This window comes from Leptodactylus fuscus, chromosome 10 (genome assembly GCF_031893055.1).
Source record: "Leptodactylus fuscus isolate aLepFus1 chromosome 10, aLepFus1.hap2, whole genome shotgun sequence".
Lineage (NCBI taxonomy): Eukaryota > Metazoa > Chordata > Amphibia > Anura > Leptodactylidae > Leptodactylus > Leptodactylus fuscus.
In genome coordinates, this window is record NC_134274.1 from 49,582,396 (window position 1) to 49,870,753 (window position 288,358).

The following is a 288,358-nucleotide window of genomic DNA, read 5'->3' on the forward strand; positions in this document are numbered from 1 at the left end:
TAATCTACTCCCTTTAATACAGCTTCAATTCCCGTTATCACTATGTAGAGGTTGACAAAATTAATTATTGTCACATCGGGTACTTCATGATTTTTTTTTTACTTAAATCTGTACACTGTACAAAAAGGTTGCCTACTCCTGCCATACAGTATAACACCCTCTTGGTGCCCCCCACAAGTTATAGTGCTCTCTTAGTGACCTCCACATAGTAAGTCACATAGACGTTGTGACAGCCGTCTTTTTGGTCATTATTTTTAGTTGGATATGGCCTCAAAATCCTGACTAAAAAAACCCTGTGTGCACTTACCCTAATAGTGATCTTGTTTGTGCAACACACAATGATAATGCCTCCTTTGTTTCCACCACACAGAACGTCATCCTCAAAATCCTGACCAAAAAAAATACGTGTGAACGCAGCCTAAGGGTCGGTTCACACTAGCTTATGTGTTTCGTCCACAAGGAGTCCGCATGAGTACCCCTCCGGACGGAATTCAAGCACAACTGCAAGCGCTGTGCAGTTAAAGCGCACGGACCCCATAGACTGTAATGTGGTCTGTGTGCTTGCCGCCAGATCTCCACACAGAACATGCGGATAGGAAAGTAGTTCATAATCTACTTTCCCATCCGCATGATTCGTGCAGGCAGGGCACAGCAAGCACATGGACCCCATTATAGTCTATGGGGATCCATGTGCTTTCACTGCACAGCACTTGCAAATGCATTTGATGTTACGTTCGTGGGGTCCCCACGCGGACTCCCGAACAGAATACCAAACGCAGATGTGAACAAATGGTTAGACACAAGCCCCCTGATCCACCAACATGATAATACAGGAGTATTAAAAACACATTTGCACTTATTTACAGCCATCACATACAATGACTAATGTCTTTGACACATGACCATGCAGTTATCGTACTCAGCAGGTACGTCAGACATGTTATATCTATACAAGATTCTGAACTGTAATTGTGATCTTATTAATAATCCCTAAATATTTCCTATAAAATATCCTCCATGTGATATTGAGTCAGGTCTTATTGCAGTCAGGTGTATATTAAATGTCCTATAAATGTTCTGTGACCAGCCATGTGAGGAATGTATCCTCATTCCAGCTCCACTATATATACAGATCAGCCTCAAACCAAATATCATTGCAAAAACGATATCCTGCACTTCATTCTGTTTGGAGCTAGAGAACATCTATCCCATAATCCAACCATGTCTGGAACCAAAGGAGGACCATGCGGTCAAAAGATCCAGTGTAGAGATCCTTGCCAGAATCCATGCAAAGACCCCTGCCAAAAAGTACCTGTCTGTGTAAACCCATGCCAAGACCGTAAGTTATTACTCCACAAGCCTTAAAATAGATTTTATAATTTGATCAAAAAAAGATCAAAACAGAAAACCTCCTAATGTGAAAAGGTGCAAGCTGCTGTAGTCATAACATACAAAAACTACAGTAGCACTACATCATGTAAAATTGTGTAAAACTATAGATATAGACTTCTCTTTCTCTACATCTAAACTGAAGAGTTAGGCTCAGTAACAAAGTATTCCTTTACTTTCTAAGGGTGCATTCACACTGAGTAAACGCTAGCTTATTCTGAACGTAAAACACGTTCAGAATAAGCGGCGTCTAAAGCAGCTCCATTCATCTCTATGGGAGCCGGCATACGAGCGCTCCCCATAGAAATGAATGGGCTGCTTCTTTCACTGTGAGCAGTCCCATTGAAGTGAATGGGGAGTGCCGGCGTGTACGCTCCGGCATGAGCAGAGCTTGCCGTACACGCCGGCACTCCCCATTCACTTCAATGGGACTGCACGGAGTGAAAGAAGCAGCCCATTCATTTCTATGGGGAGCGCTCGTATGCCGGCTCCCATAGAGATGAATGGAGCTGCTATAGACGCCGCTTATTCTGAACGTGTTTTACATTCAGAATAAGCTAGCGTTTACTCAGTGTGAATGCACCCTAATGCTGTCAGTAATCCAATGTGTTTCAAAGACAAGAATCTATCACTCATTGTAATCTCCTCTTTTATTTTGTCAGCATGTAAAGCAGGAGGACTTCAGTCTTATGGCCAGCGAGGATATGGCAAACAAGGTAAATACACATTACAGCCCCCAAACCAATCTGTATAGATAATTTACTTCTGTCTTAATTCAACCATTGTAAAGATTTTGGAGATTTTGCATCTTTTTTTTTTTTTTTTGCGACAAAGCCAGAAGTGAATTCAGCATAAGGTAGAAGTCTAAGCACTTCCTAATTATTTCCCATTCCTACAGTGGCCAGTCTAGTCTTTGGCTCAAAAAAACAGCAAAATCTGCAACAAAAAAAGATGCTGTTCCACAACGTGGGGCATCCACCTAATATGGTTTCAGGGGTTTTCTTGTAAAAGCTTAATCTCTGTATTGATTAAAGGACTACAACTTTCTAATACTTTTTATTTTTCAATTGCTTTAACAGGTTTATGGTTTGTGTTTGTAGTCAGTGAATAAGAACACATTTTATATTAGACGGCAGCAGATCAATACGTACCGAAAATTGTCAATATGATTGTATCCAGTCTGTGCAATGCTCAATGAGCTAAGCAGCCTGAATTAGACTGATACCTTGTAGCAAACTAGCAGAAAGACTCGATCATTGATGTACCAAACACAAGACTGATGGAATAAAGCTCAGCAATGATGATAACTAATGCTTTGTAAAGGCCACAAGTAATCTGTATCTAATATGTGATCTCTTCCTGGCAGATCCCTGCAATCCCTGCTGCAATCCCTGCTGTCCTGATCCATGCCAAAACCAAGGAAGATACTGCTGTCCAAAATGAAGACGTCGATGCACACAATGCAATTTGAAATGTCTTGCTCCTCTTCTACAAGACCTTATCTTACTCGCTAGGTTTAACCTCCATAAATTCAGTCTCTTTTGCTGTCTGGAATACATTCTATTGCTAAATAAAATGTTACTTTGCATCTACATCATTTGTATTATTTCCATACTTCAGATCTTCAGTAAAAGAGAAATTCTAGGTTCTGGATTATAAGACACAGGTCAATACATGATTTATCTTGAAAAAACTATTCTCTATTAATGCAATGCAAAAACATTGCTTACACACATAACTGTATTCATGCAATGGTGGGGGATATACAGAATAATTTAAGTGCATACTAGGCTCCTATAGATTAATGATTCTTGTGCGGTACATGGAAATATTTAGTAGACACTAAAATCAAAGATTTTTTTCTGTTAAACATGTGTAATGTACACAAGCAATATCTTTACAGAGGGAAATATTGTATACAAGTAGCTCCTCATTTATTGTTACTTTCTGGCAGAGGAAGAACTTTCTGTATGGTATAAAAGATTTTAGCACAATAGGGTCTTTATAAAAATAAAACTTAACTTTTAACCCTTGAAAAACATGTTCAACAAAAAAGAAAAATAGCATGTAAGAAAATTTACATCTCCAGTTATGTGCATGCGTTTGTGTGAAGCACCAGGACAAAAAAAGTCTTCCGGTTTGGGCATCTGCCCCTTACTCATGGCGATGTTAGAATGCCCCACCATACTGGGATATATACAGTTCCATTTGTTAGTGAGTTAATTACACTATATGATACACATGATTAAAAACAAATGCCGGCGGTGTGGTCACACAAATGCACTTGTAACCCCCCTCACAGGAGTTACTAATGGTTATTTGGCCATAGAAGTGCCTTACATGTTATGATAGTTTGTATATGTTGCCATGTTTATTCTGTATTCATTTGTGTAATGTTGTTAAGCTGTTGTTCTCTGGTTTCATTTGTCCTAGTGAGCTGTGGTCTCCATAGCAACACACACTATAGTGAGTGGATCTGTAGCTGGAACAGGAAATAGTCATAGCAGGGAGAGGAAGTAGTATTCTGTAAGAGCCAGGGAAGGAGAAGCAAGGAGAAGTGTGGCAGTGGCCATCTTGTGTTTCAGACACTGTGCTGTGAGGATTGCCACAGCAGTAGCAGGACAGAGAAGCTGTGTGACAGCGCCCCCATCACTATCAGTAAGAGGACAGGATTACATCAGGCTGAGCAGAGCTATAACCCTGGCAGCCTGCACCTACCTCTACAAGGTAACTGAGCCCCTGCAGTAGACCAGAAGCTGGACCTGCAGACATCTTAGACTCTCTGCTAATACATGGGAAGGTGTCATCCAGCTACAAGCCACTGTGCCACAGCTCACTGCTACAGGACAAGTGAACCAGCAGATGCCTGTTACAATAAAGCAGTGAGCACTTCAACTGATCCTGGCCTGGACATTGCCTTCCTTGTAGCTAAGCCCTGGGCACAAGCTCTTTGTTGGAGTAGAGCACTGGCACCCACATCACCATCTCCAGCCCAGGGACCAGCGGGTGTCTCAATACTCCAACTGGCATCACAACTAACTGACTCTGACTATTTCCCTGTGCACATCTCCTGGGAGTTCTGGTGCCTATAAGGTCACCGTGACAGTCCAGCCTCCTGCACGGTTCTCCCGGGGTGGTCGCACACTCATCACAAAGTGCACAATATCCTTACTAATATTATAAATGTAACGGAGGGAGGAAGTGGGGACCGGGCTCACGAGGAGTTGGCGTGGAATGCTGGCCTCACAGTTGGGGGGGGGGGGGGGGAGAGCATGGGGTTGTGGAGTCCCATTTGGGAGAGAGGGAGGCTGGGCACCATTCAGGAGGTCAAGGCAAGTCGGAGTGGTGAGTGAGGTGTGCGAGGCCGCGGGGGAAGCGGGTTCCAGGTTGCCCGTGGGGCAAAATGGGAGAACTGGGTACGCAGCTGCCGCAGGGCAGGAGGAGGGGGGGGGGGGGCGCACTGCAGGTGTCTTGCTTGGGGGGGGGAAGGGGGCCGCGGACGAAGTCGCGGGTATTGCTAGTAAAAAATCATAGAATAATATGTAACACCAAAATACAATATTTCTCAAGAGAAAGTATGTTAGAAAATGCAATATACCTAAAACTATGGAGAAAAAAAAAACACAATGAAAAGACATGTTGTAAAGACAAACCTATGTGGAATGACATACAAAAAATGTAAAGCTGGTGTCCAATATGTACCAAAAATCAAGAAACCAAAAAACCAAATTGTACCGTCAAGGAAAGTCATGTGTGAACCAGACACAAACATCAGGTGTGGCTTACCAAATCACACAAAACCGTTCCAAGGCCACTATTTATCCTAATGTCAAAAAACCTGTGTTCCTAAATCATTATATAATAAATTAACGCAAAAGTGTATGACAACCAGAAATTCTCTAATATCCTTCTAATGATCCCAGCAAGGTGAATATGCAGCAAAAAATAAAAATTCACTAAGATCGCTTGATGAGAAAGCCACTTGATCATTAATCAAAAAACACAGTTCACAATGGAACAGAATAACAATTAAAGCAGCCTACACTGACAAAACAGGTGAGTAACTCACATATTGTTATTGCATATTGTAATAATGTCAATTTAAAAGAAAAAACAAACAAACACATGATGCCGCAAGAAAAAGGGCCAAAAAAACAGTATTATTATTATTTTATTATTATTACTACTATTATTATTATTATTATTATTATTAGAGACAAAACATGCCAAAATGAGCCAGGTAAGAAAAATTTGAGATCAATTCCCATAGTACCCCAGTATAGAATATAGGTACAAAAGATAGAAAAACTAATTCCCCACCTCCATGTATAAAATTAAAAATTAACCCCCCATAAAAACCAGAAAAAGACTGAAAAATGATATATGTGAAAAGACCAACCAACTTGTCATATACAAAAAGCTTATAAATAACATCCAAAACTCAGCTATTTTTGATTTAAGAACTATTCCGGATAGGTGAAGTGTACGCTATAGTAGGGGTAGTCTGTGTATTTGCCTAGATTATTGGAATTGTAGGTTGAAGAGTAAATAAACAGCAGGTAAGTCAGACTACAGGAATTCCTGAAGTCACGTGATAGAAAGTCACATGATCGCAGGTCAAACTAGTCCATTTCAAATGCAAACCAAGAAAGACTATCAAAACAGAAGAATGGCTCACATCAGTCCATCTCAGTGTGTAGAGTTTATAATAAATCTTCTTGTGGAAAAAGAAATGTTAATTAAAAAAAAAAAAAGATTAGAGATGAGCGAACAGTGTTCTATCGAACACATGTTCGATGGGATATCAGGCTTTTCGAGATGTTCGATTCCATACGGACACCACGTGGCAAACGCCAAAAAAATTCGATTCCCCTCCAACCCTCCCTGGCGCTTTTTTTGCACCAATAACAGCACAGGGGAGGTGGGACAGGAACTACGACAACGGGGGCATTGAAAAAAAATCGGAAAAAAGTCATTGGCTGCCGAAATCAGGTGACCCCCATTTTAGACGAATAGTGGATTTCAAATCCGGCTCATATGAGAATGTGAACTTTGTGACTATGAGACAGGGATAGCTGTACAGGCAGGGATAGCTAGGGATAACCTTTATTTATGTGGGAATGTTATTAAAAATAACTTTTTGGGGCTCTATCAGGTGTGTAATTGTGTTTTTTGTGAGATAAACTTTTTCCCATAGGAATGCATTGAGCAGCGTTGATTGGCCGAATGAGATACAGAAGACGTGCAGAGACTCAGCAGTGTTGAGCCAGTTCTGCTCAACTACACCGTGTGCCGGTCGGCTCTGCTGTGCGAGCTCGGCACACACTCAGCTCTGCTGATTCTGTATACTGGCCAATCAACGCTGGCCAATGTCAGCGGTGATGCAGAGCTGAGTGTGTGCCGAGCTCACACAGCAGTGCTGACTGGCACACGGTGTAGTTGAGCAGAACTGGCTCAACACTGCTGAGTCTCTGCACAGAAGTGGTGAGAGTGTGTGCACTCGCTCAGCTCGGCTGCATCACCGCATACCCATAGGAATGCATTGGCCAGTCTCCAGCCAATCAGTGCTGGCTCTGCCGGAGGAGGCGGAGTCTAAGGTCGGACCTTAATGGAGACTGGTGTGGAGCGATCTTAGACTCCGCCTCCTCTGGCAGAGCCAGCGCTGATTGGCCGAATTCTGAAGACTGGCCAATCAACGCTGGCCAATGCATTCCTATGGGGAAAAGTTAGCTTGCGAAAATCGGATTTCCATGTAATAAAGTGACTTATATGCCCCCAGACATGCTTCCCCTGCTGTCCCAGTGTCGTTCCAGGGTGTTGGTATCATTTCCCGGGGTGTCAGTGGACTTGGTGACCCTCCTGAGACGGATTTGGGTTTCCCCCTTAACGAGTATATGTTCCCCATAGACTATAATGGGGTTCGAAACCCGTTCGAACAGTCGAACAGTGAGCGGCTGTTCGAATCGGATTTCGAACTTCGAACATTTGGGTGTTCGCTCATCTCTAAATAAGATCTGTTTTGAAGTTTAAAGGGGTTGTCCCACGTCGCATACTCACCAGTCTTCGTTGCTATAAAATCTTCTGTCTTCCGGCTTTGTTGCGTCATTGGTAGGCGGGGTCACATATGCAAAGCCAAGCGGCGAGATGCCGCTGGCCTTGCGTGCGCGCTCATAGACCAGTCTAGCCTTCACAATGTGAATACAGACCCGACATCCGCCTCTCTATTACAGCGGATACCGGGTTTGTATTCGCATTGTGAAGGCTAGACTGGTCTATGAGCGCGCACGCAGGGCCAGCGGCATCTCGCCGCTTGGCTTTGCATATGTGAATACAAACCCGGCATCCGCTGTAATAGAGAGACGGATGCCAGGGAGTGTAGACGTCAGCACAGATGCACAGACGCTATGCTATTGCCCTGCATGAAGCCAGAGCGGCAGAAGCGATGCTGTTATTCTGCAGCATCGCTTCTGCCGCTTCTGGCTTCATGCAGGGCAGAAGCATAGCGATGTTGCTGGCATCTGTGCTGGCATCTAACCCTCCCCAGCATCTGCCTCTCTATTACAGTGGATGCCAGGTTTGTATTGGCGGCCCCTTCCCCCCAATAGGTAAACTACCCCCCCCCCCTCCAGGCTCACTCCCATACACATAGCCCCTCCTCCCTCAGAGCAGCAGATACAGTCCTATGAAAAAGTTTGGGCACCCCTATTAATCGTAATCATTTTTAGTTCTAAATATTTTGGTGTTTGCAGCAGCCATTTCAGTTTGATATATCTAATAACTGATGGACACAGTAATATTTCAGGATTGAAATGAGGTTTATTGTACTAACAGAAAATGTGCAATATGCATTAAACCAAAATTTGACCATCCTCAGGAATTCATGCAGAGGAACAATTACAATGTTCTGGAATGGCCATCCCAGTCCCCAGACCTGAATATCATTGAACATCTGTGGGATGATTTGAAGCGGGCTGTCCATGCTCGGCGACCATCTAACTTAACTGAACTTGAATTGTTTGTCCAAAATACCTTTATCCAGGATCCAGGAACTGATTAAAAGCTACAGGAAGCAACTAGAGGCTGTTATCTTTGCAAAAGGAGGATCTACTAAATATTAATGTCACTTTTCTGTTGAGGTGCCCATACTTTTGCACCGGTCAAATTTTGGTTTAATGCATATTGCACATTTTCTGTTAGTACAATAAACCTCATTTCAATCCTGAAATATTACTGTGTCCATCAGTTATTAGATATATCAAACTGAAATGGCTGTTGCAAACACCAAAATATTTAGAACAAAAAATGATTAAGATTAATAGGGGTGCGCAAACTTTTTCATAGGACTGTATATATCAAGGGATGCAGTTGTACTAGGTGAAGTGAGGGTCCCAACCCGTATCCAAGATCAAAGTAAGAGCTTCACACGAGATAATGTTGTATGAATCAACAGTGTTTTAATGGACCATTAAAACACTGGTGATTCATACAACATTATCTCGTGTGAAGCTCTTACTTTGATCATTAATATTTAGTAGATCCTCCTTTTGCAGAGATAACAGCCTCTAGTCGCTTCCTGTAGCTTTTAATCAGTTCCTGGATCCTGGATGAAGGTATTTTGGACCATTCCTCTTTACAAAACAATTCAAGTTCAGTTAAGTTTGATGGTCGCCGAGCATGGACAGCCCGCTTCCAATCATCCCACAGATGTGCAATGATATTCAGGTCTGGGGACTGGGATGGCCATTCCAGAGCATTGTAATTGTTCCTCTGCATGAATGCCTGAGTCAATTTGGAGCGGTGTTTTGGATCATTGTCTTGCTGAAATATCCATCCCCGGCGTAACTTCAACTTCGTCACTGATTCTTGAACATTATTCTCAAGAATCTGCTGATACTGAGTGGAATCCATGCGACCCTCAACTTTAACAAGATTCCCAGTGCCGGCATTGGCCACACAGCCCCAAAGCATGATGGAATCTCTACCAAATTTTACAGTGGGTAGCAAGTGTTTTTCTTGGAATGCTGCTTTTTTTGGACACCATACATAACACCTTTTTGTATGACCAAACAACTCAATCTTTGTTTGGACCTTCTTCCAAAATGAAGCTGGCTTGTCCAAATGTGCTTTTGCATACCTCAGGAGACTCTATTTGTGGCGTACGTGCAGAAACGGCTTCTTTCTCATCACTCTCCCATACAGCTTCTCCTTATGTGAAGTGCGCTGTATAGTTGACCGATGCACAGTGACACCATCTGCAGCAAGATGATGCTGCAGCTCTTTGGAGGTGGTCTGTGGATTGTCCTTGACTCTTCTCACCATTCTTCTTCTCTGCCTTTCTGATATTTTTCATGGTCTGCCACTTCTGGGCTTAACAAGAACTGTCCCTGTGGTCTTCCATTTCCTTACTATGTTCCTCACAGTGGAAACTGACAGGTTAAATCTCTGAGACAACTTTTTGTATCCTTCCCCTGAACAACTATGTTGAACAATCTTTGTTTTCAGATCATTTGAGAGCGGGTTGTCCATGCTCGGCGACCATCAAACTTAACTGAACTTGAATTGTTTTGTAAAGAGGAATGGTCCAAAATACTTTCATCCAGGGTCCAGGAGCTGATTAAAAGCTACAGGAAGCGACTAGAGCCTGTTATCTCTGCAAAAGGAGGATCTACTAAATATTAATGTCACTTTTCTGTTGAGGTGCCCATACTTTTGCACCGGTCAAATTTTGGTTTAATGCATATTGCACGTTTTCTGTTGGTACAATAAACCTCATTTCAATCCTGAACTATTACTGTGCCCATCCGTTATTAGATATATCAAACTGAAATGGCTGCTGCAAACACCAAAATATTTAGAACTAAAAATGATTAAGATTAATAGGGGTGCCCAAACTTTTTCATAGGACTGTACATCACTTGACTTATGACCAGATAAGTCAAGGGATGTGTCCCAAAAAAATTAATAAAGTAATATAGCGGCCAAACAAAGCAGTTTTGCTGAAGCAAAGTATTTAGGAAAAGTCTTAGATTCACATTATCAAGCAGTATAGATAGGATCCTTGTGATGGGATAACCCCTTTAACCCACCAGGGAACAGTGTGCCAAGTTGGAAAATCCAAAACGCCTCCTGTTTTAACACTTTCCTTCTCCAATTGCTGCCACGTAAAGGTTTGTCAAAACGTTCAATGGCACAAAAATTTTGCGATGAGACATCACCATTATGGCAAAGGATAAACTGTTTGGAAGCACCAGGCACATTGTTAGCAGATGTTTTACCGCAATCTGTTAAGTGTTCCAATATACAGATCCTCAAAAGGCGGATTGTAGAGCCCACAAAGTACAGGTTACATATGTCACACCACACTAAATATACTGCGTGACTAGTATTGCAGTTCAAACATTGTTTAATTTGATATCGCTTGTGTGTGAACATTTTCAAAAGACAAGGATTTTTTCCCAAATCGACACGCTCAACATCTTGGGGCTCCACATCTGTAGAAGCCCCGAATGTCAAGCCAAGTAGTACTTCTTAGTCTCCCAGGATTGGTGTATAAACTAGGAGACAGGATACTGCTCAAAGATTTCCCCTTACGGGAGATAAATCTACAGCCCTTATACAGGATTTCAGCGACTATGTCATCTTGTTCAAGTATGGGAAGATATTTCTGTATGATCCCAATGATTTTATTATAATCCCTGCTGTAACTCATGCAGAAGAAAACATTATCTGAATCACCTTCAGTGTTATTCCTTTGTCTATCCCAGGGGTAGGGAACCTTTGGCTCGCCAGCTGCTGTGAAACTACAACTCCCAGCATGCTCCATTCACTTCCATGGGAGTTCCCAGAACAGCAGAGCCAGTATGCATGCTGGGAGTTGTAGTTTTGCAACAGCTGGAGAGCCGTACGTTCCCTACCCCTGGTCTATCCGATAGAAGGGACAACCTAGACCTATTTCTGACAATGTTAGAGGCTCTCTTTAATTGCCAAGATGGATAGCCCCTATGTTTGAGACTTCTGTCATAAAATCAGTCAGTGGAACATGCTCGTTTAGCTCTAATAAGCTCACCAATGGGAATAGACCGAATTGTATGCTGAAGATGGCAACTTGTCGCATGTAAAATCGTGTTTCGTGACTATTCCTTGCGATAAAGCAAGGAAGAAACACTGCCATCTTCAGAATTACCCGTGAGTGAAATGTCCAGGAAATGGACCGTTATAGGTTCTGCTTTGTAAGTGAATTTCAAATTCAACTTCTTGTTGTTAAAATTTTCCATAAGTGCTGGCACGGCTGCTACACCCCCTGACCAAACCAAAAGCAGGTCATCAATATAGCGACCGTACAAGCACAGATGGTTCCTAAATGGATTGTTGTTGGTATAGACAAAATTCTCCTCCCACCACGCCATGTATATGTTGGCCAGGGTGGGGGAGAAACGGGACCCCATAGGGGCCCCGCATACCTGCAAATAATAAATGTTATCAAACAAAGTTATGCTTCAATAAATAATCCGTAATTGACATGACATTCACAAAGCTCCTCTGAAAAGGTAGAATGCTTATATAAATGATTAGATAAAGCTAGGTCATGTGAAATAGAAGAGTATAAACTGCTGACATCACAAGAAATCCAAAATAAACCAGAATGCCACTTGAATCCATCGAAAGTTTTCAAGACCTGTTTGGTATCACCTAAGAAACCGGGGATTTTGCTCACCAGGGGTGGCAACAATGTGTCCACCCACTCACTAACCCGCTCATCGAGGGAGTGAATACTAGCTATAATAGGGTGAAGTGGTGGAGGAATTATGTTCTTTTGCACCTTGGGGAGTCCATGGAAGATAGGGGTGACCGGGTGATCAATCATCAAATGCCCTACCTGACTCTCACAAATAATCCCCAAGTTGACACCTTCCATTAATAGCTCTTTCAATACAGTGGAAAAGGTAGAGGTTGGATCAGAGTTTACAACTCTATACGTTGTGGCATTCTGCAGGATGTTCATCACACTGTTGTAATAATCAATTTTATCAAGCACCACCACCAATCCTCCCTTATCAGCCATCTTTATGGCTAGGGAATCATTCTGGGATAGCTCTTTAAGAGCTGTCTTTACACCTATGGAAAGATTAAGTACGTGGTACTTTTTTATTTTAGGGGCGTATATCAAGCTTTATAATGGCACCAAAATAACAAATGGAAGCTGTTGGTAGATGTCCAAGAGTAATGCTCTAACAGCAGTCATGTTATGAGAAGAAGAGGAGCCAGTGCTACTGCATTAATGAAGCCAACAACACACTCATTATATGGCATCCCAGTGAGCTGCTGAGATACTGGAACGATCAGAGGCACAGTGCAAGGAACAAGTTTAGCGGCAGGCCAGCTTGACAGCTGCTGAAACGCTGGAGCAGACATCATCAACGCCAACAACATGCTCATTATATGGCATCCGAGCGAGCTGCTGAGATGCCAGAACAATCACAGGCACAGCGTGAGGAACAAGTTCAGCAGCAGAACAGCTTAAGAACTGCTGAAACGCTGGAGCAGACAAACCATCGACAGCAGCAATTTGCTGAATACAGGCAGATCACTGACGCCAACAACACGCAGACAAAGTCGCGGGCAGAGGCTAGTAAGAAATTAAATCAAACAACCCCACCAATACCAACACAATGTTGATGTGGTGTTCTGCTCCCATAAAGGGATAATTTTTGGTGGCTTTTTTATTTTGGTTGCAAATTGAGACAACACAGCTCCCTTATTCTATTCAGCTTCATTAAACAGTCAGGGGCTTTCTGCTATTGTTTCCAGCATTACTAGCCAAGAGAAAACCCAGGAAGCAAGCTACAAAATCTTAGTACCTGCTTACTATTCCCTCCATGGTCATCATGTTTTCATCTACCTGCCTAAATTTATTGCTTACCTCTTAGAGTCCTAAGCAGATTTCAAAAGATGGAGGGGCTGAAGATGACTCAAGGCCGTACTGTGTACAAGCACAAGAAACCTTATCAGATATCCGCCTTTCAGCCTGTGATCTCCTGTTAATCCATCATAGGCTGTTACACTTAAGGGCCTTTCCGGGTACATGGATGATCAGGATTTTTCGTATATTTGCCCCACTTTGAGCCAAGCAGTTTCTTTCTTGCTGGAGATCTACTCTGGTTCTCCTTCTTACTTAAGCTAGTCTACTGATTCCAGGATCATCAAATGATCCACACAAAACAATGTTTCGTAGTCTCATACCTCATCTGCCCATCCAGACATGGTAGATACACCTCCAACTTTCATTAAGTGACACCTAACACTCAATCCCAGCCAGAAATGCGCAGATGCAGATCTCTTGCTGGACAAGTCAATCTTAATACCCAGCAGGTAGCTGATAAACTACTACACTATCTGGCGCAGCAGCTTCTATGTTTTGTTCCAAATGATCACTCCGATCCCATTCTATCAGCCTCTGGCACCTGGATGCACCGATCTCATCCATCGCTTGACAGTAAGTGGAAGACGATGTGACTGTACTCATCAATAGGTCTCCTTCCGCGCTCCTGTATTAGCTTGTAGAGCACAAATTTGGCCGCTTTAACATGGCTGTAACACAGAGGTAATCTACTCCCTTTAATACAGCTGCAAGTCCCGTTATCACTTTTATGTAGAGGTTGACAATAGAGATGAGCGAACACTAAAATGTCCGGGGTTCGAAATCCGATTCGAACATCCGCACACTGTTCGACTGTTTGAATGGATTTCGAACCCCATTATAGTCTATGGGGAGAAATGCTCGTTTCAGGGGTACGCAAAATTCGATAAAATTATACTTACCAAGTCCACGAGTGACGGTCGGGCTAGATCAGGGGTAGGGAACGTACGGCTCTCCAGCTGCTGCAAAACTACATCTCCCAGCATGCATACTGGCTCTGCTGTTCTTGGAACTCCCATGGAAGTGAATGGAGCATGCTGGGAGTTGTAGTTTCACAGCAGCTGGAGATCCGAAGGTTCCCTACCCCTGGGCTAGATCCTCCGTGCAGTCTTCTCCCCCGCGGCGTCTTCCGGCTGGAATTCACTCTGCCTAGGCATCAGGGCCTAGGCAGAGCCGACTGCACATGCGCGGTCGGCTCTGCCCGGCCCGACGCCGGAGCAGAGCCGACTGCGCATGCGAGGGCATGCCCGTGCATGCGCAGTCGGCTCTGCCTAGGCTGGATGCCTAGGCAGAGTGATTTCCAGCCGGAAGATGCCGCGGGGACGCTGCACGGAGAAGACTTCTAAAGGTAAGAGAAGAACCAGCGTTGATTGGCAGAATGTATAGCATTCTGCCAATCAACACTGGTTCTGCATCAAACATTAAACTTGTAACAGCTAGTAGTGTTCGATCGAGTACGAGTATTTCGAATACCGTAGTATTCGATCGAACACCTACTCGATCTAACACTACTCGCTCATCTCTAGTTGACAACATTAATTATTGTCAAATCGGGTACTTCATCCTAGATTTTTTTTTACTTAAATCAGTACACTGTACAAAAAGGTTGCCTACTCCTGCCATACAGTATAACACCCTCTTGGTGCTCCCCACAAGTTATAGTGCTCGTTTAGTGACCTCCACATAGTAAGTCACACTGAAGTTGTACCAGAAGAAAACAAAAAAGATGCACACAGTGACAGCCGTCGTTTTGGTCAGAATTTTGAGGTGGATACGGCCTCAAAATCCTGACTAAAAAACCCTGTGTGAACTTAGCCTAATAGTGATCTTGTTTGTGCAACACACAATGATAATGCTTCCTTTGTTTCCACCACACAGAACGTCATCCTCAAAATTCTGACCAAAAAAAACTATGTGTGAACGCAGCCTAAGGGTCGGTTCACACTAGCTTATGTGTTTTGTCCACAAGGAGTCCGCATGAGGACCCCTCCGGATAGAATACAAGCACAATTGCAAGCGCTGTGCAGTTAAAGCGCACGGACCCCATAGACTGTAATGGGGTCCATGTACTTGCCGCCAGATCTCCACACAGAACATGCGGATAGGAAAGTAGTTCACAATCTACCTTCCCATCCGCATGATTCATGCGGGCAGCGCACAGCAAGCACACAGACCCCATTATAGTCTATGGGGATCCATGTGCTTTTACTGCACAGCACTTGCAAATGCGTTTGGTGTTCCGTTCGTGGGGTCCCCATGCAGACTCCCCGAACAGAATACCAAACGCAGATGTGAACGAGGGGTTAGACACAAGCCTCTGAAGGCCCATATAAAGCTCCTGATCCACCAACATGATAATACAGGAGTATTAAAAACACATTTGCACTTATTTACAACCATCACATACAATGACTAACGTCTTTGACACATGACCATGCAGTTATCGTACTCAGCAGGTACGTCAGACATGTTATATCTATACAAGATTCTGAACTGCAATTGTGATCTTATTAATAATCCCTAAATATTTCCTATAAAATATCCTCCATGTGATATTGAGTCAGGTCTTATTGCAGTCAGGTGTATATTAAATGTCCTATAAATGTTCTGTGACCAGCCATGTGGGGAATGTATCCTCATTCCAGCTCCACTATACAGATCAGCCTCAAACCAAATATCATTGGAAAAATAATATCCTGCACTTCATTCTGTTTGGAGCTAGAGACCATCTATCCCATAATCCAAACATGTCTGGAACCAAAGGAGGTCCATGCGGACAAAAGATCCAGTGTAGAGATCCTTGCCAGAATCCATGCAAAGACCCCTGCCAAAAAGTACCTGTCTGTGTAGACCCATGCCAAGACCGTAAGTTATTACTCCACAAGCTTTAAGATAGATTTTAGAATTTGATCATAGATGGATAAAAACAAAAAACCTCCTAATGTGAACAGGTGCAAGCTGCTGTAGTCATAACATAAAAAAACTACAGTAGCACTATGGCACTACATCATGTAAAATTGTGTAAAAATATAGATATAGACTTCTCTTTCTCTACATCTAAACTGAAGAGTTAGGCTCAGTAACAAAGTATTCCTTTACTTTCTAATGCTGCCACTAATCCAATGTGTTTCAAAGACAAGAATCTATCACTCATTGTAATCTCCTCTTATTTTGTCAGCATGTAAAGCAGGAGGACTTCAGTCTTATGGCCAGCGAGGATATGGCAAACAAGGTAAATACACATTACAGCCCCCAAACCAATCTGTATAGATAAATAATTTACTTCTGTCTTAATTCAACCATTGGAAAGATTTTGGAGATTTTGCATTTTTTTTGCGACAAAGCTAGAAGTGGATTCAGCATAAGGTAGAAGTCTAAGCACTTCCTAATTATTTCCCATTCCTACTGTGGCCAGTCTTGTCTTTGGCTCAAAAAAAACCACAGCAAAACGTGCAACAAAAAAAAGATGCTGTTCCACAATGTGGGGTCTCCACCTAATACGGTTTCTGGGGTTTTTGTAATAAGCTTAATCTCTGTATTGATTAAAGGACTACAACTTTCTAATACTTTTTATTTTTCAATTGCTTTAACAGATTTATGGTTTGTGTTTATTGTCAGTGAATAAGAACAGATTTTATATTAGACGGCAGCAGATCAATACGTACTGAAAATTGTCAATACAATTGTATCCAGTCTGTGCAATGCTCAATGAGCTAAGCAGCCTGATACCTTGTAGCAAACTAGCAGAAAGACTCGATCATTGATGTACCAAATACAACACTGATGGAATAAAGCTCAGCAATGATGAGAACAAATGCAAGTAATCTGTATCTAATATGTGATCTCTTCCTGGCAGATCCCTGCAATCCCTGCTGTCCTGATCCATGCCAAAACCAAGGAAGATACTGCTGTCCAAAATGAAGATGTCAATGCACACAATGAAATTTGAAATGTTTTGCTCCTTCTCTACAAGACCTTATCTTACTCGCTAGGTTTTACCCCATAAATTCAGTCTCTTTTGCTGCCTGGAATACATTCTGTTGCTAAATAAAATGTTACTTTGCATCTACATCATTTGTATTATTTCCATACTTCAGATCTTCGTAAAAGAGAAATTCTAGGTTCTGGATTATAAGACACAGGTAAACGCATGATTTATCTTGAAAAAACTATTCTCTATTAATGCAATGCAAAAACATTGCTTCCACACATAATATTCATGCAATAGTGGGGGACATACAGACTCCTATTGAGTTCAATGGGTTCCATTTAACGCATTGAAATCAATAGGAGGCTTTTTAACCCATTGATTTCAATGTGTTACACACATTAAATGGAACCCATTGAGTCTTTATCAGCACCGATTCTGTTGCAAGTTATGGTGGCAGAATCAGCATCGCGTGTGAATCCCCTCTAAAGCTATCAACCCCTTTGAGCTGACAAAGTGTCTGTCTAATATCTTTAATGGCAGATTGATATACTGTTACATCTAAGTAAACAGCTCCATTTTTTAAATCTGACATGTTACCCTATATTGTAATAAAATGGTTTAACCTACCCAAGTTATTACTTATAAAATAAAGTCATTTTTATAAAATTTTTAAAACATTAGTATTTTTTTTTTTAAAACTTAAATGCTCTGTTTTTAGACAGATAGTAATACCACCCATATCCTATTAATCCTATTAATATTATAAAGGTGAAAGTTTGGGTGTTTGCTCCTCAATCACGCAACACCCGCTCCACCGATTTGGCTGAAAGTTTCCACAAACATAGTTACTACACTGGATTGTGCAATAGGCTACTTTTCGTCACAATAGCGCACATACGTTTTTCCCAGGACCCCCACAAAAACCAAACTCACATCTCCATCTCAGTAATCTCACACACTTTCAACCATAGCAAACCACAAAACTTCTTATTGCCCTCTACAGCCTAGCCCCTAACCCCACACAATCACATTTACAAATACTTTACCACTTTGCCCATCACCTTAATGATACTTCAGGAGGCTACCTCTCCATGTTTGCCGACCCTCCACCCCTTTCACTATCCGCGACACCCTGTGGAATTCCTCAACTCTGTAGAATTACCCGGCGTCCCTTCACATAAACTAGAACTGAAGATTGGCGTCCCTGTCCTACTCATGCGTAATCTGGATGCACCCTGATTGTGTAATGGCACGAGGCTAGATGTCACACAACTAGGAACAAATATCATTGAAGCCACTATTCTTACAGGAGCAGCTAAAGGTGACAGTGTGTTAACCCCACACATTACAATTATACCAACTAATTTCCCATTTCAATCCAAACGACTACAATTTCCCCTTAAATTGGCTTTTACAATGACCATTAATAAATCCCAAGGACAAACGCTGAAAGTAGCAGGGATACATTTGGCCACACCAGGCTTCTCACAAGGACAACTTTATGTTGCTTGCTCGAGTATCCTGTGCCCAAAACTTACATGTACTGGCGGCAAATAACAAATCATACAATGTCGTATATCCAAGTATATTAACTTGAAATACCTCTGTCCCAAAGACACTATGTACAGTTTATAACAACACTGTATAGCAGCTGAAATACAAATTACATTCAACACAAAAGTCTCATGTGTTCTCAGAATTACAGCAACAACAAGATACAAAGTTACATTTCATATCCCATACCTTATACACAGTACGAAAACCTTACCCGCGCCTGTTTTCCCACTTCTACAATCACCGCAGACGAAGTTGCGGGTACCAGCTAGTTAGTTAATAAATGTTATTTACCATATTTATGATTTTAGATTGCCATCAAGTTTTAAACATCCTTTAGTTTTTCTTAGGATTATAGTGACAATGCTATTGTTGGTCTAGTAATCCTACTAATATTATAAATGTGAAAGCTTGTGTGTTTGGATGTTTGTGTATTTTTTCCTCAATCACGCAAAAATGGCTGAACAGATTTGAATGAAATTTGCCACATAGATAGTTTGTAACTAGAGATGAGCGAACACTGTTCGGATCAGCCGATCCGAACAACACGCACCCATAGAAATGAATGGAAGCACCTGTGACACTGATTTTGCCAGCGGCCGGCCGGCGTCACAGGTGCCTCCATTCATTTCTATGGGTGCGTGCTGTTCGGATCGACTGATCCGAACAGTGTTCGCTCATCTCTATTTGTAACTTTTTACCCTGGTAAATAACATGGTTTCATGACTTATCAATTTATGCTCACATACTATATTACACTGCTCTTGCACCAGCTTATCTCAGCTTCTGATATAGCCAGGTCTGTTATCTCTCTATGTAAACATTCAGCTAACCCTCAGTGGATTGTTTACATGCATTTGCATATTATCTGATCAGCTCCAGGAAACATGCTGACACACTGGATGGGAAAACACCTTTAATCCAAATTGGCAGTTTTCTACTTTTACACATGCCAGGGGAAAAAGAAAATCTAATTTGTTGCAAAATTCTAAAACAACAACAGATATGAAGGTAGCCAAAAGTCATAGAGTTCTCCTCAAGTGGAGCTGAGGGGGATCATTGACACTAACAACACGCTCATTATATGGCGTCCCCGTGAGTTGCTGAGATGCTGGAACAATGACAGCACAGCACGAGGAACAAGTTCAACAGCAGGCCAGCTTGACAGATGCCGAAACGCCAGAGCAGACGGATCATTGACCAACAGTATGCTCCTTATATGGCATCCCAGTGAGCTGCCAGAACAATCACGGGCACAGTGCAAGGAACAAGTTTAGCGGCAGGCCAGCTTGACAGCTGAACACCGAAGCAGGCAGATCGCCAACAACCCGCAGATGAAGTCGTGGGCAGAGGCTAGTAAGAAAATAAATCAAACAACCCCAACAATTCCAACGCAATGTTTATGTTGTGCTCCCATAAAGGGATAATTTTTGATGGCTTTTTTATTTTGGTGGAAAATTGAGACAACACAGTTCCCCTATTGTATTTAGCTTCATTAACTAGTCAGGGGCTTTCTGATATTGTTTCCAGCATTACTAGCCAAGAGAAAACCGAGGAAGCAAGATACAAAATCTTAGTACTTGCTTACTATTCCCTCCATGGTCATCATGTTTTCATCCATCTGCTTAAATTTATTGCTTACCTCTCAGAGTCCTAAGCCGATTTCAAAAGATGGAGGGCTGAAGATGACTCAAGGTCGTACTCTGTACAAGCACAAGAAACCTTATCAGATATACCTGCCTTTCAGCCTGTGATCTCCTGTCACTCCATCATAGGCTGTTAGACTCAAGGGCCTTTCCAAGTATATGGATGATCAAGATTTTTCTTATATTTGCTCCACCCTGAGCCAAGCAGTTTCTTTCTTGCTTTAGATCTACTCTGGTTCTCCTTCTTACTTACGCTACTCTACTGATTCCAGGAGCCTGGGTGATGCCAGAGGCTGAGTCCCTAGCAGGTGGAAAGATGCAATCTGCTAAAAATCCACCAGATGGCAATGGAGAGCCGCACTCCCCGGGTTGTCCACAAGGCGGCGCCACTTCCAGGCAACCCAGGGGGCCGAGCCTAAGGCGGGAGGCCGGTCTGGGGTTCCAGGAGAGACGGAGAGATTGTCCCAGGCGGCTGGGAAGCCAGGCCGACCCAGGGCTACCCGAGCCTGGGTGATGCCAGAGGCTGAGTCCCTAGCAGGTGGAAAGCTGCAATCTGCTAAAAATCCACCAGATGGCAATGGAGAGCCGCGCTCCCCGGCTTGTCCACAAGGCGGCGCCACTTCCAGGCAACCCAGGGGGCCGAGCCTGAGGCGGGAAGCCGGCCATGGGTTCCAGGAGAGACGAGGAGATTGTCCCTGAAGACTGAGAAGCCAGGCTGACCCAGGGATACCCAAGCCTGGGTGAAGCCAGAGGCTGAGTCCCTTGGCTGCAGGCTGCATTCTGCTAAGTGTCTACCACTTAGTGGCGGCGCCACTTCCAGGCAACCCAGGGGGCCGAGCCTGAGGCTGGCCCGGGGTTCCAGGAGAGACTGAGAGATTGTCCCAGGCGACTGGGAAGCCAGGCCGACCCAGGTCTCCATAAGCCAGGTAGAAGCTGAATATTAAGCCCCCAGTCTACCAGCTACCCAGCCTGAGGTACGTTAAGCCTCCCCGGAGCTCAGCTTGGGGACAAGTCACATTGGAGCGGACAAGTCACATTGGAGCAGACAAGTCACATTGGAGCGGACAAGTCACATTGGAGCGGACAAGTCACATTGGAGCGGACAAGTCACATTTGCCAGCATAAGTCACGGTTGGGCGGACAAGTCACATTTACCAGCATAAGTCACAGATCTCTTGCTGGACAGGTCAATCTTAATACCCAGCAGGTAGCTGATGTACTACTACACTATCTAAGTAGCCAGTGTCACCCTTCTAAAGGTTGACATTTTGAAATCTGACTGTTCTCATGGTTGGATGTCTCTAGTAAAATTGACAGTAGATATTTAATATGTATTGTCTTCTTATTCCTCACATCCACACGCTCACTACCTTCCACTATTCTCCAACCTTACACATTTCCTTATCCATCCAGTTCTCACAATGGAGATTATATATGCTCTACATAAATTAATAAATGCTAGACGACTAACACCCACCATTGGGATCCAACAACAAACAGACTTGGTCTCCAATCCACACAACCCTTGTGGTACCCAATCTGGTCTTGAAATAGTTATGGACTCCAATTTTTCATTATGCCAATTTAATGCATGATTAAGCTAGAAAGAGGTGGAAATTTACAAAATAAACAATGGGCAACCACACATGGAGACATATAGTATTATTACTGTATTAATATAATAATTAGCATTTCAGGATAATATTGTTTCTTGATTATCTTGTGGTGACGTGCACATATGGAGAACACATTTGTATGTCTGGCTCATAAGAAGATGGGTATGCTAGACGTATGCTCTGACCACACCTCACCCCCTTTTATTTGGCTACTATGATGTGACCTCGCTATTTGATATGGCCTATTATGTTGGAACATAATTCAGGTCACTCATATTAATAAACCAGAGTGGAAACCCATTAACTAAAGTCAGCTGTTCCTCTGGTAGTTGCAGTCCATCCATATCTCACCATTCATTTGATAAAATTGAAGAGAAAATGTTGTCCATAATCTTTAGGACAATGGTCGACAACCTTCAGCACTCCAGCTGCAGTACAACTACAACTCCCAGTATGCTCCATTCTTTTCTCTAGGGGAGTTCCAATAAAAGCAGAGCATCTATGAATGCTGGGAGTTGAAGTTTCACAATAGAGGGAGTCTGGCAGGTAGTGAATTCACCAGATTCACAGGACAAAAAAAGATTCCTGGTGGGCGCACAATCCCTTGTAAAATACAAAAATTTGAGCTGATTTTTTAATTAAAGCAAAAATGCATTGAAGAACAGATATCACGTTTTGGGGCCCACCCCTTCATCAGATCCAGTACAAAATTATTTAAAACAACAGTGTCTTTCAATTTCATATATAAACACATACACCAATTATGACAAGAACAATAAAATATGAACTGGATACAATGCTTACAGAAAAAAGTAAAAAATGAGTAACTAAACAGATAATGTCCATATTGGCATACCGCCATAGTGAGCATAATTTTTTTTCTCCTATTTTGTATAGTCACAAAAGAGATCAATCAAGAAATGATATGGTCTATAATTTATGTCCATACATCCATAATGGTGAATGCCAACAATTCATTTTATCATATCCACAGCCTGTGTTCTGAATAGGATGACATTACTCCGGGCCAAATGCCATAATAGTATGGAAAAAAGTAGTGTTAACACTTCCAAGGATGATACAGTGGATAACAGCTGAAAGTACTGAGTGGATAAATTACCGTATATACTCTAGTATAAGCCAAATTTTTAAGCACAGTTTTTGTGCTGAAAAAGCCCCCCTTGGCTTATACTCGAGTCAAGCAAGAAAATAAAATAAAATTTGGTCTATGACCAGCTGCAATAGTAATATATAGAATCTCCTATAAAATAGTGGAAAACAAAGAAGCTTTAAAAATATAATAAAAAAATAAAAGTTCTAAATCCCTCCTTTCCCTAGAATACATATAAAAGTAGAAAATTACTGTGAAACACATTATACACATTAGGTATCCTTGTGTCTGAAAGTGCCGGTCTACTGAATATAAGGTATCTGCAGTGCTCCTCTCCATTAGGAAGTGGTTAATAGGCGCCCTGCACATATCCTATATTCAGCCAGGCTGAATTCCACGTGGGGGGGGGGGGGGGGAAGAAAAAAAAAAAAAAAAAAGTCCTCAAGTTCGGGGAAGGGGCAGACAGACAACCAAAACACCCCCTTCCCTTTCCCAGCACCCAAAAACCATTAGAATTTTTGAAATTTTCCAGTAGCTCCTGCATTTCCCCCCTAGGCTTATACTTGAGTCAATAAGTTTTCCCAGTTTTTTTGTGGCAAAATTGGGGGGGGGGGGGATCGGCTTATACTCAAGTATATACGTTACTTTGTTCCAAGTAAAGCCCGGGTTTTGACCTTAAACCAAGTGTCTTCAATTGGGAGCTTTATATATCATGGAAAAGAGGTCGTACATGTGGAGCATCTCCCCTCATTCACTAAGTTGAGGTCTGGAACACTGTGCATGCACCACAGCAGTCGCATGCTTCTGACCATGACCATGCAGTTATCATACACAGCAGGTACGTCAGACATGTTATACCTACACAGGTTTCTATGCTAGAAATGTGATCTTCTTAATAATCCCTAAATATTTCCTATAAAATATCCTCCATGTGATATTGAGTCAGGTCTTATTGCAGTCAGGTGTATATTAAATGTCCTATAAATGTTCTGTGACCAGTCATGTGGGGAATGTATCCTCATTCCAGCTCCACTATATATACAGATCAGCCTCAAACCAAATATCATTGCAAAAACGATATCCTGCACTTCATTCTCTTTGGAGCTAGAGAACATCTATCCCATAATCCAACCATGTCTGGAACCAAAGGAGGACCATGCGGTCAAAAGATCCAGTGTAGAGATCCTTGCCAGAATCCATGCAAAGACCCCTGCCAAAAAGTACCTGTCTGTGTAAACCCATGCCAAGACCGTAAGTTATTACTCCACAAGCTTTAAGATAGATTTTACATCTGCCACAAGCAATGATCAATCATCATACATCCATGCTGTAAATCTCAATGTACAATTTTCCATATAAGGTTAACTTTTGCTACATCAGTACCAAGGTGTTAAGACCACCAGCAAGTATTCATCTGGTTTCTGATGCCGCCAGTAAATCAATGTGATTCCAGGAAGAAAATGTATCACAACTTATCTTGCCTTTTATTTTGTCAGCATGTAAAGCAGGACTTCAGTCTTATGGCTCTCACCATCATCATCACCATGGTCAGCGTGGTTATGGCAAACAAGGTAATAATACATCACAGCCCCCAACCCCAATATATATAGATAATTTATTGAAAGCCTGATGCTACCATATATACAGATGTCAATGACATATAATTGGGTCTGTCAGGAGCACTGTTTTCATGGTTTACTACACTTTTCTTGTGACCAAACACAACACTGATGGAATAAAGCTCAACAATGATAAGAATACACACTTAGTAAAGACCACAAGTAATCTGTATCTAATATGTGATCTCTTCCTATCAGATCCCTGCAATCCCTGCTGTCCTGATCCATGCCAAGACCAAGGAAGCTACTGCTGTCCAAAATGAAGACGTCAATGCAGTTTGAGATGTTTTGCTCCTTGTCTACAAGACCTTATCTTATTCGTTAGGTTTAACCTTAATACATTCTTTATTGCTGTTTGGAATACATTCTGCTGATAAATAAAAAGTTACTTTGCATCTACAAATCTGCATTTGTATTCTATCCATATATCAGATCTTTAGTGAAAGTGAAATTCTAGGTTCTGTATTATCAGACACAGGTCAATACATGATTTGTATAGAAGAAGCTATCCTCTAATAATGTAATGTATAAACATTGCTTACGCACATAACAGTATTCATGTAATACTTGTAGAGATACAGAATCATTTTATTTTCTAATTCACGTTTAATTTTTGAGACAATACAATACAGTAATACTAAAAGAACAAGCAATATATCCAAGAGAGGTTGTGTATCGAACCATTGACACAAAGTTCCACTTGATTATTATAGCAAATTTAGTCTTCTCAGATCAATGGCATGCACAGACACATTTTTGCCTGTAAAGGACCGGAATCTAAATTACAGCACTCATGTATAAAGTGGGTGGAGAAGAAAGGGAGGGGGTTGAAAGCAGAGGTGGTGGTAGAGTTAAGACTCTGTATGAAGGACAATCAACTAGTGATAAGGTCATAGTCGCGTTTATGACTAATTGACCAATAATCCCGGGTAACTGTCATTATCCTAATTAATAAGGCTGAGGGCCGGCTTTCAAAAAAATTACACCACTCTATGTGTTGGTATTCATTCTTCTCTCAACCAAAGTATGTATGCTGACGCACTATTTATTGAGAACACAGAGTTAAATAGTATCAGAGAAAGGAAGTGCTACAACAACAACGCAAGTTTTCATATTCATTCCTGATTGGTATGGTATGTCTCAATCAAACAAAGTTTATGCAGTGCCATATATAGCCAGCTACTCCCGGTCCTGTGTGGTGACCTTGGGGAGCTGTCTTGTGGCAGCAAGCCAAGCATTTGTTTTTCTTGCACCCATCTTGGATACAGGCGCCATCTTATTTAACATTATAGCAGTTTCAAGCATAGGCAACTATATCTAGCATTCAGCTTTAAAGGATAACAATGTTTTTTCATAGATTACATAATTATAACCTTCACACTAGTACAATACAGCTCATCATTTTAATGCGACAGCACAGTAACATATGCAAAAGATGTGAATGCTTGATCATAAGCATCATGCAGGGAAAACTACATGCTTAAAATAGTTTGTGTGGATATCAAAAACTGCATGCATTTAAAAAAAAAAAAAAATCTGAAAACATGGTAGCATGGTTCCAGATTGTATGGGTGTGCTTAAAGAGGACCTTTCACCATTTTTCACACAGGCAGTTGTATATACTGCCGGAAAGCCGACAGTGCGCTGAGTTCAGCACACTGTCGGCTTTCCAGATCTGTGCCTGGTGTGAAGAGCTTACGGCCCGGTACCGTAGCTCTTCTATGGTCAGAAGGGCATTTCTGACTGTTAGCCAGAGACGTCCTTCTGCCTCGCGGCGCCAATCGCGCTGTACTGTGAGAGCCGGGAGGAACGCCCCGCTCCACAGCACAGCGCGATTGGCGCCGCGAGGCAGAAGGACGTCTCTGGCTAACAGTCAGAAATGCCCAGCTGACCATAGAAGAGCTACGGTACCGGGCCGTAAGATCTTCACACCGGGCACAGATCTGGAAAGCCGACAGTGTGCTGAACTCAGCGCACTGTCAGCTTTCCGGCAGTATATACAACTGCCTGTGTGAAAAATGGTGAAAGGTCCTCTTTAAGGCTAAGGCACCACAGAGCAAACTGAAGGCAAAAAACTCTGAAAAAAATGCAATGGGTTTCAATCGTGGTCTTTTCTACAAGCAGCATTTTCACAGAAAGCTTGTACAGTTTTCCTCTGCAGACTTTCTGCCTCTATTATCCCTAATGTCAGCATTTACATAGGTATTATTGGTATGTGGCAATTTTCAAAAACACAAAAACTTTTCTGCTGGTATTTTTTTCTGCAATGTATGGATGGCTTAACCAGAATCCCAACCACTTTGCAGGTACTGTAAAACCCAGCTTTTTCGCAACGTGGGGCCCCAGATATGCATGCATATTCTAATATATATATATATATATATATATATATATATATATATATATATATACACACACACATACATATCACATACATTTGTTTAGGTAGTTATATATAGTAATTATGCATGTATATAGACACATACTTAAGTATACTGGCCATGAATGGAAAATCGTTAGAAAGTACTGGGGGCAGATGCTTGTTAGTGGCTGTCTGGAAAAGCACTGACACTCCTGCAACAAGGAAGTAGAAATCAGTAAGTATGAGATTAAAAATATGAGGAATGATAAAAATGATCAAAGCACAAATAACCATACTCAGTTATGTTCATTCATTAAAGGGATTCTATCATTAAAATTGTATTTTTTCTGCCTACCACATCGGAATAGCTATTCTTCTCCTACCTTTATAGGTCTTCTCCACGCCGCAGAATAATTGATAGTAAAGCAAATATAAATGCTTATAAAGTAATAGAACAGACTGCCCAGTAAGACCATGCACATATTAAAACGTTTCATGAAAACTTAGCCTTTAAACGCCAAGTCGTAACAAATATATTACAAACTAATCTTGGGACTGAACCACTCAAACCCAAAATGCTCACCCATCTCTAGTCCTGAGTGAAGTCCTGATAGATCATAGAATGGAGCCAACCTCTTTAGTAGGGCTTTTTACATAAGACTGGATTCGCCTCGTGAAACCACCTGAAGATACTCCTGACTAGGCCCATTTATTTGGGTCTAATCTGGATCGGAGTGCCACGACTGGATACCGATGCACTGCACCAGCATCCAGTTGCAGCTACCCGTATTTTGAACCGGAAACTGAGGTGTCCTCCACGTCAGATTCCGGTCCAAAATACCCCCATGTGAACCTGGCCTTACACAGCTCACCAATTCAGCTCTACTTTTGCTATGAGCTTCAATGAACTGTTGGGACCCTTCTACTATTGCCCCAAGTCTTACTAGTTAAGAAAGGGCCCAGGAGGGAAGATACTCTGTACCTGATACCTCGCTTCCATGTGGCCATCTTGTTTTCAGCCACTGGCTCCAGTTTACTGCTCATGCACTTTGGTTTTTTTGGATATTTTAAAGAATTAGAGCTGCAGAGGACTCAAGGCAGTACCCTGTGCCTCCACAACAAACCAAAGTTTTTTGCAGTGCCAACTTCCAGATTCTTAGTGCCAATGGTTCAATAACTGAAAGGACACAGATTAAGAACTACAAAAATCCATATTTCTAGGTAGCCACCTTAATCTTTAAGATGTGCAGCATATGTAACATTGTAACTTTATGATGTTAGTAAGGTTATACTAAATTTACTATTTTTTATATGCTTTAGTATTGTCCTTTTTTAAAACAAAAACAATGTAATGAAAATTTATTTTTGTATCACCACATTTCAATTTACAAAATTTTTACTACAGGACGGACTTGACTTTGTGATCCTTTAACTATAAATTGTGGTACAATGCTTAGATGGCAGGGACTGAGTTCTGATGGCACAGGCACAGCTCCTGAATCCCCAACATGATAATACAGTAGTGTTAAAAACAGACACATTTGCACATATTTACAGTTGTCCCATACAATGACTAACTCCTTTGACGTCTGACCATGACCATGCAGTTATCATACACAGCAGGTACGTCAGACATATTATACCTATACAGGTTTCTAACGCTGGAAACGTGATCTTATTGAAAATCCCCAAATATTTCCTATAAAATATCCTCCATGTGATATTGAGTCAGGTCTTATTGCAGTCAGGTGTATATTAAATGTCCTATAAATGTTCTGTGACCAGCCATGTGAGGAATGTATCCTCATTCCAGCTCCACTATATATATACAGATCAGCCTCAAACCAAATATCATTGGAAAAACTGGTCATTATTCTGTTTGGAGCTAGAGAACATCTATCCCATAATCCAATCATGTCTGGAATCAAAGGAGGACCATGCGGACAAAAGATCCAGTGTAGAGATCCTTGCCAGAATCCATGCAAAGACCCCTGCCAAAAAGTACCTGTCTGTGTAAACCCATGCCAAGACCGTAAGTTATTACTCCACAAGCTTTAAGATAGATTTTATAATTTGAACATAGATAGATAGATGGATGGATGGATGGATGGATGGATAGATATTCTGTTTAAACTAAAGGACTAAAGTATAAAATTATGGACATATCAAACATTGTGGCATAAAGCATATGGCTAAATGTGTACAACCTTTACAGATGTAGCATATGTTACAAAACCACGGAAATGAATGGACTGTACATGCATTAAATCTCCATTTGTAATTGACTTGTATATGGCTACATCAGTACTGAAGAGTTAGGATCTGTAACAAAGTACCGTATATACTCGAGTATAAGCCGACTTTTTCAGCACATTTTTCATGCTGAAAAAGCTCTCCTCGGCTTATAGATGAGTCAGGGTCCACGGAGTACAGAAAACGGGAAGGACCTGGAAGGGGGAGGTCCTTAATGCTACTGCTCTGTGATTGGCTTGTCATGAGGGCACATGACTGATGTCATCAAAGGTCCTGTAGCCACTGGTATGTAACATCTGCAGATAAGGTTGAGTCTAAATCCTAGTAGCTCCGCCCACACCAGAGTCCGATCACATGGTCATGATGTCATCAGAGGTCCTTTAGCACACTAGGATTTAGCATCTACCCTGCAGATGAGTGGCTAGGATTCATTGTGTCTTATGGAAGATGTCTGCTGTATGGAGGAGAGGAAGCTACAGTAAAGTGACACACACAGGGACCTTCCTTTAGTTACTCTGCCTATTAATGTCAGGCATTTGGGGTTATTAATTTAGTTTCAGTAACTCCATGTGCTTCTCATTAATAACAGTTAACCCCATCATGTCCCTGATATTAACCCCTGTGTGCCCCATATAAGGGTTACTAATATGTGAGACACATGAGGGTACTAATGAAGGAGCTTAATTATGAAGATACCTAATTATTACCTCCATATGTCCCACATATCAGTAACTCTTATGTGAGGCACACAGGCAGTTAATATGAGGGACATGATGGGGTTAACTGCTATTACTATGATCCCCGTGGAGTTACTAAGCTGCAATGCACATGAACAGACTTTTTATCTGCAATGGTGGATTCCCCCCCCCCCCCTCGGCTTATACTCGAGTCAATAAGTTTTCCCATTTTTTTGTAGTAAAATTAGGGGTCTTGGCTTATATTCGGGTCAGCTTATACTCGAGTATATACGGTATTCATCTAGATTGGACCAGTAGTCTTCTGATGCTACCAGTAAACCAATGTGATGCCAAGAAGATAATTTATCACTCAACATAATCTTGCCTTTTCTTTTGTCAGCATGTAAAGCAGGACTTCAGTCTTATGGCTCTCACCATCATCATCACCATGGTCAGCGAGGTTATGGCAAACAAGGTAATAATACATCACAGCCCCCAACCCAATCCAAATAGATACATTATTTACTCCTGTTTTAATTCAATCATTACAAAATATCTAAAATAGAAATAGAAAGTTCTGTTCTGTAGGTGTAGAAAGATTCTGTCTGCAGACTGCGCTATTCCTGCCATCAAAACAGAACACTAATGGAATCAAATACAACAATGATAAGAAAACACCACGAGTAATCTGTATCTAATATGTGATCTCTTCCTATCAGATCCCTGCAATCCCTGCTGTCCTGATCCATGCCAAGACCAAGGAAGCTACTGCTGTCCAAAATGAAGATCTGCATTCTCCAAGATTTCACTTCTATAAATTCAGTCTCTTTTTCTGCTTGGAATACATTCTGCTGCTAAATAAAATATTACTTTGCATCTCAATCATTTGTATTATTTCTTTCTAGATTCTCGATTATCTAGCACAGGTCTATACATCCTTTGTCTTGAAGAAACTGTTCTCTGAGCAATGTTTTTACATGACATTAAACACATTATAATAAATATAATATTATAATATACCACGTAATATTTGGGGATACAAATAATTTACGTGCATACTTAGCTGACCATTGTTCCCGTGCCTCAAAGACTGACCTTTGGGTGTTTATGGCAATATTTAGTAGTCACCAAAATCAAAACGCTTTTTTTTTTTTTTTTTTTTTATTATGTGCAATGTACACAATTACCATCATCACAGAGGGAAAAAAAAAAAAAAAAAAAAAAACAGCAAAAATATACATTTTATACCTGTAATTTCTTGTTACATTATAGTAGAGGAAGCCGTTTGAACTATTGTGCTCTTATTCATCATTTTATCTCTCCTTTTAAATCCATTGGGACCAAGAAATTTAAAGCCTATAAAATGTCAATGCCAAATTTTATATTTTTATAACAATATATTGGAAAAGATGAATATTTGGATGTCATGCCCTATATTCTTTTATTCTGGGGGCATAGCTTTATTATGAGCATCAAATCAGTAAGCGGAGCTGCTCTCCTGCCATAGCAACCGGGTCTCTGCTGTAGTCTATCAGTGATCTCTTATCGTGGGCATTGTAGGGCAGGATCACACCCTTCCAAGTCAAAAAATGGCCTCTGGGCCCTCATCAGCCCAGTGCCCTTGCTGATGTAAGCTGCTCCCACATGGTGAGATCACGAGAGCAGAGCTGTTGCTCTGACAGCCAGGGGCCTTATGAAGGTTCCCAAGCTTGACATAGCATTATAGCTATAGAGGCAAGTCTATGAGACTTACAATCCAATGATTGCAGGTTCAAGCCCCCTAGTGAGGCTAAAGAAAAAAAAAAAAGCAAAAACACAACAAAAAGTTCAAATGACCCTTTTTTCCCTTAGAATACATATAAAAGTAAAATATTACTGTGAAACCCAATCACATTAGGTATTCCTTTGTTAAAAAATGCCTGGTCTATAAACCTATAAAAATATTTATCTGTATGGTAAACGCCATTGCAGGAAAAATAAAAAGTGACCAAACCACCATTTTTAGCTGTTTCGCGTCTTATAAAAATTTGAATAAAAATAATCTAAGCAATAACAATTCCCCAAAATGGTACAACTAAGAAGTACTTCTGACCCTACAAAAGACACCCTATTCATCCCTGTAGTTGGAAATATATATAAAAAAAAAAAAAAAGTTAAGGCTATCAGAAAATGGAAACTTTTAGAAAAAAAAATATTTCTTGCAAAGTTTTAGATTTTTGTTAAGGAGTTAAAATGAAAATAAAACTATATACATTTGGTATCCCCAGTTTCTTATTGAAACATAGAATACAGGTGCCATGTCATTTTGGCTGCACAGTGAACACTGCAAATACTAACCCCTTAAGAAAGTTGCACAAATACACTTTCTTCAAATCTGCCCTATTCTTAATTTTTTTCCTACTTACTAGTACATTGTATAGCTCTGAGAATTATGGGGTTTGGAAGGTAGGGAGTCAAAAACGAAAATCAAAAAGTGAAAAAGGTCCCCGGGAAGGGGTTAATAAACATCATTGCTGTAATATCCAGGAAAAAAAGTCACTAGTTTTATTTTTGTACATCTCCCATCACTAGTTGCCATTTTCTCTATCGTTTTTCACCAAAGCTAGAAAAGTTACATAGCAAAGGTATGTCACTATAATGTGCTCTGTGATAAGGGGGTGGCAGGTGAATATGCTTGGGGGAGGAGGGTAGAGTCCCTTTAGGGACATAGACCAATTTTTTGGAAATCTGTGTCAATTTAGCTTATAATAAACTACCTTGCCCAAGTGCTTTAGGAAATAAAAGAATTTCTTTGAAAAATTGTAAAAGTTTTAAATGCTCTGCCTTTCAAAATGATAATCGTACAACCCAATTTAATTAAAATATATTATATTCCCTATCTATAGCTTTATATTGGCATCATTTTAGATTTTAATGCCATATAGAAGGCTTACAGTTCTAAAAGGTTTCCAAGGTTTCAAAAAAATGTTCAAAATCTGTTTTTAGAGACCAGTTCGGTACAGGCTGAAGAGGCTTTCGGGATATTGCTTTGGTCTCCTGATTCTACCCATTACAGAGGACCTTACACGTCCTCGGGCACATGTGATGTAATACACCACTAGAAAGCCAACAGTGCACTGAATTCAGCGCACTATCGACTTTCCCATTCTGTGCCCCTGATGAAGAGCTAGCGGTGCCTTTACTGTAGCTTTTCAGTGTCAATAAGAGTCTGTCAAACACCCCTCTTCACAGTAGCATCTATTGCGCTGTGATAGGAGGCGCTCCTTATCGGCCATCAACAATGCTGAGTGGTGAGGAATGCCCCCCCCCCAGTGCTGGTCTATGGACGAGCACTATTGGGGGGGAAGGAAGGCGTTCCTCACTGCTCTCACAGTACAGCGATATAGACGCTGCTGTGAGGAAGGGCATCCCTTACTGACTGCCAGAAACGCCCTTCTGACAGTGAAGAGCTGAAGTACCAGCACCAATAGCTCTTCAGTGGGGGCACAGAACATGAAAGCAGATAGTGTGCTGAATTCAGTGCACGGTCGGCTTTCTAGCAGTGTATTAAACCTCATGTGCCTCAGGAGGTGAAAGGTTCTCTTTAGTTGTAACAATATAAAAGTGACAGCAGTGGGGCCACACGGTGGCTCAGTGGTTAGCACTGCAGCCTTGCAGGGCTGGAGTCCTGGTGTTCAAATCCCGCCAAGGGCATAAAACCATCTGCAAGGAGTTTGTGTTTGCATGGATTTCCATCCCATATTCCAAAGACATGCTGATAGGGAAAAATGTAAATTGTGAGCTCTATGTGGGGCTCACAATCTACATTTAAAGAAAAAAAAAAAGTGACAGCAGTGGTAAATTTTGTTTGAGTAAGAAGTATGAAAGTAGTAAAACTTAGAATTTTCTAAATTTTAACTAATTTTGCTTATAATAAAAACTATCAATTAATCTCTAGCCAGAATGTCAATGAGGACACAGGTTTCACAGTTTCAGACATCTAACACAGCTCACCAATTCAGCTCTACTTTTGCAATGAGCTTCAATGAACTTTCTATGGGGACCCTTCTACTGTTGCCCCTAGCCTTACTAGTTAAGAAAGGGCCCAGGAGGGAAGATACTCTGCACCTGGTACCTCACTTCCCTGTGGCCATCTTGTTTTCAGCCACTGGCTCCAATTTACTGCTTATGCTGTTTGGGTTTCTTTGGACATTTTAAAGAATTAGAGCTGAAAAGTAGAGATGAGCGAACAGTAAAATGTTTGAGATTTGATATTCGTTTTGAACAGCTGCTCAATATTCAACTATTCGATCGACTATCAAACCCCCTTTATAGTCTATGGGAGAAAATGCTTCGCTACAGGGGATCCCACCACTCGACTCAGGAGAGTCACCAAGTCCACTAAGACACCCCAGGAAATGATGCCAACACCCTGGAAAGCAACTGGGACAGCAGGGGAAACATGTCTGGGGGCATCAAGTACCTTTATTATGTCGGGATCCCTGTCAGCTTGCAATATACCGGAGCTGACTTTTTTGTATGGGAATGCATTGACCAGCATTGATTGGCCAGTCTACGGGATTTGGCCAATCAACACTGGTTCTGCCTGAGGAGGTGGAGTCTAAAGGTGATCCACAGCAGTTTCCATTCTGGTCCGATTTTAGACTCCGCCTCCTCCGGCAGAACCAGCATTGATTGGCCGAATGCCGTAGACTGGCCAATCAACGCTGGTCAATGCATTTCTATAGTGAGATATAGCAGAGCCCGTGCGGTTAGCCCGGCTACTCCAGACACTGGAGATGAAAGAGCTCTGCACTACACCCAACCATCTCTCCAGCTACTCCTCCTGTACTAACACAACTAGCTCAGCTTGACTATTCCTTAGTACTACTACTAACACACTCAGCTCGGCTATTCCTTAGTGTACGCCGTTTGCTCATCTCTACTGAAGAGGACTCAAGCCAGTACCCTGTGCCCGCACAACAAACCAAAGTTTTTTGCAGTGTCAACTTCCAGATTCTTAGCACCAATGATTCAATATCAGAAACTACTCAGATTAAGAACTAAAAAAAAAAAAATAATCCATATTTCTAGGTAGCCACCTTAATATGTAACAGTATAACAATTATGATGTTAGTAACATTATACCAAATCTATTTTTTATATGCTTTAGTATTGTTCTTTTTTTAAAACAAAAAGAATGTAATGCAAATAATTTATTTTTGTATCACCACATTTCATTTTATGAAGACTTGATATTTGTGGGATAAGTTGCAGTTTCATAGGTTAAAAGAACTGTTACACGTTATATTTGGTGAGGGGTAAAAACAAGCAAGTGATTCTGCCATGTATTGCTTCTTTGTTTGTGTTCATTGTAAGTATTTCTAACACACAGGTCATTGGAACAGCAGAAAATACTGATGATACATTTTATTCCTTTTACTCTTTTCTAGGATAAAACATTTTTTAATTAAATTTTTGCTATAGGACTTGACTTTGTGATCCTTTAAATAATAAATTGTGGTACAATGCTTAGAGTTAGATTAGATGGCAGGGACTGAGTTCTGATGGCACAGGCACCGCTCGCGATTCCCCAACATAATACAGCAGTGTTAAAAACAGACACATTTGCACATATTTACAAATGTCCCATACAAGGACTAACGTCTTTGACATCTGACCATGACCATGCAGTTATCATACACAGCAGGTACGTCAGACATGTTATATGTATACAGGTTTCTACGCTGGAAACGTGATCTTACTAATAATCCCTAAATATTTCCTATAAAATATCCTCCATGTGATATTGAGTCAGGTCTTATTGCAGTCAGGTGTATATTAAATGTCCTATAAATGTTCTGTGACCAGCCATGTGAGGAATGTATCCTCATTACAGCTCCACTATATATATACAGATCAGCCTCAAACCAAATATCATTGGAAAAACTGGCCATTATTCTCTTTGGAGCTAGAGAACATCTATCCCATAATCCAATCATGTCTGGAATCAAAGGAGGACCATGCGGACAAAAGATCCAGTGTAGCGATCCTTGCCAGAATCCATGCAAAGACCCCTGCCAAAAAGTACCTGTCTGTGTAAACCCATGCCAAGACCGTAAGTTATTACTTCACAAGCTTTAAGATATATTTTATAATTTGAACATAGATGGATATATAGCTAGATGGATACATATATAGATAGATAGATAGATAGAAATTCTGTTTAGACTCAAGTGTAAAATTATGGAAAAATCTCAAACATTGTGGCATAAAGCATATGGCCAAATGTTTAAAACCTTTACAGATCTAGCATATGTAACAAAACCACGGAAATGAATGGACTGTACATGCGTTAAATCTCAATTTGTAATTGACTTGTATATGGCAACATCAGTACTGAAGAGTTAGGATCTGTAACAAAGTATTCATCTAGATTGGACCAGTCGTCTTCTGATGCCGCCAGTAAACCAATGTGATTCCAAGAAGAGAATTTATCACTCAACATAATCTTGCCTTTTCTTTTGTCAGCATGTAAAGCAGGACTTCAGTCTTATGGCTCTCACCATCATCATCATCATGGTCAGCGAGGTTATGGCAAACAAGGTAATAATACATCACAGCCCCCAACCCAATCCAAATAGATACATTATTTCCTCCTGTTTTAATTCAATCATTACAAAATATATAAAATAGAAATACTGTAGAAAGTTTTGTTCTGTAGGTGTAGAAAGATTCTGTCTGCCGACTGCGCTATTCCTGCCATCAAAACAGAACACTAATGGAATCAAATACAGCAATAATAAGAAAACACCACAAGTAATCTGTATCTAATATGTGATCTCTTCCTATCAGATCCCTGCAATCCCTGCTGTCCTGATCCATGCCAAGACCAAGGAAGCTACTGCTGTCCAAAATGAAGATCTGCATTCTCCAAGATTTCACTTCTATAAATTCAGTCTTTCTGCTTGGAATTCATTCTGCTGCTAAATAAAATATTACTTTGCATCTCAATCATTTGTATTATTTCTTTCTAGATTCTCGATTATCTAGCACAGGTCAATACATCCTTTGTCTTGAAGAAACTCTTCTCTAATAGTGTCATGTAAAAACATTGCTCAAACATCATTATATTCACGTAATATTTAAGGGATACAAATAATTTACGTGCATACTTAGTCTTTGAGGTACAGGAGCAATGGTCAGCTGACTTTTGGGGGTGTATGGCAATATTTAGTAGTCACTAGAGATGAGCGAACAGCGTTCAATCAAGTACATGTTCGATCAGATATCAGGCTGTTCGAGATGTTCGATTCGAGTCGAACAGCAGGTGGCAAACTCACTAAGAATTCGATTCCCCTCCTACCTTCCCTGGTGCTTTTTTTGCACCAATAACTGCGCAGGGGAGGTGGGACAGGAACTACGACAACGGAGGCATTGAAAAAAAAAAAAAAAAAATCAGAAAAAGTAATTGACTGGCTAATTCAGGTGACCTCCAATTTATACGAACAGTGGATTTAATATCCGGTTCATAAGAGACTGAACTATGTGATTGTGAGACAAACGTACAGGCAGGGTTAGCTAGGGATTACCTTTATTTAGGGGGAAATGTTACTCACACAGCTCTTTGGGGCTCTATCTGGAGGCGGAGTTTAAGATCGGACCAGAATGGAGACTGCTGTGGACCGATCTTAGACTCCGCCTCCTCCAGCAGAACCAGCATTGATTGGCCGAATGCTGTACTCTGTATGGCATTCGGTCAATCAACGCTGGTCAATGCATTCCTATGCAGAGATGTAGCAGTGCTGGCCGTGTGCTCAGCTCAACTATTCTGGAGATGCAGGGGCCACTATGGGGGATAATAGAACGCGCAGAAATGCGTAGGAGGGGGTCGAGGTCTTTGGCGTCGGTGTCGGTCGTGGGGGGGGGCGGGGCCCATGTCAAATGTTCGCCATTCCTAGTTACGCCACCTGGTGGTAGAGGAGGCGGAGGCCACCTCAGGTACTGGACCAAAATACGGTTAGCGCATATACTTCCCATGTTGCTTTGCACAGTGGAGCGCAAAATGGCTTAATAACACTCCACTCACCTAAATGGTGGTCTCTCCCTATGAAGTTACGATATCCCCTTATCCCTGTCTAGAAGCCCCTCACCTCTGCCAAGTCCGTCTTCTCTGCGCCGGGCTGAAGAGATCAGTCAGATTGAAAGCTGTGCTCGGCTGAGTGACTGTACTTGGTAAAGTCCCACATCATTGCATTGCAGCAAAGGCCTCTGGGAAGGTCAGGAATGATGTTAAAGGGAGCGCCCTGTATTGGGCTGCATGACTGAGGCACTGTCTTCCTAATTACATCATGGAAGACACTTCAATTAGAAATTTTCCAAGGTCTCAAGAAAATTTACAAAACCCATTCTTAAAGACTATTTCAGTACAGGCGGAATAGGCTTTCGGGATATTACTTTGGTCTCCTGATTCTGCCTATTAAGTCCTCTCTTGGATTTGACCCTGTTTCTACAACCTCTCATCTCCACACCACTGTGGAAATTTTAGTGGACTTAGTTTTGGTTTTAGTAGCAGTGCATTTATTATTTGTACATCTCTTTGCTGACAATTAAGAATCCCAGATTCAGCGCAAGTCCAACTCTTGTGCTAGTTTTAAATAACAGTGACCAGCCAATCGCCTGCTATTGCTTTTATTGTGGCCTTGTATCTACATTCATAGTAAATGGCTTGTCCACTGTAAAAGCATGTTGCCGCTAGCGGAAAAAAGAAGCAAGCTGCCCTTTCTTCAGGCGGATTCCGGCCAAAAATCCGCCCCACCGCTCCCCGTATGAACTTAGCCTAAGTCACCAAAATGAGCTAATTCTTGTAAAAAAAACCAAAAAATATTACTTTGTCTAATAGAACGATCATGTAGATATGGGAAATCAACAGGCTAATTTTTGGAGCATGTTTAATGATAAAACACATTAAAAAAAAAAAAAAAAAAAATAACAGCACAGTGTATGGTTCATTAATTTCTAGCCATTGAGTACCATCTGTTTTTCCATAGACATACAGGTTACTGTCACTTTGGCCTTACTTTGGCTGAGTTTGACTTAGAAATGAGGCCAGAAAGGGATAGAAGCAAAGAGCCCTAGGAGCCCTCCAATTTGTAACATTTATTTGACTGAAAACTAATTGTGGGAAAATCAGAGCTTCACCCATACCTAGTCTCTGTGAAGTCCCAGTAGAGCATATGGAATGGAATCAAGCCCATTAGTAGAGAATCTTACATATGGCAGTCTGTACGAAGAAGATTCTTGTCACCTGGTTACTATCTTTCCATTGTGGTTATCTTGTTTTTCTGATTAGCCTCAATTTACGGATCACTCTAATCTTAGTTTTCTGGAACAATTTTGAACAAAGGATAGCTTAAGAAGATTCAAGACAGCACCTTGAAAATTACACCAAACATCTTTAGAGATCCAAAGTTTCTTGGAGAGTCTACTTCTGTCTACTCAGCCCATTTGATCCACCAGCTAAAATTCCATAGATGAGAAGTAGGGCATAAGTGACACCAACAAGGCCTTGCTAACTATTAGAGAAAGGGGCTTTTTGCAGTAATTGACGTATCACCTTAAACAGAACTTGGACTATGCCAACCCCAGGTGGTGGAACATTGCCACTACCAACAATGACAACTGATAACTTAAAATTGTTTTGGGATGCACTCTCTCCATCATGCCTTGACACTGCAAATCCCTATTTCAGCTCACCACCTCCTCCTCTATGCATCTGCTTTCCAACAACAATGGTCAAAGAAAACCCCCAAAGCGGAAGCTTAAGCAATAAACAGAACCTCACTACTTCAGGAATAGATGCTCCAACTGCATCTCCCCAGCTCAAAATAACACAATCCAAGAGTGTCTCAGATGATTGTAGCAGATGATAGTGACCCTGATGATGTGCTCTTAAACAACAATCTACCAGGGTCATGGTGATTCATTAGCAAGGTCCTTATGAAAGCCCTGGACCTGGTAATTTACAAATTGCTGGATATAAAACAAGCTATGAAACACTTAGTTCCAGGATGGACATGCTTCAAGCTTGAAGCTATTCAGTCACAACTAGCCAACTAAACAGAAACCAACACTGATTCATTGAATGCTTGCCAATCATCACCATAACACTCAGAGGAATCTCGCCCTGTTATGAGTTAACCACACCCATCTCTGTAGACACTTGTGGCAGCAGTTTATTGCATCTGAGATTATGGTCCTGAATTATGATTTGGTTGGCTGGTTCCAGTGAACTTGTTTTGTTCAGAAGATTTTTAGTGTGTATGATCTGCGTAATCCTCACAACTAGGGCTGAGCCAATCTTGAGATTTCAGGATTGCTTTTAAAATCCAATTTTCGATCATTTTCCAGCCGATCCCAATCACGATCCGATCTTTCCCGATTGCTCAGTCAGTTTACTTTATGTTAGCTAGTTACTTTATGTTTATGGAGTAGGGTTGAGCCAATCTTGAGATTTCAGGATAGTTTTTAAAATCAGATTTTTCATCATTTTCCAGCCGATCCAGATTGTGAAATTTGCTCGATCGCCGATAGGATCCGATCTTTCCAGATCACTCAACCCTACTCTCAACCACACTCTCATTGCCTCTCACCATCTCCGACTCAAACGTATTGCTTATCTATACTATTTTCACAAAGGAGATCATTTAAATTCTGATACATATGTAAAAAATGCTAGACTACTATAGCACCCACCGTTTTGGTTCAACAACAAACATACTTGATCTCCTGTTCACATAACCCTTGCTATTTCCACACTTCTCTTGAATTTTTATGGACTCCAATTTCTCATTAAGTCAATTTAATAGATGATAAAATTATTAAAAGGCAGAAATTCACAAAATCATCAATGGGTAGCCACAAATAGACACATGCATGGTATTGTATTGCATTACAATACAATATCAAGCAACTATAGTGTCCTCTTCCATTCAAGAGAAAATATAAAGAACACATCTGTTTGCCTGGCTCATAAGCAGATGTGTATGCTAGAAATATAAGCCAGACAGGGGCGTAAATACTGGGGTAGCAGCTGCCACAGAGCCCAAGACATTAGGGGCCCAGCGACAGCCACTACCACTGTGTTTTTTTAAATCTTTTTAATAGGCCGTTACTGGCTGGAGGGGCCAGGATCGGTAAGTGACGCTGTGGTCCCGACAAGCACTATTACTATACTCAGAGGTCTTTTCAGACCCCTGAGTATAATGATTGGGGGCCCAGGAGAGGTAAGGAACATGAAAAACAGTGTTACTTACCTCTCGGGGCAAGCTTCTGGCCTGCTTCAGTGACATCACATGACCGGGGCCTGCAACCTTGTACGTCGCAATGCAGACCCCCAGGTCACATGACATTCCGGATGTCTGATATTGAAGGGTAGTAACTGCTAGAGCCTAGAGAAGGTCTATTTATTTGGCTATTATGATTTGACACGTCCATTGTGTAAGACCAAAGATGTTCCTTTTAACAAACCAGAGTAGAAAGCCATTAAATAGTAAGTTTGTGCTTTCATAGTTGTAGCCAACCTCTGTTTCATCATTCATTTGATACCGTTGTAGTAGAAAATTTGCCATTAAAGTGGTGGTCCAAGAATACAGATTTTATGGTCTATCCAAAGAACAGAACATGAATATCAAATCAGGGTCGGGACACCCCACAAAACCAATTGACTGTACGGGGGGTGCTTCTAGTCAAGGAACGTGAGTTGCAGCATTGATGCCCAACCAGTATACAAGGCATGGAGCCAAATGTTTCTGGTCTGGTGTGGTGTATAGCACAGACCCTAGAAGTGGCCTATACAGCTGATCGGTTTGGGAGCCACCCGACAAGCCCTTGTTGGAAGGGGTTAAAAAATATACATTTACATATATTTACAATTGTCACATGCAATGACTAACTCCTTTGACATAGGAATATGCAGTTATCATACTCAGAAGGTATGGCAGACATGTTATACCTATACAGGTTTCTACATTGCAAACACTATCTTAATAAAAATCTCTAAATATTTCCTATAAAATACTCCATGTAATGTTGAGTCAGGTTTTATTTCAGGTGTATATTAAATGTCTTGTAAATGTTCTGTGACCAGCCATGTGAGGAATGTATCCTGATTCCAGCTCCACTATATATACAGATCAGCCTCAAACCAAATATCATTGGAAAAACTGTACCTTATTCTGTTTGGAGCTAGAGAACATCTATCCCATAATCCAATCATGTCTGGAATCAAAGGAGGACCATGCGGACAAAAGATCCAGTGTAGAGATCCTTGCCAGAATCCATGCAAAGACCCCTGCCAAAAAGTTCCTGTCTGTGTAAACCCATGCCAAGACCGTAAGTTATTACTTCTCAAGCTTTAAGATAGATTTTGCCAGTAACCTTGTAGCTTGTTACTGCACTTTCCACAGATGTTTTTCGTAGTTTGCATTGCATTTTCATGAAAATTTGTGTTTATTTCTTCTGTAAATTAGCTGAAATGGGCTTTATGGGTATTTCTTCACCCTCTTCTAGCCGCCACCCAGTCCCTCCGCCATAGCTTGAGTGACATCTTCCACTTTGTCACACTGTATTTGCGGTCAGGGACATGTATCTGTAGCAGAGAGTAAAGCCCCGGCAGGACAAGAAACGCCGCTCAAGCCCTTTGCAGTTTATTTGTAGAAGAATAAAATACAGATTTTTAAGAAAATTAAACTGCAATGCAGAATAAGAAAGACATCTTTGGAAAATATAGAAGCAGCCCTACAAGGTACTGGTAATAGTTTAATAGTGATTTTTAGGCTCCTTTAAGAAAAATAGAATTAAGTATTTATCTTGTTTTGACTGCTGCAAGTAACGTGTTTCCGAGAAGAGAATTCATCAAAGTAATGTCACCTTTTATTTTGTCAGCATGTAAAGCAGGACTTCAATCTTATGGCTCTCACCATCATCATCACCATGGTCAACAAGGTTATGGCAAACAAGGTAACATCACAGCCCCCAACCCAATATAGATTAATTACTTATTCCTGTTTTAATTCAATCATTACCAACTATCGAACATATGAATAGTGATTTCTGCAGAAAGACTCCATGTTGCTAAAAAATCCGATTATTTTATTACATACTTCCAACTTCTCTGATGCTTTATGTTGGTTTTTGACTATGTAAAAATGCTTAAACTCAGTATAACTTTGTGAACTACAACGTTCTAATTTAGTTTTTATTCATCAATTGTTTTAACAATTTTAAGATACATGTTTGCTGTCAGTGATTGAGAAAACTTTTTACATTAAGTGGTATCAGATCAGTACATAGCTAAACCTGGGAATACAATGGTGTTTAGTCTATGCAATGTTCAGAGAGCTAAACAGCACATTCCATAGTGATAATCTGGTAGGAAGAGGAGCAGGAAGATTTGAGTAGTTGTGACTGATTAATATAGAGCATTGCTTAGGTTGAATAAATAATATACAGATTTTCAGGTTATTTATTTAAACAAGAATGTTTAAAGGGGTTGTCCCATCTCAAGGATCCTATCTATACTGCTAGCTTATGTGGATTTAAGACTTTTCCTAAATACATTGCTTCAGCAAAACGGCTTTGTTTGGCCGCTATCTGAGATTATTCACTTCATTGTTTACACTGTGTTTCCATAACAGACCTGGGGATGGTCTTCTATCTCCACTCAGGACAAGTGACATAGCTCCCTGTTCTCAGGAGGGGGAACTGAGTGCTCCATACTTTTATTTCTGAGCTCTTTATCTCTCCGCCCAGGGCAAGTGATGTAACTCACTGCTCTCAGGAGGGAGGGGGAGCTGAATGCTCAGAGTGAGCTTGTATTTCTGAGCCATTTATCTCCTGCTCTTCCAGTTATTAGTCTGCAAATTGATTTTTGCTGATAAGGGCTGAGACAGAGAATCTGTTACTGCTGTATGTAAACACAGATCCAAAACTGAGTTTATTGCAAGCTGACTCTTGGTCCTGTAGCATGTAAATTTGGCACTCATCACCTATCAAATCCAGCTCTGCTACATGAGCTTCATAATGTACATCTTCCAGTGATACTGTGCTAATTTACTTACAACCATCCCTCATTACTGACTGCAAACATGTACTGCTATAAAGAGTGCTAAGCAGAGCAAGTGCAACCCCACCCACCAACTTACTGAGAAAATAAGGAAGGGAACAGAGCACACAGCCTGCAAGTTGGTGAGCAGGCGAAGTGGGAAAACCCCTTTAAGTCACTGGCAGCAAGAGCTTGGAATCCTAGAAAAGTAGTTGGAAGAACTATACCAATTCATGACTGGGCATCTAAACAAAAATATTTATTAACATGATGAAAAACAGCTGTCATCATTTAATACTTAAGAGTAGAGATGAGTGAGTACTATTCGAAACTGCCATTTCAAATAGCATGCTCCCATACGAATGAATGGACACAGCCTGTGCTGGCGTCCGGCCACTTAACCCCCTGCACGCCAGCTGCGTCCATTTATTCCTAAGGGAGCATGCTATTCGAAACTGCAGTTTCGAACAGTACTCGCTCATCTCTACTTATGAGCAATTTATGAAGGAGTTAGGCTTTCTACATATAGGCAGTTTCGGGCTGTGAGACATTGACCAAAACCACAGCAAGGTCCCAGACTCACAGCATTATAGCCCACTATGGTACCAGTTCTACACGACAGTAGAGTTGAACAGGAGCAGGGAATCTTAACATCATAGAGGACTATGATACTGATAGTCTGGTTCAGAAAATACGGCCAACTTACAGTCCATATCATACCTTCCCAAGCAAAGCCATCTGTAGGATGTGGAAAAATGATGCCCTACTGACAGAAAAAACAAACGTCTAACAATTGTGAAGAATAGTAACTAAATATATTATAAAGTCATAGAACTTTTCATTGATACTGTATTAGGTACTTTTAAATTAAACTCAGTGATTCAGGGCAATACATTGATATAACAAACACAATAATTCTGAAATCAAGTTCTTTTCACACGACCATCATGGCTGCAGTTCTGAATAGAATTATTCAGTTATTTCAATGAATTCTGAAATATCTGAAAGAATTAGAATTGGGTCTGTCACGATTGGTATATTCACTATCTACAATAACAAAATAAAACAGAAAACTAATGGAATAAAACACCGCAATAATACAAATAATCTGTATTTAATATGTGATCTCTTTCTGGCAGATCCCTGCAATCCCTGCTGTCCTGATCCATGCCAAGACCAAGGAAGCTACTGCTGTCAAAAATGAAGACGTTGTTCCACACAATGCTACTTGTAATGTCTTCCTCCTTGTGCAAAATTTCTTATCCTATTCTCAATGATTTCACCTCCATAAATTCAGTATCTTTTGCGGTTTGGAATACGTTCTGCTGCTAAATAAAATGTTACTTTGCATCTCAAATCACTTCTGCTATTTTTACACATCACATCTTTAATCAAAGAAATTCTAGATTATCTTTCTAAAACAATACATTCTAAATCATGAACATTTCTATGTGCTACTTTATATTCTTTTATTTTTGGAACACTCTGTACCACTCTATCATGTACAGTGGCCAAAGGAAGCCAGTATAAAGTCAGATTATTAAGAGATCAAAAAGTGGAAACCTAAACATTTTTTTCTGTAATGGGCCTCAATACTTCAGTCCACACTCAGAGCATCTCCAGAGCTCAAAATGATCCAAGGGTAAGGGCTCATTCACAAAAGGAGGCGGATTTTGACACCGAATCCACCTCAGAATCCACCCCCTTACAATAGAAGTCTATGTAGACTGCTAGCTTCCTTTTTTCCCCATGAGCAGTATGTTTCCTAAAACTATTTGAGCAATTTCAAAAAAATAATTTTTACAAAGCATAGATTTTAAAAATCTCTGTCTCTGCTTCAGAGGTCGAACACTCTGTTAAATGGCCAGTATTGGGGATTAAACATTTGAGAATCCAATGGTCTGGGAACATAACATGGTAACATAGTAGCTAACATGGATAAAGACACAAGTTCATCAAATATGACCTATAAACCTAACAAATAAGTTTTTGCGCTAAACTGCCACCACTATTTCCTCATATTCATTCCCAGCTGCATAACCTCACTCTATCTAATGGATGGGAAGTAAGAATGTAGCGTTGAGCTTGAGATCTTCTTGAGATTTCAGGATCGATTTTAAAATCAGATTTCCGATCATTTTCCATCCGATTGCGATCATGAAATTTACTCGATCGCCGATCGGAATCTGATCTTTTCCAATCCCTGTACCCTAGAAGAATGTTATTAAAACATGTATCTAATCTAAAACACTACCTTATTTACAAAGTGCTGATCTTTACCCCTATTTTTTCCCCTAGTATTAAGACCATCTCCTCAAAATTTCTATGGGTACATGTCCACTCCAGACTCCCACACAGGCTGTTGATACAGTATGGCCAACCATCTGAGCAGATGGGTGCTTCTATCTAAGGAAAAAAGATCATCTTCTTCAACATGTGGAGATGCAGGACTGCTACTGGGTCAATGGCTTCATCCCCTGTTGTGGGGAAAGTTTACAGCACAATTCCCTCTATAAGAAGTGAATCCCATATTGAAAGGTACAATACTGGGTGTCTCTAAACTGCAAGGAAGTTCTCTCCCCTAACCCTTATAAATTAGCTTCCATCCTTTCAATACCAGCAGGGAATATTTGAATATCTTGCAAGCCAAGTATTCCATCACCTGTGCCTAATATTCGTTTCTTGATCCATAGTGTTTAGAGCCTACTTAAGAAATTAGAAAGCAAATTCCTATTGCTTCCATCACTCACCTGGTTCAAAACCCTTCCCCATCTTCCTAAAATTCTTGCTAAACTTCTTTCCAAGGTATTCACTGACCTGTTTAAGCAATCGGCATTGATCAAACCCACTTTAATTTTAGCAGAGAAGAAGGAGCTAGAGGCCATTTGGTCCAAAACTGTAATCTCCACAATTCTGTGTCAGGGTCCAGGCATGCTCTTATAAGCTCCTCATTAGGTGGTATGTACTCCGCACTTCCCTTGCTGGTGCTGCAATAACAAGAGGTGTATATTTGTTTATATCTTATGGGACTGACACCTTATTATAGGGGTTGGCCACTTTCAGACCAATATTGAGTGACAAATGTTATTGTAATTATAATAGTTGTACAATTTTTCAATATACTTTCTCAATCAATTACTCTGGTTTTCTAGATCTAGATCTGGCAGACAAGCCTGGGAGGATTCAATAAGTTCCCAACTGTCATGACAACGGGATCTCGCTCCTGGCGCCAGCAATGCCTAGCAAAATGGCACCTCGGTCACCTTTGATCAATGTTCCGGGGGCTTTAATGCCCTGGATATGTGCAGGCACTGATCGTGGACCCTTAGCACCAGGTCCTGCTCTATTAAGCATCCGCCTTATTTATATACCAGTTATCCTCTGTAGTATTATGGCGGATGTCAAAAATAGACTCACATCCGTACAGAACTACAAGTCAAAAGACAGACATCCAGACACCTTTACCAGTGCTAGCCACAAGGCCAGATGGACTTTGTAAAACCCAAGAATCTGAATGGTTGCCATACAGTAACTGTACCAGTAATAAATGCTCAAAAGCCCTTAGTTCTGTTTTACCATTGATCTCTGATCAGTCCGATGTTACACTACAGGCACATAACAAGATATGGGAAATATACTTAATTATGATGTGGTAAGAATAACAATTCATTAACAGATTTGTACAAATTTAGAATGTTTCTATGTAGTCATTCAGCAGAATAACAAACTCCTTTGATTTCTGAGCATGCAGTTAGCATACTCAGCAGGTATGTAAGACAAGTTATGCCTGTACAAGTTTTTACACTGCAATTATAATATTATAGTAATTCCTATAAAAAGTATATTACATGTGATACTGAATCAGATTTTATTGCAGTCAGGTTTATATAAAACACCATGTAAATATTCTTCACATGAGGAATGCAACATTATGCTACCTCTACTGTATAAACAGATAAGTCTCAAACCTAATATAATTTAAAGAGGTTGTCCCAAGTCAAGGATACTATCTATACTGGTAGCTTATATAAATTGAAGACTTTTCCTAAATATATTGTTTAAGAAACGCTGCTTTGTTTGCTATATTACCTTACTAGCTGGTACCCGCGACTTCGTCTGCGGTGATTGTAGAAGTGGGTAAATACAGGCGTGGGTAAGGTTTTAGTACTGTGTATAAGGTATGGGATATGAAATGTAACTTTGTATCTTGTTGTTCCTGTAATTCTGAGAATACGTGAGACTTTTGTGTTGAATGTAATTTGTAGTTCAGCTGCTAGACGGTGTTCTGCGAAACTGTACATAGTGTCTTTGGGACAGAGGTATTTCAGGTTAATATACTTCGATATACGACATTGTATGATTTGTTATTTTGCGCCAGTACATGTAAGTTTTGGGCACAGGATACTCTTGAGCAAGCAACATAAAGTCTGGCCCTGTGCATGATAGTTTAGTAACTCCATGTGCCTCTTAATAGCAATTAACCCCATAATATCCCTAACATTAACCTCTGTGTAAGAGTTACTGATAGAGATGAGCGAGTACTGTTCGGATCAGCCGATCCGAACAGCACGCTCGCATAGAAATGAATGAATGTAGCCGGCACGCGGGGGGTTAAGCGCGCCGGCTACGTCCAAGCGGAAGTACCAGGTGCATCCATTCATTTCTATGGAGCGTAGTGTTCGGATCGGCTGATCCGAGCAGTACTCGCTCATCTCTAGTTACTGATATGTGAGAGACTTGGAGGTAATAATTAAGTATCTTCATTATTGAGGTCTTTTATTAGTACCTCCATATGTCTGACATATTAGTAACCTTTATATGGGGCACACAGGGGTTAATATGAGGGACATGATGGGGTTTATTCCTATTAATGTGAGGCACATGACGTTACTAAGATTAAACTAATAACCCCAAATGCCTGACATTAATAAGAATAGGAACTAAAGGAAGGTAGCTGTGTGTTTCTTACTTTCAGTTTGCTAGCAGCTTCCTCTCCTCCTCGGGCAACGTTTGCAGGATGCAGATGGCAGGAGCTATCACTATAGCAGGCAGGCAGAGACTTGAGCGATTAAGCTCCACCCTCTGGGTTTCCTGCACCCCTCTCAAAGGGGAGTGTCCTTATGCCTCAGCTCTAGCAGAGCACTGAAGAGACTCGGACTTCATTTAACTCTTGCAGGTCCTGTGCTGCTGGCATGCCAGTGAAATATGGCAGGAGTGCCACTCTTGGCACGTGTGCCAGGGGTTGCAGACCTCTGCTGTAGAGGGTAATATGAATTTTGTGGCTTGCTATGGTCCAAAGTGTGTGAGATTGCAGAGATAGTGATGTGAGTTTGGGTTTTGTGGGGGTCCTGGGAAAAATGTATGTGCACTATTGTGACGAAAAGTAGCCTATTGCGCAATCAAGTGTAGTGACTATGAGGAAAATTTCAGCCAAATCGGTGGAGCGGTTTTTGCATGATTGACCGCCAAACATCCGAACATCCAAAGTTACAAACCCATAAACTCACAAACATTTCACATTTATAATATTAATAGGATTCCTCACATTGTACAGTGTTGCTATAATTACAGACCTGTGAGACAGGATGAGTGATGCCACTCACTCAGTGCTGCCAGGACAATCTGTTTAGATAATTGCAGTTTGCTGATAAAGCAGATTCTGTTATCTCTCTCTATGTAAACACACAGATAACACCGAGTCTGTTCTCTACAAGAATGTGCATATTATCTGATCTGCATAAGTATTTTGATACCTCAGTGTCTCATATAGCAAAAGGAGATGGGGGAGGGGGGGCGGAGGAGAAATACAGGAAGTGAGAAGAAGAGACAGCAGACAAAGCTGAAACAGTGAGATGGGAAAACCCCTTTAATAAAGCTATCTCCAGAACTGCAGAACATCTGTCCCAGAACCCAAACATGTCTGGAATCAAAAGGATAAAAGATAAAGTGTTAATATCATTGCAAGAATCCATACAAAGACCGCTGCCAAAAGTGCCCATCTGTTTAGATCCATGCCAAGACCATAACGTATCTTAGAAAACCTAATCTCCCAAAATTTAGTACATATACACAATGTACTGGTGAAGTATACAATTTTTAGCCAAAAAATTTTAGCCTGCAAATTTTTTGCAGGCTTCCCTACTATAGGTTCTATCTGTATTGATTAGTTATCTCAGAGCAGGTGGGAGAAAACTAGTTACTATGAGGTCTCCCATATTCTGCACACAAAGTAAAGAAGAATTTGCTCATCTAACGCTCCCCTTTTCTGCCTTGATAGTTTCACCTCCAGAGCACACAGACACAATGTGTGCTCTGAGGAACAAAGAAGCGGTCAATCCTGCTGAGGAGAGAATTTATCGAAGCTTTTAACTTATTTAAGAAGAACAGTACACTATACTATACATAAGCTCATTTGCAGGTCCTGGGAGATCTTACTCAAGCTTTGCTTAAAAGGATTCAATTTTTAAACTCACATTTTTTCTTGATCACACGTAGGAATAGCCTTAAGAAAGGGCATTCTTCTCCTACCTTTAGATGTCTTCTCCGCGCCGCAATTCGGTAGAAATCCCAGTTTTTGTCTGTACGCAAATGAGTTCTTTCACAGCATTGGGGGCTGCAAAAGAAATCTCCAGCGCCACCTCCATCTTCTTCAGGAATGGTCTCTATACAAGTCTTCTTCCGGAGCTGGATTCAAACTTCTACGCATGCGCAGTCAGCTCTGCCATCGGGCCTCGGGCAGAGTCGACTGCACATACACGTAGCCAGTTTTTTGTGGCCACTTACTGCAGCTTAGTGTGTAAGTGGCCACAAGAAAATGGCCGCTTACACCAGGCGGGCATGCACAGTCTGCTCTGCCCGAGGTCCGACGGCAGAGCTGACTGCCCATGCATAGAAGCTTGAACCCAGATCCGGAATAAGACTCGTATAGATGCCATTCCTGAAGAAGATGGAGGCGGTGCTGGAGATTGCTTTCGCAGCATTGGCTGAATGTAGTTGAGGCTGGGACCAGGTCGCAAACTGTGACGGCCTGCCTTGTCTCCCCGCCCAATATTCCTGGCAGGAGTGCTGAAACACCACCCTCCTCCTCCTCCGCCTTTGAATCGACCCCAACTACTGGCGTGGGGAGACGTCAGCAGGCCGTGCTGAAGCTCATCAGCTTGGGGGACAGACAGCACACTGCCTCCGAGGTGAGGGATGCAATCCTGGATGATATGGCAATGTGTTTTTTGCCGCTGCACCTGGGGTCAGGCATGTGTGTGATAATGATCGGAACCTGGTAGCAGCTCTGGAGCTTGCCAGCCTCCAACACGGTCCATGTTTTCAACTTATTGGTGCAACGGTCTTTAAAAACGTACCCCAATGCTCTCGAGCTACTGGTGAAAGTGCGGCGCTTGTGCACCCACTTTGGCAAGTCTACAGTAGCTGCGAGTTGTGCGAGGTCACCACACGCTGAAACCCTAGATACCATATGTTGAGCAGGGTGTGTGAGCAGCAGAGACCTTTGATGCAGTTCCATCTCCAAAACCCAAGGGTTAATCAAAATCAGCTCCCTCAGTTTCTGCACCATGAGTGCCCATGGGTGGCAGACTTATGCGAAATCCTATCCCATCCTTTCCACTGGACACTTTACAAACTCACTAGAATCTCTATGAAAGTGGATAAATAATTTGAAAACTTCTTTCCTCTACATTAATATGGACAGAAACATAACTTTAAACCGAAAGAAACATTAGCATGCACTCATCACAATTCCTATTATGACAGCTGCGTTAAGTAGAGTACAACGCAGACCAGGCCCAAGCACCAGGAACAGGTGTTACAATGGCTAGCGGATAATACTTCCAGCTGCTTTTCCACCAGTCAGTCAGCCACTACCTGCAGTCGTGCTCCTACCCAAGAGTCTGCCCTTCCTTCTTCCCAACATGCCCAATCTTCCCAATAGAGTCATCCCTCCCTCCCCCCCCCAGGGGTGAACCTACCCCTTTTGCCGCCCGAGGCGAACTACAGAAAGCCGCCCCCCCCCCCCCCCGGAGAAGGGGGCGGAGCGAAGGGGCATGGCCGAGCGAAGGGGGCGTGACAGAGCGAAGGGGGCGAGGCTTAGCGCCGTTCGCAGGCAGAGAGCAGGCACGGAGATGACCTGCTCTCTGCCTGAGCGTGAGGGGAGGCTGCTGGAGCAGCGCTGCCCCAGTGGCCTCCCCAAACCACCGCTCGGTGCTAAGCCAGTCCGGGACAGCTTGTCCTGGACTGGCTTAGGTAATCAAAAATGCCGCCCTCCCTGGGGTCCTGACATAGCACCGCCTGAAGCGCTCGCTTCAGGTCACCTCATGGGAGGTGCGGCGCTGCCCCCCCCAGGATCTCTTTTCGGGTCCTTTTACCGTCTCTCCCTCTGTTGAACCACTTTCCAAATCCCAGGAGCTACCAGACGACTTTGTGTCCTGATGCCCAAATACTGGAGCATCCGCCATTTCCTACCAATTTTGTGGTTATAGACCCGCAACCGGCAGTTTTTGGGCCTCAGTGATGATGACGAGACACAGTTGCCATCAGGACAAGCTGTGGTTATGTGCGGTTTGCAGTAAGAGGAAAGTGAGCAATTGGAAGAGGAGTTGGTGGACGACGAGGCTACCGACCCAACATGGACAGGGGTGATGTCTAGCGAGGAAAGCAGTTTAGATGTGGAGGCAAGCTAAGCGGGAAAAAAGGTGGCTAGAGGCAGAGGCATGGACAGGGGTGATGTCTAGGGGGGAAAGCAGTGTAGATGTGGAGACAAGCGCAGCATCAAAAAAAGTGGCTAGAGGCAGAGGCATGTCCAGAGGCAGCAAGGCCAAATATTTTCTGTGTACTGGCCACTCAAGCAAATTTACATGTTGGAAAAATTATTCCTCCAACAGGCTAACTGCCGCCATCTGATCCACACCCACCAGTGGTACACTCTCCAAGGTCTGGGACATGTTAATGGCACCCTCTGGTCCAACTACTGCCACTGAGGGGCCTAGTGTCACCAGGAGGGACAATTATAGGCGCATGTTGCGGGAGTACCTGGCTGACCACAGCCCTGTCCTCTCCAATCTCTCTGCGCCCTACACTTATTGGGTATCCAAGTTGGATTTGTGGCTAGAACTTGCGCTGTACACATTGGAGGTCCTTTCCTGCCCTGCCAGCAGCGTGCTATCGGAAAGGGTCTTCAGCGCAGCTGGTGGCATCATCACGGATAAGCGCAGCCAGCTGACGCTCATCAAAATGAACAGCCAATGTATAGAGCCATCATTTACATGTCAGGTACATGACAAATTTAGTGCGGTTTGCACACTTTGCAAGTCTAAACTGAGTAGGGGCTCTGAAAAGAGCAACCTTACCACCTCTGGCATCTGAAAGGCAAGCCCTGGGCTCAGTGGGAGAGAGCAAACTCAGGACAATCGACAGCCGGCATTGCCAACACTGACTCTTCCGCAGTTTCCAGTGCTGAAGATGCAGTCCAGACCACCAGCCTGGACACCTCAATATCTGCCTCTGACACCTTGTGGAGTTCACCCTCATCTGCCCGTGGAGACTCATGCCTTCCGTGACCTGATGGCAGCTGCGGCACCTCGCTATGATGCCCCTAGCCATCACTACCTCTGTTGGCGTGCCGTCCCTGCCTTGCGCCAGCACGTGTCCCTTAACATTAGTTGGGCCCCGAGTTCTGCACTTTACTGTAAGCTCCACTTGACCACTGACGCATGGACAAGCGCCTGCGGTCAGGGAAACAGCCTCTCTGTAATGACAGGCTGGGTGAATGTATTTGAAGAGGGACCCAGGGTGAAAACTGGGGTGGCCTATCTCCTCTCCCAGCCCAAAATTCCTGGCAGGGCCTCTCTGAAAGCCTACTCCTCGGCTGCAACCTCGATCACACCTGCGACCTGTAAGTGCTTCAGCACTGGGGTGTGGAGACGTCAGAAGTTCATGCTGAAGCTCATCAGCTTGGCCAACAGAAAAAAAAAAACCACTCCCCCCCCAGGGTTAGGGATGCCATCCTCGATGTGACGGCAATGTGGTTTTCCCCGCTGCACCTGGGCCCAGGCATGTTGGCATGTGTTATAATGGCCAGAACCTGGTAGCAGATCTGGTCCACACATGGCCCCATTTTCAACTTGTTGCTGCAAAGGTTCTTTGCAACCTACACCATTGTGCCTGATATACTGGTCAAAGTGCGGCCATTTTCGTAAGTGAAAAGTAGCCTCTGCTAGGCTGAAAAGATTCAGAGCACACTCCTGTCATCTTCGCACCGTTGACTGGCGGAGGAAGACGAGGGGGATGAAGTGGTATTTCACGTCACTGTCCCACACGAGGCTTGAGGGTGCACTTCAGTGCATCCCATTGCTTCAGCCCGGATGGTGTGAAGGGGAGTGGAAAATGGAGGAAATGGAGAGTGACCCTTACAGTTGGGGGCAGCGAAGTCATGCCAAGTAACACACTGGCACACATGGCTGACCCTTAAAAATTGGATTGATCTTATATAGCCTGTCTGAATGACTGTGTCTCCCGCTTAGCTTTGGGGAGGGGGGGGTACAGCATTAAAAACAGGTTTGACCACACATGTCCTGACTGAATGGCTGTGTTTCCCACTTAGCTTTGGGGGGGGGGGGGTAGACCCTTAAAAATTGGATTACGCTTATATAGCCTGATTGAATTGCTTGGTATCCCAGGTAGGTTTTGGGGTTACACACCGTTAAAAACTGGAATGAGTGTATATAGCCTGACTGAAATGCTGTGTATCCCATTTAGGTTTTGGGGGTACACACCGTGGATATCTGGATTGAGCGTACATAGCCGGACCTAATTGCTCTGTATGCCTGTTTTGGGGGGACACCGCCTGCAAAGCTGAGTTGAGCGTATATAGCCATACCTATTTGCTCTGTATCCCTGTTTTGGGAGTACACTGCCTGGAAAGTGGAGTTGAGCGTATATAGCCGGACTCAATGCTCTGTATCCCTGTTAGGTATATGGGGGGACAACGCCTGCAAAGCTGGGTTGAGAGTGTATAGCCGGACCCATTTGCTCTGTATCCCTGTTTTTGGGGGACACCCCTGTGGAAAGCTCGACTCCTCTCCCTTCAGTATAGCTCTGAAAAGAGCTGTTTTTCTTCAGTTTTTCCCTACCTAGCTGAAGCTAATCCCCATCTAGCCCTCAGCAGCACGTCTGTCCCTATGTCTCAAATCCGGAAAATGAAACGAAGATGGTGCTGACTATTCTTATAAATGGGAGGTGACATGTTTTTGGCAGCCAATGGGTTTTTTAAATTTTTTTCAATGCCTCCGTTGTCATAGTTCCACCTCCCACCTCCCCTGCAGTTATTGGTGCAAAAAAACGCGCCAGGGAAGGTGGGAGGGGGATACAAATTTTAACTGCATTTGCCACGTGGTATTCGATTGGAATCGAATACCTCGAACAGCCTGATATTCGATCAAATACCTATTCGATCAAACGGCGTTCGCTCATCTCTAATCATTACACAATTAAAGTATGAACGTGCATAATAATATTAAGGCTAAGCAATCAAACAGTAGTATAATACATAAGGCTCAACAGCATTTGCACTCCATTCAGGGTTTCTGCCCCAAAACAGCTTCAAAAATGTGGTGAGGAATGTCCTGCAAGCAAGACTTTTCTCTCCATGTTTTTCGTGTGTAAATCTAGCGGAACCCATTATAGTCTATGGGTAACCACTTTTTACGTGGATTAGGTTTCCATTTTTCGTGTCCCCAAGTGGACCTGAAGAACGGAAAACCAAAAGCTAGTGTAACCCTAGTTTAAAGTAGTACTAAATTATTGAAAAATTGATCACAGTAACAAACTAGTTAACATCTGAACACAGTCACAACGTGACAATGTTAACCATGATAGAGAACAACGAACGTTTGTAGAGATGAGCGAGTACTGTTCGGATCAGCCGATCCGAACAGCACGCTCGCATAGAAATGAATGGACGTAGTCGGCACGTGGGGGGGTTAAGCAGCCGGCCGCCGTCAAAGCGGAAGTACCAGGTGCATCTGTCAAATCTGAGATCATTAATCAATATTTTTATACTTTTATATTATACATGTTGTGTGTTACAAATACTAATTTTTCCTTGCTACTAAAGAAATCAGTTTTGGAACAAAGAGTGTATCTAAGATGGCGCCGACTCCCATGGTTTGCTGAATTCCTTAGATCGTAACCAAGACTACAACCTCTATGCGTCAAGATCAAGAGCCAATCAGAAGTGTGCAGTTCTGGGACGTCAGAAGAATTTCATGTTATGTTATGCATTAACCCTTTCTTTTCCTTTCCTGTATAACTATGTGTGACGTGAAATAAACTCAGTTCAGTGCTAGCCCAGAGGCGATATAGCATGAGCTAAAGTTCTGAAACAGATTGAGTCTGATTCATTTCTTAAAGCGACGGTGCACACATGCTAATACTGATTTGACCTGGCTGATTGACCCGTACTGTCGAATTCGACCCTGACACATCCATTCATTTCTATGGAGCGTGCTGTTCGGATCGGCTGATCTGAACAGTACTCGCTCATCTCTAAACGTTTGTGTTATCAATCCACCTCACTGGTATGGGTGTATAAAAAGGTGGAAAGCTTCTGCTACTTGGCAGATAATCTTAAGTATTTTTCTGGTTTTCTCTCTTTTATTTTAAGGCAGTTTGCAATTTGTTTCACTTGTTACCTTTTCTTGTGTATATAGCACTGAACCTTTTGGGTATTAAATAGAGATGAGCGAACACTAAAATGTTCGAGGTTCGAAATTCGATTCGAACAGCCGCTCAATGTTCGTGTGTTCGAACGGGTTTCGAACCCCATTATAGTCTATGGGGAACAGATACTCGTTAAGGGGGAAACCCAAATCCGTGTCTGGAGGGTCACCAAGTCCACTATGACACCCCAGGAAATGATGCCAACACCTCTGGAATGACACTGGGACAGCAGGGGAAGCATGTCTGGGGGCATCTAACACACCAAAGACCCTCTATTACCCCAACATCACAGCCTAACAACTACACACTTTACACACTCAATACCACCTCTCTGACAGTAGGAAAACACCTTGAAACATGTGTATTTGGCACTTGCAGTGAGGAGAGCTTGTCACCAGCAGTGAATTTGGCCCTTGTAGTAAGTTGAGGTTGGCACCAACATTTGTTTTGAAAATCAGGGTGGATTGAGCCTCTAACCAGCAGAGTTTGGGCAAATTCATGGTGGAGGGAGCCTCTAAAAACCCCAGTTTGGACCAATTCATGGTGGAGGGAGCCTCTAACCAGCCCAGTTTGGGCAAATTCATGGTGGAGGGAGCCTCTAAAAAACCCAGTTTGGACCAATTCATGGTGGAGGGAGCCTCTAACCAGCCCAGTTTGGGCAAATTCATGGTGGAGGGAGCCTCTAACCAGCCCAGTTTGGACCAATTAATGGTGGAGGGAGCCTCTAACCAGCCCAGTTTGGACCAATTAATGGTGGAGGGAGCCTCTAACCACCCCAGTTTGGACCAATTCATGGTGGAGGGAGCCTCTAACCAGCCCAGTTTGGGCAAATTCATGGTGGAGGGAGCCTCTAACCAGCCCAGTTTGGACCAATTAATGGTGGAGGGAGCCTCTAACCACCCCAGTTTGGACCAATTCATGGTGGAGGGAGCCTCTAAACAGCCAAGTTTGGACCAATTCATGGTGAAGGGAGCCTCTAAAAACCCGTTTGGACCAATTCATGGTGGAGGGAGCCTCTAACCAGCCCAGTTTGGGCAAATTCATGGTGGAGGGAGCCTCTAAACAGCCCAGTTTGGGCAAATTCATGGTGGAGGGAGCCTCTAACCAGCCCAGTTTGGACCAATTAATGGTGGAGGGAGCCTCTAACCACCCCAGTTTGGACCAATTCATGGTGGAGGGAGCCTCTAAACAGCCAAGTTTGGACCAATTCATGGTGAAGGGAGCCTCTAAAAACCCGTTTGGACCAATTCATGGTGGAGGGAGCCTCTAACCAGCCCAGTTTGGGCAAATTCATGGTGGAGGGAGCCTCTAAACAGCCCAGTTTGGGCAAATTCATGGTGGAGGGAGCCTCTAACCAGCCCAGTTTGGACCAATTAATGGTGGAGGGAGCCTCTAACCAGCCCAGTTTGGACCAATTCATGGTGGAGGGAGCCTCTAAACAGCCAAGTTTTGGGAAATTCATGGTGGAGGGAGCCTCTAACCAGCCCAGTTTGGACCAATTCATGGTGGAGGGAGCCTCTAAAAAACCCAGTTTGGACCAATTCATGGTGGAGGGAGCCTCTAAACAGCCCAGTTTGGGCAAATTCATGGTGGAGGGAGCCTCTAACCAGCCCAGTTTGGACCAATTAATGGTGGAGGGAGCCTCTAAACAGCCCAGTTTGGGCAAATTCATGGTGGAGGGAGCCTCTAAACAGCCCAGTTTGGGCAAATTCATGGTGGAGGGAGCCTCTAACCAGCCCAGTTTGGACCAATTAATGGTGGAGGGAGCCTCTAAACAGCCCAGTTTGGGCAAATTCATGGTGGAGGGAGCCTCTAACCAGCCCAGTTTGGGCAAATTCATGGTGGAGGGAGCCTCTAACCAGCCCAGTTTGGACCAATTAATGGTGGAGGGAGCCTCTAACCAGCCCAGTTTGGACCAATTCATGGTGGAGGGAGCCTCTAAACAGCCAAGTTTTGGGAAATTCATGGTGGAGGGAGCCTCTAACCAGCCCAGTTTGGACCAATTCATGGTGGAGGGAGCCTCTAAAAAACCCAGTTTGGACCAATTCATGGTGGAGGGAGCCTCTAAACAGCCCAGTTTGGGCAAATTCATGGTGGAGGGAGCCTCTAACCAGCCCAGTTTGGACCAATTAATGGTGGAGGGAGCCTCTAAACAGCCCAGTTTGGGCAAATTCATGGTGGAGGGAGCCTCTAACCAGCCCAGTTTGGACCAATTCATGGTGGAGGGAGCCTCTAACCAGCCCAGTTTGGGCAAACTCATGGTGGAGGGAGCCTCTAACCAGCCCAGTTTGGACCAATTCATGGTGGAGGGAGCCTCTAACCAGCCCAGTTTGGACCAATTCATGGTGGAGGGAGCCTCTAACCAGCCCAGTTTGGACCAATTAATGGTGGAGGGAGCCTCTAAACAGCCAAGTTTTGGGAAATTCATGGTGGAGGGAGCCTCTAACCAGCCCAGTTTGGACCAATTCATGGTGGAGGGAGCCTCTAAACAGCCCAGTTTGGGCAAATTCATGGTGGAGGGAGCCTCTAACCAGCCCAGTTTGGACCAATTAATGGTGGAGGGAGCCTCTAACCAGCCCAGTTTGGACCAATTCATGGTGGAGGGAGCCTCTAACCAGCCCAGTTTGGACCAATTAATGGTGGAGGGAGCCTCTAAACAGCCAAGTTTTGGGAAATTCATGGTGGAGGGAGCCTCTAACCAGCCCAGTTTGGACCAATTCATGGTGGAGGGAGCCTCTAAACAGCCCAGTTTGGGCAAATTCATGGTGGAGGGAGCCTCTAAAAAACCCAGTTTGGACCAATTCATGGTGGAGGGAGCCTCTAATTAGCCCAGTTTGGACCAATTAATTGTGGAGGGAGCCTCTAACCAGCCCAGTTTGGACCAATTAATGGTGGAGGGAGCCTCTAACCAGCCCAGTTTGGACCAATTCATGGTGGAGGGAGCCTCTAAAAAACCCAGTTTGGACCAATTCATGGTGGAGGGAGCCTCTAATTAGCCCAGTTTGGACCAATTAATTGTGGAGGGAGCCTCTAACCAGCCCAGTTTGGACCAATTAATGGTGGAGGGAGCCTCTAACCAGCCCAGTTTGGACCAATTCATGGTGGAGGGAGCCTCTAAACAGCCCAGTTTGGGCAAATTCATGGTGGAAGGAGCCTCTAACCAGCAGAGTTGTGGGAAAGCAGGGTGGAGGGAGCCTCTAACCAGCAGAGTTGGTGGAAATCAGGGTGGAGGGAGCCTCTAACCAGCAGAGTTGGGGGAAATCATGTTGGAGGGAGCCTAGTATTAGCAGAATTGTGCAACGCTTATGGTGGATGAGTATGAGGATGCGGAGGAATTGGAGAGGTTGAGTACAGACATGGAGTTTCATGTTGGGGTGCTTTACACAGGTGGGCACAAAAATGACGGCTCTACCCAGTGGTGGTTCATTTTTATCAAAGTGAGCCGGTCGGCACTCTCAGCTGACAGACGGGTGCGCTTGTCAGTGATGATGCCACCGGCTGCACTGAACACCCTCTCAGATAGGACGCTGGCGGCAGGACAGGACAGCACCTCCAAGGCATATAGGGCAAGTTCAAGCCACAGGTCCAACTTCGACACCCAATACGTGTAGGGCGCAGAGGGGTCGGAGAGGACAGGGCTGTGGTCGGAAAGGTATTCCCGCAACATGCGCCTATACTTCTCACGCCTGGTGACACTAGGACCCTCCGTGGCGGCACTTTGGCGAGGGGGTGCCATCAAGGTGTCCCAGACCTTAGACAGTGTGCCCCTCGTTTGTGTGGACCGGTGAGAACTTGGTTGCCTACTGGAGGAACTGCCCTCCCTGCCGCCACTGTCACATGCTGGAAACATCTCCATCATATTCTGCACCAATTGCCTGTGGCAAGCATTGATGCGATTGGCCCTCCCCTCTACCGGAATAAAAGACGAGATGTTGTTTTTATACCGGGGGTCAAGGATAGCAAAGATCCAGTACTGGTTGTCCTCCATGATTTTGACAATACGCTTGTCGGTTGTAAAGCACCCCAACATGAACTCAGCCATGTCTGCCACAGTGTTAGTTGGCATGACTCCTCTGGCCCCACCGGAAAGTTCAATCTCCATTTCCTCCTCATCCTCCATGTCTACCCATCCGCGCTGCAACAATGGGACGATTCGAAGTTGCCCGGAAGCCTCCTGTATCACCATCACATCATCGGACAACTCTTCTTCCTCCTCCTCCTCCTCCTCCTCCTCCTCCATTAAACGCAGTGAAGCGGACAGATGTGTGGACCTACTCTCCAGCTGTGACGGATCGGATGCTATCCCTAACTCCTCTGTGTGATCTGAGTTATCCCTGATGTCAATCAGGGATTCTCTCAGAACACACAAGAGCGGGATTGTAAGGCTCACCATCGCATCCTCAGAGCTCACCCTCCTTGTGGACTCCTCAAAGACCCGTAGGATGTCACAAAGGTCTCTCATCCATGGCCACTCATGGATGTGAAACTGAGGCAGCTGACTTTGTGGCACCCTAGGGTTTTGTAGCTGGTATTCCATCAAAGGTCTCTGCTGCTCAACCACTCTATTCAACATCTGAAACGTTGAGTTCCAGCGTGTGGGGACGTCGCACAAAAGCCGGTGTTGTGGCACATGCAGGCGTTGCTGGAGAGATTTTAAGCTAGCAGCGGCTACTGTCGACTTGCGAAAGTGGGCGCACATGCGCCGCACTTTCACCAGTAGCTCTGGAACATTGGGGTAGCTCTTTAGGAAACGTTGCACCACTAGGTTGAAGACGTGGGCCAGGCATGGAACATGTTGGAGTCCGGCAAGCTCCAGAGCTGCTACCAGGTTCCGGCCGTTATCACAAACAACCATGCCTGGGCCCAGGTGCAGCGGCTCAAACCATATTGCCGTCTCATCGAGGAGGGCATCCCTCACCTCGGAGGCAGTGTGCTGTCTGTCCCCCAAGCTGATCAGCTTCAGCACAGCCTGCTGACGTCTACCAACGCCAGTGCTGCAACGTTTCCAACTCGTAGCTGGGGTCAATCTAACAGCGGAGGAGGAGGCGGTGGCGGAGGAGGAGGCGGTAGAGGAGGAGGAGGAGGGGGGTGTTCTTCTCGTGTCCCTGCCAGGAATGTTAGGCGGGGAGACGAGGTACACCGGGCCAGTTTGGGAAGCAGTCCCAGCCTCAACTACATTCACCCAGTGTGCCGTCAGTGAAATGTAGCGTCCCTGTCCGCATGCACTTGTCCACGCGTCGGTGGTCAAGTGGACCTTTGTGCAAAGCGCGGAACTAAGGGCCCGCCTGATGTTGAGTGACACGTGCTGGTGCAAGGCGGGGACGGCACACCGGGAGAAGTAGTGACGGCTAGGGACGGCATAGCGAGGTGCCGCAGTTGCCATCAGGTCCAGGAAGGCGGGAGTTTCAACAAGCCGGAACGCCAACATCTCCTGGGCCAGCAGTTTAGCGATGTTGGCGTTCAAGGCTTGCGCGTGTGGGTGGTTAGCAGTGTATTTCTGCCGCCGCTCCAATGTCTGAGAGATGGTGGGTTGTTGTAAAGAAACGCCTGATGGTGCCTTTGATGGTGCAGGAGAAGGAGATAAGACAGGACCAGGGGAGGATGAGGTAGAAGTCAACAAAGTGGCGGAGGCAGATGAAGTAGTGTCCTGGCTCGTCCTCTGGAGTGCATCGCCAGCACAGTCAGCAGTGGCAGTGGCAGAGGCAGAGGCAGAGGCAGTGGCAGTGGCGTGAACGGCAGGCGGCCTTTGTCCTGCCGTTGCTGCCTGCCACTGATTCCAGTGCTTGGATTCCAAATGACGGCGCATTGAAGTGGTGGACAGGTTGCTCTTCTCAGAGCCCCTAATCAATTTCGAGAGGCAAATTGTGCAGACAACACTATATCTGTCCTCGGCGCATTCCTTGAAAAAACTCCACACCTTCGAGAAACGTGCCCTCGAGGTGGGAGTTTTTCGGGGCTGGGTACGAACTGGAACATCTTGGGAGATTCCGGGTGTGGCCTGGCTTCGCCTAAGCTGCTGACCTCTGCCTCTGCCTCTAGCTACCCTTTTTGGTGCTGCACCTGCCTCAACATCCACACTACTTTCCCCGCTTGACATCCCCCCTGTCCAGGTCGGGTCAGTGTCCTCATCATCCACCACTTCCTCTTCCAACTCCTGTCTCATCTCCTCCTCCCGCACAATGCGCCAGTCAACTGGATGCCCTGACGGCAACTGCGTCACATCATCGTCGATGAGGGTGGGTTGCTGGTCATCCACCACCAAATCGAACGGAGATGGAGGAGACTCTAGTGTTTGAGCATCTGGACACAGATGCTCCTCTGTTAGGTTCGTGGAATCGTGACGTGGAGAGGCAGGTTGAGGGACAATGAAAGGAGCGGAGAACAGCTCTGGGGAGCAGGGACAGTTTGGGTTATTGTTCTGTAAAGCTTCGGAATTTTGGGAGGAAGGAAGACAAGACTGTTGGGTAATAGGAGGAGAGGAGGCAGAGTCTGACTGGCTGCTGGACAATGTGCTGTAAGCGTTCTCTGACAGCCATTGCAAGACCTGTTCCTGGTTCTCGGGCCTACTAAGGTTTGTACCCTGCAGTTTAGTTAATGTGGCAAGCAACCCTGGCACTGTGGAGTGGCGCAATGCTTGCTGCCCCACAGGAGTAGGCACGGGACGCCCTGTGGCTTCACTGCTACCTTGCTCCCCAGAACCATTCCCCCGACCTCGCCCACGGCCTCGTCCACGTCCCTTTCCGGGAGCCTTGCGCATTTTGAATTCCTAGTTAGAAATTGGCACTGTATACCAGTAGTAAAAATTGTGGGTGCACGTAACCCCAATATATTCTTTGAATTCCCAGTCAGACACTGGCACTATATGGCAGTAGCAAGAAATGAGGGTATTTGTATTCCCAATATATTCTTTGAATTCCCAGTCAGACAATGGCACTGTATACCAGTAGTAAAAATTGTGGGTGCACGTAACCCCAATATATTCTTTGAATTCCCAGTCAGACACTGGCACTATATGGCAGTAGCAAGAAATGAGGGTATTTGTATTCCCAATATATTCTTTGAATTCCCAGTCAGACAATGGCACTGTATACCAGTAGTAAAAATTGTGGGTGCACGTAACCCCAATATATTCTTTGAATTCCCAGTCAGACACTGGCACTATATGGCAGTAGCAAGAAATGAGGGTATTTGTATTCCCAATATATTCTTTGAATTCCCAGTCAGACAATGGCACTGTATACCAGTAGTAAAAATTGTGGGTGCACGTAACCCCAATATATTCTTTGAATTCCCAGTCAGACACTGGCACTATATGGCAGTAGCAAGAAATGAGGGTATTTGTATTCCCAATATATTCTTTGAATTCCCAGTCAGACAATGGCACTGTATACCAGTAGTAAAAATTGTGGGTGCACGTAACCCCAATATATTCTTTGAATTACCAGTCAGAAACTGGCACTATATGGCAGTAGCAAGAAATGAGGGTATTTGTATTCCCAATATACTCTTTGAATTCCCAGTCAGACAATGGCACTGTATACCAGTAGTAAAAATTGTGGGTGCACGTAACCCCAATATATTCTTTGAATTACCAGTCAGAAACTGGCACTATATGGCAGTAGCAAGAAATGAGGGTATTTATAACCCCAATATATTCTTTGAATTCCCAGTCAGACAATGGCACTGTATACCAGTAGTAAAAATTGTGGGTGCACGTAACCCCAATATATTCTTTGAATTCCCAGTCAGACACTGGCACTATATGGCAGTAGCAAGAAATGAGGGTATTTGTATTCCCAATATATTCTTTGAATTCCCAGTCAGACAATGGCACTGTATACCAGTAGTAAAAATTGTGGGTGCACGTAACCCCAATATATTCTTTGAATTCCCAGTCAGACACTGGCACTATATGGCAGTAGCAAGAAATGAGGGTATTTGTATTCCCAATATATTCTTTGAATTCCCAGTCAGACAATGGCACTGTATACCAGTAGTAAAAATTGTGGGTGCACGTAACCCCAATATATTCTTTGAATTCCCAGTCAGACACTGGCACTATATGGCAGTAGCAAGAAATGAGGGTATTTGTATTCCCAATATATTCTTTGAATTCCCAGTCAGACAATGGCACTGTATACCAGTAGTAAAAATTGTGGGTGCACGTAACCCCAATATATTCTTTGAATTACCAGTCAGAAACTGGCACTATATGGCAGTAGCAAGAAATGAGGGTATTTGTATTCCCAATATACTCTTTGAATTCCCAGTCAGACAATGGCACTGTATACCAGTAGTAAAAATTGTGGGTGCACGTAACCCCAATATATTCTTTGAATTACCAGTCAGAAACTGGCACTATATGGCAGTAGCAAGAAATGAGGGTATTTATAACCCCAATATATTCTTTGAATTCCCAGTCAGACAATGGCACTGTATACCAGTAGTAAAAATTGTGGGTGCACGTAACCCCAATATATTCTTTGAATTCCCAGTCAGACACTGGCACTATATGGCAGTAGCAAGAAATGAGGGTATTTGTATTCCCAATATATTCTTTGAATTCCCAGTCAGACAATGGCACTGTATACCAGTAGTAAAAATTGTGGGTGCACGTAACCCCAATATATTCTTTGAATTCCCAGTCAGACACTGGCACTATATGGCAGTAGCAAGAAATGAGGGTATTTGTATTCCCAATATATTCTTTGAATTCCCAGTCAGACAATGGCACTGTATACCAGTAGTAAAAATTGTGGGTGCACGTAACCCCAATATATTCTTTGAATTCCCAGTCAGACACTGGCACTATATGGCAGTAGCAAGAAATGAGGGTATTTGTATTCCCAATATATTCTTTGAATTCCCAGTCAGACAATGGCACTGTATACCAGTAGTAAAAATTGTGGGTGCACGTAACCCCAATATATTCTTTGAATTACCAGTCAGAAACTGGCACTATATGGCAGTAGCAAGAAATGAGGGTATTTGTATTCCCAATATACTCTTTGAATTCCCAGTCAGACAATGGCACTGTATACCAGTAGTAAAAATTGTGGGTGCACGTAACCCCAATATATTCTTTGAATTACCAGTCAGAAACTGGCACTATATGGCAGTAGCAAGAAATGAGGGTATTTATAACCCCAATATATTCTTTGAATTCCCAGTCAGACAATGGCACTGTATACCAGTAGTAAAAATTGTGGGTGCACGTAACCCCAATATATTCTTTGAATTCCCAGTCAGACACTGGCACTATATGGCAGTAGCAAGAAATGAGGGTATTTGTATTCCCAATATATTCTTTGAATTCCCAGTCAGACAATGGCACTGTATACCAGTAGTAAAAATTGTGGGTGCACGTAACCCCAATATATTCTTTGAATTCCCAGTCAGACACTGGCACTATATGGCAGTAGCAAGAAATGAGGGTATTTGTATTCCCAATATATTCTTTGAATTCCCAGTCAGACAATGGCACTGTATACCAGTAGTAAAAATTGTGGGTGCACGTAACCCCAATATATTCTTTGAATTCCCAGTCAGACACTGGCACTATATGGCAGTAGCAAGAAATGAGGGTATTTGTATTCCCAATATATTCTTTGAATTCCCAGTCAGACAATGGCACTGTATACCAGTAGTAAAAATTGTGGGTGCACGTAACCCCAATATATTCTTTGAATTCCCAGTCAGACACTGGCACTATATGGCAGTAGCAAGAAATGAGGGTATTTGTATTCCCAATATATTCTTTGAATTCCCAGTCAGACAATGGCACTGTATACCAGTAGTAAAAATTGTGGGTGCACGTAACCCCAATATATTCTTTGAATTCCCAGTCAGACACTGGCACTATATGGCAGTAGCAAGAAATGAGGGTATTTGTATTCCCAATATATTCTTTGAATTCCCAGTCAGACAATGGCACTGTATACCAGTAGTAAAAATTGTGGGTGCACGTAACCCCAATATATTCTTTGAATTCCCAGTCAGACACTGGCACTATATGGCAGTAGCAAGAAATGAGGGTATTTGTATTCCCAATATATTCTTTGAATTCCCAGTCAGACAATGGCACTGTATACCAGTAGTAAAAATTGTGGGTGCACGTAACCCCAATATATTCTTTGAATTCCCAGTCAGACACTGGCACTATATGGCAGTAGCAAGAAATGAGGGTATTTGTATTCCCAATATATTCTTTGAATTCCCAGTCAGACAATGGCACTGTATACCAGTAGTAAAAATTGTGGGTGCACGTAACCCCAATATATTCTTTGAATTCCCAGTCAGACACTGGCACTATATGGCAGTAGCAAGAAATGAGGGTATTTGTATTCCCAATATATTCTTTGAATTCCCAGTCAGACAATGGCACTGTATACCAGTAGTAAAAATTGTGGGTGCACGTAACCCCAATATATTCTTTGAATTCCCAGTCAGACACTGGCACTATATGGCAGTAGCAAGAAATGAGGGTATTTGTATTCCCAATATATTCTTTGAATTCCCAGTCAGACAATGGCACTGTATACCAGTAGTAAAAATTGTGGGTGCACGTAACCCCAATATATTCTTTGAATTCCCAGTCAGACACTGGCACTATATGGCAGTAGCAAGAAATGAGGGTATTTGTATTCCCAATATATTCTTTGAATTCCCAGTCAGACAATGGCACTGTATACCAGTAGTAAAAATTGTGGGTGCACGTAACCCCAATATATTCTTTGAATTCCCAGTCAGACACTGGCACTATATGGCAGTAGCAAGAAATGAGGGTATTTGTATTCCCAATATATTCTTTGAATTCCCAGTCAGACAATGGCACTGTATACCAGTAGTAAAAATTGTGGGTGCACGTAACCCCAATATATTCTTTGAATTCCCAGTCAGACACTGGCACTATATGGCAGTAGCAAGAAATGAGGGTATTTGTATTCCCAATATATTCTTTGAATTCCCAGTCAGACAATGGCACTGTATACCAGTAGTAAAAATTGTGGGTGCACGTAACCCCAATATATTCTTTGAATTACCAGTCAGAAACTGGCACTATATGGCAGTAGCAAGAAATGAGGGTATTTGTATTCCCAATATACTCTTTGAATTCCCAGTCAGACAATGGCACTGTATACCAGTAGTAAAAATTGTGGGTGCACGTAACCCCAATATATTCTTTGAATTACCAGTCAGAAACTGGCACTATATGGCAGTAGCAAGAAATGAGGGTATTTGTATTCCCAATATATTCTTTGAATTCCCAGTCAGACAATGGCACTGTATACCAGTAGTAAAAATTGTGGGTGTATATAGCCCCAATTCTATTGCTAGGGGACTTGCAGGGTATTTCTGGGGTGAAGGTGGGGGGGCACACCGTTGGAACGGGTATCGGGGTATATATCGGGTATACGGGAATACACTGACAGTGTATTCCATTCAGGATCCTGGGAAAGCTGGGTTGCGGCGATTGAGCCCGTCAGTGCCACGTTACACTGACAAGCTTCTCCCTGGAATTTAGCTCTTACAAGAGCTGTTGGTTGTCTTCTCCTTCCTATCCTAGCCTGTCCCTGCCTACCCAGAATCTAAGCCCTAGCTAGCTGGACGGAAACCTCCGTCCTCGGTGAATTGCAAGCTCAGAATGACGCGAAGCTGGGCGTCGCTGTTCTTTTAAATTAGAGGTCACATGTTTTCGGCAGCCAATGGGTTTTGCCTACTTTTTTCAACGTCACCGGTGTCGTAGTTCCTGTCCCACCTACCCTGCGCTGTTATTGGAGCAAAAAAGGCGCCAGGGAAGGTGGGAGGGGAATCGAGTAATGGCGCACTTTACCACGCGGTGTTCGATTCGATTCGAACATGCCGAACAGCCTAATATCCGATCGAACATGAGTTCGATAGAACACTGTTCGCTCATCTCTAGTATTAAATTGTTAAAATTTAAAGGTTTGTTTGCGTTTGCTCCTTGAACCCATTACCCGTTTCAAGGTGTGTGTGTCTGAATGTTGGAGAGATGCCTATATATGTTAGTATGGTTTCCACTGATCCGGTAAATTGAGATGTGATTTATGCTCAATTTGCAGCCTAAATGTAGGGTGAGTGTAAGATTCAGTGGAGTGAGTTGACCACTGCCAGCCGTACCCACATCACATGTTAGAACGGCCCATATGTGACAATATGCTTTATGGATTCATTTTGAAATGGAACCCAAATAAGCAGGACAGATTTCATTGACTTAATTAGGTGCACAAAACTGACTTGGAAGTTCTTAAGGCTAAGGCCCCATGTTGCAGAAAAGCTTTTTTTGTTGCAGATTTTGTTGTGGTTTTTTTGAGCCAAACCTAGGAGTGGCTATAAAAGGAATGGGAAATATAAAAGGAAGCATTTATAGTCCTCCTTTCTGCTCAAACTACTCCTGGCCATGGCTAGAAAAATAAAACACAGCAAAATCTGCTACAAAAAAAAAAAAAAGCTGCATTTCTGCAACATGGGGCTGGAAATGCAATGATTTGCTTGTGGCGGAAATGCTGCGGGAAAAAGTATCGTATATACTAGAGTATAATCCGAGCTTTTCAGCACAGTTTTTGTGCTGAAAAAGCCCCCCCTCTTCTTATATTCAAGTCAAGCTCTAGAGCAACACAGCAACAGTCGGCAAGACACCTGTGGCGGCCGCTGCAGCAGCGCTGCTGCAGATAGGCTTACTATTCATTTCAAACTGCAAAAGTGTTCTTACGGTACTTCTGCCAGGAATGCAGACACAGATTGGGTGCGGGCCTGAGCTTACGTGGCCACGTCACCCGGCATGTGATGGAGCTGTGGGGGGCCAGAGTCTGCCCCAAGTGGGAGGTAAAAACCCCAGTCCTAAAGCTCAGGGAAGGTGCAGACAGACAAACAAAAAAAACCCTTTCCTTCCCCAGCACCTACTGCACCCAAAAACTCTGGCCATTTAATTTTTTTTTTTTTAAATAAATTTTCCAGTAGCTGCTGCATTTTCCCCCTTGGCTTATACTTGAGTCAATAATTTTTCCCAGTTTTTTGTGGTATAATTAGGGGCCTCTGCTTATATTCGGGTTGGCTTATACTGTAGTATATACAAAAAGTTAAAAAAAAAAAAAAACACTCTAAGGATCAGTGGAGTCTCAGAGGTTGGATTGATGGAGGATCAAAAATTTTCATTGCATTACCCATTTAATCTCTTCATGCCACAACAATTTTCAGTTTTTAAATTATCTAAAAAAAAAAAATAGACTTATGTTCACAGAGCCATATTACAGCTTACCTTTTGTTGTACAAATCACAATTTGTACTTGTACCATGTAGATTTCCACAATATCTACTGCCTGAATAATCAGATTGGGGTTTTGATTCTATGGCGTTCACTGTACAGTAAAAATTACATGTTCCTATGGTGTTTGAATCAGTATGATCACAAATACTAGAGATGGGTGAACAACTCCATCACAAGCCGGGTTTATCCCAAATAGTGTTTTTATTTTTTTTTTTTTAAGGAAATCGAACAAATGTCATTTCATTTCAGACGAACAAACATAGCCACCACCATGTGTTTGACCAGGAAATACAAAGGAAACATGTGGATATGACCTAGATGTACTGTTCACATTGTAGAGGTGTAGATAGATGGCTTCTCCCTTCCATTAATTTTATTGGGCTGAATATAGCCAGTAGTGTTGAGCGAGTAGTATTCGATCAAATACCTTGCCAGCATAGGAATGTGTGTAATCGGCTGAACACCAAGGGGTTAAACACTTTGAATATTCGATGCACTTAACCCCTTGGTGTTCGGCCGATTACACGCATTCCTATGCCGTTTTTCAATCGAATACTACTCGCTCAACACTAATAGCCAGAGTAAAGCACTCGATTTCTGTGTCCAGGATCATTAGGGGGTCACAGGAGTCAGACATTGATCAGCAATAGTTTCTGTAGAATAACACTTTAATACTGTATGAAACTCAGAAGTTACAAGCCCAGATCTGTTAGGGGGCATTCACACTACCGTCGGTGCATGCAGGGTTCTTCTGTCCGCTTGAGGAGTCGGACATCTTCACTTGCAGACAAGGAAGGACAGGCACGGAGTGCAAAAGAACGCACCGGATGCCCATTGAAATGAATGACAGGTGTCACGGACACAGCTAGTGTCCGCTCCTAATGTCCGTGACAGATTTTAAGCGGACACTACCTGTCGGACACCGACGGTAGTGTGAACGCTCTCTTATTCCTGTGGAGATTCAAAATTCTGCTATACTAATTTATTTTCCTAATATTGATCTAGGTAATTGTGTAAATGCATTTTTGCCTACCCCCTCCCCTAGCTATAATCTGTAGATAACTGCTGTGTAAGAGAAGATCAATTGTATGAATTTTTCATTTGGAACCAAACTTGTAATATTTTCATCTAACATTGATAATTTAAAGAGATATCTGAAAATTATCATAACTTATGAGAAAACAAAATAAAATGGGAAGAATCTGATGAATGCTTGTAAACTATAGTAATCCTGCCAACTTGGTATTTTCTTGGTATTAACATATAATTACATTTTATATAAATTACATAAAATAATTGAGTCATGACACAGCCACAAAGATTTCAAAATTAAAAGTTCATATAAACTCATGAGATCAAATTATCTTTCTATAGTTATCAACAAATATAGTGGACCAGTCATTGTGAAAATAAAGCATGGGACAAAAAACCAAGAACATATAGTACAAACAAATAATGAAATCAAGTAATACCCCCACTGCTTCATACAGTCAGCACACTATACATTTAGTAAGAACTGTGCTGGGCAATGCAGCGGACCAATTGAGGGCGGGTTCACATCTGTGCCCGTGCGCGCTTTAGCCAATCCAGCTAGATTTCTGTCTTCTGCCCCGGGAAACTGGACAGGGGTCGGAAACCCGGCAGTCAGTTTTCAAACCCATTCAAGTTATGCCAAAACTAAGACTACAGTAATTTTCTAGTTAGTCTATGACCAATGATTAATTCAATTGACCTCTGTAAATGTAGGAATTGTACTCTATATTTGAGCACACAATGTGCCTATTCCATGTGATAGTGAATCAGATTTTATTGCAGGCAGATGAATATTACATACCTGTAAATGTTGCTGTGACCAGTCATATGAGGAATGTCTGCTCATTTCAGCTCCACTATATATACAGATCAGAATTAAATTCACCATTACTGAAACACCTGTTTTCACTCTCTATAGAGAAAGAACTGTACTGAGAAAGAGTCATGTCTGGAATCAAAGGAAGACCATGCAACCAAAAAATCCAATGCCAGAATCCATGCCAGGATCCCTGCCAAAGAGTACCCATCTGCGTGGATCCATGCCAAAGAGTGCCCATCTGCGTGGATCCATGCCAAGATCGTAAGTTATTACAAAAGACTTAACTTACATTAAATGATTTGAACTTTATATATAAGAATAAATGAAAACTCAAGGGTGGAAATGGGATGTGCATTGCATTACTATATCATTTCATCTCTCTATTCATTTTGTCAGCATGTAAAGCCGGGCTGCAAAATTATGGCTCTCATTCTGGTCACCGTGGCAATCAGTATTTTCTCCAGTCTAAAGGTAATAATGCACTAAATAACAGAAGATAGTATAATATGCAATATAACAAATGCAATAGAAAAATCACAGCCATTTATGATAATATTGATATGATTGAGCATAGTGCTGCAATTGACTAGATCTGTGAATGTTAGATTCCTGTAGTATAGTACTTATGTAAAACAGAGTCCTCAATCTAAAGTGTGACATGTTAAAAACACTGATGTCCTCTTATTTAGCCCTGGCAGGACTGTATTTTACCTCTGACTATTGCCTTGAGACACCAGTTGACACAAATGTAAAGGTTGGGTAAAAATGTTAGGTGGCAAGTCAACTCTAGGACTTTACTGACTACAAATATTTCATAGGACCCATATTTCATTAGATATGTAATTACATGGCCACATGTGTCAGAATGATGGTATATATGGCCTGAATTAAGGTTGAGTGATCGGGATTGGAAAAGATTGGATCCCGATCAGCGGTCGAGCAAATTTCATGATCGCGATCGGCTGGAAAATGATCGAAAATCGGATTTTAAAAATGATCCTGAAATCTCAAGATCGGCTCAAACCTAGCCTGAATAGGGTTTAGAAAATGGTACTTTCTTTATACATAATCTTATAAACAAACGTGGTTACATGGGAATCGTGACACTGCTTAGATGTAGTTTTTATTGGGCCACGTTTTGACATGTGCTATGTCTTCCGGCAGATCCCTGTAACCCCTGCTGTCCAGATCCTTGCCAAAACCAAGGAAGCTACTACTGTCAAAAATGAAGACATCATTTCTCATAATACAGCTTAAAGTGTCTATCCTCCACGCGATTCATGTTTGGAATATATTCTGCTGGAAAATAAAACGTTAATTTGCATCTGAATCTTTTGTATTATTATTTTATAACATTGTTTTGAACATAAGGGGACTAAGACATATTTTATACTCCAAAATGTTGTCACTAGAGATGAGCGAACAGTGTTCTATCGAACTCATGTTCGATCGGATATTAGGCTGTTCGGCATGTTCGAATCGAATCGAACACCGCGTGGTAAAGTGCGCCATTACTCGATTCCCCTCCCACCTTCCCTGGCGCCTTTTTTGCTCCAATAACAGCGCAGGGTAGGTGGGACAGGAACTACGACACCGGTGACGTTGAAAAAAGTAGGCAAAACCCATTGGCTGCCGAAAACATGTGACCTCTAATTTAAAAGAACAGCGCCGCCCAGCTTCGCGTCATTCTGAGCTTGCAATTCACCGGGGACGGAGGTTTCCGTCCAGTTAGCTAGGGGTTAGATTCTGGGTAGGCAGGGACAGGCTAGATAGGAAGGAGAAGACAACCAACAGCTCTTATAAGAGCTAAATTCCAGGGAGAAGCTTGTCAGTGTAACGTGGCACTAACGGGCTCAATCGCCGCAACCCAGCTTTCCCAGGAACCTGAATGGAATACACTGTCAGTGTATTCCCGTATACCCGATATATACCCCGATACCCGTTCCAACGGTGTGCCCCCCCACCTTCACCCCAGAAATACCCTGCAAGTCCCCTAGCAATAGAATTGGGGCTATATACACCCACAATTTTTACTATTGGTATACAGTGCCATTGTCTGACTGGGAATTCAAAGAATATATTGGGAATACAAATACCCTCATTTCTTGCTACTGCCATATAGTGCCAGTTTCTGACTGGTAATTCAAAGAATATATTGTGGTTACGTGCACCCACAATTTTTACTACTGGTATACAGTGCCATTGTCTGACTGGGAATTCAAAGAATATATTGGGAATACAAATACCCTCATTTCTTGCTACTGCCATATAGTGCCAGTTTCTGACTGGGAATTCAAAGAATATATTGGGGTTACGTGCACCCACAATTTTTACTACTGGTATACAGTGCCATTGTCTGACTGGGAATTCAAAGAATATATTGGGGTTATAAATACCCTCATTTCTTGCTACTGCCATATAGTGCCAGTTTCTGACTGGGAATTCAAAGAATATATTGGGGTTACGTGCACCCACAATTTTTACTACTGGTATACAGTGCCATTGTCTGACTGGGAATTCAAAGAATATATTGGGAATACAAATACCCTCATTTCTTGCTACTGCCATATAGTGCCAGTTTCTGACTGGTAATTCAAAGAATATATTGTGGTTACGTGCACCCACAATTTTTACTACTGGTATACAGTGCCAATTTCTAACTAGGAATTCAAAATGCGCAAGGCTCCCGGAAAGGGACGTGGACGAGGCCGTGGGCGAGGTCGGGGGAATGGTTCTGGGGAGCAAGGTAGCAGTGAAGCCACAGGGCGTCCCGTGCCTACTCCTGTGGGGCAGCAAGCATTGCACCACTCCACAGTGCCAGGGTTGCTTGCCACATTAACTAAACTGCAGGGTACAAACCTTAGTAGGCCCGAGAACCAGGAACAGGTCTTGCAATGGCTGTCAGAGAACGCTTACAGCACATTGTCCAGCAGCCAGTCAGACTCTGCCTCCTCTCCTCCTATTACCCAACAGTCTTGTCTTCCTTCCTCCCAAAATTCCGAAGCTTTACAGAACAATAACCCAAACTGTCCCTGCTCCCCAGAGCTGTTCTCCGCTCCTTTCATTGTCCCTCAACCTGCCTCTCCACGTCACGATTCCACGAACCTAACAGAGGAGCATCTGTGTCCAGATGCTCAAACACTAGAGTCTCCTCCATCTCCGTTCGATTTGGTGGTGGATGACCAGCAACCCACCCTCATCGACGATGATGTGACGCAGTTGCCGTCAGGGCATCCAGTTGACCGGCGCATTGTGCGGGAGGAGGAGATGAGACAGGAGTTGGAAGAGGAAGTGGTGGATGATGAGGACACTGACCCGACCTGGACAGGGGGGATGTCAAGCGGGGAAAGTAGTGTGGATGTTGAGGCAGGTGCAGCACCAAAAAGGGTAGCTAGAGGCAGAGGCAGAGGTCAGCAGCTTAGGCGAAGCCAGGCCACACCCGGAATCTCCCAAGATGTTCCAGTTCGTACCCAGCCCCGAAAAACTCCCACCTCGAGGGCACGTTTCTCGAAGGTGTGGAGTTTTTTCAAGGAATGCGCCGAGGACAGATATAGTGTTGTCTGCACAATTTGCCTCTCGAAATTGATTAGGGGCTCTGAGAAGAGCAACCTGTCCACCACTTCAATGCGCCGTCATTTGGAATCCAAGCACTGGAATCAGTGGCAGGCAGCAACGGCAGGACAAAGGCCGCCTGCCGTTCACGCCACTGCCTCTGCCACTGCCTCTGCCACTGCCACTGCTGACTGTGCTGGCGATGCACTCCAGAGGACGAGCCAGGACACCACTTCATCTGCCTCCGCCACTTTGTTGACTTCTACCTCATCCTCCCCTGGTCCTGTCTTATCTCCTTCTCCTGCACCATCAAAGGCACCATCAGGCGTTTCTTTACAACAACCCACCATCTCTCAGACATTGGAGCGGCGGCAGAAATACACTGCTAACCACCCACACGCGCAAGCCTTGAACGCCAACATCGCTAAACTGCTGGCCCAGGAGATGTTGGCGTTCCGGCTTGTTGAAACTCCCGCCTTCCTGGACCTGATGGCAACTGCGGCACCTCGCTATGCCGTCCCTAGCCGTCACTACTTCTCCCGGTGTGCCGTCCCCGCCTTGCACCAGCACGTGTCACTCAACATCAGGCGGGCCCTTAGTTCCGCGCTTTGCACAAAGGTCCACTTGACCACCGACGCGTGGACAAGTGCATGCGGACAGGGACGCTACATTTCACTGACGGCACACTGGGTGAATGTAGTTGAGGCTGGGACTGCTTCCCAAACTGGCCCGGTGTACCTCGTCTCCCCGCCTAACATTCCTGGCAGGGACACGAGAAGAACACCCCCCTCCTCCTCCTCCTCTACCGCCTCCTCCTCCGCCACCGCCTCCTCCTCCGCCACCGCCTCCTCCTCCGCTGTTAGATTGACCCCAGCTACGAGTTGGAAACGTTGCAGCACTGGCGTTGGTAGACGTCAGCAGGCTGTGCTGAAGCTGATCAGCTTGGGGGACAGACAGCACACTGCCTCCGAGGTGAGGGATGCCCTCCTCGATGAGACGGCAATATGGTTTGAGCCGCTGCACCTGGGCCCAGGCATGGTCGTTTGTGATAACGGCCGGAACCTGGTAGCAGCTCTGGAGCTTGCCGGACTCCAACATGTTCCATGCCTGGCCCACGTCTTCAACCTAGTGGTGCAACGTTTCCTAAAGAGCTACCCCAATGTTCCAGAGCTACTGGTGAAAGTGCGGCGCATGTGCGCCCACTTTCGCAAGTCGACAGTAGCCGCTGCTAGCTTAAAATCTCTCCAGCAACGCCTGCATGTGCCACAACACCGGCTTTTGTGCGACGTCCCCACACGCTGGAACTCAACGTTTCAGATGTTGAATAGAGTGGTTGAGCAGCAGAGACCTTTGATGGAATACCAGCTACAAAACCCTAGGGTGCCACAAAGTCAGCTGCCTCAGTTTCACATCCATGAGTGGCCATGGATGAGAGACCTTTGTGACATCCTACGGGTCTTTGAGGAGTCCACAAGGAGGGTGAGCTCTGAGGATGCGATGGTGAGCCTTACAATCCCGCTCTTGTGTGTTCTGAGAGAATCCCTGATTGACATCAGGGATAACTCAGATCACACAGAGGAGTTAGGGATAGCATCCGATCCGTCACAGCTGGAGAGTAGGTCCACACATCTGTCCGCTTCACTGCGTTTAATGGAGGAGGAGGAGGAGGAGGAGGAGGAGGAGGAAGAAGAGTTGTCCGATGATGTGATGGTGATACAGGAGGCTTCCGGGCAACTTCGAATCGTCCCATTGTTGCAGCGCGGATGGGTAGACATGGAGGATGAGGAGGAAATGGAGATTGAACTTTCCGGTGGGGCCAGAGGAGTCATGCCAACTAACACTGTGGCAGACATGGCTGAGTTCATGTTGGGGTGCTTTACAACCGACAAGCGTATTGTCAAAATCATGGAGGACAACCAGTACTGGATCTTTGCTATCCTTGACCCCCGGTATAAAAACAACATCTCGTCTTTTATTCCGGTAGAGGGGAGGGCCAATCGCATCAATGCTTGCCACAGGCAATTGGTGCAGAATATGATGGAGATGTTTCCAGCATGTGACGTTGGCGGCAGGGAGGGCAGTTCCTCCAGTAGGCAACCAAGTTCTCACCGGTCCACACAAACGAGGGGCACACTGTCTAAGGTCTGGGACACCTTGATGGCACCCCCTCGCCAAAGTGCCGCCACGGAGGGTCCTAGTGTCACCAGGCGTGAGAAGTATAGGCGCATGTTGCGGGAATACCTTTCCGACCACAGCCCTGTCCTCTCCGACCCCTCTGCGCCCTACACGTATTGGGTGTCGAAGTTGGCCAAAACTTGGCTGTTTAGAGGCTCCCTCCACCATGAATTGGTCCAAACTGGGCTGGTTAGAGGCTCCCTCCACCATGAATTGGTCCAAACTTGGCTGGTTAGAGGCTCCCTCCACCATGAATTTGCCCAAACTGGGCTGTTTAGAGGCTCCCTCCACCATGAATTGGTCCAAACTGGGGTTTTTAGAGGCTCCCTCCACCATTAATTGGTCCAAACTGGGCTGGTTAGAGGCTCCCTCCACCATGAATTTGCCCACACTGGGCTGGTTAGAGGCTCCCTCCACCATGAATTTCCCAAAACTTGGCTGTTTAGAGGCTCCCTCCACCATTAATTGGTCCAAACTGGGCTGGTTAGAGGCTCCCTCCACCATGAATTGGCCCAAACTTGGCTGTTTAGAGGCTCCCTCCACCATTAATTGGTCCAAACTGGGCTGGTTAGAGGCTCCCTCCACCATGAATTGGTCCAAACTTGGCTGTTTAGAGGCTCCCTCCACCATTAATTGGTCCAAACTGGGCTGGTTAGAGGCTCCCTCCACCATGAATTTGCCCAAACTGGGCTGTTTAGAGGCTCCCTCCACCATGAATTGGTCCAAACTGGGGTTTTTAGAGGCTCCCTCCACCATGAATTGGTCCAAACTTGGCTGTTTAGAGGCTCCCTCCACCATTAATTGGTCCAAACTGGGCTGGTTAGAGGCTCCCTCCACCATGAATTGGTCCAAACTGGGTTTTTTAGAGGCTCCCTCCACCATGAATTTGCCCACACTGGGCTGGTTAGAGGCTCCCTCCACCATGAATTTCCCAAAACTTGGCTGTTTAGAGGCTCCCTCCACCATTAATTGGTCCAAACTGGGCTGGTTAGAGGCTCCCTCCACCATGAATTTGCCCAAACTGGGCTGTTTAGAGGCTCCCTCCACCATGAATTGGTCCAAACTGGGTTTTTTAGAGGCTCCCTCCACCATGAATTGGTCCAAACTGGGCTGTTTAGAGGCTCCCTCCACCATGAATTTGCCCAAACTGGGCTGGTTAGAGGCTCCCTCCACCATGAATTGGTCCAAACTGGGCTGGTTAGAGGCTCCCTCCACCATGAATTTGCCCAAACTGGGCTGTTTAGAGGCTCCCTCCACCATGAATTGGTCCAAACTGGGTTTTTTAGAGGCTCCCTCCACCATGAATTGGTCCAAACTGGGCTGTTTAGAGGCTCCCTCCACCATGAATTTGCCCAAACTGGGCTGGTTAGAGGCTCCCTCCACCATTAATTGGTCCAAACTGGGCTGGTTAGAGGCTCCTTCCACCATGAATTTGCCCAAACTGGGCTGTTTAGAGGCTCCCTCCACCATGAATTTGCCCAAACTGGGCTGGTTAGAGGCTCCCTCCACCATGAATTTGCCCACACTGGGCTGGTTAGAGGCTCCCTCCACCATGAATTGGTCCAAACTGGGTTTTTTAGAGGCTCCCTCCACCATGAATTTGCCCACACTGGGCTGGTTAGAGGCTCCCTCCACCATGAATTTCCCAAAACTTGGCTGTTTAGAGGCTCCCTCCACCATTAATTGGTCCAAACTGGGCTGGTTAGAGGCTCCCTCCACCATGAATTGGTCCAAACTTGGCTGTTTAGAGGCTCCTTCCACCATTAATTGGTCCAAACTGGGCTGGTTAGAGGCTCCCTCCACCATGAATTTGCCCAAACTGGGCTGTTTAGAGGCTCCCTCCACCATGAATTGGTCCAAACTGGGGTTTTTAGAGGCTCCCTCCTCCATGAATTGGTCCAAACTTGGCTGTTTAGAGGCTCCCTCCACCATTAATTGGTCCAAACTGGGCTGGTTAGAGGCTCCCTCCACCATGAATTGGTCCAAACTGGGTTTTTTAGAGGCTCCCTCCACCATGAATTGGTCCAAACTGGGGTTTTTAGAGGCTCCCTCCACCATGAATTGGTCCAAACTGGGCTGTTTAGCGGCTCCCTCCACCATTAATTGGTCCAAACTGGGCTGGTTAGAGGCTCCCTCCACCATGAATGTGCCCAAACTGGGCTGTTTAGAGGCTCCCTCCACCATGAATTTGCCCAAACTGGGCTGGTTAGAGGCTCCCTCCACCATGAATTGGTCCAAACTGGGGTTTTTAGAGGCTCCCTCCACCATGAATTGGTCCAAACTTGGCTGTTTAGAGGCTCCCTCCACCATTAATTGGTCCAAACTGGGCTGGTTAGAGGCTCCCTCCACCATGAATTGGTCCAAACTGGGTTTTTTAGAGGCTCCCTCCACCATGAATTTGCCCAAACTGGGCTGTTTAGAGGCTCCCTCCACCATGAATTGGTCCAAACTGGGCTGGTTAGAGGCTCCCTCCACCATGAATTTGCCCAAACTGGGCTGTTTAGAGGCTCCCTCCACCATGAATTGGTCCAAACTGGGTTTTTTAGAGGCTCCCTCCACCATGAATTTGCCCAAACTGGGCTGGTTAGAGGCTCCCTCCACCATGAATTGGTCCAAACTGGGTTTTTTAGAGGCTCCCTCCACCATGAATTGGTCCAAACTGGGCTGTTTAGAGGCTCCCTCCACCATGAATTTGCCCAAACTGGGCTGGTTAGAGGCTCCCTCCACCATGAATTGGTCCAAACTGGGCTGTTTAGAGGCTCCCTCCACCATGAATTTGCCCAAACTGGGCTGGTTAGAGGCTCCCTCCACCATTAATTGGTCCAAACTGGGCTGGTTAGAGGCTCCCTCCACCATGAATTTGCCCAAACTGGGCTGTTTAGAGGCTCCCTCCACCATGAATTTGCCCAAACTGGGCTGTTTAGAGGCTCCCTCCACCATGAATTTGCCCAAACTGGGCTGGTTAAAGGCTCCCTCCACCATGAATTTGCCCACACTGGGCTGGTTAGAGGCTCCCTCCACCATGAATTGGTCCAAACTGGGTTTTTTAGAGGCTCCCTCCACCATGAATTTGCCCACACTGGGCTGGTTAGAGGCTCCCTCCACCATGAATTTCCCAAAACTTGGCTGTTTAGAGGCTCCCTCCACCATTAATTGGTCCAAACTGGGCTGGTTAGAGGCTCCCTCCACCATGAATTTGCCCAAACTGGGCTGTTTAGAGGCTCCCCCCACCATGAATTGGTCCAAACTGGGGTTTTTAGAGGCTCCCTCCACCATTTATTGGTCCAAACTTGGCTGTTTAGAGGCTCCCTCCACCATTAATTGGTCCAAACTGGGCTGGTTAGAGGCTCCCTCCACCATGAATTGGTCCAAACTGGGTTTTTTAGAGGCTCCCTCCACCATGAGTTGGTCCAAACTGGGGTTTTTAGAGGCTCCCTCCACCATGAATTGGTCCAAACTGGGCTGTTTAGCGGCTCTCTCCACCATTAATTGGTCCAAACTGGGCTGGTTAGAGGCTCCCTCCACCATGAATGTGCCCAAACTGGGCTGTTTAGAGGCTCCCTCCACCATGAATTTGCCCAAACTGGGCTGGTTAGAGGCTCCCTCCACCATGAATTGGTCCAAACTGGGGTTTTTAGAGGCTCCCTCCACCATGAATTGGTCCAAACTTGGCTGTTTAGAGGCTCCCTCCACCATTAATTGGTCCAAACTGGGCTGGTTAGAGGCTCCCTCCACCATGAATTGGTCCAAACTTGGCTGTTTAGAGGCTCCCTCCACCATTAATTGGTCCAAACTGGGCTGGTTAGAGGCTCCCTCCACCATGAATTTGCCCAAACTAGGCTGTTTAGAGGCTCCCTCCACCATGAATTGGTCCAAACTGGGTTTTTTAGAGGCTCCCTCCACCATGAATTTGCCCACACTGGGCTGGTTAGAGGCTCCCTCCACCATGAATTGGTCCAAACTGGGTTTTTTAGAGGCTCCCTCCACCATGAATTTGCCCAAACTGGGGTGTTTAGAGGCTCCCTCCACCATGAATTTGCCCAAACTCTGCTGGTTAGAGGCTCAATCCACCCTGATTTTCAAAACAAATGTTGGTGCCAGCCTCAACTTACTACAAGGGCCAAATTCACTGCTGGTGACAAGCTCTCCTCACTGCAAGTGCCAAATACACATGTTTCAAGGTGTTTTCCTACTGTCAGAGAGGTGGTATTGAGTGTGTAAAGTGTGTAGTTGTTAGGCAGTGATGTTGGGGTAATAGAGGGTCTTTGGTGTGTTAGATGCCCCCAGACATGCTTCCCCTGCTGTCCCAGTGTCATTCCAGAGGTGTTGGCATCATTTCCTGGGGTGTCATAGTGGACTTGGTGACCCTCCAGACACGGATTTGGGTTTCCCCCTTAACGAGTATCTGTTCCCCATAGACTATAATGGGGTTCGAAACCCGTTCGAACACACGAACATTGAGCGGCTGTTCGAATCGAATTTCGAACCTCAAACATTTTAGTGTTCGCTCATCTCTAGTTGTCACCCATCTGGATAACAGGTTAGTCCTAGAGTTCATTGCATATACGTGGGAAGTTTCTAGTGAACTGTCACAAACTGACAATGGTCACACACCCATACAAATACATTACACAAAGATCAGGTTCATGTGCCAAGGACAGGCCAATTATGACATTTTCTCTACAGACAATGTTAATATAACATTATTTAATAATGACTCAAATGTTGCCAGAAAATCACAAAAGTTTACGTAAGCTTTAAAGCATACTTTCCATTTCACTTTTTTTTTTGCTACGTTTGGTGAAAATTTTGGTAATATAGTTTATTAACCCATTTCACTTCCTTTTAGCAGAAAGACTCAAGCGCTCTAAACATTACCAGGGAGATTAGTCTAATATTCACTGGGTATTGCCAATATGCACAGATTTATCAACTGCTTAAGGGGAGAAGTCATTTAATATAACTATATATCCAATTTTATACTACCGTATTTTACGGACTATAAGGCGTACTGGACTATAAGCCGCATTGCCCATGAGCACCTTATAGTCCGTCTCGGTTCATATATAAGGCGCACTGGACTATAAGCCGCAGTCCGGTGCGCATTATATGTTATAGAAAGCGCCGGCAGGCAGACTTTGCCAGCGGCCGCTTAACCCCCCGCGTGCCAGCCGCTTCTATTGGAAGCGCTCGGCAGGCGAGGAGGGGCTCTATCAGCAAAATCATGCTGATAGAGCCCAACCGTAAAAGTTAGATTAAACTAACCCCCCCCCCCCCCCCCCGTTTTAAAATAAAAGCCTGAAACAGAATGTGAAACTTACCGAGCGGTGCAGGGTGGGCGGGCATTCAGGCCTCCTCTTCCTCCGATGTTCCATCCTCCTCCTCCGCCGCTCGCTAACTGATAATGGCCTGGGCACATGCGTAGCCATAGTAGAAGCATTATGATATTGCGCATGCGCCCCGGCCATTATCAGCGAGCGCCGGAGGAGAAGGACGGAACATCGGAGGAAGAGGAGGCCTGAATGCCCGCCCTGCACCGATGGGTAAGTTTCACGTTCTGTTTCAGGCCGGTGTGACAGCAGGGCTGCCGGACACTTCCCATTCATTTCTATGGGAGCCGGCATGCGAGCGCTCCCCATAGAAATGAATGGACTGCTTTTTTCCATTCATTTCTATGGGGAGCGCTTGCATGCCGGCTCCCATAGAAATGAAAGGGAAGTGTCTGTCCATTCATTTCTATGGGGAGCGCTCGCATGCCGGCTCCCATAGAAATGAATAGGAAGTGTCCGGCAGCCCTGCTGTAACGCCGGCGTGTACGGCTGTGATACACGCCGGCGTTCTGTAGTGTGAATGCACCCTTACGGTGCCTTTTATGTATGTATGGAAGCGGCACGCAGACTTTGCCGCCGCTTCCATCCATATATAAGCCGCACCGGACTATAAGCCGCACTTACGATTTCTGAGGAAATCGTAGGTTTTTATGTGCGCCTTATAGTCCGGAAAATACGGTACTTAGAAAAGTGCTTTGGGTATCAAATAAAAGCTGGTGCAGTATATGCTCTATGTAAATATGACATTCCCAACTGTGTTCATAACTAGTGATATATGCATCTTATTGTTGCATCTAGAATGGTAATCTTGGTAGCATATAAAATCTGAGATGCTTCACTTTCGTCTAACTCTCAGAAAGTGACAAAAACTAGTATAAGAGAAACGCTCTACCAACTAAAGTCAACCCAGAATTCACAACAAACTCAGTAGGAAGATATAAACCAGAGGGATAGATCAGAATAGTGAACATGTCCAAGCCAAAAGGACAATCCAAGCAGTATCGTCAGATGAAAAAAAATCAGAAGACAAGCAAATTTCCAGTAACAGTCCAATGGCTATTAATACAGCACAAACTATCTTAGTTCAGAGTCTAACTAAAGTACAAACTAATAGCAGGCACCTGGGTGGACAGGAACACAGTTTAAATATCCTTCTAAGCTGCTTATTGGATCAACATAGAGCTCTGAAAACTGCAAAGCTTCATATGTTGGCACAGTAACCTTAAGGAATCAGCAGCTAGCCGTTTAGCGCACCTAACAGTGCCCCTGTGATACTTTTTGGCATGCAACATTACTACACCCAAGAATCAGGAAGTCTGGCTTCCCAGTAAATGGATAGATCATAGTAGGGGAAGAGGATTAATTTCTGTAGGAAATATATTTTTCTTGGAAAAAAAAAAATGTAAAAACTGAATGGGGTGATATTATATGGGACAAATTTACAGCATTGGGGCAATACAATAGCAGTAGTATTGAACTGTATGATTACTCAAGTTTCTCCACAATAAGAGAGTGCAAGGATGGCATCGGTTGGGACCTCCAGCCAAAATTAATATACTCTGGTACTGCACTATTCCTAAACAACTGCCTCAATTGTTTTTCTCCAAATCTACATACAAAGGTATGTTGTGTATCACTAATGTGCTCTGTAACACAGGGAAGGCAGTTTAGACCCCTCTGGGGGACTTGAACCCTGGAGAGTCTGATCATCCCTATATTATACTGCAGTAGTAATTGTAAGGATTGGAGTCAGGGTCAGGCAGTGCAGAGTGACACAGCTGGAAAGCAACACTGTGCAGCTAATGACAAAAGGGGTCGCAGGCCCTGCGGCTATGACTATGCTGTAGTATCTGAGATGAGGCAGACCAATGCACTTCCTAATTGAAGTGCGCCTACCACGACTCCTTACGCTTCTATCCCAGCGGCTAGGATAAGGGAAGAGGAGGCCCTGAAAGTCCTAGGGACTGGAGTCACGGGGTCACACCTAAACAGAAAGCACAGTGTAACTGCAATGCAAAACAAAAGACTAAACAGCATGGAACCAGGGAGGACCACAAGTCCCAGCAAGACACAGAAGAGAAGGCGAGGTCAGATGAGCAAGAGGTCAAGCCAGGAGATATAATAAAGGTACCGAATCAAAAGACAAGTGATAGTCAAAAATACAAGGCGGGTATATAACCAAGGAACAGACCGAATACAAACAGACAGGGAAACAGACTGAGCAGGGGGACCAGGAAACCCAAAGTGAATGGCTGGCAAGGATCCATGCCTGGGTGGGGATTAAATAGCAGCAGAGAACATACCTGATGGCTAATGACATGGAGACTGAAGGCAAGGAAAAGATTAACCCTTAATCACCTAAGCACACCCAATAGAACTCCTAACACGTCTCCCAGGGAGACGCCGCGCAGCAAGGAGACCGCGGCGACTCCGTATCCTGACAGTAATGTATTGCAGTATATTATACAATTACAGATCTTCTATTTCACTCTGGAAAAACTGTATATATCATAGGAATATTTATATTTGTATGTCCTTTCCAAGACAATCATGAAAATCACAAGAGCTTACAATCCATGAAGTAGAGGAGGTGACAAGACATAGCAGGAGCGGCATCAGAGGTAGCATTGCTTATACAGTGATCCAGCTGTTTTTGTGATAGAGGTTACTTTAATTATACATATTATAAATAAAGCTGTACGAGTCATCAGCAGTCATTGTCCTTTAATGTGCAGATGGTGCCTGGACATATAAAGGTTATAGTCCGATACAGCATAATATCCTGTGAGGTAATGTGGGAGAGTGAACAGAGGAGGGTTCATTATAGGTATTCTAACTGCGAAAGCTGTGGAAATTGGAAATTAATCTGATTGTCCAGGGTAGAGCATTACAGAGAAGTGGTGCAACTTAGGAGAAGGCTTGGATACGGAAGTGGGAGGTTCTGATAAGAGGATGCTAGTCTTAGGTCTTTGAGTGAACAGATAGCATGGGCTGGACGATAGACCGATATGAGGGAGGAAATGTAAGTAGGTGCAGTATTATGGAGAGCCTTGTGGATGAAGGTGATAGGTTTATGTATTCTGTAATGAATAGGCAGCCAATGTAGTGACAGACTCAGATCAGAGGCATCACTGTAGCATTTAGACTGATAGATGAGCCCGGCTGCTGCATTCAGAATAGATTGTAATGGGGAGAGTTTAGTAAGGAGAAAACCGATTAGCAGGGCGTTAGAGTAGTCAAGATGACAGTAAAGGTGGTTAACAATAAGGGTCTTTAATGTATCTCTGGTAAGGAAAGGCTGGATTGTTAAAATGTTTTTGAAGTGGAGATGATATGAATGTACAAGAATGATTGGAGATGGGGGTGGTGGTGAAGGAAGGAGTCAAACATAGCCCCAAGGCAGACTAGGTCTAGGCGTTATGGTAAGGTCAGAGACTGAAATGGAAATATCAGGGTTCAATCTGTTAGATGGTGGAAACAGGATTAGTTTCAGTTAAAGCAAAGACATGGTATTTGAGACAGCAGAGAGACTATGACTGGTGTTCTGTATTAGTTCATGGGTAATGTCACGGGTTGAGGTATATAATTGACAAAAAGATGGTACTGGAAGCCAAATCTGGCGGTGGTTTGTCCAATACACTGAAAGTGCAGTCAGAGATAAGAGGAGAACCAAGAAAACTCAATGTCCGTGAGGCCAACAGAGGAAAGCATACTGAGGAGAAATTGATGGTCAACAGTGTCAAATGCTGCTGAGAGATCCAGAAGAATAAGAATAGAGAAGTCACCATTAAATTTAGCTGCTCGATCATTGGATGCTTTTCTGGAGGGCTGTTTCAGTAGTGTGCAGAGTGCAGAAGCCAGATTGTACGGGGTGAAGAAGAGCGTAATCAGAAAAATAGCAGATTAAAGAGAATAGGCCAAATGTTCCAAGAAGCTTTTGAAATGTTTAGATGAACTACAAATTGCTGTATCCATAAAGGGGATAAGACTATAATCACACAGGCAAAAATTCACTCAAACCAGCAACTATATTCACTTGATAGTTTCAATATCAAGAACTTGACTATTAAAATTCTTGCATTAATAAAATATTACAGTCATGGGATACTACATGGAACATTGTAGGTAACATCACTGAGATAAGAAGTCAGCTATTTCAAAGACACTGGTAAAGGGGTTATACCATATAAAGTATTGACTCTCTATCCACAAGGTTAGAAGATAAATAGCTGATCAGTTGGGGATGGACTGCCAAGACCCCCACCAAACCTGAGGGAAGAGGGTGCTTAAACCAATTGTGAACTAAACATTGTGCTATTATTAAATACGCCATTACAGGCTCATGAGGGAAGAGTGTTTCCTCCTTGGAAAACCAACCATTAATAATTAAGACGATCCCACATACACTGGACCACCATGAGGATACCAAGAAGAATTGAAGCTATTTTGAAGGCAAAGGAATGACTACTGGACCCCTGTACTTATAAACCCCCACTATAAGGTGAAATAGGGGGAATTTTATCCTGCTTCCCAAGATCAAAATGTGCTCTGTAGCTTTTAGTCTGTCTGTGCCAGCTGCATGCCTGCCAAGGAGGCCACAGTCCATTACCAGTAGAGATGAGCGAATAGTATTTTAAACTAGAGTTTCGAACACTATTCGCTCATCTCTGATTACCAGTCCATTCAAAAAATACCATACATTGAAATACAACCAGCAAAGATATATGTAAAAATACATTTTCCACTGTACAAATACAGGTTGAACAATATGACTGTGTACACAAAAAATCTTTTGCTCAAGGAAGTAATGTCTCAATAATCTATGGGAAAATTGAAATTCTTTTCCAATTAAAATTTCCATTTTTTTTGTAATTATTTTTGTAGTAATTAAACAGTAAAGAAAATTTCAAAAATGTTTAAAAATATAAAAAAAACCCAAAACTTAAAGTTCAAACCACCCCCGTTTCCCGAGAATATATACAAAACTAAAAAAAAATAAAAAATATCTAAGTGGCAAACCACCATTTTTTTTGCTGTTTTGCCTCTGATAAAAAATTTGGATACTGATCAAAGCAACATTCCACAAAACTGTATAACTAAAATTAAAACCTGGCCCACAAAAAAAAAGATGGCTTAAGTATCATCATACATGGAAATATAAAAATGTTACGGGTGTCAGATTAGGATGGCTTTGAGAAAAATGGGGGTTTTTTTTGGAAAGTTTTAGATTTTTGTTAAGGGGTTAAAATATAACTAGAACTAAATAATTTGGTATCCCTGAAAATTGTACCGAAAAACAGAATACAGGTGACATGTTTATTTCAGCTGCACAAGGAACGGCATAAAAACAAAACCTGTAAGAATGTCGCACAAATGCACTTTTTCTCCAATTCTAACCCATGTTTCAGCTTCTCAGTACATTGTACAGAATAATAAATGGTACCATTATGAAGAACAATTTGTCCCACAAACATTAAACGGATTATACCATTAAAATCAATTTTTTTGTCATTGACACCTAGAAATAGCCTTAAGAAAAGCTACTCTTCTCCTACCTTTAGATGTCTTCGCTACGCCACAGTTCAGTATAGTTTTAAAGCGATGCAGTCGGAGAGTTTTGGCTTGTGAATGTAGGGTCCCAACCCTTGATACACTTGTAAAGAATGGACGTCACACTTGAATTGTGCTGAAAATTTTTTTTTTGCTTATTTATTCACACAAGCAGAGTGCTTTACTTGTGTGGATAAATAAGCAAAAAAAAAAATTTCAGCACAATTCAAGTGTGACTTCCATTCTTTACAAGCCGTTCAGTATAAATTCCGGTTTTCATCACTATGCAAATGAGTGCTCTCGCAGCACTGGGGACGGTCCCCAATGTTGCAAGAGAACTCTCTAGCCTCCATCTTCTTCAGGAATGTCATCTTCATGAGTCTTCTTCCATCGCAAGCGGTCAAACTTCTAGGCCTCAGGGAGAGCCGACTGCGCATGCCCACGGCCAAAAGAAAAATGGCCACTTGCACATTAATCAAGTGGACATTTTCTTGTGACCTGTGGGCATGCGCAGTCAACTCTGCCCAAGGACTAGAAGTTTGACCGCCTGCGCCGGAAGAAAACGCGTGAAGAGGACGTTCCTAAAGAAGGTGGAGGCATCGCTGTAGAGGTCTCTCGCAGCATTGGGGACACCCCAGTGCTGTTTGAGTGCTGGGGACCGTCCCCAGTGCTGCGAGAGCACTCATTTGCATACTGATGAAAACCGGGATTTATACTGAACGGCGGCTCGGAGAAGACATCTAAAGGTAGGAGAAGAATAGCTTTTCTTAAGTCTATTCCTACATGTCAACCAAAAAAAATTGGCTTATGGCTTTAAGAACTGAAAAATAAAAAAAAGTTGTGGGGTTTGTAAGGCCGGAAGTCAAAACCAAAAATGTAAAAAGGTCACTGGCAGGGGTTAAAATAATCACTGATAAATCTTCACTTGTCCCTTTGACAGCCCAGGACCATTTGCTTGACAATAAGGAGTAATTAGCATATTGGGTGCTAAAATGAACAGCACCAATTGCTCAGGAACAGTAGGGGCTAGGAGAAACTGTCACCCGTACCAGAATCAGTGAAGCTGTTCCTGTTAAAGGATACAATGAATTGGAGAGGGTGGTGAAAGAAATCGGAATCCTGTCTTGGCTAGCTCCTTAGTCATGTCTTCTGCTATCACATAAATACTATCATTACAACAAGCCTTATTTATTCCTTTTATGAGTTAGAGGTGTATTTATTAAGTAATAAAAATTAAAAATAAAATGTCTCTCCTCTCTCATAAACCACTTGCAACCGTTTTGGTATATTCTTTACTCATAAATGACAAGGTCTATTTTAGTTTTCCATTGTCATAGCTTTATTTTGTGTGAGATCTTTTACCTCTTCCCAATCTACACCATAATATTACATTTTGGACATCAGGGACGTCTGGTCGTCGTGTAGACTGACTGTGATAATATTAACTTGCACTGAACATATACTTAAAGATTAACCCCCTGGATGCCAAAAATGATGACATATTGTGAGCTTTCGGAATGGCTATAAGGTTCCTTCATCAGGCTGATATTGTGTTATGCCGGCCTGATGAAGGAACCTTATAGCAGTTCCGAAAGCTCGCAATATGTCATCATTTTTTGTTATCCATTAAAAAGGTATCAAGCTACTGAGGACTCTCAATCTTTACATTTCATACTGAACCTATGTGTTATGTCAGCTTCTGAGCCCCTCCATACTTCTTTAGTGACACCATGATGTATAGGTATGTCATGTGTTTCTAAGGGGTTAAAAAAGTAGGGATACTCTGGAGGGTTTAAAACAAGTTATCCGTGCACGCTCACCCCCCCAAAAAATAATAAAAACGGTTTACAATAGAACAGCTACATACAGGGTACAGCCACATCGTAAAGAGCCATAGAGTAGAGATAGTGTAATATTGTGTAGTTTTTCCATTCAACACCCCTATCTCAAGCCATGACCCAACATTGAAAAAAAAAAAAAAAAAAAAAAGGTCAAAAACCTTACATGAATTCTTTAACTACACCAATAAAAAGTAAAATTCAATCTATAAAAAAACAAGCCCCTATACAACTATATTTTGGCTAACTATAGGGGAATATAATGGAATCAAGGCCCCCATAAGCTATGAAGTAAACTACCAATAAACCCATAGATATTATTTCAAATATACACTATTATACATGTTTAACTGAGAACAACAAACTAATTTTATTTTTATTCACCTAAAATAAACTCAAGAAAATTATGCAAAAAAATGAAATAAAAACGATACATATTTAGCAGATATAATCCACATTACACCATTCAGTATATCACGATCTAACAGCTCTCAAGTGTATATAGAGACATTATACAATCAAAACTGATACTAATGACATAAACCTTATGGATTTTCAGAGAGCTTATGCTATGTGTCAGCAAGATGCTTCAGAAGTACCAATCACATGTCCCAACCCTATTATTTATCTAGGAATTTCTGTCTTTTACTCACCCTAAAATGGGATAATATTCATATATCACCACGTTATTTGGCAGGTGCCTTCAAAAGATTGGGATTTCTAAGCCATTAGCCATAAAAGCGCCGTATTTCAAGATGTAAATTACATGAGCTGTTCTCTAGGAAACACCCAACTTCAAGGAAACAATTATGTGGAAATAAAGATTCTGTCAGGATTATCCTGATTTTCACTCTTGTAAAAACAGTTTTGTTGACACATGCCTCATGAGACCTGCAAAGTTGGGTGTATAAAAGGAACCTTCTCAAAGCATCCCGACAACCAACTGCAGAGCTTTCCATCTTGTCCTTTCCTAGATAAGGATCCCATAGCAAACATGTCTACTAAAGGAGGACACTGTCAACAAAAGGCCCAATGCAAGGACCCATGCCAAAATAAAGACCCATGCCAGAAGCAAGATACTTGCCAAAAGCAGGACCTATGCCTGAAGAAAGACCCATGCCAGAAGAAAGACCCATGCCAAGACCGTAAGTAATACTATGCTAGAGATCGCAATTTTGTAATAACATATTAAGAAAATAAAGGACAGGAAGACTATGGGTAGAATGTCTAACTTCTAGCAAAATATGCCAAATATAATACACAGTGTGCGTCATGGTTATTAGTTTGCTGTGTCCTGTGACTGAGTGGTCCAGCAGTCTAACTTATAAGCAACACTGGTTAACTACAGCCAATGTTCGGCATAACAGACAGCTTGTTATGCTTTGAGAAGAAAATCAACCTCGTGATAAAAACACGTTTAGTTTTTTTGATTTAATTTTTCAAGTCAAAACCAGAATTGTATTGAAGATAAAAGAGCAGTTTCGGGTTCCAACTCACTTTAGAGCTACAGTGAATCCTCGGGTTAGGACTCACTTTAGAGCTACAGTACATTCATAGAGGCCAAAATGCATGGCTCATCTATAGAGGCCATTTTATAGGCGGACCTTTGCTATGCTCAATAGATTATTGTTTGAGACCAAAAAAATTTAATTAGGCCATGGTGTTCAATATTAAATTTGGGAAACAACATGTTCACTCAAATGATATTATATTCTCATGTCATATTAAACACCAGTCATTAACATATTGTATATTGTTTCTTTCAGCTTGCAAGCCGGTCCAATGTAAAGGTAGGTCAACAAATGGTGTAATATATCATATATTTAGCTTTATTTTTTAAACTTGTTTTATTAATGTAACATCAGAACACAGTAAAGTATCTTCCCTATAACCTAAGAGACAATGGCAGTGCTGAAAGGGGAGTGGGAGTAGAGTTAAAAGGGCGAATAGGGATAGAAGGGGGTGAGAGATTATACCACTGGAGGGAGGACGGCATTTGTAGTTTGGTGTGTCATCGTAATGTGAGCTTTATTAGGTAAGATATCTCTCTTGGTATTACAAAGGTAACAGTCAGAACTATACAAGGAACAAAAGCTTGGTGATAAAGATTATATTTCATTTAATAAATAAACTAGTAAATGGCACCACATAAGTCAGATTTTAACTGTAACCTGTTGCATTTAAGATATTTCTACTATGTGTATTATACATATAAAACCAAATACCATAACAGGTTTTCATAGGACATGTTTAGCAAGTTACCCAAATGTTTTAAGTTTCTAAATATTATACTATTAAATGACCTAAAACACATTTTAGTTCATTAATTGACATTATTTCATTTTAGTCGCATAATATGTAACAATTTTGCGAACTGCTTTGGCAGTTTTATTTGGTAATGTGGTATAACATTACACTGTATGTATAGGGTCAAATCTAGTGCTTTCATTTAGTACAATTTACTCAAACACCCAATATAATTGAGTACCTGACGCTTGGCTTTTTAACCTCAAAGACTCTTGTTGGGTAATATCATACAGTAAAGAGACATATCAGGTCTTACCTAAAGTCCTTAATACATTTACAACATACAGTAAACTCCAAACTCACATGGACAACATGACGTACAATTAATTAGACCAAAAAGCCCTGATACAACAGTTCTGAAATAAAGGGGTTGTCCAGTTTCAGGAAATAAATGTTAGTGTTTGTACAGTAACAAATGATACAAATTTTCAATATACTTTCTGTATCAATGCCTTGTGGTTTTTTAGATCTCGGCTTGCTGCGATTTTTTTTTTCCTTCCATTGAATATAATCAGTCCATGGTCATGTGATGTACAGTCCATGTTATATGTAATGAGCACACAGCTCGTTACCAGGCAGATGTCTGATTACTGAGCTGTGACTGTAGCGAGCTGTGTTCCTGTCTGCTCATCAGAGCAAGCAGAGATCTAGAAAACTGAGAAATTGATACAGAAGGTATACTGAAAAAATGTATCCAATTTTGTCCACAAAATAACATTTAGTTATTGAAATTAGACAACCCAGTAGCCAGCCTATCCTAAACCTATTTAAACACAGAGACAATACATACTATAGACACCTGCAGCTTACAGATAGTAACAATATATGCCACACATTTAATGTTAATTATTTTGTACTTTCCTTCACAGATCCTTGCAATCCCTGTGCTCCTGATCCTTGCCAATCCCAAGGAAAGCATTGTTAAAGGAACAGTACATAGAAGAAGCAACATTATCTTTGATGCTGAATGCATATCCATTAACTTATAGGTGGAACTAAAATCTATTGCTTGCTACTCAAAAGTTAAATAAAAGTTTCCTGGTGCATAATTTTGTCATCTCCACTTTATACAAAATAATAGAAGACATAACACCCATCTGATAAGGGCAATAGCAGTCTAGAATCTGTATTAGGGTATATGACCATTATTAATGCAGTTCCTGGGTCTGGTGGACTTGATCTGTCCATGTACAGTATTACATTGGTGGCCCTTCATCTGAATGGTGCCTCGTTACCTGGGACTGATTGGCCATATACTTTGGTAGACTGCTCTTTTTTGTTCAAAGATTGGGACATCAGTTTCGTAACCCCATGTACAAATCATAATAAGGGCTTTAATGAGTCTTATGTAGACTAAAGCAAGGACACACATAGTGGGCCGAAGCAAAATAAGCGCTACGAGAAAAAAAACTGCATCGGAAACGCATCAAGGTTTTTCCTATAGTACTTTTCAGAACGTCTGCAGAGGTTTCTTCTGTGAACTTTCTGCTTCAATAATATATATAGGGAAACTGCCAACATTTCCGTAGGTATAACTAACATTCTGCATTTTCCAAAACCACATTTCTACTGCGCATATTTTTCTGCAATGTGTGAATAGGATTTGCTGAAAATACCATCGACTTTGCAGGTACTGTAAAATGTTGCAGTTTTTGCCATGGCATTTATGCTCGGCGGGTGAGTTCACACAGTGCAAGCAATTTTGTGAAGAGAAAAAAACAAAAAAAACCTAAACCTAAACTAAACCTACTCTAACAGTGAGTGGGGCCATAAATAGATTTAACTGCTTCAGCAATATTATATATAGAGATAAGCGAAGTTTTGGAAAATTCGATTTGCTCACTTCTTCGGTTTTCCCAAAAAGATTTGATTTTTTTTACAAATCGATTCGTGATGAATAATGTTAAAAAAAAAAAAAATCAGCTATTTCCTGGCTGCAGAGAGCCTGCATAGTGGTGTAGAACACTGTACCTTGCAGTAACACAAAATGGGAATCTACTGTTGTAGACAAACTATACAGTCAGTGAGTATGACACGCACACGACAGGCTTCTCTCTTAGAGCCACTGCACACATCACTTATTTGGCCATAGTGGCAGAGTGTGGAGGTTGCAGCAGCTTTATGACGCCATACAGTGACCCAGTGGCAGAGTGGGGTGGCAGCAGTAGCATAAGGAGGCAGCAGTAGTGTGAGGTGGCCTTACAGTGACCCAGCGGTAGAGTGTGGAGATTGCAGCAGCCTTATGAAGCCAGTTGCGGCCACAAATCCAGTTTTGGCTGCCCAGAAGTGCAGCGGATCTTCTACAGGTGGCAGGATGCACTCTAAGTGTCACAATACCGTTAGGGAGCCTTCACACGGTGTAAATGTGTGTGTATTTTTGCAAAATACACATGTAAAAACAAGACTCCCATTGACTTCAATGATATATTTTTTTTTACACGTGTAAAAATACACCTGTAAGATGTCATTGAAATCAATGGGAGTCTTATTTTTACATGTGTATTTTGCAAAAATACACGCACATTTACTCCGTGTGAAGGCTCCCTTACTAGTTTTCTGGAGACCAATGGCTGGCAACAGGGAGTATATAAACAGCATGACAGACAGACTTACAATCAGCTCAATGGAAGGCAGAGACGCTTGGCTGGAAAAAAAAGTAGTTCTGTTAGCAGCAGGAAGGCTTGCTGGGGGCAGTAGTTCCACAGCTCCAATGGACCAGACAGATAGCAATAGTCTTCAGCAGCAGGAGGGCTTACTGGAGGCAGTAGTTGCACAGCTGCAATGGACCTGGTAGATGGCAATAGTCTTTAGTAGCAAACAGGCTTGCTGGAAGCAGTAGTTCCACAGTTACAATGGACCAGGTATATGGCAATAGTCTTTAGTAGCAAACAGGCTTGTTGGAAGCAGTAGTTGAACAGCTACAATGGAGCAGGTAGATGGCAATAGTCTTTAGTAGTGGAAAGGCTTGCTGGAAGTTATACAAGGGTAGCAACCAACTTGAAACAATCGGTTAGAGCTTGAGGACCTTGGCAGAAGGCAGGCCTCTGAAACAATACTCAGGCAATTGGGTAATCACATACACACATGTTACATAATCAGGCATCATGAACCAGGGTGATGTCACAAGCAGGAAACACAAAAAACTCCATCTTAACTGCTGGCAAAAAGAGTTCAACAAAACACGATCCTGACACTAAGGTCCATTACCACGGAGTAAAATGGTGAGGAATTTGGTGTGGAATTTCAGTGCTGAAAAAAAAAAAAAGCCTCCCATTAAAGTTAATGAGAGGCTTTTTTTTTTTTTTACAGTGCAGAAATTCCACACCAAATTCCTCACCATTTTCCTCCGTGTAAACGCACTCTAAGTATACCACCAAATGGTTCAAGTTCTACTCTGTTCCTAACTGCAGAGGAGCAGCTTCTTCACTATGTGGGTGAAGAAAGCTGCTCATCAGCGACTCTAGGCTCAGGCTGCTACTGCCACCTCCAACCCCTCTCTCAGCAGTACATGCGAAAGGATGGATGATGCCGCAGATAGACAGCAGCCAACTTGCTACATAGCATGTCTCTATAGTAGTTCAGTTTGTCCTCTCTCTCAGTGGGTGTAAAAAAAGGCCCCCATTTTTTCCTGGTAGCGAGGTAACATGGTAACATGGTGGAGAGCCATTAGTCATTCCAATTACGATCAGCTGCATCATTATTCAATAATGTCTGCAGGTCACTATTGTCCTCCTCAGCGGTCTCTAAGCCAGAAGCCTGACCGCTGGCAACACCAGATTCAACGCCACTCTTCTCATCACTACTACCAGAAGAAGCGACGGATGTCTCCTCCAGATCTCGGATGGGCAGTAGCTGCTAACTGTCCAGTAGTAGCTCATCCTCACAGTATAGTGGATCTAAGTCCACAGCATAGAATAATTCTCTTGTTGAGGAAACATAAAAGTACAGAAGCAGTTTCAGGATACCTGAGGGCACAGGGCGTGCTCCCTGGCAGTGCCAACTAAGGGTTATGTATGACGAACCCAACAACTCTTGGCTGGGGGTATCTGATGTGACTTGTGATGAAGTGGATGACTGAGTCAACCAGTCTTCAACCATTGAGTGGCTGGTCAAGATACGACCACGATACTGTGTAAGTGGCCATTTTTCTTGTGGCTGCGGGCATGCGAAGTCGGCTCTGCCCAAAGCCTAGAAATTTGACTGAAGAAGAGGCGTGAAGAGGACATTCCTGAAGAAGATGGAGGCGGAGCGCTAGAGTTCTCTTTCAGCATTGGGGACGCCCCCAGTGCTGTTTGAGCACTGCAAGAGAACTCATTTGCATACCGGTGAAATCTGGGATTTCTACGGAACGGTGGCGCAGAGAAGTCATCTAAACGTAGTAGACGAATAGCCTTTCTTAAGGCTATTCCTACATGTTAGGGACAAAAAATTTGATCTGAATGCTAGGATCCCTTTAAGAGGTTGTGAAATGAGACTACATTATTCATTGGATTTATGGAGACTGGTATTAAGTAATAGATTGGATATTAGGTGTGGAGAGATACAACTGCATGGTTTAGTTGCCAATGCATCCATATGGTGGTCAGCAAGTATAGTGCATAGCTCCTGTGAAATATTGTGTTCATAACTACTCAATAAGGAAAAGAAACACCTATTATGTAATACTGAACAAATACAATTTGTTTGTCTTAGATACATAGCTACAGTCTATGATGGAGGAGGGAAGAAGCCCCAAAGAAGGTGTTGTCCTCTCAATTACTGAAAAAGTTCTGCATACAGTACTATGTTTTCTGTAAAATGTTAAAGAATCTGCAGTTGGTGACTTTAATACTTTGAAGACGTTAACTAGGTTAGGCTATAAGGCTCAGCTTTTCAAATTTTGCAGGTCGTCAGCGTAACTTCTCCCCCGATTATGTGTGGTGTACGGGGGCCCCCTGGAGGCCGAAATAGGAAGAGGAGAGGAAGCGAGCAGGAACAGGGAGAGGTAAGTGAATAGGGGTAGTTACTGGACCTGCACAACTTATTAAAAAAAGCAGTGGGGATCTGATAGGGCCACTTAAAGGCTCAGGGCACACCAGTGGGCCAGTCTGAGCCTGAATGGCCTTAGGAAAGTGGCCACAGGAAAGCAAGCAGTGACATATACAAGTGACATATACAAGTTCATTTATTTGTTTTTTTAGTACTTTATTATTTCATTACATTAATTCATTACAGGTTCGCCTAAGTGCCTAAGTGCCCAGACACAGTGTGCACTCGCTTACCTTAATACATTCCCCTAATACATATTGAAACTAGGTCATCAATATCAAATTTGGGGGCAATTCCTGGGACTGCCACAGATCAAGTGTTTGATAACATCGCACCATTTGGATGATCTGCAGTCTTTTCACTGAATACCAACTACGGTGCATACATTGCATTGGGCCTGTGCTTGGTATTGTAACTCAGCTGCATGTCACTCCTGATAAATCCCTTTTTAGAAAAAGGATAATAATGCTTTATTGGATTGACAATAAACCAATAGAGAAATAGATTGTTGCTATGGGCAACTGCTGTTGATATACACTTACCTTATTAATGTCAAGGAACAATTATCACTCTTGATGAGTGAATGAGTTTGGATCCAACTGGATTGAACCCGAATTTTGGCCCAAAATTTTGGGGGTTAGTCATTATCTTCAGATCCCAAAGTAAATTAAGTGGATGCCACGGGAGGTGAGGCAAAATAATAAACCATTATACTCACCTTTCCTCCTCCCCTCGTTGGCAGACCCTCGACATCCTCTTCCAGCCTCCTGAATGACGTGTTGGGCAGACCAACTTCATGATGCTTAAATGCATGAGCTGTGACATTGGCACACCCCACTTGACCACTAAGGTCCAGGCACAAGCCACAGAAGCCCTGGGTCTGCTAATGTCAGCCAGAAGGCAGGAAGTGGATGCCCAGGAGAAGTGAAGTAAATCAAGTTTAACTGTTTATTATGGTTACAAGTTCAACCTCACATGTTGAAACGAATCTTTTGAGATTTGCTCATCTCTAATTACTACCATATTCCTGGGAACCGCAGTGAACTCCCGGCCATCTATGTAGACAAACAGCAGCAATGCAATAATAACAATGACTAGTCACATAGAAAGAAAAATAAGCATTCTGACATCCAATATCCACTATAAAAGCAAACATTAATAAGCAACAACAAATCATTGCAATGGATCAGACAGATCTATCAGGATACACGAGCACATTCTGGAGGGACTGTACTACAATACGGTAATAGACCCCAAAGATCCTACAAGGTCGGGTCACTTGAATGGGTTTGCAAAGTGTCCGTCCATGAGTGTCTTTTGTGTATATATATATATATATATATATATATATAATACACATTTTCACAATACAAAAATTATATATACAAACCGACAATCAGATTAATACCCAAGCACAGCAGGTTCATACTTTTTAGGCATTGACATTGTTCTACACTTCTTTACACTAAGCTAAGATTTCTTATCCTAATCTATCCTTTCTACTCCGATCCCTATATCCAGAATTTAACTTGTGCTCTATGTACTTAGTACCTGTATATTCACAGATAACTGCTGGTGATTGGCTTCCGTTATATGACCTTATATATTAAAACATGGCTGGACTATTGCACCAAATAACCATCTTACATCTTGTACAATCAGGGCCCTGGCTCCTATTGTTTGATATCTTAATTATTTTATTGAATTGTAATGTCTGTTTTGTGGAGTGCTGTGTAATATGTTAGTGCTATAGAAATAAAATGATGATGATGATGATGAAGAAGAAGAAAAAGAAGAAGAAATCCTCTATAAAGTTTCAAATGAACATTCTGAAGAACAACGTTTGAGGCTATTCTAATGGACATTTGGATGTATCAGCAATGTGATATTACTTCCTCCTAGACTCGATACCGTTTCTGTAACTTTAAATAATACTGATCTTGAAAATGTCCAGTATGGTTCAATGCTTTATATGACATCGGTGACACAACTCGATAAATAGTGTATACATTAAGACCTACTGTGAAATGTGAAATTCTCTTAATAAAATGGATGTGGTGACATCTAGTGGTGTAAGTTGGGTCTGCACTATATATTAGAGCATTATTTACCACTGGCCATAGGCGTGTGAATGTTGTCTTAAGTCCATTACAAGGCAATTACTGTATTCATGAATTTTTCTAATCTAATTTATTGACTAAAATATAGGTTAGCAGGTTATTATTAAGCTAAATTAAATTAATACACTAATGAATTTCATATCACAATTATATAATGTGCATGGTGCAGCCACTATTTACTTTGCATAGAAAGTAGTAGTGCTACTCTAAGAGCTTAATACTGAAATGGCGAAATAAACGTTCATTAACATTCACAACATGTATGTGATGGAATCCAAATACGTATTTCTATCAAGTTCAACCAAGGGATAGGAGAGAATGTGGATTAAAACACAAATCCAAATAATGACTAGAGTGGGGCGAAATTGTGAAGATTTGTTTTGGGTCCGGATGGATCAGCACAAAGTTTCATTTCCGGTATGGTATTATCGGTTACCAATACCCTAGAAAGCCCAGACATGAAACCTTAGGCTTCCTCTTAGGCCAGAGATGTGTTTGGATCCAAGCCAGCCACATGTCCAGCTTCACAGCTATTGCTGATAACCAGCCCAGAAAAAAAAGAAATCACCACTGGAAATGTGCGTGGAGGATAAACTGGCATTCGAGAACATGATTCAGAGGACATTGATCCATTTTCTAATAGACCTACCTCTGAGTAGGTGGCTTCTAATATGATGCTCACTCTAAGATCAACTCTTCAAAAAAAATGTACTACACTTTGTAATTCTAATGTCTACTACTATGGATGACTTGGCAGTAGAGTTGATCATTTGGAGAGTAAAATGACTGAGTTACCTTTCTTAAGGCTATTCCAAAGTGTACTTAAGAAAGGGAATTCTAATGATAGAATCCATTTAATTCACCATGTAAAAGATCCTGTTTTGTCATTGCACATTTCCATATATGTATATTCAGAGGATAAAAAAAGCAGGAGTTATGTTAGCAGTTGGGGAGGGAGTGACATGTACCCTTCTGGGTTCTAGAATTGATGATAATGGACAATATGTGATTCTAGTCTGTCAAGTTGATTCTACTATTCCTATTATAGCCAATATATATGCATCTAATTATTCAAAGAACAAATTCCTTATTAAGGTCTATAGTCATCTACAGAAAATCCCGAAGGGTAAATTGATTATCTGTGTAGATGTCAACACAATATCTGATATTTCATGTGAAACAATTAATACTAAGGCTGCGTTCACATGGAGTAACACACTGTTCATTCTGACATGTAAACATGTTTCAGAATGAGTGCAGTAAAACAGAATCCCATTGACTTCAATGGGTTTGCTCTTACGCACGCTACCCATTGAACTCAGGGGGACGTTTTTTTACCTATTGCTTTCAATGTGATACGCGCGTATCACTTTGAAAGCAATAGGTAAAAAAAAGCCTTCCATTGAGTTCAATCGGTAGCGCGCGTAAGAGCAAACCCATTGAAGTTAATGGGATTCTGTTTTACTGCGCTCACTCTGACACGTGTTTACGTGTCAGAAAGAGCGGCACGTTACTCCATGTGAACGCAACCTAACAGATCTTTGAATCAAACATTAACCCCTTCCCGCTATACTTTCTGGTTATATTTTTTATGAAGAACAGGTTTCTAGGTATACTTCTAAGTGATTTATGCTATTTTTTTGGAAGACGGAACATCTAAAAAGTTCACACGTCTAACTGGAAAAACGATTTTAATCAGCTATTTCCCAGGTGTCAATGGAATTTAGCCTGTAAGTGGGCAATGAGATATTCACTTTGTGTTACATTTATTAATAACCCAGTTTAAATTGCTCACAAGGTGGTATTACACCTTGAAACTGGCAAAAATAATGGGTCCTCTAACTTATGTTGGAGAAATTGTAAGAATATGGGCTCATTGTAACATATATTTTGGAGCTGTACAATGCTTTCTGACTTTTGGAATGATGTTTTTGGATTACTTCTACAGTTGACTGGAATAAATATTACTCCTAATGCCCATCTAGCCCTTGTATTTCTCGGGCTGGATGAATACCCACATAAATATAGACCATTGGTGGGGAACTTGCTGAAATATCTTCTCTGATGAGGACACCACTTGGTGGCCAGAAAAGTACCTGGATTATTGTGCCTGCTATGGGAGAAAATGACACAGCAATATAACGTTAGAGGAGTGACAATTTTCAGAATTATGAAATTTTCCCGCACACTGTCTATCAGTGTGTCTGGCTTGCCAGCTGAAAAAGCTGGAATAACTTCTCTTGTGAGAACAACATTTGGAAGCTTGAAGAGAATCTGCACATTATCCCTTTATGGGAGCATGCACAGCAACCTAGCATTGGAGGAACGACAAGTATAGAATTTCAAGAAAAGCAAATAAGGAGAAGCCTCCTCCTTGGCTGTCAGATATCAAGGACATCTTTGCTAGAGAATGATGGCAGCAAGGTATCCTTCATCAAGGCTTATTGCATGCTATTAATTGACGCTACCAGCAACTTTTCCAAGTGTGAGTTAAAGTAACAGGTTTGGAAACCCATGTTGCATGTGAGTTGCAGTCAAAATGCTACAGGTTTGCATTTTCTATGACTGTAATTTCTCAGTCGCAAGATTGCACCGTAAAGATGTATTGACATTTTTATTCAAAAATGCCTTGTTAGGGTTGAGCCGATCTTGAGATTTCAGGATTGATTTTATAATCCAATTTCTGATCCTTTTCCAGCTGATCCTGAACCCGAGCATGAAATTTGCTCGATGGCCGATCGGAATCCGATCTTTCCCGATCCCGATCGCTCAACCCTATTACTGATATATACATGAATGGGGTTGAGCCGATCTTGAGATAACCTCTGACTTCGATCCTGCCGGAAATTATCGAGATCGTGAAATTTAGTCGATCAACGATCGGAATCCGATCTTTTCCAATCCTGATCGCTCACCCCTAATGCCTGTTTGGATTTATTTAGCATGGTGCACATCACCATGTAATCCTAGCATAATAATAGGTTTCTGTTTACGATCCACATCTGATTTTTGGATTAAAAAACATGAACATCTGTACACACCTCGAGGCTTTGTGAAGTAGCTAGATTTCATTTCTCAAGTCTATACCTGTCATAATGACATGTCATGACAAGAACCTGGTGACCTTAGAAGCAGTTGAGTGACATTGTATGCTGTTGTTTAATCCGTGACTGTGATCTACAAGTACACTCAGATCCTTCTCTACCAGGGACTCTCCAAGCTTTAACACCCTAGGACATAGGATTATTAGTTCCTCATGTATAATTTTATATTAACATTAAACATTGTTTGCCAAGTAGATCCCAGATTGATCATAGTGGCTCATATTGAATAATCATGATTACCAAATATATGAGCAGGAATAAGGCGTCATTTTTTGTGGGGCCAGATGTACTTGTTAATTACACCAGTTTGGAGAATGTCTATTGCTTTGATCACTTTTTATTCAAATTTTTATACGGCAAAACAGCAAAAAACTGGGGGTTGAGATCTTTTGAATATGTTTCCTCTACGGCATTCACCATACGGGAAAATAATTTTATATTTGTAGACCAGGCATTTTGGATCACAGGGATGCCTAATGTTTATGTGTTTCACATTATTTATGTACTGTTATATAAGTTCTAGGGAAAGTGGGGTGATTTGAATTTTAATTTAGGTGGAACATGGTTGTACTAAGTTGTACTACAAGAGGAGTTAGTTTGACATGTGCCATGTATGACCCCACACTGGTTTTAGTATGACACTTTGTTATGCTGGGGTGAGGACCAATTATAAATAGGAAACATTTGTGCCTTTTAGGGGGTTGACTTTGGTCATGCCAGTTAGGGTAAGTTCACATAGAGTTTTTTAGTCAGGATTTGGAGGCCTCAAAATCCTGACCAAAAAGACGGCTCCCACTGAAATCAATGGGAGCCGCTCAGTTCCTTTATCCAGGAGCTGCTTTGTTCTGGCTTCTGGAAAAAGAAGCGAGGTGCTCATTCTTCAGGCTGTTTCGCTTCGTGATTCGGCCTGAAGACACTCCCTCCTCCGGACTAGGCCCATTAATTGGGCCTAATCTGGAGCAGAGTGCGCGACTGGATACTGGTGCAGTGCACCAGCATTCAGTTGCGGCTACCCGTATTTTGGACCGAAATCGCCGCCTCAGGTTCCGCTCCAAAATACTCCGTCTGAACTTACCCTTTGTTTGTTTGGTCCACACCATCCCAGAAAGCAGCTACTGCATCCTTAGGAATCATAGGCCTACTATGTGACTTGTTCTTTGTAAAAGCAATGTCAACTCCCTTCTCTGTCACTGCTACAGATAACTACGATTGCGCCCATTGGAAAACTGCCAAAAATTGTTCTTTTGATAGTCTGTGGGTGAAAATCACACTAATGGAATTTTTCTGCCTATCAGAAATGTATTATATATTTATCTCTAGAAATAATTGCTATTATTGTGGTTTGTAACACATATCACTAGGATGGCGGTTAGCATATTTTAGTCTAAAAGGTCAGGTATGGGCATGATAAACAGCCTGATAATGCTCAGAGCGGTATTACATTACTCTATGTGATAATCACAGAGGAAAAGTAGAGTATGCTCTGATGGAAAGAGAGGCGATAACAGAAGTCCATGTTGCCGCTCCCCGTGTGGTTCACTTATAGGGTTTAAGGAAAAATGTATCTTTGTACCATATTAGCCAGTGGATGTGAAATATAAAGATTGAGAGTCCTCAGTAATTGATATCTTTTTAATGGCTAACAAAAGTGATGGCAGATTGCAAGCTTTTGAGGCTACTAGGTCTCTTCATCAGGCATGGTATGACAATTTCTGAAGCCAAGCATATTTATAAGTGAAAAGAAGGAGGAATTTCAAATGTACACGTGACAGGAGAATATAAACTCATGCCCACCTTTGACACATTCCAGAGGGGGTTAAATCTGTCGCATGGCTTTATGTCATTCTATAAAAACTAAGCATCACATCACAAAGAAAAGGGACCATAAAAAGTCAGAAGGACATCCTTTGAACTGATCATTTATTTTTTAACTTGTTTATTTGTGTGTATACTGCTTTCATCACCTGATTCCTGTGCCTCTTTTAGGGCTAGTTCACATGGGGCAATAGGGGGTGGACTATGACGTGGATTCTGCACCAAAATCACAATGGTAGCATATTGCCACTAGCGGAAAAAAGAAATGACCTGCCCTTTCTTCAGGCGGAATCCAAATCTGCCTCGTGGCAGCATGTTCCGACCTAGGCCCATTCATATGGGCCTAATCCGGAGCGGAAAGCCGCAATGGGATGCTGTGCACTACACTGGCATCCCGTCACAGTAGCCGCGATGGAATATGCACACATGGAATTGCGTGTGAACTAACCCTTAGTGTATAAATATGCATGCCTTCAGAAATTGTGTCATACCATGCCTGTTGAAGAGACCTAGTAGTCGTCTCAAAAGCTTGCAATCTGTCATCATTTTTGTTAGCCATTAAAAAGGTAACAACTACTGAAGACTCTCAATCTTTATATTTTATAGGGTTTATGCAGAGTGGTGGATCTGTTACATATGTCCTTGGCTACTGAAGTGCTTCCCTCTCAGGACGGATGACCTACATCTATGACAAGGAAAGGGTTAAAGTACAGGGATTCCCAGACACAACTTCTGTACAAATGTGTGCCAAATCAGCTAATTCTTTTTTGGGTTTTCTTTTTATTTGCGTTCCTTTTTGGGGGAGCTGACTGGCTGAAAATTATACGGGTTTCCTAGTCCCTGACCAGTTCTGCTTGCTCATCAATTGGAAATACAGGAAATCACTATTTAGCTAATCACTAGCAGTAGCATAGGCCTGCTTGGCAGGAAACTAGGAAAGAAAGTGAAGGGAAATAGGGTTTTGGCTTTCTTAAAGGGATTCTACAATTTAAATCGAATTTTTTCTCATTGACACGTAGGAATAGCCTTAAGAAAGGCTATTCTTCTCCTACCTTTAGATGTCTTCTCCGCACTGCTGATTGGTATAAATCCTGGTTTTCGTCAGTATGCAAACGAGTTCTCTCGCAGTACTAGGGGTGGGCCCCAGCGCTCAAACAGCACTGGGGGCATCCCCAATGCAGCGAGAGAACTCTCCAGCACCGCCTTCCTCTTCTTCAGGAACTGCATCTTCCCTCGTCTTCTCCCGCTGCGGGCGGTCAAACTTCTAGGCCTCGAGCAGAGCCGACTGCGTATGCCTGCGGCCACAAGTAAAATGGCCGCTTACACAATAAGTAAGTGGCCATTTTCTTGTGGACTGTGGGCATGCGCAGTCGGCTCTGCCCTAGGCCCAAAGCCTAGAAGTTTGGCTGCCTGCACTGGAAGAAGATGGGTGAAGAGGCTGTTCCTGAAGAAGATGGAGGCAGCACTGAAGAGTTCTCTCGCAGCATTGGGGATGCCCCCAGTGCTGTTTGAGCGATGGGGCCCTCCCTTAGTGCTGCAAGAGAACTAATTTGCATACCGTCGAAAACCGGGATTTCTACCGAATGGCGGCACGGAGAAGACATCTAAAGGTAGGAGAAGAACAGCCTTTCTTAAGGCTATTCTGATGTGTTAGTGATAAAAAATTAGATTTTAATGGTAGAATCCTTTTAATCTTTTATTTTATTTTACTTTAAATCTGTACAACCTCTTTGATCTTGAGCATGGAACGTTGATCTCCAATATAGCCCTATCAAAGTTATAGCCTCTTTTCCGTGTCCTTGGGAAGTCATTTGCTTGTTTATTTATTCATAGTTGACCTAAAAAGATCTGTACTGCAGATTAAAAATACTGCTCCTATTCCTCGGGAAGTTATGTAGAGTTCACTTCCAATCTCTTTATGTGCATATACATAATAAATGAAAGGTTAATTTGGTAGTCGCCAACCAGATGTCACTTCTTGGTACATCTGGTACTGGAGGGTATGGGTGTACAGAGTATAATTTTATTTTTAGTTGTAAATGGTGCAGGTCCTCACACATATGAAAAGGAGTTTAAAAAAAAAAATGAAATAACATAAGTCTCTAAAAAATCCAGACTAACTTGTATTTCAGTGTAATTACATTTCTTATCTTAAGTATACACGGCACACTTGTCATTGCAATGTCACTCAGCGGACCACACCTGAATATTGATCAGGCATCTTCTAATGATCCACCCTTTCATAACAATCCATGATTTTAAGGACGCTTTGTAGAATAACACAGAAGATATATTCCATGTGATTCATGCAATTCTTATTTAAGCACGAGGGGAATGAATAGGAACACCTAGGCTTAGGGGTGGGGGGAGTAAATTGAAACAGCCCTAATGATGAATTTCAATTATTGACATACTAAGAATACCATCCACCGTCATCAATCCCTTAATCATTGATCACAGATAGAGTATAAAAGAGGATGTCATATTAACAGCAAGCAACACTTGGAAGTTCTCTCTTATCTCTCCAGAAACCTCAACCAGTAGAAGTCATGTCTGAAGTTAAAGGATACAAGCCAAAACCTAAACCAGCCGTCATTCCAGGACCTAGCCAAGGTAAGCTATGCATTCCAGAAAAGAAATATGGCACCAGCACCAACATGTGTCTTGCTTTAGCTTTCCTCTTGGTTTACCACTTCAGGACCGGGCCAATTTCGATGGTTCAGAACTGGACACATTTTCAGGGTTTTTTTGTACCTGTAGTTTTGTCAGCTATAACCTTTTTTCATTCAGGTTATTCAAATAATTTTTGCATCTTTTTTCAGTGATACATTTTTTAAATGGCGCAAAGTGCTACTGAAAAACCATTTAAGGGGCCATTCACACGGAGTAACGCCGGGCGTGTATTACAGCCGTACACGCCGGCGTTACGGCAGGGCTGCCGAGCACTTCCCATTCACATCAATGGGAAGTGAATGGGAAGTGCTCGGCAGCCATTACGCCATTACGAGCGCTCCCATTGAAGTGAATGGGAAGTGCTCGGCAGCCCTGCCGTAATGCCGGCGTGTACGGCTGTGATACACGCCTGGCGTTACTCCGTGTGAATGGCCCCTAAGGCTAAGGTTCCACATTGCAGCTTCTTTGCTGCAGATTTTGCTGCTTTTTTTGAGTCAAATCCAAAAATGGCTGCAAACAGAATGGGAAATATATGGAAAGTATTTATACTTCTGTCTTCCACTCAATAGCTCCTGGCTTTGCCTCAAAAAAAACCCTTCAAAATCTACAACAAAAAAAGCTAAATTTCCGCAATGTGGAGCCTTAACCTAAAAATATTTTCCCTATTCCACTCAGTAATTTTTATGCAGTTGACACAGTGGTGTGTTGATGAATATATTATTTTAACTTTTATTTTTTGCCTTTTTGCCTTTTTTTTTTTATATAATAATAATAGACCATTTTAACAGTATTTTTTTTTTTTTACCAATTCCCCTCTAATACTTTTAAGGCCAGGTTACATAAAGAATGCAGAACTTATCAAGGTCCTCTATGATCCAGTAGTTGTTATAATTCTGGGTTTCGGGTGGATCAGGTTATTGCCGGGTCCGTGGGAGCAACATTATTGCAGCTCCCATAGTTGTATACATAAGGGTAAGTTCAGACTGGGTTTTTTTGGACTGGAACCTGAGGCGGAGAGCTCCTCAGGTTCTGGTCCAAAAACCAGGTAGCTGCGACTTAAAGCTGGTGCACTGGGCCTAGTCCGGAGGAGGGAGTGTCTTCAGGCCGAATCGCGAGGCGAAACTGCCTGAAAAATGAGCACCTCTCTTCTTTTTGTCTCCCGGAAAACTCCTGATCGGCTCCCATTGAATGATTTGTGCAGACAATGCGTGGCAAGCACACTGCACAGCGCTTGCAGTTGCGCTGATATTCCGTTTGGGGGGTACTCCTGCGGACTCCTTCCGGACGGGAGGCAAGTGCTAATGTGAACCGGCCCTTACTCATCCTGCAGAACCAGCATTGATTGGCCGAATGCTATACACTTTATAGCATTCGGCAAATCAACGCTGGTTCTGCAGCAGGCTCGTCCTTGCTAGTCGGGAGAGCTGGCAGCTAGCTTGCAGTTATGCAGGAGCTGACTTTTTCTCATATGAATCCATTGACCAGCGTTGACTGGCCGAACGCTATACAGTGTACAGCATTTGGCCAATCAACGCTGGTTCTGCAGGAGGCTCGTCTGTGACAAGGCAGAGTCTAAGATCGGACCACAATGGAGACTGCTGTGGTCCAGTCTTAGAATCCGCCTCCTCACAGACGAGCATCCGGCAGAACCAGCGTTGATTGGCCGAATGTTGTACACTGGCCAATCAACGCTGGTCGATTCATTCCTATGAGAAAAAGTTACCTCCCGCATAACGCAAGCTGCCAGCTCTCCCGACTAGCAAGGACGAGCCTGCTGCAGTACCAGTGTTGATACAGTGTATAGCATTCGGCCAATCAACGCTGGTTCTGAATCGAATCTTTACTGCGAATAGTGAGTAGTATTCGAATGAGTACAAGTATTTCAAATACCGTAGTATTCTATTGAATACCTACTCAATCGAATACTACTCGCTCATCTCTAGTAATAAACCATCCTTGACTTTTCTAGAGAAGCTCGGACTAGTTACAGCTGGCTTGCCGATTCTGCAGTTCCACAATTTTGTGTAGTTACTTAACACTGCAAGGTCGTACAGGAATGTCCTTGCAGGGTTAAAAGTAGACCCAGATGTATACAGTCAATGGGTCATCCGGATCTGGTTAAGATATTTGAAGATGTAAGGCACAAGATGACCAGATTTGACAAAATATTTTTGGGATACTCTGTCAGACACTGAGTAACTGAAAAGTTTTTATTAAAGCTTGTCATCTTGCATCACTCATTTTGAGTCATCTTAAGCCCAGAGCAAAACAGTAAAACAAGACAGATCTGGTTACATGTTTAACTACGTGAGTGTACATATACTTGGAATACTTATTCTATTGCAAAACTTTGAAGTAATGTTACTAGGATGGGACTTCTCAATATGTTAAGCCAACTCTTAAACTAAACATCATCAAAATACCCCAATGTTATAAGCATACCCTTGGGAGTACACTATGAAGATAGATTAAACGGGTTGTCCGGGGGGATCAAGGTAAACTTAAATGAACCGGGCGGACACTGGATAGTAAAGCCAGCCTCCATAGCCCAAGTAATGAATTACCTGTGAGATCGGGCCGGAGGGAGAGGCGGAACAATCTTGGAGCTGAGGGCTTGTTCCAATCATGTGACCCCAGGGATGTAACCAGTCATTGGCAAGAAGTGTGCAGTGAAAGCACACGGACCCCATAGACTATACACCGCCACTATACACTGAATGTACACTGCCATTCCAAACTTTTTTACTTTTTTGTGATATTTCAATTACATTAGGTCCTAAAAGCAATCAATAATACAGACTGAAAAATCCATTTCTAAAAGTTATACTGAATGTTATGTTCTATGTTATATAATTGGTTATGTAAAGTGAAATACAGATCTAGCAAGGATTTCTGGATTTAGTTACAATATTAATTTTTCATTACAGACATAGAACAAGTGACACCACAACCTACTGCTCCAGTGACAGTCACTCCACAACCTCCTGCTCCAGTGTGTGTGACTCCACAACCTACTGCTCCAGCACCCGTAACAGTACAAACTCCTGCTCCAGTGCCCGTGACAACCCATACTCCTGCTCCAGTGCCCGTGACAACCCAAACTCCTGCTCCAGTGCCTGTGACAACCCAAACTCCTGCTCCAGTGCATGTGACAACCCAAACTCCTGCTCCAGTGCCCGTGACAACCCAAACTCCTGCTCCAGTGCCTGTGGGAACCAAAACTCCTGCTCGAGTGCCTGTGACAACCCCAACGCCTGCTCCAGTGCCTGTGACAACCCAAACTCCTACTCCAGTGCCTGTGACAACCCAAACTCCTACTCCAGTGCCCGTGACACCACAACCTTGTGCAACTGAACCTACTGATACCCAGGAGAAGAGAAGAATCAAGAAGTAATTGCCTTGGATGAAGAATGGGCTTTCTTTTAATTGATTGATTAAATTGTTAATTTCCCTTCATTTAAGTTATTCTCTGTTAGATGTGAGTTTACTAACATTAAATGAAAGTCATAAATGCAGCTTTTCTGTGTACTCTTGACTAAAGCAAAGCAGGATATAAAAAAATTCAACATTGCAAAATGTAATCTAAATGAAAAAGTAGTAAGACTATTTTAACTCTATACTGCTAAGAAATGCATCTATCTAACTAATAAAATCAAATACAGCACATTCATTTAATTTGTTGCAAGGTCCTAAGTTTTTGCATGCACTTGCAGTGAAAATGCAGATCCAAATTCTCAGGATCTTCTTACTTTTGCCGAGAAACAAAATAAAAAGAGGAAGTGGCTTTGGATATTTGCCAAAAGAAATCCTACTAATATTATAAATGTGAAAGTTTGTATGTTTGGATGTTTGTGGGTTTGGATGTTTGTTCCACAATCACGTGTAAACGGCCAAACAGATTGACACCTACATAACTTGGGTCCGGGATTGAAACATAGGCTACTTTAGATCCATGTACCCCCCGGACTTCACCGCCGCAACCGGTGATTCTCACGGCATAATTCGCTGAAGGACCTCAGATGACGTCATCCCAGAACTTTGCGCCTCTTACCCAGTTAGCTGGCGCTACTGTGTGGACGGTGCTAGCTGTAGGCCAGCAAGCAGAGGAACATGGCATATCTAGAACCTCCAGCCCGTCCCGAACAAGCGGATGTAGTGTGTGGCCGCCAGAACTGCATCGCCTACACCGGCTATGTACACTTACCAGGGGACCGAACTCTTCTGCCGCAGATGGAGAGGAGGTCGCCTGCGCTGCTGCTGGGAAGGTCTGTTCGGCCTGCAGTCCTGCAGCGGTTGCGACCTATGGAGTCTGCATGTCAGTCGGCGATGTAGCGACTGTGCAGCCTATGTCTGCACTTGTGCACAGTGTCACATCCCAGGCTTGGGTGAGTTCGCCGTGGGAGAGTGGGGGTCACGGCAGGGGAGTTTGGGGAGGGTGGGGTTGCGCAGGGAGTGCCCAGGGGGGGCCCAGGGCCATGAGATAGAGTGGGGGGACGGAGCGTGGGACAGGGAAGGAGTATGATCGCGGGTGACGAAAGGGCCGGGGGAGCGGTGGGGAACCAAGGCAAGGCGGTAGGTGGAGAGGCCGCGGGGAAAGGCGAGGGACAAACAGAATCAGGGTTCGCAGGGGTGGACGTGAGGCCACATGCGACTTATAATCAAACACGAATGCCTAAATATAATTGGCACAGCACCAATACCAACCCACAGACAAAGTCACGGGCAGATGCTAGTCATACATAAATATACTAACTATACAAAGAGGTGTTATTCACGGAGCACATATGACATAATAAAAGTTAATATTCAGCAACAATGCACTACCTAAAGCTACCTTACCTACTGCTACACCCTAGATGGCAACTGAACAGCATGGCTCCTAGAATTGTTACCATTACTTGTAGCTGCAGTGTCCTAGAAAAGCTGATCTGCAGAGGAGCAACAGATGTGGTGGGTATGAGGTGTAAAATAAAAAAATAAAAAGCATACTCGTGTCCCCGGAACACTGTTGTCCACTACCAGTGTCCATTTAGTCTTGTGCCAGCTCCTTCTTGCTGGCAGTCCTGCACCTCGTGTGACTGTAAAGACCAATTAAGTGCAGGATTTCCAGAAATGAGGCGCCGCCATGAGACCGAGCAGACACAGGCAGGGGACAACAGGGTGCTGGGGACTGGTGAGTATACTTATTTTTTTACACCTCCCTCATACCTCCCAAATGTCCCGATTTCCGCGGGACATTCACGATTCCGGTGACATGTCCCGCGGTCCCGGTTGGAGGGAGGTATGTCCCGATTTCAACTCAGATCTGCGTCCAGAGGAGTGCAGATCTGAGTTGAACAAATACGCGGCTGAAGCAAGGAGCTGACACAGGTCAGCTCCTCGCTTCGCCGCTGCCTACTGGCTTGTAGACGCGATGTGATGACGTCACATCGTGTCTACAACTGTGCGCCAGTGAGAGAGAGAGGCGCGCAGAGTGCAGCGGGGGAACGAGGAGAAGGTAAGTTTAATGTGGAGGTGGAACGTGAAACTGGGGGCAGATGAAGGAGAGGACGGCATGACACTGGGGGCAGAGATGGAGAGGACATGAATCTGGGGGCAGAGATGGGGGGACATGAATCTGGGGGCAGAGATTATTATTTTTTTATTATTGTTTATTTATATAGCACCATTAATTCCATGGTGCTTTACATTTGGGGGTTACATACAATACACTGTACAGATGGCAGTGCGGTGATAGTGTTATTGGAGGTTGTAGGCCTTCCTGAATAGGTGAGTCTTAAGGGCCTTTTTGAAGCCTGTGATTGTGGGGGTCAGTCTTATGTGTCGTGGTAAGGAGTTCCAGAGTATGGGGGATGCACGGGAGAAGTCTTGGAGACGGTTGTGTGAGATGGAGAGGACATGAATCTGGGGCAGAGATTGAGAGGACGGCATGACACTGGGGGCAGAGATGGAGAGGACGGCATGACACTGGGGGCAGAGATGGAGAGGATGGCATGACACTGGGGGCAGGGATGGAGAGGACGGCATGACACTGGGGGCAGAGATGTGGGGACATGAATCTGGGGGCAGAGATGGAGGGACATGAATCTGGGGGCAGAGATGGAGGGACATGAATCTGGGGGCAGAGATGGGGGGACATGAATCTGGGGGCAGAGATGGGGGGACATGAATCTGGGGGCAGAGATGGGGGGACATGAATCTGGGGGCAGAGATGGAGAGGACATGAATCTGGAGGCAGAGATGGGGGGACAACTGGGGGAAAGATAGAGGGGGAACATATAATTTACGGGTGACTGTAGGAGGATTATACTGTGTGCGGGCACATGAAAAATTAATGAGAATGGGCGGAGTCAACACAAAAGTGGGCGGGGTTAAATCTTGTCCCTCTTTCAGTTCTTCGAAAGTTGGGAGGTATGCCTCCCTGGTGGCCGCCACAGTTATCACTCCAGTTTATGGACAACCTTTTTTAAAGTGATGTCAGAGCCAAAATTTTTTATGGCCACTTGACTGGTCCCCCATACAGTGGCCTTTTCATTGGTCCCCCATACTTGTAAGGAGAACAGTGATGGAGCCAATATATTGTGTGGGAGCAGTGATGGGGTTGACATTCTGTGAGGGGGACATTAAACTGTGCAATGCATATTAAAGGAGTTTTCCAAGGTTAATCTATTTTATGGCCTTTGCTCAGTATAGGCCATAAATACCTGATCAGTAGGGGGCTGACACATGGCCCCATCAGCTGTACGGAGCCACTTCTGGCCCCTGTTCTGTACACACTGCAGGCCTGGAAGCAGAAGGCGCTGTCTGCTATTTAGTCGCCCAGAACCTTCACTGCAGATTAGCTCCAACTGACTTCAATAAGTGCCGAGATGCAGTGATGGTGCCGGCTGATATACAGTAGATAGAGCTTTCTGCTTCTTGCCCCGTTTTATGTACAGGACTGGTGCCAGAAGTGGCTCGTACAGCTGATCGGTTCAAGGGCTGGGTATCGGACCCGTACAGATCAGGTATCTCTGGCCTATTCTGAGAATAAACCATTACAAATTATGCCTGGACGACCCCTTTAATATAATCCCTATAATGCGCGGCACTTTAAAGAGGTTGTCCAGTATATATTTTTTTCTTTTTTATAATTAGTCAGGGGGAGGTGAACCCTTCCCAGCCACCCCAAAACATACTAAGCATACTTGCCTATCCCCAGTGCTCCAGTGTCCTCCTTGCACCGTCCGGTCCTGCAGCTCTGCTGTTTTCTTGAAATCCTCACAGGCTTTGACGTCCCAGGTCCCTTCCCTTAGGCTGCTGATTGGCCTCAATGGTCACGTGATGTCACAGGTAGCCACATGCAGAGGGAACTTCAGCTGGAAGAAAGGAGTGCTGGCTGACCGAACTGCGCTGAGAAACACTGGGGACAGGAGAGAAAGTATAGGTTTTTTTTTTCTCCTATAATTTTACAAAAAATGTTATCCTGCACACCCCCTTTAATGTTCCCCAGGCTATTGGCTTCCATCACTGCACTCCCATGGTTTAATGTCCTCCTCCAGTGACCCCCATTATTTAATGTCCCCCTCCAGTTGTCCCCAGTTTAATGTCCCTCTTAGAGAGGACCTTTCATCACTTAGGGCACATGCGGTTTTATATACCGCTAGAAAGCCGACTGTCGGCTTTCATGATCTGTGCCCCATGTGAAGAGCTATCAGTGCCGGTACCGTAGCTCTTCTCCATCAGAAGGGCGTTTCTGACACTCTGTCAGGAACGTCCTTCTTCACAGCAGCGCCTATAGCACTGTACTGTGAGAGCGGGGAGGAACGCCCCCTCCCCTCCTGATAATACTCGTCTATGGACACATACTGTGAGCAGAGGGAGGGGGCGTTCCTCCCCGCTCACATTGTACAGCGCTATAGGAGTTGATATGGAGAAGGACGTTCCTGACTGACTGTCAGGAACGCCCTTCTGACTATAAAGAGCTACAGTACCAGCACTGATAGCTCTTCACCTGGGGCACAGATCGTGAAAGCCGACAGTATGCTGAATTCAGCGGACTGTTGGCTTTCTAGCGGTATATAAAACCGCATGTGCCCCAACCCATGAAAGGTCCTCTTTAATGTCACCCCCATTTTAAGTGCCCCCTTTCATCTGCCCCCTGTTTAATGTCCCCCTTCATCTCTGCCCCCAGTTTCATATCCCCCCTTCATCTTTGCCCCCAATTTCATCCCCCTTCAGTATTATATGCTTCACAGTGGCCACTCACACAGTATTAAATGCTCCATTTTGGGCCCCAAAGCAGTATTATATGCTCCACTTTGGGCCCCCACACAAAGAGTTATATGCACCACAGTAGACCCCCACATAGTATCCCACTCAGTATTATATGCACCACAGTAGAGCCCACAGACTCAGTATTATATGCACTACAGTAGGGCCCACACACTCAGTATTATATGCACCACAGTAGGGCCCCACACTTACCTGAAGTTCCACGTGACACGTCCCACGAAGAGCAGCCGCGATTCCTCCTCCATGTTCTGGCTGCAAGCGTTGATGACGTCAGTCACTGGCAGGCGCTGCGTCAGGGCAGAAGTCACTCTGCAGTCAGTGCAGGCCATGGTCCGCGCGACCACGGCCTGTACTGACAGCTTTCAGCAGTATGTGCATACCGCTGAAAGCAACGATCGCTAACTAACGGAGAATCCAGTACAGAATTCCCCGTAAGTGATATAGGCACACGGGAGTTATGCAGATGCATTGGTCAGGTGCCCAGCCCCTGACCATCCTGATTGGGGCCCCTTCCAATGCATCTGCATTGAAAATATGCGCACTAGTAGTCGGGACTCGGGTCCGACCCTGTACCGGCCAACAACCGGCTTTGATAGCAATCCAGGTAAATTCAGGCATGTTTCAGTCTCAAAAACAGTGATATTCACACAAATACCACTGAAAAGGGCTAGGTTTATCCTAACCCTATCCAAAATATGTGGTCCTGTATCTTTTGGGGAAACTCTGCGGGTTGGTCAAAAAAATTCTTATTTCCCTGACTGAAATGTTGGTAAGCCTGAGGATATTATCAGCAATGGCTGCATTTATTTGCCAAATTCAAGTTTCTAATTATTTCATTAACTGCAAAATTAGAATGATTGCTTAAATAAATAGTCCAGGCAGTTTTATTTTACTTCCTCTGAGACCCCAAAGTCCAGTGTGAATAATAAAAAATAAATCACAGAGGAAGTAAAATAAAACTCCATTTTAATATTATAATAAATTGGTCTAATTTGATAGAAATCTAATAATTATCCATTACATTCCATCTTGATAAAGATATGCAAGTAATAGGTTTAAAAAAAACTATGGAATTTATATAATATATTTTATACGTCCCAACCCTCCCGGATTTTGCGGGATAGTCCTGGATTATGGACCTTGTCCCATCATCTTGGTCGGTGGGAGGTATGTCCTGGTTTCATCTTATCTGCATCTGAACGATGCAGATGAGTTGAATACAAAAGTAAATCCTATCTGTGGACAGCTCCTGCTTCATCACTGTGCTCCACGTGCACTCCGGCCTTGGAAGCTGTAGGTGCGATGTGATGACATCACTCACATCATTCCTGCAGCTCCCAGAACACTCCGTGACCGGGACTTCAGAAAGAGCAGCAGGGAAATGAGGAGAGGTGAGTACCAGTGTTTTTTTATTTTAAACTTTGGGTGCAAATTGGGAGGTAACAGGGGCAGATTAAAAGGATACATTAAACTGGTGGAAGTTGAAGGGCAGGCATTACACTGGGAGCAGATGAAGGCGGGGACATTAAACTGGGAGCAGGTGAAGGGGCCGATGAAGGGGAGGCATTAAACTGGGGGCAGATGAAGGGGGGACATTACACAGGGGACAGGTGAAGGGTGGCACATTAAATTGAGGGCAGATGAAGGGGCACACTAAACTGGTGACAAATGGATAGATAGAAAGGAGTGACATCAAACGGGGGAGATTAAGAGAGACACTAAACTGGGGACAGCTGGAGGGGAAATTATACAATGGAGGTCACTGGCCAAGGTTACAAAAGAATTTCTGCCACACTTAAGGTTCCTAAGAGCACAGTGGCCTCCATAATCCTTAAATGGAAGAAGTTTGGGACAACCAGTATTCTTCCTAGACCTGGCCGTCCAGCCAAACTGAGCAATTATGGGAGAAGAGCTTTAGTGAGAGAGGTAAAGAAGAACTCAAAGATGACTGTGGCGGAGATCCAGAGTTGCAGTAGGGAGATGGGAGAAAGTTTCACAAAGTCAACTATCACTGCAGCCCTCCACCAGTCGGGGCTTTATGGCAGAGTGGCCCAAAGGAAACCTCTCCTCAGTGCAAGACATATGAAAGCCTGCAAAGAGCTTGCCAAAAAAACACACAAAGGACTCCCAGACTATGAGAAATAAGATTCTCTGATCTGATGAGACAAAGATTGAACTTCTTGGCATTAATTCTAAGCGGTATGTGTGGAGAAAACCAGACCCTGCTCATCACCTGCCCAATACAATCCCAACAGTGAAACATGGTGGTGGCAGCATCATACTATGAGGGTGTTATTCAGCTGCAGGGGCAAGGACGACTGATTACAATTGTAGGCAGGGGCGTAACTATCGTAGAGGCAGCGGAGGTGGCTGCCACAGGGCCCGGGCCATTAGGGGACCCGGTGACAGCCGCTCCCGCTGCATTTTTTTTTTTTTTAATAGGCCGTTACGGGCCCTATTCACTTGCCGATCCTGGCTGGTCCGGATTCGGCAAGTGACACCGCGGGCCCCACAAAGACTATCATTATACTTGGGGGTCTTTGCAGACCCCCGAGTATAATGATCGGCGGACAGGAGAGGTAATAAACATAAAAACCTGTTACTTACCTATCCACGATCCTGCCAGGCCTCCGTCCTACTTTGTCTGACGTCTCTGACTTCACATGAACCCGACATGCTTCCCGGGTCATGTGGCGTCTGACGTCATTAAAGAAGGACGTGAGCGGCGGTCGACAGCATAGGAGCCGGGGAACAGTTAAGCAACAGTTTGTTTTTTTAATGTTTTTATTCCCCGGGTCTCCGATTATTATACTCTGTGGTCTGAAAAGACCCCAGAGTATAATAATTGTTTATGGGTGTCCACAGAGGGACATAATATTGTGTGCAGGGGCCACTATTGGGGTTAATACTGTGTGCAGGGGCCACTATTGGGGTTAATACTGTGTGCAGGGGTCACTATTGGGGATAATACTGTGTGCAGGAGCCACTATGGGGGATAATACTGTGTGCAGGGGACACTATTGGGGATAATACTGTGTGCAGGGGCCACTATTGGGGATAATACTGTGTGCAGGGGCCACTATGGGGGATAATACTGTGTGCAGGGGTCACTATGGGGGATAATACTGTGTGCAGGGGCCAGTAAGGGACATAATACTGTGTGCAGGTGCCAGTAAGGGACATAATACTGTGTGTAGGGGCCACTAAGGGACATAATACTGTGTGCAGGGCTTACTAAGGGACATAATAGAGTGCGGAGGAGGGGGTCGGTCGAGGTCTACAACGTTAGTTGGGATGGGGGGGGGGCCATGTCAAAAGTTCGCCACGGGGCCCCGCCATTCCTAGTTACGCCACTGATTGTAGGAAAGATGAATGCGGCCAAGTACAGGGATATCCTAGAAGAAAACCCCTTCCAGAGTGCTCTGGAACTCAGACTGGGCTGAAGGTTCACCTTCCAACAAGACAATGACCCTAAGCACACAGCTAAAATAACAAAGGAGCAACTTCAGAACAACTCTGTCACCATTCTTGCCTGGCCCAGCCAGAGCCCTGACCTAAACCCAATTGAGCATCTCTGGAGAGACCTGAAAATGGCTGTCCACCAATGTTCACCATCCAACCTGACGGAACTGGAGAGGATCTGCAAGGAAGAATGGCAGAGGATCCCCAAATCCAGATGTGAAAAACTTGTTACATCTTTTTGAGCCACTCCTTTGTTGCCTTGGTTGTATGTTTTGGGTCATTGTCCAGTTGGAAGACCCAACCAGGACCTATTTTTAAAGTCCTGGTTGAAGGAACGAGGTTGTTACTCAGTAAAAAAAAAAAAAAAAAAAACACAAAAAAAAAAAAACACAACAACATGATGTGAATGCACATTAAGGCCGATACAATATTTTAGAATTTGTAGTCACTAGTAGTTTTTGTCCAAGGTCCTGTGTGCCTCCAGATTCCACTCTGACTCCACCAAAAAAAAAAAAAAAAAAACAACAACAGTAACTTCTGGCTCCTAGTGGAAAATTGGCAGGTTGATCCCTGACATGTATGGTCCCTGCTGCTTTGGCTATACATCCAGCACACTGTGTATGTTGAGATCAGCAGGTATCCTTGGTATCCACTTTCTGATTGATTTAGTGATAATTTTATAGCGGGAAAGGGAGTGTATAGCAGGAAAACATTTGCAAAAAGGGGTGCAACATAGGGAGTCTGGCAATTTACCAGACAAAATATTGCAATACCTCCTCCGGATATTTTGACCTGAATACAAATATGTAGTATTAACAAAAGGGTGCGACATGAAAACAAGGGCGTGGTCTGAAACATATCAATGCGCTACTTGCACTACTGGCCCGTTTCCAATATTGGCAAGTATGATTAAACCTACCCACATCAAACATGTTGAAATCACCCATCTATTCAATGTTTTACAATAATACTACCAGCAGAAAAATCTCATCAACCTACTCAGTTTGCCTTGGAGGTCTATTACCACACTAATTCTAACTACAGTTCCCTCTTTAGTTGTATTTTTTTATTTTCCCAGTAAGATAGGTTGAAGGAAGGAAGGTCTTCCTTTCTTTGAGTTTTCGTAATATGCTCCTTTGGTTTGGGTTGGTTAATGACGCCCGTCAGTAATTTTATTTGTCATTTATTAAAAGTGAAGTTTTATACATTAGACCCCTTTAGGAACCCTTCTGTGATTTTTCTTAGATACTTTTGGTCTCCTAATCACCTTGGGTGTAGTTGGCTGGTACAAACCATCGAGGGACTGGAATCCTAAACTTGACATATAATGTTTACGGCGAGGTTATTGGTAGATCAAGTCTTGTTTTTATATTTTAGAAGAAACTGACTATGCCAAGTTTAGTGATTTTCATAATTACCATACCTATGTAATGAAGAATATACCATACAGGAAAGGGAGCAAAAATATACATGCATATGGCATAGACATTACCCAAACACACTCCTGCAGCAGTTTCTTTCCATTTAAAGTGTATGGAATATACTGTACACTAGATGGCGTAATACACCCATATTCAATGAGTTAATTATTAGAGCCGTTCAATCGAATTGGTATTCGATTGACTATCAGGCTGTTCGAAGTATTCGATTCCAATCGAATACCACGCGGCAAACGCAGTAAAATTTTGTATCCCCTCTCACCTTCCCTGGTGCGTTTTTTGCACCAATAACTGCAGGGGAGGTGGGACAGGAACTACGACAACGCAGGCATTGAAAAAAAAAATTGAAAAAACCCATTGGCTGCCGAAAACATGTGACCTCTGATTTATAAGAATAGTGGCCGCTATCTTCGTCACATTTGCGGTGAGAGATAGGGAGAGAGATCTCCTGAGGGCTAGATAGGGATTAGCTTCTGCTAGGCAGGGAAAAACTAAAGAACAACAGCTCTTTTCAGAGCTATACTGTAGGGAGAGGAGTCGATAGACGCTCAATCCAGCTTTGCACAGGGTGTCCCCCAAAAACTAACATGGATACAGAGCAATTAAGTCCGGCTATATACGCTCAACCCAGCTTTCCTCTGTGTATAGACTATAAAAATTGCATTACTATACATCTAAAAATGTGTAAGACTAGCTCAAAGGGATGGCGACTAGGCCGGGGATGAGGATGGGGCGTGAAAATGCAGCTGGGGAGCAAGGTTGTGGTCAAACAACAGCGTATCCTGTGCCTACTACTCTGTGGCAGCAAGCATTGCGCTTCCCCACAGTCCCCGGCTTGATGGACACATTAAGTAGGTTGCAGGGTACAAGACTAACCAGGCCCAATCACCAGGAACAGGTGTTACAATGGCCAGTCAGCCTCTACATCAACTCCTCCTCCTACCCAACAGTCTGGTCCTCCTTCCTCACAACATGCCCAATCTTCCCAGCAAAGTAATCCCACCTTTCCCACCTCCCAGGAGCTGTTTTCGCGTCCATTCACTGTCCCTCTCTCTGTCCCACCACTTCCCAAATCACATGAGCTACCAGATGAGTTTCTGTGTCCTGATGCCCAAACACTGGAGCATCCCCCATCTCCTGTTGTTGTTGTTGACCAGCAACCCGCCCTCAGTGACGATGACGAGACACAGTTGCCATCAGGGCAGCCTGTTGCCATGTGTGGTGTGCAGGAGGAGGAGCCGAGAGAGGAATTGGAAGAGGAGGTGGTGGACGAGGAGGACACTGACCCGACCTGGACAGGGCGGATGTCAAGCGGGGAGAGCAGTGTAGATGTGGAGGGAAGTGCAGCACCAAAGAGGGTGGCTAGAGGCAGAGGCATGTCCAGAGGCAGAGGACAGCCACTTCACTGAAGTCAGGCCACAGCCAGCAAGGCCCAAAATGTTCCCTATTCTAGCCAGCCTAGAAAAACTCCCCCATCGAGACCAGAGTCTTCGGTGGTGTGGAGATTTTTCAATGTATGTGCGGAGGACAAATATAGTGCGGTTTGCACACTTTGCAACTCAAAACTGAGTAGGGGCTCTGAAAAGAGCAACCTTACAACCTCTGCCATGCGCCGTCATTTGGAATGCAAACACTGGGCTCAGTGGCAGAGAGCAAACATAGGACAATCGTCATCCGGCGTTGCCACCACTGCCTCTCCCACTGTTGCCAGTGCTGGCGCTGCAGTCCAGACCACCACTTAGGACACCTTCAAATCTGCCTCCACTACTTTGGGGACTTCTCCCTCATCCTCCCCTTTTCCTGCCTCAGCTCCTTCTCCTGCACCATCATGCTCCTCTTCCCAGCAACCCACCATCTCCCAGACATTTGACCGCAGGCAAAAGTACAGCGCTACCCACCCGCACAAGTCTTAAACGGGCACATCTCCAAACTCCTGGCCCAGGAGAAGTTGCCGTTCTGGCTTGTGGAAACTCAGGCCTTCTGTGACCTGATGGCAAGTGCAGCACCTCGCTATGCCGTCCCTAGCCGTCATTACTTCTCCCGCTGTGCACCAGCAGATGTCACGCAACATCAGGCGGGCCCTAAGTACCGCACTTTGCACAAAGATCCACTTGACCACCGAAGCGTGGACAAGTGCATGCGGACAGGGACGCTACATTTCACTGATGGCACACTGGGTGAATGTAGATGAGGCTGGAACTGGGTCACAAACTTGGGCGGTCTACCTCATTTCCCCGCCCAACATTCCTGGCAGGGGCTCTGAACCACCACCCTCCTCCTCCTCCTCCACTATCACATGGACCCCAGCTACCTGCTGGAAACGCTGCAGCACTGGCGTGGGGAGACGTCAGCAGGCCGTGCTGAAGCTCATCAGCTTGGGGGACAGACAGCACACTGCCTCCGAGGTGAGGGATGTCCTCCTTGATGAGACGTCAACATGGTTTTTGCCGCTGCACCTAGGCCCAGGCATGGTTGTGTGTGATAACGGCCAGAACCCGATAGCGGCTCTGGAGCTTGCCATCCTCCAACACATTCCATGCCTGGCCCACGTTTTCAATTTAGTGGTGCAACGGTTTTTTAAAACGTACCCCAATTTACCCGAGCTACAGTAGCCGCTGCTATCCTCAAATCACTCCAGCAATGCCTCCATCTGCCAGAATACCGGCTGTTGTGCGACGTCCCCACATGCTGGAACTCGACATACCACATGTTGAGCAGAGTGTGTGAGCAGCAGGGACCCATGATGGAGTACCATCCCCACGGGTTCCTCAGAGTCAGCTCCTGCAGTTTCTGCACCACGAGTGGCCATGGATGGCAGACTTATGCGAGATCTTGCATGTCTTTGAGGAGTCCACCAAGAGGGTCAGCTGTGACGACGCACTCGTGAGTGTAACAATCCCGCTCCTGTGTGTGATGCGAGAATCTCTCATCGTCATCAGGGATAACGGTATTGTACGCTGAAAAGTTGGGCATAGGAGCAAAACCATCCCAGCAGGATAGTCCGTGCACACTCGTGTCCGCTTCACAGTGTATATAGATGGAGGAAGAGGAGGAGGAGGATGACTAAGTGGCAGATGATCTCATTGTCACACATTGAGGCTAGCGGGGAAGTTCATTGCGTCCCATTGCTGCAGCACAGATGGGGCGAAAATGGAGGAAGAGGAGGAAATGGAGAGTGACCATTCCGGTGGGGGCAGCGAAGTCATGCCAAGTAACACTCTGGCACACATGGCTGAATTCATGTTGGGGTGCTTTTCAAGTGACAAACGCATTGTTAAAATCCTGGAGAGCAACCACTACTGGATTTTTGCAATCCTCGACCCCCGGTATAAAAATAGTATCTCGACTTTTATTCTGGTAGAGGGGAGAGCCAGTCGCATTAATGATTGCCACAAGCAACTGGTGCAGAATATGATGGAGATGTTTCCATCAAATCTCGTTGGCGGCAGAGAGGAGAGTTCCTCCAACAGCCTAACAACTGCCATCCGGTCCACACCCACTAGGGGCACACACTCCAAGATCTGGGAGATGTTAATGGCACCCCCTCGCCAAACTACCGCCACTGAGGGGCCTAGTGTCACCAGGAGGGAGAAGTATAGGAGCATGTTGCGGGAGTACCTGGCCGACCACAGCCCTGTCCTCTCCGATCCCTCTGCGCCCTACACTTATTGGATTTCCAAGTTGGATTTGTGGCTTGAACTTGCACTGTATGCATTGTAGGTCCTTTCCTGCCCTGCTGCCAGCATGCTATCGGAAAGGATCTTCAGCGCAGCCGGTGGCATAATTACAGACAAGCGCAGCTGGCTGTCAGCTGACAGTGCTGACTGGCTGACTTTCATCAAAATGAACAGCCACTGGATAGATCCATCATTTTCATGTCCACCGGTGTCAAGCACCCCGACATGAAGTTTCATGTAGAGTCTCAATCCACCCTGATTCCCCCCAAACTCTGCTGGTTAGAGGCTCAACTCACCCCAAGGGCCAAAAACACTGATGGTGCATGGCTCTACTCACTCCAAGGGCCAAAAAAACTGCTGGTGAAAGGCTCGACTCACTCCAAGGACCAAAAACACAGCTGGTGAAAGGCTCTACTCATCTGAAGGTCAAAAAAACTGCTGTTTAAAGGCTCAACTCACCTCAAGGGCCAAAAACACTGCTAGTGCAAGGCTCTACTCACTCCAAGGGCAAAAAACACTGCTGGTGAAAGGCTCTACTCACTCCAAGGGCCAAAAACACTGCTGGTGAAAGGTTGTACTCACTCCAAGGGCCAAAAACACTGCTGGTGAAAGGATCTGCTCACTCCAAGGGCCAAAAACACTGCTGGTGCAAGGCTCAACTCAGCTGAAGGTCAAAAAACACTGCTGTTTAAAGGCTCAAATCACCCAAGGGGCAAACAAATCTCTGCTGGTGCAAGGCTGAACTAAGTTAAAGGGCCAAAAACTCTGCTGGTAAAAGGCTGAAGTCACTTCAAGGGCCTCAATCTCTGCTGGTAGTTCAGGTTAAGGGACTCTAACTTAATTTGGAAGGGCTCACGTTAAGGGCCAGAAAAGTGAATTTTTGAAGGTCTTACCACGTCTTACCACATCTCTCACACACACACACACACACACACACACACACACAATGACAGTTAAGGGTGGGACTGTTGGATTTCCCATTGCCTAGTCCATCTGTGGTTGTCATGGGCAATGTGATTTAAAGGGATGCTTGTTAAGGTTTCATTAGCGTAAAATTTGGGCTTCTGTCCATACAATTGGGGAGGAAAGAAGGTTTACAGGTATTTTTCCACTTTCATAGAGGTTTTTTTGAGTGTGGAAAGTGTGTAATTGATAGGCTGTGATGGTAGGGTAAAACTGTGACTTGGGCTTGTTAGATGCCACCAGACATGCTTCCCCTGCTGTCCCAGTTGCATTCCAGAGGTGTTGTCATCATTTTTTAAGGTGTCATAGTGGACTTGTGTGGTAACCAGGGGCAACGGGCAATGTAGTGTTGTCACGTTTGGGCAGAGTGGTGTCCCGGTGTATCCCTGATTATCCACAACCCTTCCACTCTTCCATTCACCCAGATGCGATGTGCAGGATAACAGTCGACCACACAGGGTTAAGGTGAACAGGTTAACTTTACTGAAGAAACCGACAGTCTTAGGGTGAATTCACACTGAGTAAACGCTAGCTTATTCTGAACGTAAAACACGTTCAGAATAAGCGGCGTCTAAAGCAGCTCCATTCATCTCTATGGGAGCGGGGATACGAGCGCTCCCCATAGAAATGAATGGGCTGCTTCTTTCACTCCGTGCAGTCCCATTGAAGTGAATGGGGAGTGCCGGCGTATACGGCAAGCTCTGCTCATGCCGGAGCGTACACGCCGGCACTCCCCATTCACTTCAATGGGACTGCACGGAGTGAAAGAAGCAGCCCATTCATTTCTATGGGGAGCGCTCGTATCCCCGCTCCCATAGAAATGAATGGAGCTGCTTTAGACGCCGCTTATTCTGAACGTGTTTTACGTTCAGAATAAGCTAGCGTTTACTCAGTGTGAATGCACCCTTACAGTGCTTTGCAGCAGCAGGTTCACAGTGCAATGTGACAAAGTCCAGTACAGGCACTGAAGAGTTAAGTGAGGCACCAATCACCAATCCTTATGTCCCTTAGCAGTAGTTGGGAGGACGGTTCCTATTAGCAACGTGAAGGTGTTCAAATACAGTAGGAAGGTAGATGATAGGACAGGCCAGCCCTTGTGGGAGACAACGATAACTGCGGCTTCGTAACTTGGCTCGTTACGGATAAAGACTCACGTTTGGTGATGTTGGGGTGCAGTGGCTCGGGGACCGATGAAAGGCCACTAGCAAGGCAGGAGGGTCCTTGAAGTAGTTGCCCCTCCTGGCAAACAGTATGCACAATACTTTAGGGAGGTAGGAGACCTTGCAGAGTTTCCGCAGTTCGCGGGGCTCTGTCCGGAGAGGTAGAAGGTGCAGGAGTTGATTTCAGGGGTGCAGGCACTTCAGCCCAGCTGTACCGGCGGGCTATATCTTCCAGTCCCGGATTTCAGCTTGTCAGGGGTCTCAGCTGAGACCTGCAGTCTCACTGCAACTTCAGAGAAAACAAGTAGGCCTAGACCTCAGGCTTGAGGCCTACACAGGAGCTAAGAGCTGGTGGCAGGTGTGTCTGCCTTCCCTAGACTCTAGGTCTAGACTCAAGGTCCTGAGAGGAAGGAAGCTCCTCCCAGGGAGAGGACTGGATCGGGATTGGTGCTCACAACTCACATGTTTAGCAGACACAGGAAACTTAAAGTGACAGTACATAACAATACATTTATAATGCAAAGTACATCAGGACCTACAGTTCTATGAAAAAGTTTGGGCACCCCTATTAATCTTAATCATTTTTAGTTCTAAATATTTTGGTGTTTACAACAGCCATTTCAGTTTGATATATCTAATAACTGATGGACACAGTAATATTTCAGGATTGAAATGAGGTTTATTGTACTAACAGAAAATGCGCAATATGCATTAAACCAAAATTTGACCGGTGCAAAAGTATGGGCACCCTTATTTTATTGATTTGAATACTCCTAACTACTTTTTACTGACTTACTGAAGCACAAAATTGGTTTTGTAACCTCAGTGAGCTTTGAACTTCATAGCCAGGTGTATCCAATCATGAGAAAAGGTATTTAAGGTGGCCAATTGCAAGTTGTTCTACTATTTGAATCTCCTCTGAAGAGTGGCATCATGGGCTACTCAAAACAACTCTCAAATGATCTGAAAACAAAGATTGTTCAACATAGTTGTTCAGCGGAAGGATACAAAAAGCTGTCTCAGAGATTTCACCTGTCAGTTTCCACTGTGAGGAACATAGTAAGGAAATGGAAGACCACAGGGACAGTTCTTGTTAAGCCCAGAAGTGGCAGGCCAAGAAAAATATCAGAAAGGCAGAGAAGAAGAATGGTGAGAACAGTCAAGGACAATCCACAGACCACCTCCAAAGAGCTGCAGCATCATCTTGCTGCAGATGGTGTCACTGTGCATCGGTCAACTATACAGCGCACTTTGCACAAATAGAAGCTGTATGGGAGAGTGATGAGAAAGAAGCCGTTTCTGCACGTACGCCACAAATAGAGTTGCCTGAGGTATGAAAAAGCACATTTGGACAAGGCAGCTTCATTTTGGAAACAAAAATTGAGTTGTTTGGTTATAAAAAAAGGCGTTATGCATGGCGTCCAAAAAGAAACAGCATTCCAAGAAAAACACATGCTACCCACTGTAAAATTTGGTGGAGGTTCCATCATGCTTTGGGGCTGTGTGGCCAATGCCGGCATCGGGAATCTTGTTAAAGTTGAGGGTCGCATGGATTCCACTCAGTATCAGCAGATTCTTGAGAATAATGTTCAAGAATCAGTGACGAATTTGAAGTTACGCCGGGGATGGATATTTCAGCAAGACAATGATCCAAAACACCGCTCCAAATCCTCAGGCATTCATGCAGAGGAACAATTACAATGTTCTGGAATGGCCATCCCAGTCCCCAGACCTGAATATCATTGAACATCTGTGGGATGATTTGAAGCGGGCTGTCCATGCTCGGCGACCATCTAACTTAACTGAACTTGAATTGTTTGTCCAAAATACCTTTATCCAGGATCTGATTAAAAGCTACAGGAAGCGACTAGAGGCTGTTATCTTTGCAAAAGGAGGATGTACTAAATATTAATGTCACTTTTCTGTTGAGGTGCCCATACTTTTGCACCGGTCAAATTTTGGTTTAATGCATATTGCGCATTTTCTGTTAGTACAATAAACCTCATTTCAATCTTGAAATATTACTGTGTCCATCAGTTATTAGATATATCAAACTGAAATGGCTGTTGCAAATACCAAAATATTTAGAACTAAAAATGATTAAGATTAAAAGGGGTGCCCAAACTTTTTCATAGGACTGTATATAAAAGAGAGATACATCTGCCTAAATACTGACAGGGGTGCCACAGAGGTGCTGGGGAGCAGTGCCCAGGAGTAAGCTACTGGCCACAGGCGCACAAGGGCCCTAACTCACTATCAGTGGCCGCTCTGGGTCACTGCACTTGGTGATCCTCCTGAGTCGAATAGTGGTTTCCCCTGAAAATAATGTTTTTTTCCCCATAGACTATAATGGGGTTTGATATTTGTTCGAATAGTCGAATATTGAGGGACTATTCGAAACGAATAACGAATATCAAATATTTCACTGTTCGCTCATCTCTATTAGAGATGAGCGAGTAGTGTTTGATTGAGTAGGTGTTCGATCGAATACTACGGTATTCGAGATACTCGTACTCGATCGAACACTACTAGCTGTTCGAAGTTTAAGGTTTGATGCAGAACCAGCGTTGATTGGAAGAATGCTGTACATTCTGCCAATCAATGCTGGTTCTTCTCTTACCTTTCCGAAGTCTTCTCCGCGTTGCGTCCCCGCGTCTTCTTTCGGGTGGAATTCACTCTGCCTAGGCATCCGGCCTAGGCAGAGCCGACTGCGCATGCAGGCTGGATGCCTAGGCAGAGTGAATTCCACCTGGAAGAGGACGCGGGGACTCTGCGCCGGGAGAAGACTTCAAGCAGAATCCAGCCCGACCTTCACTCGTGGACTTGGTAAGTATGATTTTATCGAATGTTGCCTAACCCTGAAACGAGCATTTCCCCCCATAGACTATAATAGGGTTCAAAATCCGTTCGAACAGTCGAACAGTGTGCGGCTGTTCGAATCGGATTTCGAACCTCGGACATTTTAGTGTTCGCTCATCTCTAATCTCTATTAATTATTTCTTTTAGAAAAACTTCAACATCTAGATGTGTTTAAATAAAAATTTTATTTGTATTTTTTTTTATTTTTTGTGATATTTATTTTTGTTGCAACCTTATCGTTTTTCCCTCTGCCTTATATGTCAGTGAAGGCAATGAAGGAGAATGCAGCACAAATACTACACAACCTTTTAGTAGAACATCATTGCTACCAATTTTGGTAAAGTAAAAGTTAATTCTTTGGCAGCATTCACACTGAGTAACGCTGGCGTTTTTTGGGCTTATTTTGGCACGTAGCGCCGCGTAAACGCCGCGCTACGTGCCAAAATAAGCACAAAAACCGCCAGCGTTACTCAGTGTGAATGCTGCCTATTAGTGTCCCTTTGGCTCTATGCTTGGATTTCTTTTTATGTCCAAACTATAATGACAGGCAATTTTGGAAGGTGGTAAGCTAAGCAATTGTCCAATGCCGCAGATTCAGAGTAGATGCCAGAAGTAGGACCACCCGTGCACATCTAATATGGAAGTGGAAAAGCATAATGCCCTGTTCACATCAGCATTTGGATTCTGTCCGGGGGTGTCCGCATGGGGACCCCCTCCGAATGGAATACCAAACGCAAGTGCAAAGCAATGTGCTGTAAAATCGCACAGACCCCATAGACTATAATGGGGTCCGTGTGCTTACCGGCAGATATCTGCAGAGATTGTGAAGATAGGAAAGTAGTTCCCAATCTACTTTCCTGTCCGAATGATACGTGTGGGCAGCGCGCGCCAAGCTCACGGACCCCATTATAGTCTATGAGGTCCATGTGCTTTTACAGCACAGCGCTTGCAATTGCATTTGCATTCCGTTTGAGGGGTCTCCATGTGGACTCTCCCGGACAGAATACAAAAGCAGAAGTGAAACAACCCTTAGTTCTAATGTCAGTTCTGGTAGCCGGACAAAGGACTCATTTACACCAATAGTTATGCACAGGCCACCGCTGTTCTTCAGTTCTCTGCCTCTGCTCCTTAACTACACACTTGGGGTGAAAGACAGGGAATACTTTAGATTCCATTTAACCTTAAAGAGGACCTTTCATGTCTTCCTGCAGATGCAGTTTTGTATACCGCTAGAAAGATGACAATGCACTGAATATGGTGCACTGTCAGCTTTCCCGTTCTGTGCCCCAGGGCTGGAGATATTGGTGCCGTTAGTTTCGGCACCGATCTGCGTCCACTATCAGAAGGGCATTCCTGACAGTGTAGCTAAGCTGTGAGGAACGCCCTCCTTGACTGTACTCGTCCATCGCCTTGTACTGTCAGAGGGGACGTTCCTTACCACCCAGTGATGACGCTGAGCGGCGAGGAAAGCTCCCCCCAGTACTAGGTAACAGGGGCAGAACTACTATTATAGCAGGTGCTATTCCAGCACCCTCTGGGGGATTTTTTTGTGTGTTTTTGTTTATAGGACCATGGCTGATCTTAGTACTGGAGATTCCACAGTTGACTCAGAAGTAAAACCTAAGATATGAGCCGCTCTGCTGGTCAGACCCATTCATCAAAGCCTATTCAGCGAGTTGAAGCCAGAGGGGTGGAAAGTGTAAAGGAGTCTGCCTCAATTCCTCTTCTATTTGTGCCACTTGAACATACTTTTACTATGAAGGGACACTGTTACTTTGTGGAAGTCACAGACTATGGGATTTAGGGTAATTAATAGAAAATGGGCATATAATGGAGGGCCACTTGGTGACCTTTTGTCACTTATTGCTCCATTAGTGTCTTTCTGTTCAATGCTCGTTTGATGTCCCTTGCCATTTCTTGTCTGTTTACAGCACCATACGCTTACGGTAAGTTCACACAAGTCTGTCTCTCATTCAGTTCAATGTGAAGCAGACAGGAAGAGGCCCGCTGTCCAATCTTCAGGTGAATTCTGCCAAAACTCCCTCTGAAATGAATGGGAGTAGAAATGTTTCTGTAAAAATCAGAAAGATTTCTTCAGCAGATTTTGCATGACTTTGTCCCCTTGCAAAATCTGCCATGTGAACTTACCCTTAGGGATCCCTCACACTGCCAATATGCATCCAGATTTTCTGGACTTTATAGTGGTTGCAAATCTCTCTCAGACCTCGGGTTTTCATGACCCAAACTTGACGGGTTTCTCCAGTTTCTTTTTATTGATGACCTATCAATAGAAGCAAAGTGTGGGCCCCTCTCGAGCCTGGAGTCAAAGCAGAAGTGGCCATGTGCAGGAACAGGGATGGGTAAGTGAATGTCAGCCATTACCTGCCGGAGTAATGTAGGTAGCAGTATAATGAGCCACTGTGGAGCTTTATATGGAGTGCAGTATATTATATGAGGACTGTATGGCGAGGCAGTACATGGTTTGGGGGACTATAAAGAGAGCACTTACTTTATGGAAGATTGTAAAGGGGAAATTACTGTGTGGGAACAGTATAGGACAGTGATGGCGAACCTATGACACGGGTGCCAGAGAGGGCACACAGAGCCTCCTCTGCTGGCACGTGTACGGTCGCCCGGATTGTTCACTAAAAGGGAATCCGGTACAGGAAAAGCTACGTGCGGCCTACACTGGCTACTCCAGAACGTGACCTCTGCACCGGCATGGTGAGAAAGAATGCCTAGTGGCTCTTCAGGTAAGTATATTTATGTGTGTACTGTGTGGGTGGAAGGGGCTACTGTGGACCATTTCATGCTGTGTGGGGAAGGGGCTACTGTAAACCATTTCATGCTGTGTGGAGAAGGGACTACTGTGGACCATTTCATGCTGTGTGGAAGGGGGCTACTGTGAACCATTTCATGTTGTGTGGGGAGGGGGCTATTGTGGACCATTTAATACTGTGTGGGGAGGGGGGCTACTGTGGAGTATACATGTATAATACTTTGTGTGGGCCACTTTGGGACAGGTTGTACTGTGTGTGGTGGCCACTGCAGGACAGATTGTACTGTGTGGGGGCCACTGCAGGGGCAGATTGTACTGTGTGGGGGCCACTGCGGGGCAGATTGTACTGTGTGTGGGGGCCACTGCGGGGCAGATTGTACTGTGTGGGGGCCACTGTGGGGAAGATTGTACTGTGTGGGGGCCACTGTGGGGAAGATTGTACTGTGTGGGGGCCACTGCGGGGCAGATTGTACTGTGTGTGGGGGCCACTGCGGGGCAGATTGTACTGTGTGTGGGGGCCACTGCGGGGAAGATTGTACTGTGTGGGGGGGCCACTGCGGGGAAGATTGTACTGTGTGTGGGGGCCACTGCGTGGGGGCCACTATGGGGCAGATTATACTGTGTGGGTGCCACTTCGGGGAAGATTGTAATGTGTGGGGTCCCTTCACTATTTATATCACAGTTTTATAGCAGATGTGATATTAGTACAGGATGTAAGAACACTGCACGGTCACTATAACAAAGATCCTGTGCGATGTAAATAGTGAATATTAATTGTTCAGGAGTACCAAATGCAGAGACCTTTACCTTCCAGTACAAGCTCTGTAAAACCCCATTCACACGACTGTAATTTGTGGGTTCGCAATTGTGGATCCACAGAGTTTTACGGTTAAATTTGTCACTCTGCCATAGTTTATTGGGTTTGCGGTTGCAGTTTGGGCACTCTGTCTCAAAAAGGTTCACCATCACTGGTATAGGAGACTGTATACCATATGGGGCCAATTAAGAGGTGGTTAATGAATGGGGCACTATACCCTGTGGAGGGTCAGTAAAGGGTTGTTATACCATGTGGAGGACGGCGAGGGCCCCAGTAAAATGCTTTCTATGGATCTGGCCTTTCCTAGTTTCACAGACATAGCAGGGTTAACAGTATGAGTTGGTTGAATTTGCTGCTAACAAATCATAGCTTTCCCCTCTTCCCCTATCACATCACAGAACAGGTACTGCAAGTGTATCTGCAGCATACCATTTGTCCAGTAGATGGCAGAAGGATAGAAGAAAATCAGTTAACGTGCAGAGCGTGCATTACATTGCATCTGCAAAGTTGATGCCTCTAAGAAATATTGAGATCCACCCTGAACTATTGAGGATAAGGGGGAAGTATAAGAATTTACTATATAATTCCCTCTCCTCTAGTAGCCATTCTTGACTTTGACTCAAAAAAAAAAACAAAAAACACAGCAAAATCTGCAACCCAAAACGTTGCATTTCTGCAACATGGGGCCTTAGCCTTAAGCATGTCTCCTTGGCATAGCTGTATAAGTGCACACATCTGCTCATATTGTGGATGGGGCGGCCAATGACAGGGCTAGAGAAAACCTTTAATCCATAGGACTATAATGGCAGCATGGGCAATTATTGGCAAACATTAGAAAGCTTGAACTCTTGCCATTTTGATGACAGTGGGCACCTGTATGTTTTTATGTTTCTTTTCTATTTTCTCTCTTTTTCTTTCTATTAACTAGTGCTTAATATTACAGATATACTTACTATATGTTACTCCGTGGCATGTCCAAATTTCAGGCATGATTTAATTATTAGACTTCTATAGGCGTGTAGTAACCGGTTGTTGAAATATGTTATTGTCAGCTTGATTTATTCTATGGTTCTTTGTCTAACATTAAAAAAATAATTTGGAAACAAAAGATTCTAGCCTGATTTAAGAACATGAACAAGAATCAGAAAGTCACTTTTTTGCAGACACCTGCTGGCTAGAGATGAGCAAACAACTTCAAAAAGAGCCGCGTTTTCCCAGATTTTTCCAATTTTTTTTGTTTTTTAACAAAACCAAACAAATGGAGATTCATTTCAGACGAATGAAAAAGGCCGCCGCCACATATTTGTCCAGGAAATACAGACGAGACGTGTGTATAACTCAGACGCTTTATGATGGTATGGCACCACCTGACAGCCTCTCAGCCAATAGGGGGGCCTTAGTGCTGATGTCATATTGACTATGAAAGCTTGTGTACTTGTGATTAGCCTTTAGTTGCTGTAATGGTGGACATGCAAATACATTTATGATCCTACACACTGCATCAATGCATAGTTCTGGAAAAAAGGAATAGAAATTCAATAACTGTTGGTCTAGGAGAACTTACAGAATCAAGCCATTACACAGGCAGGCAGATTAATGCTAGAAATCAATAGAGATAGGATAAGAATAGAATCATAGAAGTGAGGGGCAATCTGTGCTGCTACTTAGACATGCAAAAAAGGACAGTTAACTCTTTAATTGACAATTATTAATTGTGACTGTTGTGCAATAGAGCATTTTCATCTACATACCCGCTCTTTAAACATGCTTTTTACTGACAAGACAATCCTTTAAGTGAAAGACGGTTTGTTAATGAGTTTCTTTGAGCAAGAATTTACATTTTTTCATTAAATACATACTGTTGTTTTAACAGCAAAGCCCTGATTCTGCCTGCGTAAATTAAAAAAAAAAAAAAAAAAAAAAAAAACACAACTCCAATAGATATAAGCATGTTTTATGTTGTTCACCCCATATATAGTTTAGGATGCTATAATGCAATAAGAATTGTGTAATTTCATGGGGTTTTATTCTGCTCTGGTGACCAAATACACAGTGTGACGTAGCACTGTTAATCTGAAACAAAAATTCATTGCTTGAGCATCGTTTTACAAGTTCAACGGCACATTTATAAAAAGTGACATTGAAAAAAACTTTGTGAAAGAAGGAAGGGGTTAAGTTATAGCTGGTGACTTTGCAAAACAGTCATGCAAGCCTCAATTAACATAGTTAATCATTTTTTATGCCAACTATCTCCCAATAACACAAATGTTCCAACTTGCTGTGGTCACATGTCATGATATAATAAGGCGTTGTCACAATTAATCTTATAATGATATTCATTAAAAAGCGATGAAGCGTAGTTTGTCAACTATCACATAACAAATGTCACTATTATGCCATACAGATTCAAGCTGACTATTCGCCTTCATATTAGCAGGGTTGTGTAGGGTAATGTGTAAGCTTTTTCAACATACCTTTCCTGTGCTTGAGCAATATGTCAGTGTGCATATATAAAATACTTATTCTTTATGCAAATAAACTAAATGGTATACCAGGAGTATATCAGGAGTATACCAGGAGTATATCAATGAGGCCAGTTGCACACAACCAGTACATGGCACAGCCGATGTACAGGCAGCACCCATTCATTCTATAGATTGGAACTGCGGAAGCATAGCCGCAAAACCAGATAGAAATAGAAACTGTCTTGAGTTTTGCAGCCCAGACTTTCAGCCCGCACACTGATGTGTGTAATGCATGGTCATGTGCCTGGGCTGACAGAAATGAATGGGTCACTGTGCTATCCAGAAAAAATCCGAATAGCACACTGACCTAGCCCACGGTTGCATATCGCCCAACCGTGCTGATTTCCACAGGACAATCACGCTTTTCTACCCCTGTGCTGCCGTCCCGTGCAGCTCCCTACATGTCCCTTTAATGATTAACTGATCAATCATTCCTCTGATCACAGATAAGAGGCTGCGGTAATCAGAGGAATGCTTTACTATGGTTCAAGGACCTTGTGTGACATCACACGGTCACGTGACTAGGTGGGCTTATCAGTGTCCTGTGCAGTGATGAGAGAAGAGATCCGTGTAAGGTACTGAGAAGGGAGGGGGAAGGGGGATGTGAAATGCAGGATGGAGAGAGAGAGAGAGAGAGAGTGTGTGTGTCTGTCTTCTGTCTGTGTGTCTGTGTGTGTGTGTCTCTGTCTGTGTGTGTGTGTTTGTCATTATACTGGGGGCAGAGATGGAGGGGAGACATGAAACTGGGGGAAGATGAAAGGGGATATGAAACTGAGGGAGAAATGGAGGGGGAGAGATGAAATCAGGGGCAGAGATGGAGGAGGGGACATGAAATGGAGCAGATAAAGGGGGCACTTAAACTGGGGGACAACTGGAGAGGGCATTAAACTGGGGGAGGAGCTGGAGGGGGACCTGTCTCTAGTTGCCTCCAGTTTAATGTCCCCCTCCAGCTACCCCTATGGTTTAATGTCTGCTTCTAGTCGCCCACCGTTTAATATCCCACTTCATCTGCCATTTATTTATTGCCCCCTCCAACTACCCCAATTGCTAATGTCCCCCTCCAGCGGATCCAGTTTCATGTTTAAACTGGGGCACCAGGAGAGGGACTTATTACTGTGGGGCAGTAGGAAGGGGGACATTACAATGTGGAGACATATAATGTACGGGTGACTGTATGAGAATTATACTGTGTCGGGGGACATGAAAAATGAACGAGAATGGGTGGAGTCAACATAAAATTGGGCGAGGCTACATTTGCTGCGGCACGCTAAGCACGCCGCATATTTTGTGCCTCTTTCTGTTGTTCAAAAGTTGGGAGTTATGCGGTTGTCATAGCCTTTTTATTTTTCAGTTCACAGAGCCAAATGAGGCCTTAGTTTTTGTGAGACAAATTGTACTTTGCAATGGTACCATTCAATATTTCATATGACGTATCAGGAATCTAGAGCTTAACTAGAAAAAATGCTGCATTTTTAGGCTGATGACCAACGTTGCGAAAACACAACAGCAGAAAAGCATAGCATGAAACTCTGCATTTTACATTACCTGCAAAGTGAATGGGATTCTGGTTGATCCCATCTACACATTGCAGAAAACAATCTGCAGTGGAAAAGCTGTCAATGTCAATTTCAAGATTTCAATATATATAGGTATAATAAGGGCACATAGTCCAAAGAGAAAAAAAAAAACCTCAGTGAAAACGTGTGTTTCCTCTACTAGTATAGCATGTTTGGAAAGGGTTACAAACCACAGCCATAGATGTAAGGCCTTGTTAACATGTCCACATATCGTGTATGTGTGCCACAATTTTTGTGAACGGCTTGCATACACTTTATTTTCAATGCCTTCATTTAGACATTCAGGGGTCCTTTTTATTCATGTATGCATCACAATGATGTACACAAGTCATCATAAGTATACAAAGTATTCATCAGAATATAAAGTGAAAAAAACAAACAAAAAAAAAACACATTAAAAGTGGATCTACCGCGGACAGCACACCACTTTTAAATGAGTAGTGTGGGGTAATATCTGTGAATAGAACAGACCCCACATGTCTGTAGATTCGGACACGTGAATGGGGTTTTAAACAGCATCTTATTCTCCTCTATATACAGTATAAATGTGTGCCCATATGAGTGCATATGTTCAGTAAGGAGGTAAAGAAATTGGCTAAATAAGTCTTTCATAAAGCCATTTTGGATTACCACTGTTGTCCAATACTAGGCTGTGGCTAAAGCATGAGCTAGAAGAAGAAACAGAAGACAAATTCCATCCAAATTTTATTTAAAGAAGATGGAGGACACGACCTGATCTATATTAAGACGTAAATCTTTAAAGGGGTATTCCCACGTCACATACTCACCAGTCTTCACTGCTGTAAAATCTTCTTTCTTCCTGCTTTGTTGCGTCATTGGTGGGCGGGGTTACATATGCAAAGCCAGCGGCGAGATGACGTCGCTTCTATGCCACTGGCCCTGCGTGCGCACTCATAGATGTTGAGACCAGTCAGTTCCCAAGTCTTCACAATGCCAATACAGACCCGGCATCCGCTGTAATAGATAGGCGTATGCCGGGGAGGGTTAGACGCCGGCACAGGTGCCTGCAACATCGCTACGCTCCTGCCCTGCATGAAGCCAGCAGCGGCAGGAGCGATGCTGCTATTCCGCTCCTCCGGAATCCCCCCATTCTGAAATAGCAGCATCGCTCCTGCCGCTGCTGGCTTCATGCAGGGCAGGAGCGTAGCGATGTCGCAGGCCCCGGCACCTGTGCTGACATCTAACCCTCCCCGGCATCCGCCTCCCTATTACAGCGGATGCCGGGTCTGTATTGGCGGCCCCTTCCCCCCAAAGTGTAAACTACCCTCCCCCCCCCCCCTTCCAGGCTCGCTCCCGTGCACTTAGCCCCTCCTCCCTCCCCCTTGAGAGCAGGCAGATACATCACTCGACTTTTGACCAGATAAGTGAAGGGCTGTGTCAACAATGAATTAAATAAAGTAAGATAGTGGACAAACAAAGCAGTTTTGCTGAAGCAATGTATTTAGGAAAAGTCTTACATTCACATCAGCAAGCAGTATAGATAGGATCCTTGTGATGGGACAACCCCTTTAAGCTTAATGCTCAGGAGACCTGCCTCCACAGCTATGAGACGTGTTTCATTTGCTTTCTAGCATCAATGAGGTTCCAGTCTCATATTATATAGTGTTTAGATGCTTTATTATCTTCACCATCCAACTGCATTTATATGTTTGAATTCATTTCATTTTGTGAATGACTCCCGAGTGAATTTCAACTAATATCCCTCTGGTTAACAATAGTTTGCTTTTCTCTAATGTATTTCAGTGTTCTATCCCTCCCCTCCCAATCCCCCTCCCTATACTAGTTATAGTCTTTCCCAAGACTCCGTGGACAACAGATTGACCTTTATACTCCTTTCTACACCTTTAGGTTTAAAAGCTTCAATCTTTAAGACAGTGACAATGGCTGCTGAATTATGTGTTTGCTCATTTAAGGTGAAAGGATTTAATGTCCCACAGAAACGATCTCAGATCCTTAACCCTCTTAAGAAGCGCAAAGTGTCCTTAATTATGCTGCAAGAAACTCATTTTAAGACAGGGAAAATCCCTAGTTTGCATACTCGTGACTATAATTTGTGGTATCATAGCACTTACTCCACCTCTGCTAGAGGGACTAGCATAGCTATCTCTCGGAATATCCTCTTTTCTCTATCAGCGTTATTAAGCGACCTCGGGGGACGCTATCTTTTTTTATTAAAGGTATCATTGGAGCCACCACATATACGTTTGCTAGCCTGTACTCTCCCAATAGCTCTCAGGTCACTTGGCTAGTGCAGACTTTGGATCTTCTGGACAAATTCGCGGAAGGCACCTTGATAGTTGGAGGAGATCTAAACCTCGCTTTAAACCCAATCATCAATGAGTCTAAAAAATGTTCCCAAAGGAGATTGGAGTTGGCGTCTTAACGAAACTGTACTAGGTGACCAGAATAATTATCTTAAGGTGGAATATCTCTTGAAAGAATATTTGCCCTAAATAAGACTGATGACATATCTGACCCTGCGCTGTGGGAAGCCCACAAAGCAGTTCTGAGGAACGAGCACATCTCGTTAGGCACACGCGCCAAGAAATCGAGGCAAAAGGCCCTGGATGAACTCTTGACCCATATTTCGAAACTGGAGGGCGCACATAAACGGATGCAGGCATTATCAGTCCTTCAGGAGCTTACCTTAGCACGAGATAAAGTGAAAGACTTCCTTAATGTTAGATCTGCCAGGGTACTACAAGCGTCGCGGAGTAAGTACTATATGCACGGTGACAGGGGGAACAAGATTATGTCTACATTAGTACACAAACGTAGAGACAAATCATTTATTCCAAATATATGTCGCACTTCAGGCGAATCAGTTAGCTCTACGGACCTCATAGCTGAGGCCTTCCGAGATTTTTATCATAGCCTATATAATCTTGATAAATCTTCCCACTCACCCAACGCAACACCCTCGAAAGAAGGTTCAAGCGTTATTAAAAAAGTAAGGGTGTGACTGGCACCCTGGTGAACCTACAGGGAAGGGTCCCAACCCAGAATATATATGAGAATAAAGGATCCTAGTAGGCTGAATTGTAATATCAAAGATACTTTATTTAACTAATAGTACAAATTGCACTGTGCCACACGTGGCTATACAGAGTATATACGAGAACGTTTCGGCAAGTTCTGCCTTCCTCAAGCTCTTGTAGGCTCAAATAGGTCCCTTTGAATAAGGGTATCCTAGGGAGTAGCTGTGGTCTGTTTGCTCAGCTTGTCCTACTCTGGTCTCTGACATGTGAATCAATTGTAGGCAGGCACACTGGTGAGTAGTTCACAATAGCAGTTGTGGCCTCCTGAGGGTCTCCAGTATAGGTGTCCTGATGTGTGTGGCCCCGGGCGGGTTCCGTTGGTGGCGGTCGGGAGCAGAGGAGCCAGAGGCCAGTTCAAGCGTTATTGAGACGTTTCTTTCATCCATCTCCCTCCCGACACTTGTAGAGGCCGACCGTACTTCTCTAACTAGCGCTTTTACCACTGAGGAATTGTTCAATGTTCTTTGGTCGATCCCAGTGGGTAAAAACCCCGGTCCAGACGGCTTGCCAGTTGCATATTACAAAACCTTTCAATCAAACCTCCTACCACACTTCACATCTCTCTGTAACTCGCTCCTGACAGGCCGGACTTTACCCCCCCCCCCAATCACTTGAAACGTTTATTACCATACTACCCAAAGAGGGGAAAGACCCCACCTTATGTAGCAGCTATAGACCCGTTTCACTTTTAAATGCTGACGTGAAGTGGTGGGCTAAAGCCCTCGCACTCCGTTTATCCCCTTTCATGCCTTCCCATGCCTTCCCTGGTAGGTAGAGAACAGACGGGCTTTGTTCGGAAAAGGCAAGGCAGAAATAACACATGGAGAGTCCTTAGACTTATAGAATATGCTAGATTCACTAGAAAACCTCTAATATTACTTAGTACAGACGCCGAAAAGGCATTCGATAGGGTCAGCTGGGCCTTCCTTATAGCTACTCTTCGCAAGTTTGGCGTCCCTGAACCCTTCATTAATGCTGTCTTGACGCTCTTTCGCCTCCCTAGTGCCAGGATCCGAGTTAATGGTACACTCTCTCGCTCCTTTCACATTAATAATGGTACAAGACAGGGCTGTCCTTTATCCCCCTCTCTGTTTATTCTTGTGATGGAGACCTTGATTCAATCAATTAGACAGAACCCTTTGATTGAAGGAGTTACTGTAGGAGACTTTACACATAAAACGGCAGCATTTGCAGATGATTTGATTATCCTACTTTCTAATCCTGCCACAGCCCTCCCTCATTTGACCACTCTTTTCAAGGAATTCGGGGAAGCCTCTAATTTTAAGATAAATTTTAGTAAATCCGAAATCCTTAACATCACCCTAGATGACGCTTCAATGACTCAACTAAAAACAAAATCCCCCTTCCAATGGCCCCAATCAGACATTATATTCTTGGGAGTTCATATCTCTAACGACCCATCGAATCTCTATTCACGTAACTATGTCACCTTACTATCTGGAATAGAAAAGCAATTGGCCACCCTTAACTTGCCATTTACTTCCTGGTTGGGGTGCAAAAACCTGATTAAAACTTATATTCTCCCTAAATTGCTATACTTATTACGAACTTTACCCGTCTTGCTACCTAGATCCTTCTTTGATAAGGTCAGATGTCTTTTTTCCTCCTTCCTTTGGAATCGGAAAAGACCCAGAATTAAATACTCACAACTGATTCAATCGCCTAGCAGAGGAGGAGTCGGCTTCCCAGACTTTGGAGGCATTCACACGGAGTAGCGCCGGGCGTGTATCACAGCCGTACGCGCCGGCGTTACCGCAGACTGCCAAACACTTCCCATTCACTTCAATGGGAGCGCTTGTAAACGCCGCTGTTACGAGCGCTCCCATTGAAGTGAATGGGAAGTGTTCGGCAGTCTGCGGTAACGCCGGCGTGTACGGCTGTGATACACGCCCGGCGTTACTCCGTGCGAATGCCCCCTTACATGGCACTCTCTACAGAAGGTGAGCCCCTTATTATCTGGTCCTAGACATACGATGCCTTTAGACCTGCTCCCGTTTTTGGTTAACCCGAAAAGGTCTCCATCGCAATCACACCCATTCTGACGCAGACTACGCTGTCATATTCTGTCCTCCTTTTTTTTGGAAAACTCACCCCCCACAGAATCAGAGTTGTTATGTAAAACTGGTTTAGTTCTCTCTAATTTTTTGCAACGCCTAGATTTTAACTCCACTTGTGCTACCTATTGTGCTAAATTTAAGACAGGTGAACCCATGACCTGGTTTGAATCCTTCTCCAACAAATATTCTGAGACGCGAGACCCTTGCTCACATCTGTACCGTTTCCTACTTTCCTTATCAGACACCTCCCGACCTAGCTTTATAATTAAGTGGGAAAGGGACCTAAACATCACCTTAGATCAGGAAGAGTTTCAACAAATACTTCGAAATGCACAAGGGTTCTCGAGGTGCATTCGTATCCGAGAGAACTCATATAAATTAATTATTCGTTGATACAAAACTCCGTTCTGGCTTCATAAGGTACATCCATCAATTCCGGATGTTTGCTGGAGGTGCTTAATGGGAATTGGGGACCTCCTACATATTTGGTGGCACTGCCCTCTTATTGTTCCTTACTGGAACGAGGTACTGTCATCGATCGATAAGATCTGCTCGGTATCTATCCACCGTTCCCCTGAACATGTCCTTCTATGGCTTCCTCATGATTAATTCCGCCCACGCAAGGGGGATCTGGCCACTTTTCTACTCTCTGCCACGAAACTTCTTATCCCGCTACACTGGAGAAATACTAACCCTCCTTCACTGGCCAAATGGGTGCTTAAAGTTTCTGATATCTGCTGGTTGGAAGAGCTGGCACATTGGAACTCTCTGACTAGATCCTCCTTCCTCAAAATGTGGTCCTCCTAGCTGCTAGCCCGAGGATCCTTGCTGTCAAGCCCGTCACCTGTTCGTTAGCCGCTGCTCTTTCTAGTCCCTCCCACTACTCACTCCTTCCTAGTCTCTACATTACGAAGCTACTATGTTACTTTGTTGTCATGTCACTAACATAATGTGTTACTATGTCACCATGTTATTGTGTTACTATGTGATGATGTCACTATGTTATTACGTTCGTATTAGCCTTTGTTAATTGGTTATTATGTTATTGGGTGGCTATACCGCCATTCCACTCAGCTAGGCTGTCATGACTATAGTATTCGCGAAGTTAACCTTCATGTTTTCAATGCAATTTCCATGGCACCTTGGTTTTGTTCTTTAAGATTCTACCTCTGTCCATTCTACCACTGATTTTCCCTTTCCAAACCCCCTTCTTTCTCTTTCTCTCTCTTCCTTTCTCTTCCCCCCCCTCTTTTTTCTCCTTCTGTTTCTCCATACTCTTGTCCACCTTTCTTGCCCTCTTCCCGTCTTCTCCCTTCCCTCCACTATTTCCCTTTACTTTACCATTTATTCTGGTTCTTTCCTCACAAAAATGTAAAATTGTACAATGTATGCTTCTTTGTTATTCTCCTTATTGAGTTGTATACTACATTGTATTTAATAAAAACAGTTTTCAAACAAACAGACGTAAATCTTTATGCTCCAGTCTGGCAATCAGCATGAGGTGATAAGACCACTCGGCAAAGTGTCCAGTAGATGCAACTCATATGTGGTGTCTTTATCAAAGCAGGTAAGAACCTCCTGACACTTACCAGAGTATCAATAGCCATTCCAAGACATTGTCTCTAACCTGTAGTGTACGTCTGCCCTCCCATGTGACTGTCCTTTCAAATTCTCTCTCGTAAATAACTAGTTCACGTAAGTATAGGAAACTTTGTGATATATCTAGGGTTGAGCGATCGGGATCAGGAAAGATCAGATCCCGATCGGTGATCAAGCAAATTTCGCGATCAGGATCGGCTGGAAAATTATCAAAAATCAGATTTTAAAAACGATCCTGAAATCTCAAGATCAAAAATATAGGCGAGTATACTATCAAAGGAACGTTTAACACTTGAATTTTATTGATACGATTAAAATTGTCTAGAATTGTATAGAAAGCACTAATAAATATTGATCAAACTAGTAATAATCAGTGGAATACTCTGCAGAGTATAATATTTTTCCCATTAGCAGGTAAGTATTAATATATACTCCATCTGATGCCAGATCGACCTAAGAAGGTCCTTAATTCCCCCCACTCCTTTAATCCAGGTCCCTGTATATGACCAATAAAGAACGAGTAGGTTTGGTAATTGCTATTAACTGCATATGCTGTACTAAACGTCTTAAAAGTTGCTGGCACTATAGATTCTGCATATAACAACAGCCAACCTAATTTGCAAGTACAGCTGTAACTAAAATCTTATACACACAAGTTTAGACATCAGTCAAAACCATCATCCAGGGTTAATGATAGTATTAATCATTAGAATCCTTAGGGATCACTAGGATATATATTTGCTACAGCAATTGGTCAGGAACCTGACTATGTGGTAGTGTACAGATATATTGCCTGGCGGGATAAAAAACTGTCTGACGTGTTTCAAGGTGCCGGTAAGTATTTTCCTCCAGCACCCATCATCAGAGGCTTCACAGGGTCTAAAGGAATTAATTTGATTGCTATTCAATTATTCTAAGCACATAGTCTCCTAACCCTCCCGCGCCCCCGCAGCACTGATGTCTGGCCGTACAGGGGCCACGAGAAAGGCGGCCTAATAAAGCAAAAATCCCGCCCATAAGCTGCTCAATAACCAATCAATGGGCTAAAATCTCAGCTGGTGTCTCCCGGCCGTGACGCCAGGCAGGGAACGCCTATAATGAGCATACGTGAACGGCATCCAATGAAAATGGAGGTGTGTCCAAAACTTCGCCCACTAACCTTCTCACCAGAGTATGACATCCGGACACTATGCTCAGCGACCAATCACAGCAGAGGGGCAGTGCTATCGTCATCAGCACACCTCCCTCTGCTGGATGTAAACAAAATAATACGATCACTCATAGCTGATCACTTATACTCGCAGAATGCTGCTACAGGTGGAACAAGGACACAACTTGTCTGGTACTATGGTAAGTAATATCACAAGGAGAAACACATCCAAACAAGTGGAATAAAGAAAAAGAGATACCCTCACTTAGCAATCATAATATAAACTCAGTATACTACTATAGGGGACTACATAAATATAAATTTGTCTTTATATCCCCATAAAACACTGCAACAATTGGCCAATGCACGTCTTCCTTACATACCACAAGGGGACAGCAACAAGACTAGAGAGTCCAGTGCATACAACAGTCCTACATATAACACCATGGTATATCCCAGATAGGGACCAACAATAACACCTCGTAAGGGAAACCTGGGTATATGAATCGATGTGATGATAATTTAAACAAAGCACGCGTATGATATCATATCATTAAGGCCCCAAGGTTTTACAGTCTTCAACTGGAAAGTCCATCTTGCTTCTCTTTGAAGGAGTTTTTGGTCAAAGTCACCAGCACGCAGTGATGGATAGATCAACTCTATTCCCTGAAAGGTCAAAAGAGACACGTCGCCACCATGTTTGTCACAAATATGGCATGAAATCGGAGTGTCCTCCTGCCTGCCCACATCATTCACATGATCCCTAATCCTCCTGCGGAATTCCCGGATAGTTTTGCCAACATATTGGATACCACAGGAGGAGCAGGTGGCGAGATAAATAACGCCTTGTGTTTTGCAGTTAATGAAGTTTTTGTTCGTATAAGAAGTTCCGGTGGCATTATTTTTAAACATTTTTCCAGGTCGAATAAAACTGCATGCCTTACATGTACCACAGGCATATGTCCCCACCAATGCCTCCGCATGTCTATTGAGCCAATTGTCAGATGAAATCGGGGCAAGATAGCTCTTCACTAATTTGTCACGTATATTTTGTCCCCTTCTGTAAGTAATAGCAGGGTATTCGCCTATCTGAGGACCTATATCAGGGTCAGATTTTAATATATCCCAGGTATTTCTAAGGACCTGCAACACTTCTTTATTTGCAGCATCAAAGGTGGCAATGATACGCATGTCTCTGGAATCTTTCCTTTCACTGAGCTGTAACAAGGAAGGTCGATCCTGTCCCAGAGCTTCCTGATGGGCCCTTCTCAAAATACTATCACGGTACCCACGTTGTTGAAACCTTCTCCGGAGTTCACCTGCAGCCACCTCATAATCACCTAGATTTGAACAGTTCCTGCGTAAACGCAAGAACTGTTTCTTTGGGATGCCACGTCGTAAAGAAAATGGATGCCAGCTGTTCCATCTAAGCAAACTATTGGTGGCTGTACTTTTTCTGAAAATAGTAGTGCTTAGTCGACCCGTTGGTGATTTGTGAATAGTCAGGTCAAGAAACGTAATTGAAGATTCCTTTATTTCAGAGGTGAAAAATAGGCCCAGTTGATTAATATTTAGTGCCTCTACGAATTCTTGTTCAGTACCTCCCCATATCAGCAAGACATCATCAATAAATCTGACCCAGAACAATATGGACGATGACCATGCTTCCATATTGTCCCCAAAGACCACCTCCCTCTCCCACCAGCCCAGCTACAAATTTGCAAAAGCCAGGGCACACGGGCTCCCCATTGCAACACCCCTGAGCTGGCGGAAACATAAACATAAAGTAACCAGGGTTGAGCGATCAGGATCGGGAAAGATTGGATCCTGATCAGCGATCGAGCAAATGTCACGATCAGCAGCGGCTGGAATATGATAGAAAATCGGATTTTAAAAACGATCCTGAAATCTCAACCCTAGATATAGCTTATCAGAGGGAAACTGCTTCAATCTTCTATTACCAGCTCCTCTCCTGTCTGCTAAACTGCTGAATTCACTGAGAGATCCATCTACACTGGAAACAGACTGAAATGTCACTCTATGGACAGGGGATTGGTGAAGAAGAGCAGTGAAATGACAAGCAGAGAGTAACAGGCATCCTGGAGGAGAGTACAGTAAGATATCGCTCTCACCAGAGCATTATTCATATTAATACTGCTCACCAGCTAAGAAACTGCTAGAAGTATGTTATAAAGGACCTAGAAATCATTTTATTTCCTGTGTCTTATTGTGTCTATGCATATTTCTTTCTCACTGCCACTTCTCTCACTCTCCTCCCTGTAGACTTCTACGAAACCTAATCTGTCTGGGAGCTGTCTTCGTACCGATGCAAAACAGGTGTTAAAAATCTTCCCATTCATCCATTATTCATGCCTGAGAAACAGACAAGGTCATGTAATTATATCCTTAGCTCATTTACACTTCAATATTCAGAGATCACAACATCAAGTAAACAGGATTACAGTACAGGGAAGTAGTCTTTCGGGAAGAAGTAACTCACAGCATCATAGGTTACTTTTTGTGAGTTACCAACTAAACACTAAACGGTTATTTTACCCAAAAACGTTTCACTAGCCTAAGGAGAATAAATAACCCAGGACTATGAAAATGTAAGTCAAGGTCTCTGGATAGCATGGAATCCTTGAAATACAGCCGATATACAAAGAGTATTATCCCAGCAGAAAAGGCCAGCCTGAACATGGCATGAAAGCCATGGTAATAGCCATGGCTTCAGCAGAAATTTAACCAGATAGAACATGAACAAAATTTTATGTGATTTGCATCGTGGTAGACTTAGTGGCAGATTCATGGACTCAGACATTAATGAGGATATCTGTTTTTAAAATTTAAGGCCTGTCCTTAGGACAGACCATAAATATTAGATCTGAAGGGGTCCAAAACCCGGGACCCCCATAGGTCATCTGTACAGAGACAACGTGGGAGCCGCACCGCTCATTCTATATACATATTGTAGTGTCGGGTGTACAGTCATGGCCAAAAGTTTTGAGAATGACACAAATATTATATTTTCACATGATCTGCTGCCCTCTGGTTTTTATGTGTGTTTGTCAGATGTTTTTTTATCACATACAGAAATATCATTGCAATCATATTATGAGTAACAAAAGCTTATATTGACAGTTAGAATGAGTTAATGCAGTAAGTAAACATTTGCAGTGTTGACCCTTCTTCTTCAGGACCTCTGCAATTCTCCCTGGCATGCTCTCAATCAACTTCTGGACCAAATCCTGACTGATAGCAGTCCATTCTTGCACAATCAATGCTTGCATTTTGTCAGAATTTGTAGGTTTTTGTTTGTCCATCCGTCTCTTGATGATTGACCACAAGTTCTCAATGGGATTAAGATCTGGGGAGTTTCCAGGCCATGGACCCAAAATCTCTATGTTTTGTTCCCTGAGCCATTTAGTTATCACCTTTGCTTTATGGCATGGTGCTCCATCATGCTGGAAAAGGCATTGTTGATCGCCAAACCGCTCTTGGACGGTTGGAAGAAGTTGATCTTGGAGGACATTCTGGTACCATTCTTTATTCATGGCTGTGTTTTTAGGCAAGACTGTGAGAGAGCCGATTCCTTTGGCTGAGAAGCAACCCCACACATGAATGGTTTCAGGATGCTTTACAGTTGGCATGAGACAAGACTAGTGGTAGCGCTCACCTAGTCTTCTCCGAATAAGCTGTTTTCCAGATGTCCCAAACAATCGAAAAGGGGATTCATCAGAGAAAATGACTTTACCCCAGTCCTCAGCAGTCCACTCCCTGTACCTTTTGCAGAATATCAGTCTGTCCCTGATGTTTTTTCTGGAGAGAAGCGGCTTCTTTGCTGCCCTCCTTGAGACCAGGCCTTGCTCCAGATGCACTCACACCTGCCTGCTGCCAATCCTGAGCAAGCTCTGCACTGCTGGTAGCCCAATCCCGCAGCTGAAACACTTTTAAGAGACGGTCCTGGCGCTAGCTGGTCTTGGGCGCCCTGGAGCCTTTTTACCAACAATGGAACCTCTCTCCTTGAAGTTCTTGATGCTGTGATAGATTGTTGACTGAGGTGCAATCTTTCTAGCTGCGATACTCTTCCCTGTTAGGCCATTTTTGTGCAGTACAATGATGACTGCACGTGTTTCTTTAGGGAGGGTTCACACGGTGTAACGTGCCACGTGATGTGGCACGTCTACGCCGCGGGAGCCTTTGCGGGCCGTACACGCTCCCATTGATTTTCACATGATCTGCTGCCCTCTGGTTTTTATGTGTGTTTGTCAGATGTTTTTTTATCACATACAGAAATATCATTGCAATCATATTATGAGTAACAAAAGCTTATATTGACAGTTAGAATGAGTTAATGCAGTAAGTAAACATTTGCAGTGTTGACCCTTCTTCTTCAGGACCTCTGCAATTCTCCCTGGCATGCTCTCAATCAACTTCTGGACCAAATCCTGACTGATAGCAGTCCATTCTTGCACAATCAATGCTTGCATTTTGTCAGAATTTGTAGGTTTTTGTTTGTCCATCCGTCTCTTGATGATTGACCAAAAGTTCTCAATGGGATTAAGATCTGGGGAGTTTCCAGGCCATGGACCCAAAATCTCTATGTTTTGTTCCCTGAGCCATTTAGTTAGCTGGGGATCGTATGCGCCGCGCTATTTTGCAGCCATGATTTTGCTGTTAAGCTGATCACTCTTTATAACATTCTGGAGTATATGCAAATTGCCATTAGAAAAACTGAAGCAGTAGCTATGCTAGTTCCATCATACTAGATCACACCCACCCCGTGCTTTTGCCTGAAATTCTACCTCTACACCATATAGATCATTTCTGAGGAAGGTCTAAGGACCGAAACGTCAAATAAGATTGCAGATCTAGTTCATTATCAGCATTCTTTTGCAATGTGTCAATGGCATTAGCAATTTTTGTATAAATAAAACACTACTCTTTTCATGAATCCAAATAGTGTGTGCAACAAATTTATTCCTTACTGATACTAAGGGGTCGAAGGACCTTTTTTGTTAGCACCACATAAGACAAAAATAGTGTGCGGTACCACTGATTTTTTCCAGTTAATGTATAAACTGTCACAATTGGATTGAAACATTTCCTTCACCAATTTAAGTTAATCAGATTAGTCACCGTTAAACACTTCCCAAAGACGACTTATTCAGTCATTTTTAATTGCTAAAGAACATTACATAGGGTAGGATGGAAACACCCATTGTTCCTTATGTCAACACACAAAAATTACATTTCATTACATTTTATAGCTTAGAAACATACCTGGTACAACATAACTGATTCACTAGTAAAACCTTATTTAATAAATTATTTCCAATGTCACAATTGAGTACTTGGACAACAGACAATAGACACTTGCATATTTTGCATTGTCAATGATTCCTTCCCAAATTTCATTTTAAATGACCACTTGACATACATGGAAACACAAACGAATGATAACATCAGGATTCTGGTGTCCATCCCTTTTGAAACGAGGAATACCAATTGGGCAGTACCCAAAACTGTGACAAAACTGCAGTGGTTTGGAGGATTGCTTGAGCTCAAACATAGATTTATACATTGTAGGTTTTGTCTTGTCCTACCCCTATAAGAGTGCTAAGAACACTGAGAGACCTCTGCTATTAAATTCCAAGGATGAGAGAGGTCGGCTCTCCCACCACGTGACTTATAGATACCTCTGATGCCAGATATAATGAGGTTATGGAGGTCCTCTGAAAATGCATCATCATGACATTGCAAAGAATGTTAATGATAGGCCGCACATTATCTACAGGCGTTGAAGGAGTATTCGGGACAGAATTGTACACAGCCACTTCCTGGAGAGAGTTTCTACCTGTTTAGACAGATACCAATACACATAGATGTAGCAACTGCACTGAGTGATTTATCTGCTTGTGTATTAGGGAACATGTAGGTGACATCCTTAATGAGTAAGATACATCAGTCTCTAGGAACATACTGGAATGTCACAAAGGCACATTTGCATTAGTGATGAGTGAGTAGTATTCGATCGAATACCTCGCCTGCATAGGAATGTGTGTAATCGGCCAAACAACAAGGGCTTAAACGCTTCGATATTCTATCAAATTCGAGGTATTCGATCGAATACTACTCACTCACCACTAATTTTCACCTGTTGTCCAGCAATTGAACTGGTTTGATCCCCCAATACAGCAAATTATTAAAATAATGAGATCCCCAGGAAAGAATCCCAGTGGATCTTCAGGTTGCTGTTTATCCATATGGTGTGAATCAACAGTTGAGCTTTTCTCATTACTATGGATGGGTTTTTTGTATGGGCTTCACCATATTTTCATATGTACCCCTCTTAGGCAGACCTGCTGTGTTTTTTGATATAGCTGTCCTGTACATACATTGTCTATGCTGTATGTAACCTGGTAGGTACAGCAGGTCAGTCTGTTATCTATTTTTTTTTTTTTTTTTTTTAAATGTAGATTCTGAGCCCCACATAGAGCTCACAATGTACATTTTTCCCTATCAGTATGTCTTTTTTTTGGAATATGGGATGGAAATCCATGCAAACACGGGGAGAACATACAAACTCCTTGCAGATGGTTTTATGCCCTTGGCGGGATTTGAACACCAGGACTCCAGCGCTGCAAGGCTGCAGTGCTAACCACTGAGCCACCGTGTGGCCCCTCAGTCTGTTATCTATTCACTTGTCCTTGTTTTTAATACACTGATTAGGGGTAAACTTTTGTTTTTTCTAATCTGTACTGTCTTTAGTGGTGTACTGTAGAACAGAGTTTTCCAACCAGAGATGGCAATGTGGCTTGCGTGGTCAGTAGTCATAGTGATAAGTTATCTCCTCCCTCACTTACTGTTGACTGGTGGGTGGCTCTGAGGTGGCGCTGTATGTAGGTCCTACATACTGCGCCTCCTAAGAGCCACCCACATTGTACACATTGTAGGAGATAGTGACAACATTCCCCCTCTGCACTGAGAAACAATAGCAGTGTACAAAGATGTCTGCCCCTATCACACCCATGTGGACAAGAGGTCTCAGCTCTTCAATGGAGGTCTCGAGGGGTTCATCTTCAAAAGTCTTCGCATATCTGTGTGTGGGGGTCACTGATATCAGTGAACACTGTGTGAGATATATAAGTGTGTGACATGTAAACAAATATATTAAGCAGGTCTGTACTCCAGACAACTATTAGCATCTTACATCTGATGATTTATTATAGGAAACACAAAGTCTTTACGATTGTAGGGCTCTAGTAGGGCACAGTAGGGCACAGGTTGGATGGTTGTGTCCTGTGATTTCTCCATGCGAGGTGACAACCACTCATTTTTAGAAGGTTAGATATTGGTTTCCAGGGGGTGGAAACTGTTTAGATTTGTTATGCCATATGGGGAGACGAATGGGTGTTATTGAGATTTTAGGATATTATTAAAAGTTACATTTTATTAACTTTTTCCCTCCCAGTGAGACAAGTTTAGCAAGTTGGGGAAGTGCATTGTCTTATGTCAGCTAGTGAATGCAGTAGATGTGAAATTATCTGAATATAACAGGATTTTCAGCAATTCATTACAAAATGTCTTTAGGTCACAGTTTCTCAAACTTTTTAACCTCCATAGTTGTCAATCCACAGTGACACTTCATCACCAATAGTGTACACTATTGGTAAATTAGAGATGAGTGAATAGCATTCGGTCGAATACCTCGCTCCCATAGAAATACATGTAAACAGCCAAACACCAAGGGGTTAAGCGCAGTGAATATTCAATGCGCTTAACCCCTTGGTGTTCGGCCACTTACACACATTCCTATGGGAGCGAGGTATTCGAGAAAATACTATTCGCTCATCTCTATTGGTGATGTCTCAGTGTACACTGACGCCAGAACTCTGAATATATTTGGCTCCTATATGCCATACGGACATTAAAATAAATACAAAAACATTCTTTCATGAGAATAAAGGGTCAGATTAAAATGTTTGCTTGCTTGGATTCTTATTTCGCTTTTATTCCAGCCCCAATCCTTTAACAAAGTATGACCTCACATTACACTCATTGTATCACTTCTTTTATCAAACCATGCTTCCATTAGGATGTAGGTTAAAAAATTATATAAGCACAGTAAAACTGAATTTTATTCCAACCTGAAAAAATTATATATAAATTGCTGCCATTAAAGTCCAGTGAAGCTTTGCCTGAAAGGAGTCAGAGAGGGGTAGTTGTACTATGAGTTGGTCTTAGCAGCAGATTGGCCATATACAGTCCTATGAAAAAGTTTGGGCACCCCTATTAATCTTAATCATTTTTTGTTCTAAATATTTTGGTGTTTGCAACAGCCATTTCAGTTTGATATATCTAATAACTGATGGACACAGTAATATTTCAGGATTGAAATGAGGTTTATTGTACTAACAGAAAATGTGCAATATGCATTAAACCAAAATTTGACCAGTGCAAAAGTATGGGCACCCTTATCATTTTATTGATTTGAATTCCCCTAACTACTTTTTACTGACTTACTGAAGCACAAAATTGGTTTTGTAACCTCAGTGAGCTTTGAACTTCATAGCCAGATGTATCCAATCATAAGAAAAGGTATTTAAGGTGGCCAATTGCAAGTTGATCTTCTATTTGAATCTCCTCTGAAGAGTGGCATCATGGGCTACTCAAAACAACTCTCAAATGATCTGAAAACAAAGATTGTTCAACATAGTTGTTCAGGGGAAGGATACAAAAAGTTGTCTCAGAGATTTAACCTGTCAGTTTCCACTGTGAGGAACATAGTAAGGAAATGGAAGACCACAGGGACAGTTCTTGTTAAGCCCAGAAGTGGCAGGCCAAGAAAAATATCAGAAAGGCAGAGAAGAAGAATGGTGAGAACAGTCAAGGACAATCCACAGACCACCTCCAAAGAGCTGCAGCATCATCTTGCTGCAGATGGTGTCACTGTGCATCGGTCAACTACACAGCGCACTTTGCACAAATAGAAGCTGTATGGGAGAGTGATGAGAAAGAAGCCGTTTCTGCACGTACGCCACAAATAGAGTTGCCTGAGGTATGAAAAAGCACATTTGGACAAGGCAGCTTCATTTTGGAAACAAAAATTGAGTTGTTTGGTTATAAAAAAAAGGCGTTATGCATGGCGTCCAAAAAGAAACAGCATTCCAAGAAAAACACATGCTACCCACTGTAAAATTTGGTGGAGGTTCCATCATGCTTTGGGGCTGTGTGGCCAATGCCGGCATCGGGAATCTTGTTAAAGTTGAGAGTCGCATGGATTCCACTCAGTATCAGCAGATTCTTGAGAATAATGTTCAAGAATCAGTGACGAAGTTGAAGTTACGCCGGGGAAGGATATTTCAGCAAGACAATGATCCAAAACACCGCTCCAAATCCTCAGGCATTCATGCAGAGGAACAATTACAATGTTCTGGAATGGCCATCCCAGTCCCCAGACCTGAATATCATTGAACATCTGTGGGATGATTTGAAGCGGGCTGTCCATGCTCGGCGACCATCTAACTTAACTGAACTTGAATTGTTTGTCCAAAATACCTTTATCCAGGATCCAGGAACTGATTAAAAGCTACAGGAAGCGACTAGAGGCTGTTATCTTTGCAAAAGGAGGATCTACTAAATATTAATGTCACTTTTCTGTTGAGGTGCCCATACTTTTGCACCGGTCAAATTTTGGTTTAATGCATATTGCACATTTTCTGTTAGTACAATAAACCTCATTTCAATCCTGAAATATTACTGTGTCCATCAGTTATTAGATATATCAAACTGAAATGGCTGTTATAAACACCAAAATATTTAGAACTAAAAATGATTAAGATTAATAGGGGTGCCCAAACTTTTTCATAGGACTGTATATCACCAGCAAAATTCCCGGTGGGCTGACTGGAATATGGGCCAGCAAGATACTTGCCCAAAAGGGCCTTAGCCCCTCTGTGCCTTCAGAGCAGAGGCTGTTTGGCAACACTGAGAGCATTACGTGAGAATGAACCTCACGTAATTCATTGTGTTGATTCACCCAGAGGTTTTGTTCGGACTACCCTCAGGCACAGGGTAGGTGATCAAACATTGAAAAAACAGTGCTACTCTTCTGCTCTTAAAACCATTGATGGTAACATCACATAGGTTACTCATGAACCAGAAGAGGCTGGAAGACAGGTGCCAGAGCCAGTAGAGGTGAGTCTGAAGACACCCCAGAGTATAATAATGGATTGTGGATGATGACCACCCAAAATTTCGGGTTCTTCTGAACCTGAAATTTATGGAACATGCAAAAGAAAACTGCATGGGCCACTATAGAACATTATATAGTGTGTGGAGGGGCCACTATGGGACATTCTACTGTGTGGAGGGGCCACTATGAAACATTCTACTGTGTGGAGGGGCCACTATAGAACATTATACTGTGTGGAGGGGCCACCATGGAACATTATACTGTGTGGAGGGGCCACTATGGGACATTCTACTGTGTGGAGGGGTCACTATGGGACATTCTACTGTGTGGAGGGGCCACTATAGAACATTCTACTGTGTGGATGGGTCACTATGATACATTTCTTTCTGTGGAAGGGCCATGATGGTGCATTATATATTATGGAGTGGCCACTATAGGAAATTATACTGTGTGAGGGCCAATGTTGGACATTTTACTCTGGGCACTATGGGACATTATTCTTAAAGAGGTGTAACATTAAAAAAACAAAAAAAAAAACAAAAAACATATACCCAGTATTTCAGTGTCTGAGTACGCAGCTTGTTTGGTTGCGCACAGTGCCTCATTCCTTCTGCACCCCATGTGACAGTGGAGGCCAATTAGGCAGTCACTGGAGAGGGATCAGTGATGTCACATACGTCACCCCTCTAACTCCATGTAAAGTAGACATTTCTGTTACACTGGGCAGCCTACTTTATATTGAAGACAGCAGTCCAATGTAAGTTCTAGTGGCCTCAGTGGTCACAAGGACCGAAGCACGGTGCGTGACTGAACAGGCTGCAGTTGCAGACACTAGACCACCAGGAAATAGGTTTTTCTTTTAATGTTACACCCACCCTGAACCCCTCCAGAGTTTATCCAAATCCTAACTGCTTCTAGACTGAGGAGTCAATGGACTGTGAGTATAATGGAGGTGGCTGCTTCACCTATAATTTAATTGCCACCCTGACTCCACTCCCTATAGTTTAACTTACATAGGACTGCTGCCTTTAATATAAAGCAGGTAGCCCTATACAAATGTCTGCTTTACATGGAGTGAGAAGCAGCAGTCCTATGAAAATTACAGTTGCAGTCTCACATGTTAACTTATAGAAACAACAACATGGCATAGCATACAATGATGGGTGTATCATATAGAGAACAAAATCCCCTTCAAAGGAAAAAATACCCAAGGGTCTCAAATATGCCTACCAAACAAGAAGTGTGCATCGATGCAGGGAGGAGCACAAAAAAAATTAAAAAGACTTCCTTGGATGCCATCTTCCTGCCTCCAAAATCAGTAGTCTGTTAAATTAATGGCAGCTATCTTTGGTTGCCTTGCACCAACTTCCTCCAGTTTACTTAAGTTTAGACATGGAAGAGGGAGATGAGGAGGAGACGGCAGTCACATACCACAATCTACAGTGAAGTCTTACGTATGTTTTTCAGGACCAGCTACAATTCTTCACGGCACCTGTCTCCTCCTCCTTTGCGAAAAGAAGGAGAAGATGGCAGACAAAACCAACAGCTTTGGAAAAGAGTGTCAGCATGTTAGTAAGAAAAATGATGCCTCTCAATTTCAGAGATCCTACTTTAAATGGATGTAGCAGCATCATATTTTATTGATTTTGTAAACCTGGACCAAACAAGTCACAAAAACCTTGTATGGCTTACGTACTACGGATTGTAGGCAACATTTTATTAGAACACAATTTTATCTGGACATATCCCGGGACAATTAGTTTAACGATTAAAAAAAAAAAAGGGATCAAACAACCCAACAAAATAATAAGTCTATTAATCATCCTTCCATGACACCCATGTGGTGTAAAAGTTTTTAACAGTCTTCATATTATTAAAACATCATAAGAGAAAATTATTTATAGACTTTACATAATTGTAGGACGTTCATTAAGTGATTAAGTATTAAAGGATTTTAGGTCAGTTCGGGTGAACCTGTTAGAAGAACATGTATTATAAACGTTAAAGGTATTCTATCATTAAAATCACATTTTTTCTCAATCACTTAGGAATAGCCTTACGGTTTTTGTCTGTATGCAAATGAGTTCTCTTGCAGCACTGAGGGCAGTCCCCAATGCTGCGAGAAAAATCTCCAGCGCTGCCTCCATCTTCTTCAGGAACAGCCTTCTCTGCACGTCTTCTTTGGGAGCTGGGTTCAAACTTCTACACATGCGCAGTCTCCTCTGCTATCGGGACTCGGGCAGAGCCAACTGCACATGCACGCAGCCATTTTTTTGTGGCCGCTTACCCCAGGTGGGCATGCACAGTCGGCCCCCACAGTATTATTTGCCCATCAGTGGCCCCCCACAGTATTTTATGCCCAGTAGTGGCCCCCCACACAGTATTATATGCTCAGTAGTGTCCCCCCACAGCATTATACAGTGTTGGCCAAAAGTATTGGCACCCTTGCAATTCTGTCAGATAACACTCACTTTCTTCCAGAAAATGATTGCAATCACAAATTCTTTGGTATTATTATCTTCATTTAATTTGTCTTCAATGGAAAACCACAAAAAGAATTGTCAAAAAGACAAATTGGATATAATTCCACACCAAACATAAAAAAGTGGGTGGACAAAAGTATTGGCACTGTTTGAAAAATCATGTGATGCTTCTCTAATTTGTGTAATTAACAACACCCTTCAAATCTCAGGGACCTGGAGCAGTTTGCCAAAAAAGAATGGTCTAAAATTCCAGCAGAGCCTTGTAAGAAACTTATTGATGGTTACCGGAAGCGGTTGTTCGCAGTCATTTTGTCTAAAGGTTGTGCTACCAAGTATTAGGCTGAGGGTTCCTTTACTTTTGTCCGGCCCATTTTTGGAGTTTTGTGTAAAATGATCAATGATTTGACTTTTTTTTCATTCTCTTTTGTGTTTTTTCATTGCAAGCAAAATAAATGAAGATATTAATACCAAAGAGTTTGTGCTTGCAATCATTTTCTGGAAGAATTGCTGGGGTGCCTATACTTTTGGCCAACACTGTATGCTCAGCAGTGCCCCCCCTCCACACACACACATTATTACATGCCCAGCAGTGTCCTCCCCCCACACAGGGGTGTAACAATCGCGGTTGCAGGGAGTGAGATCAGGCCCAACAAAATACAGGGCCCATGGACATCTGGAGATGGCCGGGGCCCTGTAACACTAGGACAGCATTCGGAGAAAACCTGGTTCCCCGACTGCTATACATATTGTAAATGAAAACTAGTCAGGGGAGGTGACTTAAAATAATAAATAGCTATACTCACCTCTCCTGGGCTCAGCGTCCTCTCCGGCGCATTTTTGTCATGTGACTGAGGCCTGTGATTAGGCCCCAGTGGTCACATGGGAAGCAGCGGCATAATGATGGCAGTGCACACCCACGTGACCACTGAGGACCAATCACAGGCCTCAGCAGAGATGGCAGAAAGATGGCCAAGGATGCTGAAGTCCCGCCGGAGCCATGATGCCCTTCCCTGGGCATCCAATCATTATACTCTGAGGTCTGAAGATACCCCAGAGTATAATAATAGTACCAGAGTGGAGGGGGCTGTTGGGAGAATATAATACTGTGGGGGGAGCACTTCTGGGCATACAATATTGTGTGGGGGAGGACACTGCTGGGCATTTAATACTGTGTGGGGGGCACTTCTGGGCATATAATGCTGTGGGGAAACACTACTGAGCATATAATACTGTGTGGAGAGACATTACTGAGCATATAATACTGTGTGGGGAGCCACTGCTGGGCATATAATACTGTGATGGGCCACTGCTGGGCATATAATACTGTGATGGGCCACTGCTGGGCATATAATACTGTGTGGGGGCCATAGCTGGGAGGGGGAGGGCAGACAAAAGTTTGCACCCAGGCCCACAAGACACTTGTTATGCCACTGCCTAAAGATATTGGAAAATCTGGAGCCCTATAGCACTTTTTTAGTTGGTTAGTTTCCAATTTTAAAAAAAGCAATTATGTTGCATTTTTTTTGTGTACAGCACTGCCTATTAGGACCCTCCTTTAACCAGACCTGCTACATTCACAATAAACATCACCCCTCTGTTGGACAAGGTGCTCAAGGTGATCACCATATGACTCTTTAAAAGAACATTTGCACTTGAGAAAGGGCCTCTTGTGGCCTGAAACGCGTTGTGCTAATAATGGTGTTCCTATCATTTCCGGGTGAGCACTGTTTTCTTGCCGATTCCTTGGAGGAGACAGGTCCACTGCATTTTGTTATGAAACTACACAGTCACCATTACAGCTGGCAATATGCAACCAGCCTATTTTGTTGGGATTTTCTGACCATCTAATATGTATTTTTCTAGATAGATATTGGGGACACAATGGTAAACCCTATTGGATTTTAAAATACCTAATTTGAGAACTTACGCTGGGTTCACACCTGCGTCTGGGGTCTCCGTTCTGTGGTTTCCGTCTTCTGCATGCCAGAAGACGGAAACCACAGACCGGGTCCGGCTGTGCGCGGCGGTGAGCGTTTTGCGCTCTCCGCCGCGAAACCGGATTTTTTTATCCGGACACAGAGTACTGCATGTCCGACTCTGTGTCCGGATTATAAAACCCGGTTTCGCGGCGGAGAGCGCAAAACGCTCACTGCCGCGCACGGCCGGACAGCTTTCTCACCCATTCAAATGAATGGGTGAGAAAGTCTCCTGCAGGTTTCCGTATCCTGCCTGTGTTTTAGGCAGGAAACGGAAACCTAAGTACGGAGACCGGGCCGCAGATGTGAACGAGCCCTTACAAATGATTTTCTTAAGAAGCTTTCAGCTGTTGTTTGACTCATTATTTCACATATGTTTTAGACCTTGTCTGCCGATGTTGCAATACCTTTGAAGGCCACATACCTTTGTAATTCTTCTCAATCCATTAAAATGAGGACCATACCAACCTATAATGGATCCTCTCTTCCTGGTGCCTCATAGCAACTCATTGATTGATTCTTTGGTACACATACCTTTGTACTTTATAATCATTAAATATAATACTCATCTTTAAGTATATATGCTCAGGGATAATTGCCGAAGGATAATGTGCTCATCGTTTCAGATATAGAGTGTTGAAATTAATACTAAATGAATGAGTAATGTATGAGAACTATATTATGTGGGTGGTAGCAGGTGCTGATTGATACACTAAAGAGGGAACACCCTGTATTTATGGAACATAAAACAGTATTTCCTCTTAAATGGTATCCTTATAAAGCTATAATGTTAGGTTTGGAGGAATCCAAACTGGTTTTTCAAGGTATTTGAGTTAACCTTTTAATTAGCAGGAAATACATTGTGTATAAAAGCACCAGGATCAAAACGATTTCAGCACAAGCTAATATTCCATTCCATTCTCGAAGTCATCTGTGAAATCTGCATCCAACCATGAGTGCAAAGGGTGGTCAGCAATGCAAGCAAGATCCATGCCAAAAGCAAGACCAATGCCCAAAACCAGACCCATGTCAAAAGCAAAACCCAAGCCAACAGCAAGATCCATGCCAAAAGCAAAACCCATGCCCTGACCGTAAGTATCAAATTCTTATTATTACCTGACTGTTCATCCTACCTTATAAGCCTACAAAATTGAGAATCATAAAGCTTTCTCATGTAGATTTCCAGATCTCACAAAATGTAGCAAATCTAATTTTGTTATTTTTCATCTCTAGCATGCAAACCAGCACCGGTCTGCCAGGACAGTACTCCAAAATGTCAGGCACCTGGTGGGTAACAAATAATATTTACTTATGAATTTGTGAAACTTAAAATGTATTTCTTGTTTACTTATTGATTTTACCCAATTTATGTTCAAATATAGAATCTTATTCTTCACTAAACTATTTTTTTCGGAATACATTACTTTCTATTTTCATGAATGACTAGTGATGAGCGAGTAGTATTTGATCGAATGCCTCGCTGGCATAGGAATGCGTGTAATCGGCCGAAAACCAAAGGGTTAAACTCATCGAATATTCGAAGCATTTAACCCCTTGGTGTTCGGCCGATTACACGCATACCTATGCCGGCAAGGTATTCGATCAAATACTACTTGCTCATCACTTTGAATGACCTATATTTCCTATATAAAGTTCTTGCAAAGAATTGTTGCAGGGTTAGATTAAACAACTGATATTATTCCAGAATATTAAAATTTCTCTCTAAAGGCATCTACTGAACCTTTGAAGGGGTGTTATCATATAAGGCTTTGATGGCAATCAGTAGTATAAGCCACCAATGTTAGATCAATGTGGTCTATTAGAGGTGACCTTGTCAATTGCTAGAACAAGTGGTAGTGGCAGTAGTAAAGCATTGTGTCCATATAGGTCCATTATTTTCTGGAAACCACATGGTCAATCAGTAGCAAGAAAGTGGCTACAAAAAATATCATCCGAGCCAAAAGAAACCAAAGTAGTACAGCCACGTCAAACTTGATCTAGTTAGTGATTAGTGGGGAAAGCACAATCATATAAGCCCCTATTGATATTTCATGTTTTAAGTGCCACATGGTGATTCGGTGATTAGCAATGCTTGAGTCCTTGGTTTCAATCCAGCCAAAGACATCTGCATGAAGTTTGCTTTCCCTCTGTTTGCTTGGGTTTCCTTCGGTTGCCTATATGTGTACACTCCAAATAATATAATATAATAATATTACCCTTGTCGTTCCCTTTTTGAATGGCTTTTAAATAGAATAATGCAGCAAATGAACAGCACTCCAAAAATAAATTTAAAAAAGTTGAGGATTTGTTCCATAGCAACGTTTCGGTCCCAGAAGTGCAGGACCTTTCTCAAGGCTTGAGAAGGTCCTGCACTTCTGGGACTGAAACGCTGCTATGGAATAAATTCTCACCTTTTTTTTATTTATTTTTGGAGTTCCGTTCATTTGCTGCATTATCTACATGTGGTCATATGCCTGATCACTTGGAACTTGCACCCACTGACCGGGTCAGGTCTTTTTCTGGTGCTGCTCTATGCAACTATTTTACATGGAATAGAGATACATGCTATTGATTTATCTTTGTTCACAAATATTTAGCGACCTCTAAAATGATCAAGATTGAAACTCATCATTTCAGCGATTTAGCAGATATCTCTTATAAAGCAGAGTAACTCTTCTATAATATAAACTTACCAGTAAAGGATGTGTACCAAATACTGAAATTATTTGTTTTCTTTGTACAGACCCCTGCGCACAGGATCCCTGCCAGAAACAAGGAGTGAAAAAGTAATATTTACATGAAGGATATTGAAAAGAGAAGCAGCTCATGGAGCAGAAACCATAATATGCATGTTATACTCAATAAATAAATCCAATAACTAAACGTTTTGGCTGGATACGATTTATTTGACATCTAAGCACTAGCAATGTAAGATACATACACAAGATGTGTGAATGCAAATATTTCGTTCAATGCTTCAACAATTGTTTCCATCCTCTCCAAATGTTATTTTGGGTCATGTACAAGTTGTCTGTCCGTGTGTTACTGACTGGAGTGTAATACAACATTTCTGTAAAATTGGAATTGTAAAATTTAACACAATCTGATTGACTATATTATTATTAAGACATCTTCTTGACAGTTCTTCCCTCAACTTCCCCAACCCTACTGCAAAGAAAAAAATCTTTGCATAAATTAGGGGTCAATTGCAGCAAACACGGTGTTATAAATTATTAGAATAGAATCTATTGGAATATTAACTCTTTCTAAATAAAAAATTGCAACAAAGGTGACAAAAGTTTTAGGCTCCCTCAGTTCCGGTTTCTACAGCTGGATACTTTCACCTCCTAGTAAACGTCATATGAAACATAAAACACAGCAACAACAATTTCCATAGCACTGTTACCCATTTAAAGCCATGTCATATAAAGTCAGGAATCTATACCACTATACTGTATTGCACAGAGGCAACACGATGGCTCAGTGGTTAGCATTGCAGCGCTGGAGTCCTGGGTACAAATCCTGCCAAGCACAACATCTGTAAGGAGTTTGTATGTTCTCCTCGTGTTTGCATGGATTTCCTCTCATATTCTAAAAGACATACTATAATAGACCTATTGTATTGAAGTTATTTTTCAAATTATTTTGGGGGTATCTATTTACATTGTACAAGGAATTCAGATTGACATTTTACAACTTCCAGGGTGCCCTATGTAGGCACCAACTGATCTACAGAGTTCACTTAGCAGAGGCTTAACTTGAAGCGTCTCAATAATACCGGTCTTTGATGTTGTAGGCATTGGGGTCCCTGAAGCTCCAGGGTCCGGTAGCAATTGCTACTTCTGCAGCCTTTACAGCTAGGGCCATGCTTCTCTGTAGTTATGTCATTATTGTCACAGACAGATTGTAGTTGACACCTGTATTATAAAGTCAGAGAAGACCGGGTATAGATGAGAATAAATGAAGTGAATAGAGATGAGCGAGTAGTATTCGATCGAGTACCTCGTTCCCATAGGAATGTGTGTTAGTGGCCGAAGACCAAGGGGTTAAGCGCATTGAATATTCACTGCGCTTAAACCCTTGGTGTTCGGCCGCTTACACTCATTCCTTTGGGAGCGAGGTATTCAATCGAATACTATTCGTTCATCTTTAGAAGCAAACATGACTTCATACTCATTGACTTCAGCACAGGTCTAGAGCACAACACTTTCCCATTTTAGTCAATGAGTCACCTTTAGACACTACTTTCCCGTGTCCATGTGGTTGCAGAAAAGCAAATCTTTGAACTACCGTTCATAGAGCAGAGCACTGGCTCAGGCAAGATGGCTGCTCCATAATTATATTCACAAAATAGAACAAAATAAAAAAAAAAAAAAGTCCAGATTTATTAATCCTGTCAATGATTTATACACTCTAAAGTTGAATGAGGCAATTTAGGTGGGGAACAGTTTGTCATGGTAGAAAGACAGCAGAGTTTTGAAACTTATTTTATAGGCAATATTCCATGAGAAAACAATTATGTAATGTTACCTGATGCCAGCCAAAATGCCTACACCCATCTGCAAACAGCAATTGTCTGAAGCAACGCCAGAAAAATAATTATCCGTACACCACTTGCTCTTGACACAGTGGGAGACAGTACCCGTCTTGAGCCATGTCTCAAAAGCAGCCCTCTACTGTAGTAACCCTGTCCTGTACTGATGAGAGGTAAGAATCCTGAAATAAAGACCGTGTGTTCTTGAAATAATGGATAGTTATTTGGGAGGAGAGTTATAGCCTGTGAACCTTCATGCATGCCATGGACTATTCAACACCAGATACTGTTCAAGGTGCACCTTACACCTCTTCTGGGAGGTTTGCACAGACTTCAGCACTTCAAAAGTGAACTCAGAGACAATGTTTCCAAATGCAGCATAAAACTCAGCTCTGTGGACTATCCCCTGAGATGCACAGTATTAGGGTTATCCAAGAAATTAGGTTATCCAGGAGGTACTCCAGCCGGTAACGGGCCCTACTTACTTACTGATACTGACAGGGGCTGGGAGCGGTAAGTGTTACAGCGGGCCCCACAAGCACTATTATACTCGGGGGTGCTTTAAGAACGCAAGCACTGAAAAGAAAGAAACGCCAGACCACCACTCACAAAAACCAAAACAGAAAAAGGGGAAAAGGGGAGGGAGAACGGGAGGCTTGCTGTGCAGAGAATCAGGAAAGAGGAAGAGGATGGGGCAGAACAAAACAAAGATATAGCCCAGAAAAAGCCCAACAAGCAAACAAGAAGAGGGGCGGAGGGCTGAGACTTGCACTTAAAGAGGACCTTTCACCATTTTGTCCACAGGCAGTTTTATATACTGCCAGAAAGCTGACAGTGCGCTGAGTTCAGCGCACTGTCGGCTTTCCCGATCTGTGCCCGGTGTGAAGAGCTTACGGTCCAGTACCGTAGCTCTTCTATGGTCAGAAGGGCATTTCTAACACTCAGTCAGAGACGTCCTTCTTCACAGCACAGCCAATCGCGCTGTGCTGTGAGAGCCGGGAGGAACGCCCCCTCCATCTGCTCGCAGTACTCGTCCATAGACGAGCATTATCAGGGAGGGAGGGGGCGTTCCTCCCGGCTCTCACAGCACAGCGCGATTGGCTGTGCTGTGAAGAAGGACGTCTCTGACTGAGTGTTAGAAACGCCCTTCTGACCATAGAAGAGCTACGGTACCAGGACCGTAAGCTCTTCACAACGGGCCCAGATCGGGAAAGCCGACAGTGCGCTGAACTCAGCGCACTGTCAGCTTTCTGGCAGTATATAGCACTGCCTGTGGGCAAAATGGTGAAAGGTCCTCTTTAAGACAACACAGGACAGAACATGCCTCACCTCAGGGAATGTGACATCTACTGGCCATTGCTAGAAATTACGCTCTACAGTCCATGGGTCCTTACTTTTGCAGTGCGGTCCCAGCTAAGTTCACTCCTGACTTTGACTCAATAAACCACAACAAAATCAGGGGCCACACGGTGGCTCAGTGGTTAGCCTTGCAGCGCTGGAGTCCTCGGTTCGAATCCTGCCAAGGGCAAAAAACCATCTGCAAGGAGTTTGTATGTTTTCCCCGTGTTTGCATGGATTTCCATGATAGGGAAAAATGTACATTGTGAGCTCTATGTGGGGCTCAATCTACTTTTTTTTTTAAATTAAAAAATAAATAAAATAAACCACAGCAAAATCTGGAACTAAAAAAAAAATCAGTTTTTCCACAAAGTGAGGCCTTAGCCTAAGACCCCTTGCAGAAGACCATGAATTGGCTGCTGGCCGTGATGTGTCATCCGTGTGCTGTCTATGCACCGGCCATGCTTCCACTACACCATTCATTCAATGAGTAGGAGATGCCAAAACACGGCCGCAAAACCGGACAGGAATAGTTTTGCGTCCCAAAACTGTTGGCCTGCACACTGATTTGTGTAATACACGGTCATGTGCAAGGACAAATAGAAATGAATGGGTCAGTGTGCTATCCATGTGAACTCGCACACTATCATCTGCAAGGGGCCTAAACCACTTCCGGAGGTGTGGACCTGGCTGTAACTTCAGCCTGAGCTCACAGACAGAAGGCAGGTAAAGTTTATTACTCAGTGAGCGCTGTATACAGCGCTATGGGCGCCACCATGTTGTATCTCCTCACTAACCCAGCAGTCACGTGATCTGCTGGGATCGGCGTCTTGTAAGAGCTGCTGGGTTCTACAGGACCCAGATCAGCTCTATTACTCTTATACTAATGTGCAGGAGGTTGTATTCCTCCTGCAACTGGGGCTAAATGTACCAGCCCCAGTTACAGGGGAAATCAGCCTCCCCCACAGAAGAAACAGTAATTAGATGTCCCCAAAGGTCTATTACCTTATCGGGACTAGGGTTGAGCCGATCTTGAGATTTCAGGTTCGATTTTAAAATCCGTTTTCCAATCATTTTCCAGCTGATTCCGATCGTGAAATTTGCTCTATTGCCAATCGGGATCCGATCTTTCCCGATCCCTCAACCCTATTAATGATATATACATGAATATGGTTGAGCCGATCTTGAGATAAACTCCAATCTCGATCCCGCCGGAAAAGATCAGGATCAGAATTTTTATCATGATATTTACTCGAACGTCGATCGGAATCCGATCTTTTCCGATCCCTCAACCCTAATGGGGACACAATGTAAAAAAAAAACAAAAAAAAACCCAAAAGTAAATAAAATAATTAAAAAAAAAAAAAAATGCGTCAATAAAACACCGTTATTAAAGATTATAGTCCCACCTCCGACAACACCATACAAAATAAAAATTGCCTTAATGGAGGAAAAACTACTTTCTAAAGTTCTTTAGTACCACTTTGTGTTACTAAATTTTAAAAAATGAAAAGTGAAAAACAGACACAGTTTCCCTCCTATTTTGTTTATATTTTCCCGGATATAAAAAAAATTCAAACATATGCAAAAATAAAGACAACACAAAAATAAAGCCCTATGTCTCACCGAAAAAAAGACACAGAAATTACAGTAGTTGAATAACACAAGTGATAAAATGTTACAGCCCTCAAAACTGCACATAGAAAAAAAAAACTAAAATGTGTCTGGGTCCTGGACCACATATTGCCCCGGTACTGAAGGCTTTGTGGCTTTCTAGAAAACACCTTGTTATTAAGTGGGAGAGGATATCTGTCCAGGACAACCACAGGATAGTCCACAACATGTTCAGAGACTATCCCATCATGAACAGTTCAGATATAAATGAAGAGGATGGACATATCTATCTCTTCCCTTCTCCACGTGGTGTATCTGTCTTTCAATAAAGATTCAGGCCTACAATTTCTCTCCCTTTCCTCACCCACATCACTCATCACTTGCTTGGTGCTTTCCTCTTGGTCACATCTGCGTTCGGTATTCCATCAAGGGAAGTCTGCATGTGGACCCCCCCCCCCCCAACGAAATACCGAACACAACTGCAAGCGGTGTGCAGTGAAAGCACACGAATCCCATAGACTATAATGGGGTCCGTGTGCTCACCGCGTGCTGCCTGCACTAATCATGCGCACAAGAAAGTAGATTGTGAACTACTTTCCTGTCTGCATGATCCACATGAGGTCTGCGTGCTTTCACTGGTACACCGCTTGCAGTTGCGTTCGGTATTCTGTTTGGGAAGGGTGCTCATGCGGATTTTCCCAGACAGAATACAAACGCAGATGTGAACGAGGGCTTACTAATAAATATGTGAAACTTTATTGGAGTGGTGATGTATTGCAGAGTTTAATACACAGTGTACGGTATATGCCTTACTGTATGTGAAGAGAACATCAAATAAGTCCTCCTTAATAGAGAAACAAAAATTTACACTAGCACCACCTTTTCTGGTTTTCTGGAAACCTAGTGGCATGATCTGCCGTTAAAGCCAGGATGAATCATCTAAGGGCTAGTTCATACGGGGGCAATGAGGGGGCAATTTCGCCCCAAAATCTACCTCCATACAATGGTGGTCTATGGTCTTTTTTTTTTTATGCTACCAGTTTTTTGCTGCTAACAGAAAAAAGAAGCGACATGACCTTTCTTCAAGCGGATCCTGCCTGAGGAAATCAATAGAAGTGAATGGGAGGTGAGAAACGCCTAGCGTTTTTTTGCAAAAAACCGCGACCGAAAACGCGTAGCGATTTTCTTAGTCCATTCACTTTAGGGGAGGGGAAAACCGCCTGACGTTTTCTGAAGCAGTTTTTACCAAAAACTGCTTCAGAAAATGCCTCAAGGTCAAAAAACTGCTTCCTAATTAGGAAGCGTTTTTTTTCGGGACCAAAATAAGCCAGGCGGTTTTTACGTGTGAACTAGCCCTAAGAAGATAGACTCTGCAGACCGCTGTTTCAGGGGAGTTACCCTTCATCAGTTCATAGCAGGTTACGAGCTAGCTGGGTGACAGGTCATAGATGTGGGTCAGAAAGGGTATAGAGCCTAGATCAGGGGTGCCCAATACGTTGATCACGATCTACCGGTCGATCGCAAAGGACGTATGGGTCCGGGCAAGGGCCAGGGATCCCCGGTGTCTGCTTGTTCACAGTGCAGGCTGAGAGTCGACTCTCAATTCTTGCACTTGGGGGTTAATAGAAGCACTACAGACTGTAATGCTCCAATTAACCCCCAAGTGAAAGAATTACAAGGTGGGTGGGAAAAAAAAAAAAAAACAGTCCTCAAGCCCAAGGAAGGGCCAGACAGACATCAAAAAGCCCCCCTCCCCCAGCACCACAACCCTTCCCCAGCAGTCCAACCCCCCCATCATCATAAATCTAGTATTTATCCCCTATCCATAGGATAGGGGTTAAATACTTGAAAAATCACAATTTCTTCTACAGATGCTTACCTGCTTCTGCTCTTCAGCCTGCGCAGCGGTCTTGTGAGACCGCGTAGGACGCAGGCACACGTCGGGTGCAGGCCTCATTACGTGGCCACATCACCTGGCGTGTAGGGAGGAGGGGGCGGAGCGGAGGGAGGAGGGGGCGGAGCGGAGCAGGCAGGGAGACCTGCTCTCTGCAAAGGGTGAGGGGCGGCCGCTGGAGCAGCGCTGCGTCCAGCAGGGCCGCCCCAATCCACCGCTCACTTTCCTTGTACATCTGCGGCCCGCACAAAAGTCTCAAACTTTGTCTCTAAAGTTTAGAGACAAAGTTTGAGACTTTTGTGCGGGCCGCAGATATGCCTGTAAAGGGCTGCATGCGGCCCTCGGGCCGCATGTTTGACATGCCTGGGTTAGATAGCGCTTAGTAAAGGACATTAATAAAATTTGCAGAGATAATAAAATTGCCTCTACAAAAGGGGGTCACTTTTTGGGGAAATTCAATTTACTGACACCTACAGGGCTCTACAAAAACAAAATGGTGTCTAAACCTGTACTCCGAAAGCTAAAAAGCAAAGTGCTCCTTCACTTCTGAGCCCTGATGTGTGCCCAACCAGCAGTTTACACTCACATATTCAAACTTTGTCACACCCGCGATAGCCCACTTACTAGTTTTAGGAGTGCAGGTCTCTGATGACTCAAAGTGGACACAGCATATTGGGCACTGACATAACATATTTCTATAAAAAAATTTAACTTTCACTTTGTAGATTAATTTTTGGATAGCACTCTTGGGCTCAAAAGGATAATACCCCTTAAGAAATTGCTTGAGGGGTGTAGTTTCTAAAATGGGGTCACTTTGTGGGTGTTTCCATTGTATTGATAGTTTAGGGGCTCTGTAAATATGACATGGCACCTGAAAACTATTCCAGCAAAATCTGCCCTCCAAAAGCCAAATAGCGCTCTTTCCAATCATGCAGAAGACGGAAACCTGAGAACGGAGTGCCGAACGCTGGTGTGAACCCAGTGTCACCCATCACTTCTTATGCTGTTCTAGCCACCAATAGCATTCTTGTTATACTTCCCATAAATACAGATTCTCACAAGCAACCATACACAGTACCATAGCGACACCTTGGGGTTAAAATTCAAAATCACACTGCTCCAGTTGCACAAACCATTTTGGTTTCAGTGGTCCCCAATCTTTTACATACCTTTTTCATGTAGGCCAATTTTCCCGTGGCTAGACAGGGTAGGTAGGGTCTTCAGTGTTGGAGCAGGGTTTGGGCGGCTCATGAGAAAGCACAATAAACTGTATATTAAATTATTATAGCATCTGTACATTTCCCTATACTTTATTAAGGAAGATCTCTCTCCAGATCATGCATAACGTTTTGGTGGAAAGGGGGGGAGGGTTGGTCCTATTGGTGAAGGGACAAATTGAATTCTTGCCTTAATCGTATTGTACCTCTAGAGATGGCACTGCAAACAATGGGATTACAAGGACTGTGTAGAGGAGCCCAAAGGTATATTTGATGAAAAGGTTGGAGTAAATTCTTTTCAATCTCATCATGTATTGAGGGAATAGGGCTAATGGTTAAATCCAAGCAACATTTAAGATCAGTTTCTTTATAGTAACTGTGAAGGTTGGGTAGTGCGAAAGGTTATGCTCTTGCATGCTCCAATCCATAAAAAAGTTGCTTCCTAAGGAAAGAGGTTGGAAGCAAAGTCGGAACTGTTTGCATCACAGAGTATTTGGAGTAGAGTTTATGTTTTTAGAATGTTTTTTTTCTCTCCACCCAGGAGATAAAGGGAACATTCAAACTAGATAGCTGGCAAGGAGGGAGTGTGAGAAGGTGATAGGCAAAGTGCTGGAGTCCTGCTGTATCAGCCCCAAATTTCTGAGTATGTGTGGTCCAGGGCGGGTCTGGAGTAGGCTTCATCTCAGAGGTGGGTCATAGACTCATCACTGACCCATAAAAGGTTATAGAGTTTGCACTTCATTGCAGATCCAGTGAGTGAGAGGAGTCTCCTGGGCCTATCCTGTAACCCCGAAGCCGGTGAGGCTATATTGTGCTTATTGGTTTGTTCGTGTGGCTGGTAGTAAGCCACACGTATAGTTAGTTTTATGATTGCTGTTTGGTTAGTTGCTTTGACGAGCAGGATTTTATTTTGTTTTGCCTGACGTTAAGGCTGTATTTTATTTTGCTCATTTTGTGCCTGAAGTTAAGGTTTATTTATTTTCCTAGGTTTTTTTTTTCTAAATAAACCCGTTTCCTGCATATTTTGTGTCCCTGTCTTTGACTGTTTGGATCCGAAACCACTGCTGCTACCAAGCTACTTTCCCCACAGGAGGTATATAATTGAGGGTGTAAAGTTGGTTAAGATTAACCTTTTCGCTGCCAAGGGTCTCTGGAAATTTTGCACCTCCAGTAGCCAGAGCAATTTTCACAGTTTTGAGATGGACAAATCAAACCTAAATTGCAACATTAAAAAAGCATCCAAGCCCCCCATACCTATATATTTTCTTAAAGTAGACACCTGCAGCATTGTCAGAATGCCACTTGGTACTGTATACGAACAGGCACCTTCATGCAATTTTGATTTAAAGTGAATGTTTTATGAAAAAATGCAAATAAATGTATATTAGTTATTAAAAGCGGAAACCAAACAAAAAGTTAAATGCACCAAACCTCCTAAAAATAAGAGTTCAACATGTGCAGAGTTCATACATATCACTATGGCCTGAACCCACATGCACGTGTCTTCAGAAAATCGCTAGAACTGGAAGGAACAAAATTCTGCTTTGAAGCTGGAAATGTTAAAAAAGTATCATCCTATAAAATGTAGGGATTACACACCATGAAAAGTAAGTGAACCCCTAAACCCTATATATTTTTTGAAAGTAGACAATCTGAAGATTACAAATGTCTTAATGGGTCATCGATAGCCACATCCACCTTCATGCAACTTTGCGACCAACACAAATAATTTTTTGAAAAAATACACTAAAACACATATTTGCACCTAAAACTCATGTTCAATCTCACATTCATATACAAAATACTTTTAAAATAATAACTTATGGTGTATACAATGTGTATATATACTATATGTACCGCAAACATCAACTACAACAAGAGCTCGGACTCCCAAAAACACGAATACAGAAGACAAGCAGGATTTTGCTGCTGTTCACTAATATGTTAAAAAGCTATACTGCACCTACCAAACTGTGACTGATACCAAAATCTAACTTTTTTCAGAGTACACAGCATACCGTATATAAAAACACAATTTAATAGTTTATATATACAACCACCTTCATTCAACTTTGCCGCAAACAGAGATTGCTAGCAAAAATTGCGCAAAAATTCAAATTTGCCACTAAAGTGCGGCTCAAGAAATCCCTTTCTGCAAACATAATGTACTGTACATAAAACTGCAATATGTGAGTTCATAAATACCACACATGTATATATTTACAGGGGCAGGTGTTAAAGAATCGCCAAAATCGCAGAAATGCGCCATCCCATTTTGTGCATGCAAATTAAATAGGACTTTACATAAAAATGTTATTTTCCATACCCCTATAATAATTTTAGCAATCTATACGTTCATCTCTAGTGACAATCGTTATTACTATTATTTTAGTGTGTAACGGATATCACTAGAGACGTATTTTACTGTAGAAAGCTCAGGTATAGACAGGACAGGGATTGGGAGAAATGTAAACTTTATTTGCGACTTTATGTATATGTTGTGTAAGTGTTTGGTGCGACTTTTTTTTTTTTGGCTCTGCGACCTGGACAATGGTAAAAGTCTGGGTCACAGTGCCAACAAACTTCCTGGTTATGTTCAGGAGGTATAACATAAGAATACCCCACTAGAAAAGCTCAGGGGGGAATTACATTATAACTGTATGTGACAATCAGAGACAAATGTATAGTATACACTCTGATTGGCAGGAGAAGGGTTAATAGGGACAATAGAGTCCCTGTCACCCCCCTCCTGCTGTCACATACAAGTTATGCAGAGAGAGATCGTTTCTGTGTCTCTCTCTGCTGGGCTGCTCCGTGTCCCTCTTCCTTTCTTGTTAGATCGCAAATTGCTTGCTTAGACAGGAGGGGGGGACACTTTGGAGCTCTATATCTTTGGACTGCATCAACATATCTTGATGCTTTCAATTGCATTTTAAAGAGGAGAATCTCATCTTTAAAATGATATTAAGAACTCGATGATTGGATGTACAGTTTTGGAGAAATTCACTGTTGAAACGCTGTCGGGAATTGAGATCTGCAGTTGGATCTCAATGTCAAATAGCGTTTTCAACAGTGAATGGCTCCAAGACTAAGTAAAATCATCAAGTCCCTGGTATCATTTTAAAGATGAGAGTCTCTTCTTTAAAATGCATTTTAAAGCATCAAGATATGTTGATGCAGTCCAGAGATATCGGCATTAGTAGGGAGGATGTACTAAGTACGTCCTCGGCTACTGAAGTGCCACCTTGGGAGCACGTACAGTGTACGTGCCTGGCAGCGAAAGGGTTAATAGGTATTGTAATCCCTTATACTTTACTGGAACATTCGGCAAGACTTCAGGGGTTGGGTAATATGTGCTGGAGCAGAAACATTGAGAATTTTCGGAGTTATGGGAATTAACCTTGAACCTGAAGGATAAATCAAACAGCTCTGTTGGGATAGCAGTAGATTTGTTAGCAGGACCAACAAGTTACCGACAAATGCTGCCATCTCCTGGTGAAAACTTCCAACTTCAATGCCTCGAATGTTCAGGGACTGCCTCAAAAAACTCAAACTGACTCTTTCAAAAGCCTTCTCGGTATCAGTGACAAGAAGTATCAACGGTATCTGCTTTTTCCTTGCTAAGTAAATTGCATGAATCAGCTTTGAGGGGACGCCTGATGTTTTCATCACTTTTTCTAAAAGTTTTTATGGAAGATGAAAAAACAAAAATTTGTCTGTTTTGAATTTTTTTGCCACTAGAGCATTTCCCGTATGGGGAAAATAAATCAGACATTTTTGGACATTGGGATACCTAATGTATATGCGTTTTACTTTATTTCTATATATTATTTATTTTTATATCTTATCAAGGGAATGGGGAGTAATTAGATTTTTTTTAGGGTTTTTTTTTTTTGTTTTATAAATTTTTAGACCCACTAGGGGTCTTGATCAGCAAGGGGTCTGATTATTAATACAATACACTGCCAATGCATTGTAAAATCTCTATAGTTCTATTATAGGCTGCCTAGGGCAGCCTAAAGTAGAAGAAATATCATTGACAAGCCTGGGAGCCTCTCAGCTGTCATGGTAACAGAGCTCATTCTTCAAGTAAAATAAAGGATCTCACACTCCAGCGGATGTTTATAAGGGCTAGTTCACATCTGCGCATGGTCTCCATTCTGCAGGTTTTCGGTTGCTGCACAAAACAGAGGCAGGAGACGGAAACCTGCAGGACTCTTTCATACCCATTCATTTGAATGGGTTTGAAAGATGTCCGTCCGTGAGCGGCGGTGAGCGTTTTATGCTCTCCGCTGCGTAACTGTTTTTTTTTTTTTAAATCGGACACAGAGTCGGACATGCAGTACTCTGTGTCCGATTTTAAAAAAAACGGTTTCGCGTCGGAGAGCATAAAACGCTCACCGCCGCTCACGGCCAGACCCGGTCTGACAGGTTTCCGTCTTCTGCATGCAGAAGACGGAAACCATTGAACGGAGATCGAAGGCTATTGTGAACCTAGCGTAAGAATAATTTTTGTTTTTATTTAACACATGTGTTTGGATAAGTAGAGCAGACTCTACAAGACACATAAAAAGAAATCAATGGAACCCCTTGGCCTTAATCGGGAGTACGAAGTAGCATCATTTATTTGATTGAACAGGATATACACTGCTCAAACAAATAAAGAGAACACTCAAATAACACATCCTAGATCCGAATGAAACAAATATTCTCATTGAATACTTTGTTCTGTACAAAGTTGAATGAGATTACAACAAAATCACACAAAAATCATCAATGGTTAACAAATTTCATTTCCATTGATGATTTTTGTGTGATTTTGTTGTCATCATATTCAGCTTTGTACAGAACAAAGTATCCAATGAGAATATTTCATTCATTCAGATCTAGGATGTGTTACTTGAGTGTTCCCTTTATTTTTTTGAGCAGTGTATACAGTGGGGCAAAAAAGTATTTAGTCAGTCACCAATAGTGCAAGTTCCACCACTTAAAAAGATGAGAGGCGTCTATAATTTACATCATAGGTAGACCTCAACTATGAGAGACAAAATGAGAAAACAAATCCAGAAAATCACATTGTCTGATTTTGTAAGAATTTATTTGCAAATTATGGTGGAAAATAAGTATTTGGTCACCTACAAACAATCAAGATTTCTGGCTCTCACAGACCTGTAACTTCTTCTTTAAGAGTCTCCTCTTTCCTCCACTCATTACCTGTAGTTATGGCACCTGTTTAAACTTATCAGTATAAAAAGACACCTGTGCACACCCTCAAACAGTCAGACTCCAAACTCCACTATGGTGAAGACCAAAGAGCTGTCAAAGGACACCAGAAACAAAATTGTAGCCCTGCACCAGGCTGGGAAGACTGAATCTGCAATAAGCAACCAGCTTGGATTGAAGAAATCAACTGTGGGAGCAATAATTAGAAAATGGAAGACATACAAGACCACTGATAATCTCCCTCGATCTGGGGCTCCACGCAAAAACTCACCCCGTGGGGTCAAAATGATCACAAGAACGGTGAGCAAAAATCCCAGAACCACGCGGGGGGACCTAGTGAATGAACTGCAGAGAGCTGGGACCAATGTAACAAAGCCTACATCAGTAACACACTACGCCGCCAGGGACTCAGATCCTGCAGTGCCAGACGTGTCCCACTGCTTAAGCTAGTACATGTCCGGGCCCGTCTGAAGTTTGCTAGAGAGCATTTGGATGATCCAGAAGAGTATTGGGAGAATGTCCTATGGTCTGATGAAACCAAACTGGAACTGTTTGGTAGAAACACAACTTTTCGTGTTTGGAGGAGAAAGAATACTGAGTTGCATCCATCAAACACCATACCTACTGTAAAGCATGGGGGTGGAAACATCATGCTTTGGGGCTGTTTCTCTGCAAAGGGGCCAGGACGACTGATCCGGGTACATGAAAGAATGAATGGGGCCATGTATCGTGAGATTTTGAGTGCAAACCTCCTTCCATCAGCAAGGGCATTGAAGATGAAACGTGGCTGGGTCTTTCAACATGACAATGATCCAAAGCGCACCGCCAGGGCAATGAAGGAGTGGCTTTGTAAGAAGCATTTCAAGGTCCTGGAGTGGCCTAGCCAGTCTCCAGATCTCAACCTTATAGAAAACCTTTGGAGGGAGTTGAAAGTCCGTGTTGCCAAGCGACAGCCCCAAAACATCACTGCTCTAGAGGAGATCTGCATGGAGGAATGGGCCAACATACCAACAACAGTGTGTGCCAACCTTGTGAAGACTTACAGAAAACGTTTGACCTCTGTCATTGCCAACAAAGGATATATAACAAAGTATTGAGATGAAATTTTGTTACTGACCAAATACTTATTTTCCACCATAATTTGCAAATAAATTCTTACAAAATCAGACAATGTGATTTTCTGGATTTGTTTTCTCATTTTGTCTCTCATAGTTGAGGTCTGCCTATGATGTAAATTACAGATGCCTCTCATCTTTTTAAGTGGTGTAACTTTCACTATTGGTGACTGACTAAATACTTTTTTGCCCCACTGTACATCTTTACAATTTTTTTTTTTTTTTTTTTTTTGTATTTCTGATCTTTTGAGACTATATCAATGCCACTGGAAGTGCTGCCCTGACTTCCGAAATGACTGAACATGATGGTGTTGGTATGTCAGGATATGGGTTTTCCTTAGTAGGAGTCATTGGCAGCTCCAATTATCTCTATAACCTGGTCACAAAGAAGGGGTGCAGAAGAATATACAGGGGGCATTGCAGAAAGTATATCATTGTTTCAAAACTGTAAATACTTGTTGTCACGGAGCAAAGGTATACGTCTTCCTCCGGATGGTCTTTTGAATCAACACGGACGCAAGAGGTCGGGAGACAACAGCAATTTATTGTAATCCACAAAGTTAGTAGCCGGCGGCGGTCACATCAACCGTAATAACAATAAGTCCACAGAAGTCACAATCCAATGATAACTTTGGTTCCTTGGTCCTGTAACTAAATTCTGGCTCTCTGCAGAGCTGTGCACAGGCCGGCTAACACATACTAACTCCAGCTATAACTATATACTAAAACTGTTACACCTATATCTGTGGGTGGGAAGGGCTGAGTCACAGATCCTTCCCCCCTCACCTATGCCAAGGAGAGCAGACTCCCTGTCTACTATGGACAATGCACCATCCAACATCTTCTTGGAGACACTGATCAGATTATCTCCACCCATTGTCCTCACTAGTTAGAGGTATTTGCATACAATGTGCTAACACACTAGACCCGAATCAGCCAACTACACACTGATGTTTACAACAGGTTAGAGAATACATTCCACATGAAATATATATTACACATTGCCTATAGTATAGACTCTAACCATCCCGTGACAACCCCTCCCCCTCTCAAAACATGTGCATGACACAATTGGCCTACACAGGTAAATTGGGGAATGCACATCAGTCTCTATAGCTCATATGTCCTCCTGCCGGGATAACCCATCCGCGTTCTGGTGTTGGTTCCCTCGGCGGTACTGAATGGTAAAGTTGTAGGGTTGAAGGGCTGGCATCTGTCAGAAAATCCGGTGGATCCATGTTGGCTTCTCCCTGAGCTTGGCTTCGGGTCACTGCTCCCACAAAGTGGCACTGTAGATTTCCAACATCGTTGCCTAACAGAACATCGGCCGGCAGCCCGCTCATCACACCAATTATGCATTGTTTTGGTCCATAACCATAGTCGAGTTCCACGGTAGCTTTAGGAATACGTCTTTGAGTACCCCCTGCCAACTTGATAGAAATGCCAGGACCCTCCTCTAGGGCCTCGGGTCGCACAACTCGGGGGTCCGCTACCGTTAGGAAAGCTCCCGAGTCCCGGAATCCAACAACTGTTCGGCCATCCAGTAGGACCTCCTGCAAGTGCTTCCTCTGAAGGTTTGCGGGATGTGTGGCGGAAGGCTGAATCCCATAGACCCCTGGAGGTGGAACAGATGTGTCATTCATGGAGTCATCTGGAAATGGGGCCAAACTTTCTGTCCTAGGAGTGGTTCCCAGGTAGTGAATAGGCCGGGATGCCACGGTGGCCCGTGCCCCCATGTTAACAGGGCAACTAGCTTGCAAATGTCCAGGCCGCCCGCACCCAAAACATCTGCGCTCTAGCATTCTTCCAGTAGGTCGTTGTCTAGGGACAGGGTTGTTCATAGCTGGAGGCCGATGGGCTGGGGCAGGGGTAGAGGGGAATTGTAATCCTGAGGCCGGGCACGAAAGGTGGGTGGCTGGATGAAGGGTGTCTGGCGGACTGTGGTAGTTTTCCGCTCCTCTGCAAACAACCTCTTCCACTGCGGCTTGATGGTCAGGCCCTCATCTGCAAGAGAAGCAGCTTGCTCAACTGTGGCTGGGTTCCGTTCCAGCACCCACTCACGGATCTCAGCGGGGCACTGGGAAAAGAACTGTTCCTTAAGTATGACTTGGAGGATCTTATCGACTGTGACAGCCTCCTCTCCTTCTAGCCAGCGCTTGCATGCTTGCTTCAACTTGTGGGCGAACATGTGGAAGGAGCTTCCCCCATTGTAAGACAAAGAGCGGAACTGAACTCGGTAGGTCTCTGGAGTGACTGCATAATACTTCTGCACCGCTCTTTTAATGGCCTCATAGTCCCGCTGATCACTAGGGTCCATGGCTCTGAGAGCTTCCGCAGCCCCATCCCGTAGGTGCCCCACCAGATACCGGACCCAATCCTTCTCTGGGACTTCCATCAGGCGGCACTGGTGTTCGAAGTCCTGAAAATATCCATCAACATCCCCAGCCGCTTCCTCAAAGGTCTTGAAGTGTTTATGGGAGACATATGGTGGTTCTCTCACTGTTGGGCTGGGGGTCGACGTTTGATTATAATTCCTCATAGTTATCTCAGCCATTCGCATTTCATGCGCCATTCTTTCCTTTTCATGCGCCATTCTCTGTTCCTCCTTCTCCGTTTCCTGAGCCCTCTGTAATGCTCTACTCCTTTGCTCTGCAGTTGCTCCTAGCCCCAGCACTGCCAACTCCTCCTCATACAAAACAACCCATCTGCTCTTTTGGGTCTGTACCTGCCACTCCTGTATCTCTACTGTCTCCTGGGGGCAGCCCTCCTCATGGTCGCTTTGCAGGGTCATCTCCTCCAGTGCCTCGATCAGTTGATCTTTCGTTCTTCCCTGGTAACTCAGGTTTAGTTCCCGGGCCCTTACTTGTAGACGTGCCATAGTCCAGTTCCTGTATTCTGAGGTTGTGGCTCCATTAATCGCTGAGCTGCTGTAGTCCATCTCGCTGTCCGCTGTTGATCCCACTGCTGCCAACCAGTTGTCACGGAGCAAAGGTATACGTCTTCCTCCGGATGGTCTTTTGAATCAACACGGACGCAAGAGGTCGGGAGACAACAGCAATTTATTGTAATCCACAAAGTTAGTAGCCGGCGGCGGTCACATCAACCGTAATAACAATAAGTCCACAGAAGTCACAATCCAATGATAACTTTGGTTCCTTGGTCCTGTAACTAAATTCTGGCTCTCTGCAGAGCTGTGCACAGGCCGGCTAACACATACTAACTCCAGCTATAACTATATACTAAAACTGTTACACCTATATCTGTGGGTGGGAAGGGCTGAGTCACAGATCCTTCCCCCCTCACCTATGCCAAGGAGAGCAGACTCCCTGTCTACTATGGACAATGCACCATCCAACATCTTCTTGGAGACACTGATCAGATTATCTCCACCCATTGTCCTCACTAGTTAGAGGTATTTGCATACAATGTGCTAACACACTAGACCCGAATCAGCCAACTACACACTGATGTTTACAACAGGTTAGAGAATACATTCCACATGAAATATATATTACACATTGCCTATAGTATAGACTCTAACCATCCCGTGACACTTGTGTTTTTTGATACATTTGTTACGGTGTTTGTTTAATATTTATTTGGGTTGCTATTAATGAACCACACTTTTGCAAATCCATAATAATGCATTGATATAGACAAGAATGGATCAATGTGTTTGTGAGCTTAGTATGCAAAGATAGCAGGCTTCCCAGTTACTGCTGCATGTACAGTTTGTGGAATCAATGAGAGGGACATCAAATAAAGCATAGAGATGATTCACTGAGGAGGAATGCAGCGGCTTGTTTTCATTTTGTAACTGCAAAGGGCTTGTTCTCTGTACAAAGAGACTGAAATATTTGATGTTAACCTACTCCTTACCAAGCAGAAAACAGAGGAAAAGCAAAGCCTGGAAATGTCATTAAAGCCAAAATAAAGCCAACAGTTAAATTTCATTGAATAGTATCTTTAAGCACACGGCTGTATTTTATATGGCGCAGCAGAAAGTGGAATAAATTCATACAAGAGAGTCACCTTCATATACGAGCTTACATAACTTATGCAATTGCACTGTGTTGTCTATTATGTGTTCTTCCTCAAGACTAGATGTTTTTACTGTAACAAAAATTATAAAAAGAGGTTGCCTTACGCAACATTTGTTCATACTTCATACCGAGGCAATAGAGCAGTGCCTCCTACATCAGAACCCCTCTATTAGGTGGAACAAAGATAAGCTACAAAGCATCGCTCTCCAATGGGATGCCCCATCATGCCAATACATTACATAGACCTAAGGAGATCAAAGAAGTCTATTCTACTCTATTTAAACATGGTAACACATGACTGCAAGATCAGACACAAAACTTGTCTGTAATCTGTAACCACAGATATGTAGACAAATACAGCACTCTCCAAATGCAATACAAATTTGTGTGTCCATAGTTGCATAAGACATTCACAAACAGAAAAATTTAGGTCTATCTTTTGGTCCATTAGCCGTCATCAGATTATAAGGGCCCGATCACACGCGGATTATGGCAAGTAATCCACATCATAATCCGCCGCTAGAGGAAAAAATAAGCAAGCTGCCCTTTCTTCAGGCGGATTCCGCCTAGCGGCAGCAACCTCCGGAGTCAGTCCATTAATTTGAGCCGACTCCGGAGGAGGAAGCAGCAACCGCGACAGTTGTGGCAGGCGGATTTTGACCCAAGAGTGCCAAAATCTGCGCCCCCCCCCCCAGTAAACTAGCCCTAAAGGGGTCTGCTGGGTCTCCGTCGCGTGGTTTCTGCCACTTTAATACTGAGACAATGCGGAACTTTCCTCCCCACTGATCTTAAATGAAATATGCGGCGGAGTCTCCTGCGCATATGTGAACCTAGCCTAAGCAAGATATTGGTTTCATTTTATATTTTAGATGCATTGTAACAAAAAACAAAAATTGCAACATTTTATATAGCCTTTAATTACATTTTTTATTTATTTATTTATTACAAAAGATATCATCAGTGCACAAGACACAAACACAGAATATAAAGTCAAAATATTACCCAGGCATATGTCAGGCATGTGCCTCAGGCGTGGTCTTACATACTTCTCTCTGAGTTAGTAACACTCTCTCACAAGTAGCCATGCCATTTCTGTTTTTGCAGTGAGTGGATGAGATTTTGTCATGTCTTATTCACATTGCTAGTATTGCACATTTCTGTGAATTTTCTGCATGTAGCTCTGCAGCAGAAAGTCCAAAGCATACCCCACTACAGGTAAGCATACCCTAATGAGGATAGTGACAACTGGACAAGCCTGCAGATTACATTACATTTCTCTGATCTTTACTTTTTGATCCCAATTCTGACCCTAAACTCTGCCTTGTCTCTAGACTCTGCATTTAGCAGAAATGAATATTGTGCACCTTGATTTGTCCACAGCCGAAAGCAAGTTATATTTCAGTGTATGACCTTCAGTGTATGCTAAACTCTTTGGGATTTATTACCTAGCAATTATTTCACTTTTTTGGCTTTGACCTGTACTTTTTCTTCTGACTAAAGCCTAGGCAAATAATCTAAACCTGGGTCTGATATATTCTATACAGGCTCTCTCCTGCCAGTACAAGCCATGATCAACATTTTTTTCACTGTAGTTAATATTTGGGTAGTAGGAAGCGTGCATTAAATATATCCAACCCCTTCTCACTGTGCCAGATCATTGAGCACTTTTGTTTCTTCAAATGGTCAATAACTTTTCATACAACATTCTCATTTCATAGAGCATGTGATTCTAGACTAAACTGTAATGCATACCTCCCAACTTTTGAAAAGTAGAAAGAGAGGAAAAATGTGCGGCGCCCACTTTTATGTTGACTCCGCCCATTCTAATTCATTTTTCATGTGCTCCCACACAGTATAATCCTCCTACAGTCACCCGTAAATTATGTCCCCCCTCCATCTTTCCCCCAGTTTCATATACACCTTTCATCTGCCCCTAGTTTCATGTCCCCATGTCCTCCATCTCTGTCCCCAGTTTCATATCACCCCAGTTTCATGCACCGACAGAATGAAGTGGAAAGACAGCGGACAGAAGCCACATGCTCCAGCATGTTTAAGATGAAGATCCACTGAGTTGGAACGTCGCAAATAAAACGGTGCAAAGGTAGACCATTTTGACACTGCAAATTGGGCAAGGTGTTTTTTGTAGAATAAAAACAGCTGGAATGTGCAGAGACTTTTCTGGCCATGTTAATAAAGGACAAACCACCACATTAAAGGGGCTTTCCAAGCAAGAAAATGTTTGTTTGTTTTTTGTTTTTTTTTAAAGAAAGGTCTGTTAGTTCTATTAATGGGTTAATAAATCCACCTAAATACCTTTAGCAGTGTTTTGAGTGATTATGGTTATCACTGGGAGCTCCTGGCATCTTCTGCATTTGTTTACAGGTGCAGCTTCCTGCTATGTAGCTAGCGTAGCTTCCACACTAGCTCCCTCTCACCTCACTCCTGCCCTTCCTCTCTCCCATACACCCCCTCCCTGTCTCTATAACGATCCCGCTCAGTATTAGCCCCTCTAAGCTAACTCAGCCTACCCCCCGACCCAATTATACTCGCCTCTCTACCTTCCAGGCAGTCTCTTTTCTGACTGCTGGACTGCACAATAGTCCCAGTACTCCTGCGCATTAGAGGTGGATTATCTGTTGCAGAACACAGAGCAGCGCAGGGGCTATTGCATATGCCTGCAGTCAGAAAAGACTACCAGCATGCACAAGTCAAAAGTTTTCTGGTGGGACCTAGTCTTTGCTAGTTTCTCCCCTGGATCTGAGTCATTGAAGAATATGAGAAAGATATAGTTGACAGTCCAGAATGGCCATGTGGTAAATTACATATTCTGTAAGAGGAGAAGGAGGAACACACCAAAGCCTGACTTAATATCATAACTCTTGGATACATCAACCTCCTGAGACTGATATGCACAAGCAAAGTAATCAAAAATGTCATTTTCATTCTCAGAAAGTAGAACAATCCTGCTGTTACTGACAATGCCACAAAAAACTGAAATAGTGATGCTGTTGCCACCCTGATTCTTATTATTAGTACTTGCATGATTGTTTTCTTCCCCCTCCTTTTGCCTATTTTTTTCCCAGTCATTTTTTTTTTTACTGCACATTGTGTATCTATAGAGAAGAGCGAACAGTAAAATATTCAATAATCGTTGCGAATAGCCCCTCAATATTCGACTATTCGAACAAATATTGAACCCCATTATAGTCTATGGGGAAAAAATGCTTGTTTCAGGGGATCCCACTCTTCGACTCAGGAGAGTCACCAAGTCCACTATGACACCCCAGGAAATGATGCCAACACCCTGGAATGCAACTGGGACAGCAGGGTAAGCATGCCTGGGGGCATCTAACATGCCCAAGTCACTATATTACGTCGGGATCCCTCTCAGCTTGCGATATGCGCGAGCTGACTTTTTCCCATAGGAATGCATTGACCAGCGTTGAGTGACCGAATGCCATACAGAGTACAGCATTCGGCCAATCAACGCTGGTTCTGCCGGAGGAGGCGGAGTCTAAGATCGGTCCACAGAAGTCTCCATTCTAGTCCGATCTTAGACTCCGCCTCCTCACAGATGAGCCTCCGGCAGAACCAGTGTTGATTGGCCGAATGCTGTACTCTCTATGGCATTCAGCCAATCAACGCTGGTCAATGCATTCCTATGGGAAAAAGTCAGCTCGTGCATATCGCAAGCTGACAGGGATCCCAACCAGATAGAGCCCCAAAGAGCTGTGTGAGTAACATTCCCCCCCTAAATAAAGGTAATCCCTAGCTAACCCAGCCTGTACATCTATCCCTGTCTCACAGTCAAATAGTTCAAAGTCTCAAATTAACCGAATGTTAAATCCACTGTTCGTATAAATTGGAGGTCACCTGATTTAGCCAGCCAATTACTTTTTCCGATTTTTTTTTCGATGCCTCTGTTGTCGTAGTTCCTGTCCCACCTCCCCAGCGCAGTTATTGGTGCAAAAAAAGCGCCAGGGAAGGTGGGAGGGGATACGAATTTTTAGTGAGTTTGCCTCGGGGTATTTGATTGGAATCGAATACCTCAAACGGCCTGATATTCGATCGAATATCTATTCGATCGAGCAGTGTTCCCTCATCTCTACTTATATACAATATTGATTGGCAACAATTCTAACACAGCGTGTATGCCTTTTTATTTACAAGCAAGAAAAGTCAACTTTAAATGACAGGTTTTTTTGTATTAGATTAGCGCAGACTGTATTTTGGGTGAACAAAAATGCTTAAGAAGCAGATTGTTGTTCTGATTAAAATTCCATCACACTGTCTATTGGGTAAGCAATAAAAAAAAAAACAAGAGTTTTTTTTTTCAGATTAGCTCAGACTAAGGGTGCCTTCACACAGCGTAAGCGTGCCGGTCCTTTAGACACGTATACATGTGTCCGAGTGCGGCGCTTCAAAACAGAGCCCATTGATTTCAATGGGTGCCAATATAAGCGCGCTACCCATTGAAATCAATGGGCTCTGTTTTGAAGAGCCGCGCTCGGGCACGTGTACGCCATGTGAAGGCACCCTAATACTACATCTTGAATAAACATTAACAAAAAAACACTTGAATAACAGATTGTTTTCGGAACATCGCAGGCAAACTCAGAGTTTTACTGTTAGAACAGCAGTATGCATTTAATGAAAAAGAAAAAGTAAACTCTTGCCTGAAAAACCCTTAAAAGATATTTCACTAGGAGGACTGACTAAACATGCAGACAGGAAAGTAGATTGAGAAGTACTTTCTTGTCCGCATGTTATGTGCGGAGATCAAGCGCCAAGCAAACGGGCCCCATTATGGTCTATGGCGTTCGTGCACTTTTACACCACAGCACAGCGCTTTGCACTTGCGTTTGGTATTCCGTTTGGGGGGGGGGGGTGTCTCCATGCAGACTCCAAATGCTAATGTAAATGAGGGCTTAGCTTTTCAGAACATTGCTAAGGTTGAAAGTAACTGGTAAAACCACAGTAAATTTCTGTTTTGGGGGTGGCACTGGGTGATGACCACAAAAGAAAAAAGTGAGCGCCATCTGATGTAGCCCTGCCTTGAGTGCACCAAACAACTTATTTACTTGCATGTGTAATAAAAGATTAATTTCTCAGCAGCAACATTAATCGTTGACACAAGAAAGGTATGTTCACTATGTCACTAACCAGCCCTTCAACAGAATATACGTGAATTATTTTTGGGGTGTTACTTCAGTAGTGGCTTTGACTGTGATATGCTGTAAACCCAGTTAAACAGAACATAAAATAAAGTAGTTAAACAACTGAAGGATGGGCTAAGTACAGTCTCCCATTGCTGAAACCAGATAAACACAGCGTATTCAATAATGTATTTTTTGCCAGAGGCAAGTCCTTTTGCAGCTGGGTGGAATTTTCCAGTATGAATGGTCTGCCCAGCCTGCAGGGAATAGAAGACAATGGTGCTCAAATGTTATTACTCCTCTTGATATCCCAATTATGACAGCTGTGCAAATGTCATGATCTGTTAACATCATGACCAATGGGCATTTTCTGCCGAGGGGCTCAAGGAGGGGCATCACCCTTCACATAAAAACACATCACTGATAACACTGCTGAACAGTTGTGTTTATTTTCTGCCTGGTCCTGAGCTGTCACATTCACGTGATTCAGACTTCACCATGTCTATGTTAAAGAAAGGGGTCGGACTTGATGTTAATACAAGTGACTTAGGTAAGCAACGTTTACTTACAGTATCTAATAGGAGCTGTACAACCAGGGACTTTGTAAAATCCTCTTACTTTACCTATTACTATTACCGCCCTACCTTAGAATGTTTACATTACTGTTTACAAAAACTTTAGCAAAATTCTTCCAACAATCTGGCAAATAATTGTGTATTTTTAGCATAGCTATACACACTAGTATGTGAAATATTTTTTACTTCTGTACTTTAGACTGGGACACCTCTGTATTAGTGTTGACATCACATTTACTGGCTTGAATATTGTGTCTTGTAATAATTCTCTAAGGCTAAGGCCCCACGGTGCGGAAACATAGCTTTCTTTTGTTGCAAATTTTGTTGCAGTTTTTTGAGCCAAAGCCCGTAGTGAATTGAGCAAACGGTAGAAGTATAACAACTTTCTTTTAGCGTTCCTATTCTTTTTGTAGCCATTCTTGGCTTTGGCTCAAAAAACCGCAACAAAAAAAAGCTACTTTTCTGCACCGCGGGGCCTTAGCCTAACAGAGTCTTTAATGTAAAATCTTAGATTCTGTAAGATGTCGAAATCAGTTGTGACAAATGGCACGGAAAGCAGCTCATATACAGTAGATTAATGTTGGCAGGCTACATTGACAGTCTAATATACAGCATATGACACCACCTGTCAAATAGCACTTTTATAATGGCTAAGTGTACACGAGATCTAATGTCTAATGAGGGACCCAAGAAAGGCCCAGGAAACAGCAAGTTTTTTTTTCTCAGATTGCTCAGTTGTGTGAATAGATCCATTAAAGTCTATGAGGCCGAGTGCTGGTGGTTAATACCATGGCTAGCACACGGCAATTGAATCCCGAGCTGTCAGGTGGAAACGCAATAACAAAAAAAAAAAAAAAAACCACTACCATTTATCTATTAAATAGGGGAAGAAAAAAGTTCTTTGCATTTTTTTTCTGCTGTGTTTTTTAGTTGCATTTCACTACGTGGGACCTTAGCCTCAACAATAGAGACTGTGGGTATTACATGCAGTATCAAACATGGGGGCAGTATAGGTTAGTTTCACGACACTGCACAGTTCATGCCTGTATGCCAAAAAATCCAATGCAAACACGTACCAAAGAAGGGGTATTGGTTTGCATCTTTATTTCACAGACATCAATTATAACTCGGCACAAAAGCATGGTAGACGAGACTTCTTCACTGGAAAAAGAACATATACTTTTCGATCAATGAAGTCTGATGTAAACTGATGTAAATGGATGCCTTCTCCATGTTTTTTTTTGGGGGGGCACATTTTTTTTTTTCTAAATGGAGGCATAAACTGTATAGATAAACCTTAGCTTAAGTTGACCATGACCAGGGTGGATTTCCATTTTTCAGACTTAAACCAGAAACCATCTTATTTAGAAAATTCCTTTAACTTATGAACATTTTACAATAAGCTTGTATTTACACATACAGTTTTAATGGCAGTTTTTGATAGAGATTGTTTTAGTCAGGGGATAAATCCAAAAACAAAGGAAATGCATAAGGTAAGACGGATAGGTCTCCATTTTGTTTTGTACTCAAAAAACTATAGTACTGTATCTCGAACTGTCACAAAAACTTAATGTGTGACTAAATCTAACATAAGTCTATATGAAGTTGGATATGTAACTGCTGATATTACGAGCCCTAGATTTATCCTGATCTGACTGGTAGCTAAACCCTAGGGGTTAAATAGTTAACCCTTCATAAGACATTCTGAACTGTCTTGTGTTTATGAGCTGGAGACAAATGTCTAGGTTAGGGTGTGCCCCGAGGATTCACATTTTCTTAATCTGTCTAATACATTTTGATCAGGTAGAACCGCACCTCTGTCTGGTTGAATGGTATTTGTAGCCCATGTCATGCATGTAGGAAAATACAATAGCAGGCACCACACCCAGCAGTTCGGGAAACATTGTACTCATGCACTCAACCACACTTCACTAGGAGATACCGGTTTAACAAAGAATCATTGTTGACCAAAACTGACGTTCAATTATGTACAATGTAATGATGTTGATCTAATATTTTTTGGGCTTTCAGCCTTCAACTGTCTATAGAAACCATCAAACAATTGTAGGGTATTGGGTATTAAATATATCGTGAACTTCTATTGCAGTCAAACAAGGAAAAGGCACTGTCCAGAACACTGCTAACCAGTGTGTGCAAGAAGGTCAGAAAATTGCTCAAGAAGGTCAGAGAATTGCTGAAGAAGGTAAGAAAACGCTGAATGGGTACCCAAATGCCCTCCAAACTAGAAAGGGTGATCTGGGTCTAACTGTGAGACAACAATAAAGCACATGAAGATCATCTGTACGGTTGACCCGATCTTGAGATTTCAGGATTATTTTTAAAATCCAAAGCCGATCCCGATCGCGAAATTTGCTTGATCGCCGATCGGGATCCGATCGTTTCCGATCCCGATTGCTCAACCCTAATCATCTAGTGAAAAATTCAAGAATTTTTGACATATTAGCCAAAGAAACACTGCTGCAAAGTACAGTTGATAACAGTTGGCTTCATATGACTCTTCCCCCACCCCATAATCACAATAATCCCCATACATTTTAGACAGGTGGAGGGGACAAGCTGAAATCTAGACGCCAAGTCTTTCTTCCCTACCTATATCTGCCATCAGATAATAGTTGGGAGAGCCACATATACTTTAGATGACCAGAAGGTCCTAATGTTTCCCTCCATGGTGGCTGCTGTCAGGGTGACTGGTTGACCCAATATACATTGCAAGATGTGACCTAATGTTATCTAATATTTCATAATAATCCTCTGACATGTCATGGTTATCCTCCTCTATTGCGTAGAAAACATGCTAGTAATCCAGGCAACCGTCACTATTAGGCCAGGTTCACGCGGAGTATTCTGGCTCGTCATTTGGTACGTAGACGGCTGCAAAATAGCGTCTACGTACCAAATGACGAGCCAGAATACTCCGTGTGAACCCGGCCTTACAGCATCAAAAAGGATCCAGCTAGTTATTTGTGGTACTTATCATACCTGACAACTATCTTTAGGGTCATTTCACACAGGGTTTTTTGGTCAGGATTTTGAGGCCATATCCGCCTCAAAATCCTGACCAAAAAGACCGCTTCCATTGAAATCAATGGGAGCTGGTCAGTTCTTTTTTTTCTGGGAGCCGTTTCTTCTGGCTCCCGGAAAAAAGAAGCAACATGTTCATTCTTCAGGTGGCGTTGCCTCGCAATTCGGCCTGAAGACACTCCCTCCTCCGGACTAGGACCATTCATTGAGCCTAATGCGGAGCGGAGTGCGCGACTGGATGCCGGTGCAGTGGCATTCAGTCGCGGATACCCATATGAACTTACCCTTCCACTCAGATACCAGTTCAGACTTCAGCTGCTCAATAACCTTTTATTTTCATTTCTACACCAGCCATAGACAAAGGATGCAATGCTGCTAAAGATGCCGGACACAAGGCAGTCGATCACGTGAAGGGTGGATGCAAGCATAAGTGAAGATCCAAGCAGATGATGTTACAAAATTCCAGAAATTTCTATTTTATTCTCTTTAATAATGATTAAATAAGATTATATGATTGATTATCTAATGTATATTTCTACCAACACCCCTAAACCTATCATGTCCTAAGTAACTAACTGCAATAAAAATTCTTGAAGAACAAAAATTATTTATTTTTACAGCACCGGCGATAGCGATGACATATAGCCTCCTAAAACCAAGAGAACACCCACCTAGTCAAAATTGCAACTATCTAACACGGAGTGACCATGATAAAATAGTAGTCCCAGAATTTTTACCTTTACCATTATCCACTAAGAAATGTCAAAATGTATTAGGGTGCATGCACACTACGTAACGCCGGGCGTGTATGAGAGCCGTACACGCCGGCATTACGGCAGACTGCCGAACACTTCCCATTCACTTCAATGGGAGCGCTCGTAACAGCGGCGTTTACGAGCGCTCCCACTGAAGTGAATGGGAAGTGTTCGGCAGCCCTGCTGTAACGCCGGCGTGTACGGCTCTCATACATGCCCGGCGTTACGTAGTGTGCATGCACCCTTAGAGCGGGGCAACACAGTGGCTCAGTGGTTAGCACTGTAGCTTTGCAGCACTGGAGTCCTGTGTTCGAATCCTGCCAGGAACAACATCTGCAAGGAGTTTGTATGTTCTCCCCGTGTTTGCGTGAATTTCCTCTCATTCTACAAAGACATACTGATAGGGGGAAAAAAATGTACATTGGGATCCCTATATGGGGCTCACAATCTACATAAAAAAAAAAATTACTAGAGCTCAGTAGAATTTAGATCACACATGCTGTTATGAAGATTTTGCAGAAAGAAGCCAATAATAAACCAATTTTAATAAGTACTTATATGTGTGTTCGAGAAAACAAAGTTACCCGAGGGTACACATTTGTTTAATAGTGAATTCCGGGTTCAAAATATTAATGGTATAGCCCAAGGATTAGTATGAGTACATTGGAGATCCAATGAGCTATTTGGAGAGGGGGGGTCACAGAATTCTTGGATATGCACAACCTCTTCATTAGAGATGAGCGAACACTAAAATGTTCGAGGTTCGAAATTCGATTCGAACAGCCGCTCACTGTTCGAGTGTTCGAATGGGTTTCGAACCCCATTATAGTCTATGGGGAACATAAACTCGTTAAGGGGGAAACCCAAATTCGTGTCTGGAGGGTCACCAAGTCCACTATGACACCCCAGGAAATGATACCAACACCCTGGAATGACACTGGGACAGCAGGGGAAGCATGTCTGGGGGCATAAAAGTCACTTTATTTCATGGAAATCCCTGTCAGTTTGCGATTTTCGCAAGCTAACTTTTCCCCATAGAAATGCATTGGCCAGTGCTGATTGGCCAGAGTACGGAACTCGACCAATCAGCGCTGGCTCTGCTGGAGGAGGCGGAGTCTAAGATCGCTCCACACCAGTCTCCATTCAGGTCCGACCTTAGACTCCGCCTCCTCCGGCAGAGCCAGCGCTGATTGGCCGAAGGCTGGCCAATGCATTCCTATGCGAATGCAGAGACTTAGCAGTGCTGAGTCAGTTTTGCTCAACTACACATCTGATGCACACTCGGCACTGCTACATCAGATGTAGCAATCTGATGTAGCAGAGCCGAGGGTGCACTAGAACCCCTGTGCAAACTCAGTTCACGCTAATAGAATGCATTGGCCAGCGCTGATTGGCCAATGCATTCTATTAGCCCGATGAAGTAGAGCTGAATGTGTGTGTTAAGCACACACATTCAGCACTGCTTCATCACGCCAATACAATGCATTAGCCAGTGCTGATTGGCCAGAGTACGGAATTCGGCCAATCAGCGCTGGCTCTGCTGGAGGAGGCGGAGTCTAAGGTCGGACCTGAATGGAGACTGGTGTGGAGCGATCTTAGACTCCGCCTCCTCCAGCAGAGCCAGCGCTGATTGGCCGAATTCCGTACTCTGGCCAATCAGCGCTGGCCAATGCATTCTATTAGCCCGATGAAGTAGAGCTGAATGTGTGTGCTAAGCACACACATTCAGCACTGCTTCATCACGCCAATACAATGCATTAGCCAGTGCTGATTGGCCAGAGTACGGAATTCGGCCAATCAGCGCTGGCTCTGCTGGAGGAGGCGGAGTCTAAGGTCGGACCTGAATGGAGACTGGTGTGGAGCGATCTTAGACTCCGCCTCCTCCAGCAGAGCCAGCGCTGATTGGCCGAATTCCGTACTCTGGCCAATCAGCGCTGGCCAATGCATTCTATTAGCCCGATGAAGTAGAGCTGAATGTGTGTGCTTAGCACACACATTCAGCTCTACTTCATCGGGCTAATAGAATGCATTGGCCAATCAGCGGTGGCCAATGCATTCTATTAGCTTGATGAAGCAGAGTGTGCACAAGGGTTCAAGCGCACCCTCGGCTCTGATGTAGCAGAGCCGAGGGTGCACAAGGGTTCAAGTGCACCCTCGGCTCTCCTACATCAGAGCCGAGGGTGCGCTTGAACCCTTGTGCAGCCTCAGCTCTGCTACATCAGAGCCGAGGGTACGCTTGAACCCTTGTGCACACTCTGCCTCATCAAGCTAATAGAATGCATTGGCCAGCACTGATTGGCCAGAGTACGGAATTCGGCCAATCAGCGCTGGCCAATGCATCCCTATGGGAAAAAGTTTATCTCACAAAAATCACAATTACACACCCGATAGAGCCCCAAAAAGTTATTTTTAATAACATTCCCCCCTAAATAAAGGTTATCCCTAGCTATCCCTGCCTGTACAGCTATCCCTGTCTCATAGTCACAAAGTTCACATTCTCATATGACCCGGATTTGAAATCCACTATTCGTCTAAAATGGAGGTCACCTGATTTCGGCAGCCAATGACTTTTTCCATTTTTTTTCAATGCCCCCAGTGTCGTAGTTCCTGTCCCACCTCCCCTGCGCTGTTATTGGTGCAAAAAAGGCGCCAGGGAAGGTGGGAGGGGAATCGAATTTTGGCGCACTTTACCACGCGGTGTTCGATTCGATTCGAACATGGCGAACACCCTGATATCCGATCGAACATGTGTTCGATAGAACACTGTTCGCTCATCTCTACTCTTCATGGTTCTTGTGAATGGGAGAAAGCTGCAATAAAATGTACAACCGCTGTTAAACCTTGTTAAGACTGTAAACTATGCGAGAAAACAATACTCCTTAAACACTGACAACTGAACAGTAGGGGCACCTCCCGGTGCAAAAAAACTTCCGGGGCTTCAAATTTTTACTGCCCCTCCCACCTTCCCTGATGCTGGGAGCTATGCAGCGGAGGTATTCGATCGAGTATATTCGCTCATCTCTTCCGACTGCACATGCGTCCCATTTAAAGCCTGAAGAAGCCATCCGAAGAGCACATCGCGGAGAGGGCGTTCCAGAGGAAAAAGAGGCCGTCGCTGGAGAGCTTTTTCGCAGCAGTGGGGACGCTCTTAATGCTGTTTGAGTGCTGGGGACCGCCCCCAGTGCTGCAAGAAAACTAATTTGCATACCGATGAAAACCAGGATATCTACGGCGGTGCGGAGAAGACATTTAAAGGTGGGACCAGAATAGCCTTTCTTAAGGCTATTCTGACGTGTTAGCGAGAAAAAAAATGCAGTTTTAATAATTGAATCCCTTTAATGTATAGATATCGTACACAGACTATGATCTGATACTGCTATTGGTAGGCCAACCAAACTAGGCAGACTTTTTGAAGGTCAATCAAAAGAACACCAGGGGGCGGCATAAGTATACAGCAGCAATATCTAGGCAGTGGAGCATTTTGTAAAAATTATTATTCCAGTTGCACAACATATGTTTTATTTCCTATAACAGTAAAATGGAATACGGATTTATGCGTAAGACCCCTCGAAATACAGTACATACACAAGTTCTGTCCTAAAAAAAAAAAAAAAAAAAAAAAAAAAAAAAAGGAAAACGTATGAAATCTACACAAGCTTGTGTTTGGTACGTTCCACTACTACAACATAAAATAATCAGAAGACGCAATACATCCTCAATATAAAAGACACAAACAAAAATGCACAGATCTATGCCTTAGGCTGGTCTTACACGGCCTTAATGTAAGTCTGCAAATGGTCTGCAATTGAGGGTTTTCAATTGCAGACCATTTGCGGACACATTATAGTCAATGCAGCCTCTTACACCACTATATATTTTATCCGTGATGTGGCCGGGCCGCAACCGAGGTCCGCAATTTATATCAGATGTCCGTAATGGTCGTGAATTGCAGCACTGCACGGACTCGCCCATAGAACTCTATGGGCAAGTGCGGACTCACCCATAGAACTCTATGAGCGAGTGCGGCAGTTTACGGGCGTCTGCGGTGACTATGTTGCTGAAAAGCAACTTGTGGACTGTAAAATCATTACGGCTGTTTAAGACCAGCCAAAGCCCTAAAAATCCTAACACTCCTATTCAGAAGAATACTTGATCCAAGCCCTAGTGCACAGCCTATACCAGGGCCCCTTCATGTATGAGTTCTAGGACTGGCAGCAACTTCTACAACCAACATCATGTAGACCATTTTTGAAATAGAAAAATTATTTTCGTCTTAGATAAAATCAACGATTTTAGATGTGAAAAAAAAAAAAAAAGAATACCGTACTCACTGAAATGATTGTCTTCCGAATCAACATGTCCCATCAAGTGTTGAGTTAAAGATGTGACATATCCAGGGACATTGCTGCTTACACAGGAACCAGCTGCAAAATGCAAGGGCAAAAAAAAAAACAGAAAGTGGTCAGATTTATTATTAAAATACATATTTGATGGGGTTTCCACACAGACATAAATAAAAATTTGTAGACAATTCAGTTAATCATTTTAGTAAATATAATTACGGTAAGAGTCTTGTGTCTTCATCGGTTGCCAATGGTTACGACCATGAATGCAGGAACAGTCTATGGTCTTGGACTGGTTAGAAATTCATTGTGGCTGGGTTATCTTCTCATACATTTAGTGTCTGTGCCTAATAAGAACATTGTTCATGGCTGGAATGACCATTGAATGATTTCCAGACCACTGAAAGCTTCTCCATTAATGGATATATCCATTGGCAACCGATTAGGACAAAAGACTGTCACCATTAAGATGGGTAGAGAAAATCTTTCAGCAAAATTTTTAATTGAATGAATGGTCATTCACACCGTGCCCGTGATGCATAGGCCCAGGAACTGACATACTACATGTGCAGTCTATTGTGGGAGAACGGCAAACAAAGCACACCATGGAAATTTTGGGGCCCTGCCCCCCATTCAGGATGCCAGTGTGTTACCACAACCATTTTTGTGATATGACAGCACACAAAATGCCCACATCACCTATGAAATAACAGACCTGTGGATGTGGGAGCATTCCAGTGGGCCCTGGAAATTTGCTCACTTCTTGCAAGAGGTCACCCCTGTTTTTGTGATTCTCCCAGATGCTTCGGCAGAGTTGGCAAGTAAGCGCATGGGATGGGAAAGCATAGCCAGAGGGTACTCGATCCATGCAGCTTTTGTCTCTGTACATGGAGTATTGTATGCTGAAATACACAGCAGCAGCTTGGCAGTCTGGACCAGAAGGAGGGAACTGGAGGATAGGAGTAGTAGTGGTTTTTTGACTCTGATAGCACAACTTCTCTGCATCCACACCACTTTGTGAGTTTACTGGATTTTGTGTTGGTTTCTACAAGAGTGCATTTATTATTAGCACATTTATCTGTTTGGTGACAATTCCAACTGAAGTCCATCTCTCTTTGCAGCGAGCTCTGGTTAGAGCACCTGGGGGTCTGTCTTGGCTCGCAGAGGTGTGCTAGTTGCAGATAGCTGTCTCTATTGCTCGAAGTTATCTGACAATTTCTTGATGTTGCTTTTTATTGTGGCCTTTGATCTAACCATAACACTCTCGATGAGCTTTGGGCTGAATCTTCTCCGCCGGGGCTGTGTAGGGAACCGCAGGGTCTCAGCATGCAGAGACATCTTGCTCTGTCTCTAGCTACACATTACACTATTTAGGCCCCAATGGTTTCCTGGAGACAAAACTCTGTGATAGGCCAAGGTTGCACCAAGTGTGGGGGACCCAAACAGGAGCATTAAAATGTGAAGTCATCTTATCCTTCTGTCACTGGGCCTTATTATACTTGTGAATTTTATATACAGAAAATTACAGAACATTGGTTTTTTACAAGAATGAAAGACTAGGGTGTTCCCTACCCCAGGATCAGGCGTGAATTTTGGGTGAGACCTTTCTAAACATGTTCAGCATTTATGCGGGATACATGGTTAATTAAACTATATCTGTTGTATTAGACTACGCCCATCTAGCTTCAGGCAGGCCAAAAGTCACTCAGTAAGCATTCAGGAGACCGAAAATTGAAATTCTATCTTAACTTTTTCACAAGGCCTCCTTCTGAAGACCGTCGTTTTGATCCACAATTGCTAATCAAAGTTTGTTCAGATACATTTCTATGGGCCCATACACATAGTAGTTTTTGCGGCTGTGTGTCTGGTTCCCCCTTTCCCCAGCAAAAACCATAAATGATGAGGGCAAAAAAATAGACACATATGCTAAGCAAAAAAAATAAAGTGCAGGGCAGAAAAAGATCACATAAAGGCACAAGTAGATTAATAAATGTGGTCCATTAACTGTTGTGTGAATAAGGTCTTATCCGTGGGGTTAGATACTGCAAATTTTTTGGTGGCTAACACACAGCAATTTACATTTGTAGCATGAAAAAATCCACAACATAAACCCTAAACCTGTAGCATGGGATTTATCCCTATAGTTGTTTGGGAGATAAATGCACAAAAATATGTTAGGCAGGTGCAGTAAAAATCATCTTGTGAAAAATGCTACTGAATGTTCCTGTGAATGGTGGCACGGCGGCTCAGTGGTTAGCACTACAGCCAAAGACAACGTCTGCAAAGAGTTTGTATAGTCTATCCGTATTTGTGTGAGTTTCCTCCCACACTCCAAAGACATACTGATAGGGAAAGAAAACAAACAAACAAAAAAAAAAGAATGTTCCTGTGAATGTATGGCCTAATGCTTGGTTCACATCTGCGTAGGTATTGCATTCAGGGAGTCTGCATGGGGACCCCCCGAACGGAACTGCAAGCAGTGTGCAGTGAAAGCACACGGACCCCATAGACTATAATGGGGTCCATGTATTTGCCATAAGATCTCCGCAGGGATCATACAGACAAGAAAGTAGTTCAGAATCTACTCTCATGTCCGCATGATTCATGCAGGCAGTGCGCGGCAAGCACACAGACCCCATTATAGTCTACGGGATCCATGTGCTTTCACTGAACACCGCTTGCCAGTGCGTTCGGTAGTCTGTTTGGGGGTCCCCATGTGGACTCCCTGAACGGAGTACCAAACGCAGATGTGAACTAAGGGTAACCCGGGTTTTGATACTGTGATCGCACACACAGCAATAACTGACAAAACTCAAAGCCCAAGACACTCCAAACTATAAATATAAACCTGTAAGTATTAATTTTAGTATTACCTACCACTCTCTTCCTTGTGATATCATAAACATTATTCCCAGTTCTTCTAATTTCTGATGGGAAGAATCTTGGATGATTTTACTAATCCAGCCCAGGAGACGGCATCTGAACAGGAAAAAATGGACATTAGGGTAGATGTTTTGCCATGGGCCTTGCACATGTTTGTGTGCATCTAGCCTTAAATGTTTAGGGGTGAACTATGACTTTAAGGGTAGTTGCACACGACCGTGTTTCACCCATGAAACTTGGTAAATGTATTAGCCAGATTTACTGGCTTGACGTTCATGCTGGGAGCCTCAGTTTTAGGCTAATGCCTTATGTTGCAGAAAAGCAGTTTTTTTTTGTTAAAGATTTTGCTGTAGATTTTTGATCCAAGGCCAAGAATGGGAAAGACAGCCCCTACCTACAGCACCTGATGGAGACTAGCAATAAAGGGATCTAACGCCTCCTATAAAAATTAAATGAGCTCCAAGCTCATTTGCACACGGTTACAACTGTTGGCAGAAGTTTTATGTTGTTAGATAATCTCAGTAATACCATGCAACGGGGACAATAATCCTTTCTGTCATTTGCAGTTGGGCCACATATTTGTTTTTGTTGGTACTTTACTTAAAGGCGTTGTCCACACAAAATGGACAACCCCTTTAACTTTTTTTTTTTTTTTTTTTTTAAAAACATGTACAGGAAATCTGTGTAAGTTAGCTGAAGATTGGTCAAAAGCGACCATAACAAGCACTGGTATTTTTTTGGCCTGTAATGAACTGAGAATATCTAGCATTGCCGGACTTAAGTGTGTCAGCCAGCCACAAACAACTATTTGCAGCATCGATATGCTAGATAGCCAGCCGTTTGCTGGCCAAAATGATGGTATTGGCCACTTAAGTATAAGAAAATTTTATGTGTATGGCTGGATTTAGATGATATAAAGACTATATGAATATGAAACAGTCATCATTTAGTTACAGACTATATTTACATGAGATAGATTTATTAAAGATAAGTATACAACTGTCCTATTCATCTGAATGGGTCTTGCAGAAAAACATGCGCTTGTGCAAAAACATCTGACGGCGAGTTCACACCTGCGCTCGGTCTCCACTTTGCAGTTTTCCATCTTCTGCCCGAGAAACTGGTCAGGAAACGGAAACCCAGCAGTCAGTTTTAAAACCGGGACCGGGCGGACACTGACTGCCGTTTTCCGTCTCCTGTCCATTTTCTCAGGCAGAAGATGGAAACCCGCAAAGCAGAGACCGTGACCGTGAAGTGTTTCAGCTGTAAAATTAAGAATCTCCACTGCACTGTGTGAACGCTCCCTAATGGAAGAATGATTAACTTACCCATTACAGTAAGGGTAAGTTCACACAAGGTTTTTTGGTCCTGACCAAAAAGACGGCTTCCATTGAATTTAATGGAAGCTGGTCATTTCTTTTTTCCGGGAGCCGTTTGTTCCGGCTCCCGGAAAAAAGAAGCAAAATGCTCATTCTTCAGGCCGATTCGCCTCGTGACATCTGCCTGAAGACACTCGATTCTCCCGACTTAGCCTATTCATTGGGCCTAATCCGGAGCGGAGTGTGCGAGTGGATGCCGGTGCAGTGCAGCGGAATTCAGTCACGGCCATCTGTTTTTTGGTCCGGAAACTGAGGCAGCCTCTGGTTCTGGACCAAAAAACCCATGTGAACATACCCTAAGTTGTAAAAGGTTGTGCCTGTCTATCATGTTCAGGAACACCTTCCGCAAAACCTCACGTTCAATACTCCACACATTAATTTCTATAGTTATTTTCTTCCAGTTCAGGCAATGTCTGGGGGATAGTTCCACAAACCCTGTCCTTGTACACGGCCGTGTTCACATTCACATCAATAATCTTAGGACCCACAATCTACACACCGTGTGCCTGCTAGGATAATATTCACATTATAATCATAATCATAGGTGTGCAACTATGAGGGGTTTCCAAACATGTGGCAGATTTTTAATTTTTTTTGCTATCAGCCATATATAGATATATTGCAGTTTGTTGGAATGGTAAGGCCAGGAAGTTTACCACAGTTTCTTTGTGTTTGTGTGTCTACAAAGGCCTCCATCATCACATTGTATGTTTAGACACATTCACAACACTACCATACTGTACAGATAGCAACTCAGGCCTGACAGGGAAAGATACAATGGCTTCAATCATTCCCTAAACTGCTGTGGTAAAATGAAAGCAGAGCTCTGGTTGGTTAGTATGGGCAACATAGGTAGTTTTGATGATGAAGACCTGAGGCACAAGGAAGCAAGGACCTGTTTTTGTGGCCCTTCCTGTATTCACTCATCTCTGGGTTCCTTTCTCATAGACATGACAAACATAGCCTTGTCTCACTAACGGCACCCCGTCAAGACTTTCCACTCCGGATTAGGCCCAAAGGAATGGAGCTGGCCTGGAGCGAGCTGCCGCGAGGCGGACGCCGCGGCTGATTTAGCCATAGAATCCGCCTGAAGAAAGGGCAGCTTGTTTCTTTTTTCCGCTAGCAACATGCCACTAGTGAAAAAAAGAACGCTAGCAGTCTCCATAGACCACCATTGTGAGGGGGTGGATTATGAAGTGGATTCTGCACTAAAATCCACCCATCTTGTCCATTGAACGGGGCCTAAGACACAACAATGGACAACAGATGCGACTGAACTTATCATAATCCTATTAATAATAGTTTGTGAGTTTGTGTGTTTGGATGTTTGGATGCTTGTTCCTCAATCACGCAAAACCCGCTTGACCAATTTGGCTGAAAGTTTCCACAAACATAGTTAATACACCCGATTACAATAGGCTACTTTTCGTCACAATAGCGCACATACGTTTGTGCCAGGACCCCCACAAAACCCAAACTCACACCACCATCTCTGCAATCTCACACACTTTGGACCATAGCAAGCCACAAAATTCATATTGCCCTCTACAGCAGGCATGTCAAACTCAGGGTATCCCGAGGGCCACATGAGTAACAAGAGGTTGTTGCGAGGGCCACACACAGCAGCTAATGGCTAGGGCCTAGGAGACTGATCACTAATACAATGCATCGCAAAAATCCGGCATTTCTATTGCAGGCTACATAGAGTAGCCTACAATAGAAAGTATAGAATGACAGGCTGGAGCCTCACAAGGCTCCCGGCTGCCATAAAAATGCACGCAGGCCCTGAATCTTGCTCCGGGTGCCTGCGATTGCCGGTAAAATGGCACCTCAGTTAAAGCTGGCAGACACCATTATTGTGTTGGAGTGCTGGGGAAGGGTTGGAGTGCTGGGGGGGCTGGGGGAGGGGAGCTTCTGGATGTCTGGCCCTTCCTTGGGCCTGAGGACTGTTTTTTCCCATCCACTTGCAATTCTTGCACTTGGGGGTTAATAGAAGCACTACAGACTATAATGCTCCAATTAACCTCCAAGTGAAAGAATTACAAGGTGGGTGGGAAAAAAAACAGTCCTCAGGCCCAAGGAAGGGCCAAACATCCAGAAGAACCGCCAGCCCCCCCTTCCCCAAGGAAGGGCCAGACAGACATCAAAAAGCCCCCCTCCCCCAGCACTCCAACCCCCCATCATCATAAATCTAGTATTTATCCCCTATCCGTAGGATAGAGGTTAAATACTTGAAAAATCACAATTTCTTCTGCAGAAGCTTACCTGCTTCTGCTCTTCAGCCTGCACAGCGGTCTTGTGAGACCGCGTAGGACGCAGGCACACGTCGGGTGCGGGCCTGATTACGTGCCTACGTCCGCGTGTGGGGAGGAGGGGGTGGAGTGGAGGGGGCGGAGCGGAGCAGGCAGAGAGCAGGCAGGGAGACCTGCTCTCTGCGAAGGGTGAGGGGCGGCCGCTGGAGCAGCGCTGCGTCCAGCAGGATCGCCCCAATCCACCGCTCACTTTCCCTGTCGAGACGGTGACACTAAGCCAGTCCAGGACAGTTTGTCCTGGACTGGCTTAGGCCAAAAAATGCCGTCCCCCCCCGGGGCCCCGGCATAGCGCCGCCTGAAGCGGTCGCTTCATGAGAGGTGCGGCGCTGCATATCCCTGCATATGACCTGCTTACGTGAACAGCAGCTGCTGTGCCAATGAATGAAGAGCCGGAAGTGCTGATCATGAGTTTTGAACATCTGTGGCCCGCACAAAAGTCTCAAACTTTGTCTCTAAAGTTTAGAGACAAAGTTTGAGACTTTTGTGAGGGCCGCAGATATGCCTGTAAAGGGCCGCATGCGGCCCTCGGGACGCATGTTTGACATGCCTGCTCTACAGCCTAGCCCCTAACCCCACACAGTCACATATACATATACTTTACCCCTCACCTTAACGCTACTCCAGGAGGATCTCTTTAACGCTCCGGAGCAGCCATGTTTGCCGACCCCCACCGCTCTGACAATCCACGACACCGCCCACCCATGTCAATACCCCTAGGCGGTCTAATAAATGCAAAAACAGAAACAAAAAAAGGGAAAAAAAATAAAATAAAAAATAAAAAGTATTACAAATTCAAATCCCCCCCCTTTCCCTAGAACACATATAAAAGTAGTTAAATACTGTTAAAACACATACATGTTAGGTATCCCTGTGTCCGAAATCGCCCCCTCTACAAAGCTATACAAATATTTTGCCTGGACGCTTAACGCCGTAGCGGCAAACATACTGAAAAGTCCAAAACCACTGTTTTTTCACTATTTTCATTATCATACAAATATCAATCAAAAGTGATCAAACCAATAGCATTTCCCGAAAATGTAACAACTAAAAACTACACCCGGCCCCGCAAAAAAAGACATCCGCCGACACAGACAAATAAAAAAGTGACTGCTGTCAGAATATGGCGACAAAAAAATGTCAACACACTACTGGCAGAAAATAAAGCATTCAATGTCGTATATCGAGGTATATTAACTTCAAATACATCTGTCCCAAAGTCACTATGTACAGTTTCTCACAACACCGTATAGCAGCTCAAATACAAATTAGCTTCAACACAAAAGTCTCACATATTCTCTGAATTACAGCAAAAACAAGATACAAAGTTACATTTCATATCCCATACCTTATTCACACTACTAAAACCTTACCCGCGCCTGTATATACCCACTTCTACAATCACCGCAGACGAAGTCCAGCTAGTACCAGCTAGTTCATCATAATTTACCACATGCCCTTTATGAGCCTGAGCAGAGATCTACTACCTCATAGCATCCTTAGTGGTGCATCGTGGCTAATTCTGCGCAGATTCGCATCAAAATTGGTGTAGAATACACGCTATTTTCCAGTGTGTGAATGCACCCTTATATGACTTGCATATATCTTGCAATTTTTTTTAGTGGTCATCCCCTCTGCAGACTATTTGTGATCTAGTGGATGGAAACAAGCTGCTACAATGTATTCCATAGAACAATGGTCTACAACCTGCGATATGCATACCCCAGAACCACTGGTCTATATAACCTGCTGCACTGCATGCAGGTCTCCCCTGCCCAGGACAGGCACCGGCGGCCATCCTTACTTGAGAAGCACAATAAACATGTCCATCAGGGATGATGGAGACGCTCATTGCAGTTACTGTGATGTCAGATAGGTGAATGATGAATGCAGCTTACCCCTTGCTCCTGCGGTGTCAGTAACCACAATGATTGTCTCCATCTGTACTAATGGATGTGCTCATTGTGCTTCTAAAGTTAGAATGCCACCAGTGACCATGTGCAGGTATCTGTCCCGGGCAAAGGGGATCAGGATGCAATATAGACATTGCAGGGTGTGGGGACACTGTTGGGACCATTGTATTACTTCCCTCTCCAAAAACTTCCATGAGCACAATTTGGTACTTCATGGAGCTGGCAATATGTCTTGGAAAACCAAGAGGGATTCAGCAGGGCAGTTTAAAAATATAGGAGAAAAGAATTCAGAGGAAAAAAAAAAAAAAAAATTCAATAAGTTATGCTTTCAGAAAATCAACAATTTGGTTTAGTTATTCTAATGTCTGTTGTTTCTTTTTTATACAAGTATTATTATCATTTTTAATAAAAAGCCTTTCATTCCTATATGACATGTACACATTCAAGGATGCCAAATGGTAATTATCACCAAGCACCTATGCCGAAGGGGTAGGAGAACTTTGTAAGTCATTTAAAAACTAGTTGGAAATGTTGTCATTGGCAGTCAGAAGGCAAATCTTTGAAGTTTTATATTTTAAGCTAAAAATTTCCAGTTACAGAAGTGTCTTAGAGGAAATAACACCAGTGACCTGTGCCCAGCAGCTTTCGACATTTTCCAGCAGGCATCACTACCAAGTTACTTTTGATGCATGCTCTCCTTCTGTGGTATGGGTCTGTCCATAGTGAGTGCTTAGGGTCCATTCACATGGAGGAAAATGGTGAGGAATTTGATGTGGAATTTCAGCGCTGAAATTCCACACCAAATTTCTCACCATTTTTCTCTTTGTGTGAATGGACCCGTAGGATGAGTTCACACTTGAGTTTTTTAGTCAGGAATTTGGTCAGGAAAAATTTGCTTCAGGAAAATTCATGAGGCGTTTTTTATTAAGTGTTTTTCAGGTGTTTCTGCCTGAAAAAATCAATGCAAGTCAAAGGGAGGTGGAAAATCCACCTGGCGTTTTTGATGCGTTTTTTGGAGAAAAAAAAACACGCCAAAAAACGCTAGTGGTTTTTCCACCTCCGATTGACTTGTATTCATTTCCTGAGGCAGAATCTGCCTGAAGAATGGTCATGTTGCTTCTTTTTTCCGCTAGCGGATTTTTCCTGCTAGTGGAAAATCCACTAGTAGAGATGAGCGAACACTGTTCGGATCAGCCGATCCGAACAGCACGCTCCCATAGAAATGAATAGAAGCACCTGGCACGCAGACTTTGCCGGCGGCTGGCCGCTTAACCCCCCCACGTGCCGGCCGCTTCCATTCATTTCTATGGGAGCGTGCTGTGGGCGTGCTGTACGGAACAACTGTTCCGAACAGTGTTCGCTCATCTCTATCTGCTAGCAGAAAAAAAAAAAATATTACATATGACTGTATGGTAAGGCGTTTTTGGTAAGGATTTTGAGGCAGATTCCAAGCCAAATTCCTGACCAAAAAACTCTGTGTGAACTCAGCCTAAAAGGGAAAGTTCACACAGGGTTTTTTGGATCATGTAGCCGTGACTGAAAGCCGGTGCACACTGTTGCAGATTAGGCCCAATGAATGGGCTTAGTCTGGAGGAGGGAATTGCTTCAGGCCGAATTGCAAGGCGAAACAGCCTGAAGAATGAGCACCTCGCTTCTTTTTCTGGGAGCCGGAACAAGCCAGTTCCTGGAAAAAACTCCTAAGTGGCTCCCATTTATTTCAATGGGAGCTGTCTTTTAAGTCAAGATTTTTAGGTGGATACGGCCTCAAAATCCTGACCAAAATACTCCGTGTGAACATACCCTTATGCTTCCTTTCTGAGTGCCAGTAAATACTCCTCAGCCAGCCCGTGTATATTATAATAAGAGAGGACACTATATAATATAAGGGGCACTGTATACTCTAATTAAAGAGGACACTATATAATGATAGGGGGCACTGTATATTATAATAATAGAGGACATTATATAATGATAGGGGGCACTGTATATTATAATAACAGAGGACATTATATAATGATAGGGGGCACTGTATATTATAATAAGAGAGGACACTATATAATATAAGGGGCACTGTATACTCTAATTAAAGAGGACACTATAATAATAGGGGGCACTGTATATTATGATAAGAGAGGACACTATAGAATATAAGGGGCACTGTATATTATAATAACAGAGGACATTATATAATGATAGGGGGCACTGGATATTATAATAAGAGAGGACACTATATAATGATAGGGGACACTGTATATTATAATAAGAGAGGACACTATATAATATAAGGGGCACTGTATACTCTAATTAAAGAGGACACTATATAATGATAGGGGGCACTGTATATTATAATAACAGGACATTATATAATGATAGGGGGCACTGTATATTATAATAAGAGAGGACACTATATAATATAAGGGGCATTGTATATTACAATAACAGAGGACATTATATAATGATAGGGGGCACTGTATATTATAATAAGAGAGGACACTATATAATATAAGGGGCACTGTATACTCTAATTAAAGAGGACACTATATAATGATAGGGGGCACTGTATATTATAATAAGAGAGGGCACTATATAATATAAGGGGCACTGTATATTATAATAACAGAGGACATTATATAATGATAGGGGGCACTGTATATTATAATAAGAGAGGACACTATATAATATAAGGGGCACTGTATATTATAATAACAGAGGACATTATATAATGATAGGGGGCACTGTATATTATAATAACAGAGGACATTATATAATGATAGGGGGCACTGTATATTATAATAACAGAGGACATTATATAATGATAGGGGGCACTGTATATTATAATAAGAGAGGAAATTATATAATGATAGGGGGCACTGTATACTCTAATTAAAGAGGACACTATATAATGATAGGAGGCACTGTATACTATAATAAGAGAGGACACTATATAATATAAGGGGCAATGTATATTATAATAACAGAGAACATTATATAATGATAGGGGACACTGTATATTATAATAACAGAGGACATTTTAATAATGATAGGGGACACTGTATATTATAATAACAGAGGACATTATATAATGATTGGGGGCACTGTATATTATAATAAGAGAGGACACTATATCCCTATATTATAAAAATGAATTACACGTGTCTTCACACAGTTGTACACGCCATAGGATTAGATACACGTGTCTTCACACAGTACCACATGCAGTAGGATTAGATACGCGCGTCTACACACAGTTCCACACGCCGAAGGATTAGATAGGCGCCTCTTCACACAATACCACACAGGGGAGGATTAGATATGTGTGTGTGCACACAGTACCACACTTTGGAGGATTAGATACATGCCTCTGCACACAGTACCACAAGCCAGAGAATTAGATATGCGTCTCAGCACACAGTACCACATGGGGGAGGATTAGATACACGCGTCTGCACACAGTACCACATGCCGTAGGATTAGATACGCGCGTCTACACACAGTACCACATGGGGGAGGATTAGATATACGCGTCTGCACACAGTACCACATGCCGTAGAATTAGATACACGCGTCTACACACAGTTCCACACTCCAGAGGATTAGATACGTGTGTCTGCACACAGTTGTACACGCCATAGGATTAGATACACACGTCTGCACAGAGTACCACATGCCGTAGGATTAGATACACACGTCTACACACAGTTCCACACTCCAGAGGATTAGATACACGCGTCTGCACACAGTTGTACACGCCATAGAATTAGATACACACGTCTGCACACAGTACCACATGCAGTAGGATTAGATACGCGCCTCTTCACACAGTACCACACGGGGGAGGATTAGATACGTGTGTGCACACAGTATCACACTTTGGAGGATTAGATACATGCCTCTGCACACAGTACCACAAGCCAGAGAATTAGATACGCGTCTCAGCACACAGTATCACACGGGGGAGGATTAGATACGCGCGTCTGCACACAGTACCACACGGGGGAGGATTAGATACGCGCGTCTACACACAGTACCACATGCCGGGGGATTGGACACACGCATCTACACACAGTTCCACACGCCGTAGGATTAGATATGTGCCTCTTCACACAATACCACACAGGGGAGGATTAGATACGTGCATCTGAACACAGTACCACACAGGGGAGGATTAGATACAGGCCTCTGCATACAGTACCACATGCCAGAGAATTAGATACGCGTCTCAGCACACAGTTCCACACGGGGGAGAATTAGATATGCGCATCTGCACACAGTACTACACGCCAGAGTCATTAGATACGCGCGTCTGCACACAATTTCACTTACTGGAGGATTAAATATGCGCCTCTTCACACAATATCACATGGGGAGGATTAGATACGTGCATCTGCACAAAGTACCACACCAACAAGGATTAGACACGTGCATCTAAACACAGTGCTACACGGGGAAGGATTAGATACAGCTTTACTCCAGGTATCCATAACAACTGATCACAGGTTTTTCACTGACATCCAAAATGAGATACACATAATCACATTACGCTTATGGACATACACACAAACCACATTACAAAATACACCAGTGCAAAATTGGACAATTCTTATGGGGTCAGTACACAAACATAAATTGTAATATACCCGTGCGAAGCCGGGTCCTCTCTCTAGTCTCCCTATATTATAAAAATGAATTTCTGTCTGTCTGTTTGTCTGTCTGTGCTCTAATGCGAACCAAACGACTGGACCGATCTTCACCAAATTTGGTACAGAGATACTTCAGGTATCCGGGAAGGTTTAAGACGAGACTCCAACTCGCTCGGACGTACCGTTGCTGAGATACAGCATTCCAAACACAATGCCCCCCCCCCTTAGCCAATACAAACCTGCAAGTCTTTCACTCATATTCCAACTGCAATACACACGGTCTCTCCACATACACAACCCAACACTGATATCCAAACTGAGATACACGCATAAGAGGATTAGATACACAGATCAGCACACAGTATCACACACCAGAGGATTAGATACACGCGTCTGCACACAGTCCCACAAACCAGAGGATTAAATACGTGCTTCTGCACACAGTTCCACATGCCGAAGGATTAGATACACGTGTCTGCACAAAGTACCACACGCCGGGAGATTGGATACATGCGTCTGCACACAGTACCACATGCCAAAGGATTGGATACACGCATCTGCACATAGTTCCACACACCAGAGCATAAGATATGCACATCTGCACACAGTACCACATGCTGCAGGATTAGATATGTGTGTCTACACACAGTTCCCCACGCCATAGGATTAGATACGCGCCTCTTCACACAATACCACACGGGGGAGGATTAGATACGTGTGTCTGCACACAGTACCACACTTTGGAGGATTAGATACATGCCTCTGCACACAGTACTACAAGCCAGAGAATTACATACACGTCTCAGCACACAGTACCACACAGGGAGGATTAGATACACGCGTCTGCACACAGTACCACATGCTGTAGGATTAGATACGCGCGTCTACACACAGTTCCACATGCCGTAGGATTAGATACGCACCTCTTCACACAATACCACACAGGGGAGGATTAGATACACGCATCTGCACACAGTTCCACACACCAGAGGATTAGATAAGCACGTCTGCACACAGTACCACATGCCGTAGGATTAGATACGCGCGTCTGCTTACAGTTCCACATGTCAGACAATTAGATACGCACATCTTCACACAGTTGTACACGCCATAGGATTAGATACACGCGTCTGCACACAGTACCACATGCTGTAGGATTAGATACGTGCATCTACACACAGTTCCACATGCCGTAGGATTAGATACGCACCTCTTCACACAATACCACACAGGGGAGGATTAGATATGTGCGTCTGAACACAGTACCACACTTTGGAGGATTAGATACATGCATCTGCACACAGTACCACATGCCAGATAATTAGATACGCGTCTCAGCACACAGTACCACATGGGGGAGGATTAGATACGTGCATCTGCACACAGTACCTCACGCCAAAGGATTAGATACACCTGTCTGCACACAGTACCACACGCCAGAGGATTAGATACATGCGTCTGCACATAGTACCACATGCCGTAAGATTAGATATGCACGTCTGCACACAGTTTCACTTACCGGAGGATTAGATACGTGCCTCTTCACACAATGCCACACGGGGGAGGATTAGATACACACATCTGCACACAGTACCACACGCCGGAGGATTACATATGTGCATCTGCACACAGTACCACACCAACAAGGATTAGATACTTGCATCTAAACACAGTACTACACGGGGAAGGATTAGATACAGCTTTACTCCAGGTATCCATAACAACTGATCACAGGTTTTTCACTGATATCCAAAATGAGATACACATAATCACATGACGCTTATGGACATACACACAAACCACATACAAAATACACCAGTGCAAAATTGGACATTTCTTATGGGGCCACTACACAAACATAATATGTAATATACCCGTGCGAAGCCGGGTCCTCCCTCTAGTCTCCCTATATTATAAAAATGAATTTCTGCCTGCCTGTCTGTCTGTCTGTCTGTCCGTCTGTCTGTCTGTGCTCTAATGCGAACCAAACGACTGGACCGATCTTCACCAAATTTGGCACAGAGATACTTCAGGTATCCGGGAAGGTTTAAGATGAGACTCCAACTCGCTCAGACGTACCGTTGCTGAGATACAGCATTCCAAACACAATGCCCCCCCTTAGCCAATACAAACCTGCAAGTCTTTCATTCATATTCCAACTGCAATACACATGGTCACTCCACATACACAACCCAACACTGATATCCAAACTGAGATACACGCATCAGAGGATTAGATACACAGATCAGCACACAGTATCACACGCCAGAGGATTAAATACGCGCTTCTGCACACAGTTCCACAAACCAGAGGATTAAATACGCGCTTCTGCACACAGTTCCACATGCCAAAGGATTAGATACACGCGTCTGCACAAAGAACCACACGCCGGGGGATTGGATACATGCGTCTGCACACAGTACCACATGCCAAAGGATTGGATACACGCATTTGCACACAGTTCCACACACCAGAGCATAAGACATGCACATCTGCACACAGTACCACATGCAGTAGGATTAGATACGTGCATCTACACACAGTTCCACATGCCGTAGGATTTGATGCACGCCTCTTCACACAATACCACACAGGGGAGGATTAGATACGTGTGTCTGCACACAGTACCACACTTTGGAGGATTAGATACATGCCTCTGCACACAGTACCACAAGCCAGAGAATTACATACATGTCTCAGCACACAGTACCACACAGGGAGGATTAGATACACGCGTCTGCACACAGTACCACATGCCGTAGGATTAGATACGCGCGTCTACACACAGTTCCACATGCCGTAGGATTAGATACGCACCTCTTCACACAATACCACACAGGGGAGGATTAGATACGTGTGTCTGCACACAGTACCACACTTTGGAGGATTAGATACATGCCTCTGCACACAGTACCACAAGCCAGAGATTTACATACACGTCTCAGCACACAGTACCACACGGGGGAGGATTAGATATGCGCATCTGCACACAGTACCACATGCTAGAGGATTAGATATGTGCATCTGCACACAGTACCACACAGGGGAGGATTAGATACGCGCATCTGCACACAGTACCACATGCCAGAGGATTAGATACGCGCATCTGCACACAGTACTACACACCAGAGGATTAGATACGCGCGTCTGCACACAGTACCACATGCCGTAGGATTAGATATATGCCTCTTCACACAATACCACACAGGGGAGGATTAGATACATGTGTTTGCATACAGTACCACACTTTGGAGGATTAGATACATGCCTCTGCACACAGTACCACATGCCAGATAATTAGATACACGTCTCAGCACACAGTACCACACGGGGGAGGATTAGATACGTGCATCTGCACACAGTACCTCACGCCAGAGGATTAGATACACCTGTCTGCACACAGTACCACACGCCAGAGGATTAGATACGCGCGTCTGCAAATAGTACCACATGTCGTAAGATTAGATATGCACGTCTGCACACAGTTTCACTTACCGGAGGATTAGATACGTGCCTCTTCACACAATGCCACATGGGGGAAGGATTAGATACACACATCTGCACACAGTACCACACGCCGGAGGATTAGATATGTGCATCTGCACACAGTACCACACCAACAAGGATTAGATACTTGCGTCTAAACACAGTACTACACGGGGAAGGATTAGATACATCTTTACTCCAGGTATCCATAACAACTGATCACAGGTTTTTCACTGACATCCAAAATGAGATACACATAATCACATGACGCTTATGGACATACACACAAACCACATACAAAATACACCAGTGCAAAATTGGACATTTCTTATGGGGCCACTACACAAACATAAAATGTAATATACCCGTGCGAAGCCGGGTCCTCCCTCTAGTCTCCCTATGTTATAAAAATGAATTTCTGTCTGTCTGTCTGTGCTCTAATGCGAACCAAACGACTGGACCGATCTTCACCAAATTTGGCACAGAGATACTTCAGGTATCCGGGAAGGTTTAAGATGAGACTCCAACTCGCTCAGACGTACCGTTGCTGAGATACAGCATTCCAAACACAATGCCCCCCCTTAGCCAATACAAACCTGCAAGTCTTTCATTCATATTCCAACTGCAATACACATGGTCACTCCACATACACAACCCAACACTGATATCCAAACTGAGATACACGCATCAGAGGATTAGATACACAGATCAGCACACAGTATCACACGCCAGAGGATTAAATAAGCGCTTCTGCACACAGTTCCACAAACCAGAGGATTAAATACGCGCTTCTGCACACAGTTCCACATGCCAAAGGATTAGATACACGCGTCTGCACAAAGAACCACACGCCGGGGGATTGGATACATGCGTCTGCACACATTACCACATGCCAAAGGATTGGATACACGCATTTGCACACAGTTCCACACACCAGAGCATAAGACATGCACATCTGCACACAGTACCACATGCAGTAGGATTAGATACGTGCATCTACACACAGTTCCACATGCCGTAGGATTTGATGCACGCCTCTTCACACAATACCACACAGGGGAGGATTAGATACGTGTGTCTGCACACAGTACCACACTTTGGAGGATTAGATACATGCCTCTGCACACAGTACCACAAGCCAGAGAATTACATACATGTCTCAGCACACAGTACCACACAGGGAGGATTAGATACACGCGTCTGCACACAGTACCACATGCCGTAGGATTAGATACGCGCGTCTACACACAGTTCCACATGCCGTAGGATTAGATACGCACCTCTTCACACAATACCACACAGGGGAGGATTAGATACGTGTGTCTGCACACAGTACCACACTTTGGAGGATTAGATACATGCCTCTGCACACAGTACCACAAGCCAGAGATTTACATACACGTCTCAGCACACAGTACCACACGGGGGAGGATTAGATATGCGCATCTGCACACAGTACCACATGCTAGAGGATTAGATATGTGCATCTGCACACAGTACCACACAGGGGAGGATTAGATACGCGCATCTGCACACAGTACCACATGCCAGAGGATTAGATACGCGCATCTGCACACAGTACTACACACCAGAGGATTAGATACGTGCGTCTGCACACAGTACCACATGCCGTAGGATTAGATATATGCCTCTTCACACAATACCACACAGGGGAGGATTAGATACATGTGTTTGCATACAGTACCACACTTTGGAGGATTAGATACATGCCTCTGCACACAGTACCACATGCCAGATAATTAGATACACGTCTCAGCACACAGTACCACACGGGGGAGGATTAGATACGTGCATCTGCACACAGTACCTCACGCCAGAGGATTAGATACACCTGTCTGCACACAGTACCACACGCCAGAGGATTAGATACGCGCGTCTGCAAATAGTACCACATGTCGTAAGATTAGATATGCACGTCTGCACACAGTTTCACTTACCGGAGGATTAGATACGTGCCTCTTCACACAATGCCACATGGGGGAAGGATTAGATACACACATCTGCACACAGTACCACACGCCGGAGGATTAGATATGTGCATCTGCACACAGTACCACACCAACAAGGATTAGATACTTGCGTCTAAACACAGTACTACACGGGGAAGGATTAGATACATCTTTACTCCAGGTATCCATAACAACTGATCACAGGTTTTTCACTGACATCCAAAATGAGATACACATAATCACATGACGCTTATGGACATACACACAAACCACATACAAAATACACCAGTGCAAAATTGGACATTTCTTATGGGGCCACTACACAAACATAAAATGTAATATACCCGTGCGAAGCCGGGTCCTCCCTCTAGTCTCCCTATGTTATAAAAATGAATTTCTGTCTGTCTGTCTGTGCTCTAATGCGAACCAAACGACTGGACCGATCTTCACCAAATTTGGCACAGAGATACTTCAGGTATCCGGGAAGGTTTAAGATGAGACTCCAACTCGCTCAGACGTACCGTTGCTGAGATACAGCATTCCAAACACAATGCCCCCCCTTAGCCAATACAAACCTGCAAGTCTTTCATTCATATTCCAACTGCAATACACATGGTCACTCCACATACACAACCCAACACTGATATCCAAACTGAGATACACGCATCAGAGGATTAGATACACAGATCAGCACACAGTATCACACGCCAGAGGATTAAATAAGCGCTTCTGCACACAGTTCCACAAACCAGAGGATTAAATACGCGCTTCTGCACACAGTTCCACATGCCAAAGGATTAGATACACGCGTCTGCACAAAGAACCACACGCCGGGGGATTGGATACATGCGTCTGCACACATTACCACATGCCAAAGGATTGGATACACGCATTTGCACACAGTTCCACACACCAGAGCATAAGACATGCACATCTGCACACAGTACCACATGCAGTAGGATTAGATACGTGCATCTACACACAGTTCCACATGCCGTAGGATTTGATGCACGCCTCTTCACACAATACCACACAGGGGAGGATTAGATACGTGTGTCTGCACACAGTACCACACTTTGGAGGATTAGATACATGCCTCTGCACACAGTACCACAAGCCAGAGAATTACATACATGTCTCAGCACACAGTACCACACAGGGAGGATTAGATACACGCGTCTGCACACAGTACCACATGCCGTAGGATTAGATACGCGCGTCTACACACAGTTCCACATGCCGTAGGATTAGATACGCACCTCTTCACACAATACCACACAGGGGAGGATTAGATACGTGTGTCTGCACACAGTACCACACTTTGGAGGATTAGATACATGCCTCTGCACACAGTACCACAAGCCAGAGATTTACATACACGTCTCAGCACACAGTACCACACGGGGGAGGATTAGATATGCGCATCTGCACACAGTACCACATGCTAGAGGATTAGATATGTGCATCTGCACACAGTACCACACAGGAGAGGATTAGATACGCGCATCTGCACACAGTACCACATGCCAGAGGATTAGATACGCGCATCTGCACACAGTACTACACACCAGAGGATTAGATACGCGCGTCTGCACACAGTACCACATGCCGTAGGATTAGATATATGCCTCTTCACACAATACCACACAGGGGAGGATTAGATACATGTGTTTGCATACAGTACCACACTTTGGAGGATTAGATACATGCCTCTGCACACAGTACCACATGCCAGATAATTAGATACACGTCTCAGCACACAGTACCACACGGGGGAGGATTAGATACGTGCATCTGCACACAGTACCTCACGCCAGAGGATTAGATACACCTGTCTGCACACAGTACCACACGCCAGAGGATTAGATACGCGCGTCTGCAAATAGTACCACATGTCGTAAGATTAGATATGCACGTCTGCACACAGTTTCACTTACCGGAGGATTAGATACGTGCCTCTTCACACAATGCCACATGGGGGAAGGATTAGATACACACATCTGCACACAGTACCACACGCCGGAGGATTAGATATGTGCATCTGCACACAGTACCACACCAACAAGGATTAGATACTTGCGTCTAAACACAGTACTACACGGGGAAGGATTAGATACATCTTTACTCCAGGTATCCATAACAACTGATCACAGGTTTTTCACTGACATCCAAAATGAGATACACATAATCACATGACGCTTATGGACATACACACAAACCACATACAAAATACACCAGTGCAAAATTGGACATTTCTTATGGGGCCACTACACAAACATAAAATGTAATATACCCGTGCGAAGCCGGGTCCTCCCTCTAGTCTCCCTATATTATAAAAATGAATTTCTGTCTGTCTGTCTGTGCTCTAATGCGAACCAAACGACTGGTCCGATCTTCACCAAATTTGGTACAGAGATACTTCAGGTATCCGGGAAGGTTTATGATGAGACTTCAACTCGCTCGGACGTACCGTTGCTGAGATACAGCATTCCAAACACAGTGCCCCTTAGCCAATACAAACCTGCAAGACTTTCGCTCATATTCCAACTGCAATACACACGGTCACTCCACATGCACAATAAAACACTGATATCCAAACTGAGATACATGCATCAGAGGATTAGATACACAGATCAGCACACAGTATCACACACCAGAGGATTAAATACGCACTTCTGCACACAGTTCCACACACTGAAGGATTTGATACGTGTATTTGCACACGGTTCCACATGCCGAAAGATTAGATACAGGTGTCTACACACTTTTCCATACTCCAGAGGATTAGATACGCGCATCTGCACACATTTGTACACACCATAGGATTAGATACACGCGTCTGCACAGAGTACCACATGCCGTAGGATTAGATACACACGTCTACACATAGTTCCACACTCCAGAGGATTAGATACGTGCATCTGCACACATTTGTACACACCATAGGATTAGATACACGTGTCTGCACACAGTACCACATGCAGTAGGATTAGATACACGCGTCTACACATAGTTCCACACACCGAAGGATTAGATACGCGCCTCTTCACACAATACCACACAAGGGAGGATTAGATACGTGTGTGTGCACATAGTACCACACTTTGGAGAATTAGATACATGCCTCTGCACACAGTACCACAAGCCAGAGAATTAGATACGCGTCTCCGCACACAGTACCACACGGGGGAGGATTAGATATGCGCGTCTGCACACAGTACCACACGGGGGAGGATTAGATACGCGCCTCTTCACACAATACCACACAGAGGAGGATTAGATACACATGGGGGAGGATTAGATACGCGCGTCTGCACACAGTACCACACGGGGGAGGATTAGATATGCGCGTCTGCACACAGTACCACACGGGGGAGGATTAGATACGCGCCTCTTCACACAATACCACACAGAGGAGGATTAGATACACATGGGGGAGGATTAGATACGCGCGTCTGCACACAGTACCACACGGGGGAGGATTAGATATGCGCGTCTGCACACAGTACCACACGGAGGAGGATTAGATACGCGCCTCTTCACACAATACCACACAGAGGAGGATTAGATACACGTGTCTTCACACAGTTGTACACACCATAGGATTAGATACACGCGTCTGCACACAGTAACACATGCCGTAGGATTAGACACGCACGTCTACAAACAGTACCACATGTCGTAGCATTAGATACACGTGTCTGTACACAGTACCACTTGCCGTAGGATTAGATAGGCGCATCTACACACAGTTCCACACTCCAGAGGATTAGATACGCGCGTCTGCACACAGTACCACACGGGGGAGGATTAGATACGCGCGTCTACACACAGTACCACATGCCATAGGATTAGATACGCGCGTCTGCACACAGTACCACATGCCGGGGGATTGGATACGCGCATCTACACACAGTTCCACACGCCATAGGATTAGATATGCACCTCTTCACACAATACCACACAGGGGAGGATTAGATACACGTGTCTTCACACAGTTGTACACGCCATAGGATTAGATACACGCGTCTGCACACAGTAACACATGCCGTAGGATTAGATATGCACGTCTACACACAGTGTTGTAGCATTAATTGCGCGTGTCTGCACACAGTACCACTTGCCGTAGGATTAGATACGCGCATCTACACACAGTTCCACACTCCAGAGGATTAGATACGCGCATCTGCACACATTTGTACACGCCATAGGATTAGATACACGCGTCTGCACACAGTACCACATGCAGTAGGATTAGATACGCGCATCTACACATAGTTCCGCAAGCGGAAGGATTAGATACGCGCCTTTTCACACAATACCATACAGGGGAGGATTAGATACGTGTGTGTGAACACAGTACCACAGTTTGGAGGATTAGATGCATGCCTCTGCACACAGTACCACAAGCCAGAGAATTAGATACGCGTCTCAGCACACAGTATCACACGGGGGAGGATTAGATACGTGCGTCTACACACAGTACCACATGCCATAGGATTAGATACACGCGTCTACACATAGTTCCACACACCGAAGGATTAGATTTGCACCTCTTCACACAATACCACACAAGTGAGGATTAGATACGTGTGTGTGCACACAGTACCACACTTTGGAAGATTAGATACATGCCTCTGAACACAGTACCACAAGCCAGAGAATTAGATACGCGTTTCCGCACACAGTATCACACGGGGGAGGATTAGATACGCGTGTCTGCACACAGTACCACACGGGGGAGGATTAGATACGCGCGTCTACACACAGTACCACATGCCGGGGGATTGGATACGCGCGTCTACACACAGTACCACATGCCATAGGATTAGATACGCGCGTCTGCACACAGTACCACATGCCGGGGGATTGGATACACGCGTCTACACACTGTTCCACACGCCATAGGATTTGATACGCACCTCTTCACACAATACCACACAGGGGAGGATTAGATACACGTGTCTTCACACAGTTGTACACGCCATAGGATTAGATACACACGTCTGCACAGAGTCCCACATGCCGTAGGATTAGATACACGCATCTACATACAGTTCCACACTCCAGAGGATTAGATACGCACGTCTGCACACAGTTATACACGCCATAAGATTAGATACACACATCTGCACACAGTACCACATGCTGTAGGATTAGATACGCACGTCTACACACAGTTCCACACGCCAAAGGATTAGATACGCGCCTCTTCACACAATACCACACAGGGGAGGATTAGATACATGCGTCTGAATACAGTACCACACTTTGGAGGATTAGATACATGCATCTGCACACAGTACCACATGCCAGATAATTAGATACGCGTCTCAGCACACAGTACCACACGGGGGAGAATTAGATATGCGCATCTGCACACAGTACCTCACGCCAGGGATTAGATACACCTGTCTGCACACAGTACCACACGCCAGAGGATTAGATACACGCGTCTGCACATAGTACCACATGCTGTAAGATTAGTTATGCACGTCTGCACACAGTTTCATTTACCGGAGGATTAGATACGTGCCTCTTCACACAATGCCACACGGGGGAGGATTAGATACACACATCTGTACACAGTACCACACCAACAAGGATTAGATACTTGCGTCTAAATACAGTACTGCATGGGGAAGGATTAGATACAGCTTTACTCCAGGTATCCATAACAACTGATAACAGGTTTTTCACTGATATCCAAAATGAGATACACATAATCACATGACGCTTATGGACATACACACAAACCACATACAAAATACATCAGTACAAAATTGGACAATTCTTATGAGGCCACTACACAAACATAACATGTAATATACCCGTGCGAAGCCGGGTCATCCCTCTAGTCTCCCTATATTATAAAAATGAATTTCTGTCTGTCTGTCTGTCTGTCTGTCTGTTCTCTAATGCGAACCAAACGACTGGACCGATCTTCACCAAATTTGGTACAGAGATACTTCAGATATCCGGGAAGGTTTAAGACAAGACTCCAACTCGCTCGGACGTACCGTTGCTGAGATACAGCATTCCAAACACAGTGCCCCCCCCTCCCTTAGCCAATACAAAACTGCAAGACTTTCACTCATATTCCAACTGCAATACACACGGTCACTCCACATGCACAATACAACACTGATATCCAAACTGAGATACACGCATCAGAGGATTAGATACACAGATCAGCACACAGTATCACACGCCACAGGATTAGATACACGGGTCTGCACACAGTCCCAAACACCAGAGAATTAAAAATGCACTTCTGCACACAGTTCCACACACTGAAGGATTTGAAACGTGTGTCTGCACACGGTTCCACATGCCGAAGTATTAGATACAGGAGTCTACACACAGTTCCACACTCCAGAGGATTAGATACGCGCGTCTGCACACAGTTGTACACGCCATAGGATTAGATACACATTTCTGCACACAGTACCACATGCAGTGGGATTAGATACGCGCGTCTGCACACAGTACCACATGCCGGGGGATTGGATACGCGCGTCTACACACAGTTCCACACGCCGTGGGATTAGATACGTGCCTCTTCACACAATACCGCACAGGGGAGGATTAGATACACGTGTCTGCACACAGTTTCACACGCCGGAGGATTAGATACGCGCGTCTGCACACAGTACCATACGCCGGGGGTTTGGATACATGCGTCTGCACACAGTACCACATGCCAGAGGATTAGATACGTGCGTCTGCTTACAAATCCACACGCCAGAGGAATAAATACACGCATCTTCACACAGTTGTACATGCCATAGGATTAGATACACACGTCTGGATACAGTACCACATGCTGTAGGATTAGATACGCGCGTCTACACACAGTTCCAAACGCCGTAGGATTAGATACGCGCCTCTTCACACAATACCACACAGGGGAGGATTAGATACGTGCATCTGAACACAGTACCACACTTTGGAGGATTAGATACAGGCCTCTGCACACAGTACCACATGCCAAATAATTAGATTTGCGTCTCAGCACACAGTTCCACATGGGGGAGGATTAGATACGCGCATCTGCACACAGTACCACACGCCAGAGTATTAGATACGCGCATCTGCACACAGTACCACACGCCAGAGTCATTAGATACGTGCCTCTTCACACAATACCACACAGGGAGGATTAGATATGTGCATCTGCACAAAGTACCACACCAACAAGGATTGGATACTTGCATCTAAACACAGTACTACACGGGGAAGGATTAGATACAGCTTTACTCCAGGTATCCATAACAACTGATCACAGTTTTTCACTGACATTCAAAATGAGATACACATAATCACATGACGCTTATGGACATACACACAAACCACATACAAAATACACCACTACAAAATTGGACAATTCTTATGGGGCCACTACACAAACATAAAATGTAATATACCCGTGCGAAGCCGGGTCCTCCCTCTAGTATAATATAAGTGGCACTGTATATTATAATAACAGAGGACATTATATAATGAAAGGGGACACTGTATATTATAATAACAGAGGCCATTATATAATGATAGGGGACACTGTATATTATAACAGAGGACATTATATAAGGATAGGGGGCACTGTATATTATAATAAGAGAGGACACTATCTCCCTATATTATAAAAATGAATTTCTGTCTGTCTGTCTGTCTGTCTGTCTGTGCTCTAATGCGAACCAAACGACTGGACCGATCTTCACCAAATTTGGTACAGAGATACTTTAGATATCCGGGAAGGTTTAAGACGAGACTCCAACTCGCTCGGACGTACCGTTGCTGAGTTACAACATTCCAAACACTGTGCCCCCCCCTCTTAACCAATACAAACCTGCAAGTCTTTCACTCAGTTTTCAATTGCAATACACACAGTCACTCCACATGCACAAAACAACACTGATATCCAAACTGAGATACACGCATCAGAGGATTAGATACACAGATCAGCACACAGTATCACACGCCACAGGATTAGATACACGTGTCTGCACACAGTCCCACAAACCAGAGGATTAAATACGCACTTCTGCACACAGTTACACACACTGAAGGATTTGATACGTGCATCTGCACACGGTTCCACATGCCGAAGGATTAGATACAGGCGTCTACACACAGGCCCACACTCCAGAGGATTAGATACGCGCGTCTGCACACATTTGTACACGCCATAGGATTAGATACACGTGTCTGCACAGAGTACCACATGCCGTAGGATTAGATACACGTGTCTACACACAGTTCCACACTCCAGAGGATTAGATACGCACGTCTGCACACAGTACCACACGGGGGAGGATTAGATACGCGCGTCTACACACAGTACCACATGCCATAGGATTAGATATGTGCGTCTGCACACAGTAACACATTCCGGGGGATTGGATACGCGCGTCTACACACAGTTCTACACGCCGTAGGATTAGATACGCGCCTCTTCACACAATACCACACAGGGGAGGATTAGATACACGTGTCTTCACATAGTTGTACACGCCATAGCATTAGATACACACGTCAGCACACAGTACCACATGCCGTAGAATTAGATACACGGGTCTGCACACAGTCCCACACACCAGAGGATTAAATACGCACTTCTGCACACAGTTCCACACACTGAAGGATTTGATACTTGCGTCTGCACATGGTTCCACATGCCTTAGGATTAGATACAGGCGTCTACACAGAGTTCCACACTCTAGAGGATTAGATACGCGCGTCTACACATAGTTCCACACGCCGAAGGATTAGATACGCGCCTCTTCACACAATACCACACAGGGGAGGATTAGATACGTGTGTGTGCACACAGTGTCACACTTTGGAGGATTAGATACATGCCTCTGCACACAGTACCACAAGCCAGAGAATTAGATATGCATCTCAGCACACAGTACCACACGGGGGAGGATTAGATATGCGCGTCTACACACAATACCACACAGGGGAGGATTAGATACACGTGTCTTCACACAGTTGTACACGCCATAGGATTAGATACACACATCTGCACACAGTACCACATTCCATAGGATTAGATACACGTGTCTGCACACAGTTCCACACGCCGTAGGATTAGATACGCGCCTCTTCACACAATACCACACAGGGGAGGATTAAATACGTGCGTCTGCACACAGTACCACACGCCAGAGTATTAGATAAGTGCGTCTGCACACAGTACCAAATTCCGTAGGATTACATAGGCGCATCTGCACACAGTACCACATGTCGTAGGATTAGATATCCACGTCTACACACAGTTCCACATGCCGTAGGATTAGATACGCGCCTCTTCACACGATACCACACAGGGGAGGATTAGATACGTGCATCTGCACACAGTACCACATGACCAAGGGTTAGATGTGCGTGTCTGCACACAGTTACACACGCTGAAGGATTAGATACGTGTGTCTGCTCTAAGTATCACACGGGGGAGGATTAGATACGCACATCTGCACACAGTTCAAAATGCTGGAGGATTAGATACGCATGTCTTCACATAGTACCACCGCCAGAGGATTAGATACACGTTTCTACACACAGTATCACACGGGGAAGGATTAGATGTGCGCATCTGCACACAGTACCACATGCCAGAGGATTGGATATGCACATCTGCACACAGTTCCATATGCCGTAGGATTAGAAACGCACGTCTGCACACTGTACCATATGCCGGGGGATTGGATAAGCAGGTCTGCACACAATACCACATGCCAGAGGATTGGATAAGCAGGTCTGCACACAGTACCACATGCTGTAGGATTAGATACCTGTGTTTGCTTAGAGATCCACACGCCAGAGGAATAAATACACGCATCTTCACACAGTTGAACATGCCATAGGATTAGATACACACGTCTGCATGCAGTACCACATGCTGTAGGATTAGATACGCGCTTCTACACACAGTTCCACACGCCGTAGGATTAGATACGTGCCTCTTAACACAATACCACACAGGGGAGGATTAGATACGTGCATCTGAACACAGTACCACACTTTAGAGGATTAGATACAGGCCTCTGCACACAGTACCACATGCCAGAGAAGTAGATACGCATCTCAGAACACAGTTCCACATGGGGAGGATTAGATACGTGCATCTGCACACAATACCACATGCCAGAGTATTAGATACATGCATCTGAACACAGTTTCACTTACTGGAGGATTAGATACGCGCCTCTTCACACAATACCACATGGGGAGGATTAGATACACGCATCTGCACACAGTACCACACGCCGGAGGATTAGATATGTGCATCTGCACAAAGTACCACACCAACAAGGATTGGATACTTGCATCTAAACACAGTATTACACGGGGAAGGATTAGATACAGCTTTACTCCAGATATCCATAACAACTAATGACAGGTTTTTCACTGATATCCAAAATGAGATACACATAATCACATGACGCTTATGGACATACACACAAACCACATACAAAATACATCAGTGCAAAACTGGACAATTCTTATGGGGCCAATACACAAACATAAAATGTAATATACCCGTGCGAAGCCGGGTCCTCCCTCTAGTATAATATAAGCGGCACTGTATACTCTAATTAAAGAGGACACTATATAATGATAGGGGGCACTGTATATTTTAATAAGAGAGGACACTATATAATATAAGGGGCACTTTATATTATAATAACAGAGGACATTATACAATGATAGGGTGCACTGTATATTACAATAAGAGAGGACACTATATAATATAAGGGGCACTGTATACTCTAATTAAAGAGGACACTATATAATGATAGGGGGCACTGTATATTATAATAATAGAGGAGATTATATAATGATAGGGGACACTGTATATTATAATAAGAGAAGACATTATATAATACAGTCCTGTGAAAAAGTTTGGGCACCCCTATTAATCTTAATCATTTTTAGTTCTAAATATTTTGGTGTTTGCAGTAGCCATTTCAGTTTGATATATCTAATAACTGATGGACACAGTAATATTTCAGGATTGAAATGAGGTTTATTGTACTGACAGAAAATGTGTAATATGCATTAAACCAAAATTTGACCAGTGCAAAAGTATGGGCACCTCAACAGAAAAGTGACATTAATATTTATTAGATCCTCCTTTTGCCTCTAGTCGCTTCCTGTAGCTTTTAATCAGTTCCTGGATCCTGGATGAAGGTATTTTGGACCATTCCTCTTTACAAAACAATTCAAGTTCAGTTAAGTTTGATGGTTGCCGAGCATGGACAGCCTGCTCTCAAATGATCTGAAAACAAAGATTGTTCAACATAGTTGTTCAGGGGGAGGACACAAAAAGTTGTCTCAGAGATTTAACCTGTCAATTTCCACTGTGAGGAACATAGTAAGGAAATGGAAGACCACAGGGACAGTTCTTGTTAAGCCCAGAAGTGGCAGGCCAAGAAAAATATCAGAAAGGCAGAGAAGAAGAATGGTGAGAACAGTCAAGGACAATCCACAGACCACCTCCAAAGAGCTGCAGCATCATCTTGCTGCAGATGGTGTCACTGTGCATCGGTCAACAATACAGTGCACTTTGCCCAAGGAGAAGCTGCATGGGAGAGTGATGAGAAAGAAGCCGTTTCTGCAAGCACGCCACAAACAGAGTAGCCTGAGGTATGCAAAAGCACATTTGGACAAGCCAGCTTCATTTTGGAAGAAGGTCCTGTGGACTGATGAAACAAAGATTGAGTTGTTTGGTCATACAAAAAGGCGTTATGCATGGCGTCCAAAAAAACAGCATTCCAAGAAAAACACTTGCTACCCACTGTAAAATTTGGTGGAGGTTCCATCATGCTTTGGGGCTGTGTGGCCAATGCCGGCACCGGGAATCTTGTTAAAGTTGAGGGTCGCATGGATTACACTCAGTATCAGCAGATTCTTGAGAATAATGTTCAAGAATCAGTGACAAAGTTGAAGTTACGCCGGGGATGGATATTTCAGCAAAACAATGATCCAAAACACTGCTCCAAATTGACTCAGGCATTCATGCAGAGGAACAATTACAATGTTCTGGAATGGCCATCCCAGTCCCCAGACCTGAATATCATTGAACATCTGTGGGATGATTTGAAGCGGGCTGTCCATGCTCAGCGACCATCAAACTTAACTGAACTTGAATCGTTTTGTAAAGAGGAATGGTCCAAAATACCTTCATCCAGGATCCAGGAACTGATTATAAGCTACAGGAAGCAACTAGAGGATGTTATCTTTGTAAAAGGAGGATCTACTAAATATTAAAGTCACTTTTCTGTTGAGGTGCCCATACTTTTGCACTGGTCAAATTTTGGTTTAATGCATATTGCATATTTTCTGTTAGTACATTAAACCTCATTTCAATCCCGAAATATTACTGTGTCCATCAGTTATTAGATATATCAAACTGAAATGGCTGTTGCAAACACCAAAATATTTAGAACTAAAAATGATTAAGATTAATAGGGGTGCCCAAACTTTTTCATAGGACCGTATAAGGGGCACTGTATACTCTAATTAAAGAGGACACTATATAATGATAGGGGGCACTGTATATTATAATAAGAGAGGACACTATATAATATAAGCGGCACTGTATACTCTAATTAAAGAGGACACTATAAAATGATAGGGGGCACTGTATATGATAATAAGAGAGGACACTATATAATATAAGGGGCACTGTATATTATAATAACAGAGGACATTATATAATGAGAGGGAGCACTGTATATTATAATAACAGAGGACATCATATATTGATAGGGGGCACTGTAAATTATAATGAGAGGACACTATGTAATATAAGGGGCACTGTATATTATAATAACAGAGGACATTATATAATGATAGGGGGCACTGTATATTATAATAACAGAGGACATTATATAATGATAGGGGACACTGTATATTATAATAAGAGAGGACATTATATAATATAAGGGGCACTGTATACTCTAATTAAAGAGGACACTATATAATGATAGGGGGCACTGTATATTATAATAAGAGAGGACACTATATAATATTAGCGGCACTGTATACTCTAATTAAAGAGGACACTATATAATGATAGGGGGCACTGTATATTATAAGAGAGGACACTATAGAATATAAGGGGCACTGTATACTCTAATTAAAGAGGACACTATATAATGATAGGGGGCACTGTATAATATAATAAGAGAGGACACTATATAATATAAGGGGCACTGTATATTATAATAACAGAGGACATTATATAATGATAGGGGGCACTGTATATTATACTAACAGAGGACATTATATAATGATAGGGGGCACTGTATATTATAATAACAGAGGACACTATATAATATAAGGGGCACTGTATACTCTAATTAAAGGCGACACTATATAAGGATAGGGGGCACTGTATATTATAATAAGAGAGGACACTATATAAGTGGCACTGTATATTATAATAATAGAGGACATTATATAATTATAGGGGGCACTGTATTTTATAATAACAGAGGACATTATGTAATATAAGGTGCACTGTATATTATAATAACAGAGGACATTATGTAATGATAGGGGGCACTGTATATTATAATAACACAGGACATTATGTAATATAAGGGGCACTGTATATTATAATAACAGAGGACATTATGTAATGATAGGGGGTACTATATATTATAATCACAGAGGACATTATGTAATGTAAGGGGCACTGTATATTATAATAACAGAGGACATTATGTAATATAAGGGGCACTGTATATTATAATAACAGAGGACACTATGTAATGATAGGGGGCACTGTATATTATAATCACAGAGGACATTATGTAATATAAGGGGCACTGTATATTATAATAACAGAGGACACTATGTAATGATAGGGGGCACTGTATATTATAATCACAGAGTACATTATGTAATATAAGGGGCACTGTATATTATAATAACAGAGGACATTATGTAATATAAGGTGCACTGTATATTATAATAATAGAGGACATTATGTAATGATAGGGGGCACTGTATATTATATTAAGAGAGGACATTATATAATTATAGGGGGCACTGTATATTATAATAACAGAGGACATTATGTAATATAAGGTGCACTGTATATTATAATAATAGAGGACATTATGTAATGATAGGGGGCACTGTATATTATAATATGAGAGGACATTATATAATGATAGGGGGCAATGTATATTATAATAACAGAGGACATTATGTAATGATAGGGGGCACTGTATATTATAATAACAGAGGACATTATGTAATGATAGGGGGCACTGTATATTACAATAACAGAGGACATTATGTAGTATAAGGGGCACTGTATATTATAATAACAGAGGACATTATGTAATGATAGGGGGCACTGTATATTATAATAACAGAGGACATTATGTAATGATAGGGGCACTGTATACTATTATAACAGAGGACATTATGTAATGATAGGGGGCACTGTATATTATAATAACAGAGGACATTATGTAATGATAGGGGGCACTGTATATTATAATAACACAGGACATTATGTAATATAAGGGGCACTGTATATTATAATAACAGAGGACATTATGTAATGATAGGGGGCACTGTATATTATAATAACAGAGGACATTATGTAATGATAGGGGGCACTGTATATTATAATAACAGAGGACATTATGTAATAAAAGGGGCACTGTATATTATAATAACAGAGGACATTATGTGATGATAGGGGGCACTGTATATTATAATAAGAGAGGACATTATGTAATATAAGGGGCACTGTATATTATAATAACAGAGGACATTATGTAATGATAGGGGGCACTGTATATTATAATAACAAAGGACATTATGTAATGATAGGGGGCACTGTATATTATAATAACAGAGGACATTATGTAATATAAGGGGCACTGTATATTATAATAACAGAGGACATTAAGTAATGATAGGGGGCACTGTATATTATAATAAAAGAGGACATTATGTAATGATAGGGGGCACTGTATATTATAATAACAGAGGACATTATGTAATGATAGGGGGCACTGTATATTATAATAACAGAGGACATTATGTAATGATAGGGGGCACTGTATATTATAATAACAGAGGACATTATGTAATGATAGGGGGCACTGTATATTATAATAACAGAGGACATTATGTAATAGAAGGGGCACTGTATATTATAATAACAGAGGACATTACGTAATGATAGGGGGCACTGTATATTATAATAATAGAGGACATTATTTAATGATATGGGGCACTGTATATTATAATAACAGAGGACATTATGTAATGATAGGGGGCACTGTATATTATAATAACAGAGGACATTATGTAATGATAGGGGGAACTGTATATTATAATAACAGAGGACATTATGTAATATAAGGGGCACTGTATATTATAATAACAGAGGACATTATATAATTATAGGGGGCACTGTATATTATAATAACAGAGGACATTATGTAATATAGGGGGCACTGTATATTATAATAACAGAGGACATTATATAATGATAGGGGGCACTGTATATTATAATAACAGAGGACATTATGTAATAATAGGGGGCACTGTATATTATAATAAAGGAGGACATTATGTAATATAAGGGGCACTGTATATTATAATAACAGAGGACATTATGTAATGATAGGGGGCACTGTATATTATAATAACAGAGGACATTATGTAATGATAGGGGGCACTGTATATTATAATCACAGAGGACATTATGTAATATAAGGGGCACTGTATATTATAATAACAGAGGACATTATGTAATGATAGGGGACACTGTATATTATAATCACAGAGGACATTATGTAAAATAAGGGGCACTGTATATTATAATAACAGAGGACATTATGTAATAAAAGGGGCACTGTATATTATAATAACAGAGGACATTATGTAATGATAGGGGGCACTGTATATTATAATAACAGAGGACATTATGTAATATAAGGGGCACTGTATATTACAATAACAGAGGACATTATGTAATGATAGGGGGCACTGTATATTATAATAACAGAGGACATTATGTAATGATAGGGGGCACTGTATATTATAATAACAGAGGACATTATATAATGATAGGGGGCACTGTATATTATAATAACAGAGGACATTATGTAATGATAGGGGGCACTGTATATTATAATAACAGAGGAGATTATGTAATATAAAGGGCACTGTATATTATAATAACAGAGGACATTATGTAATGATAGGAGGCACTGTATATTATAATAACAGAGGACATTATGTAATGATAGGGGGCACTGTATATTATAATAACAGAGAACATTATGTAATGATAGGGGGCACTGTATATTATAATAACAGAGGACATTATGTAACGATAGGGGGCACTGTATATTATAATAACAGAGGACATTATATAATGATAGGGGGCACTGTATATTATAATAACAGAGGACATTGTGTAATGATAGGGGGCACTGTATATTATAATAACAGAGGACATTATGTAATATAAGGGGCACTGTATATTATAATAACAGAGGACATTATGTAATGATAGGGGGCACTGCATATTATAATAACAGAGGACATTATTTAATGATACGGGGCACTGTATATTATAATAACAGAGGACATTATGTAATGATAGGGGGCACTGTATATTATAATAACAGAGGACATTATATAATGATAGGGGGCACTGTATATTATAATAACAGAGGACATTATGTAATGATAGGGGGCACTGTATATTATAATAAGAGAGGACATTATGTAATGATAGGGGGCACTGTATATTATAATAACAGAGGACATTATGTAATGATAGGGGGCACTGTATATTATAATAACAGAGGACATTATATAATTATAGAGGGCACTGTATATTATAATAACAGAGGGCATTATGTAATATAAGGGGGACTGTATATTATGATAACAAAGGAAATTATGTAATATAAGAAGCACTGTATATTATAATAACAGAGGACATTGTGTAATGATAGGGGGCACTGTATATTATAATAACAGAGGACATTATGTAATATAAGGGGCACTGTATATTATAATAACAGAGGACATTATGTAATGATAGGGGGCACTGTATATTATAATAACAGAGGACATTATGTAATGATAGGGGGCACTGTATATTATAATAACAGAGGACATTATGTAATGATAGGGGGCACTGTATATTATAATAACAGAGGACATTATATAATGATAGGGGGCACTGTATATTATAATAAGAGAGGACATTATGTAATGATAGGGGGCACTGTATATTATAATAAGAGAGGACATTATGTAATGATAGGGGGCACTGTATATTATAATAACAGAGGACATTATGTAATGATAGGGGGCACTGTATATTATAATAACAGAGGACATTATATAATTATAGGGGGGCACTGTATATTATAATAACAGAGGACATTATGTAATATAAGGGGCACTGTATATTATGAAAACAGAGGACATTATGTAATATAAGGGGCACTGTATATTATAATAAGAGAGGACATTATATAATTATATTGGGCACTGTATATTATAATAACAGAGGACATTATGTAATATAAGGGGCACTGTATATTATAATAAGAGAGGACATTTTATAATGATAGGGGGCACTGTATTTTATAATAACAGAGGACATTATGTAATATAAGGGGCACTGTATATTATAATAAGAGAGGACATTTTATAATGATAGGGGGCACTGTATATTATAATAACAGAGGACATTATGTAATATAAGGGGCACTGTATATTATAATAACAGAGGACATTATGTAATATAAGGGGCACTGTATATTATAATAACAGAGCACATTATGTAATGATAAGGGGCACTGTATATTATATTAACAGAGGACATTATGTAATATAAGGGGCATTGTATATTATAATATCAGAGGACATTATGTAATGATAGGGGGCACTGTATATTATAATAACAGAGGACATTATGTAATGATAGAGGGCACTGTATATTATAATAACAGAGGACATTATATAATGATAGGGGGCACTGTATATTATAATAACAGAGGACATTATGTAATGATAGGGGGCACTGTATATTATAATAACAGAGGACATTATGTAATATAAGGGGCACTGTATATTATAATAACAGAGGACATTATGTAATGATAGGGGGCACTGTATATTATAATAACAGAGGACATTATGTAATATAAGGGCACTGTATATTATAATAACAGAGGACATTATATAATGATAGGAGATACTGTATATTATAATAACAGAGGACATTATGTAATGATAGGGGGCACTGTATATTATAATAACAGAGGACATTATGTAATATAAGGGCACTGTATATTATAATAAAAGAGGACATTATATAATGATAGGGGACACTGTATATTATAATAACAGAGGACATTATGTAATATAAGGGGCACTGTATATTATAATAAGAGAGGACATTATGTAATATAAGGCGCACTGTATATTATAATGACAGAGGACATTATGAAATATAAGAGGAACTGTATATTATAATAAGAGAGGACATTTTATAATGATAGGGGGCACTGTATATTATAATAAGAGAGGACATTATGTAATATAAGGGGCACTGTATATTATAATAAACGAGGACATTATGTAATGATAGGGGGCACTGTATATTATAATAACAGAGGACATTATATAATGATAGGGGGCACTGTATATTATAATAACAGAGGACATTGTGTAATAATAGGGGGCACTGTATATTATAATAACAGAGGACATTATGTAATATAAGGGGCACTGTATATTATAATAACAGAGTACATTATGTAATGATAGGGGGCACTGCATATTATAATAACAGAGGACATTATTTAATGATAGGGGGCACTGTATATTATAATAACAGAGGACATTATGTAATGATAGGGGGCACTGTATATTATAATAACAGAGGACATTATATAATGATAGGGGGCACTGTATATTATAATAACAGAGGACATTATGTAATGATAGGGGGCACTGTACATTATAATAAGAGAGGACATTATGTAATGATAGGGGGCACTGTATATTATAATAACAGAGGACATTATGTAATGATAGGGGGCACTGTATATTATAATAACTGAGGACATTATATAATTATAGGGGGCATTGTATATTATAATAACAGAGGGCATTATGTAATATAAGGGGCACTGTATATTATGATAACAGAAGACATTATGTAATATAAGGGGCACTGTATATTATAATAACAGAGGACATTATGTAATGATAGGGGGCACTGCATATTATAATAACAGAGGACATTATTTAATGATAGGGGGCACTGTATATTATAATAACAGAGGACATTATGTAATGATAGGGGGCACTGTATATTATAATAACAGAGGACATTATATAATGATAGGGGGCACTGTATATTATAATAACAGAGGACATTATGTAATGATAGGGGGCACTGTACATTATAATAAGAGAGGACATTATGTAATGATAGGGGGCACTGTATATTATAATAACAGAGGACATTATGTAATGATAGGGGGCACTGTATATTATAATAACTGAGGACATTATATAATTATAGGGGGCATTGTATATTATAATAACAGAGGACATTATGTAATATAAGGGGCACTGTATATTATGATAACAGAGGACATTATGTAATATAAGGGGCACTGTATATTATAATAACAGAGGACATTGTGTAATGATAGGGGGCACTGTATATTATAATAACAGAGGACATTATGTAATATAAGGGGCACTGTATATTATAATAACAGAGGACATTATGTAATGATAGGGGGCACTGTATATTATAATAACAGAGGACATTATTTAATGATAGGGGGCACTGTATATTATTATAACAGAGGACATTATGTAATGATAGGGGGCACTGTATATTATAATAAGAGAGGACATTATGTAATATAAGGCACACTGTATATTATAATAACAGAGGACATTATGTAATATAAGGGGAACTGTATATTATAATAAGAGAGGACATTTTATAATGATAGGGGGCACTGTATATTATAATAACAGAGGACATTATGTAATATAAGGGGCACTGTATATTATAATAAACGAGGACATTATGTAATGATAGGGGGCACTGTATATTATAATAACCGAGGACATTATATAATGATTGGGGGCACTGTATATTATAATAACAGAGGACATTGTGTAATAATAGGGGGCACTGTATATTATAATAACAGAGGACATTATGTAATATAAGGGGCACTGTATATTATAATAACAGAGGACATTATGTAATGATAGGGGGCACTGCATATTATAATAACAGAGGACATTATTTAATGATAGGGGGCACTGTATATTATAATAACAGAGGACATTATGTAATGATAGGGGGCACTGTATATTATAATAACAGAGGACATTATATAATGATAGGGGGCACTGTATATTATAATAACAGAGGACATTATGTAATGATAGGGGCACTGTATATTATAATAAGAGAGGACATTATGTAATGATAGGGGGCACTGTATATTATAATAACAGAGGACATTATGTAATGATAGGGGGCACTGTATATTATAATAACTGAGGACATTATATAATTATAGGGGGCACTGTATATTATAATAACAGAGGACATTATGTAATGATAGGGGGCACTGTATATTATAATAACAGAGGACATTATATAATGATAGGGGGCACTGTATATTATAATAACAGAGGACATTATGTAATGATAGGGGGCACTGTATATTATAATAAGAGAGGACATTATGTAATGATAGGGGGCACTGTATATTATAATAACAGAGGACATTATGTAATGATAGGGGGCACTGTATATTATAATAACTGAGGACATTATATAATTATAGGGGGCACTGTATATTATAATAACAGAGGGCATTATGTAATATAAGGGGCACTGTATATTATGATAACAGAGGACATTATGTAATATAAGGGGCACTGTATATTATAATAACAGAGGACATTGTGTAATGATAGGGGGCACTGTATATTATAATAACAGAGGACATTATGTAATATAAGGGGCACTGTATATTATAATAACAGAGGACATTATTTAATGATAGGGGGCACTGTATATTATAATAACAGAGGACATTATTTAATGATAGGGGGCACTGTATATTATAATAACAGAGGACATTATGTAATGATAGGGGGCACTGTATATTATAATAAGAGATGACATTATATAATGATAGGGGGCACTGTATATTATAATAAGAGAGGACATTATGTAATGATAGGGGGCACTGTATATAATAATAAGAGAGGACATTATGTAATGATAGGGGGCACTGTATATTATAATAACAGAGGACATTATATAATTATAGGGGGCACTGTATATTATAATAACAGAGGACATTATGTAATATAAGGGGCACTGTATATTATGATAACAGAGGACATTATGTAATATAAGGGGCACTGTATATTATAATAACAGAGGACATTATGTAATATATAAGGGGCACTGTATATTATAATAACAGAGGACATTATGTAATATAAGGGGCACTGTATATTATAATACGAGAGGACATTATATAATTATAGGGGGCACTGTATATTATAATAACAGAGGACATTATGTAATGATAGGGGGCACTGTATATTATAATAACAGAGGACATTAAGTAATATAAGGGGCATTGTATATTATAATAACAGAGGACATTATGTAATGATAGGGGGCACTGTATATTATAATAACAGAGGACATTATGTAATGATAGGGGGCACTATATATTATAATAACAGAGGATATTATATAATGATAGGGGGCACTGTATATTATAATAACAGAGGACATCATGTAATGATAGGGGGCACTGTATATTATAATAACAGAGGACATTATGTAATATAAGGGGCACTGTATATTATAATAACAGAGGACATTATGTAATGATAGGGGGCAATGTATATTGTAATAACAGAGGACATTATGTAATATAAGGGCACTGTATATTATAATAACAGAGGACATTATATAATGATAGGGGGCACTGTATATTATAATAACAGAGGACATTATGTAATATAAGGGGCACTGTATATTATAATAAGAGAGGACATTATGTAATATAAGGCGCACTGTATATTATAATAACAGAGGATATTATGTAATATAAGGGGCACTGTATATTATAATAAGAGAGGACATTATGTAATATAAGGGGCACTGTATATTATAATAAGAGAGGACATTATATAATTATAGGGGGCACTGTATATTATAATAACAGAGGACATTATGTAATATAAGGGGCACTGTATATTATAATAAGAGAGGACATTTTATAATGATAGGGGGCACTGTATATTATAATAACAGAGGACATTATGTAATATAAGGGGCACTGTATATTATAATAACAGAGGACATTATGTAATATAAGGGGCACTGTATATTATAATAACAGAGCACATTATGTAATGATAAGGGGCACTGTATATTATATTAACAGAGAACATTATGTAATATAAGGGGCATTGTATATTATAATATCAGAGGACATTATGTAATGATAGAGGGCACTGTATATTATAATAACAGAGGACATTATATAATGATAGGGGGCACTGTATATTAAAATAACAGAGGACATTATGTAATGATAGGGGGCACTGTATATTATAATAACAGAGGACATTATGTAATATAAGGGGCACTGTATATTATAATAACAGAGGACATTATGTAATGATAGGGGGCACTGTATATTATAATAACAGAGGACATTATGTAATATAAGGGCACTGTATATTATAATAACAGAGGACATTATATAATGATAGGAGATACTGTATATTATAATAACAGAGGACATTATGTAATGATAGGGGGCACTGTATATTATAATAACAGAGGACATTATGTAATATAAGGGCACTGTATATTATAATAAAAGAGGACATTATATAATGATAGGGGACACTGTATATTATAATAACAGAGGACATTATGTAATATAAGGGGCACTGTATATTATAATAAGAGAGGACATTATGTAATATAAGGCGCACTGTATATTATAATAACAGAGGACATTATGTAATATAAGAGGAACTGTATATTATAATAAGAGAGGACATTTTATAATGATAGGGGGCACTGTATATTATAATAAGAGAGGACATTATGTAATATAAGGGGCACTGTATATTATAATAAACGAGGACATTATGTAATGATAGGGGGCACTGTATATTATAATAACAGAGGACATTATATAATGATAGGGGGCACTGTATATTATAATAACAGAGGACATTGTGTAATAATAGGGGGCACTGTATATTATAATAACAGAGGACATTATGTAATATAAGGGGCACTGTATATTATAATAACAGAGGACATTATGTAATGATAGGGGGCACTGCATATTATAATAACAGAGGACATTATTTAATGATAGGGGGCACTGTATATTATAATAACAGAGGACATTATGTAATGATAGGGGGCACTGTATATTATAATAACAGAGGACATTATATAATGATAGGGGGCACTGTATATTATAATAACAGAGGACATTATGTAATGATAGGGGGCACTGTACATTATAATAAGAGAGGACATTATGTAATGATAGGGGGCACTGTATATTATAATAACAGAGGACATTATGTAATGATAGGGGGCACTGTATATTATAATAACTGAGGACATTATATAATTATAGTGGGCACTGTATATTATAATAACAGAGGGCATTATGTAATATAAGGGGCACTGTATATTATGATAACAGAGGACATTATGTAATATAAGGGGCACTGTATATTATAATAACAGAGGACATTGTGTAATGATAGGGGGCACTGTATATTATAATAACAGAGGACATTATGTAATATAAGGGGCACTGTATATTATAATAACAGAGGACATTATGTAATGATAGGGGGCACTGTATATTATAATAACAGAGGACATTATTTAATGATAGGGGGCACTGTATATTATAATAACAGAGGACATTATGTAATGATAGGGGGCACTGTATATTATAATAAGAGAGGACATTATGTAATATAAGGCGCACTGTATATTATAATAACAGAGGACATTATGTAATATAAGGGGAACTGTATATTATAATAAGAGAGGACATTTTATAATGATAGGGGGCACTGTATATTATAATAACAGAGGACATTATGTAATATAAGGGGCACTGTATATTATAATAAACGAGGACATTATGTAATGATAGGGGGCACTGTATATTATAATAACCGAGGACATTATATAATGATAGGGGGCACTGTATATTATAATAACAGAGGACATTGTGTAATAATAGGGGGCACTGTATATTATAATAACAGAGGACATTATGTAATATAAGGGGCACTGTATATTATAATAACAGAGGACATTATGTAATGATAGGGGGCACTGCATATTATAATAACAGAGGACATTATTTAATGATAGGGGGCACTGTATATTATAATAACAGAGGACATTATGTAATGATAGGGGGCACTGTATATTATAATAACAGAGGACATTATATAATGATAGGGGGCACTGTATATTATAATAACAGAGGACATTATGTAATGATAGGGGCACTGCATATTATAATAAGAGAGGACATTATGTAATGATAGGGGGCACTGTATATTATAATAACAGAGGACATTATGTAATGATAGGGGGCACTGTATATTATAATAACTGAGGACATTATATAATTATAGGGGGCACTGTATATTATAATAACAGAGGACATTATGTAATGATAGGGGGCACTGTATTTTATAATAACAGAGGACATTATATAATGATAGGGGGCACTGTATATTATAATAACAGAGGACATTATGTAATGATAGGGGGCACTGTATATTATAATAACTGAGGACATTATATAATTATAGGGGGCACTGTATATTATAATAACAGAGGACATTATTTAATGATAGGGGGCACTGTATATTATAATAACAGAGGACATTATGTAATGATAGGGGGCACTGTATATTATAATAAGAGATGACATTATATAATGATAGGGGGCACTGTATATTATAATAAAAGAGGACATTATGTAATGATAGGGGGCACTGTATATAATAATAAGAGAGGACATTATGTAATGATAGGGGGCACTGTATATTATAATAACAGAGGACATTATATAATTATAGGGGGCACTGTATATTATAATAACAGAGGACATTATGTAATATAAGGGGCACTGTATATTATAATAACAGAGGACATTATGTAATATAAGGGGCACTGTATATTATAATAAGAGAGGACATTATGTAATATAAGGCGCACTGTATATTATAATAACAGAGGATATTATGTAATATAAGGGGCACTGTATATTATAATAAGAGAGGACATTATGTAATATAAGGGGCACTGTATATTATAATAAGAGAGGACATTATATAATTATAGGGGGCACTGTATATTATAATAACAGAGGACATTATGTAATATAAGGGGCACTGTATATTATAATAAGAGAGGACATTTTATAATGATAGGGGGCACTGAATATTATAATAACAGAGGACAGTATGTAATATAAGGGGCACTGTATATTATAATAAACGAGGACATTATATAATGATAGGGGGCACTGTATATTATAATAACAGAGGACATTATGTAATGATAGGGGGCACTGTATTTTATAATAACAGAGGACATTATATAATGATAGGGGGCACTGTATATTATAATAACAGAGGACATTATGTAATGATAGGGGGCACTGTATATTATAATAACTGAGGACATTATATAATTATAGGGGGCACTGTATATTATAATAACAGAGGGCACTATGTAATATAAGGGGCACTGTATATTATGATAACAGAGGACATTATGTAATATAAGGGGCACTGTATATTATAATAACAGAGGACATTGTGTAATGATAGGGGGCACTGTATATTATAATAACAGAGGACATTATGTATTATAAGGGGCACTGTATATTATAATAACAGAGGACATTATTTAATGATAGGGGGCACTGTATATTATAATAACAGAGGACATTATTTAATGATAGGGGGCACTGTATATTATAATAACAGAGGACATTATGTAATGATAGGGGGCACTGTATATTATAATAAGAGATGACATTATATAATGATAGGGGGCACTGTATATTATAATAAGAGAGGACATTATGTAATGATAGGGGGCACTGTATATAATAATAAGAGAGGACATTATGTAATGATAGGGGGCACTGTATATTATAATAACAGAGGACATTATATAATTATAGGGGGCACTGTATATTATAATAACAGAGGACATTATGTAATATAAGGGGCACTGTATATTATAATAACAGAGGACATTATGTAATATAAGGGGCACTGTATATTATAATAAGAGAGGACATTATGTAATATAAGGCGCACTGTATATTATAATAACAGAGGATATTATGTAATATAAGGGGCACTGTATATTATAATAAGAGAGGACATTATGTAATATAAGGGGCACTGTATATTATAATAAGAGAGGACATTATATAATTATAGGGGGCACTGTATATTATAATAACAGAGGACATTATGTAATATAAGGGGCACTGTATATTATAATAAGAGAGGACATTTTATAATGATAGGGGGCACTGAATATTATAATAACAGAGGACAGTATGTAATATAAGGGGCACTGTATATTATAATAAACGAGGACATTATGTAATGATAGGGGGCACTGTATATTATAATAACAGAGGACATTATGTAATGATAGGGGGCACTGTATATTATAATAACAGAGGACATTATGTAATATAAGGGGCACTGTATATTATAATAACAGAGGACATTATGTAATATAAGGGGCACTGTATATTATAATAACAGAGGACAATATGTAATATAAGGGGCACTGTATATTATAATAACAGAGGACATTATGTAATATAAGGGGCACTGTATATTATAATAAGAGAGGACATTGTATAATTATAGGGGGCACTGTATATTATAATAACAGAGGACATTATATAATTAGAGGGGGCACTGTATATTATAATAACAGAGGGCATTATGTAATATAAGGGGGACTGTATATTATGATAACAGAGGACATTATGTAATATAAGAAGCACTGTATATTATAATAACAGAGGACATTGTGTAATGATAGGGGGCACTGTATATTATAATAACAGAGGACATTATGTAATATAAGGGGCACTGTATATTATAATAACAGAGGACATTATGTAATGATAGGGGGCACTGTATATTATAATAACAGAGGACATTATGTAATGATAGGGGGCACTGTATATTATAATAACAGAGGACATTATGTAATGATAGGGGGCACTGTATATTATAATAAAAGAGGACATTATATAATGATAGGGGGCACTGTATATTATAATAAGAGAGGACATTATGTAATGATAGGGGGCACTGTATGTTATAATAACAGAGGACATTATGTAATGATAGGGGGCACTGTATATTATAATAACAGAGGACTTTATGTAATGATAGGGGGCACTGTATATTATAATAACAGAGGACATTATGTAATATAAGGGGCACTGTATATAATAATAACAGAGGACATTATGTAATGATAGGGGGCACTGTATATTATAATAACAGAGGACATTATGTAATGATAGGGGGCACTGTATATTATAATAACAGAGGACATTATATAATGATAGGGGGCACTGTATATTATAATAACAGAGGACATTATGTAATGATAGGGGGCACTGTATATTATAATAACAGAGGACATTATGTAATGATAGGGGGCACTGTATATTATAATAACAGAGGACATTATGTAATGATAGGGGGCACTGTATATTATAATAAAAGAGGACATTATATAATGATAGGGGGCACTGTATATTATAATAAAAGAGGACATTATGTAATGATAGGGGGCACTGTATATTATAATAACAGAGGACATTATGTAATATAAGGGGCACTGTATATTATAATAAGAGAGGACATTATGCAATATAAAGGGCACTGTATATTATAATAACAGAGGACATTATGTAATATAAGGGGCACAGTATATTATAATAACAGAGGACATTATGTAATATAAGGGGCACTGTATATTATAATAACAGAGGACAATATGTAATATAAGGGGCACTGTATATTATAATAACAGAGGACATTATGTAATATAAGGGGCACTGTATATTATAATAAGAGAGGACATTGTATAATTATAGGGGGCACTGTATATTATAATAACAGAGGACATTATATAATTAGAGGGGGCACTGTATATTATAATAACAGAGGGCATTATGTAATATAAGGGGGACTGTATATTATGATAACAGAGGACATTATGTAATATAAGAAGCACTGTATATTATAATAACAGAGGACATTGTGTAATGATAGGGGGCACTGTATATTATAATAACAGAGGACATTATGTAATATAAGGGGCACTGTATATTATAATAACAGAGGACATTATGTAATGATAGGGGGCACTGTATATTATAATAACAGAGGACATTATGTAATGATAGGGGGCACTGTATATTATAATAACAGAGGACATTATGTAATGATAGGGGGCACTGTATATTATAATAAAAGAGGACATTATATAATGATAGGGGGCACTGTATATTATAATAAGAGAGGACATTATGTAATGATAGGGGGCACTGTATATTATAATAAGAGAGGACATTATGTAATATAAGGGCACTGTATATTATAATAACAGAGGACATTATGTAATGATAGGGGGCACTGTATATTATAATAACATAGGACATTATATAATTATAGGGGGCACTGTATATTATAATAACAGAGGACATTATGTAATATAAGGGGCACTGTATATTATGAAAACAGAGGACATTATGTAATATAAGGGGCACTGTATATTATAATAAGAGAGGACATTATATAATTATATTGGGCACTGTATATTATAATAACAGAGGACATTATGTAATATAAGGGGCACTGTATATTATAATAAGAGAGGACATTTTATAATGATAGGGGGCACTGTATTTTATAATAACAGAGGACATTATGTAATATAAGGGGCACTGTATATTATAATAACAGAGGACATTATGTAATGATAGGGGGCACTGTATATTATAATAACAGAGGACATTATGTAATGATAGGGGGCACTGTATATTATAATAACAGAGGACATTATATAATGATAGGGGGCACTGTATATTATAATAACAGAGGACATTATGTAATGATAGGGGGCACTGTATATTATAATAACAGAGGACATTATGTAATGATAGGGGGCACTGTATATTATAATAACAGAGGACATTATGTAATGATAGGGGGCACTGTATATTATAATAAAAGAGGACATTATATAATGATAGGGGGCACTGTATATTATAATAAAAGAGGACATTATGTAATGATAGGGGGCACTGTATATTATAATAACAGAGGACATTATGTAATATAAGGGGCACTGTATATTATAATAAGAGAGGACATTATGCAATATAAAGGGCACTGTATATTATAATAACAGAGGACATTATGTAATATAAGGGGCACAGTATATTATAATAACAGAGGACATTATGTAATATAAGGGGCACTGTATATTATAATAACAGAGGACAATATGTAATATAAGGGGCACTGTATATTATAATAACAGAGGACATTATGTAATATAAGGGGCACTGTATATTATAATAAGAGAGGACATTGTATAATTATAGGGGGCACTGTATATTATAATAACAGAGGACATTATATAATTAGAGGGGGCACTGTATATTATAATAACAGAGGGCATTATGTAATATAAGGGGGACTGTATATTATGATAACAGAGGACATTATGTAATATAAGAAGCACTGTATATTATAATAACAGAGGACATTGTGTAATGATAGGGGGCACTGTATATTATAATAACAGAGGACATTATGTAATATAAGGGGCACTGTATATTATAATAACAGAGGACATTATGTAATGATAGGGGGCACTGTATATTATAATAACAGAGGACATTATGTAATGATAGGGGGCACTGTATATTATAATAACAGAGGACATTATGTAATGATAGGGGGCACTGTATATTATAATAAAAGAGGACATTATATAATGATAGGGGGCACTGTATATTATAATAAGAGAGGACATTATGTAATGATAGGGGGCACTGTATATTATAATAAGAGAGGACATTATGTAATATAAGGGCACTGTATATTATAATAACAGAGGACATTATGTAATGATAGGGGGCACTGTATATTATAATAACATAGGACATTATATAATTATAGGGGGCACTGTATATTATAATAACAGAGGACATTATGTAATATAAGGGGCACTGTATATTATGAAAACAGAGGACATTATGTAATATAAGGGGCACTGTATATTATAATAAGAGAGGACATTATATAATTATATTGGGCACTGTATATTATAATAACAGAGGACATTATGTAATATAAGGGGCACTGTATATTATAATAAGAGAGGACATTTTATAATGATAGGGGGCACTGTATTTTATAATAACAGAGGACATTATGTAATATAAGGGGCACTGTATATTATAATAAGAGAGGACATTTTATAATGATAGGGGGCACTGTATATTATAATAACAGAGGACATTATGTAATATAAGGGGCACTGTATATTATAATAGCAGAGGACATTATGTAATATAAGGGGCACTGTATATTATAATAACAGAGGACAATATGTAATATAAGGGGCACTGTATATTATAATAACAGAGGACATTATGTAATATAAGGGGCACTGTATATTATAATAAGAGAGGACATTGTATAATTATAGGGGGCACTGTATATTATAATAACAGAGGACATTATATAATTAGAGGGGGCACTGTATATTATAATAACAGAGGGCATTATGTAATATAAGGGGGACTGTATATTATGATAACAGAGGACATTATGTAATATAAGAAGCACTGTATATTATAATAACAGAGGACATTGTGTAATGATAGGGGGCACTGTATATTATAATAACAGAGGACATTATGTAATATAAGGGGCACTGTATATTATAATAACAGAGGACATTATGTAATGATAGGGGGCACTGTATATTATAATAACAGAGGACATTATGTAATGATAGGGGGCACTGTATATTATAATAACAGAGGACATTATGTAATGATAGGGGGCACTGTATATTATAATAAAAGAGGACATTATATAATGATAGGGGGCACTGTATATTATAATAAGAGAGGACATTATGTAATGATAGGGGGCACTGTATGTTATAATAACAGAGGACATTATGTAATGATAGGGGGCACTGTATATTATAATAACAGAGGACATTATGTAATGATAGGGGGCACTGTATATTATAATAACAGAGGACATTATGTAATATAAGGGGCACTGTATATTATAATAACAGAGGACATTATGTAATGATAGGGGGCACTGTATATTATAATAACAGAGGACATTATGTAATGATAGGGGGCACTGTATATTATAATAACAGAGGACATTATATAATGATAGGGGGCACTGTATATTATAATAACAGAGGACATTATGTAATGATAGGGGGCACTGTATAATATAATAACAGAGGACATTATGTAATGATAGGGGGCACTGTATATTATAATAACAGAGGACATTATGTAATGATAGGGGGCACTGTATATTATAATAAAAGAGGACATTATATAATGATAGGGGGCACTGTATATTATAATAAAAGAGGACATTATGTAATGATAGGGGGCACTGTATATTATAATAACAGAGGACATTATGTAATATAAGGGGCACTGTATATTATAATAAGAGAGGACATTATGCAATATAAAGGGCACTGTATATTATAATAACAGAGGACATTATGTAATATAAGGGGCACAGTATATTATAATAACAGAGGACATTATGTAATATAAGGGGCACTGTATATTATAATAACAGAGGACAATATGTAATATAAGGGGCACTGTATATTATAATAACAGAGGACATTATGTAATATAAGGGGCACTGTATATTATAATAAGAGAGGACATTGTATAATTATAGGGGGCACTGTATATTATAATAACAGAGGACATTATATAATTAGAGGGGGCACTGTATATTATAATAACAGAGGGCATTATGTAATATAAGGGGGACTGTATATTATGATAACAGAGGACATTATGTAATATAAGAAGCACTGTATATTATAATAACAGAGGACATTGTGTAATGATAGGGGGCACTGTATATTATAATAACAGAGGACATTATGTAATATAAGGGGCACTGTATATTATAATAACAGAGGACATTATGTAATGATAGGGGGCACTGTATATTATAATAACAGAGGACATTATGTAATGATAGGGGGCACTGTATATTATAATAACAGAGGACATTATGTAATGATAGGGGGCACTGTATATTATAATAAAAGAGGACATTATATAATGATAGGGGGCACTGTATATTATAATAAGAGAGGACATTATGTAATGATAGGGGGCACTGTATATTATAATAAGAGAGGACATTATGTAATATAAGGGCACTGTATATTATAATAACAGAGGACATTATGTAATGATAGGGGGCACTGTATATTATAATAACATAGGACATTATATAATTATAGGGGGCACTGTATATTATAATAACAGAGGACATTATGTAATATAAGGGGCACTGTATATTATGAAAACAGAGGACATTATGTAATATAAGGGGCACTGTATATTATAATAAGAGAGGACATTATATAATTATATTGGGCACTGTATATTATAATAACAGAGGACATTATGTAATATAAGGGGCACTGTATATTATAATAAGAGAGGACATTTTATAATGATAGGGGGCACTGTATTTTATAATAACAGAGGACATTATGTAATATAAGGGGCACTGTATATTATAATAAGAGAGGACATTTTATAATGATAGGGGGCACTGTATATTATAATAACAGAGGACATTATGTAATATAAGGGGCACTGTATATTATAATAACAGAGGACATTATGTAATATAAGGGGCACTGTATATTATAATAACAGAGCACATTATGTAATGATAAGGGGCACTGTATATTATATTAACAGAGAACATTATGTAATATAAGGGGCATTGTATATTATAATATCAGAGGACATTATGTAATGATAGAGGGCACTGTATATTATATTAACAGAGGACATTATATAATGATAGGGGGCACTGTATATTATAATAACAGAGGACATTATGTAATGATAGGGGGCACTGTATATTATAATAACAGAGGACATTATGTAATATAAGGGGCACTGTATATTATAATAACAGAGGACATTATGTAATGATAGGGGGCACTGTATATTATAATAACAGAGGACATTATGTAATATAAGGGCACTGTATATTATAATAACAGAGGACATTATATAATGATAGGAGATACTGTATATTATAATAACAGAGGACATTATGTAATGATAGGGGGCACTGTATATTATAATAACAGAGGACATTATGTAATATAAGGGCACTGTATATTATAATAAAAGAGGACATTATATAATGATAGGGGACACTGTATATTATAATAACAGAGGACATTATGTAATATAAGGGGCACTGTATATTATAATAAGAGAGGACATTATGTAATATAAGGCGCACTGTATATTATAATAACAGAGGACATTATGTAATATAAGAGGAACTGTATATTATAATAAGAGAGGACATTTTATAATGATAGGGGGCACTGTATATTATAATAAGAGAGGACATTATGTAATATAAGGGGAACTGTATATTATAATAAACGAGGACATTATGTAATGATAGGGGGCACTGTATATTATAATAACAGAGGACATTATATAATGATAGGGGGCACTGTATATTATAATAACAGAGGACATTGTGTAATAATAGGGGGCACTGTATATTATAATAACAGAGGACATTATGTAATATAAGGGGCACTGTATATTATAATAACAGAGGACATTATGTAATGATAGGGGGCACTGCATATTATAATAACAGAGGACATTATTTAATGATAGGGGGCACTGTATATTATAATAACAGAGGACATTATGTAATGATAGGGGGCACTGTATATTATAATAACAGAGGACATTATATAATGATAGGGGGCACTGTATATTATAATAACAGAGGACATTATGTAATGATAGGGGGCACTGTACATTATAATAAGAGAGGACATTATGTAATGATAGGGGGCACTGTATATTATAATAACAGAGGACATTATGTAATGATAGGGGGCACTGTATATTATAATAACTGAGGACATTATATAATTATAGGGGGCACTGTATATTATAATAACAGAGGGCATTATGTAATATAAGGGGCACTGTATATTATGATAACAGAGGACATTATGTAATATAAGGGGCACTGTATATTATAATAACAGAGGACATTGTGTAATGATAGGGGGCACTGTATATTATAATAACAGAGGACATTATGTAATATAAGGGGCACTGTATATTATAATAACAGAGGACATTATGTAATGATAGGGGGCACTGTATATTATAATAACAGAGGACATTATTTAATGATAGGGGGCACTGTATATTATAATAACAGAGGACATTATGTAATGATAGGGGGCACTGTATATTATAATAAGAGAGGACATTATGTAATATAAGGCGCACTGTATATTATAATAACAGAGGACATTATGTAATATAAGGGGAACTGTATATTATAATAAGAGAGGACATTTTATAATGATAGGGGGCACTGTATATTATAATAACAGAGGACATTATGTAATATAAGGGGCACTGTATATTATAATAAACGAGGACATTATGTAATGATAGGGGGCACTGTATATTATAATAACCGAGGACATTATATAATGATAGGGGGCACTGTATATTATAATAACAGAGGACATTGTGTAATAATAGGGGGCACTGTATATTATAATAACAGAGGACATTATGTAATATAAGGGGCACTGTATATTATAATAACAGAGGACATTATGTAATGATAGGGGGCACTGCATATTATAATAACAGAGGACATTATTTAATGATAGGGGGCACTGTATATTATAATAACAGAGGACATTATGTAATGATAGGGGGCACTGTATATTATAATAACAGAGGACATTATATAATGATAGGGGGCACTGTATATTATAATAACAGAGGACATTATGTAATGATAGGGGCACTGTATATTATAATAAGAGAGGACATTATGTAATGATAGGGGGCACTGTATATTATAATAACAGAGGACATTATGTAATGATAGGGGGCACTGTATATTATAATAACTGAGGACATTATATAATTATAGGGGGCACTGTATATTATAATAACAGAGGACATTATGTAATGATAGGGGGCACTGTATTTTATAATAACAGAGGACATTATATAATGATAGGGGGCACTGTATATTATAATAACAGAGGACATTATGTAATGATAGGGGGCACTGTATATTATAATAACTGAGGACATTATATAATTATAGGGGGCACTGTATATTATAATAACAGAGGGCACTATGTAATATAAGGGGCACTGTATATTATGATAACAGAGGACATTATGTAATATAAGGGGCACTGTATATTATAATAACAGAGGACATTGTGTAATGATAGGGGGCACTGTATATTATAATAACAGAGGACATTATGTAATATAAGGGGCACTGTATATTATAATAACAGAGGACATTATTTAATGATAGGGGGCACTGTATATTATAATAACAGAGGACATTATTTAATGATAGGGGGCACTGTATATTATAATAACAGAGGACATTATGTAATGATAGGGGGCACTGTATATTATAATAAGAGATGACATTATATAATGATAGGGGGCACTGTATATTATAATAAGAGAGGACATTATGTAATGATAGGGGGCACTGTATATAATAATAAGAGAGGACATTATGTAATGATAGGGGGCACTGTATATTATAATAACAGAGGACATTATATAATTATAGGGGGCACTGTATATTATAATAACAGAGGACATTATGTAATATAAGGGGCACTGTATATTATGATAACAGAGGACATTATGTAATATAAGGGGCACTGTATATTATAATAACAGAGGACATTATGTAATATATAAGGGGCACTGTATATTATAATAACAGAGGACATTATGTAATATAAGGGGCACTGTATATTATAATACGAGAGGACATTATATAATTATAGGGGGCACTGTATATTATAATAACAGAGGACATTATGTAATGATAGGGGGCACTGTATATTATAATAACAGAGGACATTAAGTAATATAAGGGGCATTGTATATTATAATAACAGAGGACATTATGTAACGATAGGGGGGCACTGTATAATATAATAACAGAGGACATTATGTAATGATAGGGGGCACTGTATATTATAATAACTGAGGACATTATATAATTATAGGGGGCACTGTATATTATAATAACAGAGGACATTATATAATGATAGGGGGCACTGTATATTATAATAACAGAGGACATCATGTAATGATAGGGGGCACTGTATATTATAATAACAGAGGACATTATGTAATATAAGGGGCACTGTATATTATAATAACAGAGGACATTATGTAATGATAGGGGGCAATGTATATTATAATAACAGAGGACATTATGTAATATAAGGGCACTGTATATTATAATAACAGAGGACATTATATAATGATAGGGGGCACTGTATATTATAATAACAGAGGACATTATGTAATATAAGGGGCACTGTATATTATAATAAGAGAGGACATTATGTAATATAAGGCGCACTGTATATTATAATAACAGAGGACATTCTGTAATATAAGGGGCACTGTATATTATAATAAAAGAGTACATTATGTAATGATAGGGGGCACTGTATATTATAATAACAGAGGACATTATATAATGATAGGGGGCACTGTATATTATAATAACAGAGGACATTATATAATGATAGGGGGCACTGTATATTATAATAACAGAGGACATTATATAATGATAGGGGGCACTGTATATTATAATAACAGAGGACATTATATAATGATAGGGGGCACTGTATATTATAATAACAGAGGACATTTTATAATGATAGGGGGCACTGTATATTATAATAACAGAGGACATTATGTAATATAAGGGGCACTGTATATTATAATAACAGAGGACATTATGTAATATAAGGGGCATTGTATATTATAATAACAGAGGACATTATGTAATGATAGGGGGCACTGTATATTATAATAACAGAGGACTTTAAGTTAAATAAGGGGCATTGTATATTATAATAACAGAGGACATTATGTAATATAAGGGGCACTGTATATTATAATAACAGAGGACATTATGTAATGATAGGGGGCACTGTATATTATAATAACAGAGGACATTATGTAATGATAGGGGGCACTGTACATTATAATAACAGAGGACATTATATAATGATAGGGGGCACTGTATATTATAATAACAGAGGACATTATGTAATGATAGGGGGCACTGTACATTATAATAACAGAGGACATTATATAATGATAGGGGGCACTGTATATTATAATAACAGAGGACATTATGTAATGATAGGGGGCACTGTATATTATAATAACAGAGGACATTATGTAATGATAGGGGGCACTGTATATTATAATAACAGAGGACATTATGTAATGATAGGGGGCACTGTATATTATAATAAAAGAGGACATTATATAATGATAGGGGGCACTGTATATTATAATAAAAGAGGACATTATGTAATGATAGGGGGCACTGTATATTATAATAACAGAGGACATTATGTAATATAAGGGGCACTGTATATAATAATAAGAGAGGACATTATGCAATATAAAGGGCACTGTATATTATAATAACAGAGGACATTATGTAATATAAGGGGCACAGTATATTATAATAACAGAGGACATTATGTAATATAAGGGGCACTGTATATTATAATAACAGAGGACAATATGTAATATAAGGGGCACTGTATATTATAATAACAGAGGACATTATGTAATATAAGGGGCACTGTATATTATAATAAGAGAGGACATTTTATAATTATAGGGGGCACTGTATATTATAATAACAGAGGACATTTTATAATGATAGGGGGCACTGTATATTATAATAAAAGAGGACATTCTGTAATATAAGGGGCACTGTATATTATAATAAAAGAGTACATTATGTAATGATAGGGGGCACTGTATATTATAATAACAGAGGACATTATATAATGATAGGGGGCACTGTATATTATAATAACAGAGGACATTATATAATGATAGGGGGCACTGTATATTATAATAACAGAGGACATTTTATAATGATAGGGGGCACTGTATATTATAATAACAGAGGACATTATATAATGATAGGGGGCACTGTATATTATAATAACAGAGGACATTTTATAATGATAGGGGGCACTGTATATTATAATAACAGAGGACATTATGTAATATAAGGGGCACTGTATATTATAATAACAGAGGACATTATGTAATATAAGGGGCATTGTATATTATAATAACAGAGGACATTATGTAATGATAGGGGGCACTGTATATTATAATAACAGAGGACATTAAGTTAAATAAGGGGCATTGTATATTATAATAACAGAGGACATTATGTAATGATAGGGGGCACTGTATATTATAATAACAGAGGACATTATGTTATGATAGGGGGCACTGTATATTATAATAACAGAGGACATTATATAATGATAGGGGGCACTGTATATTATAATAACAGAGGACATCATGTAATGATAGGGGGCACTGTATATTATAATAACAGAGGACATTATGTAATATAAGGGCACTGTATATTATAATAACAGAGGACATTATATAATGATAGGGGGCACTGTATATTATAATAACAGAGGACATTATGTAATATAAGGGGCACTGTATAATATAATAAGAGAGGACATTATGTAATATAAGGCGCACTGTATATTATAATAACAGAGGACATTATGTAATATAAGGGGCACTGTATATTATAATAAGAGAGGACATTATGTAATATAAGGGGCACTGTATATTATAATAAGAGAGGACATTATATAATTATAGGGGGCACTGTATTTTATAATAGCATAGGACATTATGTAATATAAGTGGCACTGTATATTATAATAAGAGAGGACATTATATAATTATAGGGGGCACTGTATATTATAATAACAGAGGACATTATGTAATATAAGGGGCACTGTATATTATAATAAGAGAGGACATTTTATAATGATAGGGGGCACTGTATATTATAATAACAGAGGACATTATGTAATATAAGGGGCACTGTATATTATAATAAACGAGGACATTATGTAATGATAGGGGGCACTGTATATTATAATAACAGAGGACATTATGTAATGATAGGGGGCACTGTATATTATAATAACAGAGGACATTATGTAATATAAGGGGCACTGTATATTATAGTAACAGAGGACATTATGTAATGATAGGGGGCACTGTATATTATAACAACAGAGGACATTATGTAATGATAGGGGGCACTGTATATTATAATAACAGAGGACATTATATAATGATAGGGGGCACTGTATATTATAATAACAGAGGACATTGTGTAATGATAGGGGGCACTGTATATTATAATAACAGAGGACATTATATAATGATAGGGGGCACTGTATATTATAATAACAGAGGACATTATATAATGATAGGGGGCACTGTATATTATAATAACAGAGGACATTATATAATGATAGGGGGCACTGTATATTATAATAACAGAGGACATTATATAATGATAGGGGGCACTGTATATTATAATAACAGAGGACATTTTATAATGATAGGGGGCACTGTATATTATAATAACAGAGGACATTATGTAATATAAGGGGCACTGTATATTATAATAACAGAGGACATTATGTAATATAAGGGGCATTGTATATTATAATAACAGAGGACATTATGTAATGATAGGGGGCACTGTATATTATAATAACAGAGGACTTTAAGTTAAATAAGGGGCATTGTATATTATAATAACAGAGGACATTATGTAATATAAGGGGCACTGTATATTATAATAACAGAGGACATTATGTAATGATAGGGGGCACTGTATATTATAATAACAGAGGACATTATGTAATGATAGGGGGCACTGTACATTATAATAACAGAGGACATTATATAATGATAGGGGGCACTGTATATTATAATAACAGAGGACATTATGTAATGATAGGGGGCACTGTACATTATAATAACAGAGGACATTATATAATGATAGGGGGCACTGTATATTATAATAACAGAGGACATTATGTAATGATAGGGGGCACTGTATATTATAATAACAGAGGACATTATGTAATGATAGGGGGCACTGTATATTATAATAACAGAGGACATTATGTAATGATAGGGGGCACTGTATATTATAATAAAAGAGGACATTATATAATGATAGGGGGCACTGTATATTATAATAAAAGAGGACATTATGTAATGATAGGGGGCACTGTATATTATAATAACAGAGGACATTATGTAATATAAGGGGCACTGTATATAATAATAAGAGAGGACATTATGCAATATAAAGGGCACTGTATATTATAATAACAGAGGACATTATGTAATATAAGGGGCACAGTATATTATAATAACAGAGGACATTATGTAATATAAGGGGCACTGTATATTATAATAACAGAGGACAATATGTAATATAAGGGGCACTGTATATTATAATAACAGAGGACATTATGTAATATAAGGGGCACTGTATATTATAATAAGAGAGGACATTTTATAATTATAGGGGGCACTGTATATTATAATAACAGAGGACATTTTATAATGATAGGGGGCACTGTATATTATAATAAAAGAGGACATTCTGTAATATAAGGGGCACTGTATATTATAATAAAAGAGTACATTATGTAATGATAGGGGGCACTGTATATTATAATAACAGAGGACATTATATAATGATAGGGGGCACTGTATATTATAATAACAGAGGACATTATATAATGATAGGGGGCACTGTATATTATAATAACAGAGGACATTTTATAATGATAGGGGGCACTGTATATTATAATAACAGAGGACATTATATAATGATAGGGGGCACTGTATATTATAATAACAGAGGACATTTTATAATGATAGGGGGCACTGTATATTATAATAACAGAGGACATTATGTAATATAAGGGGCACTGTATATTATAATAACAGAGGACATTATGTAATATAAGGGGCATTGTATATTATAATAACAGAGGACATTATGTAATGATAGGGGGCACTGTATATTATAATAACAGAGGACATTAAGTTAAATAAGGGGCATTGTATATTATAATAACAGAGGACATTATGTAATGATAGGGGGCACTGTATATTATAATAACAGAGGACATTATGTTATGATAGGGGGCACTGTATATTATAATAACAGAGGACATTATATAATGATAGGGGGCACTGTATATTATAATAACAGAGGACATCATGTAATGATAGGGGGCACTGTATATTATAATAACAGAGGACATTATGTAATATAAGGGCACTGTATATTATAATAACAGAGGACATTATATAATGATAGGGGGCACTGTATATTATAATAACAGAGGACATTATGTAATATAAGGGGCACTGTATAATATAATAAGAGAGGACATTATGTAATATAAGGCGCACTGTATATTATAATAACAGAGGACATTATGTAATATAAGGGGCACTGTATATTATAATAAGAGAGGACATTATGTAATATAAGGGGCACTGTATATTATAATAAGAGAGGACATTATATAATTATAGGGGGCACTGTATTTTATAATAGCATAGGACATTATGTAATATAAGTGGCACTGTATATTATAATAAGAGAGGACATTATATAATTATAGGGGGCACTGTATATTATAATAACAGAGGACATTATGTAATATAAGGGGCACTGTATATTATAATAAGAGAGGACATTTTATAATGATAGGGGGCACTGTATATTATAATAACAGAGGACATTATGTAATATAAGGGGCACTGTATATTATAATAAACGAGGACATTATGTAATGATAGGGGGCACTGTATATTATAATAACAGAGGACATTATGTAATGATAGGGGGCACTGTATATTATAATAACAGAGGACATTATGTAATATAAGGGGCACTGTATATTATAGTAACAGAGGACATTATGTAATGATAGGGGGCACTGTATATTATAACAACAGAGGACATTATGTAATGATAGGGGGCACTGTATATTATAATAACAGAGGACATTATATAATGATAGGGGGCACTGTATATTATAATAACAGAGGACATTGTGTAATGATAGGGGGCACTGTATATTATAATAACAGAGGACATTATATAATGATAGGGGGCACTGTATATTATAATAACAGAGGACATTATGTAATGATAGGGGGCACTGAATATTATAATAACAGAGGACATTATGTAATGATAGGGGGCACTGTATATTATAATAACAGAGGACATTATGTAATGATAGGGTGCACTGTATGTTATAATAACAGAGGACATTATGTAATGATAGGGGGCACTGTATATTATAATAACAGAGGACATTATGTAATGATAGGGGGCACTGTATATTATAATAACAGAGGACATTATGTAATATAAGGGGCACTGTATATTATAATAACAGAGGACATTATGTAATGATAGGGGGCACTGTATATTATAATAACAGAGGATATTATGTAATGATAGGGGGCACTGTATATTATAATAACAGAGGACATTATATAATGATAGGGGGCACTGTATATTATAATAACAGAGGACATTATGTAATGATAGGGGGCAATGTATATTATAATAATAGAGGACATTATGTAATGATAGGGGGCACTGTATATTATAATAACAGAGGACATTATGTAATGATAGGGGGCACTGTATATTATAATAAAAGAGGACATTATATAATGATAGGGGGTACTGTATATTATAATAAAAGAGGACATTATGTAATGATAGGGGGCACTGTATATTATAATAACAGAGGACATTATGTAATATAAGGGGCACTGTATATTATAATAAGAGAGGACATTATGCAATATAAAGGGCACTGTATATTATAATAACAGAGGACATTATGTAATATAAGGGGCACTGTATATTATAATAACAGAGGACATTATGTAATATAAGAGGCACTGTATATTATAATAACAGAGGACATTATGTAATATAAGGGGCACTGTATATTATAATAAGAGAGGACATTATATAATTATAGGGGGCACTGTATATTATAATAACAGAGGACATTATGTAATATAAGGGGCACTGTATATTATAATAACAGAGGACATTTTATTATGATAGGGGGCACTGTATATTATAATAACAGAGGACATTCTGTAATATAAGGTGCACTGTATATTATAATAACAGAGGACATTATGCAATGATAGGGGGCACTGTATATTATAATTACAGAGGACATTATGTAATATAAGGGGCACTGTATAATATAATAAGAGAGGACATTATGTAATATAAGGCGCACTGTATATTATAATAACAGAGGACATTATGTAATATAAGGGGCACTGTATATTATAATAAGAGAGGACATTATGTAATATAAGGGGCACTGTATATTATAATAAGAGAGGACATTATATAATTATAGGGGGCACTGTATTTTATAATAGCATAGGACATTATGTAATATAAGTGGCACTGTATATTATAATAAGAGAGGACATTATATAATTATAGGGGGCACTGTATATTATAATAACAGAGGACATTATGTAATATAAGGGGCACTGTATATTATAATAAGAGAGGACATTTTATAATGATAGGGGGCACTGTATATTATAATAACAGAGGACATTATGTAATATAAGGGGCACTGTATATTATAATAAACGAGGACATTATGTAATGATAGGGGGCACTGTATATTATAATAACAGAGGACATTATGTAATGATAGGGGGCACTGTATATTATAATAACAGAGGACATTATGTAATATAAGGGGCACTGTATATTATAGTAACAGAGGACATTATGTAATGATAGGGGGCACTGTATATTATAACAACAGAGGACATTATGTAATGATAGGGGGCACTGTATATTATAATAACAGAGGACATTATATAATGATAGGGGGCACTGTATATTATAATAACAGAGGACATTGTGTAATGATAGGGGGCACTGTATATTATAATAACAGAGGACATTATATAATGATAGGGGGCACTGTATATTATAATAACAGAGGACATTATGTAATGATAGGGGGCACTGAATATTATAATAACAGAGGACATTATGTAATGATAGGGGGCACTGTATATTATAATAACAGAGGACATTATGTAATGATAGGGTGCACTGTATGTTATAATAACAGAGGACATTATGTAATGATAGGGGGCACTGTATATTATAATAACAGAGGACATTATGTAATGATAGGGGGCACTGTATATTATAATAACAGAGGACATTATGTAATATAAGGGGCACTGTATATTATAATAACAGAGGACATTATGTAATGATAGGGGGCACTGTATATTATAATAACAGAGGATATTATGTAATGATAGGGGGCACTGTATATTATAATAACAGAGGACATTATATATTGATAGGGGGCACTGTATATTATAATAACAGAGGACATTATGTAATGATAGGGGGCACTGTATATTATAATAATAGAGGACATTATGTAATGATAGGGGGCACTGTATATTATAATAACAGAGGACATTATGTAATGATAGGGGGCACTGTATATTATAATAAAAGAGGACATTATATAATGATAGGGGGCACTGTATATTATAATAAAAGAGGACATTATGTAATGATAGGGGGCACTGTATATTATAATAACAGAGGACATTATGTAATATAAGGGGCACTGTATATTATAATAAGAGAGGACATTATGCAATATAAAGGGCACTGTATATTATAATAACAGAGGACATTATGTAATATAAGGGGCACTGTATATTATAATAACAGAGGACATTATGTAATATAAGGGGCACTGTATATTATAATAACAGAGGACATTATGTAATATAAGGGGCACTGTATATTATAATAAGAGAGGACATTATATAATTATAGGGGGCACTGTATATTATAATAACAGAGGACATTATGTAATATAAGGGGCACTGTATATTATAATAACAGAGGACATTTTATTATGATAGGGGGCACTGTATATTATAATAACAGAGGACATTCTGTAATATAAGGTGCACTGTATATTATAATAACAGAGGACATTATGCAATGATAGGGGGCACTGTATATTATAATTACAGAGGACATTATGTAATATAAGGGGCACTGTATATTGTAATAACAGAGGACATTATGTAATGATAGGGGGCACTGTATATTATAATAACAGAGGACATTATGTATTGATAGGGGGCACTGTATATTATAATAACAGAGGACATTATGTAATGATAGGGGGCACTGTATATTATAATAACAGAGGACATTATATAATGATAGGGGGCACTGTATATTATAATAAAATAGGACATTATGTAATGATAGGGGGCACTGTATATTATAATAACAGAGGACATTATGTAATATAAGGGGCTTTGTATATTATAATAACAGAGGACATTATGTAATGATAGAGGGCACTGTATATTATAATAACAGAGGACATTATGTAATGATAGGGGGCACTGTATATTATAATAACAGAGGACGATATATAATGATAGGGGGCACTGTATATTATAATAACAGAGGACATTATGTAATGATAGGGGGCACTGTATATTATAATAACAGAGGACATTATGTAATGATAGGGGGCACTGTATATTATAATAACAGAGGACATTATGTAATGATAGGGGGCACTGTATATTATAATAACAGAGGACATTATATAATGATAGGGGGCACTGTATATTATAATAAAAGAGGACATTATATAATGATAGGGGGCACTGTATATTATAATAAAATAGGACATTATGTAATGATAGGGGGCACTGTATATTATAATAACAGAGGACATTATGTAATATAAGGGGCACTGTATATTATAATAAGAGAGGACATTATGTAATATAAAGGGCACTGTATATTATAATAACAGAGGACATTATGTAATATAAGGGGCACTGTATATTATAATAACAGAGGACATTATGTAATATAAGGGGCACTGTATATTATAATAACAGAGGACATTATGTAATATAAGCGGCACTGTATATTATAATAAGAGAGGACATTATATAATTATAGGGGGCACTGTATATTATAATAACAGAGGACATTATGTAATATAAGGGGCACTGTATATTATAATAACAGAGGACATTTTATAATGATAGGGGGCACTGTATATTATAATAACAGAGGACATTCTGTAATATAAGGTGCACTGTATATTATAATAACAGAGGACATTATGTAATGATAGGGGGCACTGTATATTATAATAACAGAGGACATTATGTAATGATAGGGGGCACTGTATATTATAATAACAGAGGACATTATATAATGATAGGGGGCACTGTATATTATAATAAAATAGGACATTATGTAATGATAGGGGGCACTGTATATTATAATAACAGAGGACATTATGTAATATAAGGGGCTTTGTATATTATAATAACAGAGAACATTATGTAATGATAGGGGGCACTGTATATTATAATAACAGAGGACATTATGTAATGATAGGGGGCACTGTATATTATAATAACAGAGGACATTATATAATGATAGGGGGCACTGTATATTATAATAACAGAGGACATTATGTAATGATAGGGGGCACTGTATATTATAATAACAGAGGACATTATGTAATGATAGGGGGCACTGTATATTATAATAACAGAGGACATTATGTAATGATAGGGGGCACTGTATATTATAATAACAGAGGACATTATATAATGATAGGGGGCACTGTATATTATAATAAAAGAGGACATTATATAATGATAGGGGGCACTGTATATTATAATAAAATAGGACATTATGTAATGATAGGGGGCACTGTATATTATAATAACAGAGGACATTATGTAATATAAGGGGCACTGTATATTATAATAAGAGAGGACATTATGTAATATAAGGCGCACTGTATATTATAATAACAGAGGACATTATGTAATATAAGGGGCACTGTATATTATAATAAGAGAGGACATTATATAATTATAGGGGGCACTGTATATTATAATAACAGAGGACATTATGTAGTATAAGGGGCACTGTATATTATAATAAGAGAGGACATTTTATAATGATAGGGGGCACTGTATATTATAATAACAGAGGACATTATGTAATATAAGGGGCACTGTATATTATAATAACAGAGGACATTATGTAATGATAGGGGGCACTGTATATTATAATAACAGAGGACATTATGTAATGATAGGGGGCACTGTATATTATAATAACAGAGGACATTATATAATGATAGGGGGCACTGTATATTATAATAACAGAGGACATTATGTAATGATAGGGGGCACTGTATATTATAATAACAGAGGACATTATATAATGATAGGGGGCACTGTATATTATAATTACAGAGGACATTATGTAATATAAGGGGCACTGTATATTATAATAAGAGAGGACATTATGTAATATAAAGGGCACTGTATATTATAATAACAGAGGACATTATGTAATATAAGGGGCACTGTATATTATAATAACAGAGGACATTATGTAATATAAGGGGCACTGTATATTATAATAACAGAGGACATTATGTAATATAAGCGGCACTGTATATTATAATAAGAGAGGACATTATATAATTATAGGGGGCACTGTATATTATAATAACAGAGGACATTATGTAATATAAGGGGCACTGTATATTATAATAACAGAGGACATTTTATAATGATAGGGGGCACTGTATATTATAATAACAGAGGACATTCTGTAATATAAGGTGCACTGTATATTATAATAACAGAGGACATTATGTAATGATAGGGGGCACTGTATATTATAATTACAGAGGACATTATGTAATATAAGGGGCACTGTATATAGTAATAACAGAGGACATTATGTAATGATAGGGGGCACTGTATATTATAATAACAGAGGACATTATGTAATGATAGGGGGCACTGTATATTATAATTACAGAGGACATTATGTAATATAAGGGGCACTGTATATAGTAATAACAGAGGACATTATGTAATGATAGGGGGCACTGTATATTATAATAACAGAGGACATTATGTAATGATAGGGGGCACTGTATATTATAATTACAGAGGACATTATGTAATATAAGGGGCACTGTATATAGTAATAACAGAGGACATTATGTAATGATAGGGGGCACTGTATATTATAATAACAGAGGACATTATGTAATGATAGGGGGCACTGTATATTATAATAACAGAGGACATTATGTAATGATAGGGGGCACTGTATATTATAATAACAGAGGACATTATATAATGATAGGGGGCACTGTATATTATAATAAAATAGGACATTATGTAATGATAGGGGGCACTGTATATTATAATAACAGAGGACATTATGTAATATAAGGGGCTTTGTATATTATAATAACAGAGAACATTATGTAATGATAGGGGGCACTGTATATTATAATAACAGAGGACATTATGTAATGATAGGGGGCACTGTATATTATAATAACAGAGGACATTATATAATGATAGGGGGCACTGTATATTATAATAACAGAGGACATTATGTAATGATAGGGGGCACTGTATATTATAATAACAGAGGACATTATGTAATGATAGGGGGCACTGTATATTATAATAACAGAGGACATTATGTAATGATAGGGGGCACTGTATATTATAATAACAGAGGACATTATATAATGATAGGGGGCACTGTATATTATAATAAAAGAGGACATTATATAATGATAGGGGGCACTGTATATTATAATAAAATAGGACATTATGTAATGATAGGGGGCACTGTATATTATAATAACAGAGGACATTATGTAATATAAGGGGCACTGTATATTATAATAAGAGAGGACATTATGTAATATAAGGCGCACTGTATATTATAATAACAGAGGACATTATGTAATATAAGGGGCACTGTATATTATAATAAGAGAGGACATTATATAATTATAGGGGGCACTGTATATTATAATAACAGAGGACATTATGTAATATAAGGGGCACTGTATATTATAATAAGAGAGGACATTTTATAATGATAGGGGGCACTGTATATTATAATAACAGAGGACATTATGTAATATAAGGGGCACTGTATATTATAATAACAGAGGACATTATGTAATGATAGGGGGCACTGTATATTATAATAACAGAGGACATTATGTAATGATAGGGGGCACTGTATATTATAATAACAGAGGACATTATATAATGATAGGGGGCACTGTATATTATAATAACAGAGGACATTATGTAATGATAGGGGGCACTGTATATTATAATAACAGAGGACATTATATAATGATAGGGGGCACTGTATATTATAATTACAGAGGACATTATGTAATATAAGGGGCACTGTATATTATAATAAGAGAGGACATTATGTAATATAAAGGGCACTGTATATTATAATAACAGAGGACATTATGTAATATAAGGGGCACTGTATATTATAATAACAGAGGACATTATGTAATATAAGGGGCACTGTATATTATAATAACAGAGGACATTATGTAATATAAGCGGCACTGTATATTATAATAAGAGAGGACATTATATAATTATAGGGGGCACTGTATATTATAATAACAGAGGACATTATGTAATATAAGGGGCACTGTATATTATAATAACAGAGGACATTTTATAATGATAGGGGGCACTGTATATTATAATAACAGAGGACATTCTGTAATATAAGGTGCACTGTATATTATAATAACAGAGGACATTATGTAATGATAGGGGGCACTGTATATTATAATTACAGAGGACATTATGTAATATAAGGGGCACTGTATATAGTAATAACAGAGGACATTATGTAATGATAGGGGGCACTGTATATTATAATAACAGAGGACATTATGTAATGATAGGGGGCACTGTATATTATAATAACAGAGGACATTATGTAATGATAGGGGGCACTGTATATTATAATAACAGAGGACATTATATAATGATAGGGGGCACTGTATATTATAATAAAATAGGACATTATGTAATGATAGGGGGCACTGTATATTATAATAACAGAGGACATTATGTAATATAAGGGGCTTTGTATATTATAATAACAGAGAACATTATGTAATGATAGGGGGCACTGTATATTATAATAACAGAGGACATTATGTAATGATAGGGGGCACTGTATATTATAATAACAGAGGACATTATATAATGATAGGGGGCACTGTATATTATAATAACAGAGGACATTATGTAATGATAGGGGGCACTGTATATTATAATAACAGAGGACATTATGTAATGATAGGGGGCACTGTATATTATAATAACAGAGGACATTATGTAATGATAGGGGGCACTGTATATTATAATAACAGAGGACATTATATAATGATAGGGGGCACTGTATATTATAATAAAAGAGGACATTATATAATGATAGGGGGCACTGTATATTATAATAAAATAGGACATTATGTAATGATAGGGGGCACTGTATATTATAATAACGGAGGACATTATGTAATATAAGGGGCACTGTATATTATAATAAGAGAGGACATTATGTAATATAAGGCGCACTGTATATTATAATAACAGAGGACATTATGTAATATAAGGGGCACTGTATATTATAATAAGAGAGGACATTATATAATTATAGGGGGCACTGTATATTATAATAACAGAGGACATTATGTAATATAAGGGGCACTGTATATTATAATAAGAGAGGACATTTTATAATGATAGGGGGCACTGTATATTATAATAACAGAGGACATTATGTAATATAAGGGGCACTGTATATTATAATAACAGAGGACATTATGTAATGATAGGGGGCACTGTATATTATAATAACAGAGGACATTATGTAATGATAGGGGGCACTGTATATTATAATAACAGAGGACATTATGTAATGATAGGGGGCACTGTATATTATAATAACAGAGGACATTATGTAATGATAGGGGGCACTGTATATTATAATAACAGAGGACATTATGTAATGATAGGGGGCACTGTATATTATAATAACAGAGGACATTATATAATGATAGGGGGCACTGTATATTATAATAAAATAGGACATTATGTAATGATAGGGGGCACTGTATATTATAATAACAGAGGACATTATGTAATATAAGGGGCTTTGTATATTATAATAACAGAGGACATTATGTAATGATAGAGGGCACTGTATATTATAATAACAGAGGACATTATGTAATGATAGGGGGCACTGTATATTATAATAACAGAGGACGATATATAATGATAGGGGGCACTGTATATTATAATAACAGAGGACATTATGTAATGATAGGGGGCACTGTATATTATAATAACAGAGGACATTATGTAATGATAGGGGGCACTGTATATTATAATAACAGAGGACATTATGTAATGATAGGGGGCACTGTATATTATAATAACAGAGGACATTATATAATGATAGGGGGCACTGTATATTATAATAAAAGAGGACATTATATAATGATAGGGGGCACTGTATATTATAATAAAATAGGACATTATGTAATGATAGGGGGCACTGTATATTATAATAACAGAGGACATTATATAATGATAGGGGGCACTGTATATTATAATAAAAGAGGACATTATATAATGATAGGGGGCACTGTATATTATAATAACAGAGGACATTATGTAATATAAGGGGCACTGTATATTATAATAACAGAGGACATTATGTAATATAAGCGGCACTGTATATTATAATAAGAGAGGACATTATATAATTATAGGGGGCACTGTATATTATAATAACAGAGGACATTATGTAATATAAGGGGCACTGTATATTATAATAACAGAGGACATTTTATAATGATAGGGGGCACTGTATATTATAATAACAGAGGACATTCTGTAATATAAGGTGCACTGTATATTATAATAACAGAGGACATTATGTAATGATAGGGGGCACTGTATATTATAATTACAGAGGAAATTATGTAATATAAGGGGCACTGTATATAGTAATAACAGAGGACATTATGTAATGATAGGGGGCACTGTATATTATAATAACAGAGGACATTATGTAATGATAGGGGGCACTGTATATTATAATAACAGAGGACATTATGTAATGATAGGGGGCACTGTATATTATAATAACAGAGGACATTATATAATGATAGGGGGCACTGTATATTATAATAAAATAGGACATTATGTAATGATAGGGGGCACTGTATATTATAATAACAGAGGACATTATGTAATATAAGGGGCTTTGTATATTATAATAACAGAGAACATTATGTAATGATAGGGGGCACTGTATATTATAATAACAGAGGACATTATGTAATGATAGGGGGCACTGTATATTATAATAACAGAGGACATTATATAATGATAGGGGGCACTGTATATTATAATAACAGAGGACATTATGTAATGATAGGGGGCACTGTATATTATAATAACAGAGGACATTATGTAATGATAGGGGGCACTGTATATTATAATAACAGAGGACATTATGTAATGATAGGGGGCACTGTATATTATAATAACAGAGGACATTATATAATGATAGGGGGCACTGTATATTATAATAAAAGAGGACATTATATAATGATAGGGGGCACTGTATATTATAATAAAATAGGACATTATGTAATGATAGGGGGCACTGTATATTATAATAACAGAGGACATTATGTAATATAAGGGGCACTGTATATTATAATAAGAGAGGACATTATGTAATATAAGGCGCACTGTATATTATAATAACAGAGGACATTATGTAATATAAGGGGCACTGTATATTATAATAAGAGAGGACATTATATAATTATAGGGGGCACTGTATATTATAATAACAGAGGACATTATGTAATATAAGGGGCACTGTATATTATAATAAGAGAGGACATTTTATAATGATAGGGGGCACTGTATATTATAATAACAGAGGACATTATGTAATATAAGGGGCACTGTATATTATAATAACAGAGGACATTATGTAATGATAGGGGGCACTGTATATTATAATAACAGAGGACATTATGTAATGATAGGGGGCACTGTATATTATAATAACAGAGGACATTATATAATGATAGGGGGCACTGTATATTATAATAACAGAGGACATTATGTAATGATAGGGGGCACTGTATATTATAATAACAGAGGACATTATATAATGATAGGGGGCACTGTATATTATAATTACAGAGGACATTATGTAATATAAGGGGCACTGTATATTATAATAAGAGAGGACATTATGTAATATAAAGGGCACTGTATATTATAATAACAGAGGACATTATGTAATATAAGGGGCACTGTATATTATAATAACAGAGGACATTATGTAATATAAGGGGCACTGTATATTATAATAACAGAGGACATTATGTAATATAAGCGGCACTGTATATTATAATAAGAGAGGACATTATATAATTATAGGGGGCACTGTATATTATAATAACAGAGGACATTATGTAATATAAGGGGCACTGTATATTATAATAACAGAGGACATTTTATAATGATAGGGGGCACTGTATATTATAATAACAGAGGACATTCTGTAATATAAGGTGCACTGTATATTATAATAACAGAGGACATTATGTAATGATAGGGGGCACTGTATATTATAATTACAGAGGACATTATGTAATATAAGGGGCACTGTATATAGTAATAACAGAGGACATTATGTAATGATAGGGGGCACTGTATATTATAATAACAGAGGACATTATGTAATGATAGGGGGCACTGTATATTATAATTACAGAGGACATTATGTAATATAAGGGGCACTGTATATAGTAATAACAGAGGACATTATGTAATGATAGGGGGCACTGTATATTATAATAACAGAGGACATTATGTAATGATAGGGGGCACTGTATATTATAATTACAGAGGACATTATGTAATATAAGGGGCACTGTATATAGTAATAACAGAGGACATTATGTAATGATAGGGGGCACTGTATATTATAATAACAGAGGACATTATGTAATGATAGGGGGCACTGTATATTATAATAACAGAGGACATTATGTAATGATAGGGGGCACTGTATATTATAATAACAGAGGACATTATATAATGATAGGGGGCACTGTATATTATAATAAAATAGGACATTATGTAATGATAGGGGGCACTGTATATTATAATAACAGAGGACATTATGTAATATAAGGGGCTTTGTATATTATAATAACAGAGAACATTATGTAATGATAGGGGGCACTGTATATTATAATAACAGAGGACATTATGTAATGATAGGGGGCACTGTATATTATAATAACAGAGGACATTATATAATGATAGGGGGCACTGTATATTATAATAACAGAGGACATTATGTAATGATAGGGGGCACTGTATATTATAATAACAGAGGACATTATGTAATGATAGGGGGCACTGTATATTATAATAACAGAGGACATTATGTAATGATAGGGGGCACTGTATATTATAATAACAGAGGACATTATATAATGATAGGGGGCACTGTATATTATAATAAAAGAGGACATTATATAATGATAGGGGGCACTGTATATTATAATAAAATAGGACATTATGTAATGATAGGGGGCACTGTATATTATAATAACAGAGGACATTATGTAATATAAGGGGCACTGTATATTATAATAAGAGAGGACATTATGTAATATAAGGCGCACTGTATATTATAATAACAGAGGACATTATGTAATATAAGGGGCACTGTATATTATAATAAGAGAGGACATTATATAATTATAGGGGGCACTGTATATTATAATAACAGAGGACATTATGTAATATAAGGGGCACTGTATATTATAATAAGAGAGGACATTTTATAATGATAGGGGGCACTGTATATTATAATAACAGAGGACATTATGTAATATAAGGGGCACTGTATATTATAATAACAGAGGACATTATGTAATGATAGGGGGCACTGTATATTATAATAACAGAGGACATTATGTAATGATAGGGGGCACTGTATATTATAATAACAGAGGACATTATATAATGATAGGGGGCACTGTATATTATAATAACAGAGGACATTATGTAATGATAGGGGGCACTGTATATTATAATAACAGAGGACATTATATAATGATAGGGGGCACTGTATATTATAATTACAGAGGACATTATGTAATATAAGGGGCACTGTATATTATAATAAGAGAGGACATTATGTAATATAAAGGGCACTGTATATTATAATAACAGAGGACATTATGTAATATAAGGGGCACTGTATATTATAATAACAGAGGACATTATGTAATATAAGGGGCACTGTATATTATAATAACAGAGGACATTATGTAATATAAGCGGCACTGTATATTATAATAAGAGAGGACATTATATAATTATAGGGGGCACTGTATATTATAATAACAGAGGACATTATGTAATATAAGGGGCACTGTATATTATAATAACAGAGGACATTTTATAATGATAGGGGGCACTGTATATTATAATAACAGAGGACATTCTGTAATATAAGGTGCACTGTATATTATAATAACAGAGGACATTATGTAATGATAGGGGGCACTGTATATTATAATTACAGAGGACATTATGTAATATAAGGGGCACTGTATATAGTAATAACAGAGGACATTATGTAATGATAGGGGGCACTGTATATTATAATAACAGAGGACATTATGTAATGATAGGGGGCACTGTATATTATAATAACAGAGGACATTATGTAATGATAGGGGGCACTGTATATTATAATAACAGAGGACATTATATAATGATAGGGGGCACTGTATATTATAATAAAATAGGACATTATGTAATGATAGGGGGCACTGTATATTATAATAACAGAGGACATTATGTAATATAAGGGGCTTTGTATATTATAATAACAGAGAACATTATGTAATGATAGGGGGCACTGTATATTATAATAACAGAGGACATTATGTAATGATAGGGGGCACTGTATATTATAATAACAGAGGACATTATATAATGATAGGGGGCACTGTATATTATAATAACAGAGGACATTATGTAATGATAGGGGGCACTGTATATTATAATAACAGAGGACATTATGTAATGATAGGGGGCACTGTATATTATAATAACAGAGGACATTATGTAATGATAGGGGGCACTGTATATTATAATAACAGAGGACATTATATAATGATAGGGGGCACTGTATATTATAATAAAAGAGGACATTATATAATGATAGGGGGCACTGTATATTATAATAAAATAGGACATTATGTAATGATAGGGGGCACTGTATATTATAATAACGGAGGACATTATGTAATATAAGGGGCACTGTATATTATAATAAGAGAGGACATTATGTAATATAAGGCGCACTGTATATTATAATAACAGAGGACATTATGTAATATAAGGGGCACTGTATATTATAATAAGAGAGGACATTATATAATTATAGGGGGCACTGTATATTATAATAACAGAGGACATTATGTAATATAAGGGGCACTGTATATTATAATAAGAGAGGACATTTTATAATGATAGGGGGCACTGTATATTATAATAACAGAGGACATTATGTAATATAAGGGGCACTGTATATTATAATAACAGAGGACATTATGTAATGATAGGGGGCACTGTATATTATAATAACAGAGGACATTATGTAATGATAGGGGGCACTGTATATTATAATAACAGAGGACATTATATAATGATAGGGGGCACTGTATATTATAATAACAGAGGACATTTTTTAATGATAGGGGGCACTGTATATTATAATAATAGAGGACATTATGTAATGATAGGGGGCACTGTATATTATAATAACAGAGGACATTATGTAATGATAGGGGGCACTGTATATTATAATAACAGAGGACATTATGTAAAGATAGGGGGCACTGTATATTATAATAACAGAGGACATTATATAATGATAGGGGGCACTGTATATTATAATAACAGAGGACATTATGTAATGATAGGGGGCACTGTATATTATAATAACAGAGGACATTATGTAATATAAGGGGCACTGTATATTATTAGAGATGAGCGAACACTAAAATGTTCGAGGTTCGAAATTCGATTCGAACAGCCGCTCAATGTTCGTGTGTTCGAACGGGTTTCGAACCCCATTATAGTCTATGGGGAACAGATACTCGTTAAGGGGGAAACCCAAATCCGTGTCTGGAGGGTCACCAAGTCCACTATGACACCCCAGGAAATGATGCCAACACCTCTGGAATGACACTGGGACAGCAGGGGAAGCATGCCTGGGGGCATCTAACACACCAAAGACCCTCTATTACCCCAACATCACTGCCTAACAACTACACACTTTCCACATTCAAAAAAACCTCTATCAAAGTGGGAAAATACCTGGAAACCTTCTTTACTCCCCAAATGGATGGACACAAACCCCAATTTAAGCTCAACAAACAGTAACAACCACCCCTTTAAATCACGTTCCCCATGACAACCACAAATGGAATAGGCAATGGGAATTCCAAAAGCCCTCACCCTTAACTGTCATTTTGAGTGTGTGTGTGTGTGTGTGTGTGTGTGTGTGTGTGTGTGTGTGTGTGTGTGTGATGTGGTAAGACCTTCCAAAATTCACTTTTCTAGCCCTTAACATGAGCCCTTCCAAACAAAGTTACATGACCTTAAGCTGAGCTACCAGCAGAGATTGAGGCCCTTGGCATGAGTAGAGCCTTGCACCAGCAGTGTTTTTGGCACTTAGGGTGAGTTGAGCCTTGTACCAGCGTGTGTCCCTTAACATCAGGCGGGCCCTAAGTTCTGCGCTTTGCACAAAAGTTCCACATTAACTAGGCTGAATGGTACAAAGATTAGTAGGCCCGAGAACCAGGAACAGGTCTTGCAATGGCTGTCGGATAACGCTTAAAGCACATTGTCCACCAGCCAGTCAGCCTCTACCTCCTCTTACCCAACAGTCTTGTCCTCCTTCCACCCAAAATTCCCAATCTTCTCAGAACAATAACCCCAACTGTCCCTGCTCCCCAGAGCTGTTCTCCCTTCCTTTGACTGTACCGCAACCTGCCCCTCCATTTCGCGATTCCACGGACCTAACAGACGAGTATCTGTGTCCAGATGCTCAAACACTAGAGTCTCCTCCATTCCATCTCCGGTCGATTTGGTGGCGGATGACCAGCAACCCACCCTCATCGACGACGATGAGACGCAGTTGCTGTCAGGGCAGCCAGTTGACATGCGCATTGTGCAGGAGGAGGAGGCGAGACAGGAGTTGGAAGAGGAGGTGGTGGACGACGAGGACACCGACCCCACCTGGACAAGGCAGATGTCAAGCTGGGAAAGTAGTGTGGATGTTGAGGCAGGTGCAGCACCAAAAAGGGTAGCTAGAGGCAGAGACATGTCCAGAGGCAGAGGTCAGCTGCTTTGCCGAAGCCAGGCCAGACCCGGAATGTCCGAAGATGTTCCCTTTTGTACCCAGCCCAGAAAAACTCCCCCATCGAGGGCACGTTTCTTGAAGGTGTAGAGTTTTTTCAAGGAATGCGCCGAGGACAGATATAGTGTCGTCTACACAATTTGCCTCTCGAAATCGAGTAGGGGCCCTGAGAAGAGCAACCTGTCCACCACTTCAATGCACCGTCATTTGGAATCCAAGCAATGGAATCAGTGGCAGGCAGCAACGGCAGGACAAACGTCGCCCGCCGTTCATGCCACTGCCTCTGCTCACAGTGCTGGCGATGCACTCCAGAGGACGAGCCAGGACATCACTTCATCTGCCTCCGCCACTTTGTTGACTTCTCCCTCATCCTCCCCTGTTTCTGTCTTATCTCCTTCTCCTGCACCATCAAAGGCACCATCAGGCGCTTCTTTACAACAACCCACCATCTCTCATACATTGGAGCGCCGGCAGAAATACACCGCTAACCACCCACCCACGCAAGCCTAGAACGCCAACATCGCTAAACTGCTGGCCCAGGAGAGGTTGGCGTTCCGGCTTGTTGAAACTCCCGCCTTCCTGGACCTGATGGCAACTGTGGCACCTCACTATGCCGTCCCTAGCCGTCTCAACTTCTCCCGGTGTGGCGTCCCCGCCTTGCACCAGCACGTGTCACTCAACATCAGGTGGGCCCTTAGTTCCGCGCTTTGCTGCAAGGTCCACTTGACCACCGACACTTGGACAAGCGCCTGTGGTCAGGGATGCTGCAGTGCTTATCTTTAATGACAGGCAGGGTGAATGTGGTGGAGTCTGTTCCCCGGGTGCAAACTGGGGTGGCCTATCTCCTCTCCCAGGCCAAAATTCATGGCAGGAGTAGACTGAAACCCTACGACGCTGCAACCTCCACCACAGCTACTAGCGGCAAACGCTAAAACACTGGTGTGGGGAGACGTCAGCAGGCGGTGCTGAAGCTCATCAGCTTGGGGGACAGACAGCACAGTGCCTCCGAGGTCAGGGATGCCATCCTGGCTGAGATGGCATTTTTTTTTCCCTGCTACACCTGGGGCCTGGCATTTTTACGCCTGTGATAATGGCTGGAACCTGGTAGCGGCTCTGGAGCTTGCCAGCCTCCAACACGTTCCATGTTTGGCCCACGTCTAACCTAGTGGTGCAAAGTTTTTTAAAAACATACCCAAATGTACCGAAGCTACTGTTGAAAATGCGGCGCTTGTGCGCCCACTTTTGCAAGTGCACAGGAGTCGCTGCTAGCCTAAAAACACTCTAGCAAGGCCTACATCTGTCCAAACACAGGCTGTTGTCCGTCATTCACACACGCTGAAACCCTACAATACCATATCTTGAGCAGGGTGTGTGAGCTGCACAGACCTTTGATGGAGTTCCATCTACAAAACCCAAGGGTTCCTCAAAGTCAGCAACCAAAGTTTCTGCACCATGAGTTTCCAGGGGTGGCAGAGTTATGGCTAGGGGAAGAGGCATGGATAGGGATGATGTCTAGGGGCAAAAGCAGTGTGGATGTGGAGGCAAGCTAAGCAGGAAAAACTGGGGGTACAAGCTAAGGCATGGACTGGGGTGATGTCTAGGGGCAAAAGCAGTGTGGATGTGGAGGCAAGCTAAGCAGGAAAAACTGGGGATACAAGCTAAGGCATGGACTGGGGTGATGTCTAGGGGCAAAAGCAGTGTGGATGTGGAGGCAAGCTAAGCAGGAAAAACTGGGGGTACAAGCTAAGGCATGGACTGGGGTGATGTCTAGGGGCAAAAGCAGTGTGGATTTGGAGGCAAGCAAAGCAGGGAAAATGGTGGCTAGAGGCAAAGGGATGTCCATAGGCAGCAAGGGCAAAGATGCAAAACTCTCCCGTTTCAAGAATTTTCCTGACTTGTTTCCCCACAAAACATTCCTGGGAGGAGGGCTGAAACACCACCCTCCTCCTCCTCCGCTGTTAGATTTACCCCAGCTACGAGCTGAAAACGCTGCAACACTGGTGTGGGGAGACGTCAGCAGGCTGGGCTGAAGCTCATCAGCTTGGGAGACGGACAGCACACTGCCTCTGAGGTCAGGGATGCCATCCTGGATGAGATGGCAATTTGTTTATCCCCGCTGCCCCTGGGGCCAGGTTTTTTAGCTTGTTGGAGGGCTCTGGAGCTTGCCAGCCTCCAACACGTTCCATGCCTGGCCCACATGTTCAATGTAGTGGTGCAATGATCTTTAAAAACATACCCCAAATTAGCTGAGCTAAGGGTGAAAGTGCGGCACTTGGACACCCACTTTCCCAAGTCTACAGTACCTGGAGCTAGCCGCAATACACTCCAGCAAGGCCTACATCTGCCTGAAGCACCTACTGTTGTGCGAGGTCACCACACGCTCTAACCCTAGATACCGTATGTTCAGCAGGGTGTGTGAGCAGCAGAGACCTTTGATGGAGTACCAGCTACAAAACCCAAGGGTTCCTCAGAGTCAGCTCCCTCACTTTCTGCACCATGAGTTTCCATGGGTGGCAGACTTATGGCTAGAGGCACAGGCATGGATAGGGGTGATGTGTAGGGGCAAAAGCAGTGTGGATGTGGAGGCAAGCTAAGCAGCAAAAACTGGGGGTACAAGCAGCCGGTGACATCATCACTGACAAGCACAGCTGTCTGTCAGCTGACAGGCTGACTTTCACCAAAATGAACAGACAATGGATAGACTCATCATATACATGTCAGTTACATGACAAATTTAGTGCAATTTGCAAGTCCAAGATGGTTTGGAGATCTGCGGAGAGGAATCTCACCACCTCTTGCGGGTGCCATCATTTGGAAGGCAAGCCCTGGGCTCAGTGGGTGAGAGCAAGCGCAGGATAATCGTCGTTTGGCCTGGCGGCCACTGCCTCTTCCACTGTTGACAGGGCTGGCGCTGCAGTCCAGACCAGGAGCCAGGACACCTCCACATCTGCCTCTGACACTTTGGGGAGTTCACCCTTATCCTCACCTTTTCCTGCCATTTCTCCTTTTGCCCGCGCCATCATGCGCCTCTTCCCAGCAACTCCCCATCTCCCAAGCCTTTCATTTCATGCTAAAGTACAGCGCAACCCACCCACATGCCCAAGGCTTCAACGGCCTCATCTCAAGAAATCTGGCCCAGGAGATGTTGGAATCCCGGCTGGGGGACACTCTGCCCTTTTTGGGCAGAGTGTCTACTGCGCCACCGCACTGTGCCGTCCACACCAGCACTTTCCCCCAAACATGAGGCGGTCCCTAAATTCAGCGCTTAGCCCTAAAGTTCCATGTGACCAGTTACGAATGGACAAGTGCATGCGGACAGGGACGCTACCTTTCAATTTGGGCACAGTGGTTGAATGTAGTTGAGGCGTGGACCGGGTCGCAAAATGTGGTGGCCTGACTTGTCTCCCCACACAACATTCCTGGGAGGAGGGCTGAAACACCACCCTCCTCCGCTGTTAAATTGACCCCAGCTACGAGCTGGAAACGCTGCAACACTGGTGTGGGGAGACGTCAGCGGGCCGTGCTGAAGCTCATCAGCTTGGGGGCCAGACAGCACACTGCCTACAAAGTGAGTCATGCCATCCTCGATGAGACGGCAATGTGGTTTTTGCCACTGCACCTGGGCCCAGGCATGTTGTCATGTGTGATAATGGCCGTAACCTGGGATTGGCTCTGTAGCTTGGCAGCCTGCAACATATTCCATGCCTGGGCCACGTTTTTAACTCATTGCTGCTAATCTTTTGAAAAAGGTACCCCAATGTTCCTGAGCTACTGGTGAAAGTGTGGCGCTTGTGCGGATAGTTTTTAAAGTGTATAGTTGCCGCTGCTAGCCTCTATGCACTCCTACAACGCCTGTACCTGCTGGAACAACGGCTGTTGTGCGACGTCTCCACACTGCTGGCACTAAACATATCATGTGTTGAGCAGAGTGTGTGAGCAGCACAGACCTTTGATGTAGTTCCAACTCCAAAACCCTCGGGTTCGTCAAAGTCAACTCCCTCAGTTGCTCAACCATGAGTGGCCATGGGTGGCAGACTTATGTGAAATCCCATCCCATCCATTGCACTGGACACGAAACATTAGCATGCGCTCAGCACAACTTCGGATATGGCAGATGCGTTAAGCAGGGTGCAGGGTACAACACAGACCAGGCCCGAGCACCAGGAACAGGTGTTAGAAATACTGCAGCATCTGCCATTTCCTTCCAATTTTGGGGTTTTGGACCCGCCACCGACTTGTCTGGACCTAAGTGGGGATCATGAGACACAGTTGCCATCAAGGCAAGCTGTGGTCATGTGCGGTTTGCAGTAAGGGGGCAGTGCGCAATTGGAAGAGGAGTTGGTGGATGACGAGGCCACCGACCCCACATGGACAGGGGTGATGTCTAGGGGCTAAAGCAGTGTAGATGTAGAGGGAAGCTAAATCAACAAAAAACCTGGGTAGAAGCAAAGGCATAAACTGGGGTGATGTTTAGGGGTGAAAGCAGAGTAGATGTGGAGGGAAGCTAAGCAGCAAAAACAGTGGGTAGAAGCAAAGGCATGCAAAACTCTACCCTGTTGGAAGACTTATTCCTAGGTCTGGAACACGTTAATGGCCCCCCTGGACAAATTACTGCCACTCAGGGGCCTAGTGTCACCAGGAGGGACAAGTATAGGCGCATGTTGTGGGAATACCTGGCCGACACCAGCTCTGTCCTCTCCGATCCCTCTGTGCTCTACAGCCTAAACTTATTTTCTCATCTTTTTTTCTGAACTGCACATCTCTTGCCTGCTTCCTTTGGGATCTTAGAAATGGTGGTCCACTTCCACAGATGGTAACTTCAATAGACAGTGTAACGGGAGTAGCTGAGGGATCGCTGTCTTAACCACTTTTTGGCACAAAATTAACTTCCAAAGCCAAATATGGTGCAAGTATATGATGCAAGGACACCTACACACCTATCTCTGACACATTGGGGAGTTCACCCTCATGCGCCCTTTTGGCCTGCACCATCATGCGCCTCTTCCCAGCCACTCCACATTTCCCAAGCTTTTCATTGCAGGCAGAAGTACAATACAACCCACCCCCATGCCCAAGCCTGTAACAGCCTCATCGATAAACTGCTGGCCCTGGAGATGTTGGTGTTTGTTTATGCTTCTGGAGACCCAGGCCTTCCGTCAGCAGATGGCAGCTGGGGCACCTCCCTATGCTGGGCCTAGCCGTTACTACTTCTCTTGGTGTGCTGTCTCTGCCTTGCGCCTGCATGTGTCCCATAACATCAGTCGGGCCCAGAGCTCTGCGCTTTGCTGCAAGGTCCACTTGACCACCGACACATGGACAAGCGCCTGTGGTCAGGGATGCTGCAGTGCTTATCTTTAATGACAGGCAGGGTGAATGTGGTGGAGTCTGTTCCCCGGGTGCAAACTGGGGTGGCCTATCTCCTCTCCCAGGCCATGGCAGGAGTAGACTGAAACCCTACGAAGCTGCAACCTCCACCCCAGCTACTAGCGGAAAACACTGTAACACTGGCATGGGGAGATGTCAGTAGGCCGTGCTGAAACTGATCAGCTTGGGGGACAGACAGCACAGTGCCTCCGAGGTCAGGGATGCCATCCTGGCTGAGATGGCATTTTTTTTTCCCTGCTACACCTGGGGCCTGGCATTTTTGCGCCTGTGATAATGGCTGGAACCTGGTAGCAGATCTGGAGCTTGCCAGACTCAAACACGGTCCACGCATGGCCCACGTTTTCCAACTTGTTGGTGCCATGTTTCTTTGAAACCTACACCATTGTGCCTGATATACAGGTCAAAGTGGGGCCATTTTCGTAAGTGAGAACTAGCCTCTGCTAGGCAGAAAACATTCAGAGCACACTCCTCTCATCTTCGCACCGTTGGCTGGCGGAGGAAGACGAGGGGGTTGGAGTGGCATCTGATGTCCCTATCCCACACGAGGCTAGAGGGTGCACTTCAGTGCATCCCATTGCTTCACCACAAATGGTGTGAAGGGGAGTGGAAAATGGAGGAAATGGAGAGTGACCCTTACAGTTGGGGCCAGCAAAGGCATGCCAAGTAACACACTGGCACACATGGCTGACTTCATCTTGGGTTGCTTTTCAACACATATTTCACATCATGAAGAACAAATAATACTGGATTTTTTCAAGCCTCGAACCCCGGTCTAGGTCTAATGTCTGTTCCTTTCTTATATTAGGGGAGAGGGAAAAAAAATTACTTCAGTGATACGTTTAGCGTACATAGACTGACTATTAATGTGTATCCCACTTAGTGTTGTTAGGGTTACACACCGTCACAACCTGGCTAAAGCTTCTATAGCTGTTAATAAAGTCAACATAACTTTACGGTATCCAAAAAGACAGCTGGTACCGACAGAGAGCAAGACAAATGTCACCCAAAGCTGTGAGCTCTGAACACCCACAGTGACTTTGGCGTCATCATCATTATAAGGGAGTGGGTGGTAATAAATAACTTGGCAGTGCCTAAAACCCAAAAAGCTTATACAACTATATTTACATTAAGATACACAAATGAAACTTTTCAGTAGCATGTCATGAGACAAGCTGATAAGCTCTTCCTTTGTGCAGTGCTATTTGAAAGTTAAACGCTGCCTTTATTTTAATTCTGGAGAAGGTGCAGACATTAGATTTAGAACATGTTGTCTTCATTGTCCAAATCCTCTATATAGGTAACGCGTTTTTCGGGCCGAGCTGTCTGGGAACGAGCTGGTGCAGCACTGACAACCTGGGTGAATATGGCAAGAGCCTGAGATGTAGGGTGAATGAATCCCCAAATTATTTGTGGAATTCCCAGTGAGACAATGGCACTGTATACCAGTATTAAAAATTGTGGGTGCACATAACCCCCATATATTCTTTGAATTCCCAGTCAGACAATGGCACTGTATACCAGTATTAAAAATTGTGGGTGCACGTAACCCCCATATATTCTTTGAATTCCCAGTCAGACAATGGCACTATATACCAGTATTAAAAATTGTGGGTGCACGTAACCCCCATATATTCTTTGAATTCCCAGTCAGACAATGGCACTATATACCAGTATTAAAAATTGTGGGTGCACATAACCCCCATATATTCTTTGAATTCCCAGTCAGACAATGGAACTGTATAGCAGTAGCAAAAATTGTGGGTGCACGTCACCCCAATATATTCTTTGAATTCCCAGTCAGACAATGGCACTGTATACCAGTAGTAAAAATTGTGGGTGCACATAACCCCCATATATTCTTTGAATTCCCAGTCAGACAATGGCACTGTATACCAGTATTAAAAATTGTGGGTGCACATAACCCCCATATATTCTTTGAATTCCCAGTCAGACAATGGCACTGTATACCAGTATTAAAAATTGTGGGTGCACATAACCCCCATATATTCTTTGAATTCCCAGTCAGACAATGGCACTGTATACCAGTATTAAAAATTGTGGGTGCACGTAACCCCCATATATTCTTTGAATTCCCAGTCAGACAATGGCACTGTATAGCAGTATTAAAAATTGTGGGTGCACGTAACCCCCATATATTCTTTGAATTCCCAGTCAGACAATGGCACTGTATACCAGTATTAAAAATTGTGGGTGCACATAACCCCCATATATTCTTTGAATTCCCAGTCAGACAATGGCACTGTATACCAGTATTAAAAATTGTGGGTGCACATAACCCCCATATATTCTTTGAATTCCCAGTCAGACAATGGCACTGTATACCAGTATTAAAAATTGTGGGTGCACGTAACCCCCATATATTCTTTGAATTCCCAGTCAGACAATGGCACTGTATAGCAGTATTAAAAATTGTGGGTGCACGTAACCCCCATATATTCTTTGAATTCCCAGTCAGACAATGGCACTGTATACCAGTATTAAAAATTGTGGGTGCACATAACCCCCATATATTCTTTGAATTCCCAGTCAGACAATGGCACTGTATACCAGTAGTAAAAATTGTGGGTGCACATAACCCCCATATATTCTTTGAATTCCCAGTCAGACAATGGAACTGTATAGCAGTAGCAAAAATTGTGGGTGCACGTCACCCCAATATATTCTTTGAATTCCCAGTTAGACAATGGCACTGTATACCAGTAGTAAAAATTGTGGGTGCACATAACCCCCATATATTCTTTGAATTCCCAGTCAGACAATGGCACTGTATACCAGTATTAAAAATTGTGGGTGCACATAACCCCCATATATTCTTTGAATTCCCAGTCAGACAATGGCACTGTATACCAGTATTAAAAATTGTGGGTGCACGTAACCCCCATATATTCTTTGAATTCCCAGTCAGACAATGGCACTGTATAGCAGTATTAAAAATTGTGGGTGCACGTAACCCCCATATATTCTTTGAATTCCCAGTCAGACAATGGCACTGTATACCAGTATTAAAAATTGTGGGTGCACATAACCCCCATATATTCTTTGAATTCCCAGTCAGACAATGGCACTGTATACCAGTAGTAAAAATTGTGGGTGCACATAACCCCCATATATTCTTTGAATTCCCAGTCAGACAATGGAACTGTATAGCAGTAGCAAAAATTGTGGGTGCACGTCACCCCAATATATTCTTTGAATTCCCAGTTAGACAATGGCACTGTATACCAGTAGTAAAAATTGTGGGTGCACATAACCCCCATATATTCTTTGAATTCCCAGTCAGACAATGGCACTGTATACCAGTATTAAAAATTGTGGGTGCACATAACCCCCATATATTCTTTGAATTCCCAGTCAGACAATGGCACTGTATACCAGTATTAAAAATTGTGGGTGCACATAACCCCCATATATTCTTTGAATTCCCAGTCAGACAATGGCACTGTATACCAGTATTAAAAATTGTGGGTGCACATAACCCCCATATATTCTTTGAATTCCCAGTGAGACAATGGAACTGTATAGCAGTAGCAAAAATTGTGGGTGCACGTCACCCCAATATATTCTTTGAATTCCCAGTTAGACAATGGCACTGTATACCAGTAGTAAAAATTGTGGGTGCACATAACCCCCATATATTCTTTGAATTCCCAGTCAGACAATGGCACTGTATACCAGTATTAAAAATTGTGGGTGCACATAACCCCCATATATTCTTTGAATTCCCAGTCAGACAATGGCACTGTATACCAGTATTAAAAATTGTGGGTGCACATAACCCCCATATATTCTTTGAATTCCCAGTCAGACAATGGCACTGTATACCAGTATTAAAAATTGTGGGTGCACGTAACCCCCATATATTCTTTGAATTCCCAGTCAGACAATGGCACTGTATACCAGTATTAAAAATTGTGGGTGCACATAACCCCCATATATTCTTTGAATTCCCAGTCAGACAATGGCACTGTATACCAGTATTAAAAATTGTGGGTGCACGTAACCCCCATATATTCTTTGAATTCCCAGTCAGACAATGGCACTATATACCAGTATTAAAAATTGTGGGTGCACATAACCCCCATATATTCTTTGAATTCCCAGTCAGACAATGGAACTGTATAGCAGTAGCAAAAATTGTGGGTGCACGTCACCCCAATATATTCTTTGAATTCCCAGTCAGACAATGGCACTGTATACCAGTAGTAAAAATTGTGGGTGCACATAACCCCCATATATTCTTTGAATTCCCAGTCAGACAATGGCACTGTATAGCAGTATTAAAAATTGTGGGTGCACGTAACCCCCATATATTCTTTGAATTCCCAGTCAGACAATGGCACTGTATACCAGTATTAAAAATTGTGGGTGCACGTAACCCCCATATATTCTTTGAATTCCCAGTCAGACAATGGCACTATATACCAGTATTAAAAATTGTGGGTGCACATAACCCCCATATATTCTTTGAATTCCCAGTCAGACAATGGCACTGTATAGCAGTATTAAAAATTGTGGGTGCACATAACCCCCATATATTCTTTGAATTCCCAGTGAGACAATGGCACTGTATACCAGTAGCAAAAATTGTGGGTGTATATAGCCCCAATTCTATTGCTAGGGGACTTGCAGGGTATTTCTGAGGTGAAGGTGGGGGGGCACACCGTTGGAACGGGGATTTGGGGTGTATATATGGGGTATACGGGAATACACTGTCAGTGTGTTCCATTCAGGATCCTGGGAAAGCTGGGTTGCGGCGATTGAGCCCGTCAGTGCCACGTTACACTGACAAGCTTCTCCCTGGAATTGAAGTTATATGTAAGCCCAATATATTCTTTGAATTCCCAGTGAGACAATGGCACTATATGGCAGTAGCAAAAATAGTGGGTGTATATAGCCCCAATTCTATTGCTAGGGGACTTGCAGGGTATTTCTGGGGTGAAGGTGGGGGGGCACACCGTTGGAACGGGTATCGGGGGTATATATCGGGTATACGGGAATACACTGACAGTGTATTCCATTCAGGATCCTGGGAAAGCTGGGTTGCGGCGATTGAGCCCGTCAGTGCCACGTTACACTGACAAGCTTCTCCCTGGAATTTAGCTCTTATAAGAGCTGTTGGTTGTCTTCTCCTTCCTATCCTAGCCTGTCCCTGCCTACCCAGAATCTAACCCCTAGCTAACTGGACGGAAACCTCCGTCCTCGGTGAATTGCAAGCTCAGAATGACGCGAAGCTGGGCGGCGCTGTTCTTTTAAATTAGAGGTCACATGTTTTCGGCAGCCAATGGGTTTTGCCTACTTTTTTCAACGTCACCGGTGTCGTAGTTCCTGTCCCACCTACCCTGCGCTGTTATTGGAGCAAAAAAGGCGCCAGGGAAGGTGGGAGGGGAATCGAGTAATGGCGCACTTTACCACGCGGTGTTCGATTCGATTCGAACATGCCGAACAGCCTAATATCCGATCGAACATGAGTTCGATAGAACACTGTTCGCTCATCTCTATATATTATAATAACAGAAGACATTATGTAATGATAGGGGGCACTGTATATTATATTAACAGAGGACATTATGTAATGATAGGGGGCACTGTATATTATAATAACAGAGGACATTATGTAATGATAGGTGGCACTGTATATTATAATAAAAGAGGACATTATGTAATATAAAGGGAACTGTATATTATAATAACAGAGGACATTATGTAATTTAAGGGGCACTGTATATTATAATAACAGAGGGCATTATGTAATGATAGGGGGCACTGTATATTATAATAACAGAGGACATTATGTAATATAAGGGGCACTGTATATTATAATAACAGAAGACATTATGTAATGATAGGGGGCACTGTATATTATAATAACAGAGGACATTATGTAATGATAGGGGGCACTCTATATTATAATAACAGAGGGCATTATGTAATGATAGGTGGCACTGTATATTATAATAACAGAGAACATTATGTAATATAAGGGGCACTGTATATTATAATAAGAGAGGACATTATGTAATATAAAGGGCACTGTATATTATAATAACAGAGGACATTATGTAATATAAGGGGCACTGTATATTATAATAACAGAGGACATTATGTAATATAAGGGGCACTGTATATTATAATAAGAGAGGACATTATATAATTATAGGGGGCACTGTATATTATAATAACAGAGGACATTATGTAATATAAGGGGCACTGTATATTATAATAACAGAGGACATTTTATAATGATAGGGGGCACTGTATATTATAATAACAGAGGACATTCTGTAATATAAGGTGCACTGTATATTATAATAACAGAGGACATTATGTAATGATAGGGGGCACTGTATTTTATAATTACAGAGGACATTATGTAATATAAGGGGCACTGTATATTGTAATAACAGAGGACATTATGTAATGATAAGGTGCACGGTATATTGTAATAACAGAGGACATTATGTAATGATAGGGGCACTGTATATTATAATAAAAGAGGACATTATGTAATATAAGTGGCACTGTATATTATAAGAGAGGACATTATGTAATATAAGGCGCACTGTATATTATAATAACAGAGGACATTATGTAATATAAGGGGCACTGTATATTATAATAAGAGAGGATATTATATAATTATAGGGGGCACTGTATATTATAATAACAGAGGACATTATGTAATATAAGGGGCACTGTATATTATAATAAGAGAGGACATTTTATAATGATAGGGGGCACTGTATATTATAATAACAGAGGACATTATGTAATATTAGGGGCACTGTATATTATAATAAACGAGAACATTATGTAATGATAGGGGGCACTGTATATTATAATAACAGAGGACATTATGTAATGATAGGGGGCACTGTATATTATAATAACAGAGGACATTATGTAATATAAGGGGCTTTGTATATTATAATAACAGAGGACATGATGTAATGATAGGGGGCCCTGTATATTATAATAAAATAGGACATTATGTAATGATAGGGGGCACTGTATATTATAATAACAGAGGACATTATGTAATATAAGGGGCACTGTATATTATAATAAGAGAGGACATTATGTAATATAAAGGGCACTGTATATTATAATAACAGAGGACATTATGTAATATAAGGGGCACTGTATATTATAATAACAGAGGACATTATGTAATATAAGGGGCACTGTATATTATAATAACAGAGGACATTATGTAATATAAGGGGCACTGTATATTATATTAAGAGAGGACATTATATAATTATAGGGGGCACTGTATATTATAATAACAGAGGACATTATGTAATATAAGGGGCACTGTATATTATAATAACAGAGGACATTCTGTAATATAAGGTGCACTGTATATTATAATAACAGAGGACATTATGTAATGATAGGGGGCACTGTATATTATAATTACAGAGGACATTATGTAATATAAGGGGCACTGTATATTGTAATAACAGAGGACATTATGTAATGATAGGGGGCACTGTATATTATAATAACAGAGGACATTATGTAATGATAGGGGCACTGTATATTATAATAACAGAGGACATTATGTAATGAAAGGGGGCACTGTATATTATAATAACAAAGGACATTATATAATGATAGGGGGCACTGTATATTATAATAAAATAGGACATTATGTAATGATAGGGGGCAATGTATATTATAATAACAGAGGACATTATGTAATATAAGGGGCTTTGTATATTATAATAACAGAGGACATTATGTAATGATAGGGGGCACTGTATATTATAATAACAGAGGACATTATATAATGATAGGGGGCACTGTATATTATAATAACAGAGGACATTATGTAATGATAGGGGGCACTGTATATTATAATAACAGAGGACATTATGTAATGATAGGGGGCACTGTATATTATAATAACAGAGGACATTATGTAATGATAGGGGGCACTGTATATTATAATAACAGAGGACATTATGTAATGATAGGGGGCACTGTATATTATAATAACAGAGGACATTATGTAATATAAGGGGCACTGTATATTATAATAACAGAAGACATTATGTAATGATAGGGGGCACTGTATATTATAATAACAGAGGACATTATGTAATGATAGGGGGCACTGTATATTATAATAACAGAGGACATTATGTAATGATAGGTGGCACTGTATATTATAATAAAAGAGGACATTATGTAATATAAGGGGCACTGTATATTATAATAAGAGAGGACATTATGTAATATAAAGGGCACTGTATATTATAATAACAGAGGACATTATGTAATTTAAGGGGCACTGTATATTATAATAACAGAGGGCATTATGTAATGATAGGGGGCACTGTATATTATAATAACAGAGGACATTATGTAATATAAGGGGCACTGTATATTATAATAACAGAAGACATTATGTAATGATAGGGGGCACTGTATATTATAATAACAGAGGACATTATGTAATATAAGGGGCACTGTATATTATAATAAGAGAGGACATTATGTAATATAAAGGGCACTGTATATTATAATAACAGAGTACATTATGTAATATAAGGGGCACTGTATATTATAATAACAGAGGACATTATGTAATATAAGGGGCACTGTATATTATAATAACAGAGGACATTATGTAATATAAGGGGCACTGTATATTATAATAAGAGAGGACATTATATAATTATAGGGGGCACTGTATATTATAATAACATAGAACATTATGTAATATAAGGGGCACTGTATATTATAATAACAGAGGACATTTTATAATGATAGGGGGCACTGTATATTATAATAACAGAGGACATTCTGTAATATAAGGTGCACTGTATATTATAATAACAGAGGACATTATGTAATGATAGGGGGCACTGTATTTTATAATTACAGAGGACATTATGTAGTATAAGGGGAACTGTATATTGTAATAACAGAGGACATTATGTAATGATAGGGTGCACGGTATATTGTAATAACAGAGGACATTATGTAATGATAGGGGCACTGTATATTATAATAAAAGAGGACATTATGTAATATAAGTGGCACTGTATATTATAAGAGAGGACATTATGTAATATAAGGCGCACTGTATATTATAATAACAGAGGACATTATGTAATGATAGGCGGCACTGTATATTATAATAACAGAGGACATTATGTAATGATAGGGGGCACTGTATATTATAATAACAGAGGACATTATGTAATGATAGGGGGCACTGTATATTATAATAACTGAGGACATTATATAATGATAGGGGGCACTGTATATTATAATAAAATAGGACATTATGTAATGATAGGGGGCACTGTATATTATAATAACAGAGGACATTATGTAATATAAGGGGCTTTGTATATTATAATAACAGAGGACATTATGTAATGATAGAGGGCACTGTATATTATAATAACAGAGGACATTATGTAATGATAGGGGGCACTGTATATTATAATAACAGAGGACGATATATAATGATAGGGGGCACTGTATATTATAATAACAGAGGACATTATGTAATGATAAGGGGCACTGTATATTATAATAACAGAGGACATTATGTAATGATAGGGGGCACTGTATATTATAATAACAGAGGACATTATGTAATGATAGGGGGCACTGTATATTATAATAACAGAGGACATTATATAATGATAGGGGGCACTGTATATTATAATAAAAGAGGACATTATATAATGATAGGGGGCACTGTATATTATAATAAAATAGGACATTATGTAATGATAGGGGGCACTGTATATTATAATAACAGAGGACATTATGTAATATAAGGGGCACTGTATATTATAATAAGAGAGGACATTATGTAATATAAAGGGCACTGTATATTATAATAACAGAGGACATTATGTAATATAAGGGGCACTGTATATTATAATAACAGAGGACATTATGTAATATAAGGGGCACTGTATATTATAATAACAGAGGACATTATGTAATATAAGCGGCACTGTATATTATAATAAGAGAGGACATTATATAATTATAGGGGGCACTGTATATTATAATAACAGAGGACATTATGTAATATAAGGGGCACTGTATATTATAATAACAGAGGACATTTTATAATGATAGGGGGCACTGTATATTATAATAACAGAGGACATTCTGTAATATAAGGTGCACTGTATATTATAATAACAGAGGACATTATGTAATGATAGGGGGCACTGTATATTATAATTACAGAGGACATTATGTAATATAAGGGGCACTGTATATAGTAATAACAGAGGACATTATGTAATGATAGGGGGCACTGTATATTATAATAACAGAGGACATTATGTAATGATAGGGGGCACTGTATATTATAATAACAGAGGACATTATGTAATGATAGGGGGCACTGTATATTATAATAACAGAGGACATTATATAATGATAGGGGGCACTGTATATTATAATAAAATAGGACATTATGTAATGATAGGGGGCACTGTATATTATAATAACAGAGGACATTATGTAATATAAGGGGCTTTGTATATTATAATAACAGAGAACATTATGTAATGATAGGGGGCACTGTATATTATAATAACAGAGGACATTATGTAATGATAGGGGGCACTGTATATTATAATAACAGAGGACATTATATAATGATAGGGGGCACTGTATATTATAATAACAGAGGACATTATGTAATGATAGGGGGCACTGTATATTATAATAACAGAGGACATTATGTAATGATAGGGGGCACTGTATATTATAATAACAGAGGACATTATGTAATGATAGGGGGCACTGTATATTATAATAACAGAGGACATTATATAATGATAGGGGGCACTGTATATTATAATAAAAGAGGACATTATATAATGATAGGGGGCACTGTATATTATAATAAAATAGGACATTATGTAATGATAGGGGGCGCTGTATATTATAATAACAGAGGA